This window comes from Pholcus phalangioides, unplaced genomic scaffold, assembly GCF_987345545.1.
Source record: "Pholcus phalangioides strain wild (caught in Gottingen) unplaced genomic scaffold, Ppha-v1.0 ptg000008l_1, whole genome shotgun sequence".
In the NCBI taxonomy this organism is placed as follows: Eukaryota; Metazoa; Arthropoda; class Arachnida; order Araneae; family Pholcidae; genus Pholcus; species Pholcus phalangioides.
The window spans coordinates 50,762,823-51,040,740 of record NW_028301601.1 but is presented as its reverse complement, the minus strand read 5'-3'; the positions used below and the strand labels follow the sequence as shown (position 1 = coordinate 51,040,740).

Genomic DNA, 277,918 nt, shown 5'->3' with positions numbered 1-277,918 from the left:
CAGCACTTGTCGTGGCTACCAATTTCCATTTGTGGCCCCATTTATATCTGTGGCCCCCTTTTAGAGTAGCCCAGGGCCCCAAACGGGCTACATGGCATCAGGTTGCGAACTACTGCAGTATTATAAATAACATGCAAAGAAAAATCATTTCATTAGAACTTTTGCTGTCACGTATCGAATAAAACAGTTATAATTTTTCTATCGAAGTTGCTGACCGGCTTCTGAATAGCGCAATAAAGTGATAAAAAAAATGTTGTATCATATTGATAATATATAAAAAAGCAATAATATATATATAAGTACTAAATTTATTGAAAAAATTTTATCAGTTGATGTTTGTGAACAGTAAAATAATATCAATAAATTTTGTGAAGTGCGGTCGTCCATCATTTTGATGTGATCGGAGGACATAAACTATAATGATACTATTCTCACTAAACCAAGACGACTCTACTTTACAAATTAACTCATATTATTTTACTTTAGAAAATATCAACTATTAAATTTTTTTTTAAGTTAATTTGATAATTAATAAATATTATTGTTTATAAAAATATCATATTACACTATATTTTATTATTTTTCAAATATACTTCACTAATCGGAAAAACGTTTTACCAATGTCAATTAAAAAATCACTAATTTTATTCGCTAGGTGGCAGCAGATCTTTCAGCTCAATAATTTATGTTATTAACATGTTAGTTTGCAGTGGTTCTTATGTAACATGATGCCATATGGCCCTCCAGCTTCTCTGGGAAATTCTGGGGGGGGGGGAAGCACAGGCGAAAATCAGATGAATTATGGGAACCACGAGTGCTGAAAAGGGGCCCTCAGAGAGAGAGGTGATAGATTTCAAGTGAATTATGGTGGAAGAAAATGTTAATTCCTTCTGAATCCAGCACAGCATGGACCCACGGGCCCATACGGGCAGGACCCGGGAGGGGGGCACATGATGAGATCTGGTACGAACATTTCTGGATGTAATTAATATGTAAGCTATTACTTCTCTCCAGCCAAGTACGGGTGACCCCAGAACACTTTGTCAGTGCCGTCTTAATACGTGGGCCCACCCTGGAACGGCCGGAGGCCTCAAGTTTGAAAGGGGCACTCATGCTATCGATATCTGGTCAAAATTTTCGAGAGCTTCAATATGTGAATTGCATACCAGACAGGCATTTCTATTTAATACGGGTCAATTTTCTCTAATTACTAACGAATATACTGGTCCTTAGAAAAATTACTGTATCCAAATGGGGGGAGAAACCGAAAAATGCCGACCCTGCATTTTTCCTGAGGACCCATGATGCTGAGACGTCCTTTTCGCAAAAGGGAAGTTCACTGTTTTCTAGCCCAGGATAGGCGCGGGCCGAGGTCAATATGTCTGAAAATTCATTGGATCGTCCAATATATGTATTGTATTGTGTTACTAGCTATAATACCCGGCGCTGCCCGGGTTTTCTTCAATGAGGCTTTTTTGGATCACGTGATATCTCCCTCTCTTTTTCTTGAGGGACATACAAACCGTGTCCAAGTTAACCAATATGGTGACTTCCTGCGCGAATCATGAAATAAAGAAATCTAGATTTAAAGAAACGTAGAAATGAATACTTTTTTTTCTTTTTTTAAAGGGCCGCTAGGTATTCCGATTCCCCCCCCCCCCCTGAACTTCAAGGTATCCATCTGCCTGTTTCAGCTTACAAAAATGCTTAGTTAAAGCTGTGGAATTTCTTCAATGTACTTTACGGACCCATAACTAATTTTAAAACAACCTAAACTATATGAATTTATGCATGCAGTTGAATATTAGAAGACAATACGGACACATCAATCTTCATGCTTGAGAAGATATAAATAAAAAGTAGAAATCAATATTATTGCATGGATATTCAACCTAAAAAGTAGGTCTGGATAATTATTTTATATTTAATCTCCTGGGCTTCGTATATTTCTATCATCCTTTTCCTGACCCTCAAAGCGATGCTGATGATGACATCTATTCAAAAAGCCTCATTACTGGGAGTATTGAAAATGTGGTAAACCATTATAAAGGTAGAAACTATTATACATATGTATACTGGCAGCGTTAAAGAAGTGACAAACCATTGTAAAGGCATAAAAAACGTCTGAAACGCATTGCTAGGGAACCACGGTAACCAAAGTGAAGGTTCCGAAAGTGATTGTTGAGGCTCAAAAACCATTGTTGCCCGACAGTTTTTTGCCCATTTGGGGACGAAATTTTAAAGTAGCCTATCGTTCAAGTCGGGTCCCATTTGGTATATATGTAAAATTTGGTGACGATCGATCTAAAATTGTAGATTTGTATATAGAACATACACTCACACACAGACAATTAATTATATATATAGATATATTATTATTACATTATATTATTGATTAAATGCCGTTTTTAGTCATTTCTATGTGAATGAATAATTTTGGAACGAATTATCCGTGTAACTATTATTTCCTATGGGGGAGTTTGATTCGAATAACAAGTGATTCTTATAACGAGCAAGTTCGCATAACGAATTAAGCTCGTTAACCGAAGTTCCACTGTACTTTTTTTTATAGGGTTGCAACAGTTTTGTAGTGATGAGGGAAAGGAAAGAGAAAACAGATAGATTTGTTTGAATTTATTCCACTGGTGTTTGGACGCAATATTACGTCCTTGATCGTAAGCAGTGGGTAATAGCAAAATACAGAACAATCTTCGGCTCACTGTAATTGGATTACTCGCCGCCTATTACTCGAAGCAAACCCCTGCTACGGAATAGACTAACAATGTGATCAGAATTCAATAATCTCTATATTATAGTACACGCTCTGGTAGCGTATTTCATCTCTGACGACTAGCCATATGTGATTGGGTTATCTGATGTACACATTTTTGTTTGTATTTCTATCTCTGAAATGTTTAGAAATTGTGGAATGTGTATGAGATACACTATGTGCTATTTTATTTTGCTTGTTATTTTACTGTACTTGTATGTATGATTATCTCTGAAATGTTTGGCAATTATAGTAAAATATGAAGATTAAATTATTCAAATTTGAGCACACACAAAATGAAATCGTGGTCTAAGAGGAGCGAAAAATCCCAACTTGAGCAAAAACATGAGATATGAAGTGAAAGGACGGTCAGTTTTTACCAATCGACCCCTTGTAGGATTTTTTTGTACTCCTTCAAAGTTCTAAACAAGCAATCAACAATGTCGACAGCTAGCCGCGACACCCTTGACAAAAGTTGGCGATGCCCTTAGAGCCGCGGCGCATGGTTTGAGAAACACTAATGTCTAGTTTTACGAATCTTTTCTTTTAGACAACTTTTAAAGAGCCGTAGATTCGATTCATTTCATCTGCTTTGATCAGATATGGAAAACGAAAAAAATATTACTTGAAGAAAGTTTAAAATTAAAAAGTTTTTTTCTTTCAAATCTTCAGGATTCGTGCGATATCAGTTATTTCTACTCACGATTTACGCAACGGTGACGTAATGCGAATTACAGTTATTCAAGTAATTTATAATACGATTTTGAAAAATTTAATGTTGCGGGTAATTCATCTCACAAGAATGGTTATTATATAATAAACAAAATTCAATTGAAACCGTAGAATTTTTGTGATATTTTCTTTAAGGTCTATGGTGAGGGGGGGGAATCATTGTTAGCGAAGTTTCAGTTGCACGATTTTCACCCATATGCAACGGCCTCTGAACGTCGTATAAACGACGTTCCATTTGTGGTGAGGAATCTGCAGGATGGGAAAAAATAGCCTCACGCAAGTTAGGAAGTGAAACTTTTCCTTTTCTCTGTCTTAAGGTATCCGACTACGTTTCTTGTCACTTTTCTTTAAAATGGTTCTGGAGTGAAATTTAAATGCATTTTTTGATAGAAAGTGTCTCGAAATGGTGAAAACAGTGACAAATTTTGGTCTCTCTATCATATTTTCTATGAAAAAGTCGTTTTTATGTCAAATTTTAGGCAAAATTCATGTGATATTCGAAAGACGATTGCAAAAAATTTTATCAATGAAATTCTTTGTGATTTTCACAGTGCATTTGGCTAGTAATGTTGCAGGTTATGAACCAAAATTTAAAGGATTGCATCATATGTTCAAAAGTTACACCAAAATATGTTTAAGTACGTGTGAATTTTTTGAAATTTCATCCTACATTTTGTCTATAAAACACTGTAATTCGGAAAATATATGTGGTAGACCTTAGATTTTGGTTCACAATCTCAACAATATATAGAAAAACATCACGTTAAAATTTCGTAAGGATGCAATGCACCAATTTTTACAAATCATGTCACAAAGTCAAGTAAAATGTCAAAAATAGCATTCTTCGTAAAACACGTTTAAAGTCTTTATTCGCGTATTACTTGTATATAAAAACGCAACACTAAAGTGAACGTAACTTTGATTCTAAGCATCATATAAACAAAACAAGGCTTGTTTTGGAATCACAACAAATAGAGCTTTTATAAAAAATAAAAATGAAAATCCATATTTTCTTCCAAAATGACGTTTTCAACGTAGTCGGATACCTTAAGATTGCTATTTAAGATTTAATATTTTTTCTAAATAGTAAATCTTAAATAGCAATCTTAAGACAGAGAAAAGGAAAAGTTTCACTTTCTAACTTGCGTGAGGCTATTTTTTCCCATCGGTAAGAAATTTTTAGCTCACGCAAAAATTTCTAAAATTTAGCGGTAAGAAATCGACATCGTGAAACTCAATTGGCCATCGGAAAAAAGGGAGGGGGGGGGAGGGGGGAAACGCACGGAATGCAAAGAAATAGTTTAAAAGTTCCGCCATCTTTGGAGGAAGACCCTCATAAAATCCGCATGTAGGTCTTGAGTTTCGGGAACACGAGATTTTTCCGGAATTCCCGAGAACTCTTCTTATAAAAAGTTGCTACACGTGAAACAGTCACAAGAAAAATTTTGAAGCTATCGAGGTTCCGCCATTTTTGTTTCCACGGAACCGCAAAAAAAAAAAAAAAACTCTTGCGCAACCCTAGGGTTCCGCGGAACGCCAGTTGGAAAATATATAGTACTATTCTTTCATTACACATAGATATTCAAAGAAATCAACCAAATGAAGGCAAACTAGCAACACACTGTAATTTCCTTAGGGGCTAAGTTGTCACATGAGACAACTAACCCCGTTTCGTCTGGGACAACTAGCCCCAGATTCGCATGTCTAAAACCCTCAATCCAACTCCATTTTTTTTAGTTAACAAGGAAGTTTGCAACTATGCAAAAAATAGTGCATTACTTCATAATAGGCATACTCGATAAAATCGATTAATAAAGGTATGCCATCGAAATAAACAAAAACTGAGACAACTTACTAATCCAGTCAAAATTCAGAAAATTCTATCTAAAAATTTACGAAAGTCTCCGAAGCAGATGTGAATACCAGGAAGAAGAATCCTTTTTAACTATAGATGAACAAACTGCACCATTATGGACAGTGGGCACCATCTACGCTCTGAAAGATAATGCGTGCGACAACCTAGTGTGACAAAAATCCCCGGTCTACGGTCAAAACCCGGAAAAAAGTATAAGGACACGCGTGTTCACCTGGTAGTAGAATATAAACTGAAAAGGGGGGCCAAAAAAGGGCCCATCTGGGTATTAAGTCAGGGTGAACATTATACCGTGATTTTCGGAAAATCAGCTTCGATAGTAAACGATTTCAGTATAGGAAGACGTTCTCACTACATTACGTGGATACTTTCAGTTTGACTGCTTGTTGCGAGATACAAATTCAAAGCGTTGGAAGCAGGGTCTCTCGGAGATACAGGAAACCAGATGCTGTAGAACAATGTTTGAGAAGCAAATGGGCGAAGGTGAACTTCCTGGGTTCATTCTGAAAATGGATATCCATTCTATAAAATGTCTTTTGGTGCATCGTTATTTTTCCGACTTCAGCTTACTAATTTCTATAATCTAATGGACATAATCGAATCTTAATAGCCACCCTTTCTGCCTCGTAAACTGAGAGTGATATGATGTACGCTCCTCTCTCTCTCATATTCATCTGAATTAAATGACTTTTATTTGTCACTGCTGAAAGAACTCCATTCTCTACAGTACAATTCGATATTTCAAAACTCGCCGTAGGAAAGAAAGCTAAATCAGACTAAATCTAGTTATTGTAAGCTTGGCGAAAAAAGAGTGACTTTATGGATATGTATAAATAATTATCATCAACGTTCCTCGGCGTATATGTATTTCATTTCCAATATATGGTGTTTTTTGTAACCCTTCGATGCTTCCATCGTATAGCCCAGAGTCTGAGATTTCGAAATAGTGGGACTTCAGGAAGTTTTAATAATGTCCTTTTAATTTTGTTAGAACCAAAGTTACATTTAAACATGAAAAAGGAAAGTTGTGAATTATAGACCTTGTTAAATTTTCTAGTTATGGAATAAAGAGTCATATATTAAATGAGTCATCTATGATTTTATGATCTGACTAATTTTGCAATGTTTGTTTTTTCTTTCATGCATGTCCACGATATTCTATCCTGTGCACTCAGAGTATGTATTCGTCGTTAACTAAAAATGGTGCATTCGTCTCTTCGTAGTTAAGATCATTTCCTCTGACAATACACTACCACAGAGACCGCCCCGGCCGAATATGGCTTATCGCATCTCTTTGTCTTCCTTGAGGCAGCGTGAGGAAACCCAGTCGGCCGACATGGAGTAGACTTAAGTTAGTTTAATTGTGTTATTTTATATTGTATACTTGTGTTATGTTGTGTTAACCCTTTAGGTGGTTTTTAAAATTTTCCTGATCCGCATTATAACTGCCGCATTGGAAGTAAAAGCGTGTTAAGAACCCGAGATATTTCGGGGTGGCCAAAATAAAGCAGATCAAGTTTGACGAGATATCTCGGGATTGCCACTGCAAGGGTTAAGACAGAGATTGTTTTCGAGCATTGCTACCAATAGGGCCGCAACCAGATGCTTGATTAGCCGGGGCAAACAAGCATTTTGGCGCCTCCTCGTAATGCTGAAGGTGAGGTTTAAGTGTGAAATTTTTTCACCCACTCTGGTCCAGCGCCCGGGGCACCAGACCCGGTTGCTTACTCTTAGTCACGCTTCCGACAAAGGAATTCGACATTCAAGGTGCCTGAATGTCGAGAGAATCCAGTCAACTCTGATATTCAAGAAGCCCAGCAGTGGTGTATAGACGAATGACCATGTGACCAATTTACAGCATTTTTTTTCTACCGCCATCTAGCATGACCTACCCTATGATTGAGGGTGGAGGGTGTTGATCTTTGCCTACCAGGGTTTACAAGACTCGAATTTATAGCCGATTTATTATGGATGAGAGCAAATATCATAGTCGTCCTCCTATCCGTAGCTCAGAAGTGTAGTTACGTTCACGGCCAACACCTTCTATAGCAGAAAGCCTCCGCGCGAAGCTCGTGACGCCACTGAAGTCGTTCATTTCACCTATAGTCATTGAATGTACTGCAAAAAGAAGAAAATATTTCACATACGTTGGGCTGCTACCAATGGCTACAGGTGAAAATGGTGAAAATGGCTACAGGTTTTTTTTCAACATCGATCATCCGATAGAAGATCCTAAAATTTCAAGAACACTTGATTGTATAGTTGAAGATCATTATCACAAGGATGGCACAAAAGATGAGGAAACTAATAATATTGCAAACGACCACATTATTTTTTGCTGAGTTTTTCGATTAGCTTTCCACAATTTTCATAAAATACACCCAGGGCTGTCTTAACATTACCATACGCCCACATACAAAGTGATTTTTATGTGAGAGAGGCACTACTACCTATTTGCATATTTACTCTTGAAAATCGGAACCAGATCTAATTGTCACTTGACACCCCGGAGAAGTGCCCAGATGGGGCCCATGCAGTAAACCAAGTTCTACAGAATAAGGACACGATTTTTGTGGGTCATTAGTGGATCAACTGTGTAGTTTGATCTATAGAAGTAAAACAAATGCTACGAGGTGTAAATTACAAACTTGAGAATTTATCTAAAAAATACCCAATATAACCTGAGATTCATCAGAAATAAGATACCTATTGGCAGGGCCGCAACTGTATACTTGGTTAGCCAGGGCAACCACTTATTTAGGCACACCCCTCGTAATGTTGAAGGATAGGTTGACTGGTTAAATTTGCGCCCCTCTTTTGTGATGCAGTCGGGGTGCACGACCCGCCTGCCCGCCCCCCCCCCCCCCACTACTGCTTATTGGTAATATTATGGCCTTTCTAACATTCAATGGTTTCTCCTTGGAGTGTTGTTACAGCTTTTATCTCATCAACCGTTCGTCGTAGTGGTGTGGTTCTAATTTTAAAAATTCTCAAAATGTGACTGTGAATGTGAAATCACCGTGTACGAGTTTTGGGGATGAAAATACAAAATAAAAATTGTAAATTTTTATACTATTCCCCCCCCCCTCCTCTAACTTCCAATTACACAGTTGTTGATCTGAGCCCCACAAACAAATTACATGCTTTTAACTGCATGATTATTCCCTGAGATATTTAAATTCAAAAATCGGAGACAGGTCCGGGCTTAGGAGAACGTCGCTGCCCAATGCAACAAAAATTTTGCGGCCCCTCTTAAAACATTTTATGTAGTTGCTCCCCGACTTACGAACTTTTCGAGTGACCCCTTCATAAATCTTGAAGGGGAAATTTTTTTTCAGATAGAACGCATTTTATATTACACTCCATTACGATCCATTGACAGGGAATGGTGTTTAAATTAATTTTTCAAAATTCATAAATTATTAATAATAATTAGCTTGGTCCACGTGCTGACACTTCATCGTGGCTCGAACCATATTGAAGAGACTTTCAAAGCGCTTCTTCGTCTCTTTATCAAATTTTAGGGGGGGGGGGGGCTCTGCTCCCCTGCCGCCAAAGGCGGACAACCCCTCCCCCACCTTTTTCCTCTTCACAACATATCTTGTTCATTTCTTGTTCATCATGATGCCCGCGCGATCGCAGTGCTTATCACATACTACTAGATTGCAGACGCACAAGCAGAGGGTGGCCTGAATCCAAAAAGTTTTAGGAACCACTGCTTCAAACGAATTAATGTACGCCAGAAATTATCTTATGCGTCCGTAATCCATTTAAGTATCTCAGAGGCGTGTTTGTAATGCCACTGCTGATCTTTCGAATCGAAGTGAAAGTAGCAGGTGTTTGAATCGATTGAAATATTTTTTATGTTTTATTATCTACCGGCTTCCTTTGGAGAGAATACTATTTAAAGGGGAAGTTCTGCTCGAAGTTGAAAAACTTGGAAAGGCACATTGTGCATAGTATATGTATATTAATTTCTAGTGAAATAAATTCATGCGATGTGTTTTATAACAAATCAGAGAAGAGTGGAAATATATGAGTGATGAATGCTACAGACTAGCTCAGGGGTTCTCAAACTTTTTCCATCCGCGATGCTCCGTTACTTTAATCCATAGACTAAAGATATAAATTATATTATTCTAACTCTGTGCTTTAATCAATACTTACTGCTCCCCAGAGCAGTTTAACAAGGAATCTCTTTGAAAAACCTTTCGGATGCTTCGTGGTGCCCCCGACAAAGGTTGGTGACGCAAAGTTTGAGAACCCTCTGGACTAATAAGTTCTTGGTTTTTTCCCCTCGTAATTTGACCAGAGAGCCTTCGGGTAAGTGCTGGCAAATCTCACGACGCCATAGTTCATATTAGGAAGTATTGTCAGCCCTCGGATAAGTACAAATACTAATTGAAAACACTAGATAATTTCTTAAGAGTAGACTCAACGTTTCGTGGACACTTTCTGTTTTTCTGAAATACTATAGGTATGTATCTTCAGTTACTTTTAAACTTTTCTCGTAATACGTGGACAATTCCAGGCCCGGTCCAGGTGCCCCAAGTGCAAAAGGGACTTCATGAAGATGAAATCCAGTTAAAATTTTCGAGAGTGAGAGAGAGAGAGAGAGAGAACTGTTAGGCAGGAATTTCTGAACAGGTAGAGGGCCTTAGAAAAGTCCCTTTGATGCTCGTAAGACGACCCTGCGTAGACCACCTATGTGTTGTTGTGGGAAAAAAAGAAACAAATAACGACCGGAATTCTGCTTTAAAAAGCGATGAGTATATATAGTGCATTTATATTATTTTGAAAATATTCAACGGATTCTCCAAGTGTGTGTGCTCGTGGCTCATCGCCACCCGTTTTTGAGGGACGTCTCAACGCGTTGGTGTATTGATGCGTGCTCATTCAGTTTTTTGTAGTGGGTTTTTTTTTACATTAGACCAAGGGGTTCTCTAACTGTGCACCGTGACACCCTGGTGAGCCTCCAATCTTCGTCAGGGGCACCACGGAGCGGTGACCCTGACAAAGGTTTTTCGAGAATATTTTTTGTTAAACAGCTCTAGGGAGCTGGCGGAGCTTGCGGATAAGCATTGAATAGGGGGAAAGGGGCACCTCGGGTGGAAAAAAGTTCGAGAACGCCCTGCGTCAAGCTAAAAAAGCTTTTAAAACTTAAAAGAAAAATACTTTTATTAAACAATGTTACCCACGTACGGTGTTCACTCAGGGCCGGATTAAGACGTTTGAAGACCCTAGCACTTGAATATTTTTGGTCGGCTCCCCCCCCCCCCCGATACCTACAAGTATATTTTACTCGATATTGAGTCTATAAACTGAAAAAAAATGAAATTTTATATTTCAGAAGTGACTAATCGAAGGATGGGATTTCACTCTAAAAGGTTTATGAAAGTTATTTTTTAAAAGAATTATTATAAAATTTTTATACTGTAATCCGGACATAAGGCCGGGATTATCTTATAAAGTTTTATAAAATAACTTTTATAAAAGTTGAAAAATTCAACCCATAGGCGCATCGCATGCAACCGGTGAACTTATTGGTTGAATTTTTCACGTTTTATCAAGAAGCTTTTACAAAACTTTTATAGTTTAATCCCGGCCTAAGGCTGGTATTACACTATAAAACTTTGATAAAAATTATTTTATAAAACTTGAAAAATGTAACCAATAAACACATCTGTTACATTCGAGCGAACTTAACTGATCCGCCTATTGGTTGCATTTTTCAAGTTTTATAAACGAACTTTTATCAAACTTTTATAGTGTAATCCCGGCCTAACACAGAATTGTGATGTGAATATTTCTAAGCTCAGACATTTTGAAAGTCTCCACCCCTCCCCGTTCTTTCTACTTGCAAATTCTTTGATATCTCCTGAATTTTTTTTTTTTTTTTTTGGAACATCGAATGTTTTTGGATTGGATTTTTCGAACATTGGATGTTTTTGGAATTTTTCTTTCATATTTTTCCGAAAAGACAGATTTTTTTTCAAAATCTTTTGAAAATATTTCAAGACATTTTCTCCCATCGACTTCTAGTGAGGATCGGAAAGAAGACATCTTTAGACCTTCTATGGGGCTCTAGACTAAACCACCAAAGAATACCTTTAGGCTGCCTATGGGCGCTGAATCAGGGGTGAAGGAGAGAAATAATTACAAAAATTGCGAAAAAATAGTTTTTATGCGCGAATTTCAACCTAAAGATGCGGGTGTGCTCGTGTGAAAGGGTATGCGGACCCGCATCCGCTCCGTGTGAAAGGGGCCTAACGTGGCATTTCTAGGCACTATGAATCTAGCTAAGTCCCCATACGCAAAGTGGTATTTCTAGGAGCTCAAACTCTACCTAAGGCGCCCAAAGAAAAGGTGATACTTCTTGGAGCTTGAATCCTATCCATTACTTTATAGGTTCAGTGGTCTGTCCACAAGAAGTTCCCGTGCCTAATTTCTTCAAAAGGCGCCTTAGTCAATGCTCTTGGTGGCCCTTCAGAACAGAATGAGCATTTCGTGAACGCCATATCCTCATACCTATGAAAGGTATTTCTAGGAGCTCTACCGAGAACGACCAATAGCAAGAGAAAAAAGTTACAGCTAGAAGCGGACAAGATTCTGCCCTTTAATAAAGGTGAGAGAACAGAGGCTGATCTGAACATGCTTCCAGATGAAGAGCTTGAGAGCAATTGTCAAAAATGGTAATGAAAACCCACACTTTCTTTTTTTTCCCTTCTTCTCTTAAGGATTAGTGCAAACCCAATCACTGTGAAACTACAAGAGGCGCAAATATAAATGTAGATTTTTTTCCCTTACTCATCACGTTATAGTCAATGAAGGTAGAAAATGAAAAAGTCAATATTTTTTAAGTTTTTTTAAAGATCAAAAGTCATTTAGAAAAAATAGGCGCCAATGTAGGCAAAATTTCGATTGGGGGAGCAATCGCTCCCTCTGCTCCCCCCCCCCTGGCTACGCCACTGGCGGGGACCCAATACGCAGATTTTTATTGGGGGACCCAGACACTGAATTTATCTCGAGCCTCAGCTGTTGCAAATTCTACAATGTTAAACAACAGAAAACAATGAGATTCATCCAGGCCCCCAAAATGAAACCTGTCAATTTCCACATGAAGCCCCCGACTTGAAAGCTTGTCCGACTTCCCCCGCTGCGAGTGACACGAAAAATTTTCATTTGTATTAATTTTACCTACGAATAAAATCCAGGACCCCAACCAATTACCCCGGACCCAATTCGCAAATTTTCAGTGAGGGCCCCAGACTGGCTTTATCTCGGGCTACCGATGTTGCAAATTTTACAATGTTAAACAATAAAAATATGAGATTCATCCAGGGGCCCCCGAAATGGAACCTGTCAAATTTTTCAGGGAGCCCTGACCTGGAGCCTTGTCGGACATCCCCCCCTGTGAGGGGGCCACGATAATTTTTAATTTGTATTCATTTTACCAACGCATAAAACCTAGAGACCCAACAAATTGCCCTTACCCAGAAAAGAATGAGATTCATCCAGTGCCCCCAAAATGAAACGGGGTCCCCGACTCGGAAGCTTATCGGGCATCCCCCCTCCCCGTGAGGGCCACGGCAAATATTCATTTGTAGTCATTTTACCAACGAATAAAATACAGCACCCCACGCAATTACTCGGGACCGAATTCGCAGATTTTTATGGGGGGGCCCCAATGAACAAAGGTCAGCAGGCAACTTATGGGGGGGCCCCAGACTGGATATATCTTGGACTTCAGTATCGGAAATTTTTCAATTTTAAAGCAGCAAAAAAACAATGAGGTCCATCAAGGGATCCTGGAATTGAAACTTCTTAACTTCCCCGTGAAGGTATATTTGCAATGCCCCCCCCCCACCCCAGGTACGCCGACCCGAAACCGACCATGGCCCCCGCTCTGTCCCCATAGGACGCCGACCCTGTGTGTTGGGAGCACTAGTGATATATGTATATTATACATATACATACCTCTCGGCATGATCACAAGGGCAGGGCTGACATGGGGCCGGAACGATTCTTATCACTTTTTTGATTTTTCAACGATAAATTAACCACAGAGGGGCCCGTGAAAAAGCTGGTTTGGGGCCCGCCATCTCTCCCATCCTAGGGACCCTGCTTTAGGATGTGGGAGCCTCTCGGTACATACACATAACTTAGTCCCGAGGGATCAAATGGGTCACGATATGCAAGAGTTAAATGAAAACTTGACCCAAAATCGTAACCCGACTTCCATAACACAAAAACGTAATACATATTTGTCACATAAAAACGTCATCGACTTCCGTTACATAAAATTGTTACTAATTTCCGTTGCCTAGAAACGGGCCCTTTTCGAGTTTGTGATTTTATATTATAGAGTAGATACGTTGCAATTCGATAACTCATCATTTTTCGAATTTTTTATTGTTGTTTTTGTTTAATTAATGTAAATTAATCAATGGTTAATTAATTAACCCCTACATGGGTGGGGCTGACATACAGGATCGTCTTGAAAGCATCATGGGCCCCCGAGCAAAGGGATTTTTTGTAGGCCCTACCTGAAAAATTCTCAAAAAATTCAACGTCTCGTTTTTCTGAGGCACCCCTTCTCTTGAGGCACTTCGGGCACGGCCCGGGATGGGGGAGCCATGCCTTAAGACGGCACTGCCTAAGATTCGCACCAGGCGTCCTCCTTTTTCAGTTTTGAATCTGGTAACCCTATTTGAAGACCACATAATCCGTATTTTCACTCATTTGTTCGATCATCCGTATTGTCCAGGTTGGCCATATTTCGTCGAGAGAAATACGGGAAATTGGAATTCCAAATACGGGAAAATACAGGACATCGCTAATTATCGCCAAGAACAACGCCAAAAGTGTACAAAGTTGCCAAATATTGCTGAAATTACGGAAAAAAACTCAATGGCGGGAAACGAAGCGTTACTGCAAATTGCAATAGATTGAAATTAATTCCACGAAATAAAACGTTCAACAAGACAAATGTGGGAGACAAATTTTCTTGTTTACAGTTGTAATTATAATAATGTAATTTATAAGATGAGAAAAATCATTTCAATCTTTGTCTTCAATAAAGAATAAAAATCCAAGTAGGCGTTATGTAAAAAAAAGGAAAAACCGGGATACTTTTGCAAAAGTCGGGACGGCCAGAAAAAGAAAGAAAACCGGGACTGTCCCAGGAAATACGGGACGTATGGTCAAATTAATATTATCCTAATTTTTTTGTGAAAAGAAATAATTATTTTTTCTATATAAAATCGATTACTGCAAATGTACGAATTTTGGAATTTTGTTACCAAAATTTTCGTCTCCTAAAAAAATTTTATGCTAAAAAAAATAACAAAAAACTCTCTCTCTGTCTCTTTTTCCTACTCATCGCATGAGTTGCCTGAAATTTCGAGATTAGATGGCAGCACCAACAGTACATAAAATAAGCCTCAGAAGCTCTGTCGTCTGCTTCCCTCCAGGTTCCTTGTTTTAGACGTCTCCTTGTGTCCCGAAAAAATTACTGAACTGAAAGTTTGAACTGCCAGTTCTGTTTGTGAGCTTAGCTTGTAGGGAACCCAACAAGGCGACTGTCGTCCAACAAAGCAAAAGTCTGTCGTCTGCTCATTAAGAGGTTCTTTGTTTTGGACGTATCCTTATGCTCAAATAAAATAACCGAACTTTCAGTTTGAATTTCCAGTTCAGTTTATGAGTCTTGTTTATAAGGAACTGAGCGGAATAAAGAATATGTTTTTTTTACTCCATCACCACATGAGTCATTTGTAAATTCGAAGATAGATGGCAACACGTACTATAAAGTGAATTGTAGAAAAAGTTACTTTTACTATCTTCGTCGTCTGCTTGTTTAAAGGTCCTTTGTTTTGGATGTCTCCTTGGATCTTGAAAAAATTACTGAACTGGAAGTTTGATCTTTCAAGTCCATCGACTGAGCTATAAAGAAACTAGGTTCGAACTCTAAATATTGCGTTTTAAAGATTAAAAAATGGATAGAGAACTCATCTAAAGGTTAAATTATTTATTTCATTAATACTGGAATCATTTGTTTCATTAATGCTGGAATTATTTCTTTTATTAATGCAGGTATTATTTCTTTCTTATTGGTATTTAAAATCATCTCACAGGGTGCCCCCTCACAAAGAAGCAGCAACAGTAGTGACACTATCATGCTAGGATAGTGTCACACACAGGTGGTCTTACAATCCAATAAAGACATCAGCTGCCCTTAAAGGACATAGCCAGTGATTACATTACCTCACAGACATTTTCATTCTCTTTCCCATAAGCACACAGCTCATACCATATATTACCCTTTCTTAAGATTCAATAGTTTTTTATACTTTCACCATTAAGCCCAGTTAATCGAGGTTCAGTAGTAACAACTTAATGGAAAATAATCAGTTATATACAGGGTGATTGTAATTAAAGTTTTTATTCCAAAACTGTACAATAAGAGCTACTGGTCAGAATGACTTGAAAAAATGCATGGGACTCTGGAAATTTCTTTGGAAAAGAAAAACAAGTGTAAGTAGTGCAAAATGTGCAAGTAGATGATGCTGTACTTGGCCAGCAGTATAATCTGTTTTGTGGCACCACATCATTTCGACAGTTCAACATCATCAGTGTGTGGATAGCACCAGTGCTGTCTTGAGGCGTGGGCCCACCCAGGGGCCTCACAAAATGAGATCTGGTTGAAATTTTCGAGAATTTGTTTGGTAGGGCCTCTGAAAAATCAGTTATCCTGGGGGCCCATGATACTCTTAAGACGGCCTTGGATAGCACAACTTTTATCAAGATGCTCATCACAATTCCAGCAAAGCAGCTGCTGAAGACCCATTTTGACAATAATAGGATGGCATATCACCTGACCTTAACCCTTGCAACTTTTGGCTGTGGGGGAGGGGTACTTCAAAATGTTATGAACAGAGGTCAAATTGCAAGAACATCCAACTCATGACCATGACATAGTCTGATCTGTTGTTGAACAAGCATTTTTTTGTGCTTTCACCTCATTGCCAGATTACGCCGACGTGGACATTATATTTAACATTTCTCGAGTAAGTTGTAGTTATTTGTTCAATTACTTCATTTTTGTGGTTTCCATGAATTATGAAATCGTGCAAATAACTAAGTTATCATTTTGTGCCCTGAATGGCCATCGTTCCTATTCTGCAAGCAAATTTGTGTTGGATGAGTCATGGCCCCCCACATCCTAGAGCGGGACCCCTTTATAGTGAATTTATGGCGTGAAAAAAAAAAAGAGAATCGTCCAGGGGCCCTGTCAGCCTCCCCCCTTGTGGGGGCCATGGCATAAGTACAGTGTTGCTAATTTTCCATTTTTAAGTATTTTTTCCCCCTTTGCCATATAAAATTCTATTGCTTCAGGAATATTCATGTAAATTTTCAAGTCATTCTGACAATGGCTCTTCTTCTAGTGTTTTAAATCTGAACTTTAGTTATAATCACCTGGTACGTCATAAATCATCGCTAATTAATCTGCATTATTTATGCTTCATTAAATACATTATATTCACCTAATTTTTATCACGGTTTTTGCAAAACAGCTTCCTAATTAAGTATAGCTACTGAAAGTAACTGGAGAGAAAATATCCCTTTATATTATATAGTTAATAGTAACATTAACAATTTTCAAACACACAGTAATTCATTGAGTTCGACAAAAGCAAATAATTAAATTGCAAAAGTTGGTTTTTATTAAAATTTTTATAGATTCATTAATATAGGAATTGTGTTAATTACATTAATAAACATTTTATTTTAATTAATTATATTAGAAGTCTGAATGATTTTTCAAAAATTTTGTTTTTAATGTTAATGCCAAAAAAACCCGTTTTTTTTACCAACCCCGATCAGTAAAAGGATCATCATATTATGTTCAATAAAAATAAGGGGAAATCGGGATCCATACTGCCCATTGCTAGTTATGGAAGGAAAAAAAAAACTGAAAGGGGTAAGTTAATTGCCATAGCCAAAAACAAAATGTCAAACGTAAGGTTAAGTTAGTTGCCAACAATCGCTGAAATTAGTGAGAAATCGCTAATAGAGGGTTACTGCACAACGCAATGGATTGAAATGTAATTCACCAAAAAAAAAAAAAAACATGTTTGACAAATATGTGAGATCAATGCACTATTTCATATGACTAATAATTCAAGGATTATGTCACTCTCCGCTATCCATACAAAGGTTTTTAATAGCTGGCTGCTGCGAAGATATATTTTGGAAAGAGAAAATTCAACTGCCCCAGCGGGGAATCGAACCCATGTCCTTTCGCTTTCCGGGTGAACTCACTAGACTACAGAGACAATGAATATCTCAATCATTCCTTGGAGCTCATGTGCACTGAACAGGACCGTACGTGGACGGTCTGACCTAACTCAGGCCAAAGCTCACAATTACTGACAATGCCACCAGTTGGCGACTTATCCGAGGATGATGTCCCTTTCCGCTAATCCATACAAAGGTTCAAACATTTACCTGGAAAGTGAAAGGACGTGGATTCGATTCCCCGCAGGAGCAATTGAATTTTCTCTTTCCAAAAACCTTTGTATAATTAATGATAATTGGAATCATAACTATCACAAAAAATTTTGAGACTGGAAATAAATCGGATTTCTCAGTAAAGAATAAAAATTCAATTAAGAGAACAAATGTACAATATTTAATAAATTTATTCAAGTCAAAAAATAAAAATTTGTATACAATATAAAATGTTTCAGAGAGCAAAAAAGTGTACTTTTTGTTGGCATAAAATGATAATAAATGCATTTTCATCATTTTGATAGCATGTGAAAAAATAAACTGCATTGAATCAATTCATTGGACCAAAAAGAAAGTATTATTCAATAACGAGGGTAAGTCATGCATACTAGTGTTATGCAAAATTCATAAGTTCTCTATCGGCTTTATGGACTACAAATGCAGAGTTTTGGTTCTTATAACAGTGTCTCTGATCCAATGGGGAAAAACGCTCAAATGTATCTGTGGTTTCAAAGCTGTTTCATGTTCGAGAGATGATACCATGTCGGTAGTGGAATAGCAGATGCGAGAGTTTTCATGTTTATGTAAGTATCATGTTGAACATCCAGTAGATCATCAACTACTACTAAACTATACATGGACCTCACGCATATTCCTCTGGGGAATTTCTAATAAATACGTACATGCCAGAATGTATGTATCTGAGTGTATGTGTGGCCTCCAACATATTTACGTTGTCAGAGTTGTGCTTTTTTGTGTTCTTATTGGTGATGCCCTCTGTCTTCCTTATTTTGAAGTGAGGATAGTAAATGCTTGAATTTTCACATTGCGTAAGAATCATGCTAAAGGTCATGGCAGCTTCTGTCAATTCTCTAAGCATTGTTGTGGCTGGTAACCACCTTTCCAGTTTGTTCAAGCAGCTTTTCCTAGATGGGAATTTTCATAAACTGAGATGATGTTGAAGGACCCCTCACCTTCTTCCAATCTAAGCTACTTTACCAACACCAACTCTTGTCACATATCACTATACAGGAATTTCCAACCAGTGGAGTTGGGTGGGAAATGAAGGGCCATCTATCATCGGTCGCCCCCAGGCCTAGTAGGTAAAGAACTTGTTTCATGTGTTCTTCCCTGGATTTGAACCCATAGACCTTGATGATAACCTTCATGGTGGAAGACGATCTTACCACTGCACCATTCGAGAGTTTCACAACTAAACTGACACTTTATCCATGTAAAATATCAGAAATCTCATTAAATGAGGAAGAAAGGATGACATCAATGAAATAGGCCATATTTCAAACTAATTATTTTTTCCACATTTGCATTACGAGTTGATATTGCATCTTATTTCATGCAATCTTTTCAGCCCAATAAATTGCGTGTTCAGATGGCAAAATGTTACAAGTCACTTTTTCAAAATTTTACGATGGCAAATTTGTAAACAATATTTTGTCAAAGTGTGATTCAATTTTGATAAAGATGACACCGGAATGCAAACTCTTTTTTTTTTTGGGAAAAATGACTTGTGACATTTCGCCATTTGAGCACAGAATTTCTTTACACAACAAAGTTTGTACGCACAAAACAAGAATATATTGTTTTTTTTTTGCCTTAAAATACCAGAGTTAAAACTAATTAGGGTAAAAAAAAACATGTATACAATAGAAATTTCTTCACATCCTATAAGCATTGAGAACAACCATAGTTAACATCATTCGGAAAATCCATCAAGTTTTTATGAAAAATTCATAACCAAGCTCTTATGTGCAAAATAAACTAAAAAAAAAAGCTAAATAATTTGAAACTACAAACCACAAATTCTCACAATTATGTAACAAAGAAATTGTGTTTCTGCAATGACAAAGTGAACAGGTAGCATGATAAAAAAAAGAAAAAAATGAATTGTCAATACATTAAAACTTCTCTTTTGCAGTCACCGTGGAGGGCAAAAGAGGGGTGACCGTTATAACCAGGTTTTAAATGCATACTTTTATTATATGAGGAGGAAATTATTATTTGGCCCTAAAAGAGAGGTGACCGCATCTGAGAGATGTCCGTTAAGAGTAGGGCTGGGAATCTATTAAAATTTTTAACTGGTTAATCAAAAAAAAAATTTTTTAATCGATTAATCCACCGAAAAATCGAATTTCAATCAAATATTTTTGTGATCAAATAATAGATGCAATAAAAATATATTTTATTCATTTCACTCACCTATTTGGCAGATGTAAACAAATATAGGAAGAGATGAAAAATTAAGGCTTCACACTTCAAGCAATTTAATATGCTGAACATTATTGCCAAAAACCTGTAATTTCTTCACTTTGATCTTGTTTTTTCAGAAGAAAAGGTCATTATTCACTGATTTCGAAACTACTTTCGATTATACTGTTTCTTTTTTCCCCCTAGAAACTCTTTCGAATGGTGCTCATTAGGAGATGAGCTGATGCCTCGGAAATACAAAAAACTGCTGTTCATAGTGGAGACTATCACAATTTTGGCCTTGTCTTCTAAAACTTCTGTGATATAGAACTTTCACAGCGGCACCTACACTCCCATAAAACTCAATTTGAAACTGGAATCAGTTTTTATTGAATCTAAATTGATCAAAATATTCAAATATTTTTACACATGGTCACTTATCCAGAATGTTCTGTATAGAACATGATTTTTATGACATCTAATCGGTTTTTCAAAATAAATAGAGTTAATTCACAAACTTTTATTAAAAATTTCAATCGAATTTTAATATAATTGAATCGATTAACTCAACTAAAATTCTTAACTGCAATTAACAATTGATCGATTAACCAACCCGATTAATTGGACCAGCCCTAGTTAAGAGGGGTTTTACCATTATAAAAAAAACATTAAAGAGACTATAGTCCAGGTTGTGACTAGAACATCTGTCATGTAACACATAGGAACAATTTCACTCAATTGAAATGAATCATTATTTTACTAGTGTTTTTATTTTGAATAAAAAAATACTGACACAATAAGAAAAGGAAGAATTGAAAGCTCAAATGTAACACTTTGACAACAATTGTATGACAAAGTCCAAAATTGAGCTCAGGCAAAAACGGGACGATTGATAACAGCACTCATAAATTGCAATAGAAATCATAGTGGCAATGGTTACACACTAGTTGAGAAAAATTTAAGCAATAGCCATTTTTTTAGGAGTCAAAACTATTATTCTTCAAGAAAAATGGTGAAACAATCTTTTTTCAACTTTTCCAAGACTTGGTGACTCCCTTTTCAAGTTAGCACACAAACGAACATAAATTCTGAGAATCTTGTGCTAACCTCAGACTCCAATCAAGTGATCACGCAAAGAATATTTTAGGTGCTAATTTAGTCTCCGTGATAACCTCGTAACTAGAATGTGTCAAGAACCTTGATAGTGACCAGTGATATTATTGCATTGTATAGACGGGAAAAAAAATTATAGTATTTTAACATGTATAACCAACCCTTTTTTGCTAAAAATTGTATCCCAAAAATAGGTGCGGGAAAGGTTTCCTTTACATGGACAGTATTATAGATAAAACTTTTTTTCCAAATTTTAAGTCCAAAAAATTAAGGGATTCCTTATACAAGTTAAAAAGACATAATTTAAGCAAGGCGCTTAGATAAAAAGAACACCATGCCCATTCAATCATTATATGAATTTAAGTACATAATTTAAGGCACCTAGTGATACACATATTATTGCAGTTTTCTTGATAATCATCAAGATAATCATTGATACATATGATATGGTAGAGAAAATTCAAGTCAATGAATGGAGGTCCAGAAGCCGTTCAGTGCGAGTCAATAAACATTAGAAATGAGATATTGGCACAAAGTCAACTTCATGATAAAGCTATGCGCTTTAAATGGTTAAATAATCAAAAACAATTTAAAAGGGTGGGTTTAGACCACTTATGAAGAGATACACTACTACTAACTAAACCGCACATACACATCGTAAATATTCCCCTGAGGAACAAATTAGTGCATGTTAGAATGTGATGTGTTCTGTACCCAACAAGACATTTGTTTCAAGAAGTGCTACTATCTGCCTTCAAAATTCAGAAGCAGACAACTCAGCACGCTATTTTGCCTAGTGAATTTATGCGTGAATATTTTAAATATTGTAAGCATGATTGCTCTTTGCGGAGCGACTTTTTTAAATGGGAGATCAGCCCGCATTTGCACTTCGAAATTACAGAATCAAACGGTTCAGTTTTTTTTTTTGGAAAAACTTACACAAACCTAAAAATATTAACAAAAAGTATATTACTTTGAACACCAGTTAACTGAATTACACTTCAACTAATCACAAATTAAGACCATTAAGCAGGTATTTTCTAACACCTTCGTTTTTGCAATACAAGAAAAGACAGATTAAGCAATGTCAACTTTCCTTAAAAAGGAATATATGCTGTTTACAAATTCAAAGAAATACGGTAACAGAAGTTGATGTAATTCCGTCAGCACTGGACACTTCATGATAGCGATAACATAGGATTAAAGCAGTTTTGAGAAGAAAGACATAACAAATGTTATATTCATAACTAAACACTCATTAAAATGAATTCCATGGACAAAATACACATTTGCACTTGAAAGACACATAGAAGAACACAATTGATTTTGATTTAAATTATCACTATTTGTAGCTTGAGAAAATTTGAATCAATACTAACAAACCTTTATACTCACATATTTTGTGCAGTTCAGCAGATGCGGGAAAGGGGTATTAACACTTTTCCCGCTTAAAGTGTATTGATAGAATTAAAGTAAGGGTATGTATAAACACAGTGAAAAAGATTCATGGAATGTCATCCAAACATTGGAGTTAAAACAGAATATAGTAGCAAAACATTTCCCATTGTACTGTAACTGAAAAATCTACAACCTACAGGAGTATAAGAGATGAATATTTGTCACTTGTGATCATTTGTAGAATAATGCAGAACTCATGCATTAAGCTTTTTGTACTTTTAAAATCATTTGTACATTAATCATTTGATCATTTTTGTTGCACCATGGTCATTTTCTGCACACGAGGGCTAATTAGACCAGGACCTACAATTTATTGCTGATTCCGAACGGCAGGATTGTTTTTTATACTCAGAGAGAGGTTGGCGCGCTAACCCCTCGACAGGGGACTCCCTGAGGTAGCAATTTTTTGCTGCGGCCAAGTCACCGTTTTTTGTTGTACCCTTGTGTCAGGAAAGTTTTCTGACAAGGACGAACCGGGTATCGAACTCGCGACACCTCTAAACATCCTTTGGTACTTTGGGCGAGTATCTTATCGACCGGGCTACCCCGCCCAATTTGTACATTAAAAATGGAGTCATCTATATGTTTAAATAAATGACTTTGAAAAGTCATCACAATGGGAAGCAGGAAAACCCCCTCAATAAGAATTTCTAGGAACTAGAGCTCAAGGAATTTTTGATTATACTGTGCAATAAAGACAGTGGCAACGATTAATAAAGATAAATAAAATTTGTACAACCAGAAACATCTGAATGAGATTCAGTAAAAACCATTGCATTTGTTTGATACATAGCAATCTATCAAGTTATTTTTCAACATAAAATATATGGAATAAGTACAAAAAAATTGATCACATCTGTTTTTTGGAAGAAGGTGCTATCCATGGTCCTATGTCAGTTGGATTTGCTTTTGGCTGCTGCAGAATCCAGTCGCACTTTCAATCGGTGAATTAGCATCAATGGTATAAATAGCAACACCCCACCAACACAATAGGTAGTTGTGGATCCAAAGCTCCAGTATGCTGTCCAACAAATTTTTAGAAAAAATGGATGTCAGCACAATTATACATTCTAAATTTTCACACAAAATATATGCATGATAGGAATTATATCTAACTAGCAAATTTAAAATCGGGGAAAACGTTAGCTAAGTAAACATGCTTTTCGATGATGCAGCACAAATTCAAAAAACACCACCTAAATACCCTCCCTTTATAATTATATTAATCTGTGCTGACCCAGAAGTGGGGAGTGGGGGCAACTGCCCCGAGTACTACTACACCATACATGTACCTCGTCCATATTCCTCTGCAGAACCTCTAACAAACTGGTACATGTTGGAATGTGCGTGTACGTGTAGTGAAACCTGACGTGAAGTTTGTTTCTGTGTAATGCTTGTTATGTGTAGTGCTGCCATCTGCCACCAGTTTTTTCTAACTATAGGTGAAGTGTAATGATTGAATAATCGTATCGTTGTAGGCCTGTTGCTCTCTGTGGCGAGAATATTCAATAGGGAGATTGGCTCGCATTTGAGCCTTGAAGTTGGGAACCACAGGAAATCAACTTCAGCCGACAACCACTGCGGCAATGGTGGGGGTTCGAACCTAGATCTTCGCAATGAGAGTCCGTCACTATGACCACTCAACCACCACAGCGGCAACTGCCCCAGGTAGCAAACTTTAGGGGAGGGGCAGCAAATTTCAGGAAAGAATAAAAATACCAATATAAAATCAAGTTTTGCAGTGGTGGGGGTGGCAAATTCTTTTTGCTTCCCCCCCCCCCCAAAAAAAAAAACATAGTTACAGTACTGATCTCTGGTCCTGGTGCACTTTTCATAGCATTAATATACTTAAAGTGCAATTGACTAGATACACAGTGGAGATAAAGATGAATTCGTTATTCATCTTCTTCTCTGCTTGGTATCTAGTTAATCATACTTTCTATGAACAGTGGGCAGTGACATATCTCTTTATTAATATATATTCCATCTATACTGATACATTTCTTCGAGTATCACTATAGACATTTCACTGTATTAGCAAATCCTTAGTTAACAAATTTTATGGTTATTTATTCGCAAATGAAACACTAACTATTTGGCATAAAGACCAGTCACAGACATGCTATATTGCATGAAATATTTAAAATTTCTGAAAAAGATGTGGCTCATTAACGGCTCTATCAATGCAAATAATTTATGCAGCAAGCCTAAATGATATTTTTCAATGTTAAAAATCATTGTTCAGCAGCTGCCACCAGCAATCATTCATTACATATTGTGAAAATTTATACCCTTCTCTCAATATTATATTCTAATTTAAAAGATAGATGACAGTATCAATATCCTCTGCAGCATATATAGCAATCTGCTGCAGAGAATATTAATTACTAAAACCCTGTTTATATGGGAAATAGAAAAAAGCATTTAAAATTAGCTTCAAGGATTTTCACCAAAACGTACTTATATAGTCCGGAAACTTTAACCTTATTTTAGATGTCTTAAGATGTCACATGTGTCGGCCGGTTTAATTCACCATAGGAAAGGAGGTTTTTTCTCAAGTATCCCCAACAAAGAAGGGGCAATTCCTACTCCCTATTTTTTCCTTACGTGGGAAAAAATCAGCAAGCAAGTTCCAGTACTCCCAATGCTACCACAATATTGCACATATAAACAGGGCTTAAATGTACTACAATATTTTCATTCATATCATCAAAAGTTGAAAAAAAAGTAAACATATTGAAATGATCCTATAGGCTCACCTATAGCAGAAATCAAAGGACCAAAACTCCTTGCCAATGATCCTAATGACCGAAATATACCAAGGACCGCACCTTTCTGATCAGTGGAACCTAATTTTGACACGATAGTGGTGAGGCAAGGAACAACCGAAGCAGAAGCTGTAAGAAACAAAAAAATTTAAAAAATTGCATACAAACAAGAGAAACTTTAATCTTCAAATTATCAAAAACAAATATAAAACTATCCAAGAGTTTCATACCAAATGCATAAAGAGCCAAACCGACATAGAGCCAAAAAATGGAGCGGCACAATCCGATGACAATAAAAGCTGGAATGATGATGATGGCACCCTGAAATTACAAATATTATGTGCATTATAGTATCCTGGATTGCTTCTCTTCTTCCATTTAATATGATCTTAAAATATGATTAATTTGCTCCAAAAACTATTTCCAGGGTTTCCATTGCACCCACAAAGGAAAATCTGATGACTTTTTCTTGAATTATTCAGTGGCATTGGCAATTTAATACTCATTATTTGATGACATCATTGGCAATTTAACTCGTTATTTGGCAGAATAGCTCTTTTGCTTGCAAAATAAAAAATTGCCAATGATGATTGTCAATAGAAACCCTGGTTGTTTTTGCTGCAAACTGTGAATTTTTTTTTTTTTTTTGTTTCATGAAAAAAAAAACACCACACTTTAAAGCCAAAAAATTATCTTCAGCTGTAAACCACTACATGATTGTGGGTATCTATCAGACTCTTGCAATGGTAAACTTGATAAGAAGTCATGATTTTAAGCAATAATAAATCACAGGAATTTGTCAAGAAAAATTTGAAAATTGGTTGGTAAAAAATCTGTGACCTTCTATCATATTTTATTACTTTTTCCTGACCCTGTGACTATTCCATGAGGGTAAGTACCCCGATTTCTGATGGCTGTTTCAAAATACTTGAATTTTTTTTTTTGCTATATTTTTGATACCTTTTTCCTGTCATATTTTATTACCAGTTTAAAAAAATATCCATGTCAGTGTTTCCTAATGAATTTCTAATTAGTATGAGCAGTTTGTTGGGCTTAATCAGGAATATAATAGCCATGAGTCGCTAGAGACAAAATTTTCAGCGTGTACAAGCGTCCCTCTGGTGTATAAGCTGCACCTAAGCAAAATACTTGAAAAACTTGCAGATTTATATATGCTGCACTTAATATAAATCTGTGGGCAAAGAGGCATTTGTTTCCCTCTACATGTTCGCATCTGATTTTCTTAACCACCCAAAAAATTTCCAAATTAGCCGCTCTTTCAAACTTGTCAAAGTGAGCAAAAAAGTCTGCTTTGTTTCTTTTTTTTTTTTCAAAGCATAATAGAATATAGAATTATAGAATTTTTTCTGCTTATGCTGAACTTTCTTTTAAATCAAGCATAACTCGTGTATCATCATGGGCAATTTGCGACTGAGTGAGTTATGCAATTGTGCTAGAAGTGTTCTTATGTACTTAACAGTTTGTGTGGGTATCTCGTGTTCAGTGTGAAATTTTAGTGCTGCCATTTTTATTTTGAACTGTGAATGAAATGTGGTAATTGAATATCAGTACCGTTGTAGGTCTGCTGCTTTCTGTGGCAAGACTTTTCAAAGGGGAGATTGGCTTGCATGCTTATGCAAGACTGAAATAAGAATAACTCTAACTTTCTATACTGTTTAAAGTCTGTTATTATGAGAGAGCTGACAACTGTGAGAAAAACTGACTTATCTTCATAAACAAATATATATAAAAAAATTCTTGCTCTATCAGGCAATTAATTGTAAAACATCCCCACTTCATCTGCATCATAAACATCTTTTAGATTTCATCATTGTGATATTAGCAATAGAGCAGGTTACAAATCTATCTTTCAAACTAAGCACAACTCCGGTCTATCACCATGGGCAATTTACAACCGAGTGAGTTGTGCTGGAAGCGTGAGTGTGTATACCTAACAGTATGAATGCATATATAGAGCTGCCATCTATATTTAAGAAGTGAAGTGCAATGATTGAATATTTCTACCATTGTAGGGCCTGTGGCTCTCTGTGTTCAGACTTTCTAATGGGAGATCAGCTTGCATTTGCAGCTCAAATTTGGGAACCACAGAAAACCAACTTCAGCCGACCACCATTGTGGAAACCGTGAGGTTCAAACCCGGGGTGTTGCAATGTGAGTCCATCACTACGACCACGTAAATCACCACAGCGGCCATGTTACAAATTCTGAAATTGATTTCTGGCTTATAATAACAGATTCTCCAAAACATGTTTTTTGTTTCAGTTTTTACCTACTCTTGTAATGATACCAACTACTTGCAGAGATGCCATTGACGCGTTATAACGCGTCAAATACCCGGAATTTCGGAAAAGGATGCATAAAAATTTTGTTCAAGCATCCTCCGAGACGCGTTCTTTCCCAGTTCTAAGAAGAAAAAAGTAGAGAGAAAACCCTCCCCAACTTTTTTCCCTTTCTTTTTACCGTGTATCATGATCGCGCGACCTTGAAAAACTGGTTTTACTACTTTGTACACTGTACTGTATTGATATACACGTGGGTTGTTGAAGAACAAAGCTGGGTTTTCTTAGGAGCAGGTTTTCTGTGCTGCCCGCAACATAAAGTGAGTGCGACACGCCGTCCACTCACCGATAAGAAAAGCAGCATGACTGTTTTCCTACAGAGCACAATACACCTCACGACAGCGCTTTATGTCGGGCGTGATTGGCCGACTACTTCTGGAGGAGTCAAATGCATCGTGCGCCGCGAGTTTTGACTTATGTTCTCTTCACTCTTGTGTGTATTCTTTCCCTTCCCTTCAAACCGGAGCATGCAGACGACAGAGTAGCTGATGCCAGGGCCATATACTATAATATAGTCGCCCTGATCTGATGCGCCACGCTAGGAAAACACAAACGCGTAGCGTAGTTATGTAACACGTTTCTGCCGGAGCGAAATTGTCTAATTCGGTTCACGCTGTGCAAAAAACTTATTCCTAGGAAAACCCGGCTTAAGATGAGGGATACCTAGTTGCTTCCCTGAATGAGAGGCAGTGTACAGCAGTTTCAAATTTCTGATTTTTATTACCCTGCAAATTTTCTCCCTACTGGTTATATACGGGAAATTGCGGTACTTTTGCAGCTATCGGCCGGCATTCAAAGACAGCGTCTCTACGGCGTAAATTCGTCTTGTTCCTACAATATTGCAAATGTGCAGTTTTTTTAAACAATCGCAAAGGATTGGAATACCCGTTCAAATTGTAAAACCTTCCCAATATAGTGGAAAAAAGCCGAATCTGTAAAAACTTGACCTTGAATATCCAGTTTTGTCACCTAGCTATCCAGTTTTGTCACAGTTTCGCATAGCGAAAATCACGGGGTGTGTAAGCAGAATCGACTTTTGGAGGGGCACCAGAATCAAATTCTTCACAGATAGTATAAAATAAATTACTTTATTCCAATATTTTAATTCCCTACAAAAATATTTTTCATTTTTGATCTGGGGGGGGGGGGGGGGGGAGGAAGAGGTCCCTTATAACCTTCCCCCAAATTTTGCTTTTGGTGAAAATCTGTGTTTGGAACTTGCAATTGCGCAATGGTAATCGGCTAAAAATGTGATTTTCTAAAGATTTCAAATTTTGAGTTGGCTAGTCTTTTGAAAAAAACTTCGGGTTGCCACGGCGATCACACAGAACCTACAATACAAATATGCATACATTGAACTTCAAATGCACGCATTACCAGTTTGGAGAATAGATGCAGGGCCACAACTGGGAGGGGCAGGTGGGCCTAGTGTCCTGCGCTCTGGACTATAGGGGGCACCAAATTCGCCCTTTATAACTGCTTCTTCTACATTACATGGGTGCGCCAAAATGTGTACTTGCCCTGTTTGTGAAAGTATCTAGTTGCGGTGCTACATTCTAACTGGGAGAAACGTTATAAGCAGGATTAACTGTATATTTGTTTTAGATTTATTACATGTACGTAATTCCATACATTAAATTCTCAGTGCTAATGAGCTTCTTTTTGCAAGTTTTTCTTACTAGTAGACAATGAAAGCAAATGAACCTTTGGATAGAACATGTTTTTAAAAATGAATTTTATACTTGATTCACAGATATCTTCTTCTCTTACCTGGAACATGACCCACCGCTCAGTCTCAACAAAGAAATATAAGCAGGTGATCAAAAACCTGGGGCATACTGGAGGAAAATTCATAGAGATACCAGTAGTGAATTATGGGGGGGGGGGGGGCATAATTTTTTTCAAGATATATGTTTTTTGAGAGGGACCCACCTTTACTCAAAAAGGACCCAGATTTTTCAAATAACCTGGGTCCAGAGTCCAGTGGGATCTCTGTACTTGCATTGAAGAAACATAGAAAACTAACCAAAACATACAACGGCCTTCAAGTCTGAAAATTAATCTTTCATTTCTAAAATATTTTTTGCATAAAAATTTGTATTTTTAAAATGATTGGGCCAACTGTCTGAACAATGAGCATACAGTATTTTGTTGTGTTTTTAGTAATATATTTTTTTATGACACAAGGAGAAAATTAGGTAGCATGTGAAAACATACCGTCAGTGCAGTTTTTATTTCTTTACCAGGAGGGATTCTGCGAATAACTCCACCTGCAAAATCAAAATTTATCAATACAACAGCAATGATGAAATAAACTTCATACAAATACAAAAAATAATTATTTTATAATATTTTCCTCACAGAATAGAGAAGAAGCCAGATTATTTTGAATAAAACCATTACATATTCTCACCTTGTATGACTATCATGATGATACCACTGAAAAGGTACATTTTGCCTTGGTCCATGCTGGAAATGAGACAACGTTTACAGCACGATTAGAATAAAATCATGAAACACATTGGATCTAAAATGAACATGGTATAAATTAAGGTGAGCGAAAACATCCCTTTGCTGATGCAATATTCAATCAAGTTTGAAAAAATGGTGAGTTAAAGAATAACATCTTATTGCTAGAGTTCTTATCAAGATAAGCCCAACATTATGAGGTGTTTATTCTATCTCCTGTATGATGTGAACGGGCTGAGAGGTTATGATAATTTTGTGAAACAAGCAGCTAAACAGCTAGTCGTTTGTGTCAGTAAAAGACTGGAACCACGCCAACCTTGTATGAAGGAAGGCTATGGTGATTCCGTTGAAATTTCTGCGTGGTTGGAAAATAAAAAGAACAAGACATATTTATATCCCCCCCCCCCCCAAGAAACCTGGGTGCACATAGTGCATCTTCCAAATTTTCACAGGTGGTAGAACCAAACATATCAGCAAGAACTTGCTGCTAGACCATGGTGTGATTAAAATTTTAAGAAGCAATACAAGACAATGAAATCCTAGTGTCTAGGGGAACGAAATTAAAATTGTCTGAAGCCACACCCAGTAAAATAGCTCTGGGAAGAACACAGATATTGTTTTTATGAAAATGTGAAACAAAAATAAGGTATCAAAGCATGTATCAAATACAGTAGACTCCTGAAAATCTGGTCATGTACTAGTCTGGCCCGTGCATATGTTTTTAGGTTTAGGTCAAAGGTGTAGCGAAGGTGGGAATTCGGGGTCTGGTTTCCCCCCCCCCCCCGAAATTTCTGGCTACACCCCTGGTTCAGGTGGTTTTCTTCTAACTATAAAAGAGGAAAACATGTCACTGCGTGACTTTGTGCAGAAGTTTATATTATTTGAATATGCTTTTTCAATTGATTTTCAGTAATCTGGCACACCTTAGTCTCATATGCAACGGATTAGCAAGAGTCTACTGTACCTTTACATACAAGTACAAGCATGCAGATACAGGAGGTCCCAATGTGTATGCAGCATCTCATTAGAGAATGGAGGGGGGGGGGAATCACCATAGTATTGCCTATAGTTCACATTCATAATTTGAATAGGACACCACATACAGATACTCCCCTTCCAAATCACAAATCAAAACCTATAGTTAATCTATCAATTGCCTATAGTTCACATTCATAATTTGAATACGACACCACATACAGATACTCCCCTTCCAAATCACAAATCAAAACGTTTGTCCGAAAAATCTGATTCGTGAGATTTAAAGTTACTTTAAGATATTACTTACTCTGGTTATTGGTAATAACTAATAATACTTATAACGAATATAATAGTTTATCATCACTCACATGTGGTCGGCTTCCGAGTTTAAAAAATACTGTTTAATGAACTTTTCAGCCCAAAGGAATGAGTATAATTCAAATATGGTGCGAAAAGAAAAATTCACTATCATAAATAACATGCGGGTCTTGATGTGCTAATGCAGTATGGTTCAAGTGTTCGTCACAGCTCCTAGGGACATCGCTAACCTTTGTCAGGAGTGTTGCAGTGAGCTGTCCTTATTAATTTGTGGCTATTCAATACCATGAAGCAGTTATTCGTTAGACTATTTTGGGTTGAGCTGCAAATACATGTCTACTAGAGTAAAGAAACAGCAGAAGACAAAAGTTGGAGAATCCCTGTGCTAATGAATGTGCCAAAAATTATACCTTTCTAGTGATTTGGAAATGAAAAAAAAAACTGACCATATAAAACATACAAGATGTTAACAGAAGAACTGACTGAGGATAAACTATTTAATTACCTTGAGAACATGAAGCGAATGTGAGTAAGAAAACATAACGAGTACTCCAATCCTGAATACAGGAATAAGAAGATGAAGTATATGCTTCCAATCAGTTTCAAGGTTCCCAAATCTGCAGATATAAAAAACCACACACAACCAAGTCAGAAATACTGCTAAAGATGATGAAATTTTTTTTTAAAAATAACGTCTTGAGTGAGTACAAATATATGTGACAGATTTATTTGAAATAACTTGCCATAAGAATCAATATTCTGGAGTGGCTTGAATGAGAACAATGACACTGGGTTGATGTAGCTGAGAGCTTTGTTCATACCATGACCAATAGATTTCGCCTAACAATAAAATACAATAGAAACTGAATAAGAAAATTATCTGGATTGTCAAATTTTGCCAAGAAATTTGATCCAAATTTAATCCTCGAAACAAGTTACTTTGCCAACTTGACTGTCAAGAAGTCAAATATATATTGCCAGTTTCGCAAATTTTGCCTTTAACTTGCCATAGAGGCAATAAACTTTTCCAGAGAGTAAATTCTTTAGGGATAATTTTTTACCCCCAAAAGTAGAGATGTTTGCAATCAGTTGAAATTTAGGTTTTGGAAGTCTAGGAAATGGAGTAAAAATCAGAAAGCTTGGAAGCTATGCAATTAATCATTTACTCCGTTCAAATATATATTTACATCAAATTACGAAACTGCAATTAAAACACAATCTAGTAATGAAATGGCAATGCATGGGAATAAACCATGGTACTGGTTTTATTAGGAGGGCGGCACAACACTGAAATCAAATACATTTGATTTTACTCAAGGAATACATATTGAAATATAGGGTCCAAACTCCACCGTCACCACAGTGGTGGTCTGCTGAAGTTGGTTTTCTGTGGTTTCGAACATCGAGGCACGAATGTGAGCTGATCTCTCCTTTGAAAAGTATCGCCACAGAGAGCAAAAGGCCTATAAACGGTAAAAATATTCAATCATTACACTTCACTTCTTAAACATAGATGGCAGCCCAGAAAAATCTGACACAACATCACATGCACACTCAGACTAGTGCCTGTACACGCCAGAGCCGTTTTAAGAACATTATGGGCTAAGTGATTTTTCTGAGGCCCCTCTTCTCTTTAGGCCTTGTCTGCACCCAGAGGGACCCATGTGTTAAGACGGCACTGGTACACACACACTTACAATTCCGGCACAACTCACTAGGTAGTAAATCTATTGATGTTGAGTCCATATGGAATCAGTCTTTACAGAGATTTTTACAAAGGTCCCTTTATAGAGGTCTCACAAATTTCAAATCAAGAAAATATCTGCAATTATTATGGTTAGTTAAATCCAACAAATTTAATGCATTAGAAATTTACTATTAAAAAAAATTAAACAAATGTACCCTGTGTTCTGGAGTAAGTGATTCCTTGTAGCATAACAGCAGGAGAATGAAATCTATAACGGATGTCGCGACAGCAAACCCGGCAGGCAGCACGTAGAACTGGTCACTCCGCCAACGAGAGGCAAACAATGCACCGATGATGGGCCCAACAATGAAACCTACAGCAAATGCTATTCCAATTAGTGCCTGTAAAATCATAGAAAATGAATATATCTTTGGAAATACTCAATTGAAAATAGATAACAACTCAGCACATATATACAATGTGAAAAGCTTTAAACAAAGTAATCATTGATATAACGATTCCATATAAATCATAGATATTTATCCACAGTATATTATTTATTTATATAAATATTGTGGATGTTATATCATAAAACATATAATATATTATTCATTATATAATTTTAAACATGGATATTATCCATGTTTTACATCCATATTCATACATCCATGGATTTTGTGCATTGAATATCCAGGATATCAGTTCAGACATTGCGGAACCACATTAAAAATCTCAATAAAACCTGCAGACTACCACACAAATCAAAATACAATAACAAAGACTGTAATTATATATTGTGTATTAACTCGTGAATTCGAAAAGCATTCCACGATCAAAATACCACAGTATAGCTTAGTAGTCTGCAGTGTTTATTGTAATTATTTTGTATTTAATCACCTTTCATACTGAGCAGCTATTTCTTTCAAAATTATTGGCAGGCCATGCATTGAAGACCCTTGTTGCATAGGGTATATACTGTAGGCCCATAACTAGGCTGAGACAACCAGGCACTGTCCTGGTGTTCCAAGCCAAATAGGGTACCCCCCACCACAAGAAATTTTCTCTCATTTGGTATAATAACCCTCTCGAGGGTGTCCCCACGCTATGGCCCTGGTATACTGTTTAAAAAAATGGTTAAACTTCAAGGTAGTAGAAACAAATTAAATAAAACGGTGAAAGAGCAGAGGTGTCCAACATTTTTAGTTTCCTGAGCTGCATTAATAGGATGAAAAACCATTTCAGGCCATATGTGAAGGGGAAAAAACTGTTTTAGCAGCACTGAAAATTCAAACGATAGTTGAAGAGAGAATTTTAATGTCAAATTGACCACTCTAATATGAAAAAAAAATTTTGTGGCAAAATATACCAAAAACAACACAGCGTTGCCAGAAAAAAATCTGCTTCATCATTTCCCTGACTTTCCCCTAACCGCAGCTCAAAAATTTCCCTCACCAAAACTCTGGTAGTAATTCAAATCTTAATCTTCCGAATTTCAAGTTTTTGTTCTTCGCAAGTTTATTTTCTCCCCTTCACAGAAATTTGCTCCTAATTTTTATTAAATATTTACGCATTTCCCTGACTCATGCCAAGTATTTTACATTTTCTATGCCCATTTCCCTGACTTTCCGGGTCACTGAGAACCCTGCAGTATCACACAATATATTGGAATATAATATTTATTTAAGTTTGTTAGGCAGCACATGGCCTACGGGCTGTGGTTGGACACCCCCTGTATTAGAGAGTTATAGTAAATCCCATTTCTAACATAAAAGTGTCATTTTTTGCATACACTATAGCAGTGGTATGGTGTATGCATAGTGACTCCCTCAAAAAAGGCTAAGTTTTAAGAGGTGGTAGAACCCAAAAAAATATTTATTTTTTCTTATGGGAAGCATGGTTGCAAACGAAAAGTGAAGATACAACACAGAGCAAGCAGTTTTTTCACTATCATATAATTGGTGCTTGTTGCACCCTTTATGTTTCATTTAAGACTATAATTTTCAGGACAAAAAATTATTACATTGATTAGGGTGACTATACGTCCTGTATTTCCCAGAACAACAATAAAAGCTAACCATTCCTTTCCCTCTGTTTCTTGTTGAGCACAAGTCTGTAATGATTGCGGTACTCAAAGTCACATTGGCTCGTGAAAGACCACCTATTACTCTTGCAAGAATGAATATCGAAAAGCAGTGAGCCGACATCCATACTGCATGAGAAATACCAATCCCAATCTGAAAGAAAAGAAAAAATCTACAGTATTAACCAGTTAACTGGGCTTATCAGAGAGCATGCAGACCAAAAAACACATAAGAAATTATTACAACCGAAAAAATTCATATCAAAACTCTCGTATCAGTTTGGAGGAAAGATGGCAGCACTTTGAAGACATAACACACCTGAAAAATTCATAAATCTTAACATTACCAGACACCCTCTTTTATGAAGAAATGTCCTCCCTTTTTTTTATGTCATTTCAAGCATCCTCCTACGTTTCAGAAAGTTTGCCCTTTTGTCCTCCTTTTCAGGTTTCCGGAATTACTTTTTTTCCACTTTGGAAACGCATGACTTTTGTAATTTTTTTCCCCATTGACCCCAATAGCTGTCAAAATTCCCAGAGTATATATTTTTCTATTTTTTAGGAAAAATTATCGCCAGTTTTATTGGTCAGAAAAGTGGCGTCACTAAGGGTGTGCGCGCCATTCTGTTTTCAAATCTGGTAACCCCATCTTAACCTTCCCACCCCTATATACTATGCAACAAAACACTTCCCAGCATGCATAAGCACAGGGTTGTCTTAACCCTGCAACCATTCTTTTTTTTTTCTTCTTTTTTGTAATTTTCAAAATCTTTTTGCACTTTTGATGCTAAAAAAAACCCACATTAAAAACATAAATATCAGCAAATCTTTATTTTATTCAATTTTTTAAGGAAAAATAATTCACTTCATTAAAAAATTTTCAGCCAAGATGATGCAGGGTATACTCAACTTCACATAAAATTTTTTCCAGGATTTTATCGCTGAATTTTACAAAATAAATCTCATCTTTTCCTGCAGGCACTTTCTCATGGAAACCATCTTAAAACCCTCTGAAAGTTCAACTTCAAGTGCTGCCCTCTGATGAAAGCTCCAAAAGTTCATATTCCCCATATTTCTAACTCTAAGGGTCTTATTCACAAACATGGTTTAAACTGTAGCCACAATATTTGGATAAGAGATCAACATAGATCGATTAAAAACCTGAATTTAACCAATCCGTGTGGATCTCTTATCAAAAATTTGTGACTATAGTTTAAACCATGTCGGTGAATACCGCCCTAAACTGACACAATATTCTACAGTGAGAAAAAATAGCCACCACATTTGCACGTACAGGGTCTGAAAGTGATAAGAGCATCATTGGCTTCCCAACAAGAAACTGATTGTTTTGATGCTCTCCACCTGGTTAGGAATGCCGGCGTACAAATTTACATCTGAAAAGAACTTACAACAGAAAGAAGTAACACTGATTTACGGCCATATACATCTGATAATGCTCCCATAATCGGTGACGCAAAGAACTGCAGCATAGAATACATAGATCCGAGAAGCCCTAATAAAGCAAAGAAAAACACACACACAGTTGGAAATCAATGAGTAAATTGTTTATTACTTATTTCATGCAAATTCAAAAACAAAAATTTGTGATTTAACTAAAAAAATTACTCCTATTTTTTTTATTATGGTATTTTGTGAACGAGTGTTAACAATCATCATTTGCGTAGCAGCTTCCCAAAGAGTCCAAAATCTGTATGCCCTGCAGCAAACTTCAAAACTCTGCTTGCTCTAACCTAATAATCTTGTATAATAAACTTTAGACACCTATACAGATTCCTATCCTTCACGGCAACCTGATCCATCAGATTTCTGAATTCCTGATATATCATACACATATCGTACAAGATTGTGTCTAATTTTCACAAGGGTACGGTTTTGGTTATAATTTTTTTACCTTCAGTGCAGTGCCATCTTAGTGCTGATTTTCCAAACTAATTTGTGTTTTTTTAAATTACCATGACAAGTATTTTACTGATACCCCACACATTTACATGTATCTATCAACTACAGTCAATGCTCGTTATAACAACCCCTATTGCTCCATCAAAATGGACATTATATCTAAAGAAAAACATATGGGATAGCCATTATGTGAAGACATTTGCGACTTATCGGACAGATCATTGCAATGAAATGGTCGCTATGACACATAACTTCAAAACGAGTTTTGACTGTATATAATGCAGTGAGAAACCTCGATATAACGATACTCTGAGGACCAAGAAAAAATATATTGTTGTAGAGAGATTATTGTTATATCAAGAGGTAGCAGTTTAACATTAGAATATAGGCATTTCCAGCAAGACTTGGAAAAATATCGTTCTAGAGGGATTTATCATTATACTGCATATTGCTGTAGTAAGGTTTCACTATTGTTTATCTTTATGTTGCCATAATTTTTGGTCCAAAAAATTTGATGGATTTTTATTATAATTTATGGGTTTAAACCTTAATATCTATATATATTTCAATTATATAGATTGAGATTGCATGGAAAAAACATGAAGCACAATGATAACGATTAATTAAGTGGATAAAGAAAAGTTTCATACATGCTCAGGCAAATAGTTAATGGATACAAACCTCCAAAGAGAACTTTGTTGAACATGTCAGGAGCATTGACAAAGTTTTGGAAATACTTGACTTTCTGTTGAAGCCATTGATAGGATGTATCCTGTAGAGACACAAAATTCAGTTTTTAATTGTTGACATTGCAATTCATAAATAAGTAACAAATATATAAATCTCACGAGAGCTTTTGACGGTAGCTTGGCATTCATATTTATGCTTTTGATTTAAAGAGCCGCTTTTCTTTTACAGTCAAAAACGATACCACATAAGGCTTATCCAGTCTTTTCATCACCATTATTGGTCCTCCTAATGAAATTATTGACTCTGTTCTGAAACTCAACCCATGGACCCTTTAGCAAATCCCTCACATACCGCTGGGGAAAACAAATCCCCCCCCCCTTTTGAAAACAATCACTTTATATGAAGCTGCTTTTGCCACTGAACTCAGTTGTTGAAAGATGTGAATTCTTGGAGTACAATGCTATGCATGAATTATATTTTTATGTATCTTTTTTCGGAAATTTCTGGTATTGGAGACGAGCTACAGGTTAGATGGGTGATTCCCAACGTGAATCCTACAAGGGGGCAATTTGATTTTTATGGGGGGCAGTTCAAGTTTTTCTATGAAAGCTTGGAATCTTCCAAACTCCCTTCAATTTTTTTTATACCAGTTGAAGTTTTTAATTTTGAAACACTTTCTTGATGACTTTTTTTTTTAACGTGATCAGCACGTATTCCCAAGAGATCGTTATGATCTGTCCAGGGAATTATGACTTCATTTTATGACTTGATGACTTCGTTCTTTTATTTTTCTCTCTCAGCGAAAGGGGTTTGACTAAGGATTCTTTATGTCTTGTGTTCCACGGAAAATTTGTGCCCTGGATCTTGTGTACCAATTAAATGAAGGCCATGAACTCCTTTAAAAAATAATATTCTTTGTATAGCAATGTAAAAACGAGTTGTTGTTTTCTCATCAAATCTCACGGACCCCACCAAAGCCTCTCTGAGGTCTCCTGATTAAGAACCACTTTTTTTTTTTGACTGACTAAAAGTATATAGAAGCAAAAAAAACAATGGTTCTCACAATTTAAAAGAAAAGATCTTTGCCATGGAACTATGAAGTTTCGCTTGGGAGGTAGGAGGGGTTACCTCTGACAAAAGTATAGGGGACATCAGGATTTCAAAGATATGGCCTAAAAATGGTTGGGAATCACTGGAGCAAGACCATCAGTGACTCCACTGCTATATATCTTCTTTCACATCACCGTACTTTTCCTATGTTACTCCAGCCATTCAAGTCTATCTTTCTTTTGCCTCCATTACAATCAAAGTAGGAAAAAAAAGCAATTGGCTCTTGAGAACAGGAAGGAACAATAGTCCACCTCTGCCCTTCTGCTTATCCAACCAATACACCTTTCTTAGTGAACAAGGCTTCCCCCACCAGGGCTGCAACCAGGATTTTTGTTACCCGGGACACACGATTCAATGTTTTCAGGGTCACCACTGACCCGATTCCTTGCTCTGTAGGTCAGTTTTCTGTGGCCACTCCTATGCTCATCACTCCCTAAGATTGAAAGAGTGAACTAAAGAGTGTGAGCATGGGAATAACCAAAAGAGTGACTTAGAGAGGAAGGCACCAAAACAATGTATGAGCATTTAAGAGATCAAAACAGTGAGGAAACTATATACTTTATCAGCTGGGCCAAGTACACATTTTAGTGCCCGTGTCCACATTGCTGAAGTTAAAGGTTAAATTTAGCACCCCCCCCCCTCCTCTGAACCTAAGCCCTGGACACCGGACTCGCATAATTGCTTCCCTGGTCCAACTAAATCCAAAGCTGGTACACCCTTGCTTATGCCGCCCTTGAAACCAATCAATAATAAAAGGTGAATTTTTTGCATTGAATGGTTGGGGGACATCGATGGGGTTGCTGTGACATCAAGTCCCTGTTTAATTCATTAAAAATATATATACCGTATATACTCGTATATAAGCCGACCCCCCCACTTCAGGACCACCAAAACCGCAATAAATTGAAAACCCGTGTATAAACCGACCCCCATAGAAAATGAATAGCTTGTGGAAATTTATAACAGAAAATGATTCAAACTTTTTAAGACGTTTCTTCGGAATCTCCAAACTCATCGTAATTCATCAGATCCTCACAGGGTGCGGCATCTTCGTTTTTATCCTCATCTGGGCTGTCATTGCTACTGTCATTTTCAAAGAGGATATCATCTTCAGTTCCGTCCATCGCATTGCTGATGCAACACTTTTTGAAGGATCAGCGGAAACAGAATTCCACGCCTCATGTACCCATTGGCACACTAGGCCAATGTCAGGTTTCTTCAAGGCACCACTGTTTGTAGTTTTTTGATCATCGGAAGTCATCCATTCAATCCACAAATTCCTCAAATAGTCTTTGAGGCTTGTTGATGCTCACATCTAAAGGCTGTGCAAACGACGTTAGCCCACCTGAAATCAAAGCCAATGATGTTTTCGATTTCTTTGCCTTAGCTTTGACATTATCGGTTCTGTGGGGTTTGAACATATCCAATACAAATAATGCGGGGCTCGATAATTTCTCATCAAAAACTGACCCGAGTATAAGCCGACACCCCCCCCCCCCCACTTGAGGAACGAATTTTTCCACAAAAAACTCGACTTATACAGTATATACGGTAACTACTTTAAAAGCAATCACAGGAAATTCAAACCACACCTGAACCAAACTCTTACTTTATCATTGGCTCCATAATGCTCAAAAATAGATGGCTGCAGTGGCAGTATCACAGTGAAGCCCAAGAGATCAATGACCAAAGCTATGACAACAACATACACGGATAACGGCAATTTCTCGCTCTTTGAAACACTGGTGGCCATCGGGAATTCTTTAAATTTTAATTATAGCTCTTTCGTGGAAACCTATATATCAATAATGATAAAAAAAATAAGCAAATTAATGGCTGAAAAATAATAATCAATAGAAAGGGAAAAACAGCTTATTCATGCAATAATTTCTCACTCACGGACGAATTTGAATTTTCACGTGGCGGACTCAAAACAAACTTCTTTTTTTTTTTTCCTATGAGAAGTTTCATTTTACGGGTCGTTGATGGGCGGCGTTCAACCCAACAAAGGCAATGATTGGCTGATGATTTCACTATGTGTGTATCACTCAATGGTATGCGAAGACCATACAACCTGAATTCACTTCACATTCCAATATTTGTAAGCTGACCATATATGTATCGCCAGATATCGATCTCAACCCTCGAAAACTGAGTTGGTTTCATTAGTTTCATAGTTTCAAAGGTAAAGTTTCCACTAAATTCTGAAGGCCATTCACGGATTCCTTTCCACTCAGTTCTTGAATTTAAATTTAACGTGGAAACATCGGAATCATTACTGTTATCTATGGACAAACTGAAAAATATAGTCAGAGCAATGAAATCGATGGTAGAATACCTGCTGCCATCTGATATTTGTCAACAGAAAAAGTAAATTGACTTTAAGTATCAGCCTTGATGATGGTGGTAGTAAAACGTCTATAATATTTATAAAGGAAATATTTTTCGCATGGACCACGAACTCCTCCTATATTTCTACTAACCATACTAAAAATGCTCGTCCGGACATGTTTGATTAAGGCAAATTTTTTGAGGCCAGACTTCCCACCGATCTCGTTTTCCTCTACACAAACACACACTACACTAAATACAAACAAAAACTACCTTGTCTTTCTCTTCATATGGGCCCCAAAGGAGCCTGTTCTGAGGGCGGCTAATGTCTGCAAACAGATAGGCCCCGCCATAAATTTTCTCTTTAGTTAGTTAGTTAGTTATGGACCACGAACTTTTAACCGCCTATCGACTGCTTTTACAAGGGGACACCAGTATCGATTGGTGAGAGACAATACAAGTTCATGGTGTCGCAGGGAATTTTTCTCTAATAGGGTTGTTAATAAATGGAATAGGTTACCCCCGGAGGTAGTAAATTGTAACACAATTGACACGTTTAAAAAGAAATACGATAAACATGTTGGGGTTAATCGAGAAGCTATATTGTTTATAATTTCTGTTAATTGCATTTTTAATTGGGTTGCTGTATTTTTGAAATATATGACATCCATATTTTTATGGGCATTTTGCCTGTTGTGGCGTTGTATTTGTATTCAAGCATTAATTCAGTATCAATGGGGGGAAGGGGTGTTCCGATTTGCTGACTTTTGATGACAAGGTGGGGGGGGGGGGTTGGATGATGCTTACGTCATCAGCACCCACTCTTTATGAAAATATGAAATATTTTTAATGGATCTTTACTGAATGTGCCAAAAACAAGAAAAAAATTCGATAGTTTGTGGGCACCTGAACTAACATTCTCCCTATTGCCCTATTGATAAGTCCTCTACAGAGCCACTTTAGTGATCTCTAAATATTTACAAGTGCTCTGGAAATGTGTCCGAGCCGCTTAAGTGCTCTGGAACTGTGCCACGTATCACTCAAATGATCCGTCATTAAAATTCGGATGACTTAAGTAATCTAGAAATGGGTCGCGGGTAACTTGAGTGATGTAAACCGCGCAGGGTGCCACTTAAACTATGCCACATGTCACTCAAGGGATCTCTAAATATGCCATGGATCGCTTGCGTGTTCTGGAACTGTGCTACGGGCCACTTTAATGCTCTGGCATTGTGCCACAGAACACTTCAGCGATCTGTAAATGTGCCCCCTTAGTTAATTTTTACAAAATTAGGTTTTGGGGTATGCCATATCAGATAACCGCAGTGCCACATTTGGTCCGCGGGCCAAAGGTTTATCACATACGGCTTATAGAGGGTGGGTCGTAATGAATTTCTTAAAAAAGAATTTTGAGTTCTTCAAATGGCATTGAAATCAACAGAAATTGATTATAATAACATATAAAAGTATTTTCTTCCGAATTTTAAGTAAAAGAAATATTTTTTTGCATTAAAATAATAAATTTTTGATCCACCCTCAACCCTAACCTACCACTATGCGTTAAGGGGGGGGGGCAGAGCCGATGACGAAAGTTTGCTGACAAGGGGGAGCGGGGTCAAAATTGCTAAAAATTTGCTGACGTAATACTTGAACGGCCCCTATAGGCCAACGACGTTTTTGATCCAAATTTCATCATGGGGGAATGAATACAAGTCGATTGAACAGAAACGGATGATGAACAACTCATTTTCAAATTGAGGGGCCACGTGGCCCCTGGTGGGTTTTGTTTAGAAGACAAACCCGAAATATACCACCTGCATGGTGAAAAGCAGTTTTCGCGTGTTCGGGAAGTTCCTAGCAGGTCATCCAAACCCCCTCTTTTAGACAATTTCCTACAATTTGTAAAGGAAACGAGCAATATCATGAAGATTGAAAGTAGTTTCGGAATCAGTGACTAACCTAAAAATAAACGATTTTCTAAAAAAAACTGTAAGATCTGAGTGAATAATAATAATATGACGATGTCAATTTATATGTATGCATTTACATTAGATCAGTTGGTTCCGTCATTAACGCTGGAAGGAGGGGTGGCGTATCTCCACCCATAGATTTGAAAAATATATACAGCATATCAAATTTCTTTCAATGAGCGGGAAAAGCCTCGACTTCTTAATACTTAATCTATTCAAATATTTGTTTACAGCTAGCGAATGCGCGTGAAATGAATAAAATATTTTTCTTATAGCATCATTCAATTATTACAAAGTTACCAATACTGCGTTTGTTAAGAATGGTTAAAATTTCAAAATATTCCATTAATTAAACATTTCTGATTTACCAGTAAAAAATGTATTCGATTCCCAGGCCTAATATATACATTTCGTCGGTGCAAAATAAATATTCATTGTATCCAGTGACGTCTTAAAGCATTGGGCCCACCCGGGCGTGCCCGGGGCCTCGAGAATAGGGGCCTCAAAAAAATTAGTAGTTGAATTTTTTGAAAATTTGCCAGGTAGGGTCTCAGAAAAATCACTTGTCCCGGAAGCCCATAATGCCCTTATAACGGCCCTGATTCTAACCCCCCACTCTCTTTAGAAGAAAAAAAAACATGAAAACCCTCTTCTCGAGAAAATTCTGCATACGTAGCCGACTGATTTAATGTATGTAATGTACATAGGAATATAAGCACAGGAATTTCTACATAGGAATGCGATGAATTGACATCATCATCATCGTGGGCCCCCCCCCTACCCCTCCTCCAGAGTTTCTAGTCTATCTCTGCCAATGTTCGTATGGGGGTTCAAAGTATCCACGAAATCAAGTATCCACTCTCAATGGTTTAAGTGAGCTCCATGACCCCCCTCCCCACACACACACACACGCACGCACGCAATGGTAGCATCGGCCCGGGACAAATATTATTGTTTTTCCACACTATAAATTCGCTCACCAAAGTACTCAGTATAGGGTGACCTGGCGCTTCAGGATGTGGGGGGGGGGGCAGCATTGGTGAGCATCGATACCCTCTCGCAGAGAAAGGAAAAATTTTATTCGTAATGAAATGTGAATTCTGACTTTTTCCCTCAGATGGGAAGAGGGGGGAACACATTCTAATTTTTACACCTGCGCAGACCTGTTGTTTATCTGCGCACAGAATTTCACTATCTCTGCTGAACGGCAAAATAACACGCTACCTTATGCAATATAGGGAATTCTTAGAGGGGGACCAGAGCATTGAATTACCAAAAGATTGATCTTGAGAGATTGTAAGCATAGGAGTAACCAGGTCAGTGAACGACCAAAAGATTGACCAGAAAAATATGGAAGCGAGTGAGTAGCCCACCAGGAGCCCCTAGTAGTCCTTCAAACAAATTATCGTAGACATAAATAATGCGTATAAAAGATATTTAATTCAAGGAAGGAGACAAAACTTTAGGTTTGTTTCGCAGCGTGAACCGAATTAGACAATTTCGTGCCGACAGAAACGGGTTACATAATCACGCTACGCGTTTGTGTTTTCCTAGCGAGGCGCATCAGATCAGGGCCATGGGTGGAGATACAAGGGGGGGGGGGGCAACCCCCAGCATCAAAGGTGAAGTCGACTGATCTAATGCATATATGTATAGATGAATCGACATCATCATCATCTTGCCCCCCCCCCCAGCAATAATGACCGTGCCCCCCCAGACTTCCAAGTCTATCTCCGCCTATGATCAGGGCGGCTATATAAAGTATATATATGGCTTTGGCATCAGCGACTCTGTCGTCTGCGTGCTCCGGTTTGAAGGGAAGGCAAATAAAACACACAAGAGTGAAGAGAATATCGGCAAAACCGCGGCGCACGACGCATTTAATTCCTCCAGAAGGAGTCAGCCAATAACGCCCAACGTAAAGCGCTGTCGTGAGCCGTATTGCGCTCTGTAGGAAAACAGTCATGCTGCTTTTCTTACTGGTGAGTGGACGGCGTGTCGCACTGGATGAATCACGTTGCGCGCGGCACAGGAAACCTGCTCCTAGGAAAACCCGGCTTACACGACCTTTTTTTTCTTGTTTCGACAATGTTTAGTTGTATCACACGAAATCAAATAGTGGAAATTCTCATTTCACCTGTCGTCTGCTTCATTTCTAGGTTTTTGTTTTTGATGGCTCCTTAAACTCGGAAGAACTGAACTTGCCATTCAGTTCAATTTGTTTCTTTGCTCGTAGGGAGCTGCTGTGAACGAAAACTTCTGCTGTCGTCTGCTTCATTCTAGGTACTTCGACCATTTTTAGTGCCCGAACTTCCGGGCTCTAGTCATCTCTAATTTTGAGACTAGATGGCAGCACCAACAATTACAAACCCATAGAACACAATGTAAACAGTTGGTTCCGCAATGCACCGGAAAGGGTCAAAATATTTTTATCTAATTTTCTCGAATATCGCTTGTTCAAAAATTTCAGAAATCATTCTCACATACCTGTGGCTTTCGTAGTTGGCATATTTGCCTTTGAATAGATATTTGGTGTTTCCATTTTTTGTATTTTGAGTGAATATCCTTGGATTTAATTTTCTATACTGTGACATTAAGCAACAGAAAAGATAAAAAAGTTGACCGTTTTTATGGTGACCCAAGCACGTGCTTATTTTGCTTAATGGTTAATCCGGTCCTGCACACCCCAAGAGAATCTAATAACATGCCCACTTAAGCAGATTTCAAGTTAGTGAGCTTTTATTTTATCTCATCTTTAATAAATTTTAAAAGTTGTTAAAGGTGATGAAATAAACCCCCTCGCTAACTTCACTTAATCTGCTTGAGTGCATGTACTGGTATATATTGTAGAACAATTCTATATTCCATCATCTACAAATTCATAAAATGCTTTGATCTGCTAATTTTTATTTTAGTATTGGGGATTAATAATGAACCAGGTAGAAAAAGGATTTTGATTGCCAGAAGATCTGTTATTTGTGAATGAGTATTGAAGTTCTCCAAAATAACTATCCTCTTCTTACTTGACCCTTTGAACAGCAGACTATTTCCCAAAACCCATAGAACACAATGTAAACAGTTGGTTCCGCAATGCACCGGAAAGGGTCAAAATATTTTTATCTAATTTTCTCGAATATCGCTTGTTCAAAAATTTCAGAAATCATTCTCACATACCTGTGGCTTTCGTAGTTGGCAGTTTGAGTTTCCAGGTTCCAAACAGAGGAAATAACCCAACTCATAAGTGTGTGTGGCAAGTGAGAATCGTTGATGCATATAAATCAACAAACAGATGGTAGAAACACAGAATTTGTGAAACACATGAGTGATGATGTAAATTTTTTAAACTGATCAACACATGGGGGTTTTTGAAAATGAGTTATGATAACGCAATATAAATAATAGTCCACTTTAAGCGAGTTGTCGAGTTGTTAGAGGAATATCCCCACCCCCATTGAATTATAGTATTGTGCCAACCACAGAAATAATGAATGTCCAGTTTTCTAGAGTAGTCAAGTTATCAAGGTTGCACTTTTTATCGTAATCATAGTTGAATAGTCACCTATAACTCTCCCCCTTTTCCACTTGGATATTATTTCAGTTTGAAAGGCCTTTCCTATGCACACTGTATTTAACATCAGTCGTAAATGTAAAAAGTGAAACAAATGAAATATATAATCAACAGAAAATGATGTATACAGACCAGCTTTAATCATCCAAATATACTTATTATATACATGATATAAAATAGAGGAAAAAGTTCATTTCAAAAAAAACAATCAGCTATTTCAATAGGGACCATCTCAATTGTTCTCGAGCCGATTGGAAGACCTAGATAATTAAGATTTAAAAAATCTTCAGTCAATTTATTTCCATAAAATCTTATCACACTGATACAGAAGGGAAATGAATAACAATTAAAATTTAAAAATTTTGTTACTTGATCGAATCATTATAAATTTTTTTAAAAATTGTTTGGATTATTTTTACAAATTGTGACGTTTTTATATGCAACAACTGATTCAGAAAGTACCCAAAACGTCATGTTTACGAACAATCCTTACCAAACTTGGTCATTTTACTTCTGTTGTACCATTTCAAGCCATTTTATACCCACAAATACTGACTAGACCATGACTTGAATCCTTCAATGCCCATTGTTGAATTCGTGTCAGTTTGCTAACCACTCAACTATTGAGTAGTGATTTCTCTGAAGTACAGACTTAGACTATACTACTACTTAACTGTACATGCAGCTCGTACATTAAGTCATTAAATCAGTTATTAAGTTATTAAATCCCTCTTCGGAATTTCTAACAAATTGCTTGATTGTGTGATTTGAGCAGTTATCTGGAAATATAATTTTGGAGAGTAATTTCACATATCTTCAAAATTTTTAGGGGTATTTTTCTAAGCAGTGAGAAGAAATAACACTATTGAAAAAAAGTACCTAAAATTTGAAGGAGTATTTTCACTCACTGAAATTCTGAAGAGTGAAATTGAATTTTGATGTGTGAACCATGCATCTAGATGCATATTGGCAAACACTGGTTCGAGTGTGCGACCCTACCTTATTTTATGTAGTCAGCATTGTGTATTTGTTTCTTATTCTTCCTGGTGCTGTAATCTGATGTCATTGCTGTAATCATTTGCTGTAATATTTGCTGTAACATTTGCTGTAACATTTGCTGTAACATTTGCTGTAATCATTTTCGAGATGACACAATGTACACAAGTGATGTGTGAGACAAGTTTGGGGTATTACTGTATTCAATTATTGATTTATATTTATGACACCATAGTTATTTTCTGCACATGGGCTAATTACAAAAGGACCTACATTTTGTAGCTAACTGCTTACAGCATAGTTTTCAAACTTTTTGTTTCATTTCGCCCCTTTTCAGAAATTTTTTTCACCCACCACTCCCCCCAGAATCTCGAAAGCACCCATAGGATCCCATGTTATACTGTTAGCTTCTATTGTCCCCCCGGACCGTTCCATCACTTGCACTTTGGGAACCACTGGCTTACAGCAACATTCTATAATTTGTTTTCCCAATGCCTCTTGCAGAAAGGTTTGTGAGCTAACAAAGTGGAACTTATTGCATTAGCAATACCCTGGCACTGTTACTGTTGTACTTCCATGTCACGTGTGACTAGGACTGTGCAAGTATCACACCAGCGAAACCTCTGGATGTCTTCTGCAACTGTATAGACTAGTGTTTTATCAACCTAGGCAACTATGTCCAAAGACCTTCTTTCATGACATGTTTAGTGAAAAGGATGCCAAAACCTGGTGTTAATGCAGTGATTTCCAAACTTACACTATTAGATCAGTCAGTGGTGACGTGAGCTTTTTAGCAATAAAATTACAGTCAAGGAAGTGATACAGCCGCGATTCTCAATTAGTAAATGCTACAACATTTTAGCATGCTGCAGAGGTGCTTTGAGATAGAACGGAGGATGATACGGTAACTTAATCCGAAAGGATGTCCAAAGTGTGAACGTTGAGGAATCTTCGTTCTAATGGTTAGAAACCTTAATACTACCTCAAAACAGATGGTATCATGGATACGTGTAATAGTTTTCAGATCTTTATACATCTTGCAAATAACAAAAATTTAAGTGTGGGAAACTACTGAAGAAGGCATGATGTTCATGATATTTTTAAACTTGCTTTATAAAATTAAATCAAACATAAAGAACAATGCTTCTACGTAATTTTGAAAACAGAATAATACAGCATGGTAAATAATTATCAATTTTATCTCACTTGTGCCACTGTTTGTTCTCCAAGTGGAATGTCATCAGTCCTCAAGGCAACCCGTTGCACTACAGCATTGTAATCAGCTTCCAAAACAATCCTATATTTGTGATAAACATAAAAAAAAAACCATTTTGTATTCCTTAACAGATGGAAACTGGTTCTCTGGTACCAGATTTCTTAGCCTATCCACCATAGCACTTACATTTTAAAAACAATTTTTGAGACTTGCAGCACTAAAAAAAAGTTCAAATCCTGATATGTACTGTATTTAACTGTTTGTGAGAGATTTTCATTGCTATTGTTAATGTATGTTGTGATACATTACTTCTCAAATGGTTCAGGGGGTTTGGTTGTTTAATCCAGGGGCTCGTCCAGAATATTATTATAGGAATCTGTTTCTGTGAAAATCTTCATTTTTGTAAAGATGATTCAGTTTTGTGAAAAGTAAGTAATTTTGTGGAAAGTGGAAACAAACTGGTTAACTTCATACTAAAGAAATTAAATTTTAAATTTATGGTTTTGTTGATTTGTATTTTGAGGGTCTTTTTTTCAGATGTAGAATTTTGTGAATTGTACAGAAAATGGCCCCAATTTATACTGTGCAGACCCGCTATCTCAAACCTTTTTCTGACCGCTAGAGCAAAGAGTGCACATCTTTGGTTTATTCGTCAGATATGAGAGACTACTCGCAGAATGCAAACTGGTTTACTTAGCAAACATACATTAAAACTTTGTTTTGAAACAAATTTTGTGGGTCACAGGCTGTGCAACCTTGACTTAAAATACAAAGTAAAAAAATTTGAAAAAGTAAGAACTTATCAATAATGTGGGAGAAAAAAAAAACTCACCCGCCATCGCATATTTCATCTATGGCTAACATTATTATGTCCAGATTCTCCAAGAGAGTACGTCTCTCAACATTTTTCCTCAAGATCTGATTCACTGAATCATACAAGCAATTCAGGACACTGGCTAAAATGAGCTGAAATCATAAAAATGGTAATAATGAAAAAATGTAACACTACCACAGATTTTAAATGTGCAAAGTTTTTATATGATTTGATATTTTTTCATTCCCTTAATAATTTTCCTATAAAGTGATTCAGATGTCAGTGTTTGGTGAGGAAGAGAAAGACCAATTAAATGAAAAAACATGTTTATTTTTTTAATGGACGTTGTAACAGGGAAGCTGTTGACAAGGACATACAGTAGTACTTTTTATTCATGAGACATGCAAGGATTAAGTTTTATTGAGAGGCGAAGACATTCTAGAGAGTTCGATCTTAACCTTCATGGCAAAGGGTTGCAGGTTTCGCATTTTGATGTAGATGTGTTCTGTACCAAAGTAGAATAAAGGGATTTCCCCATGTTCGCCACTCCATACACACCCCACCAGCCATCACAAATATATGAATAAGCGGAATAACCTCATGTTCACTGCTCTTATAAAAATACACCAGCAGTGAAAGGGTTAATATTCTAATGAAACCAAAAATTTGTTTTTATCTCAAAATTATGACAACCTTTATACTGTATTCTCCCACATTAATTGGCATGCTGGGAAATTTGAGTCACAGATTGTGGAAAATTCTTGAATATCTTTGTTTTAAAAATCCTTTGAATTGGCTAAATGCATATTGTAATCTTCATCAAACCTCGCTTTTAGGTATTCTGAGAATCATATAAAAAAACTTTACATTCCTAGATACATTATAAGCAATTCAGCACATCCTGATTGGTCGCAATGAGTGATGAACCATTACATCACTCATAGTGAAACACTTGGCAAAACTTACATTTGGCGAAGTTGAGTGATGTTTTTTTTTTATATTGTTTTATTTTCCTCATGCGGTTGCAGGTGGTTTTTTTCGATTCTTGTTATAAATTTCATTCTTATATCAAATTAAATTTTTAGATTTCATTGTTATATATTATTCAATTACAAAAAGGTCCTTTTAAGGGCCAAATTAATTTTTTCAATGGAGTTGTGCCATCAAATTTTGCTCATCGAGATTATCATCACTGACCTGTGATGATTGCGCAAGAAAATTTGCTACTTCCATAGCTAGGTTTTTGAAATAACTCATGTGACCTGTGTGTTTAAAGAGGTTTTGTGTTTGCATGGTAAAAATACAAATTGTTTCTGTTACATAAGAAATAATTTTTTTTCCAACATGAACCACCATTTTGTTCATCGGAACTAATATAAAAAAATATAATAGTTTTTTTCAGCTAGCGCCAGCTATTGCCCCCCCCCCCCAATATATAATGCCAAAATTGAACACACAAAAACGTTTGATAAATGCTATAAATTTAATATTATTTTTTTTCTTAAAATATTCAAACCCATTCACCTCATTTTCATGGCTACTTCCCATCACATAAAAGAATAGATCCACGTTGCTCCTATACACACATGTCAGACCGTCTAACATAATCACTTCTCCTATATAAATGAAATTAATATAAGTCCAGAAAAAAAATCACCATGATCAGTACTCGTAAAAATGAACATACAATAATACTTTGCTTTTTTTCTCCCTCGATGATTGATAGCAATCATATACCGCTTACCATGATCACATTGGAATTCCAGGTTTCTGATAACAATAACCGTTTGATAACTACAGTGATGTCTTACTTTTACATTGCTCCCATTTATAAGACGGCTTTCTGCACTTCTAGTCAAAGATATGTAAATAATGTCATTAACTTATACGCCTCTCTTACTTATGTGCCTCTTTACCTTGCACTGATGCATAAGTAAGAGATGACTGCATCTCCAAAGCAAACCCAGAAGCAAATGAGATAACCACAAGTCCTGTTTCTAGTGAAAAATATGGGACTGCTTAATTTTCTTTTACATAATGTTCGATCTTGTAGCAAGATTACACTGACTCATTTCCATTTTTTCTCCCATACTGTTATTAATTTTTTTCCTTTGAGCTAAGATCCTGTCTTATTCGGACATCTATGCAGTCTGACTGATTGATAATGGTAACCGATAAGAAAAAATAAGGTCTGGTTCAACCTTAAACTTCAGCTTCAAAATACATAAGAAAAAAAGTTAGGACAAACAAAAATATTAATAATATAAACTGAAATCCTGATAACTATAAACAGAGTTTTTCCCATGTTATGATAAGTGTCAGATACATAATTTGCAAAAGTGATAATACATTATCCATTATTTTCAATAAACAGTGTCCCCTGTATTACTGGAAATCATGTTAAAATAATTTGAAAGCACATTAAAAACATTAATGAATTCATACTTGATGTAACTAAGATGTTTTTTTATTTTGAAATCAAACTAAAGGCAACTTTAAATAAATTTGCAACATCAGTCTCATAAAAGCCATCAAACTACAGTGAAACCTATCTAAGACGAACACTGTACGAGACCATAAACCTGTTGTGAACGGAATCAAAAGATAGTCTGTTCAATGATTATATGCCCCAACCTGGAGTCCTGTCAGCCTGACCATTGTGAGGACCATGGATTTGCACTTTGTTAAAATCGAAATTTATCTAAAACCGAATATTATTTCAGTATCTTGATGTTGATCATGATAAGCTTTGAGATATTCTTGGAACAATGGGAGTGCCTAATCACCTTGTCTGCTTGATCAGAAATTTATATATTAACCAAGAGGCAAGTGTAAGAACAAACTATGGATTAACTGAATGGTTTGGAATTGAAAAAGGGGTTCGACAAGGACTGGGAAAAGGTTCGGCATCCTTTTCCCAAACTTATTTACTCTGTATGGAGAATATATAATGAGAGCATCCAATTTAGAGGAATTAGAGGCAGATGTTAAAATTGGAGGAAGAGTGATCAACAACCTTAGATATGCTGATGACACAATTCTGCTGGCAGAATCTGAAGAGAACCTGAAGAACATTATATCCAGAGTAAAAACAGAAAGTGAGAAGCTTGGATTCTATCTAAATATGAAAAAAAAAACCCCAAAGATCATGACTACAGCAGATATTCACAGTTTTCAACTAGATGGCGAAAGTTTTGAGACTGTGGACAGATTTGATTTCCTAGGATCAATTGTAAAAGAGGGAACTTGAACAGAAGAAATAAAAAAAACGAGTGGTTCTGGGTAAAACAGCCATGAGAAAGCTTAATATAATAATGAAAAACAAAAATGTATCAATGAAAACAAAAACTAGAATTATAAATGCATTGGTCTTTCCTGTCTTTATGTATGGATGCGAGAGCTGGACACCACGGAAAGCAAATAAGAAGATAATTGATTCCTTCGAACTTTGGTGCTGGAGGAGGATGCTGAGAATTCCATGGACAGCTAAAAGGACTAACAAATCGGTTATAGAAGAAGTCAAGATTGACTATTCTCTAGAAGCAACAGTCATTAAACAGAAACTCTCTCACTTTGGCCATGTAATGCACACAGAAGGCTCACTAGAAAAAATGGTAATGCTTGGAAGAATGAAGGGAACGAGAGGGAGAGGCAGACCAAGCACCAGATGGATAGAAGAGGTGTTGTAAAGCACTAGAATGAAGCTAGCACAACTGAGACATGCTGTGAATGACACATCAGCTTGGAGAGCCATGATCTATAGAGTCACCAAGAGTCGAAATCGACTTGATGGTTCCTAACGACATCTTGAGATGTTCCGTTTCATGCAGGTTTCAAAGTGTTACACCATTCCCAAACTGTACAAGGGACCACTGAACATAATTCTACCATAGTAAGAAATATGTTCAGTGGTCCCTTGTACAGTTTGGGAATGGTGTAACAGTACAAGGGACCACTGAACATCATTTAACGATAGTAAGAAATATTTCAGAATATGAAAGACAGTTTTATACTCTGAATGAAATTACCATAAAGCAGGGCTTGGCAAATTGGTGAAGAATTCAGGTGCCAGCAAAATTTCATATGAGCCAAGCATTGTTTTCCCCAAGGAAAAAGTCATTAATAACCTTTTTTCGACTTGGTAATCCCTTTCTATGTTAATAGATGTGCTGACATAAATTCTGAAAATGTTTTTTCTCAAACCCCAATTTATTGATCACACAAGAATAAGTTTAGGTGCTAATACCAATTTTTCAGTCACCATGGAGATCTGGCGCCTGGGATTTTTCAAGCCTTTGCATAAAAGATTAAATGAAAATCCATCTCCATCCAATGCAAAAGCTAATGAACGAACACAGCTTATATACATTTGGGGTTCAAAAGTGTTGCATCGTGTGAAATTCCTATGATATAAATAAAGATTTCATACCATTAGCTCTATGAGTTTTGTTGTAGAGATTTTTTTCAAATGTTTTTTGTTCCTTGGGATTGTCGGAAAACAATGTGCTGTCATAATACTGGAAATACATAAGAAAAACTTATAATCAGATAAATTTATAATCAGATTATATGTCTTAAGAACATATCAGCAAGTCAATATAAAATACAGTAAAAATTCCTAAATCCTTAACCCCTCAGCTGGGGGAAAAATGGTCAGAGAAATGCTTCTCTCAAAACAGCAGTGTAAAAATTTTTTTTTCATTTTCTTAGGTTGTCTTTTGTGAAAGATAGATGGCACTCAAATTCATACACTGCAAATACAGCGTAACCTATCTGAGGCAGACACAGTATGAAATAGAAACCTGTCTTCGCCAGAATAAAACAAATAAATCCCTGCATTGATCAATGCTTTCATGTGCATCTTTATAAAACAGAAACCTGCGTAAAATTGAATATTATTTCAGTCTTCTGTTTCATATAGGTTTCACAGTATAATACTATAGCACAAAAAGGTGTGATACAAATAAAAAAATCTGAGTTTGAAACTGCAATCACAGACAAAATAGTCATTGGTGGCAGGCAGGCACTCTACCACTACACAACAATATGTATCCATACTATATATTACAAGCAAATATGTTAGAAAATATAGGAATAAAAAAACTATAATATATACATGCATATGCCATCTTTACATCATTTCCAGAATTTCATGTCAAGAAAAGGGAAAATTCAGTGAGCAGATTACTACGTTGATAATATGTAGATGATGAAAACATTTTGAGAACTAATAAAGTTGTTGAAACCACTCCTGATATGAAAATATTTATACAAAGGGCTGAAATAAGGGACTTGGAAGGCATCGAGGCATGACAAATGATTTAAAAAAACTTTGGAGCCAGCCAAATTTCTTAAGAGAAGGCATATTTATTTTCAAGAACATCGGGACTTAAAATAATTTGTGGGACTTGATCCTATTTATGTTGACGAACAAAAATTCCAAACCTTCTGTGTTCTCCTTAGACTCAGTAATGCAACAGAAAATTTTAGGAGCCAATATCAATTTTTTAGTCACTGTCACAACCTGGCACGAGGGATTTGTCAACTCCCGAAGGCAATAAAGAGCTAAACTTGATAGAAATTTGTTTCTCTCTCACAATTTCACATGAATCTAAAAAAAATTAGTTTTGGTCACAGAAATTGCACATATGCACTCATCCCCCCTTCATGTTTCTGAATGCACATGAATAAAAATGACTTTGGTTGTTCTGGACAGTGAGAGGTAAATATATGTAAGGTTTTACCTTCATGTATGCAAGAGGAAAACGAAAGACATTCCCAATACAGACATGAATAGGTCCTTCAAAATATTCTGTGCTAAATATAGTAATTTAGTGTATTCCCCCATTCTGCATCCATAAACAGAACAACATGTGATTATGAGTATCTCTTATCAGTGAGCGTGAAGTTATGGAGTTTTCTATAATGTAAAAACCTGTTTTTCCATTGATACACGAGAGAGGTAGTGCATTCAGAGAGAGTATGCAAATGGGTTAAAAGAATTTACCAAAAATTCACCAAAAGAAAGATTACTGCTGGGAAAATTCACAGACAACAGTTCATCACAAAAGAACAAATATGCGAGAGAGTCAGTTGGTGAAAGAGCTAGCGGAAAATATAGCGAGTGAGTACTCGAGTAATTAACTGTACATGACCATGAGTGAATAAACTAGTGATTGAGTGAGAGTGATTGAGCGAGTCAGTGACCATCTCAGTGACTAAGAGAGCACATAGCTGCTAACTGTGAAGAATACAAATTATGGTTTTCGTGTGGATCAGAATTTCCATATAAAAATAAGTATAAAGGATTTTTGAGAAACAATATAGGGATTTTTATGAAAAAAGTAATATTATAGGGATTTTTCCTCTTTGCAAAAACATGACCTCATGCAAACCATCACCAATTAAAGCCAAGCCGTCAACCAATATGTCAAGTTACCTGCATTACTACTCCAAAAAGAAAAGTCATTGGGCTCAAAATAGGGTGAATAGAAAAAACTTTTGATAATTTTTGTTGCACCACAGTCATTTTCTGCACACGAGGGCTAATTAGACCGGTGTCTACAATTTATTACAGATTCTGAACAGCAGCCTTTTTCATACACACTGAGAGATTGGTGCACTAATCCCTCGATGTGGGACTCCCTGCAGTAGCAATTTGTTTCTGTGGTCATGTTGACATTTTTGTTGTATCCCCTGTGTCATAAACATTTTCTGACAAGACTGAACCGGGTATCTAACTCGCGACACCTCTAAGCATCCTTTGGTACTTTAGACAAGTATCTTATTGACCTAGTCTACCACGATTTGCTTATCCAAAGCAAACACAAGTTAGCTAGTCAATTTTAGATGTCAAAGAGCAGAACAGACGCTGATTGTTTGATTAATTTTATTCCCCTCTCAAAAAAATAATTTTTTTTTTTTTTATGGTTTAACGCAATGGCGACAATTTACTTCATACACTGCTCAAAACAATTAGGGGAGCACATGGTTTTAACAAAATTACGCAAAGATGTATACTGATAAGTAACATAAAATGAATCATCCATAATTTAAAGACGCATTGCTGCGCGACCAAGGCCGCCTGTTACTGTCCGAGACTTGCAGATTGCACTTCTTGAGGAGTGGAACAGTATTCCCCAAAGTCTGATCGATAACCTCATCGCATCCATGGCAAACAGGTGTGCAGCAGTCTTAGCTGTTCGAGGAGACCACATGCCCTATTAAAACTCATGCATCATGTCTAAACAGTACTTTTTTTTATCGTTTACATGTAACCAAATTGTTGCCCTAAATCATCTTTTCATGTTTTTTCCATATTTTCAAAGAATTAAAGCTTAATTCCGAATTTTTTTACGTCTTTTTTCTGTAATGCGCATCGATACGCGTGTACTATCCATTGTATGCCAATACGTGGCTGTCTCGCACAGTTTTCTTCACTTTTTTGCTTGCTCCCCTAATTGTTTTGAGCAGTGTACTTGATCATTTCAGGTAAATTCTTTGGAAATAATTCCCCCCCCCCAAAAGTAAGGTTTTTTACAATCATGATTGAAATTCAGAAGATATAAGAATTTCTCGGGAGTCCGGGAGATGGAGTAGAAATTTGGGAGACTCTGCAGCTATGAGAGTAGAAATTTGGGAGACTTGGCAGCTATGAGAGTAGGTAAGGGAGTGACCTTATAAGTGACAGTATGAATAAGTGAGTAAGAGTCTTACTTGCTCTTTTGCTCACTTGTTCATACACTAACTCCTTGACTCACTCACTTACTATGCCATTTCGTCAATGAATTTTCTCACTGGTGAATTACTGGCGATGAATTTTGAATGAACAAAGGTTAAGTTAAAACACTCAACAGAGTAGAAATTTGAGTATGACATTTTACACACAGTAATCAGAGATAGATCTATGATGATTTGTCATTTATAGCAACATAAATTTGCATAAAATGACTAAAAAAACATACTTTTGCAAGCAAACGATTTCCATCATTATCAAGTATGGCAATAGCTTTAACTGCATACAAACTTGGTTCCTGATGAATGAAAAGAATGTAAATATATATCATACATACAGAATCATTACTTTGGATAATCTAATAAAATTAAAAAAAAATGTTTCTGCAACAGAATCGTTTCTGAAGGACTGTGGCCACCACAATCTCTAGATCTTATCAGTTTGATTCTATTTTAATGTGGGGATGATTTAAGCTGTCTGTATAGGCTCCAATCAAAGCCATTTCCTGCAAAGTTTTTTAATAAACTCACTGCTTGCTCTGCTAGTGCAAGTAAAGCTATAGGAGTGGGCAATGTTTCTTGTTACTCACTGGAGTTTTCACTATCTTGGATTAGGATGGCCCTAGAAAGGACATTTAAACTTGTGGTGGTTTACAAGCAATTCAAGCATAATGGGATTTACAGTTATAAATATTCTAGCTACGATTCAAAACCTAACAATCAACAATTATCAATGCTGGTGAATGGCATTTAAGGTATTACAGTGAAACAACGATACTCGATATAACGATAAATCCATCTACAAAGATATTTTTTTCAAGTCCTATTTGGAAATGTCTATACTCTAATGTTAAACCGCTACCCTCTTGATTTAATGATAATCCCTTTACAATGATATTTCTTTTCTTGGTCCACAGAGAATCGTTATATCGAGGTTTCACTGTAATGGGGCTCTTTAATGACCCAGTATACATACCCAGTAAAATTACTAAAGTTTCATAACAAGAGAATTAAAAGCTATTATCAAGACAAATAATACTGGTTAGTATTTAGGTAATAAAAAAAAATTAATTTATAAAATGAAATTTATAATTCTACCAGTAAACCCGATTCCATGTTTTAATTTTTAAAGGCGGCAAGAGTTAATTTCTCTTCAAATCAAAGGATGGCGTGTCATCAACTTCATAAACAAAATCTTTCGTAAGTGTTGCCAGATGCTAAATCTCAAAATTCGTCAATTGAAATAATTAAAATTTTTCTATTTTTCGGCATTTCAATGATTGAACTAAGAGTTAAATCCTAATAAATTATAAAATTAAATCTATTAGTCTAGTAGATAAGATTTTATAATTGCAAAATAAAATATGTTTTTTTCCCCGATATGTCACTTCGGCGGTTAAATCGATCACGGTTGAACCGAACCGCTTTGTCCTGGAGGGGAGAAAAAAAACAACAAAAAGAAAGTGTGATGGCGTCTTCATAGATTTTTTAGGCTTGGACATGAGTGAAGGCTTTTAAAGCGTCAACTTTAAATATTGTTTATTTAATCTTAGTAATTAATCAATTAAAGCGAAAAGATGACTATGCATTATAGGAAAAAAGATGGTGGCCCTAATGTGAAGTTTTACGAAGCGGTCGAGACCGTTGCCCAATTCGATTCCGTGCGTCAATGGCTACAGAAAAACTGTAAAAAAGTGAGGGCTTTATTATTATTAATAATTAAATAGTGAATCAGTAACTCGGACCTTTATTTGGATATGGTCTCAGCTTCAATCGTGGGGATAATTTCAAATAGATTAGACTTTTATAGTGTAATTTATTTACTTTCGATCAATATGTGTGAAATCAAACAGTAATCATTAGGGCCCCCTAGGCGAGGATTGTTCATGGGGTGCCCAGTGGTTCCCACCTGCTGCAGCTGGGATCTTTGATCGGGGCCTTAAGACGGTTTTTTTATGGGTCCACATCCAGCAGAAGGGGGAAGACGATTTTTCATTTCCCCCCCCCCCCCATTAAAACACATCCCGCAGCAGGGGTCCCCTAGGCGGGATTTCCGACTAGATTTTTTTCATGGGCTCCCCCTTTTTTGTGAATTTCTAGTGAAAAGCAAAAAAAATAAAGAGTTGCTCCAGGCTAGCGCTTTGTGAACCATAACTCCACAAGTGGTAGATTTATTGCGTTAAAAAAAATGGATTTATATAATTTTAATTCGAGTCCTCTCTGCCGCACGGGGGTCCATGGCATCAAGGTACATCATGGAGAAATAATGTGGTTGTGTGATTGCCAAAAAACGGGATATCTTTTTGTCGCCAAGTCTTCCATTTCCACAAGTGGGAATGTATCTTTAAGGGCCATCATGGTCATATATCCAATACATGGTTGGTTGCCAGGAATGCAAAACAAGGTTGCCGAGACTTCATATCAAAACAGGTTAGGTCTTCATAAGCGCAGTCAGTGCCAATGTTATTCAATCATTACACTTCACTCATAGTTAGAAAAACTGGTGGCAGATGGCAGCACTACACATAACAAGCATTTCACAGGAACAAACTTCACGTCAGGTTTCACTACATGTACACGTACATTCCCGCATGTACCAATTCGTTAGAGGTTCCGCAGAGGAATATGGACGAGGTGCATGTGTGTGGTTTAGTAGTCAGTGCCAATGTAATGACTTTTTTCTTGCTATTGAGATGGCCTACAAGAATACATATAATTCCAATACATAGAATACCCACAAAAAAAAGTCAATTTATTACATAAATCAGTGATGTGCAGTAATATATGATAATCAATTGAAATATGGTCAAAAATGCAAAAAACTGAAAAAATTATGCACCAAAAATTGAATCAATGAAATATGCTGATGATTAACGGTTGCCAAAATTAGCAAATACCGATGTGGCTGTCAAAGTGGTAGTTAATTTTCTATTAGTGCAGTCAGCACCAGTGTCAATTTTTTTTTTCGTGTTAAAACTGGCAACCCTGGAGGTCGATAATAGTGGAGTCGTACTTTCCACAGGTGTTGCCTGTTTAGATAATGATTCTAAACTAAGGAGCGAACCAGTAGGTATTATAGAAGATAAAGCTTGTAAACATATTCACAGGAATACTCACAGAATTACTGTAAGAAACTGCCTACAAAATATATGTAAGCCTATATAAGTATTAACTTTACCAAACCTTGGGCACTTAAAATATTGGACTCCACGTGAGCATAAGCTACTTAATAAATAGGTTACATATGTTGATTTTTTAGTAGTGGCAACCATATTTATTTTATAGATATATAGTATACGTTCAAGGTTCTACGTTTTACAGGTTTTCAATGTAACCACCAGTGTTGCGTACAACGTCTCTAGCAATTCGGAAGCCTTTGGACACTGTTGGCACTGCCTAACCCCTGGATGGTGTGAAAAGATAGATCTCTTTCCTGGCGCTTTTTCTACATGAACGCTCTTCCCCACTTTGTTACTTTTCAGTAAGGTAATGCAGATGTGTGTGTGTGTGTGCACAGCTAACCTCTTGCAGTCCTTAGTGACAGTTGTCTGCCTCCGAATTCTGAAGGCAGATAGCAGCACTAGTTTAACACATAACAAGCATTTCTGACAAACTTCACCTTAGGTTCACGATACATACACGCATACTCGTTTGAACGAATTTCTATAGAGGAATATGAACGAGGTGCCTGAATGGTTCGGCAGTGGTTCTTGATGACACTGTTGTGCATTGCAACCTCTAACACAGTGTTTACCAACATGATCATTAACACCCCCTGGGGGGGGACATTGGAATGGTCCAATGGGGCAATAGAAGCTACGAGTATAACAGGATCCTGGGGGGTTAGCTTGCATTCAGGAAAAAATTTTCTTAAGAAGGGGGCGATGAGACAAAAATAGTTGGGAGACACTGCTGTATTACATAGCTTTTATACGGCTCTTGCTTTGAAAACATTATGACAGTATTCCAGCTGGCTCGTCCACAACTGCTCTCTTCCTGTTACCACTGTTCATTTACATGAAGGGGGGAGGATGAGTTCATTTGGTCTGGAGTTAAGTATTTAACTTGTAGTATAAACGACATGGCAGTGTTTCACTGCGTTTTTACAGCACTGTTGCCTTTATCAAAAAAATCTACTTATGCATTTGCCTTGGTGTTGAAGGTTTATATTGTGCATGTGAAAGTGATTTACATTATGATTTAAATGGTTGATTTTCTCTTGTTCTTAGTACATTCAAGCGGATCCTCCTACAAACAAGGGTCTAGCGAGCTTGGTCATTCAACTTATTCAGTTTCAGGAAGATGCATTTGGGCGTAATGTTGTAAAGCCACCTCTTACTAGACTGCCGGTAAATATATTTTATAGTACTAAACTATCTTGTGTCTTGCTATAAGTGAATGCATCTTAGATAAATGTATGAGAATTCAAGGAGGAATTATAGAAAACTAATTGAAGTATTCAGCCGAATAACGGTCTGTGTATATTTTGGTAAAATCTGTTTTTCGACTTAACCTTTTATATAGTTTCTGTTACACGTTCCTAAAGCAAGTTCCTATAAACCAACAAATGTAGTTGTACACCTTAACACAGCTGCAATCCTTACAAAAAATATGTTTCCCTAATTCGGCGATGACTTTTATTGTATTTTCTGCAAGTTTGAAAAAATGACGTAGACCATTATTTGGCCAAACGCTTCAATTGAGCAACCTTATCGATTGTAGTAAAAAGTGTAAAAAATGCCCAACCATTTTTTTTTCAAATGCTATTCCCATAAGGAATGTAGATTATGAAATTTTAAAGGGAAAGCATCACATTTTCTTAATTGTTAATTGTAGGTTGTGTACATCATAGATGCATGCAAGATTTTCTGAAGGGGGGGGGGTGTGTTTCAATTTTGTTTTCTGAAAGGTTTTTTATAATTTTTATTGCAAAATAATCTCTTGAGCATTAAATAACATTAATCCTACTTTGGCATGCCTTCGCAGTCAGGTGACAAAACAGTGAAACATTTATGTTCATGCAAATTGACTTTTAAAAGTCTAAAATTTATTTGCGAATCAATTCACATAATTTTAATATTTTTCATTTCACCAAACTCATTCTGTGTATTCCGTCATGAATTGAAAACTGAACACACTTCTCAGGTCTCTTTCGAACATAAGAAAAATTATGGGTTTATCAAATGAAACCAGTTTGGAGGACACTGACATAGACGGAAAGGGAAAAGTATCAGGGTTGGGTTTTAGACATGACAAGCATCATAAACTGGTTTAAACCATCATAAACTGTCGAAAATCTTCAAAAACCTAAATGAATGCCTTTTAATAATGTTTTGAACACAATAGGTATATAACATGATGAAAAACTTACTTTTTTGCATATTACAATGTTTTATTTTCAAACATTAATTTATAACAATAATTTAAACAAAATATATTAATAATTTGTAATTTTGAATTTTTCAACATAAGAGTCTAGAACGTATAAAATATAATTTTATACTTTATCTAAGCTTATCTTAACTAGTGTTCAATTTGCTGAGCAGAATAGAGCTATTTATTCAAAATATGTATGATGGCATCAGGGTTAGGTTTTTGACCCCAGAAACTAACTTGGTATTAAAACTGTCAAAAACTTACTGTCAATGATGTCAAATAAATTTTGTTAACCTGATAGATATGTTAAATAACAAAACACTTACTTTTATGTAGATTAAAGGTCTTTATATTCAGAATTATAATTACTAAGGAAAAATACCTATTTTGATATTTTAAATTTTCTGATCCGCCCGAAATTTTATTCCATATAAAAATTCTCATGCAGCATCTGTTAATACACTAATTAAACTCATTTATTTTTTATTTTCCCCTAAACATTTCTTCGCTCAGTGTGTATAAATTCACAGTTCTAAAGAGTATTTTCAACTAAAGCAGAGCTAATGGGACTTGATACCCAAAGCATTTTTTTTTTTTTTTTTGCATGTTTGAATACAGCTTCAATTGGAAAGCCATTGCATTATAAATGCTAGTAAATATACCATATAAAAGTGCAAAAGTAAGAATAACTGAGTTTGACTAAGGATAAGTTACAGGAGTTTCTTAAGCATCATATACAAGCTAGCATTGCCAAATTAAATGACATTTTAGTCCTACAATTTAGTATTTTGATCTCCAGATATATTTCAATGTTATGCACAATAAGAGTATCGTTTTAAGTATCGGTGATTATCTACATAATTTAATAATAACAGAAATCAACATTACATATATGATGTAATAAACCTTTTTTTAAATACTTATCTGTTGTAAAAAGAGTACAGCAGATGTGGCTTATATCAATGCACACATATATAAGCAGTTGAAGAAATTTTGAAAGGTCAAGATTCATCTTGAATCAGAGAATGTCAAATCATTCCATAATTTTCCCTTCAGTGTTTATGCTATGCTTTATTCAAATTGTATATTTTATAAGAAAAAACCATATATATTTTGTGCAAAATAATTCTGTATAGAGTAGAAAATTATTTTAGAATCATATTAAATATTTATTTTTTGTATAACATAGTCACTTTAAACATTACATGCAATTAATGTGTGTATTTCCAATGGGAATTTTTATATTGAAAAGCAATATTTGAGGTTTTGACAGTGTTCAACAAAGGTTTTTGACATGACAGTTTAAACCGTGGTTCAAACTGTCAAAAACTGCCATGTGTCAAAAACCTGTCAACCCTGAAAAGTATATATCAGATGATATGGCAGCATTAGAGTTTTTCACATTTGTCTTGGTAAATCTATTCTTGAATGTGTTTCATTTAATCTACTCTTTTAACAATAACATAGCTGCCAAGTCTCCCGGATTGTGTGGAAGGATCTCAAATTACTACTCTGTCTTCGACTCAGATTGTGATTGTAAAAAATCACTACATTTAGGGATTAAATTATTCCACTACAATTTACCCAAAATAAAATAAAATAAACTGTTGTTGCTCCATAAGGTTATGTAAATTGTTGCCATTTCGTCAAATCACAAAAAATACTTTGGTGAATTATCTGTTTCTCCCCAAAAGCAATCAGCAAGCTTCAATCTGGCCTTTTGAAATCCAAAATTGGCTCAATCATGTGTATCTCAGGGTTTAAGCTACGGTCACATTGGGAAAATTGTAGAATGCGAAAGAAGAAGTAGCTACCATCGCAAAAATGCTTATAGGAGGTACGAAATGAGTAAGACATCCAACCATCAATCATTACATAGCATTTTGCTAAAGCTTTTCCCCCAATTTTCGCTTTTTTGCGAAAGGAATTTTTTATCCAGCTTAAACCCTGGTGTATCTGTTTTATCCATATGTTCTGTTTCAGGCCCAAAAAAGATTTTTTGGTTTTTCGAGATTTTGTTTTTGAGAGGTAATTTAACTCAAGGACTTTAACCTACTGGTTGGCCATGATTGGCGATGGCTTGCACTGTGTCACGGTTTTCTGCATCGGGAAAAATATCCCTAAAATTTCCCTTTTGCTAATGAAAAATCCCTAAAATGTTTTAAAGGATCCCTTTTACATTTATTTCTGTAGAAAATTTTTGTATCTGCGCGAAAACATCCCAAATTCTCGTTCTACAAAGTTGGCAGCTATGCAGTAATAAAGTTTTAACTGTTAACTAAGTCTCTGTGATAGATAAGATTTATTTGTCTGGATTATAAAAATATCAAAAAACTTGTTATTTAATATGCATACAATGGAAAGTATTGATTTTATTTTGGTTTTTATCTTGAAAATTAAAAAAAATGTTTTTTTGCAGATGAAATGCTTTTTAGACTTTAGACCTGGCGGGGCTTTGTGCCATATATTAGCTGCTGTATACAAGTTCAAAAGTGAACAAGGGTGGTAAGATTAATTTCATTATGATTAATTTGATCAGGTATCTGATCAGAAGAAAAAAAAAAATCTGAAATATGTTTCTTTACTCAATTATCAACTTAATAGATAGAGAGAAAGTAAATACAGTAACCTCTCTATACAGTCAAATCCCGTTATAACGAATGCCAAGAGACTGGAGGAATAACTTAGTTAAAACAAAATTTCGTAATAAAGGAATTTCAGGTTACCTAGCATTGTTCCTATGTAAACTTATTTGGGGGATTAGAAAAGTGTTCGTTAAAACAATATTTTTGCTATAACGGTATTCGTTAAAACAGGATTCCACTGTATATTGTGCATATCTAGAGAAAATCCATGTCATAATATAACCAACGACTTCTAATGTTATATTTGTTACCATTTCTAGTTAAGGCACAAAATATACGAAAGCATGCTATAATTAAGGGCTACTGTATTCTGTACATGTGTGTTTGTTAGTGAATATGTGGTTTGGTTTTTGTTTACACAGAATATGCATGCCAAAATGTTTATGTTCATTGAAATTTCATACTTCAGCAATCAAAAAATAAAAATATCTAATTAAAAATATGGTATTGCTTAAAAGAAAGTATAATCTTTATGTGATCAGGGCATTGAAATTTTAGGAATTCTAAAATCTTATTTATTTTTTTTACCTTAAGAATGTGGCTATTTTAAGTGTTCTTTTTTTAAATTGTAAAACAAATTATACAGGGTGGGAAAATTCCTGGACACATTTTAAAAATTAATAACAAATCAATCAAATTGACATTAAAATGTGCGGCTGCACGAAAATACTTATCATTACCTAGAGTTTTTTTTTCAAATTTCACACTCATGTGGTTGTTTTGTAAAACAAAATGCTCATCATAACATGAAATGTAACGCGAACAGTGCATAATTAATGTTTATGATGATTTACGTTACATGGAACTATCACATTTTAATATGAGCACCCTTTTCAGCTCAGGCTAAATCTGAACGAGTGGATAGGTGCTCATGGTTAAATATAGCAGTTTTAAGTAACACAAATTGTCATAAACATTAATTATATACTGTTTGTATTGCATTTTATGTGTTATGCCAAGTTTTTCATTTCACAGCACCACTTGTGAGAATTTGATTTTTTTTAAATTTATTAAAAAAACAACTCTAGGTCGTGAAGAGTATTTTAGTGCAAATCGCATCTTTTTATGTTAATTGGTTGATTTATTAATTTTTTCAATGTGTTCGGGACTTCTCGTCTGCCCTGTACTTTTGATTTTTGCTGTATGTTCATTCGTTTAAGTAAAACTGAAATAGTTTTTTTTTATAAAATGAAATTATTTAATAAATTTTTTTGAATAACCGAAATATGTGGTAGTCTTGCTTCAATTCACCTAAGATTATTGAGACTGTAATAGAAAATTATGTCTATGTATATAATTTGTCCTTGAGCATTTAGATTTCTTTGATTCACATTTTCTTAATGCAAAAGCCAATTTTTTTTTAATTCATGGATATTTATGCATGTTATTAAAAAAACTGTGAATTCCTCATGTTAACCAAGATGATGAGATTAACCAGTCATCTGGCCAGGGGTTTATCCAAACATTTTTCATTTATTATATATGGTCTTATTTTTGTGAAAGATTCACGATTTTGGGAAAAGTAAGTAGTTTTGTAGATACAATTTAGTGAATTTTGTTGAAAAAACCCCATTAATTTCAAATTAATGGTTTTGTTAATTTGTATTTCGTGAAGGGTCAGTTTGTGAGATTTGAAATTTTGCGAAGGGTTTGAAAAATGGACTCAAATTTCGACTACAGGGCTCTGTTGGCTATGACGGAATAGAACAATTTTTGATATAATGTAGTTCTTTGGTTATAGCAGAGAACATGATGAACTCAGTCTCAATGTATTCATAAAAAAAATTTAATCCAAAACATTTTATTGGCTTTAAACTTCCAAAAAAGGGCAAAAGGGGATATTAATTGGCTAGATCACTAGTTCGTTAATGAGGCAAGGCTACTATAAAATAAAAATAATCATTAATTTTGAAGACATTATTAATGTCTTTTCCAACTTATAACATATTTTGTGATTACACATAATATGTTATAAGTTATGATTACACATAATATGTTATAAGTTATGATTACACATAATATGTTATAAGTTATGATTACACATAATATGTTATAAGTTATGATTACACATAATATGTTATAAGTTATGATTACACATAATATGTTATAAGTTATGATTACACATAATATGTTATAAGTTATGATTACACATAATATGTTATAAGTTATGATTACACATAATATGTTATAAGTTATGATTACACATAATATGTTATAAGATTCTAAAGTGATAATTGATAATTTTTGATTAAAATCATCATATTATATCAATTAAAATAAGCTGGTTTATTCCACTTGTTAAAAGTCATGTGTGCTCATTTTTTTTTAAATGCTTTTTTTGTGAAACGCTCTGCATTTCTTGTAAAGGTTTATGAGGACTTATCCTAGTTTTCAACAACATAATGGGTATGAAAAACTGTTATATTGTTAGCCCATGTTGTTCAATTTGGATTGAAAAAGGTTCAAAGAGCTGCATTAAACTTATTATATTTAAATTTTTTATCATTGATGATAAATTTATAGTGACAAAATATTCATCAGGCGTCGATTTGACTTCCAATCCCCATCTCGTATGGACCGAAATGTTGAGATGTTTATGACGATCGAGAAGACACTAGTGCAGAACAAATGCCTGGCCTTGCCTCATATTTTCATCATGCCAGAAGTGGAGAAGCAACTGGTCCCAAGGCTTAAAGATATCATCAAGAGGCATCAGGGTACTATAGCTGAGAACCCCGATGATGCCTCTCACCTTGTGCATCCGCCGTTGCCAACAACTGATGGCCCTGGTGAGTGGGTTTTATCTTGTGCATTCTGTTTTAATGCTTGTGATTTAAAGAAGATGCATATTAGAAATTGTAAAAACTTCCTGAGGGATCTTAAAAAAAAAAAAATCAAATGACCCATTAAAATTAAATTTTATTTCCTTGCTGTTACAGTATATAAAATATCCCTTGGCACAACAAAATCTGTCAAACAAAATCGCTGAATTTATGATTCACCAATATTTTTTTTCTCCTTCAGTTTTCAATCTTGAAAATTATTTTCATGCATAACTATGAAATCGAAAGTATATATATGTAATTATGTACTTGATATTGAATTATGCTAGTACAATGGTGCCTTGCAATACAACAAAATTAACATTGAATCACAAAACCATTGAGTAGCTGGACGGTAGACCATATAAGTCCATCCTTGTATTCTTGCACAGTTCAGAAAAATTTGAGCATTAAATTGGGGATAATGTCAAATTGTGAGGGCATCCTTGTATTTAGTGTAGTTTTTTTGCAGATTTTGGAATAAGCTATTTTAAAAAATATGAAATTGGTTTTGTTCTCTTTACAGAGGACTGGGTTAGAGTTGTCTTCAAACGAGATAAAAATGTCATGCTTCATTGGTGGTTTTATCCAGACAGGTTTGTTTTGTTTTTCTGAGAAAATATAAAATGAACTGTGTACTTTGTGTTAAATTATGTATATTCAATTTTAAGAGCTGGCAAATGAGATGGCGAGCATATAGCTATTTAAATAGTATTTCATATTTTAATGAATGCAGAGCTATTAAACATGATTCAGAAGAACTGAGGCAAGTAAAAGAAAAACAATTTCTGACCATTTTTATTGGAGCAGTAATCAAATACACTATGAAAAAAATCTTGATGTTTGCGATATTTCGGAAAGATAAAACAGTCTTTCACAAGAGATTGAATTACTTCTGTCAGAGATGCCGCTGACACAATATGGCATATCAAATACCCAAAATTGCCAGACAAGGATGCATAAAAATTTGATTCATGTGGCCTATGGGACGCATTCTCTAGTAGTAGACAATGAAATTAAAAGAACCTAGTTATAAGCTGGTAAATTAATCCTTTTTTCAATGAACCTTAGGATTAAACATGTTTTTAGAAATGAATTATTTATTTCACATGGATGCCAGTGAATGATTGGGGGGGGGGGGGTTGCCACACTTTCACTTAAAAAAGACCCAGATTTTTCCAATAACTTTGGTCATTAGAGTACAGCCGCATCTCTGCTCTATGGAAGCACACTAAGATGCCATAATTTTGTTCATAAAAGATTCTAAAACACTAACAATTATATCTTTTCAATTGTCAAGAAATTCTTGATATTTTTTTCCAGTATTGTTTGCTTTTTTTCTTATATGAGCTAGCTGATTTATTTATTATTATTATAGTTTTGATACCTGGGTTACTGGTATTGATATTGAACAAGAACCAGAATCCCCGGAACCACAGGATGGTCCATTTGAGGTGAATTTTTTTTCCTATCTATATAAACATGATCTTAGGGTGCTTGTTTTGTATAGATACCATGCTATTTTTAATTATCAGCATTACCATATGACGCAGTAAGTACATGAAAGTTTATACTACACACTTTTCTATCCACATTTTTTTCTGACTTTCAACTTTTTAGCTGATGAATTTTTCCATTGGAATGCACTTGCAGTTAGATGACTTTATTTTGATAATGTTATAGTCCCCTAATCTTACGGTTGCCAATGAGTTCTGATGTAGTGAAATCATGCAGAATTTACATAACTTGAAAAAAAGTTGAATTCTAAAACTTATCTAATGCTGCTTTTTTCATAACACAAACTTATTTCAGAATTGCATCAATGATTTGGCTCTTAAAAGTGCCATGTTTTTAGTGAATATGTAAACACAAAGAAACCCCTCCTTGCGAAAATTCACAATGCGAGTCTTGAACACCATTTAAGGTATTGGAAGTCAATGAGTCATTTCTTTTAAAAATCTTTAATAGTAGTCCACTTGTGTTGCGAAAACGGACTGTATTTTTATTTTTCCTATTCCAGCACCAAGACATGCAAATTTTGATATCCATGTCTTGTCTAGTCCAGTGAGTTTGAAGATGGAAAATTTTTTATGTTAGTTTTATTGTTTCACTTTGAAGCTGAAATAACTTTAGTTTCGGGTATGTGTTTCCGGGATCATGTGGGGCTCATGCATCACAAGTTTCAGCCCACTGAGCTAGACTGCGTCAATTGGAGGAATGAGAGCAACAATGATATTGAAATTTGTTATTTTGCTTTTATGTCTTTTTATGAACAAGTACTTTTTTGCCGTAATTGAACTTATTTTGTGAAATCTAAAATAGGTAAATGCCAGATGGCTATTGGATTTGGATGATTATAATGAATGGATGAATGAAGATGATTATGAAGTAGAAATGGATGCTCTGGTAAGTTTGTTATATGAGCAAGTGATAATTAGAAAAGTTAACAATTTCTATCTTTGATAACGTGACTTAAGCCCAGAAATGCAATCTAGAAGTGCTGAACTATTAAAAAATAATAATAAACCAAGTCTCAGCTTCAATAGTTCATCACTAGATTGTGAAATCACAATATTTTTAACTCTGTGAAAATAATTCTAGTATAAAATTTTTTCTCAAAATGAGGATTAATCAGCTTACACCAATGTCCCTTAAACTCCATCAAATATGGTGCTAATGAGTCTAGAAGCAATGTATATATGCATCTTCCAAGCTAGTTACCCACAAACCTGTTTTGTTCCTGTGTTTTTAAAGTTTACCACTATTTTTATTTCTGTATTTTTTGAAGTTCAGTTCATTTTGAACTAAAAATGTCACAAGTATAAAAGCATATTCACTTTTTTTCAACAGGGAAGGAGGCGATCTCCAAGAGGCAAATATACTGTTGAAGAGGTAAGAGTAAAAAAAAAATTATGGATGTACATTGTTTGTGGAAAAGCAAGCATAAAGAATCTCTCATTAGGAAAAATTTTTCCTTAATTTTGATGATTGAATATTTAAATTGTTTATTGCATAATGCAGAATTTTGTAAATTGTTTTATTTGTAGTTGATTGCTGGTCTTGATGGTGATAAGAAAGATAAGAAGAGCCAAAAGAAAAGAAAACGATCTCCTTCTCCTCCATCTGAAAAAAGAAAAAGAAAAGGGTAGGGCAGTTTTTTTTTTGTTCTACGCAGTCTATAAATTAAAGCAATATTTGTCAAAGTTTATCAATGTTGATCTCACAGTCTATTATATGGAGGGTTCAGAAGGCAATCATTGTATGTCAATAAATGTTGATGAGATAAAAGCATCTTTTTAAAAATGATTGAGGAAGAAAAAAAACTGCACATTTTTCAGGCACCATTTTCTGTTTTAATATAAAAATAGCAACTTGAATGCTTTGGCAACTGAAAATTTTAACAATGAAAAGCCAAGTCAATATGCAAGTCATTTCAGAAAAAGTGACTTACAGTGGTTTTTTTTTCTGAGCCCTCCATATAGACATCAGTCAATCAGTAGTGTGCAGATTAATAATAAATTTCTTTTCAGATTATTCCATTTTGAAATCCAAATTGATTAACACAAAGGGAAATTTCCCCCCAACTATAATCTAAAAAAATTTCAGATATTTTGTGCAATGTTAAAATGTAGAAAGAATTAAATTTTGATTAAAAAAAGAAAGATGAAAATATTTAAGCTAAAATAAAGGAGCAGAAAAAACTGTCTTCTGTAACAAAAGTTTTCATTTGATGAATTTCATGAAAAAAGAAATTAAATTTAATAATATTTTTCATCTGAATGAATTTTTTTAAAGCTTTTTATACTGATAATGATCGCTATTGTTTTTCCCTCCTCCTCAGAGCCAGCAGAAATTCTTCGATACTATCAAAAAAGAAATTTTCTAAAGGAGATGATGAATCAGATGATTTGACTAAAGACATGGAAGAACCTTCTCCTGAACCAAATGTGCAAGAAGTTCACATACCAAAGAATGGTAATACTAAAGATATTTAATTTGTTACTTGGTAACACATGCTAATTCATAGCTTTTGTTTATTTATTTATGTACTTAAAATCACGAAACACTGACACTTTCTATACAGTTTGTATTGATTATGTTATGAAATGATCATAACCTACCTCGTGTATTGATAATAAATTTAATTAATTTATTATTTATTTATGTATTTAAAATCATGAAACACTGACACTTTCTATACAGTTTGTATTGATTATGTTATGAAATGATCATAACCTACCTCGTGTATTGATAATAAATTTAATTTATCTGAATGTAAAATGATTCTCAAATATCCACCCAAATACATGGTTTGTGATAGACATAATATATGTCCATTTTCTGCTCTTATTTTTTTTTTGGTGGAGGGGGCTTTATCGTATAGTTTGGTCAATATTTTATACCTGTGTATAAGCTTATCTAAATCCAGCTCCAATCATTTCATTTGTGCTCTCCAAGTTCAAAATCTCTCATTATTTGGAAACAAAAATGAAATTTCTTTTTTTAAGGCTTAGAGTTTCTTTGAAAGGGGTAGAGAGATTTATTAGAGATGTATTTGGGGAGGGAAGAAGAAAGATTTTAAATTTCATTATAGAGAACATTTTTGCAATCTGTCTAATTTGTTATTTGCAATTTACACCATCTTTTGTAAGTAGATTTCATTAGATTCATTTGAAACTCACTACTTTTATCATATACTTTTGATGGCATAAGCACCTTTTCCGATAAAATCCAACACTATTATTTGCATGGCATAAATTATTTTATATATGTTACAAATGCTTTCAGATTTGTATGAATCTGTCTTTTCTCTTTGCCTTTCTTCCTTGTTGGGTAAACTTATGTTTCTAATGTTATACGTATGGTCCAAATAAGGCAAAATTGCTGTAGAAAATTCTGATTCAAACAGTTAATTTCTTCTGCTTTTAGAGATGAATATTTCAAATGCGTGCTGTGCTCTGAGAGTCAATTTTTAAAGATATGTGATCTAGAAATTATTATTTTTTTAGTAACTAATCCCAGAAGTAGCAAAGATAATGAAACACAACCACTGAAGGGTGGTACTCTTCTAGATTTGGATGGTAATGAAGCTGAAGAAAAGGTAAGATGAAAACAAGCTCTTCTTTTGACTATTATATTATCAGCTTTACCTATCTTTTAATGTTTTGGGCAAATCTTTTCATAATCTCATTGTCTGAAATACCCTGTATGTGTAAAATCAGAATATATTATAGCTGTCAACTCTCCATAATTTCAACTCCTATCTTCTGGACTTCCTCAAAGATTTTTCATCTTCCAAAATTCTACACAATTCCAATAGAGCAGGCACATCTTAAACACAATATCTACCTAACTCAGAAATTCAGACATTTGCCATTTTCAGTTCAAAATATAGAAAACAGCTGGTAACACAAAAACACCAACAAACACCACCACAAAACACACAACTACATAACACTGGCAACATAAATACATTAAGGCTCATATACACTCAGAGCACATGTTCTGGCAAGTACTAATTCATTAGAAATTCCCCAAAGCAATGTTTAAAAAGAAGTACAGTTAAGCAGTGTCATAATTACAAAAACAAATCACTTTTTTTCAGATAAGGGGATACTTTAACAATCTCTTTAGGGGGGGGGGGGAGAGGAGAAGTATGTTGCATCTGCTTTTTCTTTCGAAAACACTGTTACATTCTTAATATTAGTTGTACAATTTTATAATTGTGCAAAGTTCTAAAGTCATTATGGTAACTAGCATTTGTGCTGTCAATCGTTATTCATTTGGCGAGAAAGAGATAAAATTTGTTAAAAAGCCAGTGTCCATTGGTGTTTCTTATGATTTAATCGGCAAGCTGACATTCTGTTTTGAATAAGTCTAGCCCGATTCTGGTTCCAATGGCTTTTTTTCATGCCATGATATTTTGGTTTGAGTATGATAAATAATTTAAACTACCGTTGAGTTATAACTGGTGACTGTTTGCGCTAATTGGCAATGGCTGGTACAATGTTCCATTTTTGTTATGGACAGCAAATGTAGGAATTATAATGTAGATTTTTTTTTTTCCACATTTTGAAGGTAATAGTTGTTGACTTTAACCTTTTGTCATTTATTGAATTTTTTGCTCTGATTTTTCAATAATTTTTTTATCAAGTTTTAGATCACCTTTAAAGAAATTTTGACTGTAGTGGAAGGAGGGAGAACTCCTATTGTTTAAACTTTAATATGATAAATCCCTATGTTGTGCTAAAAAATCTCTCGTATATTTGTCTGGATATGTTTTTAAAAACAAATTTAGTTACATCTGAAAATCTTCAGGGCTCCCACTCATCCTACTTTTCCTACTTTTTGGTAAGATGTCCTACTTTCTAGTTTTTGTCCTACCTTTTTACCAAAACCTATCAACAAAATTCATATAATTGATTTTAATTAAGGAGGGAATCATAGATATAATGACAAATAATACAAAATGTAGTAGTTTGCAATTAATGATTCTGCAAAACTAGAAATTGTATTAGGTGTGTATGTGGACCATTTGCTGGTTTATTAAATTTTCATTTGCTTAGTTTGAGGGTTCAACAAGTAGAGTAGTGATTAAAAATTTCTACCTGGTCAAAAAAAAAAAAATTGTACTTACTTCATGGTCTTGGGCAGTAACGTTCATCATTTAAAAATTGTGGTGCACATTTCATGTATAGGTGAGACAACAGTTTGCATAATAAAGCAGTTGGTACATAGACCTAGGTTTTGTGGCTGATGATACCCAATAAGATTCAATTGTCTTCTGTATTTTTAGGGCATCCAGAGGCATAAACAATATTTGCAATGCTCAGCAAAGAGTTAGAAATGAAAGTGCTTCATTTGTCAAAAACGATTACACTGGCATTGAGCACTGAAATTTTAACAAATCCTTTTGAAAAAGGGATGGAGAATGCAGTAAAACTATCTGTTCCACCTTGACGTATTTATATTGAACCTTGTATTTACACGTTTTGCACTATGCTCTTGGAAGTGGTCTCGAAAGAGTGTCATTTTAAAAAACTCAATGTCTTCATAATTTGCTGTGTGCATTGTCAAAGAGAGTTGACAGGTGACTGTGGAAGACTCCAAAAAAAAAAAAAAAAAAGAAGAAGAAGAAGAAAGAATGTAATATATATTGTGAGGAGAGATAGAAAAGAATTAACTGTGGTTGCTAATACTCTATTTTGGCCAAAATAGAGTATTAGCGCTGTAACCAAATCATTTCTGTTATTTTGCTTTGGCTCAAGTCAATCTTACAGGATACTGAAATAGTGTGCTAGGAATTTTTTTTTAGATTTTCGAAAAAAAAACTTTTTTTAAAGGATTTTTTTAAATATTATGTTATGATTATGTTGTCTAAAGGGGGTGCCCTCCTCCCACTTCCTAAATTTTCCTAATTTTTTGTGGGAGCCCTGAATCTTCTCAATCCTCATTTTGCAATATTGACAGCTGTAGCACATGGTGTGAGGTATAGGCCATTACGAAAATGTAAAAAATGTTACTAAATCTCGAATTGAGAAAATTATAACTAAGTCATTTTTCTTGATGAAATTCACAGATCGATAAGGACGAAAAATCCAAATCTTCAAGGCCAAGCTCACCAAGCAGCCAAAGTAGAGATAAACCACCTGACGATAGTCAAGATGACAATGTGACTGAACAAGCCAATCACATTATTATTCCCAGTTACGCTGCATGGTTTGACTACAACAGGCAAGTTTTCTTAGAAAAATATTTTTAGCATCTCATAATAGTTAATTGCATTCATATGTTCTCAATGACAAGTGTTTTTTTTTTTTGTTCTCCCATGAAGTGTAGTTAGATACACATAATACTTGTCTATTGGGGAAACTATATTTTTAATGCATCTTGCTGTATCTCAATTTTATTTTTCCCATATTCCTTTCAGTATTCATGCTATTGAACGCAGAGGACTTCCGGAATTCTTCAATGGCAAGAATAAGTCAAAAACTCCAGAAGTGTGAGTATATATTGTTTTACTATTGCAATAATATATATTGCAGATGACCCTCTGGCTGTAGATTTATTTATTTATATTATTTATTTCTATCAGAAGATTTGATAGAAATAAAAGGGGGATAGAAATGGTCCTTAACTTTCTTATGTGATCACTTTTGCAATTTATCAATTTTAATGTCAGAATTTATTATTGTGCCAGGTAGGTATTCAATAAACATTTTATGAAGCCTGAAGAATTTAAAGCTAATTCATATAATCGGTCAAATGTTACACTTTAAAGTATTACCCCATGCTAGAACTGCTGTTAGATAAGTTTCATATTTTTTTTTACTTTAATAATTGGGCAAATACAATATTCTATCAAATATGTATTCATGCTTGTAATTTATTTGCAATTAATTTTTCATTTCTCTATCTTGTATAGATACATAGCATACAGGAATTTCATGATAGATACATACCGTCTAAACCCTACAGAATATTTAACTGTCACAGCCTGTCGCCGTAATCTAGCAGGTGATGTTTGTGCTATTATGAGGTAAGTTTATGGCTTCCTTTAAAAATATTTTTTACTAGCTATAATACCTGGGTTTTCTTTAATGAGGCTTTTTGGATCATGTGATATCTCCCTCTTTCTTTGAGGGACATGCAAATCGTGTCTAAATTAACCAATATGGTGACTTTCTGCGCGACTCATGAAATAAACAAATCTAGATTTAAAGAAACATAGAAATGAATATATATATTTTTCTTTTTTAAGGGGTGCTAAGTATTTTGGTTCCCCCCCCCCTAACTTTGTTATCCATCTGCCTGTTTCTGCTTCCAAAAATGCTCAATTAAAGCTGTGGAATTGTTTTGATGTACTTTTTACGGGCTGATAATTAATTTTAAAATATCCTAACCCACATAAATTTATACAGTTGAATATCAAAAGACAATACGGAGACATTAATTTTCATGCTTGAGAAGATATAAATAAAAAGTTGAAATCAATGTTATTGCATGAATATCCAACGCAAAAGTAGGTCTAGCTAATTACTTCATATTTTAATCTCCTGGGCTTCGTATTTCCAAGTATTGATGTGGTGGAAAATCCCACTAAATTTCTGCATTTCTACAGTAAAATCTGCAATTTTAACACTGATTTCTGTGGGATCATCCTTTGTCTGACCATCAAAGTAATGCTGATGATGATTCTGACATTCATTCAAAAAGCACTCATTACTGGGAGGATTAAAAAAGGGGCAAACCTATTATACATACACTGGCAGTGTTAAAGAAGTGACAAACCATTGTAAAGGCGTATACACGTTCAAGTCGGGTCCCATTTGGTATATACGCAAAATTTGGTGATGATCAATCTAAAATTGTAGATTTGTATAGAGAACATACACACACAGACAATCAATTCTATATATATAGATTTATAAGGTTATGTTAACGATATTTGGGAAAAAATAAGTGAAAAATAAATCGGCTCATTTTGCTTTAAAATTGATTTCTGTTTGGTTGGCAATGATTGTTTTTCAAACATAAAAACCAATTAATCATTTTATAATTATTTTTTTTTTACTGTGCTTGCTTCTGTGTTAATTGCCTATGATATTTCCATGCCATGACATATCTGCACTTTAATTCTTCTATTTTTGAAAAATTAACCCTCTCATGTATGGACTTTTATTCACTTAAACAGTATTGAAATATGATTTGTTACAACTCTATTGAAACTCCTGTCATTTAAAATAGTTTTTGGAACCAATTTAGTATAGAAGAGTTGATCCACTTTGCCCAAGAATATTGAGAAGACACCAACGAATAAGGCAAATACACAGAAAATAATAAAAGTCCTAATGCATTTCAACACCAATGGGTGTCGCCTTCAGAGGAAAAATTTAACCACTAGTCTCGCTGACAGAGTTTCACACTTGGGTTGAATGCCAAATCTTCATGCTCGGTTGCTCAGCGGAGGAAGTATGTCTGTTCACTTCAAATGTCGTGGTCAAAATGAAGCTGTGAGCCTGCGTGAGATACTAATGCAGCGTCCTGATTGGACATTTGCAGAATAGTGCTATCCGATTGGTCCATTCGAATTTTCTTGTAATTCCCGCTCGAAATTAATTTAAGCCATGGTGTTGCGATCGGGGGTCTAGATTTATTATCGTTCACTAGTATATTTTTGAAGGCCCGAATATATGTGCCTTCGTAGAAATCTAGATCAACTGTGGACTTGACTTTGTGAAAAACTCTCGCTTCTTGAAATTTGAATTTATGGCCTTCTTGCCAACAATGAGCGGCGATGGTAGATTTTTCACATTCCTGATTCTTAACACAGCGAGCATGTTCATTTAATCTTGCTTTTATGGGTCTCCTTGTCTGTCCTATATAACCAAGAGAGCAATCACCACATGGAATGTAATAAATGCCCCAATGTTTATTCTGCGGTATAGCATCTTTAGGGGGCATGAAACCAAAGTTTTTAGTGGGCACATCTAAAGACTAGCGAAAGGCTTGCGATAGACCAAGGTTTGGAACCTCGATCTATCGTAAGCCTTTCGCGATCTCATTACCACCTCATTTCAGATCTTGCCACCCCATGCAATGGAAACTTTCGGCTTTTCGCACCTATGTAGCGAGAGCATTTACCATCTGTTCAGATCGGAACACATTAGACCATGAACTTGAAACCATCAGAGCAATTGCGATAGACAGGGGGTTCAACACTAAGATCGTTGACGAATTAAGTAGAAAATTCTTGAAACCGGCACGAGGAACCACTCTAGAAAATATTACAGAGAGACCACTCAGAGAAAGTGTAGTCATACCCTACGATCCAATACTCTCACTGAAGATCAAACCGATTCTTAAAAAGTTTAATCTAACAACCATAGATGTGCCCACTAAAAACTTTGGTTTCATGCCCCCTAAAGATGCTATACCGCTGAATAAACAATGGCGCATTTATTACATTCCATGTGGTGATTGCTCTCTTGGTTATATAGGACAGACAAGGAGACCCATAAGAGCAAGATTAAATGAACATGCTCACTGTGTTAAGAATCAGGAATGTGAAAAATCGACCATCGCCGCTCACTGTTGGCAAGAAGGCCATAAATTCAAATTTCAAGAAGCGAGAGTTTTTCGCAAAGTCAAGTCCACAGTTGATCTAGATTTCTACGAAGGCATATATATTCGGGCCTTCAAAAATATACTAGTGAACGATAATAAATCTAGACCCCCGATCGCAACACCATGGCTTAAATTAATTTCGAGCGGGAATTACAAGAAAATTCGAATGGACCAATCGGATAGCACTATTCCGCAAATGTGCAATCAGGACGCTGCATTAGTATCTCACGCAGGCTCACAGCTTCATTCTGACCACGACGTTTGAAGTGAACAGACGTACTTCTTCCACTGAGCAACTGAGCTTGAAGATTTGGTATTCAACCCAAGTGGGAAACTCGGTCAGCGAGACTATTGGTTAAATTTTTCCTCTTAGGACTTTTATTATTTTTTGTGTATTTGCCTTATTCGTTGGTGTCTTCTCAACAATTTAGTATATCCCAAATGGGAAAAACATACAACCACAATGGTTAATTATTCCTGAATAATCAGAAATAAAAATCTATCTGCCATCATATGAGGGCCCCACATTTGTAGAAAGATCCCTTATCTGAAAAGGTTTAAATGAACTTTTGGATATTTGATCACTTCGAAAAATTTCATTATATATTTTAGATACAAAAATTTTATAGGATCGGTTTTCTTGCTTACATGAGTGAATGTGAAATTTAGTTATTAATTTGTTGGTTTTTGTTTTTTACATTGGGTCTGAATTATTTTTGAAATCTAATGTTTTTTATTTTGTACATTTATTTTTAGAGTTCATGCATTCCTGGAACAGTGGGGTCTTGTCAATTATCAAGTAGATGCAGATGCTCGACCAACACCAATGGGACCTCCATCTACATCACACTTCCACATCCTTGCCGATACTCCATCTGGTCTTCAACCTTTGAATCCTCCAAGAACACAGCAGGTGATTTGATTAATCGTGTTTTCATTGAATCTCAGTTCAGTTATTCAGCTTGTATTTGTGATTAAAAGTGTTGCAAAATATATTTCTTAATATTCATTCACTATATAATTTTTTTTAGTGATGAAGTTATGAGTTTCTAAGACTTTTCATTTTTGCTATTAGCCTTCAGCAGCTCAGCAGATGTTGAATCTAGATAAAAACAAAGATAATGCTGAAAAAACTGAAGAAGCTACAGCGAAACCTATGAGTGACAACTTTGGCCTGCGACTGGATCAATATGCAAAGAAGAATGCGTATTTGAAGGTTAGTTTCTTCTAAACTCTTGACGCAAGATAAACCATATTTACTCGCATATAGAACAAGTCACAATTTTGAAGATCAAAATAAGGAAAACTACTTACATTAATATAACTCCTTGTTTTGTTTATTCTCAGATAATAGCATAGAATTCATGTATTAAGGAAATTAACCATGTTTTCTTGAAGCTATCTTTCGTCTACTTGTACTCTCCATCCGAAGTTACGCTAAAACTCTCCTATTTTTCACTCTCACTCTCCATAACTTCGTTCTCCAAGCCGTTGAGTGTATTTGGAATGCGGCATATCCTGAATGACTTTGATATCAGTTTTAAACTTCCCAAGTCATTAAGCCCCTGGGTTTTTTGGGGAAAATTGTTCGTTTGCGAAGAAAATGTGTTGCTTTCAGTTTAAAATTTTATTTTAAGGTTAGTTTATGTATTCAAGAAATTGATGCATAATGTGGTGTTTAGAATATGTATATTTTGAAGTAAGTTTAAAAGATATTTTGGGAGCAAAAATGTGATAAATAATTTCATGGAATCACAAACATACTTTTTTTATAATTCTTCTGATTACCTTTTTTTATGTAAGCATTCAAGTGCGAGATTCACATATTAAAATGCTACAAGAAACTGCAAACAGAAAATGTAACCGTGAACTTAGATATATAATATATGTATTATACCGATATGTAATATGTGATAAACATATCCAAAGGAATTATTGCTTATTTATAATACACAATAATTTTTCACACACAAATCCTTGTATAAATAAATTGAAGAGCTTGATTTTTCAAGATGCTCATAATATAAGCCCCACCCTGAAAATTGTGGCCTGTTAAAATCGTCCACCAGATGAATCTGTGGGTGTGTTGCTATACATGACAGGTTGTCTTGTATAAAGTGGTATTAATGTACAATAAATACAATAATTAATAATTCAAATTATTCTGTAGTTTTTATGTTCCCAAAAATGGCTAATTTGGACAAGTGGAAAACACCTCCAGAGTAATGAATCCTCAGAATGACTGGTTTACGGAAAATTCACCGCCAACAATTCACCGCCGGAAAATTCACAGACAACAATTCACCGCCATGCAATTCACCGCTAGGAAAATTCACCGACCAACAATTCACCGCCATGCAATTCACCGCTAGGAAAATTCACCGACCGACAATTCACCTACCAACAATTCACCGCCATGCAATTCACCGCTAGGAAAATTCACCGACCAACAATTCACCGCTAGGAAAATTCACCGACCAACCATTCACCGCCATGCAATTCACCGCCGGAAAATTCACCAACGACAGTTCTATGCGAGTCAGTTAGCGAGGGAATGAGCGATTGAGTTACTGAGTGAGTGACCCAGTGAGTAAGTGAGTCAGTGAGCGAGTGAGTTACTGATTCAATAAGCGAGTAAGTCAGTCCGTAAGTGAGTGAGCGATCTAGTGAGTGAGTGATCTATTGAGTGAGTAAGTGCCATATCCTAAAGATATGGCGGAAAGTTTAAATAATGACTTTTATGAGAAGAAATTCAGATGATACGGATTTGGGTTGCTGTATTTTTGAAATATATGACATCCATATTTATTGTGGGCATCTTTTTCTCAGCCACCTCGCTGGGCATTTTGCCTGTTGTGGCCTTGTATTTGTATAAATTACAAATTGCTGTTGCCCAATACAAGATAGTATATTCACCAAAATTCCATTAACTCGGTTTTACTCAGAAACTTCTAATGAAATGTTAAAAGGGGTAATAACAGAATTAAAAGATAATAAAGTAAGTGGATACGCGATGAATTAACTTCCTAAAAATGCTTAAAATCATCTCCTGTTATCACTTTGATGTTATAAAAAACATCGCTGATCATCAGTAACCAATGGATGATGAACTAGCTGTTACCCGCGATTTCACGTGATGAACTTTCAGGAATCCCGCCTTAGTGCGTATCTAGTATATGTACTCTATATTTACTGTATACGTATATATATACTTCCTATGCAACGGAAATTAGTGACTATTTTTTTATTACGGGAGTCGGTGACGTTTTTTGAGTGATGGAAATCTGTTACGTTTTTGTGTTACGGAAGTCGGTTACGATTTTGGAATCAAGTTTTCATTTAACTCTAGCATATATCGGGACCAAGTTATGTGGATGTACCCAGAGGTTCCCACATCCTACAGCAGGTCCCCTAAGCTGAAATAGATGGCGGACCCCCAAACCAGCGTTTTCACGGGCCCCTCTGTGCTTAATTTATAGTGTGAAAATATCACAAAGGATAGAAACGTTCCGGCCCCTGTCAGCCCTGCCATCGTGGGGATCATGCCGAGAGGTATGTATACGTAAAATATACATATATCACCAGTGCTCCCAACATACAGGGTCGGGGTACCCGGGGGATTGCACATACACCTTCATGGGGAAGTTAAACGGTTTCATTTCCAGGGGTGGGATTCATTCCAGGGGCCCTGGATTTTATTCGTTTTAAAATTGATAAAAATTAAAAATTTTCGTGGCCACTCACAGGGGGGTATGTCCGACAAGCCTTCAGGTCGAGGCCCCATGGAAAAGTTGATAGGTTTCATTTCGGGTGTCCCTGGATGAATCTCATTGGTTTTGTTGTTTAACATTGTAAAATTTGCAACACATCGGTAGCCCGAGATAAATCCAGTCAGGGCCACCCCCCATAAAATTCAACGAATTGGAGTTTGGGAACCCCCCATGGGGAAGTTTTCTGGGGTTACTTGATAAATCACATTTGTTTTTTGTTGCTTTATTATTATAAAATTCGCTTCTACAGTAAGCTGGTGCTTTCACGTGTCCCTTTCCATAGCACGCTGATGAAGTGGGACGAAATAAATAAGATATGTTGTGAAGAGAAAAGGGGAGGGGGGGGGGTTGACAGATGGCAGGGGGGGGGGCAGAGCCCCCTAGTACTGTATATAAAATAACATATCATGACTGATTCATCATCGCCGAGCCAAAACCGCTGAAGCTGTAAATATCAAATTTTGTGAATAGTTTTTTTCACGACGTAAAGACTCACTACTCACTAAGAAATGGTTTTTCCATATTCGACAACCTAAGGGCGTCATAAGAGTGGGGATCAACGTTGAAATCATGCCGAGCCGAAACAGCTGAAGCTATAAATATGACATTAGATCAATATTGCAATATAGACTCATTGAGAAGGGATATGTTTTCGGAACAATCGGAGTTTTTAATCATTTGTGACACTACTACGTTAAAAAAATTAACTAACTAACCAATTCACTCACTCCCTCACTCACTTACTGAACATTCACTCACTCACTCCCTCCCTCACTCACTTACTGAACATTCACTCACTCACTCCCTCCCTCACTCACTAACCAATTTACTCGCTCGCTGAATCACTGACTCGATCACTCGCTGAATCACTCACTCGGTCACTCGCTGAATCACTCACTCGGTCACTACTGGGTCACTCACTCACCCACTGAATCACTTACTCACACGGTCACTCAGTCACTACTGGGTCACTCACTCAACCGCTCAATTACTTACTCACTTGGTCACTCAATCACTGACTCAGTCACTCAATCACTGACTCGGTCACTCGCTCACTGACTCAGTCACTCAATCACTGACTCAGTCATTCGCTCAATTACTTACTCACTTGGTCACTCAATCACTGACTAAGTCACTCAATCACTGACTCGGTCACTCAATCACTGACTCGGTCACTCGCTCAATCACTGACTCAGTCACTCAATCACTGACTCGATCATTCGCTCAATTACTTACTCACTTGGTCACTCAATCACTGACTAAGTCACTCAATCACTGACTCGGTCACTCAATCACTGACTCGGTCACTCGCTCAATCACTGACTCAGTCACTCAATCACTGACTCGGTCACTCGTTCAATCACTGACTCGGTCACTTGCTCAATTACTGACTCACTCGGTCACTCGCTCAATCACTGACTCACTCGGTCACTCGCTCAATCACTGACTCATTCACTACTGGGTCACTCAATCACTGACTCGGTCACTCGTTCAATCACTGACTCGGTCACTTGCTCAATCACTGACTCGGTCACTCGCTCAATCACTGACTCGGTCACTCGCTCAATCACTAACTCGGTCATTCGCTCAATCACTTACTCACTCGGTCACTCAATCACTGACTCGGTCACTCGCTCAATCACTTACTCACTCGATCACTCGCTCAATCACTTACGCACTCGGTCACTCGCTCAATCACTTACTCACTCGATCACTCGCTCAATCACTTACGCACTCGGTCACTCGCTCAATCACTTACTCACTCGATCACTCGCTCAATCACTTACTCACTCGGTCACTCAGTAACTCAATCGCTCACTCCCTCGCTAACTGACTCGCACTAAAACTGTTGTCGGTGAATTGTGGGTCGGTGAATTTTCCTAGTGGTGAATTGCATGGCGGTGAATTGTCGGTCGGTGAATTTTCCTAGCGGTGAATTGTTGGTCGATGAATTTTCCTAGCGGTGAATTGTTGGTCGGTGAATTTTCCGGCGGTGAATTGTTGTCGGTGAATTGCTGGCGGTGAATTTTCCGGACACGAGAATGACTATCTCCTCTTAACCAGATCATTTTTTAATTATTACTGCTCTTTAAAAAATATTTCATAATTTAATTTAATGAAGCCGGGAGGCATTCTTCAACTGTAAGGAATTCAAGAAAAAGAGAAGCACGTGGCTTTAGCTCCTGAAAGTTTGGGTTCGATTTAAAAAGAAAAAATACTTTATGGTTCTGGTTACATAACTGAAGGTTTTATTTTTGACAGATCAAAACACTTTTGGATACATTTTTTGTGGGGTTTGAAAAATTTGGAGAAAAAAAATTCAGGCACCATCTTGATTTCTCAATTTTCATTATCCAAATTCATTTATTTTACCACAAACAATCTTCTTGTTGCAGTTCTGCATACAACTCAAGGTTCAGCTACAATTATGAAGAAGTGGGTGTGTTTGTGTGTAAACAATTATTCCCTTGTTGTATAGTCAATTTTATTAATCAAATACATAGTTCAACATGCACCAAAAATGTATATGTAGACATAATATAAGATGTACCCATAAAGGATGTACATACATGTTTAAATTAAATATTTTGAGGTTGGGGGGGGTTTCCCATTTTGCCCAAAAAAAGGTTTTTTTACCCTGAAGTAAATACAGTAAAACTATTTTTCGTTTTCAATGTGATTCTGAAATTTGTGATTAAAAAATTTAGTAAAAGATTTATTGCTTATGTTAACTCATACTGCTAATTAAATTTTCATGGAGGGGAAAAAACAATTCCTGTGCAAGAGGGAAAAATTGTGAACAAAATCATTTTTATTTTTTAGTTAACACTTCAGTTATGAAAGAATCTTCAATATGATTATATATAATTTGTTTGAAATTATATGTATGAAAGATATGCTTCATTTGTACCAAAATTTAAATGAAAATATAAATATTCAAGTTATGTGAAATGGTTTTGTACACTTTTTGAAGTGTATGAAGTTTTGGGAATGATGGATGTTGGGATTTTTCTCTCTTCTGTAAGTATTGAGCAGAAAATTTTTGCTCCCTGAAGTTTGAACTTTTTTTTTACTATTGGCATGATATATATATACACACACACATATATAGACATACAAGACATTTTATTAGCATTATAACAAAATTTATTTTTAAATGAAACTTGTATCTTGCTACATGATTTTTCCCCTCTCTACTAACAGAACAAAGCTGCAGCCACAGTTTCACGAGAATGGACTGAGCAAGAGACTTTGCTGCTCTTGGAAGCTCTTGAAATGTATAAAGATGATTGGAATAAAGTATGTGAGCATGTTGGCAGTCGAACCCAGGATGAATGCATTCTACATTTCCTGAGGCTTCCTATTGAAGACCCATACCTTGATGATCCGGGCTGTGGAGGTGGCGCCCTTGGTAAGAGATGTTGCTGTGTTAAAATTAATTTAATCAGTGAAGTAGAAATATTAGTGAAAAAAAAAAAAATTGTGTGTGTGATTGAAAATGTAAAAAATCGGAATTGACTCAATTTTTTTGATAATCTAGTTCATATGAAAACTATCACATATTCTTATGCTTTAACTTATTTTGTCTTTTCCATTCCTGTTCAGGTCCTCTAGCTTATCAGCCAATTCCATTTTCGAAATCGGGCAATCCTATCATGTCAACCGTGGCATTTTTAGCTTCTGTTGTAGACCCAAGGGTTGCATCTGCGGCAGCTAAAGCTGCAATGGGTAAGTAAAAGCACATTGATGCTAGTGATTATTTTATTGAACAAAATTCATTTATTAAAAAAAATACTATGGATAAATAATTTGTATGGTTTTTTTTCTTTTCATAGTTATACTATTAAATCTCAGTGTGAATCCACTTGAAATCAATGCAAAGTAATCTGTGGTTTCTTTGGTATCTAATGTACCACTGAAAATTACAAAATAGAATTTGAAAATGTGAATTTTTTTATGATGAGTTTCATTCCATGAGTTTGATTTGTCTTTTTTTTTAATTTACTTCAGAGGAGTTCGCAAAGATAAAAGATGAAGTGCCATCTGCTTTGCTTGATGCCCATATCAAAAATGTTGAGGCTGCGGCTGTTGATGGTGTTGCTGATCCTAAGTCTGGTTTGGACATGACCGGTATTGCTGGAACCTTGGAGAAGGATGATGGTAGGGTTTTCCTTTTTTCCCCCTTTTCAATGTACATTCAAACACTATTGTAAAGCTACCATCTGTCCCAAAGAATTTTGTCGCTATAATGAGCTTTCCATTATATTGGATCATGGTTCAAATAACATTTCAAAAAACTCTGCTTCATAAATTTTTTGTTTATTATGAACTACTGTATCTTTGTGTCTTATTAGTGCTACTCCATAACATGATTGAATGGAGCAAATCGAGGGAGATGACACTAGTGAATAAAAACATGCACCATTGAAAAACTTGTCTTGGAAACCATGAACAAACTGGTGCAGCAAGCTCATTGTACACTTTCTCTTATCAATAAATTTGTTCATTCAAATGGGTTGGTTGGTTATCTCTAATGTCCCTTCACATTTTCTGGTATTCAATGGGCTTTCTATGATTTCCTGACCACACCATTCTTTATTTTTTAAGTCATTTGCTCTGAACTGTTGTTATGCTGATTGATAATAACAATGAGAAAAATCCTCAATGCCTTTCGAAAAAAGCGAGAGAAGAAATGTGGAAATTTTTTCTTGGAAAATGACAGACTTTTATACATCCAAACAATAGTTGGTGTTATAACGAGTTGAATCTAAAACAGGTTTTTTACATTATAATCCCTATATGGAAGAGATTTGTTCACTGAAATTTGTGGTACTAAGCTCAATTGACGTTATAACATGTTTGACTATTTTTTTGGATACAATCAGTTATGAACATGTTCAAAGTGTAGAAGTAGGTGTCACAAGTCACAAAGTCTTAGTTATTTAAAATATGGCATCAAAGTTTTTCCTTATACATAGATAGCTCTTTCAACTGCTAAGAAATGTTTTATATTGTTGAGGAGTTAAGAGTATTGAAGGCACTATGTCATAATCGGTGACATAGCACCTTCATCCATCCAACAAAAAATTCATTCTAAAGAATTGAAACAAATTCCTTCACTCATTTTGTTATGTATCTATATTTATGTAGAAGATAGTTCTGAAAAAGAAAAGAAAGATACTGCTTCTCCGAGTGCTGTGAGTCAGCAGCCAGCTACTCCTGTGCAACCACCTACAACTGAAACAAAAGCTGAAAAAACTCCTGAGAGGGTAAATTATTATTTTTTAGGAAAGGAAGATCTGGAGCATAAATGTCATAATTCTTATAGCTGGCAATGCAATATTATATTGACATTAAAGCATTTGAATTTCACTAATGCAACTAATGTGCTAAACTTCAACTCTGGAAGCACTAATTTTAAACTCTGAAGTGTTTTCATATATATGTCTGAAATATCTGAGTAAATTGCTAATTTTTCACCATCAAAGTTAGAAGTAGTATGTTTCACCAATTTTTTGGAGTAGAAATTGAATTGGAATATTATATGAATTTAATGTTAATCATGGAAATAAATCTTTAAGAACAATATGAGTAATGAACAATAAAAGTAAAAAAATTTTTTTTTAATTAATTGGCTGAAATTCATGTTCATTCTTTTTTAAAACCTTACTTATTATGTTTTTTGTTGCCTTTGCATTTAATGTTTAGGTCGAACCAATGGAAGTTGATCAACCTCCACAAAAACAGGAAAATGATGCTGCAGCAGCAGCAGCTACTACTGTCAGTGAGGTTAAGCCAGCTGAAGGAGGTGCCCCACAACAGCCGCCACTGCTCACACAGATCAAGACAGAACCTGTGAATCCTGAAGAAACAAATGGTGAAAAAGAAGAGCAGCCAAAATCCCAAGAATCGACTGAGGAAGTTGTCAGTACTGGCGCTGCCACCCCTGGAACCAATACTACAACTGTAGCTTCTGCTGTTGCTCCTGTTCTTCCGGCTCCTGTAGTAAAACCTCCAGAAACTGAACGAGACCGTCTTATCAAAGATGCTCAGTTGTCCACTGCTGCTGCAGCAGCATTGGGTGCGGCCGCTGTGAAGGCAAAGGTAAGAAGAATTAAAATAAAGAATTTTTTCGTCATCTTGTCCCGGCAAAGACAAGATGAATTTTCTTTCCGAGTTCATCTAAACATAATACCTGTTTCTTTGATATCTTGGGCTGAGAAAAAACTCTCCATCTCCACCATTCCACCTGGGGCCATTCACTGAAGTTAAGAGAGGCTATTAAGCCACTACTTCAGCGCCTCATGCCACAGTGCGTGAAATAAGGAAGGCAGGGTCTCCAGTGGTGTAGATGGTAGCATGCTTACCTGGTATGCAAAAGAACCTTGGTTTGTGTCCCGGCAGAGACAAAATGACTTTTCTTTCCGAGTTAACCTTAGCATAATATCCAGAAAATATCTGTTTTCTTGATAAAGAAATTTCTTGTTCATTTCTCTGCAATATAAAGATAGATTCAATGGCAACTCAATCATACATGACTCTGATAGGCGGATCAATGAATAGATGATTTACCACCTGAAGCATGGGATTCAATGATATAAAGTCATAATCTGATTCATACACAACTGGAAAAAATATTGTACTTTGCCTATGACATAATAATTTAAGGTAAATAATCACTGGAAAATCTGAGGACCTTAAACATTTGAAAAATCTTGGGTATTACTTTTTTTTTTCAAGCCGAGCACAACTCAGGTCTATCGCCATGGGCAATTTACTACCTAGTGAGTTGCGCTGGAAGTGTAAGTATGTGTACCTACCAGTCTGAGTGCGTATCTAGTGTTGTGTATGATTTTTAGTGCTGCCATCTATATCTCAGAAGTGAAGTGAGTGAAGTGTAATGACTAAATATTTGTACTGTTTGTAGGACTGGTGCTCTCTGTGGCAAGACTTTTTAATTGGGAGATCGGCTCGCATTCGCATAAAGTTGGAAACCCGGGTACTATTGTTGTAGAAAAACAAGATATTTGTGCCTGCTAATGATTAACATCTACGATGAAATATCCATTGTAATTTCTATGTTAACTCATAGAATGGGCTTTTGTTTCAATCATTTGGTTGGTCTGACCCGATTTGACTTCATGATTGACTATTTCATGGTAGGCATGAATATTTCTTGGAATGAGAGAGAGAGAGAGAGATACTTTGTGTTGGACTTGACAATGCGTTTCTCCATTATTGAAAATTTTTTTATACACACACCTTCATAAAAATCGAACTAATTATTTGATACCATGTTTTGTACTTTTTTGAGATGGCTAAAAATTTTATTTTCCTATCCAACAAGATGTTATGTTGTGTTTTTCAACTTGTGAATCTTTGCATATCTCATATACTTGCTAAGTGAGTTTTAGGGATGAATTATAGTGCATATTTTTTTTAACAGCTGTTGAAGGGGGAAGTAGTAAATTCCCTATATTCTTTATTCTAGAATATGATCCTTGTGGGGAAGGGGGGGGGATCTTTGTGCATACAAGTAATTTGTTTGTTAAAAACATTTTAAGAATAGTTTTTATCTGGATTGGAAAATCATGTTTTGTCTCTATTCTCATTTGATTTTCACAAGACAAATTATAGTTTGAGAGCAAACCAATTCAAAATTATAATTACAGTGAAACCTTCCATTAAGGCCATGCACATAATGAGGCGACCAAGGTACAGGAGTGTATAATAGAGACTAGTAATGAAAAAAATTGTATTGCTTTGTTCTACATCGCACATATTCGAGAAGTGAGATGAAGGAGAGAAAGAGGCCACTCAATGAGAGGTTCAACTTGGACAAACATGCTTGTTTTAACCTTCATCTACTGATTTTCGCTATCTGCTGATTGATCCTTTTTCTCTTCTTTTTTCCCCCCTCTTAAAAAAAGCTTCTGCTGTGGGATCATCATCACACCCTTAAATTTCAGAACTACTCCGGTCATTTTCTCTCTCCTCTTTTACTATGTATGGGCATCTCTTCTTCCACCCCTATGCGATTTGATTTTTTCTTCCTAGTCGCAATTCTTGTAACTCAGACCTCTTCATCCCACTATGAGCACAGACACACACACAAAACTATATGTATTTTACCACCTATTAACAGGCATTCCTCATTAGTAAACAGTTGTCTCTGGTGTCTGTTATTGAGAGGTTTCCCTGTATCAAACATTTTCATTATAATTATATAAACTTCATCCAAATTAATTTTTTTTAGATTTTGGTACCAAAAACAATATGATTTATATTCTCGGTACTGAAACATAAAAAAAGTCATTTGCATGAAATATGGATAATTATAATGAATTTAATAATGGTAATGTTCGGTACAGGGAAATCTCTCAATAACAGACACACCAGACACAAATAGCAATAAACATTTCTGAATCATTAAAATAATATAAATTAGATCTATATTCATTCTGGGTTGTCTGTGTGAATCCTGCTAAATCATTAATAAATTGGGTTTGAAGGTTGATTGATTTTATTTACTTGGAATTCAGTTGTGGTCATATTTATAAGAATCTTAAATGGTTTCATTGTAGCACTTGGCTGCTGTTGAAGAAAGGAAAATCAAATCACTCGTTGCATTGCTAGTTGAAACTCAGATGAAGAAGTTGGAAATAAAATTACGACATTTCGAGGAGCTTGAAGCCATCATGGATAGGGAAAGAGAGACTGTAAGTAATCAACTATAATTACAGTACATATTTGTGAACATGACATGTATAACTATAATATGTTTTTTTGAACATGGAAGGGATAATGTATTCAGTGTAAAAGTTGGTATTGCATACATGATGGGAATCAAACAAAGTAGTTATTAAATAAATTAAATAAATCCTGAAATGTGTTATTGTGATAAATTATCCAGTAATCATGCAGAGTGCCTATGCATGTAATCAAAACTGATGTAAATCTACCTCTTGTTATTGAGGAAAGAAAACATCGGAGTAGGGGAAAAAAGGCTACACGTGTAAGAACACAGAAAGTAACAGTATAGGGACACAGTAAGAATTTTAGTGGAGCTAAAGATAAAAACTCTAGCTTTGTGTTAGATGCTGAAAACTAGTCCAGTGAAGAAATGGAAAGAAAAAAAACAAATTATTGAATAAAAAGATATATAAATGTACAGAGGATTCGTGAAAAAACCCCCAATTTATATTGATTACAATTTTGACAAATTATTAATTTTATGATTACTGTGGAATTTTTTTGAAATTTGACTGAAAAACCTGAAGTCAAGGAAATCTATTCTTGAAAGTGAATATGAACCCTGGACAGTCTCCAATGCCTAAATCTCCCTTCTGCTGAAGTGGGGCAATGTACAGGGTGTCCTATGAATTTCTAAATAGTTTAAAAATCATAAGACTAAGGAATCGTTATATTTCAATGTGGTTTGTGAAAAAATAAATTCTCATGAAAAGGATTTTTTTTATTACCATTTGAGAGAAAAAAATTAGTTTGAATTTTTGTGTACAGAGGATGCTGAATGAAAACAAATCACTTGAAAATATGTGAATCAGATTTTTTTAAAATGCAAAAAAAGCACGATTAACAGCTCATTTCTGATTTTGCCTGTTACTGGTGCTTACATGATTTTGACATTGGTGGATGAAGTACTATTAGTTCATTATGGCTGTCTTATCTAAGTTTAATTAACCATAATTTTTTTTAGGTAGTGCATATCATTTTATCATAATCATTAGTTTTAGTTTTGTTCTAATGTGTGTATTAAGTTTTTTCATGATAATTGCTCTTATTTTTCTTCTTGCTGTGTTTTAGTTTTAATGAGCATTCATAATTTTTGTAGGCAAATTTCTTTGGCAACGTCATTGGGTATTTTGCCTGTTTTGTGGCCTTGTATTTGAAATTTATTAAACTCAAACACATCATAGTTAAACACAGATACAAAATACATATTACGTTCTAAATGTAATACCCAAGGAATCAATTTTTTTTTTTTGTATTTCACCTCAGCCACAGAACGCTGGCTGAACATTTTGGACGCAGAAGAGATTAAAGAAAGGTGCAGGTCCAGAATTATGTGCTTAGATGTCGTGCAGCTTCCTCTATCGACAGAAATTTGAACTAATTTTTTTTTCTTCACCAAAAGAAATCCCTCTTTGTGAGAATAACTTTTTTGCAAACAGCATTCAAATATACTAGTTCCTTGGATTTTTTATGAATTTTCGAACTATTCTTGAATTTATGGCAACACTTTATATATAATCAGAGGCCCAGATATGAAGAAAACATTTGGGGGAAGCTCTGAAAATTTGCTGGTAAAATAGGTGCATTGCATTGTTTTTCAGAAACTATTTGGGGGGAAGTCAAATGCCCTCATCCCCTAGGTTCCAGTGCCTATGCATGTAATCAAAACTGATGTAAATCTACCTCTTATTCCCCACCATTTCCAAAATGCGTTCAATGAAGATAGAATTTTTCTCTGTTTTTTATTTTACAAAAAATCTACATTTGTAGTTTTGCTTACTAGGAATGTTGTAAGTTAAATTGTTAACTTTTATATCTTGTCACATCCTAATATGTTTATTATTTATATTATGACCCTCAGAACTTCCCTGATGTCTGAATTATCCATTAATATATGAAACTTAGACAACTAGTAATACCTTTGAGCAATGTATGTATACATTGATGTTTAGCTGGTCATGGGAAATTCTATTGTTTGACGGTTGTGATTTTATTTTTCTTAGCTGGAATACCAGAGGCAGCAACTCATACAAGAACGTCAACAATTTCATATGGAACAGCTAAGAGCTGCAGAATTCAGAGCTCGCCAACAGGCTCATGCAATGATTATGGCTCAGCAAGGTGGTGCTGGTTCAGAACAAGGAAGAGATTCTCCAAGTACAGTGCCGGGTCAGTCGCCAGCAGCCCCTTCTCGACCTTCACTTCCACCTTCAAGGCCGCCTAGCAACAGTGGGGCCACTGTTCCAACTCCCACTCCATCACAGCAATCCATTCCGCCTTCTGTACCATCTCCACATGCTGTACCTGTACCATCAGCTACACCAAGTCCGAGTCCTATGCCCATGGCACCCTCTCCAGCTGCTCCTAATCTACATCCTCCACCACAGCAATCTCCACATCCTTCTCCTGCGCCACCAGTACCATCACCTGGACCCATGCAAGTTGGAATGCCAAATGTGCCACCGAGTCCTGGGCCGATTTCCCAGATGCATCCAAGTATGGCTCAGCAACCACCCCAGCCTCAGCAGCAGCAGCCACCCTCACAACCTCCTCAACATACACAGCAACCGCCAACTTCACAGCACCCACTTCAGCAGCAACAGCCTGTGCAACAACATGTGCAGCCACCAGTTCCACATGTGCAACAGCCACCACCCCATCAGCAACCTCATCCACAGCAACAACAGATGCAGCATCCACAGACAACTAATTTACAGCAACAGCAACCACCTCATGTTCAACCTCCACAACAACAGCCACCACAGCAACATCCTCAGCCCCCTTTCATGCAGGGGCACGGAGGACCAGGAGGACCGATGCACGCTATGGGTCATGTTCCACCTCATATGATGCCTCATCAACAACGGCCAGTAATCCAACCAGGGCCTATGTATTCGGGTTCGGTGACCTACCCACCAAATGGAACGATAATGGTTGGTTCAAGGCCCCCGATGTCTGGTTTTGTACCTTCGAATCCCCCAGTCAATGTTCACCAAGGTGGACCATCAAATATGGGTAAGTTAATCAAACAAGATTTGTGTACATCACATTGACAATAGTATAAACCAGAATGTGAATTTTTGTGTGTATATAAATTACTGGCTGTTAGTTATTAAGATCGGTTCTAGAATAGCTTACAATTTTACACAATGTTCAAGATACACCCATCTTGTGGTATGTTATTCACATGTAGAAAAATTGGTCAGTATACTCTAACGAATTAACTAGAATTTAGAAGGAGTGACTAGCAGAGATTGTATTGTTCTTTAGAAAGCATTGCCTTGAATCACTGCCCCTCCCTCGTCCATACAATACAAATATTGTAAAAATGAGATGTATGAAAAATTAAAGTTTAGGTTTTGGGTTATTCACAGATTTTCCATATTCGTAGTCACCCCTGGAACATAACCCCCCACCCCCCGAATACGGAGGGACAACTGCATAAATAAATTTGCAGTTTTTTAATGAAAAGTCGTCTTTTTTCAATGAAAATATAGAATGGCGTTTGAAAGCTTTATATAATAAAAATTGACTTGTTTCACTGATTCAACAAACAGAACTTAAATGACATTTTTGGATTGCATTATAGGTTATTTAAACATGCACTACGGCACAGTGATTCTCAAACTTTTAATTCAAATGGGGCTGTAGCGACAAAATGACGGTTCACAGTTGCCTTGCAATAAAATATTTGAGCTTTTCTTGCCCCAGCGATCACACGTCCTTGGCTACCTTGTTAGAGTGATCCAATTCCTAACCATCGTGATGCAACACCAGTGGCTCTTTGTCCTAGCAACTACATACTCCCAGTTTTCTCATAGCATAAAGAGCTGTACTAGTTGCAATAAAGTATTAATTCCTGTAAGTTTAGTTCAGGGGAATTCAATCTTTCAGGCATTGCTGGTCAAGTTAAAACTTTGACTTGGTGGCCCGTGGGTTTTGTGTATACTGAGTTATTTGGAATTGTAAGTCTGTACAAATTTACAAGGACTTGATGTGATGTAGGCCTACAATGGCATCTTAATGGATTTGCCAATGGGCCCTTAATATTTCCATTCTGAAAATATTGTTTTTAAATAGATTTTAATAATTCAAATTATTTCTCCCCAATTCTATTTTTTTCCTCTTATATTACATGATTCTGAAATTAAGAACTCTTTTCTCTCATTGTGTATGAAATTATTCCTTTCAGAATCCATAAATCAAAAATATTTTGGACCTAATTCTAAGATTATTTTGCTTTTATATTGTGTTTTTTACAGAAATTTTGCAATTGTATACACTCATTAGATGCTGAATTCTCTCTTGTGAAATAAATGAAATTGCATAGCTGCCAAGTCTACCAGATTTTCAGGGCGTCTCCCAAATTTCTACTCCATCTCCCGGACTCCCAAAAAATTCTTATATCTCTGGAATTTCGACCGTATTCTTGGAAAAAAGATTGAGGCTTTTGTTTTTAATCCCAGAAATGACCTCGCAAGCGTAATGTGAATTGTCGCCATTTCGCCAAATAACAAAAGTATTTCATTTTAGGGGGGGGGGTGGGGGACAAAATTTAACAAAACAGCCAGCATCAGTTCGGCTTTGCGACATCTGAAATTGGCGAGATGACTTGTATTTACTTTGACCATGTCTTGTTTCGAGCCGATGGCAATTTTTTTATTAGTGTGATTTCATTTGAAAGTAGTAATGGCAGGTAATTTTTAACCTATTGGTTGGCAATTATTGTGTGACTTAGTGCTGCTCTGCTATAGCTTACACTACGATGTCACATTTTTACAAAGGGGGATATCTAATCCCTTTTATATTGATTTTTGTATATAATTTGGATCCTCGTAAAAACTTCCCTAATTTTAATTCTCCAAAGTTGGCAACTAAGAAATTGGGTTCCCCATAAATGTTTGGGGCCAGAGAGCCCTCAAAATTTGTTGAAATGACAATCTTACCATATTAAAGCATTTATCTCACAGTTGAAATACCATAGTTCAGCTCTCAGTGGCCAGTGGTCTTAAACAAAATTTTTTTGAAATTTAATTTCCCATGTAAAGTAGCTATTTTCTCAAAATTGTCAGCTGCCCATGGCAAATAGCTTTGAGGGCCACCTGTTGAAGACCCCCCCCCCCCCCCCCGGTTTAGATCCTTCAGCTTAGGGCAATGCTCTTGGGAGCCATGACAAACACTTCATGAAGCATCACTACTATTAAATAAACTGCACATACACCTTTGTAGACATTTCACTGGTGGAAATTTTATGGTTCTCACAAACCATTGCAGTAGAGCAAAAACTTGATTAAACTTATGCATCTACAGCTATTAATTTTGTATTGTATCTTCAAAAGAGTTGCTGAATGTAATTATATGCTACGGAATTTCAGTGGTTCCTATGGATTTATATCATAAAATGCAAACGACTGTAAATCGTGAAAAACTAGGGAGGTCTGTGTTTTTTTTGGAAACTTCTTTTGTTCAAGGTTTTTTAAAATTTTTCCATCATAAAGCCCCTTGAAAAAACTATATAAAGGTGTCTTATATTATCATATCGAGTACAAAATGATGTCACACAGACTGCATTTCCAAAGAATAAATATCAAATTGATACCAAATAGACCAATTTACATGGAAAAAGTGCAGCTTACACTAAGGTAATTTATCATGGCCTAGAATTCTTTTCGATAAATAAAAGAAAATTCAAATTTCACTCACAGATGGCACTGTAAAACAAAAAAACTCATCATCTGTATATATAAAATTGATTTTATGTGTCTGTTCTTAAAACAAATCTGCAATTTCATACCAATTTCTTTTTCAATTTTTTTACTAAACAGGCCCTGTCTTAAATGATAGGCTACTTTTAAAGTTCGTTAGGGTTGGGTAAATGCCCAATAGGGTCAAAAACTGCCCAGCAACAATTACTTTTTGATGTCTACTTCGGTTGCCTTTTTTCTCAAACATTAAGTAGTAAAACAGTCATTTGTTTGGTCTATGATGCATCAAAAGAGCTTTGCAAGCAAACTATTATGTCATTAGCTAAATTCAGTTTTGTCAAAAGCTCTGCCCTTCGTGATGTCTTGCTATCTTTCTTACTCATAGTAATTGATCATTTGCGGGCTAATGTCTCTTTGTGTAATTAAGAATGTAAGGACTGTAATTACCCTTCCCCCCAAAAAAATTTCTTATAAATTTCTTGTTAAATCAATAAATAAAACTAAAACATTACCTCCAATCATAGTGGCAAAAATGTTTCTATTCACCTACAGGTCTACATGTATAAAAAATTTGCACATTGATCGACAGTAATTGTTTTTTGTGATACATGTTTTCTTATTATTTTTACAGAAACTTATATTGAAATGGAGTACATAGCTTTTGCATTTTGTTTTTGATCTAATCTTTTTTTAAAATATTATATCTCAACTTTTTTTTCTGTAATCAGGTATGCCTCCAGTACCACAAGGACAACCAGGTCCTGGCCATCCTCCACCTCAAGTCATGGGCGGAGATGCGTCGACTATGCCTAGCCCTTGTCCTCCGCAATCTCAGCCTCAAGGTGACCTTTATTTGCTCTGCTAAATTTTTTTCCTAGTGCTGCCATTTTTTAAAATTTTGTTTTAATTTTTAGCTTAAGCTTTTATTTATTTATTTTTTTTTGCTTTGTGAATGGTCATTTATACAATTTTTAATTGGTTTAAAGCTTTCTTTTACCCACCATTTTGTTTATTGCTTATCAATTGCTTGTTTGATGTGAGGAATGCCATTTCTGATGTTTAAGTGTTTTTACCAATGGTTTTAATTTCACACAGTTAATTAAGCATCTGAGATGCAAATATCTCAAATCTCCTGTAAAGCGGCTGCAAGTACTTAAAATTAACCGATACTTTGTTCCAGCCAGTTAATATTTAAAAATGGCTGACTATAGTACTGCTTTTTTTTCTTCAGAAATGGTTCTTTTCACATAATGCTTTGGTTCTATAGCTGACATGCCAATAACTTCTGCATTTGTTTGCTTTAACTTTATTTATTTTTTTTTTGAAGTTATCCTTTTTTTTGTCTGCAAAATAATTGGTCACTTTTGCATAATTTGCTTTGCTGCTAAAATTTTGTTAGCTTTGCTTTTATTTTGTCTTTTTTGCCAGTTTTTGCAAATTTGTTACAATTTATTTTTTTTAATTGCAATTGTTTTTAATTTAATGCACAGCTTATACAAATTGTATACAAAAATTATTAGAATTTCGTCCTCAGCTGTTAATGTGTACAAATATACACACATGCTTCTCATTGGTGTGTGTAATCTTGTGTTGAAACAAGAATCTATCTAGTGATCTGTGACACTAATTTCAATGGCATATCTCGCTTCCTGGCAATTGATTTTTTTAATGAAGATATTCTTTTGCTAAGCTTTTTTTTTATCGGTTGGACAGCTTACCTGTTTGTAGACAACAAGTTTTGTTAGATCCTACATAATACTAGCATAATATTGAGCTTATGTGTTTTAGCAAATTATCACTGTCTGGCAAAATACTTGACGCCCCCAGTGGTGATATCAGAACCTCATTGAATAGGGGTGGTGACTCCCACAAATTTTCTCAAGAAACAAAGTTAGCAGGTGGCAAGGTTTCGTATGTAAAATGATTGCTTAAATTCAACCATCTGTTTGCTTCTTGAATATTGGATCTAAATCATCATTGGCTTGATAGCTCACGAAATGAGATTCAATTCACTTGACAAGTGACACATCCATAACTGCAGTCAACTGTCATTCAAAAAAGGCACTGGTCATCGAAACTGATGAAAAATTTGGGATGCTTAAGTGTATTTTCTTAATTCATTGAATTATTCAAATGCATTATAGAAGTTGTAAGAAATCAATTTCACAAAATTTCTTTTTTGTATACCAAGATGATATGTTGTGCATATTGTGTATAAAAATTCACACCAGACACATCATGAGCATCTCATCTAAATTTGCGGAATTTTCGAATATGGTCTTTTCTTTTTCACACAGAAAAATTATTTGGAGTCTGTGATATTATGCTCCTCTTGTATTTTTAAGAAATGAAAAACATGATCAAGAGGCTGTTCAAGAAGAGCTTATTTTTTGATTTTGTTTGTTTCTTCCCTACCCTCTGGTTTTCCAATTTTGTGGCAGGAATGTACCACCCTTTCAAAAAGTCTCTCCACAGAGAGCTGATAGACTCACAAATGCTAATTTATGGTTAAACAAAACAGTTGTGTTAAATACCAATATATAAATAATATAAAAATATAAATTTTTCATTGTTCTTTGCATTTTCCAGTTTTCTATCTTCTTTGGTGTAGTTTTTCCAACTAATTTCAAAAATGATCTTGCAGGTTTCTTGAAGCTAATGTGAAATCTGCATTAGTGAATTGTCATTGATCATGATTGTGCATTTCACTTTGGCTTAGTACACAAAGTGGGAGGAGAACTTTGGGAACTTACACCACTAAGAACTCGTGTTTTTTATATCATTTGGATATTTACATCAGTTTGCAACAATGGAGATGAATTGGCGAGAAATCAGTTCTTTGTCATTTTTAGTTGGCTGATGGCCACAACAGCGCAAATACACTTTATTCTACTTTTTCCTTATTACTTAAAGGTATTTTTGCGCATATGTGCCTTCTACATATAATTCTCCAGTTATAACTCATACTAATCGAACCAGTGCCATTTTTCTTGCCATGGTCAGTTTTTTAATAGACTTGACCAGAAAGCTGCAGCACTGTGAAAGTTGACTGATGTTACTTTATTGTAGTTGAAACTTGTATGTGTTCATTATGTTTGGTCAGTGAAAAAAAAAAGGTTATCTATGATTTACATTTATCTTTACAGACAAAAAAATGTCCCATAATGGGAGCAAATACAAAAAATACGGAAAGCATACTTAGTTTAATTCGAGAAAAAAGAAAGTTATAGGAAGGTTAGATTTTTATTTTTTATTGTTTCTGATACGTATTTTGAATGCATTGTCTGTGGAGATCTTATTGCTCACATATTAGATGTTTTTGTTATGACTTTCCAAAGATTTCGGTTGATTTAAGCATGTCCAAAAATTATGTGGAAAAAAGTTTGTTTACAAAAACTAACATTATTCATATGAAAAAGTTCTATTTTCATTATTTTTTTGCACATAAATTTCCCAAAATAAACGTTCCCAATTTTTGGTCTTTTTTTTTTTTTTAATTTCCCTTCTTCCCTGTGTGACGACTTGCTACAGAATTGTAACGAAAGGTGAATTTTTTTAATGCAAAACTTTCGTGAAAAAATGATGAAATGTGCATGGATATTTTTGCATGGGTTTTTCTAACCAGCATGGTGAATTTCTGCATGTTGTGCATGTTTTATTTTTCAAATTTGAATATGTCAATGATATTCATTCATGTTATGTTTGTTTGTAGGCTAATCAAAGAAAAAAAATTGATTGATTTTATTTCTCACAAACTACATTCGTTAGAATCTAACTAACTTCATGCAGTGTTTTATGAAATATATTGCCCCCAATTAACTTTTATGCCCTAGGCAGATGTGTTTGTTGTCAGTGTCCTGGGACTCATTTTTTTCACACATGGCTTTCAAATCACATCTGCATTCTTCAGAATCACTGTTAACAACCAGAATCACTATACAAACATATTTGGCAAGTCAAGAAATATACAAATATTCAATAAAAGTCAGGGAAGAAATCTGAAGGGGAAAAACTAAACTTGAAACATTTGGAAGAATTTAAAATTAAAAAAAAAAGAGGATGTTTTTGTCAGTAGATAGCTCCTTTGCAAAACCAATAAAACTGCAGTTCTTTTACAATGAGTTGCATGAGCAAGAAATGTTTTTGCTTTTACCCACACAAATGAACATCTAGTATTCTGCTTCTATTTTTTTTATCAAGCCTGAGTGCTTCCTTATGAAGGGGAGTAGACGATTATAAAGCAAAATTGGGATTTTTTAAAAGAAACTTTTGATTCTGAATGTGAATTGTTCTAAAAAATTTCAGCATGAAGGAAGCACTTACTATTGTCAGTCAGAAAATTTGATTCTTGATAAAAATAACAAGTTTCGCTGCAAGAAATTTTTGGTAGAAACCAAAGCAAGTGAGAAAGGTATCACTGAATCTTGCTTTCTATGTAGGCGGCTGTTATTGAAAAATTGAAATAAAGAGATCCCATTAATTAAAATGCTTGATGGTTCGGGATTGTTAGCATTAGACCCTCTTAATCATCTAAGATTAGCAATAGTCCCAAAACTGTCATTTAAAGAATGCAAGTAGCTTTATTTTTTTCATCTTTCAAACAAAATAAATGAATGATAATGTTGCTAAGCAAAACAAAATGTTGATCTAACAAATGCAGCTGATTTTAATCTCAGAGATATAAATTTGAAAACATTTGGGAAGTTGGAATCAGATGAAATTTCTTTAGATATCCTAATGTTTGATGGAACTTTTTTAACCAGTTCTGGTAATGTTTCTGATTTTTTTACAAGGCGAAAATGCATCATTAAATCTTTGCTATGATGAAAAATTGCAATTGGAGAAATAAATTAGCGTTTTATGAGTGCTTGGTCAAAGCTTATATCGCTGACACTCTTTTGTCGGAGAAATGACCTAGTAGATTTTGCTGGGAATCCTGCCAAGTGTGTACATTATTGAAGATTATTTTAGAAAAATACCTTATCGAACTGGACTCCAATATAGTTTGTGGCTAAAAAAAAATCATTCAAATTTTTATTTATTTTTTGACTGGCTCTCATGTGTACGGTGATTCTAAACTTTCGAGACATCTTTAATCAATCATCTGGTCATGACGTGTTCTTCCGCCATGGTATCATAGAGAGGAATTAAGTGGCCAAATGATTGATTAAAGGTTGTTAGGGCATGTCAAAACAGAAATGTTATTGTCAAAGAATGCATATGTACAAGCATACACCCATTTAAAAGCTGCATGGCCTCATATTTATCAGCAAAGATTCTTGTGTCAATGTTTGTGTTTACATGGTCAATCACAATATGCCATGTTTATCAACAGTTGAACTTGTGAAATTATAACTTAATGGTGTGGCAAAATATGCTAGAACTTTTTCAAGACATTCCTGTAGCATGATAGGCATTCCTGATCCATAGACAGGTCTATTCTACACAAACATGGAGGGAGTGCCCACACTTTTTGCAAAAAATGAGAATATATGAAAATACTTTGAGACATATTTGAGAGCAGTAAATTGTGCTGTCTGCCATCAGTGAATAACATGGTGCTAATGCGGGCCAATCTCCCAGTTAAAAAGTCTCGTCACAGAGAGCTATAGGCTTACAATTATTCAATCATTACACTCCACTCGTAGTTAGAAAAAATGATGGCAGATGGTGGCACTTCACATTACAAGCATAACACAAAAACATGCACGTCAGGTTCACAACATGTACACACATGTACCGATTCGTTAGAACTTCTGCTGAGGAATATAGATGAGGTACATATGTGGTTTAGTAGTGAATAACATGAACTTGTGAAATTATCATATTTTATGTTGCAAAAAGTTTTACCAGAACTTTTTCTCAAGATATTCCTGTGACTGATAGTGTGCATAGCCAGGTCTATTCTGCAAACATGATAAGAGCGCCCATACTTTCAGCATATATGAGAATGTATTCAATTACTTCAAAACATATTTAAAGCCAATAAATTTCCTAAATCAGACAGACTCTTCAAATGGTCATCAGAATACTTCATTTTCCCTGTGGATGAGTTTGACATCTGCTCAGAGCAATTGTCCAAATTATTCTGAAACAGGAACAGTGCCATGATGACCATGAGTGTCCTCAAACATGTTGCTACCAAGTTAACACACAAAGCTATTATCTTGAAGAGAAGCATAGAAAGAAAAGTCATTTGGGAGTGGGTATGAACAAGGGCGTGAGAAATCTCAGGTGTCAGGTTGTCACGACGACTATGAAATGACTATGTATTGATACCTTAAATTTTCTACATGTGATTACTAAATTACAATCTGGCGTCAATACAAAATTTTTGTAATTTATATCAGCATCATCTATCAATATGAAGGTGGTCACTATGTCTTGGAAAAGTCTGAAGAAAAATTATTTTTTACCTGTTTTTTCATGGGAAAAATGTTTGGCACCTAAGAATTGTTCTGGTGTCTGGAGCTTTTTGCAATTTATCAAGCCCTGCTACAAACTGCAGATCCGTCTAATAAACCATTGCTTTGCATACAGAGAATAAAAATGGTGCACAAAAATGATTTATCCTCTGACTTTATTTGACCACATACTGTTGCAACTCACTTTTTGCAAAATTTATGTTTGAAAATGTGTCCTCATCACTGTTTATGTTATAGGGTGATTTTTTTTTTTTTTTTTTTGCAATTGGTATAGAATTGGATAAAAAATCTTTGTGTTGTTCGTAACTTCTGATTTAGTATTTGAATGCAATAGTTGTAGCCGTATTCACAGGCAGAGTTTAAGTGCAATCTCAGGTTAAACTGTAGTGGTAAATAAGCTCGTTACAGGCATACGTTCTTTGACCGAAAAAAATCTGTTTATACGATATGTTCTATGATACTCCAAAGTTTGTCGCATAAATTTAGAATCAAATTTTGTATGTTTGTAGATTTTTAACCAAATTATTGTTGAATAGTAGTTAACGATATTATGGAAAGGTAATTTCAATTTTTTATTATTTTTTTTTGACAAGCAAAGAAAAATGTAGAAAATATATATTCTATGCGTGAATTATATAGAAAAGTAGGATTATAAAATGATACGACATGCTTCTATGTGGAAAGTATGAGACCCTCACGTACTCGGGGGAGGGGAGTAGGTTTCTATTTGTTAACAAGTAACCGAATACTGGGAGCATAAGTCAGTCATTCTTACGAAATAGGCAAAAAGCCTCCACAAAGCTAGGCATCTACAGAAAAGAAATGTTGTTGGTGGGGTAATATATTTTCCCATATGGGGGAAAAAAGGTCCTTTCTTTAATGATGTTGCATATTTAAACTTGTTACTGTTTGATGGAACACGTGGGAGAGCTGTAAGAACATATTGATATTCAATCGGGTGTGGAAAGCGACACAGGATAAAAAAAATTAACTGATGGAAGATGCATCATTCATAAACATGTATATAAAGCACAGGTTTATATAAATTTAACTGATAAACTTTTGGTACAAGATTTTAAATGTTATATGAGAATATGGACTTTCCGGGCTGTTAGGCCATGGTCGGTTTTCTATTTATTTCTGATGCTTCACCCACAGTTGTGGCTGGCAGCTTCAGAGAGGTAAGTCAGGCACTACTGGGTGCCAACAAGGTGCCCTTTTTATCAACTTTTCCAGCTTCACTTACAATACATAGTTGCGACTGGCTGGTTCCTTCATGCTCATTCTAGAATGGTTTCTACGTTTGGTTCACGTTTTAACAACCAACCAGGCGTAAGATGGATTTTGAGAAGACTGCAATAATTTCATCTAATGTTCATTACTATCCCTGCGTCTACAGAGAAGCCATAGAGATTTCTAGCATAAAAATAATTTCAACAAAAAAGACGATAACTCAGCCCAGTTCCCAATCCTTTGACCTGCGGAAATTCTCTCGAAAATAGATATTCACAAAATACTAAGCATTCTCTAAGCCAATCGCAAATGAGCATGAAGGAACCAGCCAATTGCAATCATGTACAGTAAGTGAAGCTGGAAAAGTTGATAAAGTCACCTCATCGGAACTTGGTAGTACAGCCAAAGCAGAATATTCTGAAATCTGTGATGTATGTTACTGAAATCTGTGATGTATGTTACTGAAATTACAATCTGGAAGAATTTTAAGAAAAAGTGTAAAAAGCACTTATGTTAGTTTTTACCGCAGAAAATTTCTAGTCAGCTGAGGGCTCATTACAGAACAAGGTAAAACATTCTGCTTTGTGGGATAGTACTGGAATTACCTCTAAAGTTGTCCGCCACGTTCTAACTGCTTGGTATAAGTTCTTATTCTAAATTAGATGCCAACCGTGAAAGCCTATGTGCCGATACTTTAAATGCTATATGAATTATGCATGTAGACTTCGACTGAAAATAATTTTAGTTTTGATTTTTTTAGGATTCGGGATCAGTATTTTCAATGTTTCTTTGAAAGATTTTGAATCCCTTTCTTGTATTTTATTTCTTTAAATTATTATTATTTGCAGATGCCAGTGACTCGAGCAACAGTAGCAGCAGTGAGGCAATGAACATAGGTGGTGCTCCACCCCAAAGTCAATCATAAGAGAAAATTTCTTGTGTTAATATTATAATCACAAAAATTCCATACCCTGGAGATGAATACTTCAGTTGGGTTAAACGATTGAAAGAGGGGGCCAGGGTAAATCTCAAGCATCATAATTTGCACTGTAAGAGGTTTCTTCGTTTCATGGAGTTGTTCGACGAGACTGTGCTGTGTACGTGTGTGTGTGTCTCTTTTATACGTGGACGTTTATCACTTTATTATTTCGTTCTTTCAGAACTGAACTGGGGAAAAACTTGAATTTCACAATCTGCAAATTGTTTCATGAAATCAATCTTTCAGTTTAAACCTTCTTTGGTAGTGTGATGTTTTTTTGTTTTTTGTTTTTTTTTTCAAATAAAATCAATAATTCATTCAGTTTTTAATGGGTTTATTGTGTGCTTTCTAGAAGATTTTGAGTTCATTCACTGATTAAATCTATGCATTGGCACAATTTTTTATGGCTGGTGTCCAATTATCAGTTGAAAGTTTTCTATTTATGTTGTCATGGTCATTTTGTGGAAGGGAAAATGTCTTACAGCAGGACGTGACAACATGGGCGGAGATACAGGAGTGGGGAGGGTCATGGAAGGGGAAATTCTCCCCCCCAGTATCTAAGGTGGAGCCTACTAATCTAATGTATATGCGTATACATAAGATAACATCATGCTTTCCCCCCCCCCCCACCCCAGACTTTCACATCTACAGCCTTTGCTATGCAAAATCCAAGAGGTGCAATGTGATTCTTTTTGATGTAGTAACCGCAGACACATCATTGTGAGTACAAGTTCAGTTGCTCGTCTGGATGCACAGCATAAGTGTGTGGGCTTAAGAATGACACCAAGTGTCTTTCTGATTCCATGATGTATGTCTTCCAACATGTGAAAAACTCTCGAGTCCAAATAAAATCTGAAAAAAAAATTTTGGGACAGCTGTTTTTTAATAAATCCACGCTCAGCTTCTAAGAAATTTGGCTTTTTCTCAAATTCATTTTTGATTTGTTAAGCTCTTTCTTATAGTGCTATTTTATTTATTTTTTGTGAATTGGCCAGATTTCTTTAATTGGATATTAGATGGAGTATAAACCATTGAACATTTTCATTATAGACGACGCATACTAATTGAAGTGCTTGCAGCAAGGGGGTTAGCTTCATTTTTAGCTGTAGTACATGTGGTGTGCCGGCGCCCTCAGTTCATATTTCACTTGTCAGATGGCGTCGCCACACATACCATATTGTACTTCCATACTCAGCACATATTTTTTCTCTCTTTTTGTACGAAGTGTTTCAACTCGACGACGGCACTTTTTTATGTTTATGAGTTGCCCACACGGCGGTACCTCAGGTCGCGGAAACAATTTTCATGTAATTTATTAAATATGGTTTTTTTTAATTCAGTTAAAAATTAAATTTATACATCTAGTTCTCCTGGAGTCGTCCATATGTCTTACAATATCTTCCCTTGTGCTTTGCCTAGGTTGCTGGGGATTTTACTAAAGGTAGCCTCACATCTCAGCTTTCGATTTCTGGTTAAAAAAAAGTTATGACAAAACGAAAGGACAGCGAATTTTTTTCGCGTGGCACATAGTCGCCATCTCACCCCAAGAGGGGGGGGGGGGACTATGTGCCTTTTTCTCGCCTGTCACATCCATTTTTATTGAATTTCGATTGTTAAGTTTGCTTAGAACCATTTGGAAAAAAATTTTCTGCCCAAAATTTGGTCATTTTTAAATAAAATAATCTCTGAAACCTAAAAAATCAGTTTCACATTTTTAAGTAAAAAAACATTTATTTTTACTTTTCTTTGGAAAATTTTAATTCGCTGAAACATTAACAAAAATAAAAAAGGCTTAAAACTCGAAAATATAAAAGGCTCTTGTTAAAATATAACACACTAAATATAACATTCAATTCAAAATAAATTCAATTCTTTGTAGTTCAAATAAATTCGATTCTTGAAAGTTGTTCCTGCTAATAGGTCGAGGTTTCTTGATTTTCATTATGATTCGGCACCTCGGATACCAAATTTCGTCAGCTGGGTCAGGCCATGAGTAAAATTTGCCAACTTTCTTCATGGCCATTACACACGCCTCCCCAATGTGATCAAAAATGGTGAGCATCTGTTTGTTTCTAATCCCACTAAGAGCCTCTTCAAGTGTTTCATTTGAGTAATTGCGGAATCCCCATTTTTTGTTTATGCATGAGATTTCTGCCAAAAAATGCAGATGAGAGAATGATCATATAAAATTTACATTTTTATTTTGTGTACACTATATTTTCATCCTTAAAACTCGTACAGGGTGATTTCTAGTCACATTTTGAGAATTTTTAAAATTAGAACACTACGACGAATGGTTGATGAGATAAAGGCTGTACCAACACTCAAAGGAGAAACACGGGAAACCATTGAATCTTCGAATGGCCAGGGTCCCCCACTAGTGCGGGGGGGGGGGAGGAGCAGGTGGGTTTGGTGCCCCGGGCGCATCACAAAAAAAGGCGCAACTTTAACTATTTAACCTATACTTCAGCATTACGGGGGGGAAGGGGGTGTGCCTAAATGAGTAGTTGTCCCGGCTAACCAAGTATCCAGTTGCGGCCCTGCCAATAGGTATATTATTTCTGATGAATCACCGTTATGTTGGATATTTTTTCCTTTAGATACATTCTCAAGTTTGTAATTTACACCTGGTAGCATTTCTTTTACTTCTATCGATCAAACTACATAGTTGAAGTTGATCCACTAATGACCCACAAGAATCATGTCCTTATTCTGTAGAACTTGGTTTACTGCATGGGCCCATCTGGGTACTTCTCCGGGGTGTCAAGTGACAATTAGATCTGGTTCCGATTTTCAAGAGTAAATATGCAAATAGGTAGGTAGGAATTTTTAGCTAGGTAGTAGTGCCTCTTTCTCAGAAAAATCGCTTTGTATGTGGGCGTATATGATAATGTTAAGGCAGCCCTGGACGTACTTTATGAAAATTGTGAAAAGCTAATCAAAAAACTCAGCAATAATATTAAATAATTTGCAACATTATTAGATTCTCATCTTTCGCGCCATTCTTGTGATAACGATCTTCAACAATCAAGCGTTCTTAAAATTTTAGGATCTTCTATCGGATGATCGATGTTGAAAAAAAATTGTACATTAAAAAAAATGCCATTTGATATCTTTTTATGTGTGGTGCCCCTTCTGTACTGATGCCATAAACACGTGCTTATTTTGCTTAATGGTAAATCCGGCCCTGTGGGGCACGATGATGATGTCAGTTCATATAAACGCATATACATTCGATCATCAGTCGGCTCCCCCTTTGAAGGTGGGTGGGGGGTACCTCCGCCCATGCATGAGATTTCCCCCCGTGGGGTGACACACACTTTAAAGGCCCCTACACACACTCAGTTATACCTGTGCATAATTGAGCGTGTGTAGGGGCACGACCACCTAAATTACACAGTTATCTAGGTGGTCGTGGTAGGGGCCGTCAGTTGACCTGCACAGGTGACCTGAAGGGAACGGTTTTTCATTCCTGCGCAGGTATAACAGCGTGTGTAGGAGCCATCAAATATAACTGCACAGTTTTTTTCAAAGCTGCATCAAGAATCTTTCAAGCGGCTTTGGTTTTTTTCTTCCCTCTTCTTTATTACTGATAACGAAATTGAACAACGGTAACTGAGTAATTTGTTTTGGAGATGGATTTCCTTTTAATTGGAAGAAATTTTTCTAATGGCGTAATTTTCACGATATTTACTTTTTTACAATTTCATATCGAGTAAAAGAAATCGAATTAAAATTTTAGAAATATTTCGACCATTGCTCAAATTCGTAATTTCGTTTGTGAAATCACTCTTATTTTCAATAAATTTGTCCGAAATTATGCGCCGAAAAACACATATAAAGTCAATATTCAAATAATGTACTATGACAATTATTGATTATTTGCTTATTGATTATTTGTGGAATGGGTCCTTGGAAAAATTTCAGGGACTCCGTGACCTAGGATGTAAAAAAACAATTAACTCCAGAGCCATAACTAGGATTTTTGCCACCCGGGGGCAATTATTATTTTGCCGTCTCCACAATTTTAAAATTCGATAATTTTATAAAGGTGATCTTTGTTCCGACCTGAAATTACCACTTCCCCCCCCCCCCTAAATTTTTCCACTCGGGGCGGGCAGTTGCCCCCTCTAGTTCTAGCCATGATTAACTCATTGTTTTTGCATAGCACATATACTGAATATTATTAGTTGTCTTCTTATATTATTAACGGTGTTATACCGTCACCTTTATTTTATGGACACAAAGGATCCGCGAAACACAAAAGGGTTAAGAATCCCTGATTTGTTTTATTAATTAGAATTACCGGGCCAAACGAAAAAGACTTAGAACCAGCGCACTAAAATATAAAGCAAAATGCTTTGATAATAATAAGTAAAGAATGCTTATGTAGTAATGAAGTAAATGAATAGAAGAATTCAGTATATATATATATTTAACTGAGGAATGTTAGTATTAGGGGAAGTACTTGGCAAGGGCGTTCCGGGGAGGGGGGCTTGGGGGTCTGTTCCCGCCTCCCCGAAATGTGCGGAAATGACCGAAAAAAAGGGAAAAAGATGGCCAAATGCATTGTTCTATCGCTTTGGTCCCCCCAGAAATTTCGTTCCATTTTGGAACGAAATTTCTGGCTACGTCCCGGTATTTGGTAATTTATTTACAATGTGTGCGAAGAATTCAGAAATGGTTTATTAACGACAGGGGGTACGCACTTATCTGACCTTTTCTTACGCCCTCTTTCTCAATATTCGGATAATCACGGATACGAATTTACAAAGCTTTTTTCATTTTAAAGGAAGTTACTTATCTGGTTTATTCTCGGAATCCGGAATGTACTTCGAACAATACACATAAAAAGGACGAGAAGAAGAGCAATCGAGACAGCCTTGAGTAGGTATCTTCATCCAATCTGAGAAAATTATGCCAGTCTTTCGGTGCAAAAATCCCAATTCCTGTAATAATTTAACGAGCGACTATTGTTGCGTTTTCCATAACCAACCTTTGCACCAAGTTACCCGTCTTTTCTTTTCTTTTTTGGAATTAATAACTTTTACTGCCGTAACCAATCCAACTACACCAGGGCCACGGTTATTGACTTACAAAGAGATATTCAGTTTTTTTAATATCATATAAATATTTACTTTGTTTTTCGATGTACTTAGTGGCCCCTTATGCAAGATGGAAGTGTAGCGAGGTGTAAGGTCCTTGATTTTCACATACAGGGCGATTAAGAAAGAATCATCCGATTTAAAAATGATTCTACATTTGAAATCGACCATTAACAAAATTGTTCATGAAACGTAGACACATTTCCCCCCGTAAATTAACATATTACTTATTATTCTATTCTGTGTTTTTGATTTTTAAGAAATATACAATTTTGAGAAATCGGGTGATTCTCTCCAAGTCACCCTCTGTAAAAGTACTAACTTGATATCGTCCGCCGCATGCCAGAAGCACGAATGTACAAATTTTTTATCAGCCGTTCGGATTACCTTGTTTTGCTATCTTAATTGTGCCTGAGACGCGAATGTGCGTCCCTACTGAAACACACGTGACAAAACAAACGAAAATTACTTGCATACAGGTAACATGGGTAGAGTGTGTTCATTCAACCATTATTCACCTTGGGGCTCCGGAACAGACATTTTTTTGGGGGCCTCCCTTAAAAAGGAAGTGTTCATTTTTTGTGAAGCCCCCATTCGGCTAAAGGCCCCGGTTGCCCCAGCCTAGTTACGGCCCTGAACTGATATTGACAGGCGCGAAGAAAGAGATCGAAGAATGAAAATATCCCCACAGAGGGGAAAAAAATCACCTAGAACCGATTCCAGAGACTTCGCCTGCACAGGTATAACTGAATGGTGTGAATGTACATGGTGGTGTGAATGTACAGAGAACCGCGAACACTGAGCGTGTGTAGGCAGCACCTCCGCAGTCTGCTTGTGACGTCAGTAAGTAGTCCATTTTCCCTCAGAATATTCAGGGAAAAAAATTCCCTGCTCGTGCCAGTATCATCGTTGTGAAGAAAAGAAATGATCGGTCTCAGAATTGGCGATTTCTATGCGCCACATCCAATCACTAATCGGTATTTGTGAGTTAAACAGGAAGATTCTACGCCAAAATAAGAAGAAACGAAATAGGATGCGATGCTTCAAAATGTGGCAAATTTGCTAGGTAGTCTGAATGACGTTTATGGCAAACACTGCAGAGGCTTTCTATCTCTAGGAGGTGCTGTTTCTATACCCCACATCCAGTGCCGTCTTAAGGCATGGGCCCACCCGGGCCTCAAGTGAAGAAGGGGCCTCACAAAATTGAGATCTGGTTGAAGTTTTCAAGAATTTGCCTCGTAGGGCCTCAGAAAAGTCACTTGGCACGGGGGCCCATGATGCTCTTAAGACGGCCCTGCCCACATCCAATCACTATGCGGTATTTGTGGGCCAATCAGAATGATTCTACGCCGAAATAAGAAGAACCGAAATAGGATGCTGTGTTTCAAAATGTGGCAAATTTGCTAGGTAGTCTGAATGACGTTTATGGCAAACACTGCAGAGGCTTTCTATCTCTAGGAGGTGCTGTTTCTATACCCCACATCCAGTGCCGTCTTAAGGCATGGGCCCACCCGGGCCTCAAGTGAAGAAGGGGCCTCACAAAATTGAGATCTGGTTGAAGTTTTCAAGAATTTGCCTCGTAGGGCCTCAGAAAAGTCACTTGGCACGGGGGCCCATGATGCTCTTAAGACGGCCCTGCCCACATCCAATCACTATGCGGTATTTGTGGGCCAATCAGAATGATTCTACGCCGAAATAAGAAGAACCGAAATAGGATGCTGTGTTTCAAAATGTGGCAAATTTGCTAGGTAGTCTGAATGACGTTTATGGCAAACACTGCAGAGGCTTTCTATCTCTAGGAGGTGCTGTTTCTATACCCCACATCCAGTGCCGTCTTAAGGCATGGGCCCACCCGGGCCTCAAGTGAAGAAGGGGCCTCACAAAATTGAGATCTGGTTGAAGTTTTCAAGAATTTGCCTCGTAGGGCCTCAGAAAAGTCACTTGGCACGGGGGCCCATGATGCTCTTAAGACGGCCCTGCCCACATCCAATCACTATGCGGTATTTGTGGGCCAATCAGAATGATTCTACGCCGAAATAAGAAGAACCGAAATAGGATGCTGTGTTTCAAAATGTGGCAAACTTGCTAGGTAGTCTGAATGACGTTTATGGCAAACACTGCAGAGGCTTTCTATCTCTAGGAGGCTGGAGACGGAAAAATCTCCCTTAAGCTTAAAGTATGATACGATTACTAGTTATACGATCAGGACAGGCAAAATACAAGGACTGGAATATTCTATTGTGTCACTATATAATCGCCCTAAACAATCACTTCAATTCACGGAAACTTTTTGACTATTTTGTTTTTCTGCGCGCCGGCAGAAAAATACATCGGATGAGTGACGATATTCAGAAGATTGTCGTAAAACTCGACGCGCTTCGGGATTGTAATTGGCGTGAAACACTGTAAATAAGCTGGCCCGGATACTTTAATGACCGCTCGTACTTTAATAATGTGTTTATGTGTAGCGAACACAATTGCGAATTTGCTTGCATATTTACGAGGTCGTTCTTTTTTCCTGTTGCAAATTCAAATTGTCAAAAACAATTCTTTTTCCTTTTCGAATCTTTAGAATTATGGTGTGATTTCCTCGTTAGTTTTAGGCTGTTTGAATTTTTGAGGTTCCCATACCATACTGGTGATCCAAACCAGCTGCCCATGGGTCGGTTACGTTCGGCAAACCCGAATAGGCTGATTTACATGAAGAATTGTATTACGTTGAACATGTACGCCCAGCCTATGGCCCGTGGAATCATCTGATGTGTCCCCCGATCTCAAACCCAACTCTGTAAAAATGAACAAAGTTGCACATATCGACTGATATAACTGAGGTGACCCGCGACACATTTACAAATCACTTAACTCTCTGCGGTCCATAGGCTTTTACGGGAGTTCGTTGGCAGTGTTTTTATTTCATAACGCCTCCCCCGTAATGAAGGAGACCCTTGGATGTTTGTCCCTCTGCAGATTTTGTATAGCTTATGAGTTCTGCTCATAAGCCGAATTCATAGGGGAGCTTCCCTGTAAGAGGCCGTTGCTCTTATCTGATGCGGTCCTGAGTCGAGTCCACCACGACATAGGACGGCAAAAAAGTTAAGGGACCAGCGGTGCAGTTCCACATCGCTGGAGTGACCCGCGACATAGTACCGGAGCCTTGAGCGTTCATCATCTCTCAAGTAGCCCGTGACACATTTCCACATCACTTAAGTGGCCACGGCATATTTACAGATACTTGAGTGGCCACGGCATATTTACAGATACTTAAGTGGCCACGGCATATTTACAGACACTGAAGTGGCCACGGCATATTTACATATCATTGAGTGACCCGCGACACAGTTTCAGACAACTTTAATGGCCCGTGGTACATTCTCACATCACTTTAGTGGCCCGTGGTACATTCTCACATCACTTTAGTGGCCCGTGGTACATTCTCACATCACTTTAGTGGCCCGCGACACATTTAGAGATCACTTAGGTGGTCCGCGACACGTTTTCAAACCAATGATGTGGCCCACACTCTCTTAAAGGTTGGGCACCCTTGATGTAAAACCAGTTCAACGTTTTCACAACTGCGGACCAGTGATAATAGTTCAAAATTTTTGTGGACCGGTGGGCATGGTCCCCACATCCGGCAGGCTGGCCTCATAGGTTGGGATTTTCGACGGGCCCCTCCATAGTAATAGAGTGAAAAACCAAAAATGACTCATCCCATGTCCCACGGGGCTAGAGCCCTGTCAGTCCTGCCCATAAGGACTCTTGTAGTGTGCATGGCTCCCCCCCCCCCCACAAAGGTGGGCTGGTCCCCGGACGATTCTTGTCATTATTTCTATTTTTACTCTTTAAATGCACTATAGTGGGGGCCCTGCTGCAGGATGTTGGGGGGCCATGATAACACCTCTCGTATATCGCGTTGTATTTCGAAAGAGTTCTGAGATCTTTTCATGCTTTAACCTCGAAGAAGAAAAATCATTAAAAAATTTCTCTATGACGTCAATGGACTTCTAGGTCCCAGTCCAATTTCACGGTTGACATTGCGCAAGTGTTAATGGAAAGGTTTAACGGGTTTTTTTCTTCTCAATATTGGTGTGTGTATGGAAGATGAAAGAGTTTTTGCACCCGGAAGACATCCATGTTGTTTCGCAACATGAACTTTCAACTTCGTTTTTGAGATTTCTATTCTCGATACTGAAAGTTTCTTTGATACAAATAACGAATATTTTATGATCGTTTTTGGAAATCTTCGATTGCAGAATCATTTGATGGATCTTAAAATCATTAAAATTTATTCTAGAATCAATATAAGTGATTCTAGAATTATTGTAGGTGACACCAGAATCATAATCGGTTATTATAGAATCATTGTAAGGGATTCCAGAATGATTGAAAAAGATTCCAAAATATAATTCCAAATTGATATTCCATCAATATAAGTGATTCCAAAATGATTTGAAGTTATTCCAGTCATTATAAGTGATTCTAGTGTCAGTACAACTGATTCCAGAATCATTTGATGTATCTTAATACCATTTAAAACTATTCTAGAGATATTATTATGAGATTCATTATAAGTGATTCCAGAATCATCATCAGTAATTGCAGAATCATCATCAGTAATTGCAGAATCAATAAATGTGATTGCAGAATCAATAAATGTGATTGCAGAATCAATAAATGTGATTGCAGAATCAATAAATGTGATTGCAGAATCAATAAATGTGATTGCAGAATCAATAAATGTGATTGCAGAATCATCATCTGTGATTGTAGAATCATTATCTGTGATTGCAGACTCATCATCTGTGATTGCAGACTCATTATCTGTGATTGCAGAATCAATAAATGCGATTCCACAATCATGTTTCTATCGCTCGAATCAACTGTGATAGAAACATTAGCGGTAGGATAAATTTGAAGAACGATACCATTTTTTTTACTTGAATTGAGACACAGGTTAACACTCCCTATAGATAAGATGTTATCTATGGGGGGGGGGGGTGTTGCCATTACCTCCTAGATACAGATCCTGTGTCTCTAAGAGGTAATGGTGTTGCACGGGTGCACAACAGTCGGGCCTCGCGGTCGATAAGGGCGGCCTTGCTCTACGTAGAGAAATTCGTGAGGCTCAAAGCAGCTTTTTCACACATTCGATATTAATTACCATTCAAGATTGTCACAGGGTGCCCATACGTTAAGACGGCCCTGAACAAGAGAGGGAAAGTTATTAGTCACTCTCACCTGTCACCACAGAAAGAATATTCTGTTTGGAATATTTATCAAGAATTTACTGCTGGGGAAAAATAACCTCACGTGTTTTATTCCGGTAAATTGAAGCACGTATGAGAGCAAGTTTTTCCATTTAATTCTTATTCCGAGGACGTTCCATCATGAAAGCGCACAATGGTATGGATACATTCTCCGACTAGACAAGTTCGGGTAGGAAAATTCCCCATAAATCTGGGGAATAGGCAGGACCCACAAAAAGAATGTAAATCTCGTTATACAGATGTTAAGTAACTTCAGATATTTATTTTGCGTCACGGAGAGGCAATTAGAACGTTATATTTCGCGTTGACCTTCAATGAATACATACGATCTTACTGTTGCTGCAATGTCCACGTAATTTAAATGTATTATGCAAACTATAAAAAAAATTATGTCTGATATTTTCATAGATTTATTTCATCTGAGGAACACGGAATATTTACGTAGATACATATAAAATCCTTGGCTTGTGCCATGTTGTTGATCGAACAAGTGAGCACCCGATTATCTGACCTTGAGGGGGTAATACATGCTTAATGATTTCCAGTGATGCCGCTTGTCTGATCTCAGGAAAGATATCGGCACATAAATGAGAAAACATCATAAAAATCAGGAAAAGACAGTTCTTGAAAGAAACGAATAGAAATTTCCTTAAATAATTAGTTATAATGAAGGGACATATAACTAAATGTCCACCAGAATGACTTGTCCATCTTTGTGCTGTAGAAATAAGAGTCAGAAATGTCTCTGAACAAAGAAAAAACTGATAATAGTTGAGCGCGTACACCGAAGAGCCATTATATCAGTACCGGCCGCAGAACAGTGACTGCCCAGTGTTGCATGGATTCAATTAGATGCCGTTATGTTCCACCAAGCAGGGCATCAGCAACTCTTCTCCAATTCCTAAAAAATAGACCGACAATATTTCCTTAAGGAAAAAATACGAGAAATTGGAATCCTATATGCGGGACAGCGCCAGTTAACGCCTACTAATTTAACAGCTAGATTAACTGAAAAAATCTCATCGGTAGGATGAGCGCTACTGTAATTGCAATGTATAGGAATTTATTTCTCCTAAAAATGCTTAAAAAAATGACAGATATGTGAAATGTAATACAATAATGTTTATAATCACAAATACCGTAATATAATTTAATACAATAAAGGATAATTATCTTCATCTGCGATTTCAGTTGAAATTACAGATTCAAGTAAGCGTTGAAAATACAGAGAAAACGGGACAATTTCGTAAAAAGATCGGGATGCCCGAAATGCGAATATGTCCAGTAAAATATGGGTGGTATAGTCACCCTACTTGCCATTACTTGATAGTACCTCTGCTTTTTCAAGCTAAACCAAAAATAATTGATCTAGTCCAATGGTGCGCAAACGTTTTGAATAGCGACCCCCCCCCCCTTTTGACCAAAAAAACAAAATTAAAAAAATTAACGACCTCTACATAGGCTGACCATGTGTCCTGGCTTTCTGAGCCATTCCAATTTTTTGTCCGTATTAAATGTTCGGTCCCGTAAGCACTTAGCGGAACGCTTGTTTCGGTTTCAATTAGGAGTTATTGACTTACAAAGAGATATTCAATTTTTTTAATATCATATAAATATTTACTTTGTTTTTTGGCCCCTTATGCAAAGTGTAGCGAGGTGTGATTGTCCTTGATTTTCGCATACAGGGCGATTAAGAAAGAATCATCCGATTTAAAAATGATTCTACACTTGAAATCGACCATTAACAAAATTGTTCATGAAACGTAGACACATTTTCCCCCGTATATTAACATATTACTTATTATTCTATTCTGTGTCTTTGATTTTTAAGAAATATACAATTTTGAGAAATCGGGTGATTCTCTCCAAGTCACCCTCTGTAAAAGTACTAACTTGATATCGTCCACCGCATGCCAGGAGCACGAATGTACAAATTTTTTCCTTTTTTTTATCAGCCGTTCGGATTACCTTGTTTTGCTATCTTAATTGTGCCTGAGACGTGAATGTGTATCCCTACTGAAACACACGTGACAAAACAAACGAAAATTACTTGCATACCAGGTAACATGGGTAGAGTGTGTTCATTCAACCATTATTTTCCACGTTTTTTTTGCAAGGACATTGCATATTCGTGATTCTGGCAAGACGGGGTCAATATATTGATTATTGTACAAGTACAATTTGATAAAAGTACATTGTATGATACATGGTAATTAGTTCAGCTGAATAAGTGTATTCTTCAGTTTCGTCATATTTTTAAATAAAAACGAATTTCTTATTTGGAAGTTTTTATTCTCAAAATAAAATACGGTTTGCACACCACTGATCTAGTCCATCGTTTTTCAACATTTTTCTGCTTGTGGACCTTGAAATGAAGTGAATAATTTCGTGTACCGGCATTAAAATGGGGATATACACTGCTCAAAACAATTAGGGGAGCAAGCAAAAAAGTGAAGAAAACCGTGCGAGACAGCCACGTATTGGCATACAATGGATAGTACACGCGTATCAATGCGCAATACAGAAAAAAGACGTAAAAAAATTTTTGAATTAAGCTTTAATTCTTTGAAAATATGGAAAAAACATGAAAAGATGATTTAGGGCAACAATTTGGTTACATGTAAACGATAAAAAAAAGTACTGTTTAGACATGATGCATGAGTTTTAATAGGGCGTGTGGTCTCCTCGAACAGCTAAGACTGCTGCACACCTGTTTCCCATGGATGCGATGAGGTTATCGATCAGACTTCGGGGAATACTGTTCCACTCCTCAAGAAGTGCAATCTGCAAGTCTCGGACAGTAACAGGCGGCCTTGGTCGCGCAGCAATGCGTCGTCCGAAGCAATTGGCCAGTCCATACGCTGTATTGTTTCAGCTTCAACCATGTTCTCCACCAGACGAGCTCTATGCGGTCGGGCATTATCATCCTGGAAAACAAAGGAATCTCCAATGGCTCCAGCGTAAGGGATGACATGAAGCGTAAGGGATGACATGAGGTCGCAGTATCTCGTCTGCATACCTTCGGGCCGTCAAAGTGCCATTCCGAATGATATGCAGGTCCGTACGTCCGCCTATGCTGATTCCACCCCATACCATCCAACCAGCTCGTCTGTATTGTGACCTTTCACGAACGAATGCGGGGTTATTTCGAGCACCCCTGTCCCTCCATACCAGAACACGTCGGGTGTCACACTCCAGACTGAATCGGGACTCATCTGTAAACAGCACTTGGCTCCAATCATATTGCTCCCAATCTCGATGTTCAGCAGCCCATCTTCTTCGGGCCGCACGGAGGCGTGGGGTCAACGGAATGCAGACCATTGGCCTACGTGCAAAGAGCCCTCCCTCATGAAGCCGATTACGTACTGTTTGGCTGGACACCCTTCGTCCTGTTGCCAAGAGCAACCGTCTTTGCAGCTGCGTAGCATTCTCTGTTCAGTTTCGACGGGCTGTTAACCATATATACCGGTCATCGGTTGCTGTAGTGGCGCGTGGCCGACCTTGCCCTGGTCGACGTCTAACATTTCCTGTTTCTTGGAATCGATTCCACAGCCTTGCAACAACACTTCTGGCGACTCCAACAGCGTCCGCTACACTACGTTGTGTTTGCCCGGATTCCACTCTGCCTATAACACGCCATGCCATGGATTCCGGTAAATCACGTTGTTGAGACATCCTCAAGTCTCCTTGTCACAAAAAAAAAAAATACTGCGCAATCGAATTTCACAGTTACGGCAGTAAAACAGACGTTTCTACAACATCCCGATTTCTGCCCTTATCTCCTTTTTCTGGTTTTTGACGTCATGAACTTTGATTTGCATATGAAGTTTTCTTCTTCCGTTTCCTGCTAGGCTTTAAATTATGGATGATTCATTTTATGTTACTTATCGGTATACATCTTTGCGTAATTTTGTTAAAACCATGTGCTCCCCTAATTGTTTTGAGCAGTGTAGTTTGCAAACCCGCAAAATAAATAAATATATAATGGGAGGATAATATATATATATATAATGAGATATATAGCTACCCAAGCATATTTCCAAACAACTTTATAGTGACCTGTGGACCACACCTCCTTCTATACTTGAGTGGCTCGTGGTACATTTGCAGATTACTAGAGTGGTTGGCGGCACATTTTCAGACCACTCGAGTGGCCCGTGCCCACGTTTCCAGGTCACATAAGTGGCTCATAGCACATTTAAACACAGGTCACTCAAGTGGCCCACGGCATTTCTATAAATCATTTTAGCGGTTCTTGGCATATTTATATCATTGATGAAATACATGACTCGAAGCGCATTTGCTGATCACATTTCCAGGTCATTTTAGTGATTCGATGCACATAGCCCAGATAAATCAAGTGACCCGCGACATCTTTCCAAACCAGTGAAGTGGACTGCACTTCCCCAAAAGGTTGAGAACTTTTATTTTAAGTGACACGAAGCTGTGCCGCTGGTCACTAAAGTGACCCGTTGACCCGTGAATATGGCACCGCTTAATGTGTGTATATATATATATATATATATATATGTGTGTGTGTGTGTGTGTTCCGCTTCACCTGACTCCGAGGGCCACACATTTGGCTCGCGGGCCATGGGCTGAGCATGCATGATATATACACACTTCAGTTTCCCATATTTTTCGTTTTCCGGAACGCTAATAGTCGAAATGCAAATCTGTGCCCACAGAGAATTGCGCAGACACAGCATATATATAACTCGACAAGCTGATCGATATCGTGAAGATATTTCACTCGTACTGGACACACCGTTCCAGACGCAGCGACATTATTTCCATCCCGAAGACTAAATTAATTGATTCCCATCTACTATCTACTTTGCATGAACTTCATGCCTAGTAAGAGTGAGCGAGAAAGATGTGTTTAACATCTGTGCATAGGCTTAAAGCATGAGTATATAGTAGATTTTTTACGAGATGGCCTTCTACTAAAGGGACGCATGACTAGAATTTTCCATTAATCTCTCCACGAAAAAGAAAAATAACACACACACACACAGTCGAAAAAAATCAAGTTTCGTCCTCGTGACCTTTAACAACTGCTGTACCGATATATGTTCCTATATGTATTTATTTTTTAGTTTTGAAGGTTAAACTTGAACCATTTCTTATTTTTGGTGTGACAAGGTGGGGGGATCCCATCTTATTATTACACTGTTCTTGTCTGGAAGGGGAAGAAAGGGTCACCGTTGCCGGTCGTTAGACAACCGCTGTGACGTATTATCCGAGTGTAAGCAGTGAAAGGAAAGTCCTTTCTATTTTCCAGAGACAGAGAGCAACTTGAAATTATTCTCATCTCTGGCTTACTGCAGGCGAGAGTTCCGTACGTAAAATCTGTGCTTGTAGGTCTTTGGCAAAAGAAAAGGTAGGTTTTTATTACTGTGATATAGTTTAAATTGTTGATTTAAATGTTTCTGTACTATGATGCGGGCAGTGATTTTCAGAGGTTGGGCCGTGGATCCCCCCCTGGGAGTCAAGAGGAGGTTTCTGTGGTGTTTGGTCAGAACATAACTCCAAAATCACATTTTTGAGACATCAGCATTGTCGTTTAAAAATCAGAAATAAGGAATACACATAAATACAAATGAAAATATCATACATCAGCATGTTTACGCACGTATTTGTGCATTTATCTCGCTTCTAATTAGTTATATTAGCAAGACTTACTTTTAGATCAAAAAGCCATTTCTTGGAGATATGTTCTGACCAAACACCACAGGTTTATAGAGGATTCAGGTAGATATGGTTTAGATTAAAGGGAAGGGTATTCAATGCATGGCCCCGCGGGTAGCATTCAACATTCAGGGCCGTCTTAAAAACATCATGGGCCCCAGGGCCAAGCGATTTTTTTGATGCCTATACCTTGTAAATTCTAGAAAATTTCGATAAGATCTCATTTTTTGTGGCGCCCCTCTTCTCTCGAGTCCCCCAGGTCTTTACCCGGGTGGGGGCCATGTGTTAAGATGGCACTGACCACATTTAGCACTCGAACCTTTTTCTTGCGGCCCGCCGACCATTTTCAGAAAATGGTTGAAAACATTGAGAAACGATTAATTCTAGAATTAATGGAAGAAATAATTTCGGTAATGACGAAAATAATAATAATTCTAGAAAAAAAATAATAATTCCGGAACAAAATTGATGGAAACTCAGAATAAATGAGAGAAATAATTTCGGAATCGTTGAAAGAATAATTCTACAATAGGGGCCGTTCAAGTATTACGCAAGCAAATTTTTAGCTATTTTTGACCCCCCCCCCCCCAGCAAAATCTCGTCATCAGCTCTGCCCCTCTGAATCATAACCCATATTGGTGGGATCAGAGACGTACACGGGGGGGGGGGCATAGGAGGCAAGTGCCACCCCCCTCCGACGATCAAAAATTTATTTTTTTAATGCAAAAAAATATTTTTTTAATTGAAATTTCGGAAGGAAAAAAAATTCTCATTTTTGGCGCACCGAGTGAGATGCCATTAAGAATATTTCATATTTTCATAAAGGGTGGTTGATGACGTAAGCATTATCCAAACCCCCCTCCCCCCGGTCATCAAAAGTCAGCAAATCGGAAACCCCTCCACCATCGATGGTGACGTAATACTTGAACGACCCTAATTAATTTCATAATAAATAGAAGTCCTCAGTTATTTTTGTCCCTGTTTAACTCGGGGGCACATTGGCCCCGTCTATTAAGTCAGTCAGTAAATTATATGAATTGGTAGACCGCGGGCTACGGGGGAAATTTCAATTTGGCCTTCTATGTCCAAAAGGTTGAAGACCCCTGAACTAGAGCAAACAGTCTAAACCCTTTTAAGCCGCCACCGAAAATCAACATGATCTACTTCGTGACTAATCTATCCAAGTGAGATAGGTATGAGTTTTACCCTACTGTTGGGCAATTCGTTGCCCTTCGCGTATTGGGTAGGGCTTGAGCTTGGCATTGCCGTTATGCGGTGCTAAACCCAATAGGTTGAAGGCTAGAGATTTGTATTTATAGCAAGAAACCCCACGACGTGCCCCACGTGCTTAACAAAGTGGCACCTCTCTCGAATCTGACCTCATTGTCACTCGAATCGGGGATTTATCCCGTTTCACCCTGCCAGGTTTCGTACTGAGCAGGAATGTAGCGTCAGATTAACTAATTATACTGTACGCCCTTAGGGACGGGACAAGGGTGTGTTTTGTGACTAGTCCGTCCATTTTTTTTATTTAAAAATTCATATTAAACATTTCTGATAAACAAAATGTTCCTCTTTTGAAATTAGTGAACCTGTCCAGGACGCGTAATTGCAATCCCTACTTTCTTAGTAACACGAGAGGAATTAGCAGGCCGGTGATTGATTACTACGAGCAAGAAAGATTGGAAAAAGGTCACGAGGGTCGTCGGTGAAAATTTTAATAAATTTGGCCAGTCTCTGGGTTCGGGCGCTAGACTGGAGTAGTGCCGAATGTGACACGAGACACTGAAGTGATTTGATAATCTTTCGTGGGTTCCTTGGGTGTTTGCCCCGGGCCACACCAGGTGACTGCGAGGGCCATATTTGGCCTGTGGACCAAGGGTTGAGTATATATGCTGTCTAGACTGTTTGTGAAGTAACTGAAAATGATAGGTATTTACTTGAGAGAATTTCAATCGAGAGAGGGTCACGTAATTTGTGTTATTCAATCATTCTATTTCATTTGTTGGCCATGGTTTGGACGTGACACTAGCTGGACAAACAAGGGAATTACCCGATACGTGTTTTGTCTTGAGACAGAGAGCAAATAATCTTCACGATAGCGATCGAAATCATTCTGTATAGAGAAAATTCTTTCCTCTAAGAACAAATCTGTGTGATTATACGCATAAGCCGTAGAAGCTTTCTAGCATTTAAACATAAAAGAGCTTTCCAGAATATTCTTTGCGACCGCAACGAGGAATTATTCCCCACAGAGTCATTAACGAAAAACTAGTGTTGTTTATCGTCTGTGATAAATTACTCTTCGAGGAAACGAAACTGCCGTCCCGGGGTTTCCCCGAGCGGCAAAAAAATAAAGAAGATCGGAATCTTCAAGGATCGAAAGAATTCATGTATGCGCTGATGAAGAATACGATATGGAGATGAGGCACGAGACTGCCTAGATGCGGAGACTAAAATCGCGTATCGCGCCATGCGCAGAAAGGTCAAGCGCATCCTTGTTGCGATCACCCGATACTTAATGAATGAATCATGATGTGTTTATGTTTGTTGTCCATGTTTTGTTTCTTTTTCTTTCAAAGTTCAATAACAGTGACGCGTTAATGCTATATTTTGGTTACTTCATATTCTTGTAACGTCTTATTATGTCCGATCCATTGATGTCCGTTTCAAGGTTGCTGTAACGAAATAGAAGGACGTTCAACTCGATTCAGCGAAGGCACCCTGTATGTTAAGATATTAGATAATATCATTTAAATGTGAAACATAGAGATACGTAAAGGTTATACAGGGTGGTTTCATAATTTCCCTTGCCGCATTTTACTGACGAACCGTTGATCGATCCGTAATATTAGAAAAAAGTATCCAAGCAACGTGTGCACCTCAGATACGTCATTCATATTCAAAGGGGTTATTTAGTTATCAGAATATAAAAATTAACTTTTGATACGGACACCCTGTACCCAGAAACCCAATTAGAAAGTTGTTGCCCTGTCTCTCTTGAAGCAAACTGAAGGAATTTTATATCTGTAAGTGCAATATTCAAATTTGATTAAAAAAATGGAGAAAAATTTGGGGAAAACAGAATAAACTGACAGATAATGCTGTTTCCCCCCCCCCTCCCATCCCAATTTTTCTTCCTTCTGGATTCAAATATTTCAGATAGCATTGCGTTTGGAAACGTGGAATTTCTTATGTTGGCCTCAGGAGAGACCGGGCAACAACTTTCTAATCGGGTTTCTAAACACAGGGTATCTCCATATAAAAAGTTAATTTTTTTATTTCAATAACTATACAACCCTTTGCGATATGAATGACGTATCTGAGGTCCACACGTTATTTTGATACTTTTCCTAACTGGAAGTATGCCTCCAGGATCAACGGTTATTTGTGGTGTCAGCTGTTAGCTGACAACACAATAACCTATAATCTCTCAAGGATGCAGATCCAAGAGTGATCGAAGTGAGCAGAGCTAATACCAGCTATAGCACACATCTGCAATAATTGGTATTACCGACAGACCAGACACGACCCAGGCTCTGTCCCTCCAGGGATATAAGCCTTTTACCCATGTGGGTTGGGTCGTGCTGGGGAAATTGGTATTACCAGAACACATCGCGTATGACTGTTGGATACTCCACACTGGAATATCGAACAAAACCGTCCATGAGAGATCATCAACCAATTACATTGTTCAACTAATTTTCATGAAGTCTTTGTAAAAAGCATTAAAATGAGTTTTTTTTTAACATTTCCCATGACCATAAGGGGAACATAATATTTTCCATATCGCAAAAATCATGGTATTTAAAATTGGAAATGTGGGACAATTATAATATAATGAAATACACAATTCATGAATACACGGCGAAATTTTCAAAAACCTTCCACACATTCATTGGAAATTTTTATGACAAACTATCAGTATATAGGCCAAAGCACATAATAAATAACTAAATTCATTGCGCTATTTCAAGTTGTGTGCTTTCTCCTAGAGAAGCCCAAATGATACTCTTTTGGTGCGAGTAGACTTTCTTCATGTGGTAAAGGTTGAATGGATGAGGGGATGTTTGGATTGGTCACATATTCCTCTTCTTCTCTTTAGATATTCCTTTCCGAATAGGTGATATCATGCAGTAATAGAAGCCCGTTGAATGATTCTCTCCAAATTATGGACACTTAATAAAAATATTGAATGACCATTACCATTAATCCAATTTCGCAATTTGCTGGCACAACTGTAGCAAAATTTAACAGCAAAATGAGGGAAGTAGCATAAATGAGGGAAAGGAGAGTTGTCAGTTTTCTCTGTTCTTTCATAACTTTTCTCCATCTTTGGATTCAAATATCCAAGCGAATATTGCACTTGGAAACATGGATTTTTTTTCTGTTGACCTCAGGCGATAGAGGGCAACATTTTCGTAATTGGGAATAAGAGGAAAAGTGGACCGTATAAAAATTTAGATTTTTTTTTTATTTTGTGACACATTGCATTCCGAAAACTGATACAGGGTATTTTTTGAATGGCTTTTGAGCATTTTTTTAAACTGGAATCATGCCTCTACGACGGACGGTTGATGAGATAAAGGCCGCATTAGCACTTACAGGACACCCTGCATAATCTTCTTCTCTCAGCTATTACTGGTGGTAGTGGATTTACCTTTCCATTACATTTACTGCAATTATAATTCCCCAAAATCGACACAAAAGTAGAGCAAATTATGAATTTTATCTATCATTTTTTTTTTCATTTTTAGCTGCAGCATCAAATCTATAATGCCTACTTTTGTTCAATTTGGGGTGAAAATTGTGTCGGAAGTAAAATGAAAAGTGATGTATAATAATCGGATAGGGTGAAAAGGCCAAGGGGCCGAAGAGGATAAGTTGTTGACTGTTGGACGAGAGAGCATGTCGAACGCTCTGGCTTAGTATATATGTAAATAAATGTGATTATAAATTATTCTCGTTGGCTCTAGTGTATACCCCCAAAGCAGAATGTTTAGCACTGTTCTGCGACGAACCCTCAGCTGACTGGAAATGTTCTGTGGTAAAAATCCCCATACATGTAATAGCGTTTTTTTTTTCTGCACTTTTTCTTAAATTTCTTCCAAACTGTTCTGAAGTAGAGCTGATTGGCACATTCTGCTTTGGGGGGTGTATACTTAAATCGTGATATGTCTAAGAGGCCAAGCGAAGCAAAAATAGTGTTATTAGCTATCAAGATCATGCGTGCCATAATTTGCCTATAAGCCAGTCACACAACGCAGGAATAAGAAACTTCCTGTTATTATCTGCAGAGGATACAAACTTGATTAGGGATTTTCCAATGTGGTTTAATTATTATGGAGGTCATGATCAAGATTCGCTAAGAATCCTAAAGATTTCTTGCAATTGGGAAGAAAACAATTGAACCACGTATTCTGGAGAAACTAATCACAAACATGGAGGGTTAGATTTCCTTGTATGGTTAACCCTTCGATAAAAAAACCATCTTACGTATTATCCTGCCATGAATAGTGACCATTGATTCACCAATTATTTTGTCAGTTGATGAGCAAGGAGAATTATGAAATTTTGCTCAGACACTCTGAGACAATGAAATGTCGATAAATACTTCGAATTGGGTACCAATTTGGTACTGCCGATTCATTTTGTATTATTTAAACATGTAATCATGAGTCATCACCGAAATTTTGAAGACTACAAAATTGGTTCCAGCCAACTGGAACGCCAATGTTCTGACGTAATGTAATGGTTGGCGTATACCCGTGAAAAAAATTTTAGTTACATAGGTAGATAACATTGATTATTTATCGTCTTCTCAAAAAGGCTCTTTTTTTGTCTCTCTTTACAGGAAAAGAACGAAAAGAGTTTCCTGCCATAAAGACGACCCGCAATTTTCCTCGTCCAACCACACCAGTGTCGTCAAGATGCTGCTAAGGGTCGCCGTACGTTCCGGCCGCTGCGCGGCCGCGGTGCTCCTGGAAACCGCGCCGAGAAACCATGGGAAGATCCAGGAGAGATTCAACCACCAGCTACTTCGCACCGTCCCGGTCTTCCCCGAACTACAAGATCCGAGTTCTCTGTCGGTCACGAGAGCACCGAGGACCGAAGGCGTGAGCTACGTACCGAGGTACAGGGAGAAATCGCTCCAGATACAGACCTGCGGCAAGATCTACGAGCAGTGGAGGAAAGAGCGCAAGTTCTGGAGGATGCCGGAAGGCAGCCTGACGTTCGACGTCAAGTATATGGATACTGGCACCATTGACAGCGACGCCAGTGACGCGTCGCCCGTCGTGGTCGCCCTGCACGGGTCTCCCGGATCATTTGATGATTTCACCTACATCACGAGGCATTTGTACAAGTGTGGTGCCCGGGTACTGGCACCTTGCTTTCCAGGTAAGTCCACTTCTTTCATTATGTCAGGAACTTCGAACATTATACGAGCCACGGGGATTCACGAAAAATTCACCGCCACGATATTTATAGATAGGAGAATTTACCGACAACAGTTTGTCACCAGTGAGTGAGTAACCGATAGATTGAGCAAGTGAATGAATGAGTGAGCGAGCGAGTGAGTGACCAAATGAGTTGGTGAATGAGTGAATAAGCTAGTGAGTGAGTGACCGTATGAGTGACAAAGTGAGTGATCGTATGAATAATCAAGTGCGCAGAGCCGCAACTAGGAATGGGGAGGTGTCTGGTGCCCCGAGTGTTGGAGATGAGGAAGGGCACTGAGTATAATATTTATTTCTTTCAAATTACGAGAAGGGAGGTTCCAAAATGGACACTGCCCCTGGGCGCAGAATAAAGTTTTGTTACTAGTTGCGGCCCCGCAAGTGAGTAATCGTGTGAGTGACCGAGTGACCTTATGAGTGATTGAGTGACTGAGTAACCGTAAGAGTGATTGAGTGACTGAGTAACCATAAGAGTGATTGAGTGACTGAGTAACCATAAGAGTGATTGAGTGACCGTATGGGTTGATGAGTGAGCGATTGAGTGAACCGAACAGTGAGAGACAACACTTGCTACTCTGCTCACTCACTTTCTCATTTGCTCCTCTGCTCACTCACTTTCTCATTTGCTCCTCTGCTCACTCACTTTCTCATTTGCTCCTCTGCTCACTCACTTTCTCATTTGCTCCTCTGAACGCTCACTAAACTACCTGCCGTACTTGATCGGTCACTCACTAGCTCACCTTCTGTGCTGACTCACTTGTTCAACCATTCACTCGTTTTCTCACTCACTCGTGTATTTGCTCACCTGCTCACTCACTAACTACCCGACTCACTTGTTCGATCACTCACTTGCTCACTCCCCTAATCATCCACTATATCACATTGTCGATGAGTTTTCCCAGCAGTAAATTGTCATGCCAGTGGTAAATTTTTCTTCCGGTAAATTGTATGGGGAGTAAATTGTTGGCGATAAATTTGCCGCATACGTGCATCGTTCACAGTCCAAAATATTCCCTGGCATAAATAGAGAGGAGCACCCTTATATGACAACTTATACACTATGCTAAAATTAGGACCAAATAATGTGACTTCTCGAATGCAACGGGATAATTTGAGGTTTTGACAGAGATTCCAAAATCACGATATAAAAGGCAAAGTATAGAGCACAGGTTAGGTGATCTCGTACTTTATGAAATTAATATGTTATTTAGGGCACACATTTTAATTCAAAATGATGGACCACCACTAAGAGGCGTATTTACAGGAAGGCTAAGCGGGCTACGGCCAAGAACGGCAAATTCGGAGAAGCAGCATATTTGAGGGGGTTGGTGATCAAGAAAAACATAAAAAAACACCACCTCCTCAATAGGGACCAGGCATGGCCCCCACATCCTAGAGCAGGGCCCCCTAGGCTGGGATCTTTTGTGCCTCCCCCGACCACACTTTCACTGGGCCCTTTATGATGAATTTATATCGTGAAAAAGCAAAAGCAAAAAAAAAAAAAAAAAATGGTGAAAATCGTCCCGGGCCCTAGCCTTATACAAATACAAATACAATACAAATTCAACGCCACAACAGGCAAATTGCCCAACGAGGTGGCTGACTTAAGAACATCATGGATCCCCGAGCCATTTTTTGGAGGCCCTACCTACTACTGCTACACCACACATGCACCCCGCCCACAAATATTTTAAATGATAATGCCAAAAGACATTATTACTTACCAACCATTTCTTGGATTTAATCCATTTCTTAGTTTATAAGTTGGGGGTCATTCAAGTATTACGTCCGCATTGGGGGGGGGGGGGTTCGGATTTTCTGACTTGATGACAAGGAGGGGGGTTTGAAGGTTGCTCACGTCATCAACCACCCTTTTTGAAGATATGAAATATTCTAAGCTGCTGACGAAATTTTGCTGACAAGGGGGGTCAGTGTTTTGACATGACATGAATGTCGCTCTCCACTTGTTAATACAAGATATACAGTTGACTGGATGTTGTGAAGATATTTATTATTTTAGATGTTAATTTTTTAAGGAAGGAAAAAACTCATCTCTGCCTCTACCGGGAGTCGAACCCGGGTCCCTCGATTGCATACTTGCATGGCCCCTTGTGGAAAGGCTGTTAAAATACTTCACACGCATACCTGTGACAATAAAACAACACCATGAACGAGATTCGTCACTTGAACGATCATTCACTTGAAACAGTAACATAAGCTACTGAAGTTTAAAATAACCTATTTCAATGCAGCACGTTTCGTATGCTGCTGTCGACTGTTACAAAAAAAAAGAAGAAGTGTTTAAGCAGTGTTTAATGCAGTAGCTCCGAGAGAGATCCTAGCTTCGAGGCGTGAATGCGAGCCGATCTCTCCCTTAAACAGTCACGCCACAGAGAGCAATAGGCCTGCACAAACGGTATTCAATCATTACATTTTGCTCACTTCACTTCTGAAATATTTATGGAAAAATCAGACATTCAGAATTCTGATTCGTGGAAATTCTTTGATGTGGGAATTCCACGTCACAGAATTTCCACGAATCAGAATCCACAGTGTCTCTTACGTGGCGTGACAATCATGTCACGTCAGCGCGACACAGCTTAAAGGCATGTAGCGGCCTTAAGCATTGCCACCGTAACTCACGGTGAGGCAATGCCTTAAGTCGCTACACTCACGTGATTTCTTCCCGGAGAGGAAAAAGAGCAATAAATTTTCCCCTCCTGTGACTGGAAGAAAAAAATTTCCTTGTCCCTTTTCTCGTAAAGAGAGCAGGGTTGCCATAATTTAGAGATTTCTGAAAGGGGGGGGGGATACACGTATCTCATGAATAAGCCGGTTGCGATCATAGGTTCCATTAGGAAATTAGTTGTCTCGACATCGACTATTACCCTTCTCATTTTGACAGTAAATATCTAGAGCACTTCTGCATATTGTTTAAATCTGAGAACCCTATAAATTTAGGGTCCCTGGAGAATGCCTTTGTCAATTCTGAAATCAGGCTCAGTGTGTTTGTTGTATTATATTAATGCATTTGTTATTTACTATGGGTTTTTATCATCCGCAGATATATTCACATTCAAGAATGGCAAATTCAGGCACACTGCTGAAGAAAAGTCGGAATATGTCCGGGAATTTCTACGGAAACTGGACATCCCGAAGTAAGTGAAATATAAATGCATTTGTCTTATTCACAACGAGCGTAGTCTGTGGTCAGTTCGTGACAACGACCACGGCTTTTGGTCATAGTGTTCGCCAATACGCATTTAGGTGCGTGATTCACGGATCAAAATTCAAAATCAACGTAGGCTTTGTTGCACTGAGTTGGAATTCCAGCATGGCATTCGTATAATAATGCATATACATTTATAATATGGACGACGAAGTAACCAAGATTTTCGGTGACCTCCCACTCTTTGCAAATAAATTACTCAAAATACTCGCAAAAGTGACTTCGAAGGCCTCATGGAAAACGGTATAAATGTGATGATGTCCTAAAAAAACTAGTGAAATGAGTGAATTCTCGCCAAATTGACATGATTTTAACTTACGAAACTTCGAATTACGGACTATGCTAGGATCGAAACCTATCAGTAATAAATTGGGGATCGGCGGTATTTCGGTCAAGTCGAATAAAGGTTGTAATTACATAGCAGACTCTAGCGCCATCTAGACCAGTTTATTTGGCAACTAGAATGCAGAAAGTGTTCAGAGTGAGAGGAGTGAAGAACACAACTTGAAAGAAAATGTTTTCACACCGTTCATACACATATAAATTACGACTATTATTTTACTACTTTTTTAAGCTTTTTATAAAACACAGTTATTTTTTATTAAGTTATTTTTAAATATAATGCATAAAATCTAATTCAATGAATCATTATACATTGTAACCAAATGTGCTTCAAGACTTCCCAGTAACATTTAAGCGGGAAGTGCGACTTATGTCAGCGCAGTGCTATATGCAGTGGAACTTTGCTTAAACATAGCTCTGTTATGTGCCGTTTGGGTTCGATCGCAGTTGTGGTTCCTATACATTTTAAGCTACTGCTATAATAATTCATTTATTTGTCGCGAAACCTCAATTATCCGACATTTTTACTTCGACTCGAACTCCGAATCTTTTGAAAAAACGCCAATCACAGTCGATTTCGCTTATAAAGTTTTTCAAAAAAACCACCATGTATTAGCGTTGTAAGTGGGGAAAACGCTTTAAACGGGAAATGTTAATAATAATTAGAGTCGAGATCCCGAAAATAAGTCGCATTAAGCGGGAAAACTTTATAAGTGGGAACGTTATAACCAAGATCGACTGTATGTCCATCGTATGCGCACAATTTTTGTTTGCAGTGAAAACGTCTTGCTGCAATCGTTCTGCTTACATATTGTCACTGCAAGAGCCATAAATTTTAGGGTGAACGTTGAGGAAAACTAAAATAGCCATTGAGTTGGCTGATGACCATTTAGAGTGGACACTTAAATGTTAATTGCGTATTTCTGAGAATACGAAGAGACGGCGAGGCGCAAAAGAAACAGGTTTCAATTGTTTTGACAGCCATGTCCTTTCAGAATTTTTTCTCCCAATATTTTCAGCGTTATCTCCAGAGGGTAAGAAATAAGAAAGTCCACACACATAGTAAGCATTTGGGGAGTACAGGTGTGCCAATACAGTACACACACACACATACGATCATTTCCTGTATAACAGCGTTTCTCAACCTATGGTCCGCAGGTAGACTTGATAATTCAATTCTGACTGGATGGAAAATTAATCAGTCGTTGTAATTGATATTATAATAATATCCATTATTGATTCACAAATAAAAATTGTACCTTCATACTTAGGTTCTTGATACCTTGTCAAAGAAAAAGCTGGAAATCGCGATCTTAAATTTGGGATATCACTAATTTGCAGCCCAAAAATGTAATTTATGAAAAATTGGTTAATTAGTGCAAAAAGGGGGTGAAGGGTGGGGGAAATAAAAGAGGTTGCTATACAAATCGCAGTAAACAAAACTTTGACGGAAAAAACATTCAAAATGATCCGATTACTGTAAAATACGGGACGTTGCCAATTTGTCTTTATAAACATTACCATAAATCAGCGAAATCTCAAATTGTAGTTAAAATTGAGGAAAAATAGTTTAACTTGACAATGTGAGATGAATTCTTGTATTTATACTCAAAATTATCATAACGAATAAAAATGCTGTTTATTAACGGTTTCAGTGAACATTACAAATTTACTGAAAATTGTTTTTTCGTGTTGGAAGACCGTCGTCCGTTTGAGTTACATCTCAACGTTTCCCCAACACTAGCGGTTGGCATTAGTGTTGAGAACTAACTCAAACGGACGACGGTCTAACTCGACGGACGCGAAAACCTTATCAACTAATTACAAATTTAAATAAACATCATTGAAAAAACGGTACAAATACAATGTATAAAAAGAAATTCAGACCCACTAAAAATACGGAAACGTCCCGTAATACGGGGCTCAAATGGTCCGTCGAATTGTTTCAGACATTTTACTGGTCGGGGTTTTACCATACCCATTTGAACATGGGTTCAGAAAGGTTGAGAAACACTGCTGTATAGAATGTTCTCTCGTTGTGGTGCTTTGCACGCTGTGGGAAGGGGGAGGGCCGAGTTGTGCCAAATCCGACGTTCGTAATGTCGAGAAAACGAAAAGCACTTTCTCTAAAAAAACATAAAAGAACTAAAAAAAGTTTTTTTTGGAAGAAATCGACAAGAATTTAAAATGAATGACGAAAGTTGATCTTGAAAAACAGTTTGACACTACCGCGCGGTCACTTTGATCACTTTTTTAGAGCTTTGATTCCCCACTTGTAATTTTATTTTTCAAAGTTTGGCAATTTCGCCTTGTGACTATTCCTATTTCGTCGAAAAGAATCTTTTGGAGCCGAAACGAAAATTTTAAGTCATTGTAAGAGATTGCATTCATTTTTTACAATACCTTTTACCTAAAATTAGCGAGCGGCCATTTTGACAGCAGTTGAAAATTTCGTTGCTTAACCAGATTTTAAACATACTATGAATGCATTTTTTAGGAAATAATATATTTTGTTCCCTTTTCCTTCTTAAACAAGGATACAGAATCGTTCATGTTTCGTGAATGACGAAAGTTGAGAGTTATCTTTGAGTTATCTGATGTGGCCAGCGACAACAACTACTACTACTAAACCGTACGTGCACCTCGTCCTTGTTCCTCTGACATGTTGGAGTGTACGTGTCGTGAACATAACGTGGAGTTTGTTCCTGTGTAACACTTGTTATTTGCAGTGACTCATCTGGCATAAATTGATTCTAACTACGAGTGAAGTGTGACGATTAAATAATTGTATTGTTGCGGGCCGGTCTTGCTCGGTGGCAAGACTTTTTTAACGGGGAGATGAGCCCGCATTTGCGCCTTGAAGTTGGGAACCACAGAAATCCAACTTCAGACGGCTACCACTGTGGCAACGGAGGTGTTGCCACAGTGAACCGGCCAGCGACAACTAACCAACCATTCAAGTGACCCGCGAAAGGTTTTAAAATCACTTCAGTGGCCCGTGGCATATTTCCATATTACTTCAGTGGCTCCGTGGCACATTTCCAGGTCGTTTAAGCTGCCAGCGGCGCATATACAGATCGATGTTCATCAATACGCATCTAGATGCGTGATTCAATCATCAAAATTCAGTTTTACTCTTCCAAATTTCGTTGAGGAGTGAAAATACTCCTTCAAATATCAGGTAATTTCCTTCAGATAGATAAAGAGCTTCTATTTACCTGAAAAAAAAAATTATCTGATATTTGAAGGAGTATTTTCACTCCTCAACGAAATTTGGAAGAGTAAAACTGAATTTTAGATATATTGTTAGATAGTTAGTTTTCTATGGTTAGTGGTTCTCACTAACCATAGAAAACTAACTTCAGACGACCACTACTGCGGTGACGGTGGGGTTTCAACTCGGGACCTCACAACTCCAGACTGATGCAAAGGAACTTACCGTACTTCCGTTACCTCAAACAAGGAAAAAGCTGGCAAAGACTTATAGCAGTGGCCCCCTTGCCTTGTGCTCGCAAGTATCGAATCATTCGTGTCGTTCTCCCCATGCAGACATCTTATTAAGTTGATGTAACGCACATTTTATAGACCACCTTGTCTCTTGGCATACTTCCGGATCACGTAAATTATGCAATTTTTCTTTTGCATCAATTTTGTGCCCCCCTAACATGGGCTGCGTGTCCCGTTGACCAACCCATGAAGATGCCACTTCTTGTATATACTACGTATAACTCTCTCTCTCTAACGCGTTTCTAATCACTACCGGGGTTTTTTTTCGATACTACCAATATTTTTTCGCACACCCGTCCACAGCCGATCTCAAAACCCCGGGTGTAGGACATCTGAAAACCTAGGCTGATTTATCCGTCATCTTTGTGCGAAGTGTGACGTCAGTATTATTGCTACAGCCAATGGCTGTGCCCTATACGCTATTTTTTACCGATTAGGGGGTCAGTTCAAATGTCCTTCACCTCCGTTAAGAGGGTCATTCAAGTATTACGTCAGCATCGATTGGGGAGTTCTGATTTGCTGACTTTTGATGACAATGGGGGGATTTGGCACGCTTTATAAAAATATGAAATATTCTTAATGCCATCTTACTCGGTGGGTGCGCCAAAAACCTTCGCTAGTTTGTGAGCACATGAACTAACATTCCCCCTATTGATAAGTCCCCTACAGAACCACTTTAGTGATCTCTAAATGTTTTGCGGAATCAAGCGATCTGAGAATGTGTCCGGTTCCCTTAAGTGCTCTGGAACTGGGACCACCATCATTCAGGTGATCCAGAATTATGCCGCGGATAACTTGAAGATGTAGAACCGCACTGGGGCAGCTTATGTGCTCCAAAACTGTGTCACAGGTCACTCAAGGGATCTCTAAATGTGCCACGGATCTGGAACTGTGTCGCGGGTCACTTAAGTGATTTGTGAATGTGGCACGGGCCTCTTGAATGCTCTGGAATTGCGTCACGGGTCACTTAAGCAATATGTAAATGTATCGCTTATAGTTCATTTTTACAAAATTAGGTATGGGGGGGGGGGGTAGGCCTCATCAGATAACCCCAGGGCCCACATTTTGTCTGCGGGCCAAGGGTTTACCATATATGGCTTAGAGGGTGGGTCACAATGAATTTCTTATAAATGAAAATTTGAGTTCTTAACCTTCAAATAGCATACAAACTAACAGAAATTGATTATGATAACATATAAAAATATTTCCTTCCAAAATTTCAATTTTTAAAAATTATTTTTGCATTAAAAAAATTAATTTTTCATCGTCTGGGGGAGAGGCACGAGCCCTCCATTTTTCCCCGCCTAGTCCTCTGATCCAACCAATATGAGTTAGGCGGTAGGGGGCAGAGCTGACTAAATTTTGCTGACAAGTGGGGCAAGTGAGTCTTTTTCTGACAGGGCGGTCAAAAATGGCTATAAATTTGCTGACGTAACACTTGAACGGCCCTTATGAGAGGTGTCCACCAACGGGGAGTGTCAGTTATAGAAGTTCCACTGTATGCACAATGTGTGTTTTTTTTTTTTTTTTTCATTTGCATTCCGTGAGTCAAAGCAACTCGAAGCACGGAGTACTTTTTGCTCAATTTTAAGTCTTTGGAAATGTGGCAAAAGCGATGGTTCAGAGTGTCACTGGTGACGCAAGCTCGGACGTCATCCCGTACCAGTTATACTATTACCGTAATATAGGAAACAAGGTGATACAAGTCACCTTGGACATTGCCGAAATGCCGCCAATTTCTTTTTATCTTTCCTTGACAACTATTATTGCTTTTTTTTTTTCTTTGACGATGATATTCATCAGAGCGCGTACGAAACCGCCGAGTGACAAAATTTAGCGGTGCGGCGGTGGCAATTCATTTCATACGTACAAGGAAGTGTGTGTTCGTTTGTGACGGTCGTGAGATCAGATACAACTTAATGACACTTTTTTTTCCCGGAAATCGGTCAGTTTTTCGAAGTCTTTTACGAAAATCTGAGTTTTGAATTTACACCATGTCCCAAAAGTTTATATTAGAGTCTTCTCTCTTTGTTCTGTATAACTTTTGTAGCACATGGTGTAATGAAATGCAATTCCTTCACAGAAAAGGAAAAAACATTTTTTTCGATAATACAAAGACTATTTTCATAAAATTGTAAAAATTGTGTTTATAATCGTTAATTCCTTAAAATGACGTGTGTCAAAAGTTTATGGAAACTACAGAATAAATTTGAATTTGAAATGCGTGATCGCGACGTGAGGCTGGAAACCTATGAATGCATTAATGCAGGGTGATCCAAAAACAATCGTTGGGTTTAAAAGTAATATAACTTGAAACATATAGGGTGTCCTGTAAGTCCCAATGCGGCCATTATCTCCTTAACCGTTCGTCGTAGAGGTATGATTTCAATTTCGAACAAAACTCAAAATGTGTTCAAAAATCTCTCTGTAGCGGTTTTGAGATTAAAAATACAGTGTGTCGCAAAGTAAAAAAAAATGTAATTTTTATTTGGACACCCTGTCCTCAAACTTCCAATTAGAAAGTTGTTGCCCTGTCCCTTCCGTGACAAACAAAAAAATTTCACGTTTTCAAGTGAAATATTCGAACTGAAAAATCAAACGAACTTGAAATAAATTTCTAAACAAATTCGTCTCGTTATACTTTCTCTTTACAGCAGGAGTGCAAGAGGTGTAACGTGGATTAAGTTTTCTGGTTTAATTGAGAATGGTATAATGATCCTGGTGGAAAATACGGGACAATTTCTTTAGAAGCGGAATGTATGGTTACCAAGGGCGTAGCGAGGGGGGGGGGGACTTGGGGGGTCTGGTCCCCCCCGAAATGTGAGAAAATGACCGAAAAAAGGGAAAAAGATGGCCAAATCCATTGTTCTGTCACTTTGGTCCCCCCCCCCCCAAAATGAAAGTGGTCCCCCCCGAACGAAATTTCTGGCTACGCCCCTGATGGTTACGATCATTTTGTACGGTTTAAACGTGCGGTTTTGTGCTAAAAAAATCAGTTTTATATACCAGTGTCACCTGGGTGCATGCCACGCCTTCACCAGGGTTGTCTTTATGAGCGGCACATGAGGCTTTGCGACCGGACGTCAGGTAGGCTTGACAGCCCCTACAAAGTTTAGTTCTTTCAATGGAAGAGATTGCTTGTTCGATATCGTTTGAAACGATGAAAAATTATCAGTTATCGAAATTAACAAGTGCTTGTCAAAAACTTGTCAGAAATTATACAATGTATTTTATTTATTATTATTATCTATAAACTTGCTGAATGCCAATCGCATTCAGTCTGTAATACAATATTTTTTACACATTCATGCATTTATTCGTCTGATTCAATGCAAAAATGATCATATACTGAATTTATTAATTTAACTGATTTCGTTTTTTCTCCTGGTTACTTTCTGCAGGGTGGACCTACTCATATGTCACAGTAGCTCCCTGTTTCCGGGTCTCGTGATGTCCTTGGAAAGCCAGATGCCTATCATTAAATCTCTGTGCTTATTGAATCCTACGGCATTCGACATGCCAAGGTAAAACTCTACACCATAGTATTACGGTATTACCTTTATAGAAATTGGGATGAGAAGCGAATTTCGGAGTGCTCTCTGAAGTTGTATGCTAAGGGAATGGCGCTTACAAAGGAAGCATTTTGAAAATCCGCCCGCCCGCAAAAGGATGCTGACAAGGCTCCAGCCAGGGGGGAAAAACGATTTTTATCAATTCCGTTTCTTCTACATAGGGACCACCAAAGATCACAGCCTAGGGACCCTACTGTGGGGCCATGTCTACAGCGCACCACAACGGAAGGGCTGCCAGGGCTAGACGACGGATTGTCTACCCAGAGCTGCAACTTGATGCTCTTTCAGCTGCGGCAAGCACGCACACTTCCCCGCCCCCTTGTAGTTTTAAATAGATCATTGAAGGGAAAATTCGGCACTCTTTCTGGTCCACAGCCCGTTGCACTAAAACCGAGTACACTCTTGGCTTGGGGGGGGGGGGTAGATAGAGCCTGTTCCTCGCATGGGCAAACGGGACACGTGTCCAAGACTCAAACGATTTAAGGGCCTCGAAATCTGTTAATCTGTTGCATTTTTCATTATAGATACAGCCCTCCCTACGCATTTGCGTGGTCATCTGCCCTTCCAATGTGTTTCGCTGTAGACACAGCACCCCCCCCCCACCCGCCACAGTAGGGTTCCTAGGCAAAGAACATTAAATGTAAGGTGCCCCTAACATTCATATTTGCCGAGGGCCCGAAAAAATGAGATATAGACCCTGGATTGTGGGGGGGGGGGAAGGGGGGTCTATCACAACACAAGACCTATGGATTCCCTGTCTTGAACACAATTTTAAGCTATTGGTTTGTTAGGTGTGTGTGCGTGTGCGCGCATATATAGGGTGATTCAGAAAAGATGAGAAAAATTTTAAGAGGTGGTAGTACATACAAACACAAACAATTTTCATCAAATAATGCATGGTCTAACATGAAACGCAAACGCTCTAGCGCGTTTCGAAACGGCCGCTCCGCAAAAGTTAAAACGGCATTCCTGTTCAAATTTATCGGGAGAGAAAGAACACCATGCATGCAAATGTAACATGGGGAAGAAGAAGATACCGTCTGCAAATCTGCGGCACAGTGAATAAAAGGGCTTGGACGCCAGCCCTGCTTCGCATAGCTGCCGATGCAAGCGCTCAAAGGTTTTCGGATTGCGCAACCACCTGTGGGGGGAAAACGCTCATCGTGCATTCGTGTTGTCTCTGTGGTATTTCCGTTTGCAGCTTCCTAAATGAATTTCATGTCTGCTTTTTTAGTATCACTAAAGTGTGCCATTATCCCGTACATTACAACTGTTAGAACGCGCGGTTGCACACTTGAATAACTTCACAGGGCTGGCGTCCACGCCTTTTATTCACTTTGACGCAGATTTGCATACGGTTTCTTCTTCTTCCCCAGGTTACATTTGCATGCACGGGGTTCTTTTTATCCCGATGAATTTCAACAGGAATGCCGCTTTAACGTTTGCGGAGCAGCCGTTTCGAAACGCGCAAGCTCGTTGTCGTTTGATGTTAGGCCATGCATTCTGTGATGACAAATGTTAAATATTGGTGTGTACTGTCACTTCTCTCTTAAAGTTCTTCCCATCTTTTCTGAATCACCCTGTCTATATAAATACAGAGTGGACAAAAAGTCTGTAGAAACTTTGAAAATTCATAAAAACCGGAAAAATAACCGAAATAAAAAAAACGGTTTGCGGAGATAAAAGTATCGCTAGGTCACCGGATTTTTTTTTGACAGGAAAAAAATTAACTCAAAAAACAGCCGATAGGTGGCACTGACTCACACAAGTGAAAGAAAGGTACGCAAATAACGAACAGAATGCTTCCAAGTCGTGTACTACAGCAGTATGTGTTACACGTGACCACCACAGGGGTTAATACATTGCAGGCGAGTCACAAATCCAGCAACGGTAGAGTGCAGCAGGTCCACATATACACGATTTAACTGATTGTGGATTAGGATATCTCATTTGCATATTTCCACCGAAGTCACTCGTACCAGTACCACCTATCGGCTGTTTTTTGAGTTACGTCTTTTCCGGTCTTAAAAACATTCCAGTGACCAGCGACGATAACCCTGCAAATCGTTTTTTATTTCTGTTATTTTTCCGGTTTTTATTCATTTTAAAGTTTTTACGGACTTTTTGCCTACCCCGTATATATATATATATATATATTCGTTTTTGTGGTTCCCCCTTAAGTCCAGCGGCCCAGTGCGGCTGCACCCTCCGCATCCGACTAAGCCCGGCCCTGAGCGCGTGTGCGTTAATTTTTGCTTCACTGAGCACTATTCTCCAACAAACATTGAAACTGATTAATTTATGATAACTTTGTGAAATGCAGATAAACTGTATAAAAAAGTGTGAAACCTGAAAAAAAGTGTGGCGCTCACGTTCAAATCACAACAGCATTTTCATATTCAGGACCACAACTGGAGAGGGGGGGGGGGGGGTGGAGGTACCTACATGAAGGAAAGTTTGGGGGGGGGGTGCTGAAAGTTGCTGGTCGTCCCGTATATATACGGAACTCCAGCGTACACACAAGTGAAAGGGAGGGTGCATTGCATAGTTTTTTCATAAATTATTAGGGGGCTTCAACCCCCTAAGTTCTGGTGGCTATGGGGGGGGGGGCTGGAGCAGGTGCCACGGAGGCGCATATTTCACCTTTTAACGAGCATTTTGTGGCACCTGGGCACCAAACTGCGTGTTTCACCTGGCTGATCAAGCATCTAGTTACGGTCCTATTCACATTGTTACTCCAAATGGAGCTACGCCAATATTGCGCTCACCCTACTTATAAAATATATGACATAACCTATTTAAGCACTGTTATAATATGAGTAATTAATTATTATTCTATTATCTTACATGAAATTCAAAAAAAAAAATTAGCAGTAAAATAAAGCATTTTTCATTATTTAAAAAATTAATTTTCTATATTTCTTCATAAAATTGCAAAAGTTCTCACCTATCTAGCATTTTTGGTAGTGATGCACAAAAGATGGCAGCACTTTACAATAATATAAATCGTCTTTCTGTTTACTGTTAACCGTCCCCCTTTTTGATGGCATTTCAAGCATCCTCCTCGTGTTTCGGAAAATTCGCCCTTTTGTCCTCCTTTTTATGTTTCCGGAATTATTTTTATTTTTTTCCGGGGAAAATTGGTTTTTCTCCGCTTTGAAACATATATTTCGTCATTGATGCGAGTGTTTTTGTGTTTTTTCTTCCCACACGCATTCATAATAGCCACCGAAATTTCCAGAATTTTTTCTGTTTTTTTAGGATTCTGTTTTAGAGTTGGGAAAAATTGTTGTGGTCGGTTTTATTGGTAGGGATAGTGACGCCATCTTGTGAGGAAATTGGGATAAGTGACGAAGAAAAAATGAAAAATAATTCCGGAAATCTGAAATGGGGGGGGGGGGGGACAAAAAAAAGGCGGATTTCCCGAAACGTCTAGTAATAAGTATCGGGGGCACCCTTACACCAAGCGGGGTGTCCATTGCAAAAATAATAGCGAGGCCAGATGCGTATCAACAATTTCGGGGCACCAAAAAAGTTTAAGAACCCCTCTACCCCGATGATCAGAATCGATGCAAATTCAGAATTAATGGAAGTGATCGTTCCAGAACCGATTTTCCGAAAACCGGTTTTTGCATGATTTGACGCTGCGTAGTGCTGCAGGTGTGGATCTAGCTTCACGTGCTGGAAAACGCTTTCACACACGGAAAATCTTGACTATTGGTGAAAGATGGAACCACGAAAGTCGTACCAAGCGGGAAATGTTCTAAGGATGTTCTGAGTTCTACGTTTCGAGGGAACGTTATAAGCGGGATCCACTGTGTATGGACTGGTCGACGGCCAAACCATGCTGAAAACAACGGTTCTCGTCCGTCGGTATATGGACTGAAATGGTTCCGATAAGGGGTCATTCAAGTATTACGTCAGCATCGGGGGGGGGTGTTTGAAGGTTGCTTACGTAATCAACCACCCCTTTTTGAAGATATGAAATATTCTAAGCTGCTGACGAAATTTTGCTGACAAGGAAGTGGGGGGGGGGGTCAAAAATGGCTGAAAATCTGCTTACGAAATACTTGAATGGCCCCTAAATATTCGGACCTCAAACTCGACAAGAGGTTTCAAGGTTGTTCGAAAGTCAACGTAAGAAATTTAATGGAAACTAGAAGAGAGACATCAAAATGAACCATATCTATATATTGTTTATTGATTTTATTCAGGGTGATGGAGCCATTCCCAGTAATAAAGATGTGTGCCAGGATGTACGAGCTTCCCGTCTTCGGTACAATAACTGAACAAATCGGAAGGCTGATCGTCGGATCCAAGAACCAACAACTCACTGGTGGACATTACTTGGACCATTTCCTTTCGGCATTCACTCTCGTGCATGCTGGCGTCAATGAGGTAATTTCCATCCGTCTAATAATCATCTCATCATGTCGCACACCTAGAAGAATACCGTCACAATTCAAAAAATCGTAAATTTTAGTCACAATAGGGCCGTAAAACAAGGTTTTCGCAGCCCGAGGCACAAACATGATTTCGCTGCCCCCCTCCACAACTTTTAAAATTCGATAATTTTATAACGGTGTTCTTTGTTCCCACCCTAAAATTTGTACCCACTAAATTGAACCACCCAGGTCCCTCCTCTAATTTCGGCCTTGGTTAAGATCACAGGAGCATAATATGGACACACAAAAAATAATTAAAGTATAGTTAAATGACTATAAAACGACTTACGAAACTTGAGCATTCCAATCGCTTATATTAACTTCACAATTCACAAAATTAGTAATTAAAAGTTTTTTTGTTTCTCCTGAAAATCAGCATTTTTTGGGTTGTGACAGTAGCAAGTGTCGATCCGGGGGAGGGGGGGGGGTTAAGGGCCACTATCGCAAGAGCCGAATAATTTGTCTGTCCCAGCTGCCTTGGCTCCATTCGAGCTGCTGCCCAGCTGAAGATATGAGTCTCGGCTTCATGCGCAGCTGGAGATATCTGCCTCGGCTTCATGCGCAGCTGAAGATATTTGCCTCGGCTTCATGCGAAGCTGAAGATGCTTACCTCTATACCCTTCGCAGTGCTTGTAAGTAGTGTTAGTTCCCTTGTAGTGCTAGGAAATGTCTGCTTTTGCTGCGTTTGAAGCGGAAGATGTCTAATTCGGCTTCATTCGCAACTGAGGATATCTGCCTCGGCTCACCTACAGCCGAAGATACCTGTCTCCCCTCAATTCGCAGCTGAAGAGGCCTATCTTCGCTCAGGCGGGAATTCAGACGGGGGGGGGGCGGGGGATGTGTGACGGGAACGACCGCCCCTCTTAAAAGCCGAATAATATGGGAAAGGTTTTCTGTTCCTTAAAATATGGGACGATCAAATCAACTCACACAATTCGCCCCTCTTGTTCCTGCCACATCGTCCTGGATCCGTACGTGGATAGTATTCCCCAAGGTGTGTGATGTCTGAAATAAGTGTCGACAAGGATTCAAATTATTCGTTTTAATTATTATCATTTCAGAAAATTTGTTTGTTCCGAAAGCTCGTCCAGATGAACTTCCCGATCATGATGGCGTTCAGTGAAAACGACAAACTGATTGCTGCGAAATCTGCTTACAAAATGGCCAAAATTCTAGTTGGGGACGAGACGGAGATCCATCGATTCGACAAGGATGGGAAACTCGTGAAAAAAGGTGACGGACATGATTTTATTGCAATTTTTATTTGAACACTATAGAAATCATATCTGCTCGACCCATGGCCCACGCGCCAAATGTAGCCCGCGATCTCGCACCTAATTTTGTAAAAATGATTTATAAGAGGCACATTTACAGATCATTTAAGTGACCCGCAGCACAGTTCCAGAGCAGCAGTGCCACTGACCAGATGTCTCGTCCTCCCATTTAAAAGCTTCTTATTTTAGCATTATAGTTATTATTATTATTAGTCCAGATATTTTGTAAAGGTGATTTCTCAACGGGAAGCTTTTCCTGCTAGGGCCGGGATTATACTATGAGTTTTGTTAAAGTTCTTTTATAAAACTTGAAAAATGCAACCAATAAGCGCATCGTTTACATTCGCGCGAATATAACCAATAGGCTCATTGGTTGCTTCTGTGTGTAAGATATACATGAGACAATGATAATAAATGATATATATGTTGCGGTAAATTTTATAAACTGGTTATTATACATAATAAGCAGTTATTATGCACGCTTATCACTCGTCTTGGTAAGTTTGATAAATTTATCACCTTTATTGGCGAATATGCATAATACAAATACAACGCTACAACAGGCAAAATGCCCAACGAGAGAGCTGAGACCCAAGCGTCGTTGATAAATTCGATGAATACTTGAAATTTACCACCTTTACCTATGATTATGCATAATACTCCAGCATAATTGGTGAATTTGATATAATGATAACAAATTTTACGATCGATACCCCGATATAATGATACAGTACACATATATGAATTTATCATATATATATCCATGAAGTACGATTTTATGATGTTTACCAACGACGCGACGCTTGGGTATCGTGCATAATAGTGAGCAAAAGTGATTAATTTAGGGGAAATTAATCAAATATTTACCGAAATGTGCTCGGCGATTATGCATAATAACCTTATCACATTTACCATTACATATAAACATGGTACAGCAGTAAGGAAAGCCGCTAAGCCACATTTTATTGGCGAACCGTTGATACTGGAGACATACTTCCAATTAGGAGAAAGTGTCCAAATAACGTGTAGTACTCAGTTATGCTGTTCATGTTTCAAGGGGTTGTACAGTTATTAAAATTAAAAAAAAAAATTAACTTCGCAATATTTACTGATATATTTGAATTTAAGAATCTGAGAAAGGTAGATATTTTTTTAACCCTTCAAGCGGCATTGACGAGATATCTCGCCACGATAAAAACCTCTTATTTTAGTATTGACAAGCAAAGATATTTTGTAAAGCTGATTTATTTCTCGATGAGAAAGTTTTCCCCTATACCCCTTAGTTTGTGTCTGCTGAAAATCGGAGGTAAGCCTACTTCATTAAAAAAGATATGCCATTTTGAAGGGGGAGGGGGGGTTTGGTGATTTCTCTCATTGACGCTTAAAGGATTATTTTGTATACGACGCCATCTATGAATAACAAAAACATTATATGAAATATTGTTGAGTTAATTTTCAAGTAGTAACAGAAGCGTGGAATTTTTTTTTGTAATGAATAATACCCATGAAGTAAAATGATTAAATACTATGCAAAGCCATTTTACGATTCTCCTTCAGGTATTGCTTTTTCCGGTAATACTTATAATTTAAGTACGAAATTATTTAAGTAACGTTTTTTCATACTTTTTGAAATTGTTGACTTTTACTTCACTTCAGCCTCGTCGTCGGAAAACATTCGTCGCCGTGGGTTGCTGTGAGGGGTGAGTCTTCTGATTATGCCGATTTCATTTTTGTTGGGCAGTCAGTGCGCTTGAAAATGGGAAGTAAGACTATGTCAAAACTCTGTTTTTTGCATGGGATTTCTTTTGCCAGCCATCGTGCGGCATGGGACAAGGTATCTAATGCTTATATTTCATTACTTGAATATGATGTGAACGCACGTAGTGACGACGACGAGGCCCCTAACGAAACTAGTGTTAGACACGACCTAATAGTCGCCATACTAAAAACTCTCGACATGCATTCGTCCCGTACGAGACATGCAGAGATTAAATCGTCTTCAAGAGGCGCGTGCAGTGGTAACAATTCTTTCTGTGAACTTATTGAACTGGGCTTTAAGCTCGTAAACTGTGAAGTTGATTATGACAAGTACGAAATTGAGGATGCTATGATATGAAAACTGGGTGAAGTGCTCGATGCCGAGGCATCATCTTGTGGTATATTTCGCAAAAACAGCCCTTCTCCCCGTCAATCATCTGATGACGATGCAAATAGCGTCAATGGAAAGGGAGGTCAGAAGAAAAAGAGAAATAAGAAGAAAAAGAAGAGAGATAATGGTCCGAAGGACATTATTTGTGAACCCATTATTGTAAAAAGGTGTGAGGTGCCCCAGGGTACCCTGTGTAATGATGGTTCAAACGAATCCCCACTTGTTAGTGCCTACGCTGTGGCCAGCGCATCAAAGGCCGATTTGGCCAATGCTGTAACAGCAAGTAATGATGTAGTCGCTCCAGCCAATGGGCAAACAGCTACTTGTGACGTCATTGCTACAGCCAATCAGGACTCAACCAGCAATAAGACGCGCAGGAGCGATGTCACTAAAACTATACCATCAACAAGTACCGTAGGAAATGCAGGAAATACAGGACAAAATATCGGAAACTCAGGAAATAATTCAAAAAATGAAGAAATTGATGATCCAGACCCTGATAATCCTAATCAATGGAGAGAGTCTCTCATAAGAAAGTTCGCATTCCCCCATTGACTCTTACCAAGTATGGGAACTGGATGGAATTGCTGCAAAAAATTAAAAGCACCTGCCAAGAGACTTTTTCGGCAAAAACAGCCGGTAAAAATATGATGTTATTTTTGAACTGTGAAAATGACCACCGTGCGATTACAAAAATGTTCGATGCGAATAACATAAAGTATAGCACATACATGCTCCATTCAGATAAGACAATAAAAGTGGTTATCAAGGACTTAGAAAGAAATACCCCCTGTGAAGTGATCAAAGAGTCGCTGGAAGCCGAGGGCTTCGAAATCATAAATGTTGCTCAGTTAAAAAGCCATAGAGGACAGGGCCCTGACAGAATAGTAGTACCAATTCCGATTTGGCTAGTGGAAATGCCCCGAAAAAATCGGAGTAAGGAAATTTATAAGTTGACTTCTTTGAACTACATCAGAATTCGAGTTGAGATGTATAGAAAACGCCAGGGTGTGGTCCAGTGTTTCAATTGTCAGGCCTGGCGACATACATCGAAGTCATGTCATAATGATCCACGCTGTGTCAAGTGTCCAGGGGAACATCACTCCTCTGAATGCAGTCTGAAGCGGGGTGAGCAAGACCCGATATGCACCAACTGTGGAGGAAAACACAGTGCAAATTACAGAGGCTGTTTATCGTGCCCCACTAGCAAAGGCAGAATGGCCAGAAATGAAAACACGACAAGTCGTCCAGATATACCAAGAAACAGACCAAATATTGGTATGCATAATCGTGAAAATGATAGACAATCCGACAAGTTGAGACCAAGTCACAAATCTCAAAATGACCATGATGATGACTGCTCAAGCGTCAGTTCAGCTAGAGGCTGGCCCAAAGGAAGGAAGGGAAGGTTCAACGAACCTAAAAGGACTTCTACTGTACCAACGGCCGAGGCAGTGCCAACTCATGATGACGAGAGTGTCGTGGTTCAGCGGGCTACCGACGAGATGGTGCCTTTTGCCAAAATACTGAGGTCCCCTCCTCGACGAAGTGAATCACCGGCAACAGCTGTTAGAGACGTGCGGGTCTCCAAAGCAGCTTCCAATAGCAGTAAAGTAAACTGCAATGTAGTGAAACCAACAGCTACGAATCAACGATCTGACATGTGTGGTGGCAACCGTGTGGAAAAAGAACCCACGAAAATAGCAAATAACGATATCAATATGAACTCTAATAGCATAATTTTCCCGATTCAACAACTAATATCTATTACGAAGGACTGCTTTCTGAAAATCCTCAGAGCTACTTCAAACGAGGAGAAAATAGAAATCTTCTTCAACTGTTTTCTAACTGCAGCTGAACACTTATTTGCTTCAACACTCACAAATGTATAGTACACCAAATGTTATGTTGCATAACATGAAGATCATGGCTTGGAATGCCCAAAGCTTGGTCTCTAGCATGACTGAGTTCAGGAACATCCTTGACACTGAGGGTGTTCACTTGGCACTGGTGGGGGAAACTTGGCTTCGTCCTTATCACACTGCCAAAGTAGCAAATTATGACTGTATCAGACAGGATAGAAGCTTTGGTCCAGGAGGAGGAGTAGCTATATATATAAAGCGACACATTAATTATGATATTATTCAGCTACCTCCCTCGACACAATGTGAGGTAATAGCAATAGAGATCTACGTAAACAATCAAAAAATTAGGATAGGAGTGTGCTATAAACCTCCGAGAAATACTATAGACATTCCACTTTTTAACGAATTTTTCAATTGTCAGTACCCAGTGATAATGTGTGGCGACATGAATGCTATATCCTTTCTGTGGAACTCGTACTCTACAAACACCCAAGGCAGGGTGCTCGAAAATTTTTGTATCAGAAAGAGCATTCAACCTTATGCGCCATACACTCCAACTCATTTCCTGACCAGGCTGGCCAGTCACCAGATATTCTTGACATAGCGTTTGCTAAGAACCTTACATTTGCTATGTCGGTTCACGTTCAACCTGTCACGGATTCTGATCACAACCCTATATTTCTGGTAGCGGATTTCAATATTCCTTTTATATGTAAACCAAAGAAAATAGTGATATGGCCATTATTTAAGCGAAAGCTGGCCAGAATCACCTTGCCTTCCTTCACGGGTGGCAATATTGATCAAATTGAATCTGACTTATTGTTTCTCACAGAAACCATCACTAACACTGCTAAGGAATCCACCCGAGATGCTCCCACTAATAATCCACTGGGTATTCCCCGCTGGATTAAGGAACGCATCAAATTAAAAAACAAATTTAGGAGGAAATGGCAAAGAACGTTAAATCCGTACTACCAAGATAGATACAGATCTATAAAAAGAGAAGTATCTAGAGAAATCAAAGAATTTATGAGTGAGCGTTACTTCAGCTTTTTACGTGAGGCAAATTGTGCTGATGGCACGTTATACAAAGTGTATAAAACATGTAAGCCCACTTATTCGAGGATTCCTCCGATTGTCGGCACAAGCGGAACAGTATATAGTAACAGTGATAAAGCGGAAATATTTGCTGACACATATGAGAGACAGTTCTCTCCATGTGATAACACTCCTCCTCAGCTTATTGCCAGTGTTGACAGAGAAGAGAAGTTCAAGTATTATTTAGGGATATTCCCCCAGAACAACCCTCTGCTTTATTTCCTACGAACACTGAAGAAGTAACAAACATTATCAAAAACCTCAAAAAGAAAAAAGCACCTGGTCAGGACACCATCACCAACAACACTATCAAGAATCTCCCCGAAAATATGGTTCGCCAGCTGGTCAACATATTCAACGAATTACTTCATACAAACCACTTTCCGGCAGAATGGAAACTCGCTAAAGTTAAGGTCATCCCCAAAGCTGGACATGACCTACACTATCCACATAATTGGCGCCCAATCTCACTTCTCAGTTCATTAGGGAAACTTTTTGAGAGAGTGGTAGCCATCAGACTACACAAATTTGTAGAGGACAATAACATTATCGGTCCAGAGCAGCACGGTTTCCGCAGCAAGCACTCGACCACCACTCAATTATTGCGGTTCGTAGAACGAATTCAAGAAGCCAAAATTTATAAAGACACTGCAGCAGTAGCCTTTTTCGATTTAAAGAAATCTTTTGATAAAGTTTGGCACAATGGGCTGCTGTTTAAGATGATTCGCATGGGAATGCCGTATAACATCATCAAATTTGTGAGCAATTATCTCGACTCGCGCTCTTTCCGAGTACAGATAAATGACTCAATATCTAATTCTAGACAGATTCGTTCATCAATAGCTCAGGGAAGTGTGTTAGGTCCTATCCTACACAATTTTCATATGAATGACTTCCCAGTTGCCCCTAAGGGTTTCACCGCTCTTTATGCCGACGATAGTGCCCTTTGTTGCACAGATAGGGACCCTGGCAAGGCCCTTTCAAACTTGCAAGAAATGGTAAGATTGGTCGAGCGCTGGTGTGTGCGAACCCGTGTTGAACTGAATGCAGATAAAACCAAATTCATGTGGTTCACTAACAAGTCCTCATTACCACAACAAGCACACATAGAGGTACAAGGAGTTATAGTCAACCCAGTCATTCACAATAAATATTTGGGGGTGATAATGGACAAGAGATTTAGTTTCTCCGGGCAGTGTGTTGATGCCATCCGTAGGGCGACCGTGGCCTCGGTCATGCTCAACAGACTAAGCCACAGGCACTCAAGTCTTTCAATTCGAAATAAAATTATTCTGTATAAGATGGCAATTAGACCGATTCTTCTGTATGCTGCGCCTGTCTGGTTGTTCTCGAAGAAAATGAATATCATCGCTCTGGAGAGATTTCAGAACAAGACTCTGAGGAGGTACACCGGACTACCTTGGTACGTTAGAAACATTAATATTAGACGTGATTCCGGAGTGGCTGATGTAACGTCATATGCAAAGAAACTGGCAAAGAACTTATTTGATAAATTGAACGATTCTGAATTTTCACACCTTGCGGAGATTTTATCGTACGACTGTAGACACAAAGCAAGATTAAAAAGACCAAAAAATTTTCTACACATGCCTCGACCTGTGTTGCCAGGTCTATGAACATTTGAAAACTTTTGAAAGAAAAGAAAAACCCTTGGGTCTCAGGTGAACCTACGTCTTCACCCACCTTATTAGAATCTAACTATCATTGCAAAGCGCACTACTGCACAGGAATTGGCAGAGTCATGATGAAGGGGGTTTGATGGATTATAACTATCCATTGGAACCCCGTTTCACCAATTACGGTTTTCGGTTTTCGGTTTTTGAAATTGTTGTATCGATGTTATCTAGAGTAACCTACCATAACGGACGCGCCCCGTTAGCTCACACATCCCGTTAACCCTTAGGGCAAAAGACTAAAGGTACGGATTTCAATCCTTTTTTTGCCTTATTCTATGCCAGTAGGTATATAAGATCATGCTACTTCGAGGTTTGAAAACTCCGTGGCACATTAAGAGATTCCTTGAGTGGCGTGTGGCTCAGTTTTAGAGCTCTCAAGCGGCCCCCAGTGCGGTTCTACATCACTCAAGTTACCCGCGGCACACTTCCGGAGCACTCAAGTGGCCCGAGATATATTTCTAGAGCACTTAAGCGGCCCAGACACATTTCTGGATCACTTGAAGGAACCACGGAACATTTAGAAAACACACTCCATAGAAAATGGTTCTATGGAGGACTTACCAAAGAAGGCGAATGTTAGTTCAGTTGCCGACAAACTGGGGAAAGGTTTTCTAGTTTCTGGCCCACCCAGTAAAGGTGCCATCAAGAATATTTCATATTTTTATAAAGGGTGGTTGATGACGTATGCATCTTCCAACCCCCCTGTCATCAAAAGTCAGCAAATCGGAACCCCCCCCCCCCACATCGATGCTGACGTAATACTTGAATGACCCCTTAGAAGCACAAAATCAGTTCAAGGAAAACTAATTTATTGCGAACTTTCAGGAAAAGAAGTTTTGTTAGGAGAAAAGTTTCATTTCATTGACTTGGACCACTTTGATTCTCAACCCTCCATATTGGCCGCTGTGGTGGTCGAGTGGTTATAGTGCCGGACTCGTGATGCGAGGATCCGGGTTCGAACCCCACAGTGGTGGTCGGCTGAAGTTGGTTTTCTGTGGTTCCCAACTTCAAGGCGCAAATGCGAGCCGATCTCCCCGTTAAAAAAGTCTCGCCACAGAGAGCAACAGTCCTACAACGGTAAATCATTCAACCATAACACTTCACTCATAGTTAGAAAATTTGGGGGCAGATGACAGCACTACACATAACAAGCATTACACCGAAACAAACTTTACGTCAGGTTGCACTACACGTACACGCACATTCCCGCATGTACCGGTTCGTTGGGGGGTTGCATGTGGGGTGTAGCAGTAGTAGGTAGGGACTCCAAAAAATGGGTTGGGGATTCATGATGTTCTTAAGTCAACCACCTCGTTGGGCAATTTGCCTGTTGTGGCGTTGTATTTGTATTTGTATATAGGTCACTTGAGTCACCTGCGGTACAGTTCCACGTCACTTGTGTGGTCCGTGACATATTCCCAGGTCACTTGAGTGATCCGCGGTGTAGTTCCACATCACTTAAGTGGCCTACGGTAGAGAGAGAGAGAGATGCCATTGCAATCGAGGTAGTTATAATTTGACTGTAATTAGCCCAAATTTTAATATATCTCTTTACATGTGGCTCTCGGAGTAATCTGATGTAACCCGCGATCTCAAACCTAATTTTGTAAAGATGATTTAAGTGGGACATTTATAGATCACATAAGTCAGTGGTTCTCAACCTTTTTTTGTCCATGGCCCCCTTTCAACCATTTCTCATTCCTGTGGCCCCCCTCCTCTTGCGAACATGAATAATTTTATACTGCCCCCCCCTCCCGTTTTCCCATTAGAAGACAGTTATTAAAAAATTGTCTGAAGTATATAAATATGTTTGAATTTAATTTGATTAATTTTTAATTTATGAAAATAACGGAAGAGCAAAACAAACGTAATAGAATACAGTAAAAGAAACAGAATAAATTATTTTCAATCAATGTAAATTCTGAGCTTGAAGACGACACAATGTCATCAGGTTACTTGTACTGGATGAAATTTGTATTATTTCCAAATTAGTTTATTTTTGTGTGAATAATTATTGTTTCATTGAGAAAATGTCAGTTGTAGCTTCCAAAATGCGCATTCTTATTAGTGATGAAAATCGCAAAAAGTGGTAGCGAGCAGTTTTATTAATTTTATTCTCTTCATAAAAGTAATGAGGGAGTAGAAAAAATGAATCACAATTGAAAAGTTCAACCTTTTACATCTTTTCAATTGTGATTCATTTTTCTTTCACATCGTTTTCAACGATAATACATGTATCAAGGATATAGGTTTATGTTGTAGCCCTACTATGAATTAAAAAAAAAAAAAACTAAAATTCGTGTGAAAAATTTTTAAATATTTTTTTTGAAACATTCATATTCCAGAGAAATAATGTCAGGGCCGGATTAACCATTAAGCAAAATAAGCACGTGCTTAGGGCATCAGTACTATAGGGGCACCTCACAAAAATACATATATCAAATGGTATTTATTTTTAATGCACGATTTTTTTTTAACATCGATCATCCGATAGAAGATCCTAAAATTTAAAGAACACTTGATTACATACAGTCAAACCTCGTTAGTGCGTCACCCGGTTAACACGTCACTCCGCTTACCGGATCACTTTTTGGAAGTCCCGATTGTCCTCAGGCAGGAATTGGCACAGCTATGGCCAACTCCGTTTAACGAGTCACTCCGCTTACTATGTCATATTTTTGCTCTCCCAAGAGTGACTCATTAACGAGGTTTGACTATAGTTGAAGATCATTATCACAAGGATGGCACAAAAGATAAGAAACTCATGATATTGCAAACTAGACTTCACACACATTATTGCTCAGTTTTTCGATTAGTTTTTCACAATTTTCATAAATTCCCCCCCCCCCCCCCAGGGCTGTCTTAACGTTATCATACTTCCACATACAAAGCGATTGTTCTGAGAGAGGCACTACTACCTAGCTAAAAATTCCTACCTACCTATTTGCATATTTACTCTTGAAAATCGGAGAGAGTTGTTACTCTTTCTCTTCTGAGTCCAACAAACGAATTACATGTTTTTAACTGCATTATTCCCTGAGATATTTAAATTCAAAAACGGGAGACGGGTCCAGGCTTAGGAGAATTTCGCAGCCTAATGCAAAAAAAAAATTTTGCGGCTCCCTCTAAAAATATTTTATGTAGTTGCTCCCCGACTTACAAACTTTTCGAGTTACTGACGTAAATCTTGAAGGGGGAATTTTTTTTTTCCATTACTCTCATTTTTTCATTATTTCAGGAATGCGTTGATAGTCTGGATCGTAATCAAACACGATCCATTGAAGGGGAATGGCATTTAAATTAATTTTACAAAATTCGTAAATTATTAATAATAATAATTAGCGCGTGGTCTACCTGCTGACACTTCATCGAGTCTCGAACCATATTGAACAGACATAAATTTTTGTCATACTTTTAAAGCGCTTCATCATCATCTCTTTATCAAATATACGTTGCAATTCGATAACTTTGAACATTTTTCGAATTTTTTTATTGCTGTTTTTGTTTAATTAATGTAAATTAATTGAAGTAAAGGAATCAAATACTGGAATTCCATGACCCCCACAAGAGTGGGTTTGACAGGCAGGATCGTTGTAATAGCATCATAGGCCCCGAGCCAAGGGATTTTTTGGAGGCCCTACCTGGAAAATTCTCGAAAAATTCAACTGCGTCTCGTTTTTCTGAGGCACCTCTTCTCTTGAGGACCTTCGGGCACTGCCCGGGGTGGGGGAAGCATGCGTTAAGACGGCATTGCCTAAGGTTCGCACCGGGCGTCCTCCTTTTTCAGTTTTGAATCTGGTAACCCTATCTGAAGACCACATAATCCGTATTTTTACTTATTTCTTCGATCATCCATATTACCCGAATATTTTTGTGGAAAGAAATAATTATTTTTTCTACATAAAATCGATTCTTGCAAATTTACGAATTTTGTTACCGAAATGTTCGTCTCATAAAAAAATTTTATGCCAAAAAATAACAAAGAACTCCCTCTATCTCTCTTTCATCATCGCATGACTTGCCTGAAATTTCGAGATTAAATGGCAGCGCCAACAGTAAATAAATCAGGCCTCCGGCGAGAGTATAACGTTAGCGTCTACGCCTTGGCAGTGCTGTGAGAATGGTGTCCCCCAACATCTTTCGTCGGAACATCACGTGACTCGGTGAAACCAAACACGATCCCCTGTTATTTTCTTATGGCATAAATAGGAGTTTAAACAATAAATGAAAAAAAATAATTTCAGCATGAACGAGATAATTACAAAATTAATGAAAGTTATAATTTCAGCATTAATGGAAGAAAATATTCTGGAATTAATGTAAGAGATGATTACAGCATTGAAAAAAGTGATAATTCCAAAATTAATGAAAGAGATAATAATAAAATTAATGAAATAATGAATGAAAGAGATAATAATAAAATTAATGAAATAATGAATGAAAGAGATAATTCCGAAATTAATGAAAGAGACAATTCCGAAATTAATGAAAGAGACAATTCCGAAATTAATGAAAGAGACAATTCCAGAATTAATGAAATATAATTTCAGAATTAATGACAGAAATAATTTCAGCATTAATAAAAGTAATAATTTCAGCATTAATAAAAGTAATAATTTCAGCATTAATGAAAGAAATAATTAATAAAGGAAATAATTACAGAATTAATGAAAGAATATTCAAGAAATAATGAAGAAAGATTCAAGAAATAATGAAGAAAGATTCAAGAAATAATGAAGAAAGATTCAAGAAATAATGAAGAAAGATTCAAGAAATAATGAAGAAAGATTCAAGAAATAATGAAGAAAGATTCAAGAAATAATGAAGAAAGATTCAAGAATTAATGAAAGAATATTCAAGAAATAATGAAGGAAAATCCAGAATTGATGAAGGAAAATTCAAGAGATGATGAAAGAAATTATTCCACACATTAATGAAAGGAATGATTCCAGTATTAATGAAATAAATAACTTAATCTTTTTTCACCTTTAGATGAGAGAGTTCTCTACCCTTTTTTTTTAATCTTTAAAACGCAATATTTAGAGACCGAACTGTACATTTCTATGGACAAATTCCCAGGCGGGAAGTTCGTTTTGACCGAGTCACGTCATTTCCTCGCATTTGATGTCGCTGCAGTCGCGGTGGCTATAGAGATGCTCCCTCCAGTAATATGATCTCTGTCGTCTGCTTCTCTCCAGGTTAATTGTTTTGGGCGTCTCCTTGTGTCCTGAAAAAATTGCTGAACTGGCAGTTCCAACTTCCAGTTCTGTTTGTGAGCTTAGCTTGTTGGGAACCGACTTCTTCTCTGTCGTCTGCGCATTAAGAGGCTCTTTGTTTTGGACGTCTCCTTATGCTCAAATAAAATAACCGAACTTATAGTTTGAATTTTCAGTTCAGTTCATGAGCTTTGTTTATAAGGAACTGAGCGGAATAAAAATATAGTTTTTTTCACTTTGAACTTCGTCATCACCACATGAGTCACTTTTAAATTTGACATTAGATGGCAGCACATCACTATAAAGTGAAGTGCGGAAAAATTCACTTTTTACGATCTTGCCTGTCATCTGCTTGTGTGGAGGTCCTTTGTTTTGATGTCTCCTTGGGTCTTGATAAAATTACTGAACTGGAAGTTTGATCTTTCAGGTAAGTTTATAAGCTTTGTTTATAAGAAAAGCTGAGTGAAGAATTTATTTTTTTATACTTGAGCTTCGTCATCACCACATAAGGCACTTCTGATTTTGAAAGTAGGTAGCAGCACCAACAATATTTTTAAAAATATGTCTTAAAGTAATCTAGAGTATTCAAGTAATTTTAATTCTCTTAAAATTGTTAGTGCTATTGTGAATTCACTACAAATGCTACAAGGCAAAAAAAAAAACCTGCTTTAGCGGACGGCGTAACATTTCGATTCACCCGGTATATACGGGTTTTGTCATTGCGTAACGCAGTGACAAAACTGTTCATGGGAACATAATAATGATTTATTATCAGGATTTCAAGCACATCGGAAAATATAAATAATCAGATTTTCAAATAAGAAAATTATCAGTTTGTTGATTTCAATTTCGATACGGTGAAAATCTGATATTTCGTTGGATGACAAGCTACCTTCAAGAGGCTTTTTGGTTCATAATGTGATTGCTCTCTCGCAGGCGAACGAAGCAACGTGCGCGTTGGCTTAAACACAACACAACATTTCACATAACAGTCCGTACTATATTTACTATACAGGGTGCATAGGCAACGGGGCATATGGCATTTTACTGGCGAACCATTGGTCCTAGAGGCATACTTCCAGTTGGAAAAAGTTTTAGAATAATGTGTAGTACTCAGATATTTGATTCATGTTGCCAGGGGTTACATAGTTATTAAAATAAAAATGTTAACTTTTTATGCGGACACCCTGTGCCCCAAAAACCCAATTGGAAAGTTGTTTCCCGGTCTCCAACAAAAAAATTCATCGTTTCTAAGTGCAATATTCACTGAGATATTCGAAGAAAGTTGGAAAAAAAAAACAGCATTAAATGCGAGGAAACCATTTTACCCGCATTTAATGCAGTTTTTTTCCCAAATTTCCTCAATTTTTCGAATTCACATATCTCAGTAAATATTGCTCTTAGAAACTCGAAATTATTTTAGTAGTCATCGGAAAAGACAGAGCAATAACTTCTTAATTGGGTTCTTTGGCACACGGGGATGATACAAAAAATTGTTTTTTTTATTTTATAACTAAATAACCCCTTACAACATGAATGACATATCTGAGTTGGACACGTGATTTGGATACTTTTTCTAGTTGGGTATGTCTTTAAGACTAACGGCTCGCCAGTAAAGTGTCATATGCCCTGTTAACCATGCAGTCTGCATATACACGTAAAAAAATAGTTTGAGATGAAATACAGTCGTTTCTCGTTTTAACGAATACCGTTATAACGGAAAAAATATCGTTTTAGCGAAAACTTTTCCAATCCCCCGAATAAGTATACATAACAACAATATAAAAGTCTGAAATTCCTTTGTAACAAAATTTCTTTATTACTCCAGTCTCTCGGAGTTCATTATAATGGGGTTTGACTGTATTCCCACCAAAAAAATCTGATATTTTTCCACTAAAGTAATTGAACTTTTGCAATTTGATCTGAAAACAGTCCTTTTTATAATGATTATGTCATTTTACTTTTATAAATTTAGGAAGGAAACAAAAGGAAGAAAGGGTGGGGGGGGGGAAAAGAAAAATGGCCAATAGGGGCTGGGTTGTGCGTAAATGTCTCGAAATTCCACTTGTGCGCAAGGGGATTCGCGCCTCACTCTCAGTTTTATGACAAAATTTGACATTTATGAGACGTTTGACTACGGTCACGATTAATCTCTATGTATAGCTTTCAATATTAAAATATTTCATTTATACGAAGCACAATTTCAATTATTTGACATTTCCATTTTGACTCCAACTCCAAATCTTCGGCATTTAGACATCATTTCCAACTATCAAATCCACGAGATTTTTGCAGATTGTGAAAAATGCGTCGCTGAATTGGTTTCGCATGCGTATTATCAACATTAAAAACCATAAATTTTAGGTTGACAGAGATACAAAGAGATGCATTCAGCCGGTTACTGACATTTCAAAGTGAAGACTTACATGAGAATTTATTGAACTTGTCTGCGAAATCAACAGACGCAGTGAGTCTCAAATAAACGGATTTAAATTGCTTTAAATGTGGTCATACACCATTTTAGAATTTTTTTCTCTCTAATGTCCACAACATTGTTCTTGCAGTACAGGAAAATTGCATTGAAATTATTTGGGATGTTGCAGGCCAGTAGTAGGCTTACGTAGTAGGGCAGTTAATAGGCAGCATTACAGTATAGATTAAAAAAACTTGAAATATGTGGTGTCAATCTTAGAGGAAGTCCCAATACATTATCTGCTTGGATTGCATATAGAAACCAATCCACAAACCAAATGACGTTAAGACAGTCTTAAATATGTTTAAAGTCACGTTTTTCCTGTTGAATTGAAACGAATGGCATATAAACACTTGCGATTGAAACAACGGTAAATTTATGCAATTACAGTTTCTTAAGTTATACAGCAATGTAGTTTTAAAAAATTTAATTTCGTGGGTATTCCCCCCCCCCCCCCCCATGTACGATTTGGTCTCTTGGAGTTCGTTATAACTGAATTCGACTTTATTTCTTTTTCAGTAGAGGCAATGGGTTGCCACCCCCCCCCCCAAAAAAAAAAAAAATTCATAAAGCTTTGTGCTAAACTAGATGGCTATCCATATGTAATTGCATGAAAATTATGGGGGTTTTTTACAAGCTTTCATTTTCCACCCATCTACTTCTTGGATTGCATTTACCACCAGCACTCAAAAGAATGTCAATGAATGGTCAACAAATCTTTGTTTTCTTTACGGCAGCCCTCTTTGAATGAAAAGTCTTCGAACACACACAACACTTTCTGTCTCTACAGTTACTCCATTTTGCTTTAAACCTCTTCTATAGTTTGTGTCAGTGCCTACTGTCACCCGCAAGTCGTAAACCCACCGAGATTACATGCAACGCTTTTTTTTATTTCCTTCCTCATGTTAGTTAATGTTACTCGAATAGCGGAAAAATTTCGAAAAATATATTCTATGCATTTCTTGTTTGAAATTAAATTTCTTTTAGTCAGAGTCACTAAAAAAATTTAATTCCACAAACTTCTTCGTGGCCCCCGTATCAGTAGCTGTGGCTCTCCTTTTGCCAGATTTTCATCCGTGGCCCCCTGGAATATCCTAGGCCCCCCCCCCCGAGGTCATGTGGCTCCCGGTTGAGAACCACTGATATAAGTCACCCGTGGAACTTCCACATCACTTGCGTGGCCCGTGGCATATTCCCAGATCATATAAATGATCCTCTGTGAAGTTCCACATTAATTAAGTGGCCTGCGGAACGCTCTCAGATCATTTGAATTATCCGCGGCACATTACCAGATCACTTAAATGACCTGAGGCACTTTAACATATCGCTTGAGTAATGTGCGGCGCACTTCCAGATCGCTGAAGTTTCTCACGGCACATTTACAGACCAGTTAAGTGATGTGCGGTGCAGTTCGACAGTGCCCGAGTGGCCCACGACTTTTTCACGGATCACCTAAGTGGCAAACGACTTTTTCACGGATCACCTAAGTGGCAAACGACTTTTTCACGGATCACCTAAGTGGCAAACGACTTTTTCACGGATCACCTAAGTGACCCGCGGCACATTTACACATAACTTAAGTGACTTGCGGAGCTGCACCAGATCACTTCATTAAGTGAACCACGACACATTTTCAAACCAACAGAAAGGGGCCAACACACTTTCCTAAAGGTTGAACCAGTGCCGTCTTGATGCATGGGCCCACCCTGCCCTGGGTTGAGAACCTCTGATGTATATCGAGGAGGTTTGCTCAACCGGACGCGAAATACGTTGCCTACGTAGGAATGCCGAAGTGGTCGACGATAACCACAGAAAAAAAAGAGGTCGCATTCCCATTCAGGACAAACAACAAAAAGCCATTCGACTGTCAATAGATGTCACATTAGTGTAGGAGTTAGTTCATTGTCAGATTATCCGTATAGGATAAACGCGATTTCCATTCCGCGCATGCGCATCGTTAACGTCATCAGCGTTTGACCTGTCAACTCGCACCAAGTAGAGGTGAAAGTTACGAAACGTTTCTAGTTAGAAGGGGGACGAACCTCAGACACCAATTACATTTCTCTCAATGACTATAATATTATCAAAATAATAAAGGAGAACGAACGTCCTTTTGTTTGTTTCACATTATTATTATTTTGTTTTTAATGTATTCAACATTGTATTTTTTTTGTTCCATTCGTCCCACAGGCGGTTACAAGCAGTCCAGGAAAGCGTTGGCGTTCGAGAAAGGGACGCACTTTCTCTTCAACAAGCATCCGGACGCCATCTCTGAACACGTCGCTGATTTTCTCTTCAACCATTTCAAGACCAAAAAAATGATCGACGCTGCGTGATTTTTCCCATGTGTTTTTTTTGAATCATGTGTGAATAATATCTTTGTGTCTTTTTCCATGTAAAAAAAAAAAACCATGGTGTTGGGAATCGATTGTGTTTCATGTGATTGTGGACTTGAGGAATTTTTCGGTGGGAATTATTTTCCTTTTTTTTTTTTATAAAAAGTGACTGATAATAGAAGTGTAATTTCCTCTATAGACAGTATCTGTGCCATAATTATTGAAGGAATTCTGAAATTTAATAATTTTTGTCATTTCCTCAACACGTAAGTCTTTACGAGAAGTTACAATATTCATATCCAACCCACGTCCAGCGGGATAAATGTGATCCTCGGAGTCACGTGATGTGGCTCGTGATCTCAAACCCAATTTTGTAAAAATGAACTAAGCGGCACAAAAAAAAAAAGACCACTGAGATGACCGTTGTGCAGTTCCACATCACTTGAGTGGCCAGCGGCTCGCAGATCACTCAAGTGACCCGCGGCACAGTCATAGATCACTTGAATAATCCACAGTACATTTACGTATCACTTGGGTGACGCGCGGCTCAGTTCCAAAGCACGCGAGTCGCCCTCGTTACATTTCTAAGTCACTTAGGGTGGCATTCACCGACATGGTTTAAACTTATAGTCACAATTTTTTGATAACAGATCGTCAAGGATTGATTAAATTCAGGTTTTTAACCAATCTATGATGCTCTCTTATCCAAAAATTGTGACTACAGTTTAAACCATGTCGGTGAATACCGCCCTTAGGTAACTTTCGGCACTGCTCCAGATGACTGAAGTGTCTCACGGCAAGTTCACCTTTGTAGATCACTCAAGTGATCCGCGAGGTATTTACGGATCACCTGAGTGACTCACGGCACAGTTCCAGAGCACCTAAGTGACCCTTACCATACTTCCAGATCACTTAAATGACCCGCGGCACATTTACAGATCACTTGAGTGACCTGCGTCGTGGTTTCAGATCACTTAGTAAAGTGGGCTGTGGCACATTTTCAAACCAATGAAGTGGCCCGTACCCTTCTGAAGTTTGAGTTTCCCAACCTGTTTTGTTCCATTGCCTCCTTGTTCAAATTTCCTTTTTCTCCCATCGTCCTCCGACGCAAGCTATTCCATAGGACCCTATGTTACGACCGTAGCTTCCAGGGAGCAATATTGCTCACGTTGAGAAACAGTGAGTTATACGAACTGTATTTATCACTTACGTGCTTAAAATCAGATGCTTAAGCAAGGAGGAGATCAAATATTAAAATTATGACTTACGTTACATCGCGACTTGATGGCTGTCTTCTTGGGGGAGAACGACGCAAGCGAGTGATTCGATACTTGTGAGCGGGGGGACGGCGTTGCTGTAAATCATTGCTAACGACCAACCCTGCCTCTTTCGAGGTAACGGAAGTAAGTTACTTTTTGCAGCGGTCCGGGGTTGTGAGCGGTTCCATCTACGAAAAAATTGAAAATATTTTGAGCGTTTTTGGAGAAAAAAATTGAAGCATCGATGGCAAATAGTTTTATATGCGTATCTATAGAAGAATTTCTTTTTGAAATACTTTTTTGATGAAGGAAGTCGCTCAAAAAATCTCTGGAAAAGTCTTTATGTCCCTTCGGAAGGCCGATAGTGTGTACGCCCCTGTTATTGATGATATAGACTTAATTTTTGCTGTTTCATTTCGTGGTGAGTTATTGAATCTTTAGAACGTTTTTTCCTTCTCATACGACGCTCGTCCGGTGTAGTTTTCACACACACACACACATGCAATGGCAATAACCTGCAATTCAGCGGGAGGCAGGGATTGGGTTCAGTGTTTGGTGAGTTATTATGATTTTTTTCTCTTACATAAGACTCCGCTTATTAGAATTACGATTAATGTTATTATTCAAGTATTGTTATCACTTCCACCAAGAACGGAATGACCCAATATCATACATCCATACTCCACTCCTATTCTCCCTTTTTCCTAAACGTAGAAAATACACCAGTCTCTCAGATTTATCGCTGGTATTTCAACTATACCATTGCTGAATCCGTTGCTGAAAACCCGTAAGTAAAGGGGTTAAAATGTGGATATTCACGTTGACGACTGATTGCATGCAATTACTGACCGTCTTAGCGATAAAAATAGCTGGCGCCGATTTTTCCGCCTGATTATCACGCACTCATCGATACTTGTGATGCAGTTTCCCGTCAAACACGACGAGAGACCGTGATGTTCACGTACCATATTCATCAGACTTGTCAGACTGTTTTGCCTTTTTTGTTTGCGAATAACCATCATTTCAAGATTTGGCTCTGTTCTTGACATACAGAAAGAACATTTTAGCCAGAAAGCTGAACATGGCAAATTGTTACTCCATAAATTGTCCATGAACGCTTCTAAATGCACACGAACAGAAAGTTTTTCTTAGAGCTTTCAGTCTCGGAGCTTTTTGTAAAGACGATGACGAGAAAGTTTGCAAAAAAAGGGGGGTTGAGGATTTTAAATAAACCACTAATTTTGTTGTCACGAGCTATTTTCAAATGTGTGCATAACTATAATTTACTAATGAGCATGATGATAATGTATGATAGCCTTGAAATGACGGTGTCATTCCATGTACTGCTTTCCGATGTCCTTGTTAAGCTTCTTTGACGATTTCGAAGATATCTATTAGGTGTCCATTAATACAGAGGATGAGCCTCCTTCACGTTTTCACGCTTCTGAAGATCGACTTATCGCCTTTCATTAAGTGTGACGTTAATGCGCGGCGGTACGACTTTCATCACGTGACCGTTAAGTACTCGAGTCAAGGCTTCCTACCGAGGTCAACAGGCCAACATTCGGTTGGAAACTTGATGGATATTAGTGCGAGAGATTTTTCCATTATTGCCTAATTCTTCAAAAAGAACCATTAAAAATGCCTCAATTTCTTAATCGAATGATAACTTCTTTTTGATGAGTTGATAATTACTCTGATGCGAAGGAATAAATGGGTGTCAAACTGATTGATGTCTTATGAGTTGTCGCATGTATTAAACATGGCGCTGCGGACAGGAAATGGGAAATTATGTACGTATATGTTTCTTTGTTGAATAAAAATGTTTTTCCCCCCCCTCTATCGTGTAATTTCATTGCTGATGATAGAAAGACTCTCATTTAACCGATATCTTAAAATAAATACTAGAAGCATTAACTGTGAATGATATTCATACGTAGGGTCGTCTTAAGAGCATCATGGGCCCCTGGGCCAAGTGGTTTTTCTGAGGTAAATTTTAGAAAATTTCAACCGGATCTCATTTTTGTGGGGACCCCTCTTCTCTCGAGGCCCCCCGGGCCGTGTCGGGTTGGCCCATGCGTTAAGACGGTACCGTTCATACGTACACTTGAATGCAAACTTTCATGTAAATCTCTCGAATCAAATGTATGACATTCCTCAAACTTATGAAAATTGTTTGGTGAAGACTCTGTGGACGCGTGACGGATATTGTTTTAGTGTGAAATTTTTTTTAGAACTTCAGAGTTTGGTCAATATTTTCAGTGTTATTGCGCTGTATTGCAGTGTTTTTCTTCAATAAGTATTCCCGACTAATATGTTGGATAGCAGTTACAGTTGAAAATTTAGGTAGAAACGAGAGGTTATCTCCCTAGCTGGAATTTAGTAAAGGACCCCCCCCCCCTAAAAGTTAGTAGTTCCGTTGAACGGATGCTATTTCTAAGTGTTCTATATAATACGGGTAGGAAGGGTTCCGCAAGGACAGAAGTGTTAAAAAGCGCCGATCTATAGCGAAGGTGTAGAAAGATGAAATCCAACGATTATCACTCAAAAATACAGAATATCGAAACAGTAAACAGTCGTTTCAAATGAGAAATTGAATTTTCTGGATGTTATGCCGAAACTAATGTTTGGAAAGAAAAGTGATTTGTCTCCTCCAGGGAATCGATCCCGGATCCCGTTGCATATCGGGCAAGTGCGCTAACCAATATACCCGGTTTGATTCCCGGAGAAGACAAATCAATTTTCTTTCCACGTGCCAGTTTCGAGAGTGAAAAAGACTAACAAAATAAAAAAAATCTAAATTTTTAAACGATTCCCCCTGTCCTCTAACTCTCAGTTAGAAAAAATTGTTGTCCTGTCTCTCCTTGAGGCCGTCACGCTGGAAGAACAAAAAATACTATAATAACTACTTACAAGAGCTGGAAGTAGCGGACACTGACGTCATTGTTACAACGATGTGAAAACTATCGCGGACGCACTCGAAGATACCAGGTATACTTTTGATGTCTGCCACAGCGACGCCAATCCGCGCTATGAGATCCTCCGGTTTGTGTCCACAGGCGTCGCATAAATGGCGGTAACGTCAGATATGGTGAGCGACGAACCCCACGAACGAATTCAGCGATCAACTGGCATCCACCTTTCGTCTCCTCTGGTCTGGGAGCCTGCATGCGTTTCTCCCGATTTTCACCCCTTCAACGTGGTTTGCGACATCATGTTCCATTGCAATTTTTGTGCTTCTTGATGTCTACCAACAACCCTTTTAGTTTGTCGGTCCATTAACAGGAACACCCTGTATACAGGTAAGCTAAGAAATGAATTAAATCAAAGAAATAGTAAGTAATAACGTGTGTCTTTTGATGTGTCAAAATTCAAAATTCGATAATAATTGATTAACTTCAAACATTCTGTACTAGGAATTTTTTAATATTTGCTTCACACAGGGCGTCCCAAGTGTTTGGAACTTTTGGGTACTCGTTCCGGTCTTTACATAGGAAATTAAGATTTCTGAATAGTGGGGTGCGTAGACGCATGCTATAAATTATTGTGGGTGCTCAAGCAACCAACAGCACGCCCGGCTCCGACGACACTGGCTTCTCATGTTTTCATGTTGCAGTCGTATTGGTGGTCGAGTGGTCATAGTGATATGGGTTCGAACCTAATCGTCACCACAGTGGCGACCGGTTGAAATTGGTTTTCCTGTGGTTCCCAACTTCGAGGCGAACCTCCTGTTAAAAAGTCTCGTCACAGAGAGCAACAGGGCCACAACGACAATTATTCAATCATTGCATTTCTTACATAGTTAGAAAAAATTTATGGCAGATGGCAGCACTACACATAGCCGCTGTGGTGGCCTAGTGGTCATAGTGAGGGACTCGCGCCGCGAGGTCTCGGGTTCGAGCCCCACCGTCACCATAGTGGTGATCGGCTGAATTTGGTTATCTGTGGTTCCCAACTTCAAAGCTCGAATGCGAGCCGATCTCCCACCTTTAAAAAGTCTCGCCACAGAAAGCAACAGACCCACAAACAGTACAAATGTAATTCAATTATAACACATCACTCACTTCACTTCTGAGATATAGATGGCAACACTAAAAAATCAAACACAACACTACATACGCACTCAGACTGTTAGGTACACATACAATCACACTTCCAGCACAACTCACTAGATAGTAAATCGCTCATAGATGGTGACTTGAGTTGTGCTCGTTTTGAAAGAAAGAAAGCACTGCACATAACAAGCATTACACAGAAACAAACTTCACTTTAGGTCTGCAGCACGTACACGCACGTCCCGGCATGTACAAATTCGTTCGAAGTTCCGCAGAGGAATATGGACGAGGTGTAGGTTTGGTTTAATCGTATAATCGTATTGGTAATAACGAAGTCAACACTTCCGACACCCAGTTAGAAGCAAATATAAAGAAAATTTCAAATATACAGTTTGAAGTTATTGTTTTTGCTATCAAAAGACATTATTACTTACCATTTCTTGGCATTTAATCCATTTCTCAGCCCGTTGTTTATAGAAAGATTATGAAAATGCAACATGCGCATACACGGGACAATAAAACTAAGTGTGCTAAAGAAGCGTACTAACTTCGGTTGAAGCCTCGGGTGCAGACGAAATATTGGGCCCCTTAAATTAGCAAAAAGTGTAAAAAGTTGGGGTTTTTCGAGGCCTCTTCAGAGGTCGGGGTGTCCAACTATTCGTTAAATCCGCCTCTGACTAAAATGACACTACGAACGAGAAATCTCTTCAATTTGCTCTGATGTCGTCTGCTATAAATAACTTTTGCGGCCGCTAGGGGCTCGTATATCGGCAAAAGTCATTTCTTGACAACCCTGTATATAGTCCTCCTCCTCCTCCTCCTAACCAGAACATGGCCCACAGAAGCAGGTGGGTCAAAGACCTGGGCCATGCTGGGATATATATAAAATATAACAAATTCATTTAAAATTTATTATTATTTTTTCAATCTGAATTATTTATTGAAAAACATCACAATATTTATATCTAGACAGAATCCATTATATTAGATGAAATTACGAACGTGATTTTACTACTTAACAAATATAAATTCGAGTTCATCCTACTAATCAAAGAATTTACTCATGTGCTCCGAATATCAAATAACTAATCCATATTATTTAGTTATTCGGTGTTCCCGAATAAATTGAACTTCGTCCAATAATAATTATAATCTTCAAAAGCGATCGTAATGAGACTTCATTCATTTGCCATCCTATTGACCAACCGTGATGAAATTTCAGCGGAGAAATTTCCGGACACACAAAAACACAAAGAAAGGCATTCATCAAGGCTTAAAAAAACATCTTAATAAATCTCCTATTAAGGTGAAGAAAGAGAAGTAATCAAAACGCTCTTTGTGTCTAATGGCTATTTTACCATATAGAAGCGACATTGTTAAAGCATATATAGCGTAGGAAAAGAAATCTCTTCGGAAGAAAGATGAAAGGAAAAGAGATTTTTGTCTCTCTCTCATGAATAAATACATTAAATGGGTTAACCTGTTATTTTTCCGTGTATAACATTAACGGTAAAAATAACAGGCTTTTTGTCTGACCCGCGATACGTTTGTCTTCCTTTAAACGTACGTGCGGGTGTAATTTATAAATCTCTTAAGACTGAAAAAAACATCTTAAATATAGGAGATGGAAAACTAAGACATGTCATTTCAAGATCTTTATTTCACAATGTGTTTTACGACATCGTGCGATTCGATTTTGCATTGGAAATAATATCATACGGGTTTCTTGTTTGGAGGATATTTTTATACGTATTGCCACATACTATATCTTATTTGTTATGAACCTATACCTTGACATTAGATCGAGAAAAATTGCTACGTGATAAATTTTAAGGAAGTTGTGATTTTGTTCCGTTTATTTTGTTAAGGAGTTCGTAAACGACGTCGTGTTTATCTCCCGTTTTTTGAGGAAGTATAAGTCAGCGTAGTATAAGAGAGTATCAATTATATGAAGTGTATGGAGATATGGATTGACAATGATAGTTTACTCTTTATTTAACAATATCGACTATGGACTGATTATTTGTCTCTCATTCAAAAATACATATTCTGTAATTGGGATAATGGACGTAATAGGGACAAGGGTCAATTTGGGCAGGATGTTAAAATTAGCTTTGCGTACTTTTATGCACTGATCAATGAATGAAGCTAGAAGGTTAGAGCAGTGTTGTTCATTCTTTTCCTCCTCAGTGGAATTCTTTACAAAATTCACGTTCTGTGGAATCCTCTTGAAACAATCTTTATATTCTTGGGGCCCTTAACCCTGCAATAATCGCTTGGCGTCCCAGGAACGAGAGGCGTATTTCTTTCATTCACTGTTTTTACACAGATTGACTGATTGACTTTCGTTGCCATCTACCTTCCTATATTAACTAAATAACAATGTCTAGAAATCATCAACATTGCGTCAATTTCATTTCAGTGCAAGAGGGAAGAGGTTGTTTATAAATATAGAGACAGACAGAATTTGACTTTTCTCGTCGCTGCCCAGGCCGAAGGGGGCTGACTGGCGATTTACAGACTGCCCTTGCTAGCTATGAAGGGGGTTATAGATAAGTTTGTGCGTGTTTGTGTAGATGTGAAGTGCTTGTAAGTTAATAGAAAGAAAAAAAACCACAAACATACAGTCCGATAAATGCTACCATCAGAATAGTATAATACACACAGATCAGCCCCATGTATAATTCATCAAAACGCTACTCTATGCAATAGAGTTGATCAGCAAAATCAATAGCAAGAAAATAAATATTATGAGACAAATGCAAGTATGAGACAAAACCAACTTAGAGGCGCAAATGCGAGCCGATCTCCCCGTTAAAAAGTCTCGCCACAGAGAGCAACAGTCCTACAACGGTAAATCATTCAATCATAACACTTCACTCATAGTTAGTAAAACTGGGGGCAGATGATAGCACTACACATAACAAGCATTACACAGAAACAAACTCTACGTCAGGTTGCACTACACGTACACGCACATTCCCGCATGTACCGATTCGTTGGGGGGGGGGGGGTTCCGCGGGGGGGGGGTGCATGTGTGGTGTAGCAGTAGTAGGTAGGGGCTCGGGGATCCATGATGTTCTTAAGTCAGCCACCTCGTTGGGCAATTTGCCTGTTGTGGCGTTGTATTTGTATTTGTATAAAAAAATGAAATCACTTATGTACCAACATGTTACATAATGCATTAATGAGAAAAAAAAATAATAATAAAAATAAATCTAACTTGCAAAAGAACCGTTTTTTATTCCGGTTATTTTTCCGGTTTTTATGAATTTTTAAAGTTTCTACGGACTTTGTGCCCACCCTGTATATATATACATATATTACTTAGAAGTTATATTACTGTTTTAGTTTTACTTAATTAATCTGTTTACACTTAAAAATTTGAATTGAATGACCAAAATACATGTTACAAGCGCAAAAATTTACTTGGCGTTTGTGAGACGCCACATAACCTTTAACGGAACAATGTGCCGCGCGAGCACTGCTGGGTTACATTAATAATCATGTTATGATGAACCCTGGAAGTAATACCCACTTTGTAGAGAATCCTTGAAGTGATATCCATGTTCTCTGGGGAATCCTGGCAATAATATCCATGTTCTGAGGTCGTGCTTTTCTTCCTGCTTTAAGGGTTATCTTTAATATGTTCCTCTCGGATATGTTTGGGAGACCCATTTCTAGGCGTATGCTCACTGGGCATACGCCTAGAAATGCGTAGGAGGGCTTATGTATGGCTAAAAACCCGTATGGAGGTTTGTATACCACTAGAAATGTATAATATTAGTGCGTATTCCTAGATACATGTAGGGCACTTGATAAATATACGCGCGGGTGAAGACTGAAAAACCATCTTAAATATAGGAGATAGAAAATTAAGACGTCATTTCAAGATCTTTATTTCACAATGGGATTTACGACATCGTGCGATTCGATTTTGTAATAATATCATACGCGTTACTTGTTGGATGATATTTTTGTACGTATTGCCATATTATATCTTATTTATTATGAGCGCATACCTCGACACTAGATTGTGTAGATTGTGAAAAATGTTACGTGATAATTTTTAAGGAAGTTGTGATTTTGCTCAGTTAATTGAGTTCGTAAACGACATCGTGTTTATCTCCTTTTTTTGAGGAAGTCAGTGTAGTATACGAGCATCGATTATATGAAGCGTGTGGAGATACGGTTTGACACAATACGGTCTATTCTTTATTCTACAGTATTGATTGATTATTTGTCTCCTTCAAAGCTGCATGTTTGTTCTAGCCCTTAACTGGCGTTGTGAAAATTCTGTGCGTGACTGGTGCCGTGGTGGCTTTTTGACCCCAGCAAAAAAAAAGTTTTCATAAAAGCAATGGGTTTTCCACGTGATTCCATTCATCTATGAATCAAGTCACTAAAAATGTTTTTCTTCAATTATTTTCTCAAAATCATCTTTCAACTTTTACAAAGACACACATTCGATAGAAAATGGAAGGATACAGTTTAGACTTTTGAAATAAATTCGTCTTATTCAAAATCGGAAACAACGTCCTGGCAAACAACAAAACATGTTGATCACAAAAAGTCTTGCATAAAATTTACTTTCTTTCCTCTCCCCCTCATCATCGGCTTTAAAAATGGCGAGATATCTCGTCAATGAAGGTGAGAGGGCCAAGAATCTATCTCATGTTTCTTTCATTGCTTTTGAAACCATAAACTTTCTTAATATTGTAAATAGCTATCCAAATATATCTCAGGTCCCGTCAGGTAATAAAAACCCTATTCAAAGATGAAAATAGGTTAAACATTTACATGAAATTTTATTATAACTTTAACTTTAAGCATTTATAGGCTTAAACCTTATACCTAAATACCTTAAATACCTCACATTTCTGGGTATAACTGGTGGATTATACGTTAAAAAAACATTGGAATTATTTTCATGTGGATTATATGCCACTGTGTCTTATGTGCAGTTTTTTTTTACTGAGAAGTCGGAATAGACGATCATAAATCGAAAGTGAGAAAATTATGTTTTAAAGATCTGTAGGTGGCGTGTGCAGGTTGTTTGCACAGTAGATATCTTTCAACCGTTGTCTTTAGAAATACATTCTAAATTACAAAAAGTTTTCAAATGACGTGCTGTCACTCAAAATGTCATAAATTTCCCAAGGGGTCGTATGCATGCAAAACATAGAAAAATTAACTTTTTGTGAATACCCCGTGTTCTTAAACTTCCAATTAGTGAAATGCAAATACGGCTCTAAGAAGTCATTTATAGAAAAAAATTACGTATTTCTAAATGCAATATTAACGGAGATATTTGACTTTGAAATTTTCAGCATTTGTCGCCAATAATGGTTGAGGGGTGTTGAACAAATTGCAAAATCTTAACTTAATTAAATTCAACGTTATAAAAATTATGTAATTCTCAAAATGATCATAAAAAAAAAATGTAATTGCTATTTGTTATGAATGATAAAATGAAATGGTGTGTTTTCTCTGTGTAGTCTACAGTCCCTAAAAATGGCAATTTCACAAGCCAAACACAGAGATATAAGTTGCTAAAAAACACGGGGATTTCATATATCTAATATCTCGATAAAAATTGCATTTTAAAACTGAAATTTTTTTGCAAATGACTTTCAGAGCGGGATCTAAATTTCACTAATTGGAACGTTTAGCGACCGGGGACTGGATGAAAAGTTAATTTCTTTATTTTTTTTATTCATCGAACCCTCGAACAAATGTTCATATACTAAGCAACGGCACGTTATTTGAAAACTATTTGTAATTGAAAATATGTTTCTAAAATCAACTATTGCGTAAATACTGTATGTACTGTGAAAAAAAATATATATGTACAGCCTGTATAGTACATGAAAGTCATAAAACTATATGTACCAAATATTCGAAATAGATTAACGGTAAAATAATGTTTTAATGATATTTGTACTGAAGCAGGGATCTTCAAACTTACAGCCATCGCAGGCCATACCGAAACTTCCCACGAAGCCTATAGGTTTCTAGTCTCATGTAATTTAGTGACATCCTAACGGGGAGGGTGAATGGAGCCCCGAGTTGAACAAGGACAGAAATGACGGATCTGCAATGAAAAAGCTTTCTTAAAAATAATTAGTGTTTGCTATAGTTTTTAGGATGTCAGTTATTGGAAAAATAATTAAAGGGGTTGGTGCACGTAAATTTTCATGAAAGCACATTTTCGAATTTTTCAATTTTCAAACAATATGAAATTTTGTGTGTCTAACTGTGTTCAAGTTTTTGTTCTGCCTGTACTAGACATATTTTTAAAATCTATATATATAAAATTTATTTTCTGTGTGTGTGTGTGCGTGTGTGTTTGTTCTCTATACAAATCTACAATTTTCGATCGATCGTCGCCAAATTTTGCATATATACCAAATGGGACCCGACTTGAACGATAGGCTACTTTAAAAGTTTGTCAGAGCTGGGCAAATTCGATTTCGAAATTTTTTTCTTTCGGAAATTCCAAAAATAACTTTTTTCACTAGTTCTCAGTTTTTATCAATTTGTTCTATAATTAGTTCTCTCATTTATTCAAGAATTATTTCTTTCATTTATTCAAGAATTATTTCTTTCATTTATTCAAGAATTATTTCTTTCATTTATTCAAGAATTATTTCTTTCATTTATTCAAGAATTATTTCTTTCATTTATTCAAGAATTATTTCTTTCATTTATTCAAGAATTATTTCTTTCATTTATTCAAGAATTATTTCTTTCATTTATTCAAGAATTATTTCTTTCATTTATTCAAGAATTATTTCTTTCATTTATTCAAGAATTATTTCTTTCATTTATGCTCTAGAAAATTATTTCTTTCATTTATGCTAGAAAAAATTATTTCTTTCTCATTCATGCCAACAAATTATTTCTTTCATTTATGCTAGAAAAAAATTATTTCTTTCTCATTCATGCTAGAAAATTATTTCTTTCTCATTCATGCTAGCAAAAATTATTTCTTTCTCATTCATGCTAGCAAATTATTTCTTTCATTTATGATAGAAAATTATTTCTTTCATTTATGATAGAAAATTATTTCTTTCATTTATGCTAGAAAACTATTTCTTTCATTTATACTAGCAAATTATTTCTTTCATTTATGCTAGAAAATTATTATTTTTTCACTTATGCTAGAAAATTATTATATTTTCATTTATGCTAGAAAATAATTTCTTTCATTTATCCTAGAAAATTATTTCCTTCATTTGTGGTAGAATTGTTTTTCATTTATTCTACAATTATTTCTTTTATTTTCTCTAGAATAATTTCTTTCGTTATTCTGGAATTGTTTCTTTCATTTATTCCAGAATGGTTTATTCATTATTTCTTTTGATTATTCTAGAATTATTTCTCTATTATTTCTTTTATTTATTCTACAATTGTTTTTCTCATTTACTCTAGAATTGTTTTACTGCCAATTTTTTCCAGCATTATTTCTCCCATTTTTCTTCCAGAATTATTTCTCCCATTTTTTTTTCTAGAATTATTTTTCCCAGTTTTTCTGGAATTATTTTTTTATTATTTTTTCATTTATTCTAGAATTAATCGTTTGCCATTGTTTTTCAACCATTTTTTACAAAAATGATTGGTGAGCCATGACAAAAAGCTCCGAGGGCCAAATATGGCCCGTGGGTCTTGCATTGAAGACCCCTGTACTAGAGCATAGTTTTTAGAGCTTTTTATTTATAAAAGCTCTAAAACACATTTTAAATAACGTACATTCATTTACTTTCTCTTAACATTTTACATCCGAGTGCTATGTCAGCCTTCGCACCTACTTAAGCCCGGCCCTGGTTCTAATTCCCATAATAATTGTGAAACATCAACGGCGGTCATTATTCAATCTCCCGTAAATATAATGAAACTGCATTTGTGTAGCCTCTTCAAAGTACCATTAGCAGCGAAGAAATGCGTATCTACAAACGACCACGATAATATATAATCTTCTTCGAATTGTCCGATGGAGAAAGAAGACGAAGAAATAAGGTCTTGTGTGGGATGACCTCCCGAGGATGACCTCTCTGGGCTATTTAACCCCATCCCTACAACAGAGAAAGTATCAAAAAACTGGCCAGTGGAGCGTGTACCACATCTTCCTCTTCTTGTTCCGACTCGGTCAGTCATTTCTCAGGTGGTGGATGACCAACCTGTGACTTTTCTTTTGTGTGCATTCATATTAGAAAGTTCCTATGACGTCATTCGACGGAAAGTACAATTTTGCGACCCGTACGAATTGAGTGGAAGTTGGAAAAATTTGGATTATATCATATCTAAACATAATTTCAATAGAAGGTGAGTAATATTAGCTTGTTTTTCATATTTTTCAGATCCATTAATAAATTGAGAAACCAATGAAAAAAATTTAAAATTAAATTATTTCAATCAAATAGGACATACGTGAATAATGTTTCTTACAACACCTGATTTTTGACCGCTGTTTCCTCAGACCGGTGCCGGACCATGTTAATTTCTTGCTGGTTCACGAAATATTTCGTCCGAGTTATATAGCCGCTACATAATTCCACATTTAATAGTGTTAAAACACATTATATATACTGTTTAAGCACTTTTTTGCGCAGGTCTGCAAATCATTTCTCTTATTTAAGCATTTTTTCTGCCGATCCTCAAATTATTTCTGCAGTTAATGTTTCCTTTTTTCTGGTCCGCAAATTATTGCTCTTATTCATGTATTTTTTACCGGTCTAAAAATTACGCCTCATCTTCTTCCACAAATTATTTGCCATATTTATGTATTTTTATGCCTGTCCGCAAATTAGTGCTCTTATTTATGTATTTTTTGGCCTGTCCGCAAACTATTAGGCCCATTTATGCATTTTTCGAGGTCCGAAAATTATTCATCATATTTATTTGTCGGCGGTCCGCAAATCATTTTTTACTCTCGTGCTTGAGTATTTTCCGATGGTCCGCAGATTATTTCTCCTGTTTGTACACTTTTGCCGGTCCTCAAACAAATTATTTCTTCGATATATTCATATTTTAACGGTCCGAAAATTATTTCTTGCCTTTCCAACACCTACGGAATTTTTTAACTGTTTTCACTGGTCCGCGGTATTAAAAATGTTGAAGAACAAAAATGTATGTAATTTCAACAAATTTTAATTTTTTTTTCACTCATCTGTTGTTCAGTGGTCCGTTGTATATGTATAGACTGAATTAATTACATTTCTTATATACCTAGTTATTTTAGTTAATTATACTGAATTGGACAAAAACATTTTTATCTACAACATTTACGTCAATATCTACATTTATTTAAATTTTTATCACTATTTTCTCAAAACTAAGTTTTTTGTTAGATAAGGAAAATTTTTTCGAACACCACTCATTGGAATGTCTTGGAACTTTGTGTCTCGCAACACTATGGTGTTACATACTTTAACACGAGCTTTTTAGGATTTTAATTGCCGGTTATATTTTTATTGAATTTTAACTTTAACAACATGCAGCTTTTTCAAAAATCACCAAAATTTACCCATATTTTGTGCCATAAAATTGTTTAAAACAATTCTGATAAAAAATCCTAAGTATGTAACAAAATACTGTTGATAGATACACACTGTTTTAAGGTATCTGAATGAGTGGTGTTCGGAAAAAAATGCTCCTTAACTAACGAAAAGCTTATTTTTGAGAAAAAAGCATTTTAGTTAGAAACATTAGCACGTTTAATGTCTGCCAGCAGTTTATAGTAAAAGATTTTAAAAATATTTTTAGTACAGGTAAAACAAAAACTTCAACACAGTTAGACGGAGAAAATTTCATAGTATTTAAAAATTGAAAAATTGGAAAATGTGTTTCTTCGCGTGCACCAACCCCATTAAGACGCGCCTGTTTTGATCTGACTGATCTCATTATGCACAGCTGTTGAAGACCCCGGGTATATGAATTGCATTTCATAATGGAAAGATGAACATTTTGCGGTGCTTTCGTCTTATGTCGCATTTATACTGATTTTTTTCCAGAAATTCTTTTTTCTAAGATTCTACGGCTGGGACCTCCACAGCCCGCGGGCCACATTTAGCCCTCGGAGCTTTTTGTCGTGGAACGCCGATCATTTTTAGAAAACGGTTCAAAACATTGAAAATAGTTTAATTTTAGTAAAAATGAAAGAAATAATTCTATAACAAAGAAATTTTTCTAGAAATAATTCCGCAACAAATTGATGAAAAATCAGAATTAATGAAAGAAGCAATTTTTGAATTTTTGAAAGAAATAATTTTAGAATTTTTGGAAGAAATAATTTTAGAATTTTTGGAAGAAATAATTTTAGAATTTTTGGAAGAAATAATTTCAGACTAAGTGGGAAAAAAAAATCATAAATCAATTGGGGAAATAATTTCGTAATTTCCGATAGAAATTATCTGATAATCAATAAAAGAATAATTTTATAATTATTGAAGAAAATGATTTTAAAATGTATTGAGAAGGAAAATAATTTTTCAGAATAATTTTACAATAATTTAAAGGGATTTCAGATTAAAAGTAATCCCATAATTAATTAATTTAATCAGTATTAATCAAAAAAGTTTTCAGAATTGGTGAAAAATAATAATTTCAGAAGTTTTCAGAATTGGTGAAAAATAATAATTTCAGAAGTTTTCAGAATTGGTGAAAAATAATAATTTCAGAAATTATCAAAATTGATAATTAATAAAAGAAATAATTTCAGAATGAGCATTATTTTGTCCCATCTTAACTTTAAAAAGTCACTAAATTACATGAGTTGATGGCCCGCGGGCTTCGTGGGAAGTTTTAATTTGGCCCGCCGTGTCTGAAAGGTTGAGGACACGCTGTTCTACACATTTACTGTCCGCATGCAACTATATAGGGCGTGGCTGTGGCGAGTGGTCTCATTGACAGGCGCGAATGCGAGCCGATTTCCCCGTTAAAAAGTCTCGGCGCAGAGAGCAACAGGCCTACAACGTTATAATTATTCATTCATTACACTTCACTCACTATGAGTTTGAGAAAAAACTCATAGTTTAAAAAATTGATCGCAGATGGCGGCACTGCACATTACAAAGCATTACACAGAAACAAACTTCACGGGGAGTTCACTATACATACATACACATTCCAACATGCGGCAGTTCGTCGGAGGTTCCGCAGGGGAATATGGACGAGGTGCATGTCTGGTTTAGTAGTGGTCACAGTGACGGGTTCGTATCGCGACTACCCGGGTTTGAATCCCACCAGCACCACTGTTGGGGTCGGCTGAAGTTGGTTTTTTGTTGTTCCCAATTTCGAGGCGCAATGGCGGGACGATTTTAAAAAGTCTCGCCCCAGACAGCAACAAGCATAGACGGTACAAATATTCAACTATTACACTTCACTCAAAATTTAAAGCATAGATGGCAGCATTGAGAAATCGCTCACAACACTTGGTACGCACTCATACCGTTAAGTACAGACACTCACACTTCCATCACAACTCACTCGGTAGTAAACTGCCCATGGCGATAAACTGGAGTTGTGCTCGGTTTGAAAGAAAGGAAAGAAATAACTGTGCACAGGGTGATTCCAATTGTTTGTCCACAGAACCGCAACCGTTGACTTTAGAAGTGGTGTATATAACCAGTTACAAAATGTTATAACTTTTTCGAGGAGTCGTGTACATAAAAAGAGAAAATAACTAAATAACTAAACAATGAATGAATCCCGTTTGCTGAAATTTCCAACAAATGAAATGTATGACCTTCTTTATAATGTCTTCAGATGATAGCAAATACAAGAGGCGTTGATTGTTTCAACTTCAAACCACTAATCACATGGGAAACGGAAATGAGAAGATGGTTTCGTTGAGGAACAATTTGACTGAAAAAGCGTTTATTATGGAAATTTTTATTTAAAAAAAGTATGCGTGAAACTATATTCAACTTCTCTTTTAGGCACAATGACAATTGCATTTTTTTTACCGAATTTTCACACTTTCAATTTAAGTTTTCGCAATTTTTTAACAACGCTCTCAACATGTTCTTTGGCGATAACTGCTAAATGCTTCGAAATCGAATTTCACCGTATGTATATATTACACACAAGAAGTATGGAATTTTTTTTTGCAAGTGCCTTTTAGGAGTAGGTTCTATACAGTCAAACCTCGTTAGTGCGTCACCCGGTTAACAGGTCACTCCACTTACGGGGCCAGTTTTTGTAAGTGCCAATTGTCCTCAGGCAGGAGTTGGCACAGCTATGGCTTACTCCGCTTAACGAGTCACTCCGCTTACCAAGTCATATTTTTGCTCTCCCAAGAGTGACTCATTAACGAGGTTTGACTGTATTTCGTGAATTAAACGTTAAAGCGCAAGAGTGCGAGGCTGTATAAAAAGTTAATTTCTCTTTTTTTATGTACACGATTTTCCAAAAACTACACTTTAAGGAACCACGTGCCATTTAAAAACTTTCTGTATAATTGAAAGTTTGCTTCTTAAGTTAACGGTTCGTGGAGATAGTCATGCGGATAATCATTTTGAATCAGCCTGTACATTAAAATGAACAAGTCAATGCTCTTCACGCCTTTAAAAATGAACATTCACCGTCAAACTGCTGTACGTACTCGTACTGAATGCAGGACCTACTGTATATGGTTAAAATGTTTGTGCTAAATATAGCCAAGGTCGATCTATTTCTAGCTGAGAGCGAGAAATATGTAGTGGCTCGGAAAGTCCGTAAGTAAAAATTTCCAGCTAAGTATGGGGCCCCAGAACATCATTTAGCCCGGGGTCTCACCATGTAGAGATGGTCTACATCATAGTTTCCCAAACTTTTCGTTACACCGCCGCCTTCATCAAAAAGAAACGTTTTCTCTCATCGCCCCCCAACTCAATCGAACCCATAGGATCCTATGTTATACCCGCAGCCTCTACCGCCTCCCTGAACCATTCCATCACCCACGAAGGGGCGATATTGCCCACTTTGGGAAACACGGTGGTCTACATAGAATCCCACAAGCTCGATGGACTCTAGCCCGGTTGTCCTGAGATCTACAATCATTTTGTGGAACTTTTGTTCACTATTAAGTTATTTAAACAAAAAATAACTTCAATGGGGGTAGAAAAAGGGGTCTTGCTTCTAGTTGACGTTGAGGTGCCCTGGACGGGGAGGCGGTGAGATAAAACGTGGCCCTACGGGGAGGGCATAGGAGCGAAAGAGGTTAAGAAGCAATGTAATAGCTCAACTATATCGATCCCGGTTGTATTAACAGATCGGATGTAATGTCAATAATCGGTGGTCTGAACTGATTCCCATTGAGACTAATGTTAATAAACATTACTTACAACACAAGGATGTTCAATCTTTAAGAGAGTGCGGGCTATTTCATTGGTTTTCACGTGTCGCGGGCCACTCAAGTGACCTGTAAGAGTACCGAGGATCACTTGACTGGATTGCAAATGTGTCGCGGGTCATAAGTGATCTGAGAGTGTGCCGCTGGCCACTGCAGTTATGTGAAACTGCACTGCGGTTCACTTGAATGATACGTGAATTCGCTACGGGCCGGCCGCTTAATTAATCTGTGACTGTGCGGGGAGTCATTTAAGTGATCTGTATATATGACGTGTGTCACTTGTATGATCTGTATATATGACGTGTGTCACTTGTATGATCTGTATATATGACGTGTGTCACTTGTATGATCTGTGAATATGATCGTGGCTCCCTCAAGTGGTCTGGAAATGTGCTACACGGGTGACACAAGTGATCTGTAAATATACCGCAAGTCCCCTTAAGTGATTTGTGAATATGCCGAGGTTTCTTATGCCGCTGGCACTTTAGCTACATCTGGCTCGCGGGCTATAGGTTCAGTGTGTATGGCTCATAACGTCGAAGAAAACGCAACGGCTTCGGATGTATCGAAAAATTTTCATTTCAGGGACCAGCGGCACAGTTCCAGAGTAACTAAGTGACCCAGCTCATTTTCAGATAACATAAGTATCTCACGGCACATTTATAGATCACTTAAATGAGACTTGCGGCACTGCTTCAAATCACCTCAAGTATCCCGTGGCACATTTACATATCATTCAAATGGCCCGCGTCATATTTACATATAACTTGAGTTATGCATAACATACAGGGCGATTCAGTAAAGATGGGAAAAACTGATAGTACACACCAATACAAACAATTGCCGTCTAAGAATACATGGTCTAACGTGAAACGTAAACGCTCTAGCGCGTTCCGAAACGGCCGCTCCGCTAACTTTAAAACGGCATTCCTGTTGAAATTTATCGGGAGAAAAAGAATACCACATGCATGCAAATGTAACCTGGAGAAGAAAAAGAAACCGTATACAAATCTGCGTCACAGTGAATAAAAGGCGTGGACGCCAGCACAGTGAAGTTATTCCAGCGTGCAACCGTTCTAACAATTGTAACGTACGGGATAATGGCGGACTTTAGTAATACTGAGAAAAGCAGACATGATTACTATGATCGAAATTTTAATATGTTGCGCCGTGTGGCACGTTTGCGTTTCATTTTAGACCATGCATTCTTTGATGGAAATTGTTCGTTTTTGTGTGTACTGTGCCACCTCCGAAAGTTTTTCCCCCATCTTTTCTGAATCACCCTGTATACACAGATCACTTTAGTTAACCGTGGCTCACAGTTCAAGAGCACTCAAGCGGCCCGCGACACATTTACTGATCACTCGAGTGATTCGTGGCACAGTTCCAGAGTACTTAAAAGGCCCGGGCACATTTTTCGATAACTTACGCGCGTTGCTACACTGTTCCAGATCGGCCAGTAGCTCATCCACAGATCACTTAGGGGGCCGTTCAAGTATTACGTAAGCAAATTTTTAGCCATTTTTGACCCCTCCTTGTCAGCAAAAGTCAGCAAAACGCTGACCCCCCCCCACCCCCTCCCTCCCCTTGTCAGCAGAATTTCGTCATCAGCTCTGCCCCTATGAATCCTAACTCATATTTTCATAAAGGGTGCTTGATGACGTAAGCATTATCCAAACCCCCCCCCGTCCCCCCTTGTCAGCAAAAGTCAGCAAATCGGAAACCCCCTCCCCCCCCCCGATGATGACGTAATACTTGAACGGTTCCTTAAGTGACCAGCGGCGCTGGTCCAGATCATTTTAACCAAGTGACCCGCAGCAAGTTTTCACATCAATGAAGTGGCCCCGCACTCCCCCTAAATGCTGAATACCCTTTCTGCAAGACAGGAGTCTCTTTATATTAAACTTCAATTAAAAGAGATGTTTTAATTAAACCAATTAATATAAAAGCGAAATGAGGTCAAGAAATTGCTTTCTCACTAATTAGAAGTATTCTCTCATTGACAAACGAAACTACGCATATTAATATTTTCCCCATTTACTTTCCGTCGAGAAAAGAAAATGCCATGGAAATCTAATTTTTTTCAAATAAATTGTAATTGGAATAATCCTGAAAAATCGTGAGTAACGAATTGCATTTTACCTCACGAGTTTTGTATTTTACGTGTATTTACATTGAATACTCTATTTCCTTGTTGTAATAATAGTAATAATAACGAGAGCTGAACGTTTTTGAATCGGATCAACGTCGATTTCATGTAATGTATGTTACTTAAAACTCATGTAATATGCAAAAAAAAACGATAGAGATATAGGAAATGGTATTTTGGTTTCCGAAAGTAAAAATTATTGTTATTACGTATGTAGGACATGGCGGTCATACATGTGTATGCATTGATAACATGTATTTTTTTAACGCATCCCAACGAGCAGGCCCGTCATTTGGGGGTGTCGGGGGGGGGGATCATTGCCCCCCCCCCCGGCTTTTGAAAAAAATAAATGGTAACTATATATGGTAACTATAAATGTGGTATATATATATATATATATACATACATTGAGTACATGCTCTCTGCCCCACCCGGAAAAAGTTGAAATGACGGCCCTGCCAACAAGTTCCCAAACCCCTCATATGAATTTTGTAGTGGTTAGTAATTTATGCTTGACGCAAAGTTGCTCTAATTATATTTTAGTGTTTTTAGAATCTTCATTCTCAAAAGAAACATAATTTTATTTGTCATATTTGTCATGACGATGGATTATTTTGACGTAGGTTTTGAGGATGATATTCTGTTTTTCTACTTAGGCCGGTATTACACTACAAAAGTTTGATAAAATCCCTTTTATAAAACTCAAAAAATCCAACCAATAAAGCTCATAGGTTACATTCGAGCAAATGCAACCGATAATCTTATTGGTTGAATTTTTCAAGTTTTATAAAATGACTTTGAGAAAACTTTTATAGTGTAATACCGGCCTTACAAAGATCTTTTATCTAACTTTTATAGCGTGATGCCGGCCTAAGCGCTATAGGAAATAATTGGTATTGGTAGTTTCTGTGTATATATATATATATAAATATGACATAAAAGTGCAACGCGATAAACAACTTTACGAAAGTACATTCATAACTGTGGATTACATTAATAAACCAATCAATTAAATTTCTGCGGTGAATAAAACGCATTCTGTAGTGGTACTAATAATGCCGATTAACAACTACATAAATTTGATGACACGTGATGATAATCGTCTCGATATGACGATAACCATCTCTGCAAAACGATATTTTTTCTTTGTCCGCACAGTATCGTTACATCGAGGTTTCACTGTATGTTCAATTTTTACAGCATGTAAGATTCCGAGTTCACTAATTATTTCTTCCAATTATTATTATTTTTTTGACACGGTCCACAAGTTACATATTCTACTCTTATTTACTTTTTGCCAGTCTGCAAATTATCTCTCTCGTTTATTTTTTACTAGTCCGCTAATTATTTCTCCAAATGTTTTAATTTTTGTGATTGGTAAATTATTTCTCCCATTTATTTATTTTTTTCCGGTCAGCAAATTATTTTTCCTATTTAATATTTCGCCAATCCGATAATTATTTCCCCCATTTATTTTTATTGCCGGTCCGCAAGTTGTCTCCTACTCACTTATTTTTTGCCGGTCTGCAAATTATTTTTCCAGTTTATTTTTTTTGCCTGTACGCCGATTATCTCTACTTTGTCATTTTTTTGCCTGTCCGGTAACTATTTCTCCCATTTATTTTTTTGACAGTCTGCTAATTCTTTTCCTATTTATTTATTTGTTTGCCGGCCCGCAAATTATTTCTCCCGTTCATTTATTTTTTTCCGGTCAGCAAATTATTTCTCCTATTTACTTAATATTGGCGGTTCGTAAATTATTTTTCCTCATTTATTTATTTGTTGCGGCCAACAAATTATTTTTGATAATTTTTTGCCGGTTTTCAAATTATTTTTCCCTTTCCACCGATCTATGAGATTATCCAATTTTTTTCACCGGTCCGCAGTTGTAAAAAGGTTGAGAAACCCTGAGATATATATATTACGGTAAATGTGATGAATCGGTTATTGATAACCGATTCATCACACTTACCATAACATATATATATATATATAGCCCTAGATAATAACTAGGGCTCGGATTTTTATGACCTAAAGATGAAACGTCGTTGCTGATAGGTTAAAAAACCTGAATTTTAGGTTTTTTGACCTATTTAATATAATAACCTGTTATTATGCATCTTTACCAATCGTCTTGGTAAGTTTGATAAATTTATCACTTTTTTACCGGTGGATATGCATAATACCCAAGCTTCGTTGATAAATATTACGATACAGTACATCTCCCCCCCCGCCCCCCTAACGGACACCACCCAGATGCTATCACCCTCTCTTTTACGGTCAAATAATAATTTTCAGTTGTATAATAAAAGTATGCATTTCAAACCGTTCATTAACGGCCACCCCTCTTTTACGGACGAATTTGTTTGTCCCGCCGGTGTCCACAAAAAATATTTTACTGTAATACGATTTATCATGTTTACCAGCGACGCGACGCTTGGGCATCATGCATAACCGCCGGTGAAAGTTATAATTCTCTTCTAGTACTTATTAAATTTACCAACGACGCTTGGGCACTACGCATAATTGACGGTAAAATTGGTAAATTTAGGGAAATTTATCAGACTTACCAAAATGTTTGGTAAGTATGCATAATAACCGGTAAGCATAGGCGCATGCAGAATTTTCTGAAGGGGTGGGGGGGGGAGTTAAATTTTTTCTTCTCAAGGAGGGGGTTTACATTTTTTCCTGCAAAATAACACTATAATCTCGGTTTGAGAGTGGGGTTAGAACCCCAACCCGCCCCCCCTTGCGTACGCCAATGCCCGTAAGTATATATAATAACCGCACAAATTTACCGTAACATATATATACCACGTTACTTGTATGGAAGTTGTTTCCAATTTTTATAAAGTGCTTTAAATTTATTTTACGATTTTTCTCTGTTTTCTTTAGTGGGCGAATAATTGGATAACATAATTGATGTTTCAGATGTAATGCAATAAATGTCGACAATTCCATTATGATAGCGTTATTAGTTTTTAATTATGTTTTTTTTTTTTTGCATTTCATGTACATGTTGACACAGGGCTGTTCCTTAGGCAAGAAAGATTTTCTTCTTTTGGCAAAACGGAAGTTTAATTTGATGCCAGCGATGATGTACAGATTGCTGATCATTCTGCTCGGTAAGAAGCCTATATACAGTGTGCTCCATAAATCTGGACAAATTAAAAAAAAAAAAAAATTTTTTTTTGACGTAACGGGTGGGGGTTTGCGGCCTTAGACTTGTCAGTCGGATTTTATATGACACGAGAAAAGAAATATTTAAAATTCTTGCCAAATAGGTGACGCTTCCAATTGTTTTCTTAATATAATAATCAAATTTGATCCCTTTAAAACTGTGTTTCTTAACCCTTTTTAGGCCATACCCCCTCCCGTTGGACCATATTTTCTTCTTGCCCCCTCCCCCTTCTTATCTAGGGTCCCCGTCTTCATACAGGAGAGAAACCTTTCTTACTTCCTGAACTGAATTTAGTTAAAACTAATTTCTGATAATGAACAGAATTTTTATAAATAAGGTCGATCTGTGGATTCCTGGGCTGGAAAAGGATCAAGAGTGGGGGCGATGGGGGCAATCACCTCTACCAAAAGCCGATAAATGGGATTAAGCCGATTATATAGGAAAAATTGGTCTGTCCTGTAAAACCTGAACATAAAACGCCCCTCGCTACACATCACCCTGGATTCGCATCTACCGTGAGCTAGATTTAAGTGAGCTTCCTTCTTGTATGCCGGGCCGTCTCAACATCATGGGTCCCCGAAAAAAAAGTGATGTTCCGGGGATCCTATACATGGCTTGAAGTAAGAACTTAGGCTATATACCTGTATTTGTATGCTTACACACACACAACTGTCGAATATAATACCAGATCTCATCATGTAGGCCTCCAACAGGCATGAGGTCCCGGATGGGCCCCTGCGTCAAGATGGTCCAGGGTCTATGGGCTTTCTAAAAGTAGATGCAATTTTTCCCCACCATATTTCGTGTGTCTAAAAGCTTTATTTTTCTTCATATCTAAATTTTTCCCTCAGCTCTCTGTGGGCCCCATTAACTAATTATCTGTCACGACTTCCCTCCTACTTAATTATTTTCTTACGTGGCCTCCTTAAAATATACCAGTACCACAACGGAGGGAGGGGGGCACATGGCCCCCGGTTGAGAAGCATTGCTTTAAAGATCATGAGAATTAACTTATAAACGAATTCTTCCGGGGAACAAATGAATGCGAATCGAACTACGACTTTGTTGCATTATTACGTATCTTTAAGACTGGGATGGATAATTGTGGAAAAGGCAAATTTGATGAAAGTGCTGTATTCTAAATATTTTCATGTATTTTATCATTATTTCATTCATTCAAACAGAGCACAACTCCGGTCTATCGCCATCGGCAATTTAATACCAGTTGAGTTGCGTCAGAAGTGTGAGTGTCCCCCCACCAAATGTCATGGCCCTTCAGATCTCCCGGAACCCTTGGGCGGAGCTTGTTCTTGCCCACCCACCAGTAAGATATCCAGTGGGCGTTTGGGTGGCGAGCTCCAGTGCTCGGTTGCGCCCTCGGCTGCCTTGCTATTGTTGCCGGCCGGCCTGAGCAACAACGGCGAGCAATGGGCGGTTCAAAGGTGAGCCTCCATTACTCGTCTGAACCCTTGTTGTTTTCGTAGTTGTCAGCCGTTTGATATGCCGGTTAATGGGTCTTTGCAAGGCCGTAGCGGAGGGAGGGAGGGGATTATGGGTCTTCCTCCCTCCTCTTGCAGTATGAGAAAGTAACCAGAAAAGGGAAAAAGATGGCCAAATCTCTCTCTCTCTACTGTTCTATCACTTTGGTTCCCCCCCTTCTTGAACGAAATTTCTGGCTACGGGCCATGGTCTTTGGTCTCTCCAGGTCCCCCTTTAGCCCATTGGACCCTCATGGTCCATCTGTCCCCAGGCGGGCCCTGCACTCATATTCCCGCTCTGAGTTCGTTTGGCATTGCTTTCTAGCCCAAGTTCCGGGAAATGGGTCTTTGGTGTCTGCGAGCCCCAGTTGCCCTCCTTCACGGTCCTCTTCTCCGTCTAGGACGCTTAGTCGGGCCCTACACTCGCAGAGCTAGTATTCTTGACTGACAGCTGAGTTTTAGGCTTGCCGTCTGGCTTTTGCGCTAGCCAGTGGGTCTTTGGTCTCTGATGTATTTTATCAACGTGCGCCAAACAGAGTCACCTACCAGCAAGAACACACACACACACACACAACAACAACAAATCCGACGCATTGTGGTGCAAATTCCATAAAAATATGTTATATACTACTCGTACTATAACAGTTCTGGTACAAAAGGTTTGAGAGCAGCGGGTGCACAACCACCGGCACGTGGAACGCCGAACAGGAAGTTTCATTCGGCATGTGAAAGATGTTCTCATAGGAAAGAATATAAATACTTGCACGATAAAAGCCTGGGCAGCCTATATTTCTTTCATGGAAATACAGGATCAGTGAGGGATATCACGCAAAAATAAAGTCAAATTCAAGTAAAGTTGCCATTTGCAGCCAAAAAATTGTCTAAGGCAAGTAAGGTTTCCAATTGCAGCCAAAAAAAAAAAAAAATTATCTAATGTAAGTAAAGCAGATTACAGATTAAAAAAAAAATTGTCTAAGGTAAGTACGGCCAGTTAGAGCCAAAAAAAAAAAAAAATTGTTTAAGGCAGGTAAGGTTGCCAACTACAGCCAAAAAAACTGTCTAAGGCAAGTAAGGTTTCCAATTACAGCCAAAAAAAAAATTGTCAAAGCCAAGTTACCGATTGCAGATAAAGAAATTGTCTAAGGCGAATATGGTTGTCGTTTGCAGCCAAAAAATTGTCTAGGGAAGTTAAAGCCCATCAGTAAACCAATTAGAGCCAAAAAAAAACCCATCAAAACCAAGTAAAGTTGCCAATTACAGATAGAAAAATCGTCTAAGGGAAATAAGGTTGCCAATTACAAAAGAAAAGTTTCCTAATCACAGTCAAAAATATTGTCAAAATCATTAATTTATAAGTCATGAAAATAGTCTCAATTCTTAATTTCAAAAATCCATTTAAGCCTTGTTGAAAGTCGGTGAAAAACGGGATATTCTATGAAAAAGTTGGGACGACCGGCTGGCCAGTTGGATTGCAAAAGTTGCGCACCCCTGTTTTAGAGCGTGCAAGACAAGAGGGTTATGTGGTACACAGAGCTGAAGTGCTCATCGATAATACACAAATGACCTTAGAAGGTCATGATTTCACCAGAAATTCCTTGGACTGTTACTACTACTGGAATGGTAGAAAACAAAACTGCAGCCATAATAGGCATCCTAAAGAGGTTACAAGGCGATAGAAATCTCTTTATAAATAAATAGTTAGGCTGTGAGAAAAAAGAAGCTGATCGACGGGAGGATTAGGCTAAAAGCCTAGGGAATGACCGTTATCTTGTTTTCCGATCAATTTCTCATTCGCTTTTCGGACGCTGGTACCAGGTAGAAGACTACGGAAGACCTCCCAAATTTACCTTCTCATTAAGATTATGGACTTTCTTTCCCATTGTGACTTATAAGCTGGATTGTGGGAGAGAGTACCATGGGATTCAGGTCATATTCAGCAGCAGCAGCAGCAGCAATGAAGACAATTCCTGCGAAGTTCAGCCCTTTGTTTTTCTTTTCTGTGTGAACGGGCAATCGCCTCCCACATATGGCCATTGTCCATTAAAGTCGTCTTCTTATTATTATTTGAAGGATTTATTTTCCATTTTTTGTGTGTGTGCTCTTCCTGACACATACTTTAATAGTGTTTTAATCTCGGTTAGATGAATGACTTGGAGCACCCTTACACTTTTAGGACGGGGCTATTCTTTTCTCAGTTCTGAGTGAGCTTAATCGAAACGATAGCTCTCTCTTGATTACTTTCTCTGATATTATTATTCACAAAACGTGAAAGCAATTATTATGAACGAAATCATAGGGTTTGAGATATGGAATGATGTGTTGGGTTTCATTGTGAATATGAGACATAAATTGTAGTTCCCGGCAAAAGAAAATGGTCTTCATTTCGGAACTTATGAGGACTTTCAGGTCAAATACCTGAGAGTGAGTGATATCTAAACACCAAAAGAATTTCGCAACCTGTTTTTGTTTAATTTACTAATTTCTTGTTTTGCCTCGTGATCTTCAAAAGGTATACCCGGCTGGTAGCCAAATTTGTCCCTTGGAGGCTTTTAGTTGTGGCTAGCTCTGAAATGTGTTCAGAGAAAACAACTAAAGATATTAAAGACGATTTCCCACATAATGGCAATTGTACATATAGTCTTCTTATTTGCATGGATTTATTCTTTTTGTACTCTTCCTGACACATGCTTTAATAGTGTTTTAATCTCTGTGAGATGAATGACTTGCAACACCCTTACGCTTAGGACGGAGCTGTTACTTGTAAAAGTCTGAATGACCATAATCGAAACGATGTTTTTCCTCTTGATTACTTTTTCTGATATTATTATTATTATTCTCGAAACGAGGAAGCAATTATGAATGGAATGATAGAGATAATTGAGAAATGGATTGATGTGTTGGATTTCATTGTGAATATGAGACACATGATATGTTGAAAGTTGTATTTAATAGGGACATGAAGTCCCCTATGAATTTCAAACTTTCAGGTCAAATACCTGAGATGGCGAGCAATGTAATAATAATTTATTCGTTTAAGAGGCCACCAGAATTTGTACAAAAAAGTACATTACAAATAAATACATAGTTTTAAGGGGTTTGGCGCACGCAGATTTTCTAAAAAAAAAAACATTTCCAATTTTTCAGTTTTTAAATACTATGAAAATTTTTTGCGTCTAACTGTGTTGAAGTTTTTGTTCTACTTATACTAAAAATATTTTAACGTAAACTGCCGGCAGGCATTACACGTGCTAATGTTTTTCACTAAAATGCGTTTTTCTCAAAATTAAGTTTTTTGTGTTTGATAAGGAACATTTTCTCGAACACCACTCATTCAAATGTCTTGAAACTTTGTGCGTATCTCAACATTATGGTTTTACATACTTTACAGCGAGGATTTAGGATTTTAATTGTTGAATATTTTTTCCTTGAATTTTAACCTTAGCAACTTTTTTCAAAAATAACCAAAATTTTCCCATATTTTGTGCCATAAAATTTTTTCAAATAGTTTCAATAAAAAATCCTCGTGTAAAAGTATGAAACACCATAGTACTGAGACACACACGACGTTTCAAGACATTCGAATGACTGGTGTTCGAAAAAAATGTTCCTTATCTAACGAAAAAACTTAGTTTTGAGAAAAAAAGCATTTTAGTTAAAAATATTAGCGTGTGTAATGTCTGCTAGCAGTTTATATTGAAATATTTAAAAATTTTTTTTAGTACAGGTAGAACAAAAACTTCAACAGTTAAACGCAGAAAAATTTCGTAGTACTTAAAAATTGAAAAATTTAAGAAAATGTGTTTTTTTTGGGAAATCTGCGTGCACCAACCCCTTTGAGCGAGAAAGAGAAAATTACAAAGGTGAGAGAGAAATACAAAGAGAAAAAAGAATAATTAAACCCCAAAGGGCGTGGGGAGAGGGAAAAAAAGTATATTGTGCAAGTATGCAAATTAAAAAAAAAACTGTTATATGCAATAAAATGACAAAAATGCATTTTAAAAAACGCAAATTATGAAACAATATAATAATATCTATCAACATTTAGAAAAGTTAGAAGTATTTAAATTGTTTACAAAAAAAAAAAATTATTAATTATATTAAATTATGTTTCTCTCTCTAATATTCTCTGCTGAAGAGAGAAAAATCAAGGTTTCAAAATTGTCATTTCGTTAAGAAGACCTAAAAATCCAATGATCATATGTGGTTCATTTTCCATCAAATATGCCGCCTCTGTAATCGAAATATATTGAGCATTGAGAGATGACAAAATCTTATTCCCTGAAATGATTCACAAGAGTAAAAAATCATATACTACGTATTTTTACAACAAAAAATGCAGGAATCTCTAAAGCGATTAAAGTTGCAGATCAGATTCTAAATTTCTAATGTAGCGAAAACTGTATCCAGAATTCAAGTAAAACTTTGGAAAAAAACAGTGTCCAGATATTTAAAATATGGGTTGAATTTGCTGTTTTTTTTTAAGGTCAAAAATACAAGTGAATCTCCAAAACGGCAAACTACGGCTGTAAGATCGGGGTGAGATCCATTCAAGATTAGGTGTCATATAGTGGAAATTCCATGTTGTATTCTTCATTTTAGAATGAAATTCTCTCACCCCACCCAATTTTTTTATTCCAGGCTGCATTTGATGCAAGTCTTCGAAGTACACTGAAGAGCCAAAAAAACTGGTGCACCTGCCTAATATCGTGTAGGGCCCCCGCGAGCGCGCAGAAGTGCCGCAACACGACGTGGCATGGACTCGACTAATGTCTGAAGTAGTGCTGGGGGTAATTGACACCATGAATCCTGCAGGCCTGTCCATAAATCCGTAGGAGTAAGAGTGGGGTGGAGATCTCTTCTGAACAGCACGTTGCAAGTCATCCCAGATATGTTGAATAATGTTTATGTCTGGGGATTTTGGTGGCCAGCGGAAGTGTCTGAAGTCAGAAGAGTGTTCCCGGAGCCACTTTGTAGCAATTCTGGACGTGTGGGGTGTTTCATTATCCTGCTGAAATTGTCCAAGTCCGTCGGAATGCACAATGGACATGAATGGGTGTAGGTGATCAGACAGGATGCTTACGTACCTGTCACCTGTCAGAGTCGTATCTAGACGTATCAGGGGTCCCATATCACGCCAACTGCACACGCCCCATACCATCACAGTGCCTCCACCAGCTTGAACAGTCTCAGCTAGAAGCAATTGGAACCGAGACTCGTCAGACCAGGTAACGTGTTTCCAGTCCTCAACAGTCCAATGTCGGTGTTGTCGGGCCCAGGCGAGGCGTAAAGCTTTGTGTCGTGCAGTCATCAAGGGTACACGAGTGGGCCTTCGCCTCCGAAAGCCCATATCGATGATGTTTCGTTGAATGGTTCGCACGCTGACACTTGCTGATGGTCCAGCATTGAAATCTGCAGCAATTTGCGGAAGGGTTGCACGTCTGTCACGTTTAATCATTCTCGTCAGTCGTCGTTGGTCTCGTTCTTGCATGATCTTTTTGCGGCCGCAGCGATGTCGTAGATTTAATTTTTTACCGGATTCCCGATATTCACGGTACACTCGTAAAATGGTCGTACGTGAAAATCCAAATTTCATCGCTACCTCGGAGATGCTATGTCCCATCTCTCGTGCGCCGACTATAACACCACGTTCAAACTCACTTAAATCTCGATAACCTGCCATTGTAGCAGCAGTAACCGATCTAACAACTAAGACAGACACTTGTTGTGTTATATAGGCGTTGCCGACCGCAGCCCCGTACTCTGATTGGTTCCATATCTCTTTATTTGCATACGCATGCCTGTACCAGTTTTTTTTGGCTCTTCAGTTTATGATATTTTTGAGTATAGTGAAAATTAAGAGTAATCGACGCAAATTCTGTGTAAATTAAATATGACGGGGTTAGCGCGGGAGAGAGTAAAATGCTCTTAGAAATCTCTGATGCAGCCGCCTCAAAATCATGATTATACAGACTCTAAATTTCACAGCCATATAAAACAGCCGACTAAATCAGAGCTTAAATAGTCTGAATTCATCAAGAATCTGGTAAGATATTTCATATACTGTGTACGACGAGGTCTGTCAACATGGCTGATAGCGATCACTTTAGATTTAACAACATGTTTCCTAAAAACGAGCCATTTTAGTAAAAAAAAAATACACCAAAAGTACACTATATTCATTTACTATCTCTCTCAATTTCGTTTCCCCTATAAAACCACTTAAAATTTTTGGGGAGCTTGTGGCCCCTACGTTAGATAACTATCTTGGATTTAGACAAATTTACCTGCATCAAAATGAGCATCGCGAAATTTTCTAAACGTTTCATCATTTTTTTGCAGACCGACCATAGAATCCGAGATCATTACTATATCATCTGCGTAACCAAGTATTTCGATCTCGGCATCTAAGATCGAAACGCCTGCCGCATCTGAATTACAAATATCGGTGATTAGATCATTTATATACCAATTAAATAGTGCGGGACTTCTTCTCTTCTCTCTCTTCTTATATATATATATAAAATGCAACCCTGCTTTTTACCATTATCAATAGGAAACTGGGGGGGGGGGGGAAAGACCCGAGTCAGTGATAACATTACCGGGCACGTTATGATACAAAGATGTTAAGGCATTGACGAATGTATAACTTATACTGGCTATAAGGAGTCTTTTGCATAGCAACTCCCGATTAATCGTATCGAAAGCGGATTTGCAATCGACGAATAAAACAACAACAAACAAATAATTCTCGTCGTTTTTGTTTCAATACTTTGTTAATCACACTGTATCTAGAAAGAAAATGCTGTCAAGTGTTGATCGTCCTCTCCGGAAGCCGGACTGATATTCAGAGATAACATCTCTTTCGCTCAACCAATCGATTCTGAAGGATTGATGTATATCAATCAAGCTGGGGGGGATAGGGAGTCTACAATTGGTGATCTCAGACCTAGAACATTTTTTGAATAATGGGAAAAAATCAGATTTTAGTTCTCCATTTTCAAGCGGAATTTCCTTACCGTTAAAAAAAAGATTAAAAACAGCGATGTAACAAAGGGCAAAAAATTCTCATTCTTAAAGAATTTGCTAGAGCTTCCATCAATGCCTGGAGATTTCTTGATTGGAACGTTTTTCATGTCTTTATACACTTCAGATGTCGTAATCTATTTACCCTGGTCCTGGTCATACCAGTTATGGCAGAAGTTGAAAGCCCCAAGTTCCAAAAAAATCTGGCTTTCTTTTCTCTAAAAGACTAGCAAAATAGTCAAGGCCAAGACACATAATGTCCATTGTCCAAGGGCGTAGCCGGGGGGGGGGGGACTTGGGGGTCTGGTCCCCCCCCCCCCCCGAAATGTGAGAAAATGACCGAAAAAAGGGAAAAAGATGGCCAAATCTATTGTTCTGTCACTTTGGTCCCCCCGCCCGAAATGAAAGTGCCCCCCCCCCCCGAACGAAATTTCTGGCTACGCCCCTGCCATTGTCTATTAAAGTCTTATTTGCGAGGATTTATTTTTTGTGCTCTTCCTGATACATGCTTTAATAGTATTTTAATCTGTATTAGACGAATGACTTTTGGAACTCCCTTACACTTAAGACGGAACAGTTCTTTGCCTATTTCTGAGTGAGCTTAATCGAAACGATAGCTCTGATTACTTTCGCGCTGATATTATTATTATTATTCCCGAAACGTGAAAGCAATTATTATGAATGAAATCATAGGGTTTGAGATATGGAATGATGTGTTGGGTTTCATTGCGAATATGAGACATAAATTGTAGTTCTTGGCAAGAAAGGGGCTTGAGTAACTTATGAATTGCGGATTTTCAAATACCCGAGATGACGTGATACGCAAACGTCAAATTATTTCGTAACCTGGTTGAAACAGCTAAAGATGTGGAAAGACGATTTCCCACATTTGACCATTGCCTATTAAAGTTGTCTTCTTCTTATTTGGAGGATCAATTTTTCATTTTTTATGGCCTCCTTTTTAGCATGTTTTTGGCGTTTTTAAATTTGATTTGGAACACCCATACACTTAGGATGAGGCTGTTTTCACGTTAGAGTGAGCTTTAACGAAACGATATTTTCCTTTGATAACTTTCCCTGATATTATTATTATTACTATCCACGAAACGTGGAAGCAATTATTATGAATGAAATTATAGGGATTGAGATATGGAATGATGTGTTGGGTTTCATTCTGAATATGAGACGTAAATTGCAATTTTTGGCAAGAAAATATCTTCATTAAAGGACTTTCAGGTCAAGTGCCTGTGATTGAGCGATATGTATGCGCCAAAGAATTTTGGTAACCTGTGTAAAATTCTTGTTTCGCCTCGTGATCTTCAAACGGTATACCCGGCTGAGATCCAAATCTGCCCCTTGGAGGCTTTTTGCCGTGGCTAGCTGAAATGTACTCACAAAATAGCAAAAGATATTGAAAGACGGTTTCCCACATATGGCTATTGCTCATTAAAGTTGTCTCCTTATTTAGAGGGGTTTTTTTTTTCATCAAATTTCTTTTGGGTGTGATTGACAACTTTAGTTGTCCATGACAAATTTTTACCCTGCGGTAATTGAAAACTTTATTCCCCTTTGACAGTTTTTTTGGCTGTGATTGGCGAACTTTACTTGCTTTGACATTTTGTTTAGGTGTGATTGGCAATTTCACTTGCCTTTGACAAATATTTTCGCTGTAATTAGCAACTTTACTTGCTTTCACAGTTCTTTTAGGTGTGACTGGCAACTTTACTGGCGTTTGACAAACTTTTTTTTGCCACTGGCAACTTTACTCGCCTTCGATGATTTCCCCAGAATTTTATTGCTAAATTTTATGCAATAAATCACACTTTGTCCGGAGGCACTTTCTCCTATAAAAAAGTTTGTTTCAGGTTAACTTTTCAGTGAAGAGAAAGGTAGAGAGTGTATTCCTTCTCCGCAAAATATAGTTCCCATACATCGGAGGTTTCTGATGATCATTTATATAGAATATTTCAAATTTTTTTATGATTTCGAAAAAGATACTGAAAAAATACCGTTTTGAACCAATGTATATTTGTTAAAAAATTTTAAATTAGAAAAAATATTGGTTACCATTATCAAAAATCCATGGCGAGCTCAAGAACATTTTGGCGCGATTTCCAAGAAGTTTTCCCCGCTAATGTCACTCTCTCTGTCGTGCTCTTTTTTTGGTTGTATAATTATATATATATGTTACCGGGATTTCATACTTTGCCGGTGACATATATATTATATCGTCATTTTGTTGAATTTTCCAATACACTTTTCCATTCAGTTTTGCATGTACTTATAGGCCTACACACCCAGACGAATATTCAATCAGGTTTTTTTTTCTCCCGAAAATAACCTCCAACGAATTCAAATATTCACTCACAGATTACAGGAAAAGCCCCTCTTCCACGACAGCGCCGATACCGTTGTGAGAGGCTCTCTTTATGGGTGTAGGTTACGGTTCCAGTCGCGTCGCCCCCCCCCCCTTTTTTTAAATTATCTATTTCTTGCCGTGTTCGTGGGATAGGGGTGGTTTCTGAATTCCAATAGCCGATAGCGGAGGGTGTTGACATAAGTAATGTCTCTTTTGCACACACACACAGAGGCTGTCTCTCCAGATAAATATAAATAAGCAAGAGAGAGAGAGAGAGAGAGAGAGAGAGAGAGACCCACAATGGTTTAGGCTTGCAGTGTATTTTTTCCTTCTGTGACAGTTGTATCTTTTCACCAGAGATAGACACGCTAAAACGTTCTCCGTTCTTTTTGGCAATAATGCATGAAGCACGTTATTGAAAAGAAGAGGAATTTTGGATTGCAGATGGCCTGATGGAACACATGTTGGAGCAACAACAATTAATAAGTAATAGAGAATTCGATAGTTCTACAACTTCAAGTGAGGATTCCATAGAATGGGAATCCGTAAAAAATGACTAAAACTGTATTACGTTATACGAAAAAAATATTTTTTTCTGCGAGATTGGCGAGAATCAGCCATACCTTACCGAGGTTGCGCATCGATACATTGGTTAAGAGGCCTTCGTTGTCATAGCAACGAGTGATGCGGTTCCCTCGTAGCTTCCTCTTCACTGCAAAGTTAACCTGAAACGGACTATAGAAGCCATCTTATAAACCCCCACCCCTCATGCCTTTAAAGTTCAACTTTGAGTGCTGTCCTCTGACGGAAGCCTTGAATTTCATATTCACTGTATTTCTAACTCAAAACTTACGCAATACTTTAGGTCAAGGTTTAACTCCCTGAGGTGCAAAAATAGAAAAAAAATCTACAGTAACAGAAAGCAACCTATTTATTTGTTGCATGTAGGTCTGAAAGAGTTATTAGTACTCATCCTATGAGAATTCAGATTTTGACGAGCAATTTTAATTTGAAGTATTCATTTTAATATATACACTACACCATTATTAATTTTGTCTTACTTGCTGATTAACATCTACGCTCATGCCATGGTGATGCAATCATTGCCGTACTGCTTACAGTTTTAAAGTTGAAATTTTCTCTGTAATTTAGCACTGTTAGGACAGGTACCAGTCAAAATAACCGGAGGCTAATTTTCATTATGAAAACCTCGATTTTTGGGAGTTTTTTTTAATGTTTAAATGTATATAAGAATGTCTTCGCTCCAGAAGCACACATATGAACTTACTTTCTGTTTTTAATGATTCTCTTTTCAAGTTAAGAAACACATTTTCAGCAAGCAGGTCTTTTACGCATTGAAAATTGATCGCTCGTTTTGCTTTTGCACCACGGGACTTGACCTCGCTGTGTTTTTCCTGGTATAGTAGCGCTTAATGTTGTTAGCAAAATTCTGATTCCTGAACAAATTAGGGTTTCTAAGCGTTTTAGCTAATTTCAACAGGAAGGAAAATAACTTTCCCGGTTCTTTGTTTCTACAAATCAGCCAAGCATTTCTTGAAGATACGTCGAATGTTGTGGAAAACCCACACTGGCAAATGAATGATGTGCGGATTTCATGCATTCGAGCCATCTGTTCAACAATATACTCCGTTTCGTTGTAGAACTCGACGGTTTCTGAAAATTTTTTTGACTTTGAAAATGTATATACAGTAGAGTCTCGTTTATCCGACCTTCCTTATTATCCAACGTGCCACCGAAAAAAAAAAATAATAATAAAAATACACGCATCAATCGGCAACAAGAACTGCAAGTTACGAGCAAGAAATCGAGAGTTGGATGAAAAGGATGTGATCAGTATCAAATATCTAATTGCCACTCTTGTCAATTACGATGGAAACGAAATTGAAGATCAAGATCAAGCACCAACTGTTGAGCCTCTCAGAATTTCATATAACGACGAAGAATTTCATATAACGGCTCTACAAACTACAATTAAATACATTGAGCAACAAGAAGAAGCTACATTAATCGACATGATGATGCTGCAAAGATGGTTAAACTTGGCAGCGAAGAAGCGGCACGCGTCAGTAAAGCAGACTATGATCAAAAATGTCTTTGAATAATCACAGGACGGAACTTTTTAAGTACTGTATTTAACTTCAGAATATTCGGTAACTGTAAGATCAAGCCGATATTGATCCTGTCTCTGGCGATTCGATGCACATCCTCGAGGCGCTCCTAGTCCCTCGATGGATAGTCTTCCGGTGGGAGCATCTGGCGGTCGCTCAAACAGCGACCGCCGAAGATCTCGTCCCATAAGCATCGGCGCTGGTGAAAATCCGGTGCTCTCGCGGACAGCAGTTCGGCTGGCCAGTAGGAAAAGCGGTGACTTTGCGTCCCGATATTGTTGGTTCTGCGACACGAATTGCGAGAGGTGATTCAGGATGGATCTGTTGAATCTTTCGACCATCCCATCAGATTCCGGATGAAGCGGCATCGTTTGCGTCTTTTCCATTAGAAGCTTACACATGCCGCCGAAAACTGCTGAAGTGAAGTTTCTTCCCTGATCGGAATGGATCAGCATGGGGGACTCCCAATCGAGACACCCAATTTCGCACAAAACCTTTTTGATCAGGAAAAGGATACGCTTCCGACCATTTGGTAAAATAGTCCATCACCACAAGTATATATTTGTGACCATTGTGGATTCTGGGTAACGGTCCGAGGAGTTCAGGGCGATTCTCTCGAACGGCGCACCAACGTTGTAGCGTTGAAGGCGGGCCCGGGTGCCTTAGCGAGGAGCAGGCGTCGCAACTCTTGCACCATTTCTCTACATCGGTCCTGGACTTGTCCCTATAGAATCGTTCACGGACCTTCTCGAGAGTCTTGGTTATGCCGAAATGTCCACCGGTCGGACTTCCGTGCCATTATTCTCATTCAAAACTTGTTTTACTCGGCCTTTTGGTAAGACGAGTTGCCATCGGAACGTCTTCCCGTCCTTCGATTCCCATTTGCGGTACAGCACGCCATCTCTCTCCACCTCCAGGGAGTCTTCGGCGGCTTTGGTTTTCTCAGGATTTGTCCTTATTCCCTCTCGAGAGATGATGTGACCCAAGTAGGTGACTTCGTGTCTGAACAGACGGCACTTTGTCGAGCTCAATTTCAAAAATTGACACCTCTAAGCTTCTGAAGGACTTTGCTCAAATTTTGTAGATGCTCCAAGAATGTTCTTCCAACTATTATTATATCGTCCAAGTACACGGGACACGATTCGTATGATAGTCCATGAAACGGTCTCCGTCAGCCCTTCGAAGGAAGCCGGAACATTGCACAAGCCGAATGGCATCACCTTAAACTGCCATAATCCTTGTTCGGTGGTGAAGGTCGTCTTTTTTTCGATCGTCTGGGTGGATTTCCACCTGCCAATATCCACTCTTCAGGTCCAGGGTAAAAAACCACTGATGTCCGGAAAGCGTGTCAAGAGCGTCATTGATTCTTGGCAGCGGATAACTAACTGTCTTTCTTGGTGACATCGTTCAACCTTATGTAATCGACACAGCAGAATCGGGTGGAACCGTCCTTCTTTCTCACCAGCACGATCGGTGACGCTCATGAACTCTTTGATGGCTCGATGATGTTGTTGACTTGCAGTTCCTGTAGCAGTTTATCCAGGGCCGTCATTTCAACTTTTTCCAGAGGGGGGGGGGGCACACTTCTTCCGGGGGGGGGGGGGTTCAATTGACTCCGGCTCACATTGGCTCCGGTGTCGATGACCATCCGACAAGGAACTTCGTCAATTTTTCCTTGAATTTCACGTGAAATTAATTTTTTGATCTTTTATTATTATACATAGACGGAGATAGAATTGAAAGTCTGGGGGAGGGGGGGGGGGCAAACGATGATGATTGCTGGGATGATGATGATGATGAATATGATGACGATGTCTATACTTACCAAGGTAGTATTACTCTGCTTCAGCATTTAGCAAGTATTAATGAATAAAAACATGCATGACGTGCTCAAAATTCTATAGCTTGCAAACAAAATTCAATGATTATTTGCATCACTACATTTTATTCCATATTAGTATTTTTATTTTGTAATTAGTCGATCATTAAGCAAGCTTCTAATTAGCCGAAGTGAGCATATCTATGATTACCGGTCAAATTGACCGGTGATGGTCCTTCCTTTTAATTTATAATAGTTGCACAGCGTATTATTTAAGGGTCACATACGTCTTAACATGGGGGGAAAGTTAAAATATCATTAAAAATACTATTTAGCCATTAATCTATTAGAAGATTTTTCGACATATTTTTGATTAAATATCTTATGCTGGTATAAAATTTCACATATCTGAGATACTTAATTTTTTTAAAATTTCCAAAAAAAATACATTTAAAACAGCTTGCGCGCATGATAGAATGGCATGACATCAATGGCATGACATCATCATACAATATTAAAAATTGAAAAGAAGAATACAGTCTATTTCATCAATCCTCAAAGTATACATTTCGTTTATTCTGATCTTCGATAAACGCTGGAATAATATTCTTGCATTTATTCTGAATATTCTCTGGTGCTGGAATTTACTCCGGACTCTGCCACGTCCCTGGGCTGGAAGTAATCTCGGCAACGGGATTAAGTCCACTGCGAAATTTCTGGCGTTCATTCATGATCCTGGAATTATTTCTTGCATTTATTCTGAATATTTTAACGATTTTAATTTTTCGAATTTTCAATTCCCTTCTCCCCACAAAACATATAAAATTCGAGACTAAGTGGTGCCCCCGAAATTATCAAGACGCCTCTGGCCCGGCTATTAATTTCGCACCGGGACCCCAGCGTCTGGTAAGGGCGGATCTAGATTTGACTGCATTATCAGGTTGCGTGTTTTGACCGGGACACCTTTCGTGGGCAACATTTGGCCCGCCGGCCAGAGGATGTGCAGTGTGGACCCTCTGCTATAAAACAAACTTTCATTATTTTCCCTCTCATTGCCTATAAGACATACATAGGCCTATAGTCTTTATGTTACTGTAGTACTTATCTTTGTGTGTGGTTACGCGATGCGTGACGGTGAAGTCGATTCATGGAAGAGAAACAGATTATAACGAATCACCCTTAAAAACTAATGACCATCGGGCACGCACACAGACACCATAAGAAGGGAACCAGGAAAAACAAAAAGACAAAAAACGAAACCGTAACTTTCAAGTCGCAAAACACTGCTGTACTTGAAACATTTCTCTGACCTCGATCAGGAAAATACTGGTGAGTTTCATCATACAATAATATCGCATTTCCAGTGATTAATGGGTCAGAGGTTCCCGTCACATATTGTCCAGATAAAAGACAATGAAAACCTCCATTTATGAATGTGCCGAATCTTGTCATTAGGTGTACGTATCGCTTATTTGCAAAATATAACCGTTTGATTTTCTTTTCAGGTACTGTACCCTGGATAAGGACGGACGTAAGTTGTATTCGAAATATTTTTTCTGTATTTACTTATAATTGAGTGATAATACAGTACCCTCTTACCGGACATCCCTCTTTTACGGTCAAATAATAATTTCCCCCGTATAATAAAAGTATGCATTTCAAATCCCTGGTCACAACGGTCACCTGTCTTTTCACCTGGACGAATTTTTTTATCCCACTGGTGCCCACAAAAGAGAGGTTTACTTAAATATGATTTAATGATGATATTTGCATTTAATAATGATAATACAGTAAAACCTCTCTTTTGCGGACACCGTTGGGACAAAAAAAAAAAAATAGTCCGTAAAAGAGGGGGGGGGGTGACCGTTAATCAGGGGTTTGAAATGCATGCTTTTATTATACGGGGGAAATTATTATTTGGCCGTAAACGAGGGGAGATTGTTTAGAGGGAGTTTTACTGTAATGAGTTTTGTGTGAGTGGATTTTGTTTCGATAATGATGGCAGTGCCATGCATTGGAGACAGGTGACGTCGTTTATAGTGGTCAGTGAGGACACTTCAATAAATCAATAAAAATCAGCAGTAAATCAATAAAAATCAGCAATGATGGCAGAGACCGCCAGGGTCTCTGCCACCGGACTTATTCCGTTGCCGAGATCTCTTCCAGCCCAGCTTCACGGCAGAGTGGAGGAACAAAGTGAGTGCACCTAACAGTCTGTGTGTGTAGCTAGTGTTGTGTCTGATATTTCAGTGCTGCCATTTATACTTCAATTGTGAGTGAAGTGTAATGATTGCATATTTGTAACGTTGTAGGCCTGTTGCTCTCTGTGGCGAAACTTCTTAACGGGGAGATCAGCTCGCATTCGCGCCTTGAAGTTGGGAACCACAGAAAACCAACTTCAGCCGACCACCACTGCGGCGCCGGTGGGGTTCGAACCCGGATCCCCGCGATGCGAGTCCGTCACTATGACCACTCGACCACCACAGCGGCAGTAAATCAGTAAAAATCTTCAACAAATCAATAAAAATCAGCAGTAAATGAGTAAAAATCTTCAACAAATCAATAAAAATCAGCAGTAAATGAGTAAAAATCTTCAACAAATCAATAAAAATCGGCTGTAAGTTGCTGTATGCGCAGCGACCTGTGGATACAAGGTGGACTCGAAGGCGACATGTTCACGCTATGCGTGTGTTCATGCCATGTTCATTTTAGACCGCTTGCTCACTATAGCATAGCTGCCAACTTTTGAAAATGAAAATTCGGGAGATTTTCGCGCACACCCGTATTTTATGCTAAAACCACTCCCTAATAAATACAATAGGGATTTTTCCAAATACAATAGGGATTTTTCCAAATACAATAGGGATTTTTCCAAATACAATAGGGATTTTTCCAAATAAAATAGGGATTTTCCAAATATAAAAGTTAGAGCGTAGGAAATAAAATACCTACTCAAAAACTGAAGTCAAATTAAAATAGGGATTTTACACACATGGAAGTTAAACCCTTGGGAATAAAATTACTACGCAGAAAACAAGTGAAATTGGAGGCCAAAACTTCAATGATGTAAAAATAAATATTGTGTTCAATCAGAAACGCTGTGAACAAACATTCTCCGCGAATGACCCCAAAATCATCGGAAGATGAAGGAAAACACCGTCAATTTTTGAAGAACACTGACTTTTTGTGACACTTGCTTGATGTGTTTTTTTTTTCATTTCACGAGTGATGATGGCAGTCTTTCCATGACCGATGTTTATGTCCGTAACACAACTTGTACAAAAAGGAAAAGTCGGCCCTCTTCTGGAACGTTTGATGAAAAGAAATTCATCGGAATAAGTATCTATAAAATTGATTAAATATGTTTTTACAAGATATACAGAAGACTGGATGTTGTGAAGATATTTATTATTTTAGATGTTCATTTTTTAAGGAAGGAAAAAACTCATCTCTGCCTCTACCGGGAGTCGAACCCGGGTCCCTCGATTGCCGGACGAGTGCTCTGACCACTAAGCTACAGAGGAGATAGAGATTTTCCTTCGCTAGAGCGTATATGTGCCGAACGGAACCGTGCAATGGACGGTGAACCGATCAGCTAATAGCTCATGGACGACGAGCCACCAGAGGGCTATATATAAATATTATATAATATTAATAATATTATATAAATTATATAATATTAATAATATTATATAAATATTATATAATAGGCAGAGATGAGTTTTTTCCTTCCTTAAAAAATGAACATCTAAAATAATAAATATCTTCACAACATCCAGTCTTCTGTATATCTTGTATTAACAAGTGGAGAGCGACATTCATGTCATAAATATGTTTTTGCTTATCAGTATTCGTGTTTGGTTATATCGCACGTTATAACAAAAGAAATTTTGACCACATGCGCGTGACTATAATCTTCAATAATTATCCAGGACTATTGGCTGCTAAGTCATTTCCCTGCACGATAAGACAAACAACTTTCTTGTTACCATCAGAGGGTTTGTAAAACTTCCTTAAAAAGGGAATTTCCCCATTTACGACGTGTGACGTCATTTCGAAAGGGAAAAAAAGATGCCCCACAAGAAATTCCTTAGGGATTGTTTTCATAAGCGGGGATTTTTTTTAATGAAGTAGGGAATTTTAAGGGACAATTAGGGATTTTTGTGATTTTCGTAAAAATTCGGGAGATTTAAGAACTTTTCGGGATGTCGAGCGATGAAGGTAAAATTCGGGAGACTTGGCAGCTATGCTATAGCCTTTGCTTTTGGTCATCATTGCTAATGATAAAGGAAAGTCCATTTGCTCGGAGACACAGGGTGGGTATGAAACTAATCTACGACATTGATTGATTCTGTTACGTGAAGTTCCTACAGCAGTGTGTTGCCGCAAATATATAAGTGGCATATAATTTTTATTTCATTCGTTTTCCAGGCGCAGATTCTGCCATTTTACGACAGCGTGCCACAAACTTCGTTCACCTGCGAAGGTAGGTCTTACGGATACTACGCCGATCCCGAGGTGGACTGTCAAGTGTTTCACATTTGTCCAGGAGCCTACGGAGTCGGAGCTTTCTCTTTCCTCTGCCCGAACCAAACCGTGTTCAATCAGGCTTACCTGGTATGCGACCATCCTTACAACGTCGACTGCGCGATCGTAGACGGATTGTACTCGGTGAACGACAACTTCTTCAACACCTTCGATGATGACGACGACCATCCGTGACAACACTTATACGGGACGAGCATACGATTATGTACAGAGAGTATAAATAAATGTATTTATATGGGCGACGTGCCAAATTAAGTGGCTCTTTCGGAGAGGAATAAAAAATTGTAAGAGGAAAAGTCGTGTTCTTTGTACTTCTATTCATAATACATGCATTAGGACAGCCATCTTCAATCCGTTGCTCGCGAGCACCACGGTGCTCCCCTAATACACCCAGAGTGCTCGATGCTCGTGTCCGATTTCATGCTCGCGAGCACTCGATCAACATTACAATTAAACACCCTGTACTAATTGCATTCAAGAACTGAAATAATCCTGATTCCATGATTCGTATGTCAAACTCACCGTAAGGGTGCTCTTTTTTTGATGATGGACACTGGTAGTGCTCGCGAGTAGAAAAAGGTTGAAGACTTGTGTATTAGAGAGTGACCCATTTACTTTGCAGAACATTTTCACGTATCTATGGTCATCCCGACTGTTTACGAAAAGATTCCCAGTTTCTTCCCGTTTTATAATGAAGCTTTCTTGAAATTATTAATAATCTTCTTTTATTTACTTTAGTAAAATCGAGGATGAGATAATTATCTTTTATTTATAAACAGTCGAACCCCGATTTAACGCTACCATTTATTTCGCAGAATTCTGGTGTTGTAACGAATTTTAGCCGACTCTTGAAGGATGCTAACAGCTCTTCAGGCTAGGGGATACCGTGATACAAAGCCCACACCAATATTTACTGCTCAAAATATGCATGACCATACGTCCCGCTTTTCATGAAACTATCTCGCTCTTTGGCCCAGAATTATTTTATCGTTCATAATCATTCCAGATAACTTTATGCACGTTAGGGCTTTTATTGGTGAGCCATTATTACTTACACTTATCCCTGTGTGAAGAGTATTTTACAAGGCGATAATAAATTTCAAGGCGTTTCTGGTGCTCCAGGGACCAGCCGTTTGTTTCTTTGAGAAGACGAATTTTTCTTTTGCATTGACCATTCCAAAAAATTACCGGGGAAGGGGGCACCAAAACGCATATTTGCCCTTTGTGACAGTATATTCTTACTTTTGATGTAACGGTTCCAAGCCCTGTCTGTTACTCAAGTTCTCTCAAGATATTCGTCATCAAGGTACGGCTGAAATTATTGATGTCATTGATTTTTTATTATTGGAAATTTTAAAAAATTCTGATGTCTAACTAAGGCCTAAACTGCCCCCCCCCATAACTTGCCCCTCGGGTACACCGCTGCCCTCGCACCCTCACTAAAGCTGCCGTCGGTTATATCGAATCGCGGTTTTACACGCGTAAGAAATGGAAGATTTGTTCACTGAATAGCACTAAGCGGGTTTGACTGTATTATATCATGAAAATTACGACTACTGATACGCGCCTAAAGTACCAAAGGATGTTTAGAGGTGTCGCAGGTAGTTCGATACCTGGTTCATCCTTGTCAGAAAACTTTCCTGACACAGGCGTACAACAGAAACGGCCACATGACCACAGAAAAAATTGCTACCGCAGGGAGTTCCCCCATCGAAGGGTTAGTGCACCAACCTCTCTGCCGTTCGGAATCGGCAATAAATTGTAGGTCCCGGTCTAATTAACCCTCGTGTGCAGAAAATGGCCGTGGTGCGACAAAAAAGATGATCAAGCGACTACTAATATTTAACTTCACATAATTGCAATTTTTTTCTTGTAATACGTTCGTATATATTTCAATTCACTGCGAACTTTATTTTTCACTTTCTAGTGATTCTTCGCATTTCGGCTATAAGTAACACTGCTCAACACCGAATTTGTTCTCGAAGATATTTGAATTATTGAGACGCTGATCACGAATCTCTTTTTTTTTTTTTAATACACAAATTCAGACGTGTTACACGAATACAAACATGTGTTACATGTTTGTTATTCTCGCTGGTTTTGTCAGATTGGCTCTAGTTTTTGAGCTAAAGTGAAAACTAAATTTCAATTGTAACACGCAAGCAGCATACAAATCGCATTGTTGAGCGTTTGCATTATCCCAAAAACTAGACTCAATGCGGCAAGACAAACAACGGTTTTTCAAATCATCAGCCCCGATTGCAACCCTAAAACCATAAAAATTTCCTAAGGGAACACGTGCAATTCTTTTTTTGTTTTTGAGCAGTGTAAATTGCGATGTCCCCTTATATTCAGGATTTCTATTTCGTGTATTTTTCTAAATAAAGTAAGGTCTGGCTAGTAAATGCACTGTACATATACACCAACTAAATCATATCCTCCTTCATTAATAATGAGTAAACTACGACAAACTTAGAGGGTCTATGTGGCCTCCTTCAAATTTTAAAATAATTGCATCGAAATGCTTTATAAAAGAAAAAGAGTGTTATAATAAATTACATCGGCCTGCCAATTCTTTCCTTTTTTGCCCGCTGACAAAAAGTTTGCCCATTTCCGCTCTACATGATGGGCAGGGAACAAAGAATAAATTTATTTTATGCCTATGTTGCGAAAGGCTGACATGGCATCAACTCTGGGAACCCAGGACAAATCGTATTATTTTATTTGATTTGTTTTTCAAACTAGAAGGGCTACTAAAACATCCTAGATCGGGATCCTGACGTAAGTGTTCGGACAAAATAGAGGATTAAGAATTCATAGCCTAGGCCCCCGTTTACACGGAAAATGAAAATTCCGGTAATAGGAAAACATGCAAAGGATTATGGGAAAGGGATTGTGATACCGAAATCCCACAAAAGAAGATGGGATAAATATGTACCTTTTCTTTTACCCCCTGTTTATAAATAAATACCCCTTCTTTTTTCCCTGCGAGGGTTAAAAAAAGTCAAGCAGGTTAATATTCAACCGCAACATTCCGCAATACGGAGCACGTAAACGGGGCTCTAGACTCTAATACTTTAAGCGGCAATGGGAAATCCCTAAATATCCCTTCAAAATGTCATCTTTTTTAATGAAGCAGGCTTCCTTCCGACTTTTAGCAGGTGCAAACTAAGGGGTATAGAAAAGAATAAACGAAAGAAATTAGGGGTATGAGAAATGCATTTCACAACCTACCTGTGCTTGTCAGTGCGGTTTTTTATGAGGACGAGATTTCTCGTCAAAGCCGTTTGAAAAGTTAAACTGCTCACAACTAAGGTCTATTATCATTGTACTACAGTTTAATCGAGTTCGATTTAAACTTCAAGGTGCAAATGCGAGCCAATTACCCCTCCGTTAAAATTTCTCGTCGCCGCAGAGAGAACAACATCCCTGCAACGGTTTATTATTCAATCATTACACTTCACGCATAGTAAGAAAAAAAAATGGATGGCAGGTGGCAGCACTACACATAACAAGCATTACACAGAAACGAACTTCACGGAACGGAATCCTTTCTTATACCTTTATTTCTAATGAATCTCGGAGCATTCAGAAAGTGACGGAATGTGACATTTGAAATCTTTCCAATTTGATAAGATTGGTTTTACTCCGAATACATCCAGACCGGAGCGGCCGGCATACAGCCAAATGTGTCGAATTGCCATTTTATATAAGGTCAGTTTGCTAAAGATAGTGCGAGAAGATCGAGGGGACAAATTTTGTTCATCAAAAAAAAACGTTTTGCTTTTTTTTAGAATATCACCAATGATAGGAAAGTGCATAATTTTGTAAAGAATTTTTTTAAACTTTTATTTACATTTTGCATTCATTTATTAATTTAAAATGAGAAAACGAAAATACAATTTTTTATGCTACAATAATTTAAAATAGAAATCTTCACGTTTCAAGCGTTAAAGAGCAGCACTAGATTGGTTGTCAGTCTTACGATATTTGCAAATTCTATTTTTTTTTAACAATTTCAATGACTGCGCTGTATGAAAATATCATGCCAATGTCAGAAATAGTAGTTTGTCTATTATTAGACAGATATGGGAGAAGAGTTGCCGTACTAGGCCGTAAAATATTACGGGCCAGGAAACGTGATTAAAATAGACGGACTCTACGCATTTGATTTCGATTTTAACTGCTCATCAAAACTTTAATTCCATAAATCTATATCGATATGTCATATCAAAAATATAAATCTTTTGTATCATTAACATACATACAGATGCGGATGACGCTTAGGCCCGGGTCATTGTCAGCTAGCTCTGAACCAAGACTTTTAACTGGGTTTTTACATCAATTTTCTAGTGAAAAAAATTACAAAACACACATATATTGTTGATTCTCGTGCCCTAAAGGAGGATATAGCCTACCTACGCCAGCCTCTCCTCTCGCGTTGTCCATGTATATAGATATTATAGAAGACCTTGCCGGTCTTGGCTATAGAGCCGAACACATAGTGGGACGGAGAGCAAAGCAACGATGAGAGAAGAGATCAGATCAGCAAAATCGAACACACTGATTCCAATGCGCCTGCGTATAGCGGCGCGCACCGCAGCAGAGCGGGGATTCCGCCACAAGCGATAATAGCAGCGCATTCAAGATATTTTGTTTTCTCCGCTCTGCTCGCTTGTGTAGCTTCAAGATGTCTGCCGAAGGGCTTGTTTTCGTTGTTAAAAAGCGGTAGTGAAGTTAAAAAATGTCACCAGAATCGTTGATGTTAAAGTTCTCGACGTACTTCAAAAAGGTGTGGACGATCAAATGAAAACAGCAAGTACCGAATATAATTTTCATATATTTCCCGTCAAACGTTTTTCGTGTGCACGTGCTTAACCACACCGAAAATGATTTATATTTTGAGTTTTAAGCTAATTTATCATGCACCGTGTGTGGGTAAATGTATTTGAGTAGTCTCTGAATTAAAAATCATGTACGTTTCTGTGGAAAAATTGGCAAGTTTTATTTATTTATGTTCTTAGCATAACGTTTTCGCGTGTTTTTTGCATGGGGCATAACACTCATATACGTATATATATTTTTTCATATGAAATCTATATAGAGATAGAGTATTGAGGAAAGCTGCCAGCCTGCTCGATAAAATACTCGCCTAAAGTATTAAAGGATGTTTAGAGGTTTGGTACCCGGTTCGTACTTTCCTGAAACTTTCCTGATGCGGTGGCACAACAGAAACTGCGACATGACCACAGAAAACGATTGCTGCTGCTGCAGGGAGTCTCACACCGAGGGTTTAGCGCAATAATCTCTCGGTGATTATAAAAGACTGCTGTTCGAGATCGAAAATAAATTGCAGGTAACGGTCTAATCAGCCTTCTTGTGCAGAAAATGACCGTGGTGCGGCAAAAATAATCAAATAGAGCAGCGGTGATCAACCTTTTTTTGACTCGCGGAGCCCTTTTTGGTAAAAAATTTCTTTAGTGGACCCCAGTAGGCCTATTTTTTATTTATTCATCAAAGTTTATTTATTTTTATTATTTAAAAAAAATACAGTTGTTTTTTATTTCCCTCGAGCGGCCGCAGAGCACCTGGAGAGTGCACACGGAGACCCAAGGGCTCCTCGGAGCACCGTTTGAGAACCACTGGAATAGAGTAGCTTTGGCTTTACAACTTAGCTTTGGCTTCTTGACAATAGCTTTGGCTTTATTAAGGGTTCAAAGGGTGAAAATAATCGAGTTGAGTATCAAAAATAATCGAATAGAGTATTAAGCTTCGTCTTTCTTAAGGAATCAAAGCCGAAATATATATAAGATGCTTGTAACGAAAGCGCTCTAATTTGATACCATTTTACGGCCCGGTGCGGCGGCACCATTCGCACTTGTTTGAATTGCCAACAAAAAAACTCGATTAAAACATAATCCCAAGATATTTTCTTTGACTATTATAAATCTTTTACAAATACAAGGCCACAACAGGCAAAATGCCCAACGAGGTGGCTGAGAAAAAGATGCCCATAACAAGTATGGTTATTTGTAGATGCGTGTAAAATAATATACAGTGAAACCTCGCTAATGCGTCACTCTTGGGAGAGCGAAAATATGACTCGTTAAACGGAGTAAGCCATAGCTGTGCCAATTCCTGCCTGAAGATAATTGGGACTTCCAAAAAGTGATCCGTTAAGCGGAGTGACGCACTAACGACGTTTGACTGTATTTAGGGCGGTATTCACCGACATGTGGTTTAAACCAGCGGTTCCCAAGAGAGGCCGTTAGGTGGGTACGCAAAAAGAAAATGGTAATGGCGGCCATCCATCTAAAAAAAAGAACAAAATAATTAAAAAACATTAAACAGAATTTTTAAAAGTAGGTAGAGGTTTTCACTAATATTGTCAGTTGTAATATACTTTATATTGGCCTTCCCTATCAATAAAATCTTTTATAACAGAGGGGTTGTGTCGGCTGGAAGGATCGGGAATCGTGAACTCCTTCCTCTCGGCTCACTTTTCTTCGGCGTTTTAGATTTGATTGTTGACACGTGCCGGGCTGTGCATAAAAGTGAAGAATTAATTAATTCTTGTTGTGTTTAACTTTTGTTGTGGGTGTTTGTATTGAGGCGTGTACGTGTTATTCCCACAATTTTCTGCGTCAACTTTTCTACCAAGCACCTACTTATGCGATTTGCGCTATGGATCAGTGGCTAAAAACTATATCTGCGCGGAAGCGGACTGAAACACCAAAATGAAATACCGTGCACCCGTAAACGTGAAAACATATTTTGAATCTTCCAAAAGCGATTCTGCCAAAGCTACCGGAACCCCCCTACTACATTAGCTATCGTATTGAGAGACGAGGAAAAAAATCACGCTGTTGGTGAAAATATGCTGTCAGATGCATGTTTGCAGAGGAAAGTGCTCTTATAATGAGTTTAATACTTCTGTCAAATAATAGGGTGTCTCGAAGAATACAGGACATGTCAGACGATGTCCGTCACAGCATCGATGACTTCTATCCAAGTCGATGAAAGGACCGACGTTTTGCGCAATATTCCGCGCTACTTGTAATTGCTGAGTACTTGAAAGCGAATTCAAAGAAAATCTTTTCATTCGTCACCCGTTGAAGGGGTCGTGCGACTGTTAAAGACTTATTTGAAGCATTTGATCATTATTTCGTTGAAAAAGAATTCAATAGTCAAAATGCATTGGGCTCACAACAGATGGAGGGAAAATCCACGGAATTTCGCTACTCAGGCCGTCGTGCACGCGTGGCAGAAGTCGCCCCCAAAACGAAATGGAGTCACTGCTATTTTCACAGACAAATCCTTACATCAAAACCGTTGCCTCCAAATTTGCGAAACGTTCTTGATAAAGCGATCAAGGTTTTCAACTTTGTCAAGGTGAATCCTATTAACTACAGGTTGTTTAAATTGTTGCGGGCAGACCCGTCTTAACTCATGGCCCATCCGTGCCTCAAGAGAAGAGGGGCCTCACAAAAATGAGATCTGGTTGAAATTTTCCAGAATGTACCTGGTAGGGCCTCAGAAAAATCACTTGGCCCGTGGGCCCATGATGCCCTTAAGACGGCCCTGGTTATGGGAAGACATAAACATCCTTCACAACGCTTTGCTTTTGTACACCGAAGTTACGGGTTGCTGTCTCGGGGTTAAGTCCTGATGTTGCTGTTCGAACTTCGGTAGCTTTTTTTTTAGGAAGTGTTTGAAACACTTCACGATTTCTTGTCACAAGCCGAGCTAAATTTAACAGTCGGCCTCTTGGAAGGAATAAAATCCTCGTTTTTGAAAAATATTTTTCAGAGCTGGAAATGGGAGATCGGTGGACATCTAATCCTTTCAAAGAAGACTATTTTGAACCGGTTTCATTGTCGATTTCAGAAAAGGAGAAATTGTTAGAGCTCGCATCAGATACCACTCTGAAGATTCTCTTCAATGGTGGAATGGTGAACCTACTCAGTTTTTGGGCTCGCCGCGATGACGAATACGCTGAACTTTCTAGAAAAGCCATAATGTTTTTTGTTTCCGGTTGCGACCATGGAGCTTGTTGAACGGGCGTTCTCTTTGTATACTTATATACAAAAATGAATACAGAAGCAAATTGAACGCATTTGAGTTTGTATTTATCCTCTTTTGAGCCTAATTTTTCAAAATTTTATAATTCAATTTACAGTCCCCAAACATCACATTAATTTTTTTTCCCCAATCTTTGTGTTAATTTGTTTGGTTACTTTTAAAATAAAAAAAGATAAATAATGAAAAAATAGGCCATTTAATTCAACATGTACCTCTTTTTTTTTCCAAGTTTTCCGGAAACTGTAATGGGTGAAACAGATTGGGGGGGGGGGGGGAGTCCGGAGGATTCGGGGTTGTGGGTACGCGGAAAGGATCCGAGCCAGCTAGGGGTACGCGGACTGAAAAAGGTTGGGAACCACTGGTTTAAACTATAGTCACAATTTTTTGATAAGAGATCGACAGGGATTGGTTAAATTCAGGTCTTTAACCAATCTATGTTGAACTCTTATCCAAAAATTGTGACTGCAGTGTAAACCATGTCGGTGAATACGGACCTTAATCACTTTGGGACATGGGTCCCCATGCTCCTTCCTATTTAAGCTTCTGGTCTGACCCTCAGATTAATACAATACAAATACAACGCCACAAAAGGCAAATTGCCCATGTGGCTGACTTAAGAACATCATGGATCCCCGAGCCATTTTTTAGAGGCCCTACCTACTACTGCTACACCACACATGCACCCCCCCACGCGGAACCCCCAACGAATCGGTACATGCGGGAATGTGCGTGTACGTGTAGTGAAACCTGACGTGAAGTTTTTTTTTGTTTCTCTGTAGTGCTTGTTATGTGTAGTGCTGCTATCTGCCACCAGTTTTTCTAACTATGAGTGAAGTGTTATGATTGAATGATTTATCGTTGTAGGACTGTTGCTCTCTGTGGCGAGACTTTTAAACGGGGAGATCGGCTCGCATTTGCGCCTTGAAGTTGGGAACCACAGAAAACCAACTTCAGCCGACCACCACTGTGGGGTTCGAACCCGGATCCTCGCATCGCGAGTCCGTCACTATAACCACTCGACCACCACAGCGATTTTATTATATCAAATCAATTGTAGAAGGGGCCCCCCTCAAATAAAATTTTTCTTCGCTTAAGGGGTTGGTTGTGCTGCTTGGGAAAGCACACCCGGTTCGGACCAACACCCAAAGCAGCACAACACAACCAACCCCCACACCCAAACCCCGGGCACTTCACCGCTCGACAAAGTCAGGACAGCGCCGCGAGTGCGATCCCCCCTCCGTCCCGACAAGGCCCCGCCCAGGGAGACCCCCCGATCATCCCCACCCCCAAGAACTTCTATTGTGGATATGAGAGAACAATTTGTTAGAAGACGGGAACATCGCTTCTCAGCAAGGAAAACATGGAACGCCTCGCTACAAGGGCCTCAATCGGCGCGTCATTCTTGAGACCGTTCCATTACTACGACCGGTAAGATAAGTTCCAAACGTTTTCATAGAACTACTATCATACAGTATGTTCGATATAATGAACCTCCCAATATAACGTCTGTTTTCAACGGGACGAAGGGGGTCGTTATATATCGATCGTAATAGGTTTCTAGTAGGGGTCAGGGGATTTAATTGCTTTAACATAAAGAATTGAGATGAAACCTCTGGGCCAAAATTTATTTTTGATGGGCTCTCGTGCTGTCAACTTTATAATAGAAAAGCAAGGCTTCTGATCCCAGAGCATATCATATAGGAATTTCAAATCCCACGTCTCCAGTCGGAGGACCCAGTTTGTATTTATTTTTACTGCTGACGTTTCACACTTCATAATTTAATTATTTAAAATCTAAATAATATTACTTTAACTTAACGATAATTACCAAAGTTTCCAATGTATTCTTTATACTTCTATGCTACTTTGTTTTCAATATTGATGCTTACAACTAATAAATTTGATTTGTTTTCGTAACCAACGATATTGAATTCACGCATGTATTAGTGGAACGCTTATTTTTCATCGCCCAAATTTTTCACAATATTTCGACACTAGATAGCAGCACATAGCACAGAATTCAGCAGAATACTATTCTGGATTATTATAAGGCTAACGGCCGTATTCACCGTCCAGGTTCAGAACGCGATCCAGGTTCTAAACCGCGTTTCACCTCAAAATTGGTATTCACCACCCCTGAATCGAGATCCACGGACCAGCTTTTCGAGCCTGAAACTGAACCTCCGATATCGGCGATCCAGCAGGGTGGATCGAGTTTCAGCGCATGCGCAGTGAACATTATCGTCGCTGCAAACACAAACATCGACATAGGAATGGCGGTCGCGTTGAATTGTTTTTACGATGACCCAGAATGAAATAGGGAATTTAGAATAATTTATTAATTATAAGGTGATAAGTGACCGCGTTTAGGTATTAAATATATGTTAAGTAATTATCCCCGATCAATGAAAGCTTTCAACTACTTCTTGAAGCCATCAACAAGTGACGAAAGAAGGTGAGTAATGATACTTTTCTATGATTTCCTTCAAATCTGAACTTCATTCGCTAACAAAATGATCATTATCAAATAATGATTATTTAATAATATGAGTAATATACTCATGTATTATATTAATGGCAAATTCGTCTTTATGGTACCTGAATAAGGGTCGTAGCGGGCAGGGCCGTCTTAAGAACACCATGGGCCCCCGGGCCAAGTGGCTTTTCTGAGGACCTGCCAGGTAAATTACAGAAAATTTCAACCAAATCTCATTTTTGTGAGGCCCCTCTTCTCTCGAGGCCCCCGGGCAGGTCCATCCGTTAAGACAGCACTGGTAGTGGGCTCTCTCGATGCAGACTTTTTTCTTGAGTGGGGGCCCTGAAAGTATTATTATGTAAAATAAAGTGTACATTTTTGTGATGGCCCCCATTCTCTCGGCCCTTGGGAAGTGCTCCGGTTGCCCCAGCTTATTTACGGTCCTGACCTAAAGGTTAAAATGGCAGGGTATAGTGTCACGCTTTTGAAGTTCTTTCCTCTCTGAAAATAATGTATCATTGGTCTGAAAAGAAGTCATGAATATCTCTCTTGAATTGCAGGAATAGTCACTTGTATACAGTGTATACAAAAAAATTTTTTTTTGTATTACTTGTATGCAAAATTTTTATTTCCCTAACCAGGACCATCTTAAGAGCATGATGTCCCCCCCCCCCCGAGACGAGAAATTTTTCTGTGGTCCTACCTGGTAAATTCTAGAAAATTTCAACCAGATCTCATTTTTGTGGGGCCTTTTTTTCTCTTGAGGAGCCTCGTACATTAAGAACTCGCAAAATGTACTAGGCAAAAGCGATCATTACAGTAGTGCATTTTAATTCCTAAACAATATAATATTCAACACTCTAAAATATAGATTTGTGTATGAAATGTTTCGTCTCTAATATGAAAATATTTGTATTAATGCCAAGCAAAATATATTATCTTTTTTTAGCTTTTACCTCTTGGCAGGAATATATTTATTTGATACTTTGCAGATATTTTGCTGCTGTGTGTAAACATGGCATTTTCCTTCTATATTCAGTCGATCTCACTTATAACATTCCCATGTATAATATTTTCCTGCTTAGTACTCGAATTAATTTTTATTAAGATTTCCTGTTTAAAGCATTTTCCCCGCTTACATTTTTCATGGTAATTTTTTGAAAAAAAAAAAACCTTTATAAGCAGAATCCACAGTATTTGTACAAATGAAAACACGTGCACAACAAAAAATATTTTCTGTGATGCACTCTCATTATCCAAAATCATATAATTATCAGCTCATTTCATTCTATTTGTGCATCAGTATTTTGGATATAAATATCAGTTCATTCGTTTATTATTTACAGTTAAACCTCATTACAATGATACTTGATATAAAAATAAATCCCTCTACATCAATATTTCGAAAGTCTTGTTTGGAAATTCCTATAGTATAATGTTAAACTGCTGCCACTCGATTACAGATGTGAGATGAGAATATTAATATGAGAAATAACTTGAGAATAATTATTATTTTTGATAAGAATATTCCCCAGTAATTTATAAAAGTAGTCTTTCCAAAGAATATTCTCTAGGATATTATATATAATTATATTATAAATAACTGGAGAATATTCTTGTTAAGAATAATAAGAATATTCTCAAGTTATTTACAATAGTAGTCCTTCCAGAGTCCTTCGTTACAATATTCTCAAGAATTTTACATCTCTAATCTTAATACAACAGCAATCCCTCTACAATGATATTTTTTCTTGATTTGCAGAATATCATTTTATTGAGATTTTAGTGTGTGATCATACCTTTCGTGCTCAAAACACCAATTCAAAAATTCATGAAATTACTTTTTGGAACCTTATTTATGTGCAGTTCATGCCAGCATTGGGCAATGATTGAGTGAAATTTATAATATTTAAGTAATCTATCATTACATAACTAGTACCACGTGATTGCTGATTACATGTGCTTTATTCGTATTATGCAGTATGATTTCACTGTATTTGAAATCACAACACATGAGTATGATTTGCTTCATTCTTTAGGGAAATTTTTTTTCATGAAAACTATGTTTTTAATTTTTCAGATGAAACAAGTATTTGGGAGCAAAAGTAGGGTAAAAACACATCTATGATAAAATGTGGCCACTGAAGACGAGCTGACTCAATCACGGAAGAAAATCTCAATATTTATTTACAATGTTTGTGTGTGTGTTATACGTACCATTATTTTTTTTAGCAATCTCAAATACTTCCATATAAATATGAATAAATTATTTTTGATAATTGATTTGTCGTTATTTCTTAAGTGAGGAAAATGTTAGCTTTTTTTTACGTAGTTTGAATTTGTGCCTTAATTATGTTCAAGTTACAGTGTAAATTTTGAAAGTAACGAATTACTAGATTGTGATTATCATGTAAATACAGTATATATTTTAAAAAAATCCAGATTTAACTACCAATCCTGCTAGTAAAAAGAGGGATGGAAAATGATTTTGTTGATGAATAATGACGTTGAATCTATCAATATATGTCAAGTTTTTTTTAATTTTTAGTCTTGGCTATTAGTTTACCCTTTAGTTAAACATGATTCAAAGGCAATGCATTTTACACATAAAAAAAAATATTGTCCATACACTAATGCTTGTATTGACTGTCAGATTTGAAACTTTGTTTACAGATTTTTTATTTTTAAGAATCTTTCAGCTTCAAGGACGTCCTTTCAACTTATATTTAATAATATAATGAACTGTTTTGAACTGAATCTAACTTTTTATGTAAGCTAATCAAAAAAACTAGTACACATGTTGGAACAGTTTTTTGTTGAAAAGAAAACTGTTGGGTTTAGCATTTTATACATTGAGAGGGGGCACATCTTGTGTTTAGGAAGGATTGCATGCAACTATCATACAAGTTTCAACAAATTACAAAAAATCAGTCTCAGATATTAACTTATTTGGCTAATAGGAAATATAGCTATTAATGTTCAATGTGCATCACAAGAATTACTATTAGCACTAGTGCTAATTACGAATTTTTAGTGCTAATTACTATTAGCATAAAAAAAATTTTTGGAAATCAAATTCACTGAATTTTGTACTTTTTCATTTTAATATGTGTATCTAAAAATTTGATTTCAGGTACAAAACAATCATAATTTAAAAAATATTCAGATAAAAATTATTTTTTGAAAAATTTCCAAATTTATTAGTATTTTTTAAAATATAAATTTTACATAATTGCGACCGTCCTTTTTTCCTTCATTTCATTCACGATTAATAAAATTTGTATGTGCTGATACATTTTTTTTCCTTCAAAGCAATGAAAAGCGCATAAGCTGATTGTACGTGCGATATATAATTTATCTAATCTGAGAATATTAGCAATTCCGTAGCGAAATGAAAAACCATCATTATAGATATAGCGGAAGTAGGAAAGAAAACCGTAGCTGGAATGAAATGGAATTTCCATTAAAAAGGGGATGATAAAACCATATTTTGCTTATGGAAAAAAAAAATTGTTGAAAAACGTAAACACAAGAATCCTACCGTTGAGTTTTCTACTTCATTAGAAGATCAAAACCCCTTCATCCAATCAGCGTCGGATCTACTCTCGCCAAGCTAATATACGCCAAATACTCGCCAACTGAACCGAGTTTCACTTGATATGCACTCGAGACTCACTGGTGAATGCCAAATTCGTTCTAAAACTGAAACGGGTTTCAACTGATCCGCGTTTCAGGACCGTGAGTGGTGAATACGGCCGTTAACGCACTGTATTCACAATAACCTCGAACTTTGAACAATAATTTTGAAATTAATTCTTTCATTGATTTTGAACAAACAATTATTCTGAATTTTTAATCGAAATTTTCAATGAATCTGAGAAGTAATTTCATGATTTTTTTTTTAATTCAGAATTTTTATATATTCTTAAGTGCTCTAGCATTGTGCCTCAGGTCACTTAAGTGATCTGTAAATATGCCGCATATCATCTAATTGATCTGGGAAAGTGCTCCTTTAGTGATGCGAAACTTCACTGCAAGCAATTTAAGTGTCCTGTGGATGTGTTAAGTGATCTGTAACTGTGTCATGGATCACTCAAGTGAATATGTTATTGTTAATTATATTCAAGTGAGATCTTGAAATGTGCCACTTGATTAATTTTTACCAAGTTATTGAGGTCGCGGGATATATCAGATGCCGAGGGCCACATTTAGCTCACGAGCCATAGGTTGAGCCTTACATGATGGATGGGGGAGATTGACGTGGCTCCAGCCTTGGGGGTCCCAAGACGAATCTTACTTTATCACTTAATTTTTTTTTTCAAACTATAAGGCTTGGTAAAAAATCCGGGCTCACTATCCCGGAACTCATTACCCAGATCTTCAAAAGTCTAAACAGAGCACAACCCCGGTCTATCGCTATTGGGTAATAGGCCTATACTACAGTTTTAAATGGGTTGGTGCTGGAGTGGAGTGTGTGTGTACTTAATAGTTTGGTGGATTGGTACTATCATCTGTATAATTCATCATAAGCTATAATAACATCATCCATATTTAATATGGATATCACGCATTTCTAAAATACCACAATCCAATTAAAAATGAAATTATAAAAACATATATACATGATAAATAAATCCCGGAAGTTTAGGCAAAATGTCACATAAATGCGTATTTTCAAGCTTTTCTGAATAAAAGGGTAAAGGTTTCTTATGCGTCGGCCTGCTCTACCCAATGACTACAGGTGAAATGACGACTTCAGTGAAGTCAAAGGGCAACGTCAGCAGTTGTGAGCTTGGCCTGAGTCTGGTCCGGCCGTCCATGTAAGGTCCCTTTCAGTGTACACGAGCTCCAAGGAGAGATTGAGAGATTCTGTGTCTCTGTAGTCTAGTGGTCTAGGGCGTTCACCCGGAAAGTGAAAGGACGTGGGTTCGATTCCCCGCAGGGGCAGTTGAGTTTTCTCTCTTTCCGAAATATATCTTCGCAACAGCAAGTTGTTAAAAAAAAAAAACCTTCGTATGGTAGCGGAGAGTGACGTCATCCTTGTATAGATTGGATTTATCTCGGTCTTCCACTGTTGCAAATTTTACAGTGTAGTATATATAAAAAAAAAAAAAAAAAAAAAAAAAAAACACACACACACACAACAAACAATGCGATTCATCCAAGGCCCCCAAAATGAAACCTGTCAGCTACCACTTAAGGCCCCTGACCTGGTAGCTTGCCGGACATCCCCTCTGTGAGGGTCACGAAAAATTTTAACTCGTATTCAATTTTCCAAAAAATAAATTCCAGGGCCCCCAATCAATTGTATTCATCAGTCAGTCTACTAATGATGACACTTCAGCACATAAAGACTCGTTAGATGTCACTGCCGACAGTTACTTGTCTGTAACAAATATAAGTAAACAAATCTACTTTGTACCATTACCTAAAACGTAGTAAAAGCCCAATACACTTCTCTCAGCTTATGCTAATGTCTTGGCATATAAAGACTCGTTAGATGTCACTGCAGACAGTTACTTGTCTGTAACAAATATAAGTAAACATATCGACTTTGTACCATTGCCCAATACACTTTTCTCAGCTTATGCTAACGTCTTGGCATATGAGGACTCGTTAGATCGCGTCGGGGTGCTCAGGGCGCGGCATTGGACAGATATCCTCAATTCACAGGTTTAATTTCGAGTCGAGGATGAATCTCATTGTTTTGTTTTTCATTGGGCATTGTGCTGCATTTGCTTATTGTGGTGTACTGCAAATAATGATGCATTGTTGATAATGCGGTGCATCACGTGCTGTATTGCTTGCTGTAATGCAGCGATGCTGTAATGCTTTGCTTATTGCGATGTATCGCATATTGTGCCGTATTGCGAATTGTGGTGCATCGGGTAGTATGATGCTGCATTGCTTATTGTGGTGCACTATATTACTCATACACACATCACTGATTGTGATGCTTTACGTGCTGTAGTGCACTGAGTGCTGTATTGCTTATTGGTATGCAGTGCTTATTAGTATAAGCAAGTCATTAATTGCGTACTATGGTGCTTTGCTTATTACGATACATCGCGTATTGTGCTGTATTTCGGTGCTGCATTGATTATTGTGTGATAAGTGTGTGTAGTGTATTACTGCTTTTGCTTAACGCAATGCAGTGATTATTATTTTGTATTGTGGTGCATTGCGTATTATGGTGCTTTGCCTATTGCGATGCATCGCATGTTGTACAGTATTGCGTATTGCGATGCATTCCTTATCATGGTGCACTACTTATTTTGCTGCATTACCGAGGGTGTTGTATTGCGTTTTGTGCTGTATTTCTCATTGTGGTGCACTGCATATAGTGGTAGTATTGTGCTTTATTGCCGATGATGGTGCTTTGCCTGTTGAAATTCACCGCATATAGTTGTGCATTACTTATTGTGTATCACCTATCGTTGTGTATAAAGTATGTACTGCTGTGCAACGATTATTATGCTGTATTCATGATGGCAGTGCATTACTTATCAGAGTTTGAAACTGGCAATTGAATGATTATTTTAGTGCACTGTAAATATTAGTCAATTGCTCATTTTTATGCATTACGTATTTCAGTGCATCACGTGTCATATTGCTTATAATAATGCAGTGTTGTTTTTTTTGCGTATATTATGGTGCTTCGCTTATTGCGACACATAGCGTATTGCGGTGCATTACGTTTTATGCTGTATTGCGGTGCACTGTAAATAGTGGTGCATTGCTTATAATGTGTGATGCATCGCGTTCTGTATTGCTTATTATAATGTAGTGCGAATTGCGTATCGTGCTGTATCGCTTACTGTGGTACATTGCTGATTGTACATAGTACATTGCGTATTTTTATGCATTATGCATTATAGTGAATCGCGTGTTGTATTTCTCATTGCAATGCAATGCTTATTACGTATTGTGGTGCATTGCGTATTGGGCTGTATTGCTTATCGTGGTGCACTGCAAATACCTGTGCATCGCTTTTTTATCGTATTTCAGTGGTTATGTGGTGCTTATTGAGATGTATAGTGATCTATTGCGTATTGAGATGTACTACTTATTGTGTGTGTTGCGTATTGTTGGATTGTAGTGTATCGCGTGCTTTATTGCTTATTATAATGCAGTGCGTATTGCGTATTGTAGTGTATTGCGTATTATGGTGCATCGCTGATTGTGGTGCATCGCTGATTGTGGTGCATCGCTGATTGTGGTGCATCGCTGATTGTGGTGCATTGCGTATTGTTATGCATTACGTATTTAGTACGTTGTGTGCCATATTGCATATTATAATATCGCGCCTACTGCTACTATTGTAGCGCATCGCAAGCTGTAATTTCTTATTGCAACGCAGTTCGTATTGTGGTGGATTGCGTATTATTGTGCTTTGCTTAATGCGATATGTTACGTACTGTGTGCATTCCATATTGTGCTGTATTGCTTATCGTAATTCAGTGCTTATTATTATATATTGTGGTGCATTGCATATTATGGTACTTTGCCTATTGCGATAGATCGCGTATTGAGCTGTATTGTGGTGCATTCCTTATCATGATGCACTGCAATTTTGTGCACTTATTTTGTTGTATTACCGATGGTGGTGTATAGCATTTCGTGCTGTATGACGCCGAAGCCGTCAGAGGAAATAAATATTCTTATTCGTAGTTGTAATTATCGCAATGTAATTTCTGAGTTGGGAAGGTAATTTTAATTGTTGACTTGAACGAATAAAAGTCAAGTTGGCTTCGTTGAAATTACGCGGAAAACCGGTACATTTTTGCAGAAAAGTCGGGACAGTGAGAAAAACAGAAGAGACCGGGACTGTCACCTCACTAAAGTAATAAAAGCCCAATACTCTTCTTTCAGCTTATGATGATGCCATAAAGACTCACGAGATGTCTTTTTGTTGTCAATCACAAACATAAGTAAAAATACATCGACCTTTCACTAATGTAATGCTTAAAGTGACCATACGTCCCGTATTTCCTGGAACAGAATCGGCATTTTCTGCTTCCTTTGGGAGTCCTGACTATTTTGCAAAAATGTCTCGGTTTTTCACGTATTTCCAAGGGAGCCAAATTGACTTTTTATTCTTCAAATAAATGATTGAAATTACCTTTCCAACCCAGACTAATATTCATTAGGATAATTACGACTACAAATGAGAAGATTCATCTTACATATATTTTTGTCATGCTTTGTTTTGTTTTTTTTCAAGTTCACTGCAATTTGAAGTTTATGAGTTGGCAACTTTGCTTACTGTCGGCATCATTTTTGGCAATAATTGGCAATGGCCCATATTTTTCCATATTTCCTAGCCGAATTTCCCGTACTTTTCTCGAGCAAACATGGTCAGCCTAGCCATACCAAACAGCTGCACCTAAATTTATTTCAATTACGCAAGATTTTTTTCCCCCCCCCCAATTTATTTTTGTGGCGCTCCCGAAGAAATATTTTGGGGCCGGCTGCTCCGATTCACCAGTTAGTGTTTTCAAAATACTGTGTTCGCAATTTTATTTTTCAATTAATCAACATAAAAGTTTTACATTCCTTCCTTGGCAGTTTCGGTTATTTCGGAAAAAATATATTTTTTGGAAACCCTCTTTCCTCCACCCTGGACTTATTTATGCATTAAATACCTTTTACACAAATATTTTGTGTCTATGATAATTTGATTGAGGCGATGGTGACACCATATGACAGGAGTTCTCAAACTTTTTCCACCCGTGGCGACTCCTTTCCAATGATGGTACCTCCTGGGAAATTTCCCATATTCGAGGGACAAATTGACCAAAATTTTCCCGGGGGGGGGGGAAATTTCTTAGTATTTGTGGGAAATTTTGAGAGTTCATCAAGCAAAAGAATTTTTTTTGAAATAAAGAAATTAATGCAGTACAAAACTTTTCCATATTGTAAAATACTTGATTACGTATTTTTCCTCGCTAGATGACACTGTATTTTTCGGAATGCATGGGAAAAATTTAGTCAAAAGGGAAATTTTTGAGGGAAATTTTGTTGGAAGAGATTACCATCGCTGCCCCTTTCCCTATTCAATGCTTAGGGGCCGTTAAAGTATTACGTAAGCAACTTTTTGGCCATTTTTGACTATTATCTTTATCAAATTTACCAGGTATGCTTGGGTTATATCAAGAGGAAAACTTAATCGAATTCATCAACATTCTTTCCTATCCTCTTTTCATATAATTATATAATTTTACTAGCTTTCTAGTAAAATTATCTGTCGAAATGTTTAATATTATTTCCCTAATTCTCTCCCTCTTTTCTTTTTTTTTGTTCCCACTCATAATATTTATATTTTTCAACTTCATACAAGTTGAAAAATTTCCATTTCAATTCACATATTCAATGCTTCAATGTTTATTAAGTTGAAGCTAACAAATATATTTTGAAGAAACTAATAATTTTGATTATATTAAGCTTCAACTTATAAATATTGAAGCATTAAATTTATGAATTTTCATGGAAATTTTTCAACTTGTATGAAGTTGAAAAATATGTGTTTCTACTATGATTATTTATCAGTACCGAGAACGAGCAAACTTTTTAAAATTTCGAGCTTTTATTGAAATCAATGATTACAAATAGTCGAACGTTTCTTCATGAAAAGTCTCAGGAATACCGTCCAGGCTCCTAATGATGTCTCCTTAACCGGTGTGGCGTGCTTCCTGAAGCAGCTACAAGGCTTTTGGATCTGCAAGGATGAAAAATAGAATCGGCAGTATCAAGCAGAAAAAGTATTTCGAAACTTAGCAGACGCGGAACAGTCTCCTAATAAAATTATTAGGAGATTTTTTACTAAGAGTTAAATATGGAAGCTTATATCATCTTGAATGATTTTAATGAGTGACTAAGCTTGAAGAATTTGAAAGACTTCAGAGCGTTTTTAGTATTTATTTATTATTATTAGCGTCTTTAGTATTATTTAGTATTATTAGGTCTTAGGTATTTTAGTATTTTTAAAGTAGGTAAACTTTATACAAACGCAAGAGATTTTTATCTTAAAAGTTTGATTTGTGCAAATTTAGTTTACATATGTGTGTGCGTTGAAAACATTAGCAGCATATTAATATTTGTAGTGTGATTAGGACATTAATGATAGTTTTGAAACCGTTTAAATCGCAGTTTGAAACAGTTACTTTGTATTATTGTTTTTGCGAGAAAAATTACTTTTATTTATCTCCGCTGTATCTTATGGTCTAGTTTTCTGCACTTTGGCATCCACACAGATGCTGTCAACGCATTTCAAAGGCAAAGTTTTCAGCAACGCTCACCTACTCGCTTGCCAGTGGAATAACGCTTTCAGAAATCTACGTGTGAGAAGCGTGTACACACGATAAGAGCCGTATATACAATCTCTCCATACCCTGTTGGTGAAGTTTTCTGCAACACTCGCCTACTCGTTCACCAACAGGGTAGACGCCGTGCCTTACGTGGAAATATTAAACAATTGATACCTACACTACATTAATAGTAATGAATATTATATATAAATTGTTAGAAATTTAATTGCTACTATATGATTGATTTTTTCAAAAAAAATTTTAAGTTAATTTTGAGTTAATTTTTTTTATATGAGTGTTTCCCAAAGTGAACAATATCAATCATCCCCTGAGGGGCGATGAAAAGGTTCAGGGGTGGAAAGAGCTTTGGGTCTAATATACGATCCTATAATTTGGTTTGAGTTTTGGGGGCGATGAGAAGGAACGTTTTTTGAAGAAAGGGGGCGATGAAACAAAAGTTTCTTTGGGAAACTATGAGATTTATGCCCTTAAATTTTCCAGGTTAGATTGGATTTCATATGAATACCCTTAAATTTTTCGACTTTGAAAATTACTATTTATTTTTGAAAAATAAGGACTTTTGCTGAATCAAGCTATACGTTTTCTCTGTGGGTCATTTGTATGTTTTCAATTAACTTTTTTATTCAATGGTTTTTGTGTATTCTTAACATTAAAAATAACTTTATTGTATTTTAATTTACGTCTATGAAGTGTGTAGGTCATATAAGCAGTAATTGATACTCATGAGGACGAATAAAATATTAATTTCCTACAATAATGAAACTTATTTTATACAAAAATGTTGTGATTTAATTTTTTCTCTCGTTTTATAGCATAATTTTTCAGTTTTAAAAAAATTAAGCTCAATTTATAAAGCTGGAAATAGTTCGTGATGTATTTTTATAGTTTTTTTTTAAAATGCGATAGTGTATAATTTAAATATGTATAGTTCAATATTACTTTTATTCCGAAAATTAATTAATAATGCTTTTATAGTAAGTTTTTAGTCATTCATGTGTAATTTTCTGCGCTTTAGCATCCACGTAGATGTTGTCGACGCATTTCAAAGGCAAATTTTTCAGCACGCTCACCTACTTGTTTGCCAGTGTAATGGCATCGCAAGTCATCTACGTGAGAGAGGAATGTATGTAGCTGACACGCAGAGACACAGCCTCTTCATACCGTCTTGGTAAAGCTTTCTGCAACGCTCACTTACTCGCTTTACCAACGGAGTAGACGCCGTGCTTCATATGGGTCTTAAACTCAACTATTGCAGTCTTAAATTTAGATTTATCTAATTATCTTAGTTTTTGCGGCCCTTCCGAATTACGATTCTTTTATTTTTAAAATTAATATTGATGCTATTAACTGCTGTACCTGAAATTAAATTGTTCTATATTTAATTGATTATTATTCGACAGCAAGATTTTGTAGTGATTTTTTTAGGTAAGCATAGAGCCACAAACGATTTGTCGTATCAAATACGTTTAAACTTTGGATGCATTATTTGCACGGAAAAAGTTACTGCTTATTCTTAAAAAATAGGGTCGAACGTTTCTTGGGGTCAAACTACACGGTTTCTATTCAGAATGGATTTTTTATATTGAATGCTTTTGTGCTGAATGTGAATTAGAAGATTTTTAGATTCGGATTACAAGCTTTACTGTCATTGTTTCCTGAAACGTTTAATTGAAAATAGTTTGTTTAAATTTTGATTAACATGTACTAAAATATATAGATTATATAATAAAGTCTGGAATTAGAAATAAGTCATTTTTTTGCACTAAAACAAAAATTATTTTTAAAAATTATGTAAGTTATTTTACTTTGTTATGTAGTTTATCAGTTAATTAAAAATTCAGCTCGATTTATAAATTTGGGAATAGTTCGTGCATTAGTATTATATAGGTTTGTTAAATGTAGGTATATTAAGTAAGTATAGTTTTTTTAATTATTATTTGTTTCGTGAAAATTAATTAATATTAATTATATGGTTCGTTTAGAGTCATGCCTCACATTTTCTGCCCTTTAGGGATCCACACAGATTCTAGTGACGTATTTCAAAGGCAAGGGTTTCAGCAACGCTCACCTACTTGTTTGCCAATGAAATAACGCTTCGAGAAATCTGCGCGACAGCCTGCATACAAAAAGGCCAAGACCTATATAGAACCTCACTATACCCTTTTGGTGAAGTTTTCTGCAACGCTCGCTTACTCATTTACCAACAGGCTAGACGCCGTGCTTTAGGCCCTGGGATCTACTTCCACTGCTGCCGTCTTAGCTACTAACAGCTAGCTTTATAAAAAATTAAGTATAATTGTATTAGTGAATTAATATTATTTTTCCATTAATCTTTTTTATATTAGTTTTTTTAGATCTCAATTCATTAATTTCAAATTATAATATATTAATGTTATTACTATATCTTAAATTGTTCTACATATAATTGATTTTCCTATAGTAAGGGCTTTTTTCATGAATTTCTATGCTTAGCATCGAGATATAATCAGTTAATTATGTGACATAATTTTATTTCTGTTTCGTATTAATATGTTTCTTTAAAGTTATTTTGGTGTAATAAATACGTATAGCGCAATAGCACTCATCCTGGGAAATAATTTGTTATTAACTGGATAGTTCGTTTTTGTGAGTCACGTTTTCTGCACTTTGGCATCCACGTTGATGCTGTCGACGTATTTCAAAGGCAAAGGTTTCAGCAACGCTCACCTACTTGTTTGCCAATGAAATTACGCTTCTAGAAATCTGCGTGAGAGGCTGTATACAAGGCCAAGATCTATGTAGAACCTCACCATACCCTTTTGGTAAAGTTTTCTACAACGCTCGCTTACTCATTTACCAACAGGGTAGACGCCGTGCCTTACATGGCAATCCTAAACCCTTAAATCGTAAAACCTAAATAATTTTTATCTCTGTAGACTTCTTATCGCATTTCAAGTTACGTATTTTATTTAGTGTAAAAATCCACATGCCGTATTATATTTGGGCTTTTGTGATATTGTTTCCCTAATAGGATCTTCTGACGCATTTTCAATTTTTGTATTTTTCAGATTTATGTTATGATACAACTATTGCGTACCATTTCATTGCTTCCAAAAGGGGGATATTGCTCACTTCAGGAAACACTGGTTTACGCGTATCAAATATTTTGAGTAGATAGCGATAATATCTACACGGATTGAGCTCACCCCCTTTCTTAAAAGATCCCAGCAAGATGGAGTCTCTTCTTCGATGTCCTCCCTCAGCAAGATGGAGTCCCTTATTCGATGTCCTCCCTCAGCAAGATGGAGTCCCTTATTCGATGTCCTCCCTCAGCAAGATGGAGTCCCTTATTCGATGTCCTCCCTCAGCAAGATGGAGTCCCTTATTCGATGTCCTCCCTCAGCAAGGATGTTGTACTTCGAGACGATTATCTTCTTCAAGATAGCATCTATTGTAATATGATGTATATCGAATTATCATCTATTAAATGCATTTTGATGATTCAATATAGGATCCCCAGTTACCCATTCCCAATATTTTCAGAGCCAAAAAATAATAAAGATTAATATATTTATTTTTATGTACCGTATCTGTACCCGGTCTAATTAGCCCTCGAGTGCAGAAAATGACCGTGGTGCGACAAAAATGATCAAAAATGATCAAGTATTACGTAAGCAAATTTTTAGCCATTTTTGACCCCCTCCCCCCCCCTTGTCAGCAAAATTTCGTCATCAGCTCTGCCCCTCTGAATCCAACTCATATTTTCATAAAGGGTGGTTGATGACGTAAGCATTATCCAAACCCCCTCCCCCCCCCCTTGTCATCAAAAGTCAGCAAATCGGAAACCCCCCCCCCCCATCGATGATGACGTAATACTTGAACGGCCCCTTAGCTGTAAACAGGGTTTATTATACATCAAATGAAAAACAGCCTTCAACATAGGTGGAATTTAAAAAGATGTGTACGTATATACAGTCGAATCCCGTTTTAACGAATACCGTTATAGCGAAAATCTCGTTTTAACGAACAATTTTTAATCCCCCAAATAAGTTTACATAGGAATAACGCTGGGTAACCTGGAATTCCTTTATAACGAAGTGATTCCTCCGGTCTCTTGACGTTCGTTATAACGGGATTCGACTGTATATAATGCATTAATCTTAATTTTTCTGGCTGGCGAGAGCGGTATGAGTCACTCAGGTTTACTCAAAACAAAACAGCGATCGATGTTTAATCGCTCACTTGGAAATTCCTTTTAAACGAGTTAATACTTTTTCAAATACTTAAAATGACTTTTAAACTCGTCAGATAAAAATTTTACAATTTTTTTACAACTGTTTTAGCTGACCGTTATTAGCGAAGTCCGTTATACCGAGGTTTTACTGTAGATAGAATTGATAGCAGCCGTCTGAGAAATAAAATATACCCCTCTCGTTTCAGAATCAGAAATCCTAATAAATGCTCTCGGAGCAAATGTATGTGAAGTTACAATTGAAAAGAAGTTGAATGAAAATCTTTGTTGAGAAGTGAACAGTAAGAACTAAGTATTTCTTAATTGAAGTATGACAACACCTCTGTCAGCAGGGAAAGTTTTTTGAGAAGCTTTATCAGCTGAAGTATTACTGAGACAAATAATATAAGCTAAACCATTATTGAGGGAGTCTGCTGTTCATTCGAAACAATATTGCTCAGGGCAAAGATTTCTAACGCTCTTGCGTAACCCCCGATGATTAAGAAGCTGTTCCACGGAACCCTTTATGGTAACAAGTCTGGCCTACAGAACCAAAACAAGTTATTTTGAAGATTTTCTCTAATATACGTGGCTTTCTCCTAGGAAGTTCCTACAACAGCATGGGTCATTTGGTCATCGATCTTTTTTTTTCTCTCACCACGACCTTCTGTACACAATCGGAACCTACAGTTTATTTCCGATTCTGAACAGTAGCGTCCGACATTTTCTTTTGAGAGGTTGGTTGGTGAGCTAACGGGGACCCCGGGTAAAATGATATTTTGAATGATTCTATGTTTCCCAAAAGCCCTTCCGAGATAAGCATGGGACCCCGGATAAAAAAAAAAGAGTTTTAATTGAGGGTTCCGTGACTTTTGGAAACGCAAAGGAACGCCAGGGTTCCGAATCAAGTCACGAGATAAACATTTTCTAGGAAAACAAGCCTTCAGGCATTTATTTAGGCGCATTATAAGCTTATGGTCAAAGAAAACTTTAGCAGCTTCAACGCTAAAGGTTTGACTTGCTTGGCGTTACAACATATTTCGTTTAATTTAAGACATATTTGTCAAGTTTTACGAGGAATCCCTATACATCCGCCTTCTACCGAGAATTTAGCTGTAACTACGGTGCTCACTAAAGCACCTAACGGGTACTCGATTCTGATTTCGTGCTGCAAACTATTGATTGAGCCTCCCATTTTGACCATCACCAATTGAGCATCTTATTCAACTTGCATAATTAACATTTTGTTTATTTTATATCCGAGGACATGCCCAAGTTGCGTATGGGTGCTCTTCTGATAACGATAGGCACATACCACCGCTTGGTATTTGAAAAAGTTTGAAGACCGCTTTTCTAGTCACTTGACGGTTACCACTGCACCAGATTCGTACCAAAGCATGTGCTTCAACTACAAATTACCCTTACTAATATAATGGTTTTTTTAAACAACTTTAACAACTTTTACAGACCCCGCCCCCCCTCTCCTGGACCATTCCACATTTCCCTCTTTGGAAAAAACTTATAATCCTACCAAAAGTCTTTCCCCATATATAAAAAACCGCTCTTACCCATAAGGAGCAAAACATGGGAATTTTAACTATAGTATAAAATAAACCATATGTTAATTGATAACTAAAACGACTGTCTCCTTACTTACCCGAACGGGGATCCTTAGACACGACTTGTCGGTCGAACCTCTTCAGCAGGTTCCCGGACCTGCCATTCATCTACCAACTGGAAAAAATAAGTAAATGTATTAGGTTTCACACACATCATATTTGAAGACAGTGAAATAGTTACATTTGAGAATAAAAGAATCATCAGTACCTACATTCAGCGGGATTACCTAATTGATAAAACGAAGGAGGTCTTGAGAAATTCTCCTTCACCGGACGGACGACAATCCAAAACTGAAGGAAAATTGACTGTTGCGATTTCTAATATTTTTTTACAAGAATGCATTCAGTTTAAACAATCACAGTAACAGTCATACGCAAAATATTGTTTGATATGATATGGACATTTTCTTTTCTGTATTCCTGTCTATCCATAAATTAAATACATTTTACCTAATTAATGAATTTCTTCGGTAGTATAAATGTTGTAGCTATATAGCCAAATTGGAAATATACGGGACATATATCATCATCATCATCATTTGGCGTCCCATAAGGGAAGAGCCTAGGCAAATTTTGCCCATTGCTCTAACACCAAGTGGTTTAACATGAGTTGTGGATCATGTGAGAATGAAGAGAAACTACGGGACATATAACTCAATTTACTAGATCAAAAACCTTCGATCTGTTGCTTGTGCGCACATAGGTGCTCACTGAAATACCCAAGAGCATCCCATACTTATGTTCGTTTCAGTCATCGCAAAATATTCGTGTTTGACCACTTAAAAGATCCAAGAACTGGTATAATGTTGATTTTGTGCGAAAGCATATTTGAGAGCAGCTTTATGGGTGGTCATCTACGATAGACATTAGCGGTGCTCATGACTCCGATAATACAGAAAATTATGATAATACCTATCATTATGTACCTACCATTACCCTATAAATACCCTATCATTATGAATTTAAAACTCCTTCAGGAGTGATCATTGGAATACATCATTCTTCAAAATACTTACGTTATTCGACGCTTTGTATGCCAAATGTGTAGATGTTACTGTCAAAGGCCGAAGTGCGGCCAATTTACGACGGTGTCAGCCACTTCGCGAATTGGGCAAGAATTTTGGCCATAGTCCGAATTGCAGAAATGATTCGGACTTTGGCCGGTCATTTCACGAAGCGGCCAGAGTTCTCTGGCCAAAGCTCCATATGCTAATTGGGTAAGAGTTTTGGCCAAATTCCGAATTGCAGACATGATTCGGATAGTTAAAAAAAATTGATTGCAGATGGCAGCACTACACATAATAAGCCTTATACAGAAACAAACTTCACTGGGGGCTCACTACACATACACACACACATGATGAGAGAAAAAAAAAATTCCGAAGAAGAGGGCGATGAAATAAAAAGTTTGGGAAACTATGACCTACATCATTATTTTATTACATTTATGTGCATTTTGGCACCCCCCCCCTCCTTCCTGTAATATTTAACGGAAAGAGAATAGACTCGACGCCTTTGCTGGTCCAGCGGGAAACCGACCCTCCCCTGTCCTATTTTTTAGTTGCTGCCTCACAGTCAACCTCTCGATAAAAATCTTCAACCGTACAACCAAGTGATATTAAGAGTTCAGGATTTTCTACTGGATTCTGGGGGGTAAAAACTGTTCATTTAAAAATAATCTACTATTTGATCATTTTTTTGTGGTGCCCCCTTTGTTCCTGATGCCCTAAGCACGTGCTGATTTTGCTAAATGGTTAATGCAGCCCTGCATTTCATATGCACAGCCTAAATATGTAAATTTTGTGTGATATTCACAATTAAATACCATATGACAAAGAAACTAAACGCGTGATGGCCATTTTTTACGGCCAGATCTGGAATCAGCACCCATAAATTAATTAAGAACAGCTAAATATTTTTCCATGTTATAAAAACATTGCAGAATAGTGTAATTACACATTTTAATTGCATATACAGTTGAATCCCGTTATAACGAGCACCAAGAGACCGGAGAAATCACTTCTTTATAACGAAATTTCGTTATAAAGGAATTTCAGGTTGTTTGCATTGTTCCTAAGCATACTTATTTGAGGGATTAGAAAAGTGTTCGTAAAAACGAGATTTTTGCTTTAACGGTATTCGTCAAAACGGGCTTCGACTGTGTACAACAGAAAAATACACATAAACGCAATTATAAATATTTATGGTACAGGTGCTGTATAATCCAGGCCCGTAATTTGATGGGGGTTCACCACACCGGCTTTAGAGAATACACTAGAAATGGTACATATATGTATATATATATGCGTACATAAAGGTACATTCAGGGCCGCAACTAGATGCTTCGTCAGCCAGGTCAAGCACGCATTTTCGACGCCCCTCATAATGTTAAAGGAGTGGTTAAGGCTTGAAATGTGCGCCCCTCTGGTCCAGCGCACCAGATCCGCCTACTGCCCCCCCCCCCTAGTTGCGGCTCTGCGTATATTGAGTATATGTTCTTTGACCTCTCCCCCCCCCCCCCCCGGGAAAAAGTTGAAATGACTGTCGACTTTTTAACTGAAGGTTGATTAGATTGAAAAGTCGAAGGTTAGTTGATTGTCTGACAAAATGAGATAAAATATGTTATTTAATGCAATTAGGAATGTGGTAGGTAGAGGGATTTATATATGTATACAGTTCTGTTTTAATTAAGAGAAATTATTATTTCGGTAGGGGTTTTGTCAGTGTAGTGGCGCCATCTGTTGTGAAAATGGTGAAATAGAACCCCATCTAAAGGGTGTGAAGGCGTCCCTTTTCTTAGTTTTCGAATCTGGTAACCACACTTTTAATGAAAGTACGTTATTCAATAGTAACCATTGTTAACCTGCCTGGCCTTTTGTAAGCCGTTGCAATAGCCCTGGGGGGGGGGGGCAGATCTCGGCAAAAAATTCTAGCATTCCGCAATAGTAACCATGAAATCGAAAATTTCTCCCGATTTTGACCAAAAAGAAAAACTTTCCCTATTCGTACATGCATTTTACAATCTACACATACATTACTCACTTGTCTTTCTCTTCATCTAGGGGACGCAAGGGCACCCAGCCCGTATGATGACAGATGGCCCCGCGTTAAGGGCCAGGCATCACCTTAAAATTCTTATTCTAGTTCTGGCAATCGAACTATTCACCAACATTGGTATTGCGGAAATTTAACAGTGTGCAACAAACTTTGTTCTGATCCAGATTCCTCTGAGCCAGGATTTGCCCACCATGCTGTTTATTTTCTGGGAAAGTTTTATAACTTAAAAACATTGGGGGGGGGGGGAGAGCCAGGGCCGTCTTAAAAGTATCATGCCCCCCCTGGCAAAACGATTTTTTTAGGCCTGGAAAATTCTCGAAAATATCAACCAGTTCTGAATTTTTGTTTTGTGAGGCCTCCCGGGTGAGCCCATACATTAATGTATGATTAATGTATTAAAATGGAACTGCCCTGAACTGAAAAACACATCGTCTACCGTGAATTTGAAGAGAAATATCTGTAACTAGATAAGGACCCGAAATAAGAGGGCCTATTCATAACATTACACTTAACAGAATAGATGGTCGTGAATTTTAGTTTTCATTTATGATGAGAAACATTCCTTCCAGGACCGTCATTTCAACTTTTCCCGGGGGGGCAAAGAACATGTACTCAATGTATGTATGTATATATATATACCATTTTTTTAGTGTAGAGCAGACTCCCCCCCCCCCCCCCCCCCCAAATGACATGCCTGATTCCTTCAATTTGAAGTTGAATGAAAAAACGCGCGCTTTCAATGTTTTTATTTTATTGAATAATTTTATTCCTATCTTTGATACTTTGAACTGAATTTCAATCTTCTTTTCATCGATATTATTACACATGGGTAAAAAATGCTGACTTTCAAAAAATGATCGAAATATTCATCACAATATTCTAACACTAGATGGCAGCACATACATCAAAATCCAGCAAAATGATATACAGTCGAATACCGTTATAGCGAAAATATCTTTTTAACGAACAGTTTTTGAATCACCCAGATAAGTTTATATAGGAACAATTCAAGAGCCTGGAATTCCTTTATACCGAAATTTCGTTGTAACGAAGTGATATCTCTGGTCTCTTGGAGTTCGTTACAACGGGATTCGACTGTACATATATATATATGGATTATTAGGGGAATAAATAATATTTCTCAAATGCAGAACGGCATATTGAACATGACCTCCACATCCTGGAGAGGGGGACCCCAGGTTGTGATCTTTTGCCGGGTCCCCGGTCAGACTTTTCACGGGGCCCCTTCCATAGTTAATTCATAGCGCGAGAAAGCAAAAAAATGTGAGAACTGTCCCGGGCCACAGGGCTAAATCCTTGTCAGCCCCTACCTTTTTGTGGGGACCATGTTTAATAATATTTACACTCAATGTACTATTCTTACAAAATTATTGAACCTTGAATTTTTCCCACAAATGTTTATAGAATTTTTCTCATCAATTTCTAGTAATTACCAAATAACGAGAAAATAATCCCGAAAAAATAATTTACCGATTATTAAAAAAAAAAAATAATAATTCAAATCAATTATACGACAATAACATTTCCTTTTTTGCTGATCCTTATCATTTTCTGGCTGCTCTGTGAAAAATGACGAATCTTCAAGAATAAATTTCACCGACTCTGGACAAACAATTATTCTGTATTTTGCATGGCTCATAATTTTCAGTAACGCTAAAATTAATTATTTCATTCATTCATTCTGAATTTCCAATTAATCCTAAGTTAGATGTGAATAATCTGAATTTCCATTATTCTGAAACCATTTCATCACATTTTTCTGAATTTTCATTGTTAAGGAAACTATTTCTCACACTATATTTTGAATGATTTTGCAAATACTAGATTTTTCCTCATTAATTCCCGAATTTCAGGAATTTCGAAATCATTTATGTCATTGAATTCTCTCAATAATTCTGAAAAAAAAAAAAATTCACTAATTGAGGATTTTTAATGATTCTGATATAATCCGTGTTCATTTTAATTCTGAATTTTCAGTAATTCCGATCGCATTCCGCAGGCTAAATTGATGCATTAGTATTGAGTTTATGTAGCATGCGTATTTCATGTAACATATGTATTGCTATATCAAGGTCTCGCCATGCTACAAGAGCTCCCAACATGAATTTTATTTTATAATTTTGAGTTCTAAGTTAGCTAATTAATAATTAGTTAGCTAGTTAATAATTTTAGTTCTGAGTTTTGATACTTTTGAACTGAATTGATTCTTTTTCTTTCCATCAATAATACTGGTATCCAGGACCGGAACTACGTAGGAAGCAGGTGGGTCTAGTGCCCCTAGAAGTCAAGAGGGGACGCAAATTTCAAACTTTAAGCCCGGGCTGTCTTAAGAGCATCATGGGCCCCCGGGCCAAGTGATTTTTCTGAGGCCCTACCTTGTAAATTCTAAAAAATTTCAACCAGATTTCAGTTTTGTGAGGCCCCCCGGGTCGTGCCCGGGAGGGCCCATGCGTTAAGACGGCACTGCTTTAACCTCTCCTTTTGGATTGGATTTTAAGTTTATTGCCGCAAGGACCAATTTGGCCAAACTGCACCAATAACGTCTCCTTTAACCAGGCCCGTCATTGAAAATACACTAAAAATGGTATATATATATATACATACATTGTTGCCCCCCCTGGAAAAAGTTGAAATGAGGTTCCTGCCTTTAACATCACGGAGGGTGGGGGGGGGGGGGCGCCAAAATGCGTTATTTCCCAGGCTGGCCAAGCGTACCAGACCAGAATTGAATTTGTAGCCTATTCCCTGTCCTCAGGGGCCGACTGTCAGCATAAAAACTGGAAACGAAGGCCTTGCGGCCCGATATGTTTATAATGCTCATCTTCATTGTTTCGAATTTAGTACAATATTCCAACACTAGATGACAGCACGTGCATCAAAATACTACGAAATGTAACATATTGTCAACAAGCCAGGGTAAACGTAGCACAGCAGGCTGTAATTTTTTTTAAGTAATCTTGTAGCTCGGTATTAAACAAGACCGTAACGAGGGGGGGGGGGGGGGAACCGCCGTCGAAATATTTAAAAATTACTGATTTTTATGGAGTGACATGGTTTGGTCATTTTGACGCCCCCCCCCCCCCCCCAAGAGATACTAGCCCCGTATGGCAAAATCCCTCCTAAAGAAATTTCTGGCGACGGTTCTCTCGTATGAGACATATTTTACTTTATAATAAGTTTTGAGGTCGTCTCTATGTATATATTAATTTATAAGTAAGTGGCACTCACGCACACAAAGACTTTTTAATTAGTAGTAATGAAATAAATTGGGGGTGCCACACTTACCAACGCGAATAAAAATATACGATGGGGTAAGTGAAAATTTGGTAAATCTGTGACATGGGTCTCGGCACCCCCCAAAAATGATTCAGAAATAAAAATATTATGTATAAGCCCAATCCACGGATATATATATTCCGATACCTTTGCATATGAATGACCAAAAAAAAAGTAACCTGGGGAGAGTGGCTTCGAACCCGAGGCTTCTGGAGCACCCACGGTAATATATGGCATGGGTCTGAGCATCCTGAATTGATTAAAAAGTCCAAACAAATTTCTTATATGAAGATCAATATGTTGCGTATTTATTGTGCCTATTGTGTATTTAGACCATTCTCAAATCTCCCCCGCTTCAACATGCCGACTTCTTCTAAATGGCTTGTACGTTGCATCGAGTTGATGGTTGTCTTCATGGGGAGAGCGACGCGAGTGATTCGATACTTGAGAGCACGTTCCAAGGGGAGGGACCCCACTACTATAAATTTCTGCTAACTTTTCCGACACAACTCTGCCTCTTTTGAAGTAACGGAAGTAAGGTTCTTTGCATCAATCTATATATCTACCTATATGTTATATTATACGCAGTCGAATCCCGTTATAACGAACTCAAGAGACCGGAGAAATCACTTCGTTATAACAAAACTTCGTTGTAAAGGAATTCCGAGTATTTGCATCATTCATATATAAACTTATCTGGGAGATTAGAAAAGTGTTCGTTAAAACGAGATTTTCGCTATAACGGTATTCGTTAAAATGGGATTCGACAGTATATATAAATAACATTTGTATAACAGAATAGCAAGTTCGACTACAAGCGTATAAATCAACAAAATATGATAAATCGTGGTCTAAGAATCGAAGTCTAAATTGATATTGTCGTGATATTGTTATTGTACTGTAATATATATTGATATTGTACAATATTTATCAATTACCACTATAAAATTTCCTTTCTGATACTGATTATTTTCTGATTTCTCGGTGAAAAAATGATGAATCTTTTTTAACAATTATTATTTTTAAATAATTTCTTTGATTGATTCTGAACAGACAATTATTCTGTATTTTGAATGATTCCAAATTTTCAATAATTCTTAAAAAAATATTTTACTGATTATTTCTGAATTTCTACCTCAATAATGTAAATTTTCGTTATTTCCAAAAATATCTCTCACTTTAACGAAATAGGCATTTCCTGGACATCATGCCGAGGTGAACTCGGAAAGAAAAGTCATCAAATTATTTGCTGAAATTATTCTGAATTTTCAATACATAATCCTAAAATATATTTCTCTCACTAATTCTGGAATTTGAATAACGTATATTATACGGTATTCAGGAGTCCTTATACATTAGTATTATACATTAGTATTATAGTAGTTATACTTATACATTAGTATTATAGTAGTTATACTTATACATTAGTATTATAGTCCTTAATACATTATTAAGGGGATTACACGTATGTAATGTAATCCCCTTTTTGCCAAAAATTAGGTCCCGAAAATGAGGGGGGTTTCTTATACATGGGGTAGTGTTATAGATATATCTTTTTTAACTTTTCCCCTAATTTTAAGCCCAAAATATCGGGGGGGGGGGGGTTCTTTATATACACGTTAAAATACGGTAATTCTGATCATATTTCTCTTATCAATTCTGAATTTTCGGAAATTTTGAGATGATTTTTCTCTCGTATCTTCATCTCGCCCATAATTTCATAAGTTTCCGGCATCAAAAGGCCGTTTGAGGGTATAAACCAGTGTTAACTGAGGACGATGTAAGGGTCCAGGAGGCGGTAGAAGCTTTGAGTTTTGAATAGGATCCTATGGCTTGGCTTGGGGGCGATGAAAAGAAAAATTTTATGAAGAAGAAAGGCGATTGGACGGAAAGTTTGGGAGAATATAGTATAAACCCATAGGCGATTACTGCAAACCAGAAAAAGCTGCTCGAAATGGAAGTTGCCTTCATGGAGATTTTACAGCATTTTTACACACAGGTCCAGTCTGCAAACATTTCCATATATACAGACAGTGTAAAATAGCATTTTTTTGTCAAATTTTCTTCCATTAGATAAAAAACCCAAAGTACACACACGACTCTCAAATAACACAGGGGGAAAGTAAATGTCCCGGATGCACCACATATCCACACTCTTCTCCCACGATAAGCTGGGATATCCGACAAGTATATACACACGCAGACACACAGGGTACTATGTGTCATTTTCCAGACCATAAACTTTTCAGACATATCTGTACGGAATGACGTAATGTCAGGACAAAGAAGTTATCTCGAAACTTTTAAAGAGAGAGAGAGAGAGAGTCCCTATCAATCCATGGATTCTCTTTATTTTATTTATTCGTCTTTTTTTTCATATATAAATTTTCCTTCCATTTCTATCTTTTTTGGTGAGTGTCCAACGAAAAGCCGCGATAAATCAAAAGGGAATCAAACCACGCTCGGAGACTCGCAACAATTCATTTCTTTCCTTGGTTCCCATCTATTCCGGATGGACCTTGCAAGGCGATATAGTCACGAAAAAAAATAAAATAAAATATATAATAAAAGAGAAAGGGAATGAGCTGCCACAAAAGATATAGGCCTTTATACTTGGCCTACACTTCCTTTTTTTTCTGTTCTATTATTTTTACCAACCGCCTCGATATACCTATTCTTATGGGAGATATAGTTTCGGTTTCTTTTTTTGCCTTGGATTTCTCTCTCTCTCTCTTTTTTGTTGCAAACAATGGACATGAGGAAAGGAAACCTTCCTGGACTCATTATCTACAATGTCACTCTGTCAGAGAGTCCACTTTTTTTTTTTGTCCCCTTCTCTTGTATGTGTGTGTGTGTTTTCTTTGGTCGGACGTGCTCTTAATTCAGAGTATGGAGGTTCATTGTGTGTCATCAATCTTTTCGACGTTGATCAACGGCAACATTATCGCTGATTTATATACAGGGGTGTCTATCCTGAATACTAACAATAATAGAGTAAGAACTCAAGAAAACACTAATTTTTGTCGCAGATTTAGGAGGCAGGGCATACAGAATTAAGAAGCTGACACGTTGCTGGTGCGGAATTTCAACCATTTATGACGTTGCGTGCGCTCTGCTCTTATTTTTTTTTGCGAAGAATTTTGTGGTCAACTATAATAGTGGTTCGGAACATTGGTTGTGCTTGGAGAATCCCCTAGAAAGGCGTTGGGGGCTTTTTACCCCCCCCCCCCCAAGAAATTCATATTAGTCTTGCTCTTCAATTAGTCCCTTTTGAAATAATCAAAATTTCTCTATGTCGAACTACGTCGACAAATGTATGCCATTTCTACGACGAACGATATCGGAAACGACGTCGAACGGTATCGAAACCTCTACGTCGCTCTATATCGGTGTGCTACTGGGGTACATATCATCCGAAATCCGTCAAAGGCTTGCTTACTTTTATGAATGCTTTGGAGGCTTGTACACTCCATTTTATGCTGCATCATAACTAAAGCCTTTCAGTATTTTTTAATTACTTACCTATTTCTTCCCCCTACGGCTGATTATTTGCGTGTACACCTAATTGACCCTGCAATGCACATTTAAAGGTTAAGAGCCACTGACTTGGACGAACGTCCCGGGACATCCTGATACATGCATGACGGATATAAAGACTTGTCGGACTCTTTGATTCACCAAACGAATGCTGGTCGTTAGCGTGTTCGTAATTCCATGTCCTCCCCAGCATGCCTTGCGCACAAACCGACACCATTCTGAATCACGTCGGTCGTATGTGCGTTCCGAGTCATGTAATGGGAGTGTTGCAAAATCGAACAGCCCAACACTTCTAGCACTATCGATCTAATTTCCTTTTTTTATTACAGTGCGGGGAATACAATACAGTGCAATCTTCAATATATTGACACAATCTGTTCACAACGAAGATAGATGTTCATTCCCAGTTTCAAAAAATATATTTTTTAAACTTATTATTTCAACATCCACGTATATTCCCCAGCCTTAAGTAACGGATGACTCCTTCAATCGGGATCCTATCCTCGCTGCTATACCCCCGAATCCGTATTAACCTCTTATCACGGGAACACTTGATGATGCCCTTAACAAGCGACCACCCTTCGTTTAACAAGGTACCCATGAATAGCAGGGTCCTCTATATTGCTGATACTTATGTTGTTTACTAGTGAGCGACTGCCTCTTCTTGTACACGGGAGTAGGAAGTAGGGGATGAGAGTTAGTGTTGAAGAGGGGCGTTGTTGGGACCCAACCTCCCCATTAAATCACCATCGCCTCAATCAGATTGACATCAAATCGGTTGAATGGGATGAGGGAAGAGACCATTCAGACACACACACACACATACAACCTGTACTTTAGTCCCTACCAGTTATTATGGACCCACATAATGACAGGTTCTCCCACAGATAACGAACCCTATTACTCCCTTTGCCTATGTTGGAGGTCTGTTCGATGAAGTTGGCTTTCACTTTCGACGAGATAAGTACTCGTACATCTGGCGACTCGTGCTCGAATCCTTTTGTTGACGGTGATGTACCTACACCTGTCGGTGTATGTCTGCAGCAAGTGCAGCCTATACGCAGGTCGCTCGAAAAACTTTTGACAACATATATTCATTTAATACTGAACTGAAACTATGCGAAAGTTTCATAAGTATTTCCCCCAAGGATCACATCGATAAACTTTTACAGTATTTCGAACCAACAGCATATTAGTGTGATATATTAAGATATGTGTGAGATTGATTTTTTTTAAGAAAAGGAGCCTCTATTTAATCAGTATAAGGGTTCCAAGGTGTCAGTGGTCTTCATTTTATCGATAAAAGGGGTCGGTGGAATTCATTTTATTGGTACGAGGGAGCACGGGTGACAAAAGTTTGAGAACCTTAGGTCTAGACCAGACTCAATTAAAAAGGGTTTCCCGGATGTAGAGCAGTGAAATTTAACCACACGTTCTCATCTACATCCTTAGTTGACATTTTCGATGACGATAAGTGATATAACCTCAGTTTACCAGATACGACTGAAACTGAAACAGAGCTACAAGTCCAACGCCGCAATAAATAGAGCTCCAAATTGAGAACACGAGACCTACTCCGTCCGTTTCTATGATAATTATTAATTTCGTTTACATGAAATTTACTGCATTCGTATCAACCCAGCCAAAATAATAAAAAAAATAGAGAATCAGAACCCCCCAGACTTGATTTGGGAGTTCGCTTCCATGAGCATGATCCCATCATCGGATCCTATACCGATGGACACAGGTGAAAGAAGTGTCCTCCTAAAACCTTTTCTCTTCCCCTAAGAAACTAAGAGGAAAATCGCAGAGTACTGAAATTAAACTCCCCGGTCAAGAACAACTACTCTTTACTCCTCCCCCCCCCCCAATAAACCTCTTTTTATGTTATGGGATAATTCGAAAGAGTCGCAATTGCAGTGGTGATGGTAGTAGCAGTGAAAGAGTAAACAAAGATGGAAGAAAGGAATGAACCTACAACAGAATATAGATAAGAACAGAGAAGTGTAGGCGGATGGAAATCGAACCTCGTCTTCTTATGTCGCCAAATCCGCAGTTTCTATGAATGTTACACAATATTGCACAACTCTGGCTTCTGTCGTGTCCGATAAACCGAGGAGATCACTTCGTCGCCCCTGAAAATATCTACCGTAGTTGTGGACCGTAAGTTTAAATCAGCCCGGAGCACGACACTAGATCTTTCTAGTTCCTCGCAGAACTTAGGCCAGAAACTCCCAAGTTACACTGGAGCTACTCATTGAGAACAAGAAACCCATTTCCGTCCATTTCTATGTTAATTATTGATTTAATTTACATATACTGAGGAAGCTTCATATCAATAAAGCAAAAATGTTCAAAAAATACAGATTCCAAAACCTGCAGACTCTTGATTGGGGAATTTCGCTTCCATGGGCATGATCCCATCATCGGATGCTATATCGGTGGACACGGGTGAAAGAAGTGTCCTCCTAAAACTTTTTCCCTCTCCCCCCTTCATACACTAATCCCAGCAAGGAAAATCGCAGAGCACCAAAATTACTCCCCCGGTCAAGAGTAAACTACTCTTTACCCCCCCCCCCCATATAACCCCTTTTCCGTGTTATGGGATAATTCGAAGGAGTCGGTAAGTGCAGTGGTGGTGGTAGTAGTAGTAGTGAAAGAGTAAAGATGGAAGAAAGGAATGATCTCCACTGTAACCGAACAGAGGTAAGAGTAGAGAAATGGTGGTGGATGGAAATCGAACCTTGCCTTCGCCCCCCTCCTCATCTCCACCATTACAGAAAATCAGAAAGTAGGAAGACGTGTAGGAGTGGGGGGGGGGGGAGGGGGGCTTCTAAAAGGTGGCAGAAACTCGGACACAAAACTAGTGGTTCGGAAGGAAACGGGCGTCGAAAAGACCCGTACACCGAAACTGCCGAATCACACGACCGAACGGTTCCGTGAGCTGTTCCAGCAAACCAAAAGGTTCGGGTCCCGAAACCATTCCCAAACCTTCCCATTTCTTAAAGGGAAGAGAGAGAGAGAAACAGGCTTGTGGGGTTGGTATGTGTGGGTGAAACGCGTATATTAGCTTCCTTCCAAACGTATGGTAGCCATAAAATTTTAACGCATCCACTTTCATCCACCATCTCTACTCTTTCGCCGCCACCAACCAGCCAACCATACCATGCTGCTACTGTAGCAAAACTCCAAAGGAAAAGCCAAACCTCCTTTGCTGCCTAGTGGTGGTGGTCTTGGGTCTCTCTCTTTCTCTCGCGTGTCCCCCCCTTGTACCCGTTTTCTTACAACATCTGTCTGGAGCCCTGAAACGCAGATCCATTAAGGAAATGAATTTTCCTGAGAGATGGAGAGCCCTGGAGGAGGATCGGCAATGATGGTCGGAGGAGGGAAAGGCTGCAGAGAAGGCAATCCAGGACAGAAGGGGGGATAAGAAGGAGGGGGGGGCGAGGGCTGTTTTCCTCCATTGGAGAGAAGGGTAAGATCTCGTTTGGAAGGTGGCTCTGTGTGAAAGAACTACTGTTATTTGTGGCAGGCTTACATCAAGGCGGATTAGATCTGCCAGATAAACAGTGCCGGCTATAAAACGGCAGTCGGCCATAAGGAGAAAAAAATTTTTTTTTTACTTGTTTTGATTCTCAACCATTTCTTTTGTTCTTGCTGCTATTACTTTTCCAGGGACATTTTTTCCATTTATTTATTTCATTTTACTCTATTTTTTTTTTATCTTCAACATTTTCCACTTTTCCGGGACATTTTTATGAGGACAGCTTTTACTGGAGGAGATCCGCCGTATCCATGTTTTTTTCCTTCTTCTTCTTTAAGATGTCTTCTAGCTCATGGGAGGTTTTCATACGTGATTGGATCATGTACACTAAAATTGCTAATTTATGGAACTTATCATAATTATAAGGATCGATTAAAAACAAAGGTTCTCAACCGGTGCTCCGCGGAGCTCCGAGGGCTCCGTGTGCACCTATCAGAGGCTCCGCGGTGATTCGAGAAAAATAATATAAATCAGTAAATTTGATAGATAAATAAATAAAAGAGGCCTACAAGGTTTTTTGCCATAAAAATTATGCACAAAAAAGGGCTCCTTGGGTCAAACAGGGCTCCGCCATAGAAATTGTATACTGGATAGGGCTCCACGAGTCAAAAAAAAAGGTTGAGAACCGCTGTATTAAACGAATCCCTACTCGAGTGTATTTATTAAGAACAACTTGCAGTACACACACCCGTCATTTTCCGCGATTGGAAATTTTTCAGCAATTTTAGCGATAGTTGACAACTTTACTTGATTTTGACAAGCTCTTTGGTTGTGATCTCAGCTTCACTGGCCTTTGACAAACTTTTTGCCTGGAAATATCAACTTTACCTGCCTTGGACAACTTTTTTAGCTGCAATTGGCAACTTTACTCGCTTTTATAATTTTTTTTGCCGAATAAGCCATTACTTTTTAGATACCTTCAGCCCGGACACTCGCTGTATATATCCGTCAAATTTCCCAGTCGGACATAAGGAAAAAAATTCCATGTTTTCAACCATTTCTTTTGTTCCCGATGCTATTACTTTTCCCGGGGGCACTTTTTCCATTTATTTATTTCATTTTACTCTATTTATATTCAACATTTTCCACTTTTCCGGGACATTTTTATGAGGATAGTTTTTACAGGGGGATCCACCGTGTCCATGTATTTTTTCTTTTTCTCTTTAATGCCTACTTAATCATGGGGAATTTTCAGACGTGATTGGATTGTGTACATTAAAATTGTCAATTTATGAAATTTTTTATAATTACTATAAGAGTTGATCAAATGAACCCCCTTCTTGTATATTGATTAAGAGGGAGTGAAAGTAGGCCTACTCATCATTTTCCGCGATTGGCAATTTTGCAGTAATTTTAGCGACAGTTGGCAACTTTACTTGACTTTGACAATTTCTGTACCTGTAATTTGCAACTTTTCTGACTCATCACTCTGGATCAGCATGTCTCCGCTCCTTGCGCAGCTGAAGATGTCTGCTTTCGCTCAGACATGGTGGAAAGGGGCAATAGGAACAATCGCCACTCTAGGGAGCCGAATAATATGGGGGAAATATGTCTGTACCATCAAATACGGGACGATCCAAGGGACTTACACAAGTCGCCCTCCTGATACATCGTCCTGGGTACTTGCAGAATGCTTCGTTAAAAAATGAGAGCAAGTCTCCTAACTAAACATACTTGGTTATGAAAGAGCTACCTTTTTTTTTTTTTCCAAACCGAGCACAACTCAGGTCTATTGCCATAGGCAATTTACTACCTAGTGAGTTGTGCCGGAAGTGTAAGTACGTGTACCTAACAGTCTGAGTGCGTATCTAGTGTTGTGTATGATTTTTCAGTGCTGCCATCTATATCTCAGAAGTGAAGTGAGTAATGTGTAGTGACTGGATATTTGTACTGTTGGTAGGACTGTTGCTCTCTGTGGCGAGACTTTTTAACGGGGAGATCGGCTCGCATTTACGCCTCGAAGTTGGGAACCACAGGAAACCAACTTCAGCCGACCACCACTATGGTGACGGTGGGGTTCGAACCCGGATCCTCGCGATGCGAGTCCGTCATTATGACCACTCGACCACCACAGCGGCTGAAAGAGCTACCTACACCTTGGATACGGTGTAACTCTTTCATAACCAAGCATGTTTAGTTTTCTCTCAGAGAAGCCATTACCCTTTTAGATACCTTTAGCTCGGACACCTTGTATTTCCCATAGATTTGATATTCAGATTTAAAATATAAATAAAACTGAATATCACGACACACACTTTAACGTAGTCTGCGAGAAATCAACTACTTCCACTGACGAATTCATGATTAACTTTACCCTGGTCTTTACGAAAACGAATATATAAAACATACATCACAACCTGGTTTTCACGTAATTTCATAACCAAAAAATCAAAAACAATTACAGTGGAACTTCGGTTAACGAGCCCTTCGCATAACGAGCGATGGTTCGCTTTACGAACAAAACTTTTGACTTTCTTTGTCTTTTTTAATTTATTTTCACGTCATCACAACGGAGCTGATGGTTTTTTGCTTTCGCCCACACACGTGCAATGGAATTTTGGGTAGTATTCTCCCCTACGGTCTCTGGTAAGTGTGTCTCAGTCGAAAATTTAACACACGTGCGAATATGTACGATACGAAACTTGATGTAACATAGCAGCGATGCGTATGTGCACCTGAAGTTTTTTTTTTAAATTCTGCTTGGAAAAAAAACTTGGTTGATTATTGAACGTGACTTTGAGGGGGCTAGCTCATGAACAAGAGCCACTACTTGTGGAAGAGATTTTGTGCTTGGGGTTGACCATGGACTGGAGGTGCACGGGGATGGCATTCAAGAACTAGTGTTGAAAAATGTCTAGACGTTGACGGTAGATGAAGTGATGGATGCCTTTTGCACGCACCAGCAAGAGTTTGAGGACGGCATCTCGTCTGAGGAAGAGAGAAGTAAGGAGAAAAGTCCTTCACACATAAAATGAAATTGGAGAGATGTGTGGAGTTCGGGAATCTGTGCAAAACTCTGTAGAAAAGAACGACCCAAATAAAGCTGTAGCAGTGTGCAATCAATGAATCTCTCCAACGAACACTGCAATTTACCATTTCCCAGAAATCTTAAAAAAGAGGCAAAAGCAAGTGTCATTGGATGAGGTTCTTTTTGAAAGTCACGCAAAAAAGATTAAGTTTGCCAACAGCAGTTAGTCTGTAACTCGTCCTAAACGATACTCTAAATCAGCGTTTCTCAACCTTTTTCAGTCCATGGCCCCCCCTTTGGACGATATTTTAGTCTCATCGCCCCCTTGTCTTATCCAGGGCGCCCCTACGCTTATCCCAGATCGAGACCCTTTCTACTTACCGAACTGAATTTAATAAAAACTAAATTTACTGTATAATGAACAAATATTTTAGAGTTCGGTAAGCTTCCTTCTTGTGAAGTGTTTTATGAATGGCTGTCTCAACATCATGGGTTCCCCCATTCAAAGTGATGTTCTGGAGCCTCATACTTAGCTGGCAGTTACAGTTTACATATTTACATACTTATATGAGTCCATAGGCATGTGGATTAAAATGGCCCTGGTTCTATGGACAGTTCTGTCGAATTCTGAAAGTAGTAACATTTTCTCCCATCATATTTCACTTGAATGCTTTAATTTTTCACAACTCTCTGTGGGCCCCCTAACACTCGTCATGGCTACCCTTTCGCCTGATTTTCACCCGTGCCCCCCCCCCCCCAGTATATCTCGGTACCGTAAGGAGGACATACGGCCCCAGGTTGAGAACCACTGCTATAAACGACGCGAGAGAGGAGGACTAAGTTAATTTGTAAACATTATCGTATTGTACGTTTATATTTATGGTGTTGTTTATATTATATATATTTTATTACATTGTATAATCATTAATGATTAGTGATTATGATTATCATTAATCATTAGTGATTATGTATAATCATTAGTGATCATGTATAATCATTAGTGATTATGTATAATCATTAGTGATTATGTATAATCATTAATGTGTTTTACTATTGATTGAATGCTGTTTTTGTTAATAATTTTTATGTGAATGACTAATTGTGGTACGAATTATCCGAGTATCCGAATTATTCGTGATACTATCGCACCAAAACTCTTTACCGCTGTTTTAGAAGAAGTATTCAGAAAACTGGATTGGGATAAAAAAGGAATTAAAATAAATGGAGAATTTCTCAACCATTTGCGTTTTGCGGACGACATTGTTGTTATCAGCAGTAATCCAGACGAACTAAAAGAAATGATACAAGAATTGACGAAGGCAAGTATTGAGGTGGGCTTGAAAAAGAATCTGCAAAGGACTAAAGTTATGTTCAACCCGTTTGCGTTGAAGAGGATAATCTTGCACAACAACACAGAGATAGAAGTAGAAAGCTATGTATACCTGGGACAAGAAATCACCATGGACAACGGAATCATTAATGAAATAAACAGAAGGATCAGGATTGGATGGAGCACTTTTGGCAAAAACTGCGTAATTCTGAAGAGGCGTTATGTGACATGTCGTTATGGCTGAAAAGAAAAGTTTTTAACCAGTGTGTGCTCCCAGCACTGACTTATGGAGCTGAAACATGGACACTCACAAGCAAGACAATACAAAGGCTACAGACAACGCAAAGGAGCATGGAAAGATGTATGTTAGGCATCACAAGAAGAGACAGAAAACGAATCACTTGGATAAGGAACCGCACAAAGGTATATGATATCATGGAAAGAATCAAACGTTTGAAATGGAAATGGGCTGGACATATTGCAAGAAGACAGGACAACAGATGGACCACAAGTATTATAGAGTGGTACCCCCGTGGTGTTAAAAGTCCGAGAAGGCGTCCCGACGCAAGATTGATTGACCAGATCAGGAAAGTGGCTGGAGTCAACTGGATGGCTAAAGCATCAGACAGAGCAGAATGGAAAAATTTAGAGGATACCCTCATCCAGCAGTGGATTGGAAATGGTTGTTGTTGTTGATGAGATTGATAGATAGAACCGCTCACAACCCCGGACTGATGCAAAGCACCTTACTTCCGTTACATCAAAAGAGGCAGATTTGTGCCGGAAAAGTTAGCATTGATTTATAGTGGTGGGGTTCCCTTGCCCATGCTCGCTAGTATCGAATCACTCGCGTCGTTCTCCCCATGAAGACAGCCATCAACTCGATGCAACGTACAAGCCATTTGACAAAAATGGTGACTGAATCTAATGTCTAGGGAGAAAAATTGCACGTGCTCCCAGTGGTACATGAGGGCCACAGCCTGGGATTTCGAAAGAAGCGTGGGAAAGACTTGTGGGCAAGAAAGAAGAAAAAGAATCCGGCATGTTGAAGTGGGAGAGATTTGAGAATGTTCTAAATACACAATGCATACTAATTACATATATACAGCGCCTCGACTGTGACGGGAAACGAAGAAACAAAGCCTCCGTGCTGAGCAGTTTTGTTTGCCTTTCCTCTTACAGAATATGCAATATACACACATAGAGCCTCCATTGACAGTGCTGGGCATTCACATTTGAATTACATGCATATATTATTTACTTTACGAAAATTTCCCTTTTTTATACTATTGGGAATGGACATAAACATTACTATGAAGGTAATATTGGGTACAAATGCCATCACGAGCTCATACAAATATTCCAGGTTACAAAATTACTATCATACTATAAAAGTGCGGCGGGAACAATCAAACACAGCCTCCGAACGGTTGATGAGATGAAGTCCGCATTAGCACTTAAAGGATTACAGAACACTCCGTATACAGGGTGTATAGGTAACAGTGTGTACGGCACTTCACCGGCCAACCGCTGATCCCCGAGACACACCCCCAATCAGGAAAAGCATCCAAGCAACATGCAGTACCCAGACATACCATTCACGTGGCAAGTGTTGCACAGTCATTTAATAAAAAAAAAATTAACTTTTTTACGGACACCCTGTGTTCAAGAACTGAATTATAAAGCCGCTGCCCCGTCTCTCCTGATGCCAACCAAAAAAAAAAAAAAAAAAAATTAGTTTTAATTTACCGACCGGCCAATAACTTTTGAATTGGGTTCTTTGGGGACAGGGTGTCCATATAAAAAGTTAATTTCTTTCTATTTTAATAACCGTACAAGACCTTGCGGCATGAAGGAAACGTCCGAATACTACACGCTGTTTGGACCATGCATCCAGGATCAACGGTTCACAAGTAAAACACCATACGCCCTGTTACCTATACACCCTGTATAGGTACTGTATATCCTATTGTTATTTTATATGCTCTATTATTTTATGTTATTCTATTCTTCTATTCAAGAGATAAATGTCATGATTCGTGCTCCTTTGACTGAGAAAAAAAAGGAACTCATTTACCCAAGAAAAAGGCGCATCTCTAATAGGTCTAATGATTGAAGGTTTTTACGGTACCCAATCTTTTAATGTGACAAGTAACCGGCTACGTATGTATATATTATAATTAAAAGTCTCATTTCAATTTTTTTTCCCCTCTCTCAGCCATATTTTAATTCTTTAACTGCTGAAGTAGATGAAAAAATTTGCGTAAGGGAAAAATTTCCTTCTTGGTAATTAGTATGGAATTATAGCACCGGTAGTTCTTACCGAGAAAAATAGGTAGCGTAAAGTGTTGACGGGGCTTCAACTTGGCATCAAACCCGTTAAACTAGGGTTATCAGCCGTCCTCCTTTTTGATGTCATTTCAAGCGTCCTCCTACGTTTTAGAAAATTCGTAATTCTGTCCTCCTTTTCAGGTTTTCGGAGAATAGTTTTCTTTCTTTTTTTCTCACTCTGAAACATACATCTCTTCATCGGCGTGAGTGTTTGCGTGTGTGTGTGTGTTTTTCTCTTCCCCACACATTTTTACACTCATTGACAAACGCCCTCGAAATTCCCAGACGAATCCAAGTTGCCTCCAAACAGGGCAGATGCTATTCTAACCATGGCCCAGTTTGCCCCAGGATAACATGAAAAAGACTGAAAAACCGCTCTGAAATAAGAAAAATCCATTTTGAGAATACCATTTTTTGCTCGCTCACCAACGGCAGATGCCGTGTTCGAAATGAGGGAAAAAATTCAGAATTAAAGAAAGTAGGATGCAAACAACTCTCAATGCGGATTCCTCTGGCAAAAAATAACAACAACAACAACAACATTCCCAAAAGATTTAAAAAACTTCGGGTTTATCAAATTTCCGTAACATATGCAACGGTTCTGTTTTAGGTGGGAAAAATTATTGTCTCGGTGGTTTTTTTTTACTTTTTTTCGAGCAAAAATTGAGGAAAATAACTTGGTCATCAAGGTGCACGCAGGTGTCCTCATTTCTCAGTCTGTGAACCTGGCAATCCTAGTTAAACAGAACCGATTGTAAAATTTCCATACGCCACCTATATGTCATTTTAAAAACTTCAAAAGCATCTACATCAATACAGATCATCAATAAGCGACTGAAACACCTGAAAAACTAAATGCTTCCTTAAATGATACCTAAAAAAAACCTCATAAATTCGTGAAAATTAAAATTTTGATTCTTCATATTGAAAATTGGTTAACTGGTATTAGCAATTTAGATTGAAAAGGAACTACAGCTTATAATTCCGGGAACTGTCAAAAGTCTTTATTCAATTTCAATTAATGTCAGGCTATATATACTTAGGGCCGTCTTTAGAGCATCATGGGCCCCTGGGCCAAGTGATATTTCTGAGACCCTACCAGGCAAATTCTGGGAAATTTCAACCAGATTTCATTTTTGTGAGGCCCCCGGGCCTATACTATTTGCATTGAGAACTCGCTACATGATGAAGCATGTACTCAAACGTGTAATTTTTCGTTGACGATGAGATAAGAATCAAATCAAAATAAACCTCACTTTAGTTTTTTACTGGACAAATTCAGATTTGAATTTATTTTCGTAATTTTTATTTTTTCCCCCTTCTGATCCTTTAGTTTAGGGTTACCAATCGAAAAGTTCATGGAAAAAATTTCCTGTATGGTTTTCGGACTAGAACAAAATTGTATCCCACTTCTCTTGCTTATTAGACGAAAATTATGAATGTTGATAACGTAATTACACTGCAATTTGTTTGAATTTTACTTATGGCCGCTTTTGAACAGTAATTTTGTCTATTTTGCCAAATGTTGTCATTTGTGCACAGTAGCATCTTAACAAAAACTGGGAGGGGGAGACGGGGGTTTGCCATGGGCCCCAGGCCACACAGATTGAAATAAAAGCCTTCAAATTATTGAGAATTTTTATCAATACCATCGCAACATTTTAAATAAATAAATTGAAGAGAGAGAAATCCACACTACACACAAAGAAAGAGCTTTAGGCCCCGTGCCCCAAGACTCACTCCTGGAATCAAGGCTGAGAGCATATATCAGAATATTCTCTGAAATTTTAATTTCTCAAGCATTGAAATAAAGTTGATGAATTCACTACAATATAATACAAATACAACGCCACAACAGGCAAATTGCCCAACGACGTGGCTGACTTAAGAACATCATGGATCCCCGAGACATTTTTTGGAGGCCCTACCTACTACTGCTACACCACACATGCACCCCGCCCACACCCCACCCCCCTCGTGGAACCCCCAACGAATCGGTACATGCGGGAATGTGCTTGTACGTGTAGTGAAACCTGACGTGAAGTTTTGTTGTTTCTCTGTAATGCTTGTTATGTGTAGTGCTGCCATCTGCCACCAGTTTTTCTAACTATGAGTGAAGTGTTATGATTGAATGATTTATCGTTGTAGGACTGTTGCTCTCTGTGGCGAGACTTTTTAACGGGGAGATTGGCTCGCATTTGCACCTTGAAGTTGGGAACCACAGTAAACCAACTTCGAACCCGGATCCTCGCATCGCGAGTCCGTCACTATAACCACTCGACCACCACAGCGGCGTGGTATAGTGTTATACTTTCATTTTTTCATACATCGTGAAGAATAAATCAACGAAGCGAAGCCAAATTAACACACTGTAATTCTCTTAGGGGTAAGTTGTCACATGAGACAACTAGCCCCAGATCCCCATTTCTAAAAAAATTAATCCAACAACGATTTTTTTGTTGACAAGGAAGTTTGCAACTATGCAAAATAATAGCTTATACATGTACATTACTTTATAATAGACATACTCCATAAAATCGATTAATAAACGCATGCCATTCAAATAAAACATAAACCGAGCAAACGAAAAATTACTAATCCAGCTAAAATTCAGAAAAAATCTTTCTAAAGGTTTACGAAAGTGTTCGAAGCAGATGAATACTAGGAAGAAGAATCCCCTTAACAAGATCCACAACTTGTACCATTATGGGCAGTGGGCACCATCTATACTCAGCGAAATTAAGCGCGTGACTATAGCATAAAAACTGAAGGAAAAATCATGAAATGATGATTCTCGACCTTCCAAAATTTCTTTAAGTGCTTATATATGTGGATATATATATATACAGTGTGTGCGAAACCTTGCTACAACGATACGGACGATCCAAGGAACTTACACAAGTCGCCTCTCCCAACACATCGTCCTACTACTACTAAACCACGCGCGCAACTCGTCCACATTAATTGCGGAATTTGTAACGACTTGTCTAGGATCTTGGTAGAAAACTTCGATAAAAAAAACTTGGAGCAAATCCCCTCATCGACGGTGTTTCCCCAAAGTGGACTATAGCGTCTCCTGGTGGGCGATGGAAGCTAGGATTATAACATAGGACCCTATGGGTTCGCTTAAGTTGGGGAGATGATGGGAAAAAAGTTTCTGAAAAAGGGGCGATGGAACAAAAAGTATGGGAAACTATATAGTGTAGCACTTTTCCTAACCATTACTATTATATTTCTGCCAACTATTTATTTCTCTCAGAATAAGCTATTAACTGTTGCATGCCTTTAGCCCATACACCCTGCATATATTCGCTATTCAAATTTTAAGACAAAAAATTAATTTAACTGAATAAAATGGTCCACTTCAATTGTAGTCTGCGACAGATAAATCACTATCACTGAAAACATTTTAGTAATTATTTGGTAAGCCCGTTAAAAATAACGTGCATGTATATAATATATATTATAATATAGTTTTTACATTATATAATAGATAAATTTATTAATAGCAACCTAAAACGATTATTTTTTTTTACTATATCTTTAAAATTTAAATACATCTTTTGCATTTATCTTTCAAATCTGAAATAAAACAAAAAATAATGCAATAGTAATTCGAAAAATAGATATATATAAGAATCTTTATGTTTTACGCATTAGAGAGCAGCACTGAATTGTCTCATTTTAAACTTCCCGTTTCGTATTACACGAAAATAAAGGGTGGGCAAAAAGGCGTAGAAACTTTAAAAATTCATAAAAAACCGGAAAAATAACTGAAATAAAAAACGGTTTGCAGGGTTACCATCGCTAGGTCATGGGAATTTTTTGACAGGAAAAAATAAACCTCTAAAAACTGCCAATAGGCGGCGCCGACGTCCAAAAAAAGCTAGGTAAATAACGAACAGAATGCCTCCAAATCGTTTGTTACAGCAGTATGTGTTACAGATAACTTTGCAGGCTATAATAATAATAAATAATATAATATAATGCAGGCGATGATATAATTGATAAATTGATCAATTATAATAATTATCGATGATATAATTGATCGCCTGCAATTATATCATGATTGCAGGCGAGTCACAAATCCAGCAACGGCAGAGTGCAGCAGGTCCACATACGCGGTTTAACTGACTATGGATTAGGAGCGCAAGTTCTTATGACTGTCTCATTTGCATATTTCCACCGAAGTCACTAGTACCAGCGCTATCCATCGGCTGTTTTTTAGTTATTTTTTCCCTGTCAAAAAAGATTCCCGTGACCTAGCGATAACTAACCCTGAAACCGTTTCATTATTTCGGTTAGGGGTCATTCAAGTATTACGTCTGCATCGAGCGAGGGAGGGAGGGAAGGGGTTCGGATTTGCTAACTCTTGATGACAAGGGGGGAGGGGGTTTGAAGGTTGCTTACGTCAGCAACCACCCCTTTTTGAAGATATGAAATATTCTAAGCTGCTGACGGGGAGGGGGGGGGGGTCAGTGTTTTGCTGACTTTTTCTGACAAGGGGGGGGGGGAAGGTCAAAAATTTCTGAAAATCTGCTTACGTAGTACTTGAATGGCCCCTTATCTTTCTACTGACATCAAAGTTTCTACTGACTTTTTGCCCACCTTGTATTACGAGCAATGCTTAGTCTTTTCCTAATTTTAAACTGAAAACGGTCCAGGCTCATCCGTTGTCTACGTACTTCGCGAAATCATTGATGGTTATTAGACAGGTAAGAAAGGTGCCACCGTACTGGGTCGTAAAATATTGGGGGCCACAAAGCCTTATACAGGCTGTCCCTAATTGTTTTCACTGCAGATATTTCTGCAACCCATCACTTTTGAAACATACTGTCAATTATAAAAAGTTTTCAAATGACGTACAGTTACTCAAAATTTCAAAATTTGTTTTAGGGGGTAGTACACATAAAAAATAAAGAAAAAAAAACCATATTATACAGTCCCTTGCTAAAACTTCAAAGTCAAATTTCTGGGGGCCATTTGCTGAAGTTAAGAGAAGGTCTACTAATGCCTCTACTTCAGTGTCTCTCCCGCCACAGTGCGTGAAATAAGGGAGTCAGGTACCATAAAGTGTAGTGCAGACAGTAGCAGGCTCTCCCAGAATGCAAGAGTGGCCTAGGTCCGAGTGCCGGCGCAGACCAGATGACGTTTCATTCCGAATTCACCTCGCCATAATATCCAGGAAATATTCGTTTCCTTGGTATATAGGGCTGACAAAAAGCCGTCTATCTCGATCAAATTTCTTCGTTAATATTGCATTTAAATTTGTTTTTGTAAATGACTTCTAATAGCCGCATTTACATTTCACTTATTGGAAGTTTTAGTACACATTGTCTACATAAAAAGTTATATATATATTTTATGTATAAGACCCTTTGGAAAATTAAGTATATTTTAGATAGGTGCACGTCATTCGAAAACTTTCTGCAATTGAAAAGATGTTTCCAAAGTTAACAGATGCAGATATCCGAGACAGCCTGTATAGTCTTCGCTTTGGGTATTAATTCTGTTTGCGCACCAAGTATATAATCAATTTTGAAGCTAAATTATCAGTGTCATCACGCAAAGTGTATACTCAAGATTCAAAATCACGTGGAATTTCCTGGTACAGTATCCGTACCGAGTTGAACTCAACAGTACTGTTAATAGAGTCCTCAAGGGGGGAGGGGGACCTGTCGGGTAGAAACTATGCATGAGATGTAAACTTGCCCCGACAACCGTGAAAAGTACCGGGTATTCCTCAAGGGAACCGAACCCGCTACCCTGGAAAAATCCCCGTGCGCCCGGTATCTCCCCTGAGATGGAGATTTCTTTAATTCGCATCCACCGTGACCAGATTTTTCACGCCTACGAAAGTCGGGAAACAAAAATTTATGGTTATATTCAAAATGGTGGGGGACGGATCCGGTAAATCCCGTCTAAAAGAGAAGGCTCCGGGAAAATAGAGGAATAAATTATGGTGTTGTGAGAGAAAAGCCGAAATTCAGATCTCTCCCCCCTCTTTGTGAAGACGACATCTGAAAGTGGTATTCGATTTCCGCAAAATCCTCGGTTCTGAATCGGCTTAACTTCGTTCGAGAGGAAAACACCGGTTATACTTGTTATAGTCATATAGGCCGCTTACCTCTATATACAGCAGCACTTTGAACTTTTTTATTTTCCTATCAATATCACTGTGCAAAAATGCATTTAGAAAGGAAAACTGTTTTTGAGTTGGAGTTTGCATTTAAGCCGGAATTACACCATAAAAGTTTCATGAAAGTTATTTTATAAAGTTTGAAAAATGTAACTAATAAGCCAATTGATTACATTCCTTCGAATCTAACGGATGCGCTTATTGATTGAATTTTTAAAGTTTTGTAAATTAACTTTTGTAAAACTTTTTAAGTTTAGTCTGGGTCTTAAAGTCAACTCAAACTCGACTAAAAATCGCTAATAAGGCCGGGATTACACTATAAAAGTTTGATAAAAGTTCGTTTATAAAACTTGAAAAATGCAACCAATAGGCGGATCAGTTAAGTTCGCTCGAATGTAACAGATGTGTTTATTGGTTACATTTTTCAAGTTTTATAAAATAATTTTTATCAAAGTTTTGTAGTGTAATACCAGCCTAAGTAAGGATCGATTATTTCTCATCCTTTTCGCCATTTTATAACTATTAGATCCACTTCCAGGAAACCCTTGAAACAATATCGGTACTATAAAAATCCTTGAAGCATTTGAAATATTCACGTTTTAAAACCGGGATTACACTATAAAAGTTTGATAAATGATCTTTTACAAAACTTGGAAAAACCTAATAAGCCTATTGGTTACATTCGCTCGAATGCAACCGATGCCCTTGTAGGTTGCATTTCTTCATACTTACTGAACTGAGAAAATTGTACTGAAGAAAAATTTTATGATTAAGGTTGCCCCCGACTGAGAATTTTTTTTTTGGGGGGGGGGGGGGTTCCTATGCAGTGTCGTCTCAAAACACCATGAGCCCCTATGTTAAAAAGCTGTTCTGGAGTCACTTATTTTATCTGGAAGCAATATCTTCCGTATTTACATACTCTCGCACAGGTCATGGGGTATCAGATCTCATCATCTAGGACCCACTATTTAACAGTGCCGTCTTATCGCACGGTCCCACCCTGGCACGGCCCTGGGGCCTCGAGAGAAGGGAACCTCACAAAAATGAGATACAGTTGTAATATTCGAGGAGTATGCATGTATGTTTTCCTGATAGGACCTCGGAAAAATCACTTATCCCGGAGTCCCACGACGCACTTAAGACGACCCTGCTATTCACATAATTCTCAGAGCCGCGTTTAGATCAACCCATATGTTAAGATGGCCCTAGTCCTATGCAGGACCGCTTTAGCAGCAGCCCTCCCTATCTGTCTCGGAAAGACCTGTAAATTTACATACTTACTCTCGGTAAAAGAAGTATCAAATCTCATTTTCGTGTGGTGCCCTCCTACAAACTCAAGGCCTCGGGCTGCGTCTGGGTTGCCGCATGTGTTAAGACGCTCTTACTCCATGGGCAGTTTTATTCTGAAAGTGTAATCAAGCGCTTTTGCCACCACACACACATCTCATTTGAAGCTTATATATTTCCTTACAGCTGTCTGTCATGGCTCCCCTTCAACTTGATTTTCGCTCGTGGCCTCCTTAGAGTATATCAGGACCGCAAAGCTCCACGTTCAGAAACAGTGTTGCACTCCATTGTGGCCTAGCGACATATTAGCGACAGGCAATTAATAAAAAAAAAAATGACAGTACACGTTTAATAAAAATGTGGTAATGAACAATTATTATATAATAATATAGTCTTCACATAATATAATCAAAGAATTTATCAACGGTAATCAAAAAATAATGATTTGTTTTAAATTTTTTAACACAAATTAATTATTTATATTGTTTTAAAATTTAAAATCGAAGATAAAAAACAAATAAATAATAGTAATTTAAAAATAAAGGAGCCTTCATATTTTACTCATTAGAGAGCAGCACTTCACTTTTTTTTCCTCACGATTTTTGACCATCTTATTTTCGGTCGTTTCGTTGACCGTGTTTCATTCAAATATCCTCACCAATGTCCGAAGTATTTGTGATGAACTTCGGAAAAACTTTTGGTCCTTCAATGTGGGACCTACAAATGATTTAAGAAACCTTTGAAGAAAGAAATTTCAGGAAACCCCAGAAAAATAATATTGCTATTAACTTCGAGGGCGCGGTAGGTCGATAAGATACTCCTACAGTACCAAAAGATGTTCAGAGTTGTGACGAGTTTGGTACCCAGTGGGGTCCTAGAATGCAGAAGTATCCCAGAAACGGCGATAAAATGGCTGCAAAAACATATTGCTACCGCAGAATATCCCCCACCAATCCTTTCGGAGGTATATGAGGGGAAAAAAAATTGGGGTAAGCGGTGTCCTAGACACGGCTGCAAGTTTTGACGTGAATACGTTCATTGTGCTTACCTTTCCTAGGTAGGTGCTGACAGGGATGAAACTAGTATAATCGGATTTGTCTTTGAAATAGCTAACGGACGATACATAAATTGTATATTCGCATTGGAAACCTATCAAGATATAGCGTAAAATAATTTCGTTACTAAAGCGGGCAGCGAGCCTGGTGCCGAGACCAGAAAAAGTATCAACATCAACGAGGTATCATTGTATTTGTCTTGGCGAGATCTACTCGCAGGACATCGAAACACTGACATATTCTAAATATTTCCTCAGATATCACCGTATAAAGGATTTCGTTACTATACTTTTTGCGAATGCACCCAGTGGTGATAGATGATTTAAAACAAGTATTCACGTCGAAATGTCGAGAGCTGACTTTCGGATTCAGTAATAGACTGTATAGGTCAGGTCCGATTAACCCTTACGTGCAGAAAATAGCCGTGGAGCGACAATAATGAGATAAATCGCACACCGAAAAAATTCACGAAATGGAGTTACTTCCACATTCAAAACAACAATATTTTTCTCTACATGTTGGTAATAGTGACATTCCTGTAGCTACAAAATTGGCTTCTAAGCAGCAGAAGTTTCGTTCTTGTAGGCAGCACTTTAGTATTGAAAAAAAAATGAAGTTTATTTTTGTTATTCTGTAGTTTCAGGTTTTCTGAGTAGTGACGGTGTTCTTCTAGGTGTGCGATAATGATTAGGAAATGTGAAGTAATCTACATATTTTGCCCTTCGACGCTGGCTTCCTCACTGCATATACTCACCCAGCAAGGATCGTGATAATGAGATTTGGTAATATGATTTTCTAGAAAAAGTATGTCGACAGGTACTTCCAGCTAGAGCGGGGAGGTGGGGGGGGGGCAAAGAACATATCGCTTTACCCAGTATTGTATAATAACTATCAAACATCCGAATACAGTGGATCCCGCTCATAACGTTTTTCAAACAACTGTCATAAAAAAACGTTGTAAGCGGGAAAACGCTTCAAATGGGAAATATTAATGAGAATTATATTTACAGTTTTGACCACGGAAATAAGTCGTACTAAGCAGGAGAACGTTCTAAATGGGAACGCTATAAGCGGGATCGACTGTATTTGAAATAAATGTGAAATATCAAAATTGTAAAATAGTCTAAAAATTATAGTCATAATGGTAGGCCTACTACTTTACCTTGTACACATTCCTCTACGTAATTTCTAACGAATTGATACATGCCGGAATGTGCGTGTACGTGTTGTGAACCTAAGGAAGATTGTTTCTGCTTAATGCTTGTTATATGTGCAGTGCTGCCATCTACCATAATTTTTTTAAATTCGCAATGAATAACAGAATAACAAGCTTTATCTGAGAAATTTCCACACACACCAGTTACACAACCTTGACTTATTTCCCATCCCGAGAACTAATTACCATTTCGTGCTCGACTGGGTCCCGAGTCGCATTCAGATTCATATTCCGTGATCTCACAGAGCCTGACATTCCACGCTAGAGCATAATTTATATTTCAACGTGTCTTTACGAAGGTCAAAACAACATACGGAAAGACGCTTGACCAAAGCCCAGTCGGAAGGAAAACGCTCGGAACATAGTATTAAAACAGTTCTCGGACGTCTGGACCAACCTCGTTTGGCGTGCCGAGTAATTTGTCAACCAATCAAAATTCGTTGTTATTATACATCTCCACACATCTAGACTGGGCCATGATATTAAATTTTGTAAGCGACGTTGCTGTCCATTTGAGCGGATTCCGGACGCGATTCCTGGACTTCAGAATTTCTCCGTTGGTCTTTTGGGAACCTTTCATCCAAAAGATTCCCGGTTAAAACTTCAATGCTGTTATGTTTTCCTCTCTCTTTCTCTCACCGACCTGATGGACGTGGACGCATTGGCATTCCAGTACCGCTCAAAGAGAACCTTATGTGTGTGTGTACACACATACACGTATAAACCCTTCAACCATCCCGCGTCCACTTAACCGTGATACTTCGCGAGGCTATTGCAGGGGCGCTGGCACAACATCCAATTAAATCTTTAATTAATGATTCACCGCGAAACATTAGCACAAATCACATGGTGGGCAATACGCATGTATCATCAGAAGGAGGAGGGTGGGTTATCGGCACACGGCAACTGCCAGTTCACACACATATATGTTCTCTCTCTCTCTCTCTCTCATCTTTTGCAGTGACGTACCTGCCATAGTTATGCCAGGAGAGGTCGCCTTTACGGTCAGTGGACGCGGAAATTGGTCGGAGGCAAAGGGTCCTACGTTGTTATTGGGGTATAAGAGGAGAAGAGAGGTCACTCTCTCTCTCGCTCTCCTAAATGCTCTCCATCCTCGTGAAAGCTGACGTCCCTTCGTCATTTATTTGCTACCCAAATCACATCAAGGTAAAAATGTACCATCAGAGAAGGCACAGGATATTTACTCTGAAGAGTTATCCTCTTCCCCCAACCTTCGGAACTTGGCGTAATATGCAAATCTTTAAGGAAGGCGTAGGAGATTATAGTGGGGAGAAAGGGAGATGATGGAACATGCCAGGCGTGGCAATGACTGTCTGGTACTCACGGTATTAGCAGTGGTGGTACACGCACTTCCCTTTCCCCTCAATCCTCCCTCACACACTAGTCATTTCGCATGGCTGCCCAGTGAGGAACGCTCTATTTTGGCATCTCGGCTACAAGGAGGAACACTGAGGTACTTTCACCCCACCCAACTGATCAAGGGTGCAACGGGCTCGAAAAATTGGATGAAAAATTATGGAAGCCAGGCCACATGGGGAGGTGATGGTTTGTTGTGTGTGAGGGAGTTATATCAGGGGATAGGGAGATGGTAGGAATTTATGGTACAAGGACAGGAGGGATGTTGGAACATAGAGAGAGAGAGAGAGAGAGAGAGAGAGAGAGAGTCTTGTGTGAAGTGGGTTGGAAGCTTTACGAAGGGATGTCGAGTATTTTGGGTGGAGTTGAAGGGAAATGTTTCCGAACACACGGTGATTGGTTAGGGACAAAACGGTTCCCTAGTAATAGGTCCGTTCCTTTTTTGAGAGACATGGAACGGGTGGTCGAAGGAGAGATGGAAAAGATACTGTTTTGTCGTGAGGTATCGCAGTTAAAGGCTGTAAATGTTATGTGTCGCGATAAAGTGAGAGTCGAAAGATTTGTTGCTGCTTGTCGCGTGTAACAGCTTGGCCTCTGCTGTCACTAGAGAGCGAGAGAGAGAGAGAGAGAGAGACATTGCTGACTCTCTGGAACGAGGGCAAGGTGGAAAATGAGAGAAATTTTCCGAGTGGAAAATTATCACTAAAAAAAAAAACTGAATAATCTTAACTGGTGTTGTTGGCTTTTGTTTTTGTTGTTGAGTATTTTCTTTGCTGGATCTGTATCGAGCCAAAGAGTAGCCAAAACAATAAGTAAAGATTTCGAAACTATTCTACAGCAAGGAAACCCTACGATATTGATTAAAACGTGAATTTTCTTTCAATCAATTATGAAAAACTGACCACGGTTGCATTCAGTGGTATATGCGTACCTAGAACTTTTATTTTAGGTCATATCTGGAACGAGTTAAACAATTTTCCTTAGAAACATATGGGAAATTGAGTTTCGGGTAACGAGGATTTCGGCTACCGAACATGATTGCGGAACGAATTATCTTCGTTAGAGCCGAGGTACCACTGTACTGTTTATGTAATTTTTTGCTTGGCTCACAAATTACTTCTGTCATTTGCGTATTTTTGCCGGTCCGTAAATTATTTCCTCATGCTTATATAAATATTATTATGTATCGTATATTATGCAAGTACTTTTTTATGTTTTTGCCTGTCCACAAACTATCACTTTTCTTTATGTACTTTTTCAGGTCCGTAAAAATTTTTCCTTCTACTTATTTATTTCCACACAGTCCGCAAATCATTCTTTATTTTAATTTATTTTTATTGATCCTCAAATTCTTATTTAGGTATTTTTACCGGCAAGAAAAAATTGTTGCTTCTATTCATTTATATAATAATAACAATGTTGCCACCCAAAGCCCAAAAGCCGGCCCAGTTGATCTGGTCAATGTCCGAATTCAGTTCTTTCGCCGATCTTGCGCCCCGGTCCATGTATCGATACCCCGATTTCTTTCATCGGTCGGGTTGTCATAGCTAACCATAATTATCTCACAAAAAGACATATATACGCCAATGTGGAGGTATAGGGATATGTAGGGGTGGATATATGGGGCTGGCTAATGCCCGGCAAAATCCTAAAATTCGGACATTGGCCAGGTATACTGGGCCGGTTAGTTCGTAAACTGACCAATTGTGGGCTTTGGCAGTAGCATGTATATTCTGCTGTCTGTAAGCTATTTTACTGGGTTCGAGTCTTGGCGGAGACCAGGCGACATTTGCTTCCGAGTTCACCTCAGCATAATATCCAGAAAATATCTTCTTTTTGTTTATGTTTGGGCTGAGAAAAAAGTCTCTTAAATATTTGGACTAACTAACCGTGCGATGGCTCCGTCCATATCAAATATTTAGACAGAAAATCAATTGAATTGGCTGATTTGAAGCTTGTCTGTTTTCTGCATTTTAGTATATTTTGTGTTTTACGAACTACGTCGGAGATACAGTGAAGCCTCGATATAACGATATTCTGCGAACTAAGAAAAAATATCATTACAGAGGGACTTTCGTTATATCCAGAGGAAGCATTATCATCCAGTGCCTTCAAATTTATACTGCTGTTGGGATATTTTCTAAATCGTCGTTGTAAGTACCACCAAAAAAATGTGCTTGTAAGTATTTATTCACCGCAAAAAATTTTAATTGATTTGTTGATAAACGAAGTTCAGTTAGATGTGTATCGATGCCGGAAACTTCATCATCACTTTCAGTGATCAGGTGGTGCCAAATAAGTCCTCAGAAGAACTAGAATACGTGCAAAAATATATGAAAGGATATTTTTCAAGCGGACAAAAAAATAACGTTGTAGAGGGGTTTGGAAATCACCTAAAACATAGTTAAAAAGGAGTTCATCGTACTAGAGATTATCGTTATATCGAGAGGATTTTAACATCGACCATAGTTTCCCAAACTTTTTGTTTCATCGTCCGTCCGTCCCTCCCGAAAATGTTTTTCCTCATCACCCCCCCCCAACCTCGGCCAACCTATAGGATCCTATACTAAAAGTACAGCTTTTACCGTCCCCCAGGACCGTAATTAGGATTTTTGCCGCCCGGGACAAACATAACTTTGCCGCCCCAAAAAAAACTACTTTTAGCATTTTTAAAATACTGAGATATTGTCTGAGGCTTTCATGACCAGCGTTAAATGACTTGCAAACGGTTTCCGGGTTATTAGGCCATGGTCTAGGAGATTTTCTTCCTGACGTTTCGCCCACATCTGTGGCAGACATCATCTGAGGTTATTTGGACGTAAGTCTCCGCGGCAGGCGAGAAAGGCTTCGTACATCTACTGTCATCGACTTGTTCTCTTTATGCATTTCTGAGACTTGATCGGCCGCAGAAGAACCGCATTGGTTGGCAGATGATGCCTGCCACAGATGTGGGCGAAACGTCAGGAAGAAAATCTCCTAGACCATGGCCTAATAACCGGAAACCGTTTGCAAGTCTTTTAAAATACTGTTCATAATTTTTGTTAATTTATTTCATGGTTATGAACTTCAACTTCGACACTCGATAATTTTATAACGGTGTTCTTTGTTCCAACCTAAAATTGTCGCCCCCTAAATTTTGCCGTCCGGAGCAATTGTTCCCCGCCCCCCTCTAGTTCCAGACCTATCCTGCTAGACCATTCCATCACTCCGGTGGGGCTATATTACTCACTTTGCGAAACACTACATTACACTACAGACGATTATTCCAAACAAGATTTGAAAAAATATTATACAAAGGAATTTATCATTCTATCGAGTATCGTTACAGCGAGGTTTCACTGCAGTTTGAATTTCAAAATTTGCTTTTGCTACCTTAAATCTTGATTTATTGCAAATGTCGGATACTAAGCATATCCGTTCTCGTATATTAGATGAGTGTTAGAAGTCCCAGAAGTAGACCGAGCCATCACACGGTTAGTTAGTTATATTAGATGACAAGAGTGAAAAAACAAATAGAAATATATTGACATTGTAAACGAATTCCATAACCATGAAATAAATTAACAAAAATTATGAACAGTATTTTAAAAATGTTAAAAGTAGATTTTTTTTTAAAGGTAATGAATTCGCGCGCGAACACCTTTTAACTGATTTTCGCCTTCGGAAATATTACCTTTTGAAACAGTTTCAGTTTCTGTATTTGCCATCTTCCATTGAATTTAGTTTTGTTCTTTTTAGCGCCATCTTTTGTTGATCTTACGAAACACTTTATTTAAATTATTATCGTTGATGTTTTTTTTTTTTTTACTTTTTATTTGCAGCACTTTTACCAAATCTAGTTCCAGTGTACCAATCGATACTGGTGTCCCCTTGTAAAAGCAGTCGATTGGCGGTGTACTAAAAGTTCATGGCCCATCTTATCCATCCCGTTGAAAATTTTGAACACTTCGATCATATCTCCTCGACACCTGCGTTCTCATCCAATGTAAACATATTCAAAAAATGAAGTTTCTCTTCATCATATTAGACATAGCACATGAGAAGCTACTACTGGATGGTTGCATCGAGTTGATGGCTGTCTTCATGGGGAGAACGACGCGAGTAATTCGAAACTTGCGAGCACGGGGCAAGGGGAGCCACCACTATAAATCTTTGCTAACTTTTCCGACACAACTCTGCCTCTTTTGAGGTAACGGAAGTAAGGTGCTTTGCATCAGTCCGGGGCTGTGAGCGGTTCCATCTATCTATCTATCTACTACTGGATGGCCAGTATGTGGCTGTGTGAATGTTTTTTTTTCTTTCCCTTAAATTGAAGGCCCTCCCCCCCCCCCCCTGGGCATTAGGTGAACATAGGTATTCATCCACATTATTGATTGCAAAGCGCACTACTGCGGCAGGATGCTGCACAGGCAGCAAAAATCTTCACATTTTTACGGTAGTCCATTCGCTGGTACAATGTCGCACGAGGAAAAGAATCTTCATTTCTAATGACTTTACCCATGTGACAAGGCTCCAGCTCGGGGTCCGAGACGATTCTTATAATTTTTTGTCCCCTCACACTGTAAATTCGCTATAGATGGGGCACCGGAGGCTCACTAAATATGTGGGGAGCCATTATTTTACCCATGCCATCCTTCCGACCGAACAAAAAAAATAATTCTGTAGTTGGTAAGCAGAGAAAATATAGCTCTTGAGTGTCATGCACATATCAAATTGAAATCGTGGATAAAGGAAATTTCTGCCTGAAATTATGCGATTTTATTACTCTACTAATGAGTATCGTCCGATGTTTTCGATAAAATGTATTCAGAGCATAATGAGATCAGCATCGAAAAACTGTCTTAGGAATATATATTTTACATAGCTCAGGATTTGGCGGCTATTCATGCTTTTTTTGATTCCGCACATGCAATCTCTGCAAATTTTCAAGCATTATTATGACTATTATACTTCAAGACTTGTTAGCGGACTGCCAAGTGAAAATGAAGCTACTTTTTACAAGAGCTCAATACAACATACTAGTCAAACTTCTCTTTAAAGTAACTAAACTCGGGATTAGTCTTTGCCATACTATTTGTCCGGAATTCCAAAAAATCGGTTCATGAGTAACAGTTTATTGCAAAAGTTAAGTCAAAGAGCCTATATAGATGCTGTTTTAAGAAGTTTCGGTAAAGAAAAATAATTTATGTTGATTTTTGTCCTAGAGTGGTCAAAATGACTACTATCGTTGTTCTAGGTAGTTTAAAATTTCTGTCGTTCTAGTATTAATATGTTGGTCGGTTCGTTATTTTAACAGTCTAGGCAGCTATTGAACATGTCACGGACTCACAAAACTATAATCATAAACTACATAAAAAATATGAATTTCCATCCATTATTGAAATAATTTCTACCTCTAATTCTGAAGTTATTTCTTTCAAAAATTCAGAAATTATTTATTTTCTTTTACGGTGTTTTCAGAATTTTTGTAGATTCTGTAATTATTATATGTATGCTTTTTCAGAGGTTTACTTCCCGCCCTCCCCCGATTTGTTTTGGCCCTGGGTCCACGAACTTGTTAATATGACCTTCTGGTAAAGTGTTGAGATTATTTCCATGAATTAGTATAAGTTAATGCCTTTGACAATTTTTTTGTCCGTAATTCACAACTTAACTTATTTTTGACAGTTTTTTGTGGAGGTAAATTAGTGACTTTACTTGTTTTTGACAATTTTGTGACTATGATTGGCGATACCATGTGTGGATAGTGATCTTTATGCAAGATTTGTGGTCAGCATTAAGCATTTATCATGTTGTGCGTGTTAATACTTTTCTACTGGAACAACTTTCACGGGCCGGATGGAATGTCTTGGTGGGCCACATTTGACTCGCTGGACGGAGATTATGCAACCCCTGCTATACTAGAGCTGCATATCATGCTCCACATAGACAGTGGGTTCCTAACTGGTGTTCTGTGACAGCTTCTTTTTTTGGGGTTCCGCATGATCAAACACCACGGAATCCTCAAAAATCAATCCCGGAACCCGGACAGCTAAAAAAGAGGAAAATGTTCTTGCTAGAGCTGTACTTTGTTTTGAATATTAACAAGATGATATCTTGGATGATTAAACAACTTAAAAATAGTAACAATATATTTTTCACATCGAATTTTCGAACCAGAAGTTCCAGAATTTTATGAATGCCATTTTCCGCTTCAAAAGGAAATTAAAAGTTGTAAAAACGATGTTTTTTTGGAAATTCTTTATCCACTAGAGGTAGGGATTCTTGAATTGCAGAATTTCACGTGTACTTTACGGAAAACCCCAGGACCATCGTACCATATGACTCTCACACGGGTACAGAACGGGAACCTCATTTGCATAGGAGCTTCCGCGATAAGATCAGGCACAATGATTTTTGACAATAAATATGTAAACTAAGAGGTGATGCCTACCCGGGGGCTATGATGCTGTTGAAATGGCAGTAAGGACTCACCCTTATCTGGATTAATATTCAAAATTTGGCTTGAGTTCCGTTGAACAGACTCATTATCATCAAGGGTTTCGCGGAAAATCCTTATAACAACTAAGGGATCTGCGGGAAATTTTACGTTAGAAACCAACGACATAGACGCACCCGAAATGCCTGAAACTCGAGCATCGAATCTCATCCAGCGAAAAATAAGAAAATTAACATTCATTAACATTCACATACGTATACACGTTTCAAGATCCCTCCTTCACAATTATTAACGAATAAATAAACATGGAGCAGAAATTAAATCATCATGGGAGCATTTTGTTTTCCCCCCCCACATCGCTTCACATGAAAATATTCTTATTAAAAGAAGATAAAAAAAATTCTACCTTTGATGTAAAAGTGAAAAACAAAAAAAAAATGTCGTAATCGCGACGACGAAGTGATTCGTAGTAGAAAAATTCATCGATTCACAGAAGAAGGGAAAAACAAAAATTTTCTCCTTTCGTTCCCATAAAAATAATAATTTAGGGGAAGAATTTATATTTTTTTTTCCCCTGATGTCTTTCTTATAAGGGGGGAAAAAAGATATATAAGTGTTTCATGGTCCAATGATTGAAACATTCGGCCAAAAAAAATAAAATAAATAAAAAATAAATTAAAATTTTATTTTTTTTTTTTACCCAGAAACGACGCAACATATTTTGTTAACGACGTGTTTGCAAAACGAGGGAAAGGGGAAAAAAAAAATTCTTATTTCTTTTTTAATGAATTCCCTAAATTACGTTAACGACATTAATTATGAAAGGAATTTTCCCTTCCTCTATACTTTATCATTTTTTTTTTATTAATTTGCAATGGCATTAATAATTTTGCTGTTGATATCATACTAAGGAATAGAATTTCGCCAAAAAAAAAAAAAAAATTTTTTTTTAGGTTAAAAACGAGCAATTCCATAAGTTTTCAAAGAATTTATTATAATTTTTTTTTTCTATCTAGGGAATAAACTTGTTCAAAAGTTTGATGTTTAGATTTTTTTTTTCCAAATTTAATTCGGATATTAAATAAGATTTTTTCCTACTGAATAAAAATAATTCGTATGCCATTTAAAAATTCCGCTTTTTTTCAAAGGAAAGATTGAGTTTTGATGAAAAACAGAGAGAATTATCTGTTTGAAACAAGAAAAATGTAAATGATTTTTCAGAGAATCGCCAGCTAATTCTTTTCTAATGGGACATAACTGTTGGGTACGTACATGATAATTGCACTTCTGTATAGTTGAAGATGTCTTATCATTTGAGTAAGTACATGTGACATACTCGTATTTTTGAAATTGAATTGCGTGAAGTAAATAAAGTAAGACGAGAGTTTTTTTTTTGTGTAGAAGCTTTGTTGATTACAAGACCGTTGAATGGAAGCCGAAAATAACATGAATTTCTCCAACACTAATATATTTTTATTGTAACGTCAACGAAAAATTTTACCACTTTTGTTGCATTGGAACCGTGGAAAAGCTTTCACAGAATCCTTGGCTTCGGCAGGGCACCACATAACGCACGTCTAAACATGACCTGGGGACCCTCATATCCATAGGGGAGAACCTCCAAAATGAGATCTGATACCATGATTTCCGAGATTAAGGACGTAAATATGCGAATTGTTACTTCCAGCTAAGTACGAGATCACGCTTTGCTCAGAAATTCAGTTAGATCAACTACAGTCAGGAACGTGAAGAATATCATACATCAGCATTTCTCAGCCTGTGGTCCACGACGATGACATAACTGATCTGCAGGGAAACTTGATCATTTAAATCGACTTCCTGACCGAAAGTAGCATTTCCGTAAAGTTGGTGTAAAAAACGTAAGAAAATCTTCCAAACTTTAAACACTCACATGTGAAAAAGTATTCATTATCTACAAGAATAGAGCATTTGGGGTCTACAGATAAATCTCATGCAGAGAAATTCACTTATACTATACTTATATAAATACGTCATCCTGAGTTTGGGTACCCAGCATGCTACACTTCATCGAAAGAGCCGATGTCCCCGTTAAAAAGTCTGAGTGGCGAGACAGAACAGGCCGACAACGGTACGAATATTCAGCCATTACACTTCAGTCGTAATTAGTAAAATTCATGGCAGATGGCAGCACTACACATAACAAGCCCTGCACGGAAACAAACTTCACGGAAGATTCACTACAAGCACATCCCAACGTGTACCAATTCGTTAGAAGTTCGGCAGTGGAATATGTACGAGGTGCATGTGGGTTTAGTAGCAGTATTAGTAATAGATGGAAGTAGATACGCGTGTGTGGTTGGTATCCACGATTAGATTTTACCAGCTATTACCTCTTTATTATGGATACATTCATTTTCATATTTTTGTCATACCATAATGAGATATACATGAGGTCATACATGTTTAAACTTACGGCCTTGTCAATGACACAACTGTGATTTTGTATCGCAATAAGATTCAAGCCCATCACGAGCATCTATCAATACAAAAATAATTTAATTCACTTTCCATAATTTTTTCTGCTTTTTTTTCCCTGAAGCAAAAAAATTTAACGGAATAAGTTGTTTTTTCCCCTCCGAAAAATACTTGCTTTGAGACAAAACTAAAAATCAAAGAAACAAATACGCTTTCACCGAATTGTGTAAACCGACGGTTCATTGAATCGTATTCCTTGTTGTTTTATCTTCCACTAGAAAAGCTTTTATACATTCAACTTGTTTGCTGTCTCTCTGTCTCTCTCTCACTCACAACTTCACTCTATTTTTACTACAATTCAAAAAATTTCACGTATAATGGCGCGTTTTCAGCGAAAAATTCAACAGAAAAAGAGGTTTCGGGAATAATAATAATAATAAAAAAAACTATGTTTAACTTTTTCCCTATTCAGTCCATTTCCTCTTTTTTCAGTATAAAATAGGTAGGAAAAAAAAAGAATAATAATAATAAAATATAAAAATAACTAAATCATCAACATAATGATCACAAGGAAAGTTTGTTGAAGGGAATAAATAATAAGGACAAAAACAAAAAAAAATCCCTCTTTAATATTTGTTCTAGTAATGAGTTTGACAGATACTATTAAAGGCAACGAATTTAGTAATAAAAAAAAAAACTTTTTCCCCTTAAAAAAAAAATAAATTTATCCCCGAAAAAAAGAACTTTTCTCCCCAAAAAATAATAAAAATTCCTTCAATTCGCAACTTTTAAAACAACTTTTTTTTTTCCCTCTCCTAGAATTTTCCTCGGAAAAAACTAAAAAAAAAAAATCCCTAAACTAATTACCATAAAAGGGAAAATTCAAGGGGGCATATATATTCCCTAAAAAAAATAAATAAAGTAAACTTATTAAGATAAGAAAAGACAAGAAAAAAAACAAAAAACGTATATATATATAGTATAAAAAAATATCTAAAAATTTTCGCGAGGCGTTAAAATTATCTTACAAAGAGGATTCTAAGCGAAAAAATAATAATAATAAATACGGAAAAAAAAAAATTAAATATTCTTTGGGGGAGAAAAAAATGTTTTAATATTATGGTACGTAATTTAGTTTTTATTTTTTTTTGAATTTTTTTTTTTGAATTTTTATCTCGCGAAATCTGGCAACACGTTTTAATAACGTCGAACGAAGAGCGAGGGTGACATCTGACGGCAGGATGCTCATTACGAGTTTGTCTGTAATTACTTTGTATTAAAGCGCAAGGCAAAATATCAAAGACTGTCATCTTTTCTCTGAGGGAAAAATTAATATAGGAGAGTATCCTCTTCTCTCCTATAGGAGTGAAAGAGAGAGAGAGAGTGGCAAAATCTCCTAACAGGCTTTGACACGGTAACCTCTCGATTTTCTGGTAAAAGTTTTCGCTTTAGTGAAGTACGCCACCTGCTGAAAAAGGATATCCATATACATAGTTTTCTCTCTTTTTTTTGTAGTGTTTTTACTCATATATTTATTATTATTTTTACGCTTTCTGGGTATATCTATCTCCTTTATTAAGTTTTAATTCGACCGCTATCTTAATTAAAAGCGGAAGAAGGGACTTGTGCGCGTTCTCTCCTCTGTGCGCGTGTTTGTTTTCCCGTGTTTTGATATATATTAATATTATAAATATTTACAGTTTTCTGTGCAACTTGAAATTACTTTTTTGGGGGATGTGATATTGTAGAAATAATTTTTGTTAAAATAATGATATAATTTTTTTTTTTCTTTCTGGAGCTTACTTGCTCGGAAATTTCACTTCTTATATGTATAGTTTTCGGAAGAAGTATCTCCTCGGGCGATTTTTTCTCTCACTTTGAAATTTTTCCTTCAACATGAAATTTTGAATTAATTTTATTTAGTGAATACTTCGCTGATTATTTTAGTGGTATACCGGGAAGGGGGGGTTGGTTGTATAATATTGTTTCAGGGCCAAAGTTATTAAATTTGCTGTCATACATTTTCTCTCTAGGAATTTGAATATTTTAATTTTTTTAATTTTCTAAAAAATACACAATAAAAATTCAATTACTTATATAATATGGATTTTTTTTTTAAAAGTCATTTAACATAGCGATTTTCAGTATTCGCTGGTTTCTATCCGATTCTTGGTTCCTCTACAAATGAATAAACGACGCTGTATCGTAGTTTATTTCAGATATTCCAAGTTTTTTGATTTTAGGTATCTGAAGTACCGTGACGTAAACCTGTTGGGAATCACTGTCATGATTTATGTATTAAATACTATTTTACCTACAAAATATTTCACGGCAACTTTAAGTGCGTCCATGAATAATTTGGAAATCACAAAATGTGATAGTAGTTCAATAAAGTGAATTATTTTCAGGGGTTTCGTGTGCAAACTTCCGTATGTAGAGTTTATTGCGGGTACTATCGCAATTTTTAATTGGCCAAACTCGCAATAGCGCAAGGTTCATAGCGTTAGGTCAGGGTTGGATTGTGAACTAATACTTCTCAAGTACTACAAAGCTGTATAAAAGTACGTATAACATATTATACACACACTCACTGTACCATACTCACCACCCAGTTTCTCAAACTTTTTCCTCTTAGCGGAACCTTTATAACAATAACTGTTTTATGTAAATTAATTATACAATAATACAATATTAACTATAAGAAGTCAGACATTTTTCTAACGTCCATAAATTTTAATTAGGGCTAGTCCGATTAATCGATCAGATGTTGAATCACAGTTAAAAATTTTAGTTGAGTTATTCGACTTGTGCCCAACGCAATTGAAATTCTCATTAAGAGTTTGTGAATTAATTTTATTTATTTGACAGAACAGAAAATATGTCTTCAATTTTATTTTCTTTTTCACGATATTTTAAATACCATTATAATGAACATATTTAAAAATATTTGATTCCATATTTTTGTCAAAATTCACAAATTTACTGCCTTTATTGTGAGGGAAGCCACTGTGGTGGTCGAGTGGTTATACTGACGGACTCGCGATGCGAGGATCCGGGTTCGAACCCCACAGTGGTGGTCGGCTGAAGTTGGTTTTCTGTGGTTCCCAACTTCAAGGCGCGAATGCGAGCCGATCTCCCCGTTAAAAAGTCTCGTCACAGAGAGCAACAGGCCTACAACGTTACAAATATTCAACCATTACACTTCACTCACAATTTGAAGTATTGATGGCAGCACTGAAATATCATACACAACACTAGCTACACACTCAGACTGTTAGGTGTAAACACTCACTTTGTTCCAGACTCTGCCACGAAGCTGGGCTGGAAGAGATCTCGGCAACGGGATAAGTCCGGTGGCAGAGACCCTGGCGTTCATTCATTCATTGCCTTTATTGTGAACAACAGGTTTCTTTTTCGAAAGCATCTCCTCTGTATCATTTTGAAGTGACACCCACTCTTAGATGTTTCCTACAGTTTCTAAGAAAATCAATAATAGTATTAAGATCGAAAGTAGTTTTGATGTCAGGGCTAGTCCTAAAAAAAAACAAGTTCCCCGACTGAAAAACTGCAGGATTTGACAAATATAATTGCATGTTCAGCATATTAAATCGCTTCAAGCGTGCAGTTTCAATTTCTCAAGCTATTCCTACATTTGTCTAAACCTAGCGAATTGGGTGAATAAAATGAATATATTTTTGTTGAATAAATTAATAATATATAATTACTAATAGTATATTTGCTATGAATGGTTAACATTCGAAAATATTCAATCAAAATTACTTTTGATTAACAAGTTGAACATTTTAGTCGATTCCCAGCCCTACTTTTAATGCCAGCCTTCTTATAACATCTCACTTTTTTTTTTATTTGAAACTTTATTTAACATGATGAAATAGCACATAATAATGGAACAAATTCATCAATAGATCACGTGGATCTGTACTGATGAACACGAAGTATCGATGGGTAATTACAATGCAATTTCAAGGACAGAACAAACAAACAAAACAAAAAGAGGAGGGAAAAAGGTTGATAAATATATCGAAATAATTCTGCATCTGTGAGCAAGTACACAATTTTAGAATATAATACAGCATTTCAGATATACAGTATGCTTTCATATACATTATAAATGAAGATTATGGAATGCTAGAGCAGTGGTTCTCAACCTGGGGCCATATGGCCCCCTTGCGGTCCTGGGATATTCTAGGGGGGCCACGGGAGAAAATCAGAAGAAAGGTGATCCACGACAGGTGGTGAAGGGAGTCATAGAGAGCTGTGAAGAGAAAAGCTTTAAAAGTGAAACATGTTACTACTTTCAGAATTCATCAGATCCGTCCATAGGACCAGAGTCTTCATGTCTATAATGGAGGGAGAGGGACTGCACTATATGGGATCTGGTACTATATGATTTTCATATGTAAGAACAGCTTACATGTGAAAATCATAGTGCCAAATCTAGTACCAGCTTAGTATGGAGGGCTGCCAGAGCAACGGTTGATGTGTTGGGAGGGTCGATTTATTGTGCATGTTTGTTGGATCGTCCTGTATTTTACACAGACCCATTTTTACCATATAATTTGACTCGTGGGAGAGATGATAATCCATCATTTGAATCCGAGCCTAGTCAGGATTCTGGAGATTGGCCTGATTTATTAAAATTTCATTCATAATAAAAAAATAGAAAGTATCTCTCTCTTGGATGAGGGTAGGGGGGAGGGGCCACGAGAAAAAAATGTGATCCGTCGGGGGCCCATGAGCTGAAAAAGGTTAAGAAACACTGTGCTAGAGTGATGCGAGAATTGTTTAGCGACTTCGATATGTGGAGGCGAACAGCAGGAGAAGTGTACTTAGACATTTATGAAATTCAATTTAGCACTGACCGATAGAGCTCCGTTTTTGTTGTTTTTTCTTATTGTTTTTCAAAAATGATCGTTCATGTTAGCTATTGACAAAAGATAATTTTTTAAACGTTTTTCCAGTAACGGTATTGAAGGGGGAAAAATAATATCATGCGGCAGTTTGTTATAAAATTTCGGAATTAGATGTGTAAAATGGTTTTTCTTCACTGTTTTATGTATCAAGGGAATATTTAGAATGTTATTGTATCTATTTGATGTCCTTGATAAATTAAGACGGAGACTGAGTTGTTTTTTAGTAAGTAGGGGAATTGATTTATAAAAGTATAAATACCGCAAAGGGAGTATGTTAAGTTGCCGGTAGAGATCAAATGACGGAGTTGAGTAATTGCCAGTTAGTGATCGGATTATTCTCTTTTGGGTCTGGATGATGGGTCGCAACGTATTGATGTAGTCACTGCCTCAAACAGTTAGTCCACATAATAGAATGAAAAAGGGAATAATAATATGACAGCAAAAAATGGGTATTTAGATAATGTTTTAGGTAATAAAATTTATAAACTATAAAACAAAGTTTTGATTGGCTATGTTTTACATGGGACTTCCATTTAAAATTTCGATCTATAACAATATCTAGGTATTTAATGGAGCTCACTTGCTGTAATGGAGTACAGGTACATAACAGATCATTAGGACAGTTTCTATTATGAAAAATGAGGTTACAGTTATCAAAATTAGTAAGGTTTG

General features: G+C 37.4%; 5 protein-coding genes across 8 annotated transcripts; 3 read left to right on the top strand and 2 right to left on the bottom strand.

The window, feature by feature from the left end:
- Positions 1 to 22,130: 22,130 nt before the first annotated feature.
- Positions 22,131 to 41,056, bottom strand: rtet (major facilitator superfamily domain-containing protein rtet). Its single transcript, XM_089234874.1, has 13 exons — positions 40,941 to 41,056; positions 40,651 to 40,836; positions 37,923 to 38,013; positions 36,731 to 36,834; positions 35,317 to 35,475; positions 33,457 to 33,642; positions 32,298 to 32,394; positions 32,060 to 32,171; positions 30,203 to 30,258; positions 30,007 to 30,059; positions 25,660 to 25,750; positions 25,421 to 25,558; positions 22,131 to 23,682 (listed from the first exon to the last, which is right to left on the bottom strand). Exons 2-13 carry the CDS (start codon positions 40,792 to 40,794, stop codon positions 23,555 to 23,557), a joined length of 1,359 nt encoding a protein of 452 aa, XP_089091000.1. The 5' UTR covers positions 40,795 to 40,836; positions 40,941 to 41,056; the 3' UTR covers positions 22,131 to 23,554.
- Positions 41,057 to 47,028: 5,972 nt separating this feature from the next.
- zetaCOP (COPI coat complex subunit zeta) lies at positions 47,029 to 58,871 on the bottom strand. Its single transcript, XM_089234873.1, has 7 exons — positions 58,769 to 58,871; positions 57,901 to 57,969; positions 54,366 to 54,453; positions 51,461 to 51,552; positions 49,955 to 50,088; positions 49,113 to 49,203; positions 47,029 to 47,170 (listed from the first exon to the last, which is right to left on the bottom strand). Exons 1-7 carry the CDS (start codon positions 58,784 to 58,786, stop codon positions 47,123 to 47,125), a joined length of 540 nt encoding a protein of 179 aa, XP_089090999.1. The 5' UTR covers positions 58,787 to 58,871; the 3' UTR covers positions 47,029 to 47,122.
- A 217-nt stretch (positions 58,872 to 59,088) lies between these two features.
- Positions 59,089 to 106,835, top strand: mor (SWI/SNF- related protein mor). Of its 4 annotated transcripts, none has more exons than XM_089234872.1 (26): positions 59,089 to 59,364; positions 61,900 to 62,019; positions 65,466 to 65,551; positions 68,233 to 68,480; positions 69,040 to 69,109; positions 69,892 to 69,967; positions 70,836 to 70,919; positions 71,364 to 71,405; positions 71,561 to 71,658; positions 72,355 to 72,488; positions 73,523 to 73,614; positions 76,093 to 76,247; positions 76,444 to 76,515; positions 76,939 to 77,052; positions 80,397 to 80,553; positions 80,716 to 80,856; positions 86,615 to 86,822; positions 87,017 to 87,139; positions 87,422 to 87,571; positions 88,562 to 88,680; positions 89,120 to 89,515; positions 91,996 to 92,130; positions 94,168 to 95,179; positions 98,598 to 98,711; positions 101,016 to 101,103; positions 106,376 to 106,835. In XM_089234872.1, exons 1-25 carry the CDS (start codon positions 59,248 to 59,250, stop codon positions 101,069 to 101,071), a joined length of 4,119 nt encoding a protein of 1,372 aa, XP_089090998.1. In that variant the 5' UTR covers positions 59,089 to 59,247; the 3' UTR covers positions 101,072 to 101,103; positions 106,376 to 106,835. The 4 variants fall into 4 exon arrangements, with proteins under 4 accessions (XP_089090998.1, XP_089090996.1, XP_089090997.1 ...); XM_089234871.1 differs by having other exon boundaries at positions 59,110 to 59,364; positions 68,215 to 68,480; XM_089234870.1 differs by lacking the exon at positions 101,016 to 101,103.
- Positions 106,836 to 122,086: 15,251 nt separating this feature from the next.
- LOC149084461 (uncharacterized) lies at positions 122,087 to 165,327 on the top strand. The gene is made up of 7 exons (XM_089234868.1): positions 122,087 to 122,261; positions 128,424 to 128,968; positions 132,092 to 132,185; positions 139,507 to 139,629; positions 143,892 to 144,075; positions 145,184 to 145,355; positions 162,085 to 165,327. Exons 2-7 carry the CDS (start codon positions 128,500 to 128,502, stop codon positions 162,228 to 162,230), a joined length of 1,188 nt encoding a protein of 395 aa, XP_089090994.1. The 5' UTR covers positions 122,087 to 122,261; positions 128,424 to 128,499; the 3' UTR covers positions 162,231 to 165,327.
- Positions 165,328 to 175,641: 10,314 nt separating this feature from the next.
- On the top strand, positions 175,642 to 205,849 carry LOC149084460 (U-scoloptoxin(01)-Cw1a-like). The gene is made up of 4 exons (XM_089235484.1): positions 175,642 to 175,869; positions 186,055 to 186,151; positions 202,521 to 202,546; positions 205,447 to 205,849. Exons 2-4 carry the CDS (start codon positions 186,112 to 186,114, stop codon positions 205,735 to 205,737), a joined length of 357 nt encoding a protein of 118 aa, XP_089091610.1. The 5' UTR covers positions 175,642 to 175,869; positions 186,055 to 186,111; the 3' UTR covers positions 205,738 to 205,849.
- The last annotated feature ends 72,069 nt before the right edge of the window (positions 205,850 to 277,918 follow it).

Excerpts from the sequence above, each read along its gene's own strand:
- LOC149084460 (XM_089235484.1), top strand. The coding sequence starts at position 186,112 with ATGCCAGCGATGATGTACAGATTGCTGATCATTCTGCTCG. Across the intron at positions 186,152-202,520 it reads ATTGCTGATCATTCTGCTCG|GTACTGTACCCTGGATAAGG; the intron begins GTAAGAAGCCTA and ends TTTTCTTTTCAG. Across the intron at positions 202,547-205,446 it reads TACCCTGGATAAGGACGGAC|GCGCAGATTCTGCCATTTTA; the intron begins GTAAGTTGTATT and ends TTCGTTTTCCAG.
- mor (XM_089234869.1), top strand. The coding sequence starts at position 59,248 with ATGACTATGCATTATAGGAAAAAAGATGGTGGCCCTAATGTGAAGTTT. Across the intron at positions 73,615-76,092 it reads GTAATGAAGCTGAAGAAAAG|ATCGATAAGGACGAAAAATC; the intron begins GTAAGATGAAAA and ends TGAAATTCACAG. Across the intron at positions 86,823-87,016 it reads CTGTGGAGGTGGCGCCCTTG|GTCCTCTAGCTTATCAGCCA; the intron begins GTAAGAGATGTT and ends ATTCCTGTTCAG.
- LOC149084461 (XM_089234868.1), top strand. The coding sequence starts at position 128,500 with ATGCTGCTAAGGGTCGCCGTACGTTCCGGCCGCTGCGCGGCCGCGGTG. Across the intron at positions 128,969-132,091 it reads ACTGGCACCTTGCTTTCCAG|ATATATTCACATTCAAGAAT; the intron begins GTAAGTCCACTT and ends TATCATCCGCAG. Across the intron at positions 132,186-139,506 it reads CGGAAACTGGACATCCCGAA|GGTGGACCTACTCATATGTC; the intron begins GTAAGTGAAATA and ends TACTTTCTGCAG.
- rtet (XM_089234874.1), bottom strand. The coding sequence starts at position 40,794 with ATGGCCACCAGTGTTTCAAAGAGCGAGAAATTGCCGTTATCCGTGTAT. Across the intron at positions 35,476-36,730 it reads CAGTGTTACTTCTTTCTGTT|ATTGGGATTGGTATTTCTCA; the intron begins GTAAGTTCTTTT and ends CTTTTCTTTCAG. Across the intron at positions 25,751-30,006 it reads AAATAAAAACTGCACTGACG|GGTGCCATCATCATCATTCC; the intron begins GTATGTTTTCAC and ends TTGTAATTTCAG.
- zetaCOP (XM_089234873.1), bottom strand. Across the intron at positions 51,553-54,365 it reads CAAAACTCATAGAGCTAATG|GAGAAGTGATTATGTTAGAC; the intron begins GTATGAAATCTT and ends TCATTTATATAG. Across the intron at positions 47,171-49,112 it reads GAGAACAAACAGTGGCACAA|GTCTTCCAATCGGCTCGAGA; the intron begins GTGAGATAAAAT and ends TTAATTATCTAG.